Genomic DNA, 287902 nt, shown 5'->3' with positions numbered 1-287902 from the left:
TGTCACCCATTGTCCCTTATTTGGGAGTAAGAAAGTTGGCAACCCTACTAATACGGGACAAGGGCGGTCCAGTACGGGACAAACTAATTTAGACCAAAATATGGGATGTCTCGGCTAATACGGGACAGTTGGCAACCCTATGAGTAAGTGACGTTTCGCGTCGGGACCCTTCTTCAGGCCTGACCCAAATCGTCACTTATCTGCAGAGACCCGCTGAGTTACTCCAGTACTTTCTGTCCAATTTTTGTAAACCAGCATCTGCAGTTCCTTGTTTCAACTTTGGAAGAGAGTTGTGCCGGTAGATGCAAGAAAGATGCATTCAATCCTTTAAATGTTTAGTCTGAGCCTTTAGTTATTTTAGAAACGAGTCCCTTCATTGTGATTCAGAACAATGTGGCTGAAAATTGCAACTAAAATAAATTTTCTGGATAGGAATTGTAAATTGTGCCTACTGTGTAGGATAGTGCTTGTGTACGGGGTGATCGCTGGTCGGTGCAGTCAGTGGGCCGAAGGGCCTGTTTCCATGCGGTATCTCTAAAGTCTAAATAGAGTGGTCCAGCATAGCCCTTTGGCCCACAAAGCCTGTGCCAAACATGATGCCAAGATAAACTAATCTCATCTCCTTGTATGTTATCCATATCCCTCTATTCCCTACATATCCATATTGAAAGTAAATTTGTATTTGAAAGAAATAAGGTAGCAATAAGGTAAGCAATAAGAAATAAGGTAGATATAAGGCGGCACGGTGGCGCAGCGGTAGAGTTGCTGCCTTACAGCGAATGCAGCGCCAGAGATCAGGGTTCGATCCCGACTATGGGTGCTGTCTGTACGGAGTTTGTACGCTCTCCCCGTGACCTGCATGGGTTTTCTCCGAGATCTTCGGTTTCCTCCCGCAGACGTACAGGTTTGTAGGTTAATTGGTTTGGTAAATGTTTAAAAAATGTCCCTATTGTGTGTAGGATAGTGTTAATGTGCGGGGATCGCTGGTCGGCGCGGACCCGGTGGGCCGAAAGGCCTGTTTCCACGCTGTATCTCTGAACCAAATCTGAACCAATGAAACGTTAATGGCTTCTTATTAAATGTAGCTAAATAAAATGTATATTGTAAAACGAGTGAAAGGAAGGACAAGAATTAAACTTTAGGCACTAGGAACTGCTGGAATCTTCAGTAGAACACAAAGCGCCGGAGGAACTCAGTGGGTCGGGCAGCATCTGTGAAGGGAATGCACAGGTGACTTTTCGGGTTGGGACCCATCTTCAGATTCATGTCCTGACCCGAAACGTTGTCTTTCCAATCCGCTCCACAGATGTTGTGAGAATTAAGTTTGTTTACCCACAGCCACATGTCATTTTATTCTATGAGCTTTATTTTCAAGCCCTATTTATGAAGACATCTCTTTCTCCAGGTTAATTTGCCTCTTTAACAAAAGCACCAGTGACATGGTGGAGTGTTGCTAGCAGCTTGTTTATCGTTGTAGCTGCTTGAATTGTATCACTAGAGAGTCATCTGAAAAATGTGCTTTGGCATCAAACAATAGCCTCGTTAATATTTTCACCACCGTAATACATTTAACACCAGAGTGGAAGCTGAACCAGTGCAATGTGGGAAAATAGGCAGTGAAGTGCAGCAGGTGATAACAGACCATTAGGTCAAAATAAACGCTTGCTCATGAAATGTTAGATCAGGCTGCAATAATTAAGTAAATGAGTTATATCAGATGTTGGTGAGGCCGCATTGAGAGTATTGTGTTCAGTTCTGGGCACCATGATGTAGGAAAGATGTCAAGTCAAGAGTGTTTTATTGTCAAATAGAACAAGGAGATTCTTACTTGCAGCAACACAACAGAATATAATAATAATAATAATAATAAACATTTATTTTTTATAGCGCTTTTCCAAATGCTCAAAGACGCTTTACAAAACAGTCAAGACATAAAAACAAACAAACGAACTGTCCTGACGGAGAAGCGGCGAACAAATAGCGCCAGCGTCCTCTCACGTCAGGGTCCGGCAGTAGACAATAAAGAACACAAGACACACAATTACAATTTTAACACAAACAGCCATCACAGTGATTGCTCCAGGCACACCCTCACTGTGATGGAAGGCAAAGAAAAGTCTTATCTCCTCCTCATTCTTCTCCCGTGGTGCCACGAGGCGATCGAGGCTCCCGACTTTTGAAGCCCCCACCGAGCGATGGAAAGTCCCAGGGCCGAGCCGAGCAGGCCGATGAAGGTCCTGAGCCCCCACCGGGCGATGGAAAGTGCCGCGGCCAGGCCACGCAGGGCGATGAGGGGCCTGCGAGCGGGTCGATCAAACCTCGCGCTTCGGGGCGGTCGAAGCTGCTACGGCAATGAATATGTAAACATATTCATGTTGTCGAGATGGAAAGGGTACAGAAAAGATTTTCGTTGCCAGGATTCGAGGGTCTGAGCTACAGGGAGAGGTTGAGCAGGCTGGGACTCTATTCCTTGGAGCGCAGGAGGATGAGGGGTGATCTTATAGAGGTGTACCAAAATCATGAGAGGAATAGATTGGGTAGACGCACAGTCTCTTGCCCAGAGTGGAGGAATCGAGAACTTGAGGACATAGTCAAGAGTGTTTTATTGTCATATGTCCCAGATAGAACAATGAAGTTCTTATATTGCTGCAGCACAACAGAAAATGTGTAAAGATAGGTTTAAGGTGAAGGAGAAAAGATTTAATAGGAATCTGAGTGGTAACGTTTTCACACAAAGGATGGTGGGCGTATAGAACGTCAGCTGAATAACAGCCTGACCTGTGTGTTTTATTGTCCCTCCAGTGCAGAGTGGAGTGGGTTGAAGGACTTGTTCCCACGCTGTACTGGACTATATTCAAACAGGACGAGATGTAATGTTTAGAGAGATTATTGCTTGCATTGAATGATGTGGAGCCTGCAATGAGGATAAAACAAATGAACAAGTGATCCAAGACATGATACTGAGGTGGAAAGTAAATCATTACCAGTTTAAGCAGGAAGTGGTTCCCAAGAGTTCATTGTTCATGAGAGCATAGATTTAAACCTTTGAACAATAACAGGTTGGGTGATAAAAAAAAAATTCCAACAGAGAAGTAATTCTAGACTGAAACTTGCTGCCTGGAGGGCAGGGTATGTGAAACCATTGGGACTGACAAAACGGACTTGGATAAAGGTCATAAATTCTAGGAGCAGAATTAGGCCATTTGGCCCATCAAATCTACTCCGCCATTCAATCATGGCTGATCTATCTTTCCTTCTCAACCCCATTCTCCTGCCTGAAAAAGTCTGGTCTACTCCAACAGCTGCTGACGACCTTCTACCGCTGCACCATAGAGAGCATCCTAACACATGGCATCCCTGTGTGGTACCTCAGCTGCACGGAGGCAGAGAGGAGAGCTCTTCAGCGGGTAGTCCCTAGAGCTCAGAAGACCATCGGAACACAGCTACCAGCCTTGGAGGGCATCTACAACACACGATGCCTCAGAAAAGCCACCAGCATCCACAAAGTCTCTTCACACCCCTGCAACAGTCTGTTCGAACTTCTACCATCGGGCAGACGATACAAGGCCTTCTACGCCCGCACCTCCAGACTCAGGAACAGCTTCATCCCCAGGGCCATAGCTGCTATGAACCGGTCCTGCTGAGCCGGGCCGTCACATCGCACAGTGAACCGGCACAGACCTACTTGGACTTTATACTGTTTTAAAACTGTTCTAATTTGTTTCATTGGGTTGTTTAAATTAATACTGATTAGCTAATTGATTTATTGCATCGTATGGGAGGCGCATTCCCAATCTCGTTGTACTCCTGTACAATGACAATAAAGATATATTGTATTGTATTGTATTCTCCTCATAACCCCTGACACCCTCACTAATCAAGAATCTATCAATCTCCACCTTCAAAATATCCATTGACTTGACACTGAGAAAAAGGATGAGTGGTGTTTTGGGTCGGGACCTTTCTTCAGACTGAAAGTTTGGGGTTGGAGGTGAAGAGCTGGAGGATGGACCAGGACCAACCAAGGCCAACCACAAATGACCTCAGGCAGGTAGATCCATTGTAGGCCAGAGAAGGTGTGATCTCACGAGAAACAACGTGGAGAACTGTGGAAATGATAAAACGACTAGGGTGGAGGAAGGGTGCAAGGAGGGAGGGGAGAGGGAAGGAGGGTGTAAGATGAACTTGCATAACACTAGCGAATCCATTGTTCATGCCGCTGGGTTTGTAGGCTGCCCAAGCGAAATATGAGGTGTGGTTCCTCCAATTTGCGTGTGACCTCACTCTGGGAATGGAGAAGGCCCAGGACAGAAAGGCCAGAATGGGAATGGGAATGGGATTAGAAATGGTTGGCAACCGGGAGATCCCAGAGGCCTTAGCGTACACGTTAAGTGAAATAGTCATCGAGTCTACATTTGGTCTCGCCGATGCATATGCAATGATAGGAGTGTTGGCATTATTAATTAACTCTGGACATGAGTCAACATAGCGGTGATTTTAAAAGCCTTGGCCAGAACTAAATGCCATCAAATTATTCTCATAGCCAATATCACTCTGTTAGTTAGGAAATACAAGACCAAGTGGACCCATTGGGCCCAAACCTCTCCCTCATTGGTGCAACACCCTCTCCTCCCCCCCCTCCCTCTCTCCCCCATCCCCTCTACCCCCTCCCCCTCTCCTCTACCCCCTCCCATTCTCCCCCCCTTCCCCCCTCCATCCCCCCTCAACCCCCTTTATCTTCCCTCCTCCCCCCTCCCTGCCTCCCCTCCCTCCACCCCTCTCCCTCCCTCCCTAGGAGATAGATTTAAACTTTAAAATGTGAATAACTTAAAAAATATAACACCGATTTCAATGAAACTTCTTCCATTAGCACCAAAGGGACGACGGTGAGTAAGGTGGGCCTAAAATTGTTGCGCTATCGTGTACCGTTCTGGCTGTAGTTCAGGAACAAACAAACAAACAAACGAGAGTTTTAGTATACAGATAGATAGTTTGTATTTTAAGTCAATGCTGACTGCCGCCTGACAATTCACTTTTGTGAATTCTGGGAGGTTGTCAGCTATGTCAACTCGAGTCAGTTTACAACTTTAGTTTTTCATATCAGAACGAGTAATTTCTTCAACTGAAACATACCAGAAATAACATTGCAAGCCTGGATTTCAACGTGAATCAAGACCACCATTCATTATTAAAATAACTCATGAAAGTACAGAGCAGCATTACTTTTTATGACAAAATTCTAAAGTCGAGGCAGAGAGGCAGTAATATAAAAAGGCTCTGTCAGGAAAAAAGGGCTGTGGGGAGCAAGAATGTTTGAGAAAAGGTGACTCTTTGGCTAGAACTGCAATATAGTCTCTGAACATCACTCGGTTTCCTGCAATTTTCACTAATTTGGACCATTTTTTATGGGCCTCTTCTTTGCACAAAGCTATCAGTTTCTCAGAGGTTATTGCACAATTTCAAATTTAAAACAATTTTCTTGTCTGAACCATATAAACAGCATAAAGGTGGGCCTAAGGAGTTGAGTATAGGAGCAAAGAGGTCCTTCTGCAGTTGTACAGGGCCCTAGTGAGACCGCACCTGGGTACTGTGTGCAGTTTTGGTCTCCAAATTTGAGGAAGGATATTCATGCTATTGAGGGCGTGCAGCGTAGGTTTACTAGGTTAATTCCCGGAATGGCGGGACTGTCATATGTTGAAAGACTGGAGCGACTAGGCTTGTATACACTGGAATTTAGAAGGATGAGAGGGGATCTTATCGAAGCGTATAAGATTATTAAGGGGTTGGACACGTTAGAGGCAGGAAGCATGTTCCCAATGTTGGGGGAGTCCAGAACCAAGGGCCACAGTTTAAGAATAAGGGGTAGGCCATTTAGAACAGCGATGAGGAAAAACATTTTTAGTCAGAGAGTTGTGAATCTGTGGAATTCTCTGCCTCAGAAGGCAGTGGAGGCCAATTCTCTGAATACATTCAAGAGAGAGATAGATAGAGCTCCTAAGGATAGCGGAGTCAGGGGGTATGGGGAGAAAGCAGGAACGGGGTACTGATTGAGAATGATCAGCCATGATCACATTGAATGGCGGTGCTGGCTCGAAGGGCCGAATGGCCTACTCCTGCACCTATTGTCTATTGACCAGCGATCAAAGTACATTAGTTTAATTCAGTTTAGTTTAATCATACAGCATATAAACAGGCCTTTCGGCCCAACGAATCTACAACGATTACCAGTACACTAGTTCTACCTTAGGGACCATTTGCAGAAGCCAATTAACCCACAAAGCTGCAAGTCTTTGCAATGTGGGAGCACACAGCCCACACGGTCCCGGGGAGAACGTACAAACTCCGTACAGACAGCGCCCGCAGGCAGGATCGAACCCGTAAGGCAGCAACTCTACCGCCGCGCAACCGTGCCGCCCAGTTATTCGTCTTCCAAAAAAACATTTTTTATAAAATGTTTTATTACTCTGCTGAATAAATTAAAGCACCCAGCAGTAAATAGGTCTAATGTTATGGTTGTTACTTGAGATTAAGCTGACTTTACTGATTTTTAGCAGCGCATGAAGATCTCAATGTCAACACTAAGGACAATTGGAGCATTGATGAATAGAAAATCCACTTAATGTAGACCAACAGTTTTATGGGGAGAATGAAGTGAGTGTTTTTCATTTAATTTCACCGTGATTTATCTGATGTGACATTCTTTAGCATAAAAACTTGGAGGGAGAACAGAACCCATCTCACACCTTCTTGCACTGCCTGCACAGAGTCACATCTTCATCAGACCTCATAAATCATGCTGTTCAAAACAAGTTTAATCAAAATAGGTGTAAAATTGAGCTGCAAATTTGTTCGCTGCTCTCAGAGGGTGGTGAGGTGGTTGGGGTTGGGGGGGGGTGGGGGGGGGGGGGAAGTGAGGTGGTGTGGCAGATGCTGTTGAGCTTTTGCAGGCAAACGGTGATAGAAAGAAGCACAGAGGAGTCCAGAGAGTGTTTAACATAGAAACATAGAAACATAGGTGCAGGAGGAGGCCATTTGGCCCTTCGAGCCAGCACCGCCATTCATTGTGATCATGGCGGATCATCCACAATCAGTAACCTGTGCCTGCCTTCTCCCCATATCCCTTGATTCCGCTAGCCCCTAGAGCTCCATCTAACTCTCTTTTAAATTCATCCAGTGAATTGGCCTCCACTGCCTTCTGTGGCAGAGAATTCCACAAAATCACAACTCTCTGGGTGAAAAGGTTTTTTTCTCTTCATTGTCATATGTACTGACAATAGACAATAGACAATAGACAATAGGTGCAGGAGTAGGCCATTCGGCCCTTCGAGCCAGCACCGCCATTCAATGTGGTCATGGCTGATCATTCTCAATCAGTACCCCTGACAATGTAACAATGAATCTCTCACTTGCTTTGCGGACCCTTTTAGTGTACTTTATTCTTGTCACGTGCAGCGAGGTACGGTGAATGAATGAAAGGTGTGGAAAAAGGAGTGAGATGGACCATGGCGGGCTCCAGCTTTCCTTGATCGTCGTCACTTTTTGCATATCTTTCATTCGTTCGTTCTTTATCCCTCCTTATCACCGTCTGTATATTTCCTCGTTACCCTCTCCCCCGGCTCTCTGTCTGAAGAAGGGTCTCGACCTGAAATGTCACCCCATTCCTGTTCTCCAGAGATGTTGCCTGACCCGCTGAGTTACTCCAACATTCTGTGTCTAAACATTCCTTTATTGAATCAATAAGTAATAATAATAATAATAATAATGCATTACATTTATATAGCGCTTTTCTAAACACTCAAAGACGCTTTACAGGGTTTACTAAAACATAGAGAAGAAAATAAATAGATAAATAAGTAAACAAACAGAAAAGGAGACAGAAGGTGAGGTGACGGTCAGTGGTTGAAGGCAGTGCTGAACAGGTGAGACTTCAGTGATGTTTTGAATGTGGTGAGTGAGGAGGAGTCTCTGACGGTTTGGGGTAGTGAGTTCCAGAGGGTGGGAGCAGCGATGGAGAAAGCCCTGTCCCCCCAGGATCTGAGTTTGGTCCGGATGGGGGGGGACAGGAGGTTGGCAGCAGCAGAGCGGAGGGTGCAGGTGGGAGTGTGCCTGTGGAGGAGGTCAGTCAGGTAGGATGGGGCCAGGTTATGGAGGGCTTTGTAGGTCATGAGGAGGATTTTGTACTGGATTCTCTGGGGGATGGGGAACCAGTGGAGCTTGTAAAGGACGGGGGTGATATGGTCACGGATCGGGGAGTGGGTGAGTAGACGGGCAGCGGAGTTTTGGATGTGTTGGAGTTTATTGATGATTTTTGAGGGTGAACCATAGGCTGTTGCAGTAGTCCAGACGGGAGGTGATGAAGGCGTGGATGAGGGTTTCAGCAGCTGTGGAGGAGAGGGATGGACGGAGACGGGCGATGTTTTTGAGGTGGAAGAAGGCTGTCTTGGTGATGTGTTTGATGTGTTTGTCGAAGGAGGTGTTATACATTCTGCTTATTGAAGGATGAATGGTAACGCCTAACACCTGTAACACCTAACCCAATCTGAGATACAAAAAGACAAAGAACTGAACGAATTGTCCTTTGCCCAGTTATAATCTCTGTAACTGCATTGAACACTAGGGTGGAACAGCGGCGCAGCGGTAGAGTTGCTGCCTTACAGCGCCAGAGATCTGGGTTCGATCCTGATATGCGTTCTGTCTGTATGGAGTTTGTACGTTCTCCCCATTACCACGTGGGTTTTCCTCTGGGTGCCCCGGTATCCTCCCACACTCCAAAGACGTACAGGTTTGTAGGATAATTGGCTTAGTATAATTATAAATTGTCCCTAGTGGGTGTAGGATAGTGTTAGGGTGTGGGGATCGCTGGTCGGCGTGGACTCGGTGGGCCGAAGGGCCTGTTTCCACGCTGTATCTCTAAACTAAACTAAACAAATATACAGTAAATCATTCCTAGATTAGGTTCATTAATTTAAATTTCAATACATTCGTCAGGAAAAGGAGAAACCGGGTCCATTTTGGAAGTCGCTTGACTTGATGAATGTGTTTCTTTTTGTTTTATATCCGACTAAAATCAAAGACCTGTTTCCAGTTTTCCATTAAAATCTGGATCTGGCTCAAAGCCTCAACGTGGAGATTGTATGTTCATTGGAAAATGTGAGTGAAAGGTCGACGCGGATACAAAATAGGAATTCAGTTTTGTTTCGCATTTCCCACAAAAATCCCAAATGTCACGAGGCTGTGTGGCTGAATCATGTGGATCAACATGTGGCCGTTACAAATCATGATTGGAAACGTTAGACAGCCCTTGCTGGAAGTCTGGGATGTTTTTAGACCACAACGCACGGCGATTTTTAAGAAAGCAATTCTAAAATCAAAATGTAATCTGCATCGGGAGGAGGGTACCGTGGCCTGAAAACCGTGACCATCAGGTTGCAAGAACAGCCTCTTTCATCAGCCGCTTGAACACTGCACAACACTAACCACTACCTCAGCAACTATGATCATCGGCAGGCACGGTGGCGCAGAGGGAGAGTTGCTGCCTTACAGCGCCAGAGATCCCAACTACGGGCACTGTCTGTACGGAGTTTGCATGTTCTCCCCGTGACCTGCGAGGGTTTTTTCCGGGAAGCTCAGGTTTCCTCTCACACTCCAAAGGCGTGCAGGTTGTAGGTTAATTGGTCTGGTATAAATGTAAATTGTCCCTGGTGTGTGTAGGATAGTGCGGGGATCACTGGTCGGCATGGACTCAGTGGGCCGAAGGGGCACTGTATCGCTAAACTAAACTAAACTAAATCTGCTAACTGTGCCATTGGTTGTAGTATGGACCACGGTTTTGCGTTTTCATGGTTACCTCATGTAACTTTTATTACTTTACTATGTGTTGGAATCTGTCCATCTGCTAGAGATGAAGTGTCTCGTGCGGCTTTGACGTTGTCCTGCTTGGAGAGGAGAAGGTTTCATCTCCGCTCCGTCTGTCTTAACCTATTTGACGCTGTTCCAGGTGTCAACCTATCTACATCAGCGAGACCAAGCGCAGGCTCGGCGATCGTTTCGCTGAACATCTCCGCTCAGTCCGACTCAACCAACCTGATCTCCCGGTGGCTCAGCACTTCAACCCCCCCCTCCCATTCCCAATCTGACCTTTCTGTCCTGAGCCTCCTCCATTGTCAGAGTGAGGCCCAGCGCAAATTGGAGGAACAGCACCTCATATTTCGCTTGGGTAGTTTACACCCCAGCGGTATGAACATTGACTTCTCTAACTTCAGTTATTCCCTGCTTTCCCTCTCTTGGTTCTCGGTTCTTGGTTCTCCAGAATATTCCAAATGGAATTTAAACTCTATCCCCTCCCCCTTCCCAGTTCTCCCACTAGTTTTCCTGTCTCCGACTACATTCTATCTTTGTCCCACCCCCTCCCCTGACATCAGTCTGAAGAAGGGACACGACCCGAAACGTCACCCATTCCTTCTCTCCAGATGCTGCCTGACCCGCTGAGTTACTCCAGCATTTTGTGTCTACCTTAGATGAAACCAGCATCTGCAGGTTTTTGTTCCTATAGGTTTCATCTGTGGTTGCATCTCCTGCTGTGGTTAACTAGGACCCTCCTCGACAGGCAGACCCTCCCACAGGCGAAGCTGTCTCTGGCCGTTGGGTTGAAGAGAGTGTCGCTGTTAGCGTTGACCATTTTGTGGGCTTGTTAAGCTAAAGTTTAGTTTAGAGACACAGCGCAGAAAAACAGATCCTTCGGCCCACCAAGTCCATGCCGACCAGCGATCCCCCGCACACTCACACGACTCTACTCACACTATGGACAATTTTACATTTATACCAAGCCGATTAGCCCACAAACCTGTACGTCTTTGGAGTGTGGGGAGAAATTGGAGCACCTGGAGAAAATCCATCCATGCAGGTCACGGGGAGAACGTACAAACTCCGTACTATGGAGCACCCATAGTCAGGATCGAACACGGGCCTCTGGTGCTGTAAGTCAAGTCAAGTCAAGTCAAGTCAATTTTATTTGTATAGCACATTTAAAAACAACCCACGTTGACCAAAGTGCTGTACATCTGATTAGGTACTAAGGAAAAAATGAAACATACAGTAGCACGCAAACATAACAGCACATACAAAACAGTTCACAGCGCCTCCTCAATGAGCCTCAAATGCTAGGAGTAGAAATAGGTTTTGAGCCTGGACTTAAAGGAGTCGATGGAGGGGGCAGTCTTGATGGGGAGAGGGATGCTGTTCCACAGTCTAGGAGCTGCAACCGCAAAAGCTCGGTCACCCCTGAGCTTAAGCCTAGATCGTGGGATAGTGAGTAGCCCCAAGTCGGCCCCGACCTGAGGGACCTGGAGTTAGAGAGGTGGGTTAGAAGATTTTTGATGTAGGGGGGGAATGTCCATTTAGGGCTTTATATGTGAGGCAGCAACTCTACCGTTACGCCACCGTGCTGCCTTAAGGCAAGCAAGAATTTCATTGTTCTACCTCCTGTACACAGGATAACTAACCACTCTTGACGTGATATATTTGGGATATATTTTTACCAGGGTGGCAATCTATGTTTAATTAAATTTAATGTCTCAGCAGGTTGGAATCCGTTTTTATTTACCTGGGTTGCTTGATGGTTACGCTGTTTTGATAATAGCTGTTTATCACCTCGAACATGGCTGCGGCTTAAAAATTCCTTAAACGTTCCTCCTTTATCAAGGCTTCTTTATGTGAAAGGTTCTAAGAGCTTTTCAGAAAAGGAATCTATCAGTCCAACATTCCCAAAGGACAAGGAAGTAGCCAACTCGCCCATAAATCCCAGCTCGGTAAATAAATAAAAGGTGGTGGCACTTTATATGAAGTAGATGCATCTGGAAGCCTAAAGTACTCGTACTGGAGCTACTAAAAGAAAGTGCAGTGGTTTGCCAAAATCTTAAATAAAAATGAAAAATGTTGGAAATTTTCATCAGGCCAGGGAGCATCTGAAGAGACTGAGAGATAAGCAGAGACGGCGTTTCATACTAACCACCGCAGACCAGCATATCAACAGAGAGCATGCCGGTTTTAAGGAGGCACAAGAAAATGCTGGAGGAACTCTGTGGAATTTTCTGCCTCAGAAGGCAGTGGAGGCCAAGCAAAAGCACGTTGGATGGGTGAGGCCACGTGGGGCGCGGGGCGGTGACGTCACCCTTTGTCCCTTCTTTGGGAGTGAGGAAGTTGGCAACCCTACACTTATACGGGACAAGGGTGGTCCCGTACGGGACAAACCAATTTAGCCCAAAATACGGGAATGGTCAGCCATGATCACATTGAATGGCGGTGCTGGCTCGAAGGGCTGAATGGCCTCCTCCTGCACCTATTGTCTATTGTCTATTGTCCCGGCTAATACGGGACAGTTGGCAACCCTGGTTCTGACTGTCCAAGAAAGATTCTGACTGTGGAAAGATAGATCACGGTTGCAAGCTTTTACTTTTAACACTGAAATGAAACTACCCACAAAAGGGTGAGTGAGAATTAATGTCCACTTTATGTCATTCCTCTTTTGACGCGACATTTTAAATTTGAAAAGAATGAATATGGAAAAGTATGTAGCTAAGAAATGCAGAGCTAAACGACTTAGCGATGTTCAGTGGTATGTTGAGCAAAGGTTCCTTGTGTGACGTGACCAAATGTGACAGCAGAACAGACTTGAAGATAATTGGCTGGGGGGCACTTCCTTCTGTGGTAAATAAGAAAGATCATGTGGTTCTACTGCAAGCTCTTAAAGAGATACAAGTACAGGCCATAGAGTCATAGAGCGATACAGTGTGGAAACAGGCCCTTCGGCCCAACTTGCCCACACTGGCCAACATGTCCCAGCTACACTAGCCCCACCTACCTGCGCTTGGTCCATAACGCTCCAAACTTGTCTTATCCATGTAAACATCTTGCTTAATACCCGATAGTATGAACACTGAATTCTCCAATTACAAGTGACTACCTCTCTCTAACCCCCTCCTTCCTGTTCCACCCCCTTACCTCCAAGTACAAGTGCGCACCCATTTCTCCCACTATCCCTCCCCTTTTTCCCACTCCTCCCAATCTCATTCCACCCATATCCTATTCTCTGGCTTCACATTTCACTCTTCTTCTCTCCTCGTCTCGAGAAGCCTTTTGCCTCCTTTTCATTTCTGATAACCTTTGAAACCCAACTTATCAAGTTTTGCCCAAGATTCCAGCAAACGATATTCCTTGGTGGTGCATCGGCAGAGTTGCTGCCTTGCAGCGCCAGAGACCCGGGTACCCATCCTGACTACGGGTGCTGCCCGTACGGAGCTTGTACGTTCTCACTGTGACCTTGTGGGCTTTCTCCAGGTGCTCCGGTTTCCTCCCACGTTCCAAAGGCGTACAGGTTTGTAGGGCAATTTACCTTCTGTAAACTGTCCCCTCGTGTGTAGAACTAGTGCATGGGTGATCGCTGGTTGACGCAGACTTTGTGGGCGAAGGGCCTGTTTCCGCCTGTAAATGTAAACTAAACTAAAGTCTAAACGAAATCCACAGTTCCTCGTGTCACTGTTTTGTGAACAGTCATGAGTTGCTTCTAATCTTGGGTAAATCCTATAATATGAAGAGTTCTCATTTGGTTAAGTTTCTCCTCATGATAGGGTCATAGCTTTTTTTTCTCTCTCTCATCTCTCTCTCTCTCTCTCTCTCTCTCTCTCTCTCTCTCTCTCTTCCTCTCTCTCTCTCTTCTTCTCCTCATCTCTCTCCTCTCTCTCTCTCTCTCTCTCTCTCTCTCTCCTTCTCTCTCTCTCCCTCTCTCTCTCCTCTCTCTCTCTCTCTCATCTCTCTCTCGTCTCTCTCTCTCTCTCTCTCTCTCTCTCTCTCTCTCTCCTCTTCTCGCTCTCTCTCTCTCTCTCTCTCTCTCTCTCTCTCTCTCTCTCTCTCTCTCTCTCTCTCTCTCCTTCTCTCTCTCTCTCTCTCTCGATTCCTGAGCAACTTTCCCCTCCTGAACACTAGACCACTTCATTCAAACGCAGCAATGTTGCTCTTCCACCCAGCCCAACATCAGCCTGCACCAGCACACAGGCGGGAGATTGAGGTGACTGGGGGACCTGTGGGTTCGAAGCCTTCTGTTGCTTCTTTCTTTGCCAGCTCTGCTCACGGCCCAATGGCCCAGCAGAATGCGTCTCCCTGTGATGGGCATTGCAAATAAATGACTCAACTTTCTTCTGGGCAAGAAAGAGGCAGTTTTACTTAAACCCAAAATAACAATTTGGGTTACGAGGGAGCGATGTGGATAATGTTTAATGAGGGAAAAAAAAATCCTTGTTTGTTATCATTCAGGTATTACATAATCAGGAGTTAGACTTTAAACAGCACAGCGACAGGGATTGGAGGCAGTTTGTGGTGAGGAAGCAATGTTTAATTAGGTGATTACTGCTTCATTTATTTTTATTTAGATTTGGTTTAGGTTTATTATTGTCACGTGTACCGACGTACAGAGAAAGGTTTTTTTGTTTTGTTGCATGGCATCCAATCAAGTCAGATAATACAAGGAAATAACTGCAGATGCTGGTACAAATGGAAGGTGTTTATTCACAAAATGCTGGAGTAACTCAGCAGGTCAGACAGCATCTCAGGAGAGAAGGAATGGGCGACGTTTCGGGTCGAAACCCTTCTTCAGACTGATGTCAGGGGGGCGGGACAAAGGAAGGATATAGGTGGAGACAGGAAGATAGAGGGAGACCTTTCTGTCATGGGCCTCCTCGAATGCCATAGTGAGGCCCACCGGAAATTGGAGGAACAGCACCTCATATTTCGCCTGGACAGCTTGCAGCCCAGTGGTAAGAACATCGACTTCTCCAACTTTAGATAGTTCCTCTGTCCCTCTCTTCGCCTACCCCTTCCCAGATCTCCCTCTATCTTCCTGTCTCCACCTATATCCTTCCTTTGTCCCGCCCCCCCTGACATCAGTCTGAAGAAGGGTCTCGACCCGAAACGTCACCCATTCCTTCTCTCCTGAGATGCTGCCTGACCCGCTGAGTAACTCCAGCATTTTGTGAATAAGTCAGATAATACAGTACATAAATACAATCAAGCCAATCTCAAGTACAATAGATAGAGTGAAGGGGAAGATACAGAGTGCAGAATATCGTTCTCAGCATTGTGGTGAACCAGTTCCAGAGACAAAGTCCAATGTCCACAATGGACCTAGCTTATGGAAGGACCGTTCAGAAGCCTGATAACAGAGGAGAAGAAGCTGGTTTTTATCTTTACTATACTGCACTTTATTAAACATTGCATTAAACATTATTCCCTTTCCTGTATCTGTACACTGTGGACGGCTTGATTGTAATCATGTATATGGTCTTTCCGTTGAAGATCGTCACAAAATGCTGGAGTAACTCAGCGGGACAGGCAGCATCTCTGCATAGAAGTATGGGGTGACGTTTCAGAATGACCCGAAACGTCACCCATTCCATCTCTCCAGAGATGCTGCCCGTCCCACTGAGTTACTCCAGCATTTTGTGACGATCTTCAGTGTAAACCAGCACATCGGCAGTTCCTTCCTACGCACATAGTCTTTCCGTTGACTGGATAGCACGCGACAAAAAAGGTTTTCACTGCACTTCGGTACACGTGACAACAAACTAAACTAAAAAGAATGTTCCAGAGCCTGGTTTGTCGAAGATGTGGAAAATATTAATCTCCTTTCACTGGGAATTTTTGTGAAAGAGGGCAAACTGATTATTGGGCAAATAAGTCATTTAATATAGTGGGGATGATGTTATTCCATTGATTGGCATCCTCAGTTTATATGGGGAGACATCCGAGGTGAACTGAACACAGCATTTTGATAATGAACAAAAGCCTTTCCTCTAAACACATGTAGATATTGATTTTTGCTAATGTGGTTAATGGTGATTTAGTGTTAGTTGAGTTGATGGTTCTTGGACACACAATATTCATGGACACTGTTGCAAAGGAGAAATAAATATTTATTTCGGTCCTTCTCGCGGCACGGTGGCGCAGCGGTAGAGTTGCTGCTTTACAGCGAATGCAGCGCCGGAGACTCAGGTTCGATCCTGACTACGGGTGCTGCACTGTAAGGAGTTTGTACGTTCTCCCCGTGACCTGCGTGGGTTTTCTCCGAGATCTTCGGTTTCCTCCCACACTCCAAAGACGTACAGGTTTGTAGGTTAATTGACTGGGTAAATGTAAAAATTGTCCCTAGTGGGTGTAGGATAGTGTTAATGTGTGGGGATCGTTGGGCGGCACGGACTTGGAGGGCCGAAAAGGCCTGTTTCCGGCTGTATATCATCATATCATATCATATATATACAGCCGGAAACAGGCCTTTTCGGCCCTCCAAGTCCGTGCCGCCCAGCGATCCCCGTACATTAACACTATCCTACACCCACTAGGGACAATTTTTACATTTACCCAGCCAATTAACCTACATACCTGTACGTCTTTGGAGTGTGGGAGGAAACCGAAGATCTCGGAGAAACACATATATGATATGATATGATAATAATCACAGGACCTGCTCACAGACTGTTTGAGGAAGGGTCTCGACCCGAAACGTCACCCATTCCTCCTCCACCAGAGATGCTGCCTGACCCACTGAGTTAATCCAGCTTTTTGCGCCTATCCTCGTGGGGTTTTGAATGTTGTTTTGTGATCATAGACCCTGGTGCAAACACAGAACTGGAATTTTAGAAATGAAACCGGAAGTTAGAAAATTGTTGGAAAATATAATTAAGGTAACAAACAGTCTGATTACTCCAGTCAGAGTTTTCTAGCCAAATGCATTGCGCACCAGAGAACTTACGTAATTGGCTATTGAAATCAGTCAAATTCCAATGGGTATATTTTCTTCGATGTGTTTCAAGATAAAAGAGAATGATTAGTCGAATGCCAAAGTGGTGGTTCGGGGAATGATGCCAAGATCATTACTGACTCCATTTTACAACATTTGGAAACAGGGACTTTTTTTTTTAGATATTTTTTTAGAGATACAGCGCGGAAACAGGCCCTTCGGCCCACCGGGTCCGCGCCACCCAGCGATCCCCGCACATTAACACTATCCTACACACCCTAGGGACAATTTTTACATTTGCCCAGCCAATCAACCTACATACCTGTACGTCTTTGGAGTGTGGGAGGAAACCGAAGATCTTGGAGAAAACCCACGCAGGTCACGGGGAGAACGTTCAAACTCCGTACAGACGGCGCCCGTAGTCAGGATCGAACCTGAGTCTCCGGCGCTGCATTCGCTGTAAGGCAGCAACTCTACCGCTACGCCACCGTGCCGCTCGGGACAAGGCATGCTCTAAATTTGCCGATGTTAACTTTAAACGGCTCAGTACAGGAGCCGGCCCTTCGGCCCACTGCGTCCGTGCTGAACATGATGCCAATTAAAACTAATCTCCTCTGCCTGCGCCTGTTCCATATCCCTCCATTCCCTGCACATTCACGTGCATACCTAAAACCCTCTTAAACACCACTATCTTATCTGCCTCCGCCAACACTCCTGGCAGCGCGTTCCAGGCACCCACCATTCTCAACTTGCCCTGGATATTTCCTTTCAACTTCCCCTTCAGACCTTAAAGTTATGCCCTCGAGTCTTCGGCATTTTCACCCTCAGGAAATAGGCTCTGAATGTGTACCCTAACTGTGACCCTCATAGTTTTTATAAACTTCTCTCAGGTCTCCCCTCAGCCTCCGAAGATCCAGAGACCAAAATCTTTCTTAACTATAATACCCTCTAATCCAGACAGCATTCAAGTAAACCTCTTCTGCCCTCTTTCCAAAGGGCGGCACGGTGGCGCAGCGGTAGAGTTGCTGCCTTGCAGCGAACGCAGCGCCGGAGACCCGGGTTCGATCCCGACTACGGGTGCTGCCTGTTCTCCCTGTGACCGGCGTGGGTTTTCTCAGGGATCTTCGGTTTCCTCCAACATTCCAAAGACGTACAGGTTTGTAGGTTAATTGGCTTGGCAAATGTAAAAATTGTCCCCAGTGGGTATAAGATAGTGTTGATGTGCGGGGATCGCTGGTCGGCATGGACCCGGTGGGCCGAAGGGCCTGTTTCCGCGCTGCATCTCTAAACATCCACATCTTTCCTGTAATGGGTCGGCCAGAACTGCACTCAGTAAAATTGAATGATAACAAATAATGGTGTAGAGGAGGACTGGGTGCAAAGGGGTAGAAATATGTTGGTGATATTACTCTATATGAGCTACAAAGTGATGTGAGGGGAAATGTTACCTAGAGTCATACAGCATGGATCCATGAGAGGCATAGATAAGGTAGACAGTTAGAATCTTTTTCCCAGTCCCCTCACCCAGCCAGCGGCCACGTGCTCCCGCTCCACCAACAGCGACCGCCCGGGCCGGGAGGCGGGTTGCTATGCAACCTCCATTAGGCGGCGCCCGGGCCTCAGGGTCTACACTATCCGGGCCTACCGCGGCCCCCCGGGCCTACAGTGTCCGGGCCTATAGTGTCCAGGCCTACAGCGGCCCCCGGGCCTACAGTGTCCGGGCCTACAGTGTCCGGCCCTATAGTGTCCGGCCCTATAGTGTCCAGGCCTACAGCGTCCCCCAGGCCTAATACGGGACAAGGCCGGTCCCGTTCAGGACAAACCAATTTAGCCCAATGTACAGGATGTCCCGGCTAATACGAGACAGTTGGCAACCCTATGTTTAAGAGGTGTTTAGATAGGCACATGCATATGCAGAAAATGGAGGGATATGGATCATACACAGGTAGAAGTGATTAATTCAAAGGCATTGTGGGCCGAATCCCATCTCTGTGGGCCTGTTCCTGTGCTTTACTGTCCCATGTTCGATGTTCCTTTCTGAGTACTTCTCCTGTAAGCAGTGTTGGATAATTACCAGGAACCTTTGTGGTTTTCCCTTCCTTGCACCCGCACTGAAACTATTTATAGAACACCCACTATCGCCTTGACTGACACCACGTAATGAAGTAATGAAAATTTAATTTTCCAAAGAATAAAGGCCAAGACACACCACCACAATCTCACGTTTATCGGATGATAACTGGACAGGAATATTCCAGACATGATCTCTAAGTACCGTGAATGATTAGTTTAGTTTAGTTTAAAGATACAGCGCGGAAACAGTACCCTTCGGCACACCGTGTCCGCGCCGACCAGCGATCCCCGCACACTAACACTATCCTACACACACGAGGAACAATTTACAGAAGCCAATTAACCCACAAACCTGTACGTCTTTGGAAACCGGAGCACCCATAGAAAACCCACGCAGGTCACGGGGAGAACGTACAAACTCCGTACAGACAACACCCGCATGCAGGATCAAACCCGGGTCTCTGGCGCTGTAAGGCAGCAACTCTACCGCTGCACCACCGTGCTGCCATACTTATCATAAGAAAAATAAACAATTCCTCCTTCCCATTACCATTGTCTAAACTTATCTTCATGGGGAATTGCATCATCGTTTTCTACAGGAAGAGGGGAGGAAGGTTTGCCCGCTCGGGTATTTTAATCTACCCCTGTTCCTGATGTCTTGAAGATGATATCAGTTATAGGAAGAGAATGCAGACACTAATGTTCCTTTTAACAATCGACCAGTGAAACCAAACACTGCATCTGGGTCACAACGCCTGCCATTTTTGAAATATACGTTGCAAGCCTTATTAATTTCACATGGTATCAGTTTTCTAAGCTTCCAGTTCAAACGCCAACTACAGATGATGATCAATAGATTATTTTTAACAGGTTCAAAGGATACACAAGTCCATTAGTGTGCCTTCTGCTAATTTATTCTCATTTTGTGAAAACATATACCAATAGATTAATAAAGTCACTGAAATCTTATTCTGCAGTGTTCGAAACAATTAACTTTGTATTACTATTAATAAATTTAATATTAATAGTTTGTTTCAATATAGACTGATTATTATAAAATTGGACTTCAACCCTTGTGAACTGCTTAATTGCTGGAAGTGATTAAATATTTTTGAGATTATGTTATGCAATGTTTAAAATAATTGCTAATAAGTATGTTTATAGCGTCTGTAGTCTGTGTTTCCTTATTTGAGTGCAGCCTGAATAATTTTCATGAGTTATTGTCTGATGGCTTTTGCTGCAGACTGCCACGTGTCCCGGCCTAACATCTGTTACCTTCATTGATCTTGGCAGCTGTCCTTTGTGTAATCTCATCTCTGATGTATTCCAGTCACAATCCACAGTGGCACTTTTCTCCAAGGGAATTTCCAACTGCTGCGCTGTGATATTCCACTCCATGGTATCCAGCCCAAACAGTGCCCACGGCCACTGTCTTCACTTGTACGTACAAGCTGCACAAATTAGTCTTTCACCATTTTTTTTCCCTTCTGCAATTGCTGTTGCTGTTATTTATTTATTTTTCCCGTCTTTCCCTGAAACAAACCCTTCTTGAAGAGTCGGAGTGTGTACAGTTTAGTTTAATTAGTTTACTTTGGTTTAGAGACACAGCGCGGAAACAGGCCCATCGGCCCTCCGAGTCCGCGCCGACCAACGCACACTAGCTCCATCCTACACACACTAGGGACTATTTACAGGAGCCAATTAACCTACAAACCTGCACCTCTTTGGAATGTGGGAGGAAACCGGAGCCCCCAGAGAAAACCCACGTGCTCACAAAGAGAACGTACAAGTTCCATACAGACAGCACCCATAGTCAGGATCGAACCCTGGTCTCTGGTGCTGTAAGGCAGCAACTCTATCACTGGGCTCTTGTGCCTTCTAAATAAGGAGAATTGCAATATTAGATGACTTATTTGCCTTAAACAGAGGCCACTTTGCTCTGAAGACCCTGCCTGTGTGGCCTGTTGTAGTGTAGAAATAATATTGTTGTTTCCCACAGCCATGGTGTAAGTATTAGCAAGTAGAGGGATGTTTGTTTCTTGATAAAGTATGCTCAGAAATTATACAGCTCGAATAGTATTAATTAAAGGAAGTAATTTGTTTTTGACATATTTACGACCTCAAAATATTCCAGGCCCCGATTTTGCAGTCAATGAAGTGGTCTGGAAGCAGGCTTCATGCAGGAAGCACACCACTCATTAGAACCATTTGGCATAGTATGCTTCCATAAACAGCAGTGGCAATGTGTTAGAGACTTTATGTTCAATGAGAATGCTGATCCAACCTCGTAGAGTCATAGAGTGATACAGTGTGGAAACTGGCCCTTTGGCCTAACTTGCCCACACCGGCCAACTTGTCCCAGCTACACTAGTCCCACCTGCCTGTGCTTGGTCCATATCCCTCCAAACTTGTCCTATCCATATACCTGTCGAACTGTTTCTTAAACGGTGGGATAATCCCAGCCTCAACTACCTCCTCTGGCAGCTTGTTCCATACACCCACCACTCTTTGTGTGAAAAAGTTACCCCTCAGATTCTTGTTAAATCTTTTCCCCTTCACCTTGAACCTTTGTCCTCTGGTCCTCGATTCCGCTACTCTGAGCAAGGGATTCTGTGCATCTACCCGATCTATTCCTCTCACGATTTTCAAAAGCATCAACAAGACTAAATTGGGAGTTAGTGTGTGGTAAAACTCGTAAACACATACAGAAGGTGGGTATTGGAGGTAGCCAAAAAGCTGGAGTAACTCAGCGGGACAGGCAGCATCTCTGGAGAGAAGGAATGGGTGATGTTTCGGGTCGAGACCCTTCTTCAGTATTGGAGGGTAAGCTTAATGTGATTAGAGATTGCCAATGTTTTTCCTTAGTTCTGTGCATAGCTTGATGCATCAATCTTGTTTGGTCTTGTTCATTAAATGTCGTTAAGTTCAAGGACCGTAATGAAAAATGATAGCCCTCAAACTTCATCTATTTAAACATCACAACCACCAACACTCAATATTGGGGGTGGCACAGTGGTAGAGTTGCTGCCTCACAGCGCCAGAGACCCGGGTTCCATCCTGTCTACGGGTGTTGTCTGTGCGGGGTTTGTATGTTCCCCCTGTGACCGTGTGAGTTTTCTCCGGATTCTCCTGTCCCCCCCCTCCCCCCCCCCCTCCCCCTCCCCACATCCCAATGCCTTGCAGGTCAGTAGGTTAATTGTCCTCTGTAAATTGTCCCTGGTGTGATAACATGGAACTAGTGTGCAGGGGCAAATGGGGCCAATGTTAATGGGGCACCTTGGTCGGTATGGACCAGTTGGGCCGAAGGGCCTGTTCCTGCGCTGTACGACTCCATGACTCTTTGACTCTAATGGGTTCCAAGGCGGTCAGCATTCTGGGCACCGATGGAGAAAGGATGAGGGAACCAGCCAGTGAAACTTGTCTGAAATAGATTAGGTTCAGGCATCTGTTTAGGATGCAAAGCTGGAGATATTTAAATTCAAGACAATGTTCTTTATCCAAATGTCCAACCTCACTTCACTTTGAGATGCCTCTGTTCCGACTGTATCTATTCCTTAATTTTGTGCTCATTCATCGTGCCTTTTGGCAACTGAAAATTCTGCACTTATTTAACAGCCTGTGGACTGTTCTGATTGATCTGAATACCTAAGACCAGTCCAGGTCTAACCTTGGCATCAGAGAGAGCTTTAACCGTGATCTACAACAACCACCTATCGTCTAGCCTCTGCCACTCTGTTTCATGTCAAAATACAGAGATCACCATTCTTTATTGGCCAAACTCAGTGTCGCTATCTTAATTCCCAAACTCGCCAAATTGAGAGGCTCATGGACTGAGTTTATAGCAGGCACATGCAAGTCATTTGGGAATTTCTGACAGTGCTCTGAGACCATGATTGATTGGATTAATCTTTCACATAAAGACATGAACTCTATATTTCATGACACATTTTGGATACCATTCAAGAACGGATGGATGAAATATGGTTTTGTGAGGCACTGAATCCTCATTCACCGTTAAATCTTCTAAAAAGAACTGACAATCCTTGAAGGAAAAAAAAAACTGCAGATGCTGGTTTAAATCGAAGGTAGACACAAAATACTGGAGTAACTCAGCGGGTCAGGCAGCATCTCGGGAGAGAAGGAATGGGTGACGTTTCGGGTTGAGACCCTTCTCTACCTGACAATCCTTGAAACTTGCTCTTGTCACATCGATGCAATGTTGATAGGAAGCCTTTGGCGGCACGGTGGCGCAGTGGTTGAGTTGCTCCCTCACAGCGCCAAAGACCCGGGTTTGATCCTGGCTATGCCTGTACGGAGTGCACACGTTCTCCCTGTGACTGCTTGGATTTTCTCCAGGTGCTCCAGTTTCCTCCCACATTCCAAAGACGTGCGGGTTAATTGGCTTTGGTAAAAATTGTAAATGGTCGCAAGTGTGTAGCACAGGGGCCAGAGCAGGGGGATCGCTGGTCGGCACGGACTTGGTGGGCCGAAGGGCCTGTTCCCACTCTATCTCTCAACGAAACTAAACTAAGTATTCTGCAAAGCCCTCCATAACCTGGCCCCATCCTACCTGACTGACCTCCTCCACAGGCACACTCCCACCTGCACCCTCCGCTCTGCTGCTGCCAACCTCCTGTCCCCCCCCATCCGGACCAAACTCGGATCCTGGGGGGACAGGGCTTTCTCCATCGCTGCTCCCACCCTATGGAACTCACTACCCCAAACCGTCAGAGACTCCTCCTCACTCACCACATTCAAAACATCACTGAAGTCTCACCTGTTCAGCACTGCCTTCAACCACTGACCGTCACCTCACCTTCTGTCTCCTTTCTCTGTTCGTTTACTTATTTATCTATTTATTCACTTCTCTATGTTCTAGAAATCCCTGTAAAGCGTCTTTGAGTGTTTGAAAAGCGCTATATAAATGTAATGCATTATTATTATTATTATTATTGCTCCCCAGGGTATTTTTATTTTGCAGTTAGGTTTTTATTTTGTGTTTGTCATTTACAAGTGAGATTCAAACAGATGACAGATAGCTGCTGTATCCCCATACATTCCGGTTGCTCTATGATCAGACAAACTGACTGAATCTCATATTAAAATAAAATGAATGACAACTGATGTGGCAGCATAGAGAAGCCCGTGTGAGAATTCTTCAGAAGCGGAGCCTTCAAGAAGAAAGGGAGTTATTTTGAGGGCGCAAAGTGGCGCAGTGGTAGAGTTGCTGCCTCACAGCGCCAGAGACCCAAGTTCAACCCTGACTACGGGTGCTGTCTATATGGAGTTTGGATGTTCTCCCTGTGACCGTGTGGGTTTTCTCCGGGTGCTCCGGTTTACTCTCACACTCCAACGCCGTACAGGTTTGTCGGTTGATTGGCTTCAGTAAAAATTGTAAGAGAGTGCTAGTGTACGGGATATATATTCACAAAATGCTGGAGTAACTCAGCAGGTCAGGCAGCATCTCAGGAGAGAAGGAATGGGTGACGTTTCAGGTCTGAAGAAGGGTCTCGAACCGAAACGTCACCCATTCCTTCTCTCCAGAGATGCTGCCTGACCCACTGAGTTACTCCAGGATTTTATATCTATCTTAGAGAATGTAATCACCTACCCTTGGCTTTCAATGACTCACTGTTGACCAGAAGGTACTTATTCACAAAATAGGAAGGGTCTCGACCCGAAATGTCACCCATTCCTTCTCTCCTGAGATGCTGCCTGACCTGCTGAGTTACTCCAGCATTTTGTGAATAAATACCTTCGACTTGTACCAGCATCTGCAGTTATTTTCTTACACTGGTGTACGGGATGATCGCTGGTCGGCGCGGAATCGGTGGGCCGAAGGGCCTGTTTCCACGCTGTATCTCTAAAGTCTAAAGTAAAGTCTCTCCCTCCAAGACCATCCACACATCCTAGGACAGCTTCACGCTGCTACAGGGAAGCTCACCGTTTCTAAACACCCCCTGGAAAATGTCAAAGTAACTAGGTTGTGAATTTAATTAAAAATACATTAACCTGCTATTATGGGAGAATATTTGCAAATAAAGGCTTTTAACTTCTTGAAGAATTCTCCGTGTCATCTGCTTCATTTTGAACACCGGTAACCACGACAAAATAAAGTACTATCAAAATATAAAAGGAAAATTATGAAACATAAACAATAAACAAAATTAATAATGACATTTAAAAGGACATTTGGACAGGTGCATGTATATGAAAGGTTTAGAGGGAAAGGGTCAGTTGCAGGCAAATGAGATCAGTTTAGACAGAGGGGTCCATTGATGGAGGAAGGAACTGCAGATCCTGGTTTATACCAAAGACAGACACAAAGTGCTGGAGTAACTCAACGGGTCAGGCAGCATCTCTGGAGAAAAGTTTGAGAATAAGGGGTGGGCCATTTAGAATGGAGATGAGGAAAAACTTTTTCAGTCAGAGAGTTGTGAATCGGTGGAATTCTCTGCCTCAGATGGCAGTGGAGGCCAATTCTCTGAATGCATTCAAGAGAGAGCTAGATAGAGCTCTTAAGGATAGCGGAGTCAGGGGGTATGGGGAGAGGGCAGGAACGGGGTACTGATTGAGAATGATCAGCCATGATCATATTGAATGGCGGTGCTGGCTCGAAGGGCCGAATGGCCTACTCCTGCACCTATTGTCTAAAAGGAATGGGTAGTTGACGTTTCTGGTCGTAACCCTTCTTTAGACTGAAGGGTACGTTGGTGGGCAGGGGCAGGTTGGTCCGAAGGGTCTGTTTCTGTGCTGAATGACTGTATGAGTGTATGACCCATTGACTCAACAGCACTATGACTCTATGACTCACCTTTTTAATAGTTTGGTAACACTGCCTGAATACCAGTGTCACCCATGCCCTGAGATGACCACTGTTCTGAGGAGATCAGTCTTCCGGCTTCTGACATCCAATGCCTTTCCAACCTTCGTCCTGCAGAGCACAGTTGCAGAGGAGAAACATGCCCTTCATCCCACCGAGTCCGCACCAACCAGCGATCCCCGCACATTAACACCATCCTACACACACTTGGGACAATTTTACAATTTTACTGAAGCTAATTAACCTACAGACCAGCACGCCTTTAAAGTGTGGGAAGAAACCGGAACACCTGGAGAAAACCACACGGTCACAGGGAGAACGTGCAAACTCAGCACCCGTAGTCGGGTTCGAACCCAGGTCTCTGGCACTGTTAGGTAGCAACTCTATCGCTGTGCAACCGTGCTACCCTCTGTGTTTCTTGGAGTAGTATGGCCTTGAGTTCTTGAGGAAAGTTGTCTCTGTAAATGGGTGATGTGCTGGCTCTGGAGAGGGTCCAGAGGAGGTTTACAGGAATCATCCCAGAAATGAGAAGGTTAACGTATGATGAGCGTTTAATGACACTGGGCCTCATTAAAAACGTACAGAATAGTAACAGGCTTGGATAGAGTGGATGTGGAGAGGATGTTTTCATTAGTGGGAGAGTCTAGGACTAAAGGTCAAAGCAGAATTAAAGGATTTTCTTTTAGTAAAGGGGATGAGGAGGGATTTCTTTAGTCACGGGGCGGTGAATCTGTGGAATTCATTGCCACAGAAGACTGTGGATGCCAGGTCAGTGGATATTTTTAAGGCAGAGATAGATAGATTCGTGATTAGTACGGGTGTCGGAGGTTATGGGGAGAAGGCGGGAGAATGGGGTTAGGAGGGAGAGATAGATCAGTCATGATTGAATGGCGGAGTGGACTTGATGGGCTGAATGGCCTAATTCTAGTCCTATCACGTATGACCTTATGTGGCAGACGTTGTCCAGAGCCTAAGTTAAGGCATCCCCCAATAATTATTTTGCACATTATTGACCGTGGAGATTTTCTGGGCGGGAATGAAAGTTCACCGTGACATAAAAGACGGGCTAATCAATCCCATTAGTTTCCAAACATGCTGCTGTCTGCACGTGGACCACATACTCCATAAAAGGAGACATCGAAGGCTGTAAAGTCTTGTCATGTGGTCACAATGGGTGAACATCTTTCTTTATCATCGAAAATTGTAGCCTGACATTTCTCCACAAACAAGTTTTATTGCTGATTAAAGAATCATTAAGTGATGTAAATCAAATGCTGAGCGATACATTGGCTTCCTGAATATTAATGTGTTTGCACCACTGGTAGATATCACGTGTGCCAATTTAAATTTAATTAAAAGGGTGCAGTGAGCTAAGACAATTTTTTTATCCATCCATTCACAAAATGCTGGAGTAACTCAGCAGGTCAGGCAGCATCTCGGGAGAGAAGGAATGGGTGACGTTTCGGGTCGAGACCCTTCTTCAGTCACCCATTCCTTCTCTCCAGAGATGCTGCCTGACCTGCTGAGTTACTCCAGCATTTTGTGAATAAATACCTTTGATTTGTACCAGCATCTGCAGTTATCTTCTTATATTTTTTATCCATCCAATCTGTTGATTGAATGATTGATTAATTGATTGGGATCTGAGTGCCAGTAAAGTGGATTGAGTCTGAAAAAGGGTCTTGACCTGAAACGTCACCCATTCCTTCTCTCCAGAGATGCTGCCTGTCCCACTGAGCTACTCCAGTGTTTTGTGTCTATCTTCGGTGTAAACCAGCATCTGCAGTTCCTTCCTACACAAGGGGATTCATTTGCCAGGAGAGTATTGAACACGATGAGCGTTGTTGGAGCCGCACTGACCCATGCGAGCGGAGAAGATCCTATCACATTCCTGACTCGTGCTTTGAAGATGGTGGAAAGGCCCAGGAGGTGAGTCATTTACCACAGGATACCCAACTGTTGCCTGGTCCTATTGACTTTCTGGTCAATAGTGTAAGAAAATAACTGCAGATGCTGATACAAATCGAAGGTATTTATTCACAAAATGCTGGAGTAACTCAGCAGGTCAGGCAGCATCTCAGGAGAGAAGGAATGGGTGACGTTTCGGGTCGAGGCCCTTCCTATTTTGTGAATAAATACCTTCTGGTCAACAGTGAGTCATTGAAAGTCAAGGGTAGGTGATTAAATTCTCTAAGATAGATATAAAATCCTGGAGTAACTCAGTGGGTCAGGCAGCATCTCAAGAGAGAAGGAATGGGTGACGTTTCGGGTCGAGACCCTTCTTCAGACTGATGTCAGGGGAGGGGACGGTCTGAAGAAGCGGTTTCGACCCGAAACGTCACCCATTCCTTCTCTCCCGAGATGCTGCCTGTCCCGCTGAGTTACTCCAGCATTTTGTGTCTACCTTCGATTTTAACCAGCATCGGCAGTGTTTTTCCTACACTATGATTAAATTCTCTCTTGTTGGTTTCTTCCTGGCACAAATGTTATATCCAATTGTCTGCATGTCTACTAATTGTGCAGGTCTTGTTGCAGGCAGCAATGTGGAAAAATAGTTTGCATTTACATCAATACAGAATGCATTCATGAAAACGTAGTGAATATGACTCATACAAGGCACAGCAGCCCAAAACGTAAACTGACAGAGTGCAATGTAAAATGCATTGGACTACTTTAGTGAGAATTACAGGCTAAATGGGACCTAGATACAGTGAAATTCTTGGTTTTGCACACAATTCAGTAAAATAAACACAATCCCAAGTACAAGAATGGCAGCAATTGTGGTGTAAACATAATAGATTTCTTCTGAGGCAGCACGTTTTTGCCACGTTTTTAGTGCCATCTTGGTCACTTCAAGCTTCAAGTTTGCTTCAAGAAAAAAAGACTGTGCAGAAAAAAGAATACAGGACATCAGTGCAAAAACTAAAATCAGACATGAGTACACATAAGGGCCATTGCTTTGCCAATGATCTGGAAGTCAACACTGCCAATAATACGACAATTCCTCAGCGTTGCTCTGAAGTGTTCATTTAGGTAATGGACTTAAATCTCAGTGATGGAGATTAAACCTAGAGCTGACAAATTCACCAAATGCAGCAGGCCAAAGAAATGATGTAGCAATATTAATTTACAAGACGGGTATTCATCTTGTCTCCTTTGTCAATAGTCCTGTTTTTCGTTCTCTCCTTGGAGGCAGGAGAGAGGAGAGAGTTTATGCCGACATTTCAGAACAAATGAGGTAAATGTGAAGCGGCATTCTCTGTGAGTGTTCCTGACAGCAGCACCTCTCCCCAGTCCGCAATCTGTGTTCTCTGAGCTGCAAGCAGTATTCACAAGTTGATGGGCCAGTCGCTAACTGCGTTTGTCAACCCAGGAGCTGAACGTTGGACTCTGCTTCTCGATTTTACCATCTCCGAGCTGAACAATGGAATGCACTGCCCCAAACAGGGGGGAGCAACTCTGCACACAGTGAACTGCGCGCTTGTTTATTCACCAGCATATTAATAATTGAGAACAATTCTGAATCTGGCTCCGACCATCTTCGTCAATGTATCGGGTGAAGAACTTAAATTTAATTCGGTCTCGACCCGACACCTCACCCATTCCTTCTCTCCAGAGATGCTGCCTGTCCCACTGAGTTACTCCAGCATTTTGTGTCCATCTTCGATTTAAACCAGCATCTGCAGTTCTTTCCTACACATTCTTAGTCTTTAGTCATTGTTTGATAAACAAATAAACGTTTTATTTCAATTTTTATTCATTCTTGGGCTTGGAGAAATCACCACAATATTTGTGAAGATTTTCTCCCCTAAATTCGCGTGGGTTTCCTCCGGGTGCTCCGGTTTCCTCTCCCATCCCACAAACACGTATGTTTTTACCAGCGAATTGGCCCATTGCGTAGGGAGTGGATGAGAAAGTGGGATGACATAGAACTTGTGTGATCAATGGATTCTGTGGGCCAACATGGCTTGTTTCCACACTTTCTACCTGAACTAAACTAAACTAAACATCTGTCTGAAGAAGGACCCAAAACGTCGCCTATCCATGTTCTCCTGAGATGCTGCCTGACCCCGCTGAGTTACTCCAGCATTTTGTGTTTTTCCCTTAAACTAAACTAAACCAAGTTTATAAAACTTGTTCGTAAACTTGATTGTCGTGTTCACTAGGATGGTGAAGGTGAATCAGATAGACAGTGATCAATAATGAAGTATATATTTTATGCAAACCAGTTTAAATAGACAATAGACAATAGACAATAGGTGCAGGAGGAGGCCATTCGGCCCTTCGAGCCAGCACCGCCATTCAATGTGATCATGGCTGATCATTCCCAATCAGTACCCCGGCCCTGCCTTCTCCCCATACCCCCTGTCCTTAAGAGCTCTATCCAGCTCTCTCTTGAATGCATTCAGAGAATTGGCCTCCACTGCCTTCTGAGGCAGAGAATTCCACAGATTCACAACTCTCTGACTGAAAAGGTTTTTCCTCATCTCAGTTCTAAATGGCCTACCCCTTATTCTTAAACTGTGGACCCGTGTTCTGGACTCCCCCCAACATTGGGAACATGTTTCCTGCCTCTAACGTGTCCGACCCCTTAATAATCTTATACGTTTCGATAAGATCTCCTCTCATCCTTCTAAATTCCAGTGTATACAAGCCTAGTCACTCCAGTCTTTCAACATATGAAAGTCCCGCCATTCCGGGGATAAATAGGGATGTTTAAATAGGGTTGCTTTCCATCAGCAATTACGCTGTGCGTGAATTATTTTCTTGTCGGGACTGATTTCTAGTTTCAGTATTTGCCTGAGTCGTGGATCCAGCTGTACTTATGAGCCCTAGGGAATACGGCACGAGCACCATGGCAGAATCTTTCCGTGGTCCCTGAGGTACGACCAGGGTATCACTAGGGAGAGACAAACAAGAGGGGATGTTGTGGCAAGGAAGATTACATAAACAATGTTTAATTCTGATTTATCACCCAGATCCCAGCCTTTGTCCTGTCTAGGGTTGCCAACTGTTAGTTTGTCCTGTACCCTTGTCCCATATTAGTAGGGTTGCCAACTTCCTCACTCCCAAATAAGGGACACAGGGTGACGTCACCGCCCCGCGCCCCACGTGACCTCACCCAGCCAGCGGCCACGTGCTCCCGCTCCACCAATGGCGGCCGCCATTGGTGGAGCGGGAGCACGTGGCCGCTGGCTGGGTGAGGTCACGTGGGGCGCGGGGCGGTGACGTCACCTTGTCCCGTATTTGGGAGTGAGGAAGTTGGCAACCCTAGTCCTGTCCTACTATACAAAACTTAATTCCTGTATTACCTTCTAAATAATGTATAGTCTGCTGAAAAGTGTTTAAGATTATATAGCATATGCTAATGACTGCAGAATTTGGTGCAGGAATGGTGATCTGACTTTTAGACGAGGTTACTTAAAATTAGATTGCAAAACATTTGACTATTTTGGAAAAGTCAGACTTCTGGAGGAACTCAGCGGGTCAGGCAGCGGCTGGGGAGGGAAATGGATAGATGGCTATTTTAGTTTAGTTTAGAGATACAGTGTGGAAACAGGCCCTTCGGCCCACCCAGTCCGCACCGACCAGTGATCACTAGATTTACGTGATCTCACCGTAGCATTCCACACACCAGAGACAGTTTACCGAAGCCAATTCACCTACAAACCCGCACGACTTTAGAATGTGGGAGGAAACCGGAGCACCCGGAGAAAACCCACACGGTCACAGGGAGGACGTACAAACTTCACACAAACAGCACCTGTCGTCAGGATCAAACCCGAGTCTCTGGCGCTGTGAGGCAGCAGCTCTACCAGTTGCACCACTGTGCCCAGGGTTGCCAACTTCCTCACTCCCAAATACGGGACAAGGTGACATCACCGCCCGGGCAGCCGCCATTGATGGAGCGGGAGCACGTCGCCGCTGGCTGGGTGAGGTCACGCGGGGCGCGGGGCGGTGACGTCACCTTGTCCCGTATTTGGGAGTGAGGAAGTTGGCAACCCCTACTCACAGCCCAAGAGCAGCGCTGCAAATAATCTTCACTTCCACATCTCCTTTACCTGCTGAAATCCCCAAGTCCCAGTAATTCTGACTGAAAAACGTAAAAAGGCGTGCTCAAATGAAGGCTGACAATCTCCTTGTAGTCCTACAGTGTGGAAACTGGCCCTTCGGCCCAACTTGCCTACATTGATAAACATGTCCCATCTACACTAACTAGCGCCACCTGCCTGCTTTTGGCCCACATGCCTCTAAATCTTTCCTATCCATGTACCTGTCTGATTGTTTCTTAAACGGTGTGACAGTCCCTGCCTGAACTACCTCCTCCAGCATCTTGTTCCATACACCCACCACCCTTTGTCTGAAAAGGTTACCCCTCTGATTCCTATTAAATCTTTTCCCCTTTACCGTAAACCTATGTCCTCGGGTCCTCGATTCCCCTACTCTGGGCATGGGACTCTGTGCGTCTACCCGATCTATTCCTCTCATAATTTTTTTCCACATCTATAAGATCACCCCTCATCCTCTTGCGCTCCAGGGAATCGAGTCCCAGTCTACTCAACCGCTCCATATAGCTCAAGCCCTCAAATCCTGGCAGCATTCCCGTAAATATTCTCTGCACCCTTTCCAACTTGACAACATCTCTCTTATAACACGGTGCCCAGAACTGAACACGATCTTCTCAATGCGGCCTCACCAATGTCTTATACAACTGTTACAAGGCTCCCAACTTCAATACTCAATATTCTGACTTCTACTGAGGGGCCTGTTTCACCAAATTCCATAGGATGTCACACCATCTCCTCTGCTTCTGTTGAAGCCAAAAGTTTTAAAATTTGTAGTTCTGAAATGTAAACTTCTCATTAACCTAAGCTCGCTTAATTCTTGGCGTCAAATTTGCCGGCACTGTCACTTCAAAGAAACTGGACCATGCGGTAAGATAAGCGTTGCTCCCACTGGCTGCTGGATGATCGCTTGTTCTTTGATAACAACCACATGTTTTTGAGGTTTTCACAAGACCTCCTAATCAAGGAGAGCATCTCTGTGTAGGCCTGAATGCAGTGGGACCTGCTCAACATCAGTGTGACGCTACAATCTTCCTCTCTGGCTTTGAGAAACAGCCTCACAGAACATTGAACACCACAGCACGCGGACACGCCCTTTGGCCCACAATCTCCATGCTGAACATCATGTGAATGTAAGCTAGTCTCCTCTGCCTGTATGTGACCCATATCCCTCCATTCCCTGCATATCCTGTATTTCTAAGGGCGGCACGGTGGCGCAGCGGTAGAGTTGCTGCCTCACAGCGCCAGAGACCCGGGATCAATCCTGACTACAGGGGGTGTCTGTATGGAGTTTGTACGTTCCCCCCGTGACTGCGTAGGTTTTCTCTGGGTGCTCTGGTTTCCTCCCACACTCCAAAGACGTACAAGTGCAGGGCGGCACGGTGGCGCAGCGGTAGAGTTGCTGCTTTACAGCGAATGCAGCGCCGGAGACTCAGGTTCGATCCTGACTGCGGGTGCTGCACTGTAAGGAGTTTGTACGTTCTCCCCGTGACCTGCGTGGGTTTTCTCCGAGATCTTCGGTTTCCTCCCACACTCCAAAGACGTACAGGTATGTAGGTTAATTGGCTGGGTAAATGTAAAAATTGTCCCTAGTGGGTGTAGGATAGTGTTAATGTACGGGGATCGCTGGGCGGCACGGACGTGGAGGGCCGAAAAGGCCTGTTTCCGGCTGTATATATATGATGATGATATGAAGTTTGTTGTAGATTGTCCCTCGTGTGTAGGATAGTGCTTGTGTGCGGGGATCGCTGGCCGGCACGGACTCAGTGGGCCGAAGGGCCTGTTTCCGCGTTGTATCCCTAAACTAAACTAGGTAAGGTTGCAATAAAACTTCAATGGCTTCTTAAGTGCAGCTGAATATATTTGTAAAACGGGTGAAAGGTAGAACAAGAATTAAACTTTAGACACTGGGAACTGCTGGAGTCTTCAGCAGAACACAAAGTGCTGGAGGAACTCAGTGGGTCAGGCAATTTCTGTTGAGGGAACGGACAGACAGCGTTTCGGGTTGCCAAGGTAAACTAATTTCCTCTGTCTGCACATGATCCATATCCCACCACTCCTGCCCATCTAAAAGCCTCTGAAAAGCCATGATCGTATCTGCCTCCACCACTACCCCTGGCAGCACCTGTCATTTTCTTCCATAATTCATCACATCAGTTATCAGCATCTCTGGAGGACATGGATAGGGGACGTTCTGGGTCGGGACCTTTCTTCAGACCGATTGTTGGGGGAGAGGGAGACCAAGTTCTCAAAATGAAGAAAAGTAAAACATTCTCCCTCCATTGCCAAAATAGGTTTTAAGGAAATCAAATTATTTGCCATAATGATGAACGTGATGTCCTTTTTGTACAAAGTCTTCCATTTTCCGGGTTTGAGATTCTCCACAATAATACTGCCAAACACGGCAATGGGAGAAATATATCCACATTGGTTATCTGCCAAGCTTGCTTCATAGGGCCACATAGACTGCCAAGGCAGCTTGCAGCCCAACAGCATGAACACTGTGTTCTCCAATTTCACATAAAATCCCCATTACCCTTCTCTCTTCCTTGTGTCTCTTCTCCAGAGACACAAGGAATCTAGAGTTAGATAATGCTCTAGGGGCTAGTGGACTTGAGGGATATGGGGAGAAGGCAGGCACAGGTTTCTGATTGTGGATGATCAGCCATGATCACAATAAATGGTGGTGCTGGCTCGAAGGGCCAAATGGCCTCCTCCTGCGCCTATTTTCAATGTTTCTTTGTTTCCACCCCAGCGCACACACATTTCTCTCACTATCCAGCCCCTCATACCCCCCTCCCTCCACAGCCACCCCTTCCACATGTATCCCTCCCTCTTTTACATTTCACTCCTCTTCTCTCCTAATCGGACACCCTTTTGTCTCCTCATCTCCACCTCTTTGTCAGCCGATCTGCCAATCAAAGCCCCCTTCACCTGAAATCCATCTATCACTTGCTAGGCTTTGTCCTGCCTCCAGCTTTCTCCCCCCCCCCCCCCCCCGACTAAAATCAATTCCGACCCAAAATGTCACCCATCCACGTCCTCCACAGATGCTGCCTGACCCGCTGAGTTACTCCAGCGCTGTGTTCCACAGCATCTTGGTCAGCATGGGCAGGTTGGGCCGAAGGGCCTATTTCCGTGCTGTACGACTGCAGTTCCTTGCATCTTTGCTTTTCATTCAATGTTGTTTTGACCTTCCACCAAAGTTCACAAGTGGAAGAAGAAGTTCACTTGAAAGCCATATCCAATGACTGCATTTAGAGGATTTAACTAAAAAGGTTAACTTGGCAACTCGCCAGCAGAGCAGGCCGAGAACAAGGCAGGTTCTTGGAAGTAGACGGGTTTCATGCTTACTGTTAAAAGGTTAGACAAGGTGCACCATTTACCAACTTCCTTTCTTGGTGGTTTGGCACTGTGGAAAGGGTGTCGATCTTCATCATGGTGGTCAGTGAGAAGATATTTCACTCCCTGCATTTGTATATTTTATTTCCAAAGCACTTGAGGGAATGAGGCAATGGCAATCAGGATCATTAATCAGATTCCAAGAGCTTTATCCACAAGCTTTCTTTTTGTGCGTAACTCGAATCCCAGTATGAACGCGGACTTTATGAAACTCACAGGAGGTGGAGAAAGCTTAGTTTTAATGCTGTGTTTCATTTGTATTCTTTTCATTGGCAAATCTGCAAGCACAAGAGGGACGGACATGAGAGGCTGCAGGAATCTTGAGCAAAAAAAACACCCCAACTTTTTGGAGGAACTCAGCAGACCAGGCAGTATCTGTGGAGGGAAATGGCCAAGACGACATTTTCAACTGTAGATGCAAGAACTCACAGTATGGATTCAGGCCAAATGCAACTTTCCATTGTCACGTATTATCAAACACAATCGTTCATAGACTTTAACCCCAGAATATCCACACGACTGTTAATACATTCACGTGTGCCCCCTGTTGACACCGTTCTAAGTAATAATGAGAGCTGGTGACTATTTTTCTCATCAAGTGAATGTGTGTTTGTTTGTTTGTTTGACCTGGTAAATGGTGAAGTAAAACTTCCTCAACAATTGATATGTCTGAATATGGGCTTTCAATAAAGAATTATTTTAGCAAAACTCAAACTCTTTCTCCAAAGTAAATGAAATAGTCCGCTGGGAGATGTAAAATAATCATCTATATCTTACTCATTTATCCCATTTGTCTAACATTACGTTATATTGTGACTTACTTGCAACTAAGTTAGCAATGCTTCTGCTACTACTTTCCCCTAAGGTTTTAGTTGGAGGCCATTCAGTCCATCGGACTCCATCAGAAGGCATTGGAGTGTGGGAGGAAACCAGAGCACCAGGAGAAAACCTACGCAGTCACAGGAAGAACGTACAAACTCCATACAGCCAGTTCTCAGGATAATCTCCCAAAGCCACATATTTCCATGTGACCTATTCCCTCAAATATGTCCATTCACTATGTTTACATATTCTCTTGTGCTGCTGCAAGTAAGAATTTCATTGTTCTGACTGGGACATCTATATACTAAAACTCTCGTTTGTTTGTTCCTGAACTACAGCCAAAGCGGTACACGATAGCGCGACAATATTAGTCCCACCTTACTCATCGTCGTCCCTTTGGTGCCAATGGAAGAAGGGGTGGAGGGAGGGGGAGGGGAGGGAGGGGGAGGAGGGAGGGAAGGAGAGGGGGGAGGAAGGGAAGGAGAGGGGGGGGGGGGGAGGGAAGGAGGGGGAGGGGGGCAGGGAAGGGGTTGAGGGGGGAAGAGGGGGAGGAGAAGGTACTGCACCAATGCAGGAGAGGTTTGGGCCCAACGGGTCCACTTGGTCTAATGTGACAATAAAACACTCTTATTGGGCAGTCACGGTGGCGCAGCGGTAGAGTTGCTGCCTTACAGCGCTTGCAGCGCCAGAGACCCGGGTTCGATCCAGACTACGGGTGCTGTCTGTACGGAGTTTGCATGTTCTCCCCATCACCGCGTGGGTTTTCTTCGGTTTCCTCCCACACTCCAAAGACGTGCAGGTTTGTAGGTTAATTGGCTTGGTGTACGTGTAAATTGTGCCTAGTGTGTGTAGGATAGTGTTAGTGTGTGTGGATCGCTGGTCAGTGCGGACCCGGTGGGCCGAAGGGCCTTTTTCTGCGCTGCATCTCTAAAGTCTGAAAGATTGATCTTTCAATAACTCTCAGAGTTGTGTATGTCCATTCTTTGGACTTCAGGTGCACCTCTTTCAGGGATATGCGCGCAACCATTTTGGCTGTAGTTGCAACCTAGTATTCTTGGTCAAATGGAGATTAAAAACCTTTAGGCAGTGTTTAAAAAAAACCACATTTTTCCCTCGATGCACATCATCATAAAATCCTTGCATGGTCCAGTCCTTTGGAGAAAATGTAATGACAGGAAGGACTTGTTTATTAACGTATTAACAAAATGGAAACTATCTGCATTTCGAGAGGGACAAAAGGTTAATCATAAACTGCCATGCAGCATATTCAAACGATAACTATTCATTCTGCACAGAAATGTCCAAAGTACCATCACTGAAACCAGAACCGAGTTTTACAAAACAATAATCAAGTGTCAAAACACATTGCTGGTCTTTGTATCAACACCATGAAACTTTTACTGCTAACTCATTTCACTAACCACATCAATAACAAAATGCTGATGAGTCGAATGACACTTCTTAACACTGTCAAAGATTCTGTGAAATGTGTCAGCTTGCAAAAGCCAGAAGGAACTTTCAGGGTTTTTGCTGTTATCTGCTTTAACACAGAAATTTGCAAGTAAAAGGAATCGTCTCAGCAATGCCAGTAAATGGTGCTTTAAAAAAAAGTGGATCATTGATATGCGGTGGGAAATTTGTCATGAGTTATCAGCCGACTTTCAAGGGGAGAACGTGGACATTTCAGCCAGTGGGATTAAAATCAAAAAGAATTGTGAGCCAAAAGTCGCAGAATCCCAGCTCATCGGGAGTAAGTGGAGAAAGAGGAAAAATCACAAAGTGCTAGAGTAACTCGATGCACCAGGCAGCATGGGTAATTAAGAAATAAGAATAAGGGGTCGGCCATTTAGGACTGAGATGAGGAAACACTTTTTCACCCAGAGAGTTGTGAATCTGTGGAATTCTCTGCCACAGAAGGCAGTGGAGGCCAATTCACCGGATGTTTTGAAGAGAGAGATAGATTTAGCTCTTAGGGCTAACGGAATTGAGGGATATGGGAGAAAAGCAGGATGATCAGCCATGATCATATTGAATGGTGGTGCTGGCTTGAAGGGCCGAATGGCCTATTCCTGCACCTATTTTCTATGTTTCGATGTGAGGAGGATATGGATCGGCAATGTTTCGGGTTGGGTCACTTCTGCCAGTTTGAAGAAGGCTCCTGACCCGAAACGTCACTTGTCCATGTTCTCTAGAAAAGTTGCCTGATCTGCTGAGTTACTCCAGCATTTTGTGTATTTGTTTTGTAATAGACAATAGACAATAGACAATAGGTGCAGGAGTAGGCCATTCGGCCCTTCGAGCCAGCACCACCATTCAATGTGATCATGGCTGATCATTCTCAATCAGTACCCCGTTCCTGCCTTCTCCCCATACCCCCTGACTCCGCTATCCTTCAGAGCTCTATCTAGCTCTCTCTTGTCCACCAGCATCTGCAGTTCCTTGTGTCTCCAGGAAATTGAGAAAGATTGCAATGGAGTTTGGATATCAAATGTGCTCCAGAGAAAATCTAAGAATTGTTTGGATTCTTTTGCTTTATTCTTCCCAAAGTCTTGTCTGCAAAATTAATCATTTCCACAATGTGAAAAGTAAATCATGGTAAATCTGATGAATCTAAAAAACTAATGTGACTATCAATTTAGATAACCGAATGTTAAAATGATGCAGTGTTATTATTTTACAAAATTTAATAATTTATGCTATTTATTTTGGTCTATCTACCAAATTATCTTCACGTTTTAATTCCTGTTGTTGAAGGTAAAAGTGGTCTCATGGGTGTCAGGGGTTAAGGGGAGATGGCAGCAGAATGGGGCCAAGAGGGAAAGATAGATCAGCTATGATTGAATGGTGGAGTAGACTTGATGGGCCGAATAGCCTAATTCTGCTCCTGGAACTTATGGTCTCTCTCAGGGCTAGACAGGTATGTAGGTAAATTGGCTGGGTAAATGTAAAAATTGTCCCTAGTGTGTAGGATAGTGTTAATAGTGTTAGTGTGCGGGGATCGCTGGGCGGTGCGGACTTGGTGGGCCGAAAAGGCCTGTTTCTGCGCTGTATATATATGATATGATATGATATGATATAACATTAGAACATCTTCAATCATTGAAATCATTCCAGAGCAGTGGCTCAGATAAAATGGTAAGAGACAATGAATTCCCCCAATGTCTAATAAAGGACATAAAATGATAGAAGAATGTGTGATGTGAAGAATAACCTTCAAGGGTCTGAGCTACAGGGAGATGATGAGCAGGCTAGGAGTTTATTCCATGGAGCGCAGGAGGATGTCAGAGGATCTTATGAAGGTATATAATATCATGAGAGGAAACCATCTGCAAATGGATCAAGGACTTTCTGACCAACCGCCCCCAGACAGTCAAAATAGGCCCTCACCTCTCCTCCACCATTACACTGAGCACCGGCTCACCACAGGGCTGTGTGTTGAGCCCCATCCTTTACTCCCTCTACACTCACGACTGCGCCCCCACCCATCCCACCAACACCATCATCAAGTTCGCGGATGACACGACTGTGGTTGGACTCATCTCAGAAGGAGATGAGACAGCCTATAGGGATGAAATCCAAAGGCTGGCAGCATGGTGTTCAGTGAACAATCTGGTCCTGAACTCCTCCAAAACAAAGGAACTTATAATTGACTTTAGGAAAACCAGTGGAGATTACGACCCACTCTACATCAATGGGGTCTGTGTGGAAAGGGTACCAGCTTTCAGGTTCCTGGGTACGCACGTCGCAGAGGATCTCACCTGGTCTACCAACACCATCACCACAGTAAAGAAGGCACAGCAGAGACTCCACTTCCTGAGGATCCTCAGGAAAACCAACCTGCAGGAGAAGCTCATGTTGTCCTTCTATCGCTGCTCCATCGAGAGTGTGCTGGCATACTGTATAACCACATGGTATGCCAGCTGCTCAGAAAAGGACAGGAAGGCCCTTCAGAGGGTCATCACGACGGCCCAGAAAATCATCGGCTGCTCACTGCCCTCCCTGGAGCACCTGTTCAGCCTACGCTGCCTCAGTAGAGCAGGCAAAATAATAAAAGATCCATCCCACCCCGGCCACCGTCTGTTTGTTCATCTGCCCTCTGGTCGACGTTTCAGGTCGATAAAATCCCGAACAAACAGACTTAAGAACAGTTTTTACCCCAGGGCCATACGAGAACTGAACACTACCTTTGCACTAGGCAACACTAAAAAATCTTTGTACTTAACATAATTGTATTTAATTGTATTTATGTATTTATTTGTTTTTGCATTTATTGCATATATGTTTGTACGCACCGTCAGGATTGGCTATTTTTTAATTTCGTTGTACTCGTTGCAATGACAATAAATGAATATTATTATTATTATTATTATTATTATAGGGTGATGCACATAGTCTATTACCTAGAGTAGGGGAATTAAGAACCAGGTGACATAGGTTTAAGATGAGGGGGGAAAGATTTAATAGGAACCTGAGGGGGCAACCTTTTTACACAAAGGATAGTGAGACGGTTTATGGAACGAGCTACCGGAGGAGGTGGTTGGGGCAGGTATTATCACAACGTTTAAAAAAAACATTTGGACAGGTGCATGGATAGGTCAGATTTCGAGGGATTTGGGCCAAACGCAGGTGGGTGGGCCTAGTGTGGATGGGGTGTGTTGGGCGGCGTGGGCAAGCTGGACTGAAGAGGTTGTCTCCACACTGGATGACTCTATGACTCCAAGTCAGAAGCAATGCAAATTTGCCCCGATACCAACTGAACCTGGCTCTGTGCAATAGGGAGCGTAATATTGTCGACACTTGTCAGTGGCGATGTTTTTTCATGAGTTCCTGCAAATATTTGTGCAAATCTCTCGCTGCCTTCGGATGATGCCAATCAGATCTGTGTGACAGGAAGCTGAAGGCTGTCTTGAGGGGAATGTCAGAACATCATTAAGTCAGGCTGCAGCTGAAAGCCATTAAAACCCGACCGTGTCTCAGTGACAGGTCCTTCTGCCGAAAGTGCTTCCCAAAACTCTGCAAGTTCACGTTACAGGAGTAGAATTAGGCCATTCGGCCCATCAAGTCTACTCCGCCGTTCATTCATGGATGATCTCTGCCTCCTAACCCCATTCTCCTGCTTCCTTCCCATAACCCTTGACACCTATTCTAATCAAGAATTTGTCTATCTCTGCCTTAAAAATATCCACTGACTTGACCTCCACAGCCCTCTGTGGCGATGAGTTCCACAGATTAACTACCTTCTGACTAAAGAGGTTCCTCCTCACCTCCTTTCCGAAAGAGCGCCCTTTAATTCTGAGGCTGTGACCTCTGGTCTTAGACTCTCCCACCAGTGGAAACATCTTGTCCACATCCACTCTATCTGTGCCTTTCATTATTCTGTAAGTTTCAATGAGGTCCCCCCTCGACCTTCTAAACTCCAGTGAGTGCAGGCCCAGTGCTGTCAAATGTTTTGTAATGTGTAAGTATACTTTCACAAATACATTTCAAACTTTGCAAATGTAATCATTCTGTAATAATGTAATTATATACATTACTTATGTAATGAAATTTGAGTGCCCAACAGAAGTAAAATACTTATACAGAAAAAGTTATGCTGTAAGATTATTATTATTTCTTTAGAGATACAGCGCGGAAACAGGCCCTTCGGCCCACCGGGTCCGCGCCGCCCAGCGATCCCCGCACATTAACACTATCCTACACACACTAGGGACAATTTTTTACATTTGCCCAGCCAATTAACCTACAAACCTGTACGTCTTTGGAGTGTGGGAGGAAACCGAAGATCTCGGAGAAAACCCACGCTGGTCACGGGGAGAACGTACAAACTCCATACAGACGGCGCCCATAGTCAGGATCGAACCTGAGTCTCCGGCGCTGCATTCGCTGTAAGGCAGCAACTCTACCGCTGCGCCACCATGCTGCAGTTATGTTGCAAGATTATTATATTAGTTTAGTTTAGTTTGGAGATACAGCGTGGCAATAGGCCCTTTGACCCACCAAGTCCACATCGATCACATGTACATTAGTTCTGTTATCCCATCCTACGCACTGGGGCCAATTTACAGAAGCCAATTCACCTACAAACCTGTACAAACCTACAGACTCTGGGATGTGAGAGGAAACCGGGGCACCCGGAGAAAACCTATGCCGTCACAGGGAGAACAGAAAAACTCCGACCAGACAGCACCCGTAGTCAGGATCGAACCGGGTCTCTGGTGCTGTGAAGCAGCAACTCTACCAGTGGCACACTAATTATAATTATAATTACAAATCTAGAATGCACTTTTGTGGAATATTTAATTTCATTCTATATTAGAGTTTGCGATTTATTCAATCTGGTTTCCTCGACCCTAATTTCTTCAGAGTGAAAAGTTGTATCCACACTGAAAATCAGAATGGATCAGAAACCATTTTCTGGATCTTCGAATCACTGTCAAAGATGATGTTTGTCAGACTTGAGATGGGTGGTTGTGAATCATTGAATCATTGTTGCCTGTGTGGTGAAAATATGTTGGGTAAGGATCTCCCAGGATTGTAATCCAGTTTTGAGGGAAGTTTGACACAGGTTCAACTCAGGAAGTGTAAGTTTGAGAGAGGCATAACGCAAAATGCTGGAGGAACTCAGCAGGTCAGGCAGCATCTGTGGAGGCAATGGACAGATGACATTTCAGGTCAGAACCCTTCTTCAGACTAGAGACGAATCCCGATCCAAAATGTTGCCAGTCCATTGCCTTCACAGGTTCTGCCTGACCTGCTGAGTTCCTCCAGTATTTTGCATTTTGCTCAAGATTCCAGCGTCTACAGTTCCTAGTGTCTCCAACTTACAAAGCAACAGTGTGTACAGCGCTGATTTAGGTAGAAGCTGCAATGTGCTGCCACAATAAATCCACTGCTGTGTTTCCATTTTAGCCAGAGCGTGCTGGTAGTGGGGGGAGGTGGATGTTTGATATTGTTGACGACTGCCAATAAATCATTCCATCTACACTTCACGCTGCTGCCTCGGCAAGGCCAGCTGCATAATCAAGGACGAGTCTCACTCCGGTCACTCCCTCTTCTCCCCTCTCCCATCAGGCAAGACTATGGAAGTGTGAAAACTCACACCTGCAGATTCAGGGACAGTTTCTTCCCAGCAGTTATCAGGCAACTGAACCATCCTATCAACAACTAGAGAGCGGTCCTGAGCTACTATCTACCTCATTGGGGACCCTCAGGCTATCTTTAATCAGACGTTACTGGCCTTTATCTTGCACTAAACGTTATTTCCTTTATCATGTATCTGCACACTAGATGGCTCGATTGAAGTCATGTGTCGTCTTTTTTGCACATTAATTAGCATGCAACAAAAGCTTTTACCGGAACCTTGGTACACGTGCCAACAAACTAAACTAAACTAAAACGAAACCATGTCCCTCACTCTTAATATACAGAGTTAACCTTCCCATTCCCCTATTTCCCTGTGAGCCCAAAACCTTGCACATTCAAATATCCTTCCATTAAATTGCCGAGATCAAATTCAGCTGCGTAAATTTCAAATTTGGCTGAAGATGGTTTTAAGAGTGTATCGGAGGTACTGACAATGAACAATTAAATTCTACCTTGCTGCAGCTTAACAGCGCTGTTAACACAATAGTTTAGCTTAGTTTATTATTGCCACCTGTACTGAGGTACAGTGAAAAGCATTTTAGTTGTGGCACGGTGGTGCAGCGGTAGAGTTGCCACCGTACAGCCAGAGACCCGGGTTCCATCCTGACTACGGGTGCTGTCTGTACAGAGTTTGTACGTTCTCCCTGTGACCACGTGGGTTTCTCTGGGTACTCCGGTTTCCTCCCACACTCCAAGGACGCACAGGTTTGTAGTCGAATTGGCTTCGGTAAAATTGTAAATTGTAAATTGTCTCCAGTATAATGGAGGAGGGGAAGCCCCGTTTTCTGAAAAACGAGGACATCTCGGAAGCCCTAATTTCAGACTAGGGCTTCCGAGATGTCCTCGTTTTTCAGAAAACGGGGCTTCCCCTCCTCCATTATAGATGAGGCTCTCACTAGGGTCTCTTCTACATCCCGCAGCTCCGCTCTTGCTCCCCATCCCCCCACTCGCAACAAGGACAGGATCCCCCTCGTTCTCACCTTCCACCCCACCAGCCAGCGGATCCAACATATCATCCACCAACATTTCCGTCACCTACAACAGGACCCCACCACTGGCCATATCTTCCCATCCCCTCCCCTCTCTGCGTTCCGCAGAGACCGTTCCCTCCGCAACTCCCTGGTCCACTTGTCCCTTCCTACCCAAACCACCCTAACCCCGGGCACTTTCCCTTGCAACCGCACGAGATGCAACACCTGTCCCTTTACCTCCCCCCTCAACTCCATCAAAGGACCCAAACAGTCTTTCCAGGTGAGACAGAGGTTCACCTGCACCTCCTCCAACCTCATCTATTGCATCCGCTGCTCTAGATGTCAACTCATCTATATCGGCGAAACCAAGCGCAGGCTCGGCGATCGCTTCGTTGAACACCTGCGCTCGGTCCGCATTAACGCAACTGATCTCCCGGTGGCCCAGCACTTTAACTCCCCCTCCCATTCCCAGTCTGACCTCTCTGTCATGGGCCTCCTCCAGTGCCATAGTGAGGCCCGCCGGAAATTGGAGGAGCAGCACCTCATATTTCGCCTGGGCAGTTTGCGGCCCGGTGGTATGAACGTCGACTTCTCCAACTTCAGATAGCTCCTCTGTCCCTCCCTTCCCCTCCTCCTTCCTAGATCTCCCTCTATCTTCCTGTCTCCACCTATATCCTTCCTTTGTCCCACCCCCGACATCAGTCTGAAGAAGGGTCTCGACCCGAAACGTCACCCATTCCTTCTCTCCCGAGATGCTGCCTGACCTGCTGAGTTACTCCAGCATTTTGTGAATAAATCGATTTGTACCAGCATCTGCAGTTATTTTCTTAAACTATTCAGTCAGCTGATAAAGACTATGCATAGTTACAATTAAGAATTCAGAAGCAAAATATCTCTCCCACAAAATTTAGTTTCCTACTGGGTATAAATCAAATGAAAAACTCAAAGACACTTGGAGAATAGTGTCTTGGAATGAAAATAATTTTTTTAACAAGATTTGTGGAGTTACAAGAAACATGACCATTGTATTGAATAGTAACTCAACGTATTGAAGGCATTACATTTAAAGAAAGCAATAATATTTTAATTATGAGTCTTACATTGACTGAGGCAGTACATCAATGTTGTTTTAACTTTCCTTTTTGTTCTCAAAAGTGAGTGGGGAGAACAATCATTTTCCATGCAGATTGTGAAATCCAAACGTTCTCATCCTTGAACGTATTTTCCTTATCAAATTATTTCCACGGTGTTCCACTTCCTTGTTTTGTTCAGCCACCTAAATATAGCACCACGAATGATGTCATTCACATCCCTCCCCTGTGCCTTAAATAATCCACTGTCCTTAAATAATTAGATGTCAGAGCTTTTTGGTTTCATTGCACGTTCCAATACTTTTAACCCGCGTTGCCATTTAAGTCAAAAATACTTTCTGGTAAACAAATAGCATCAGCCATCACTGTCTAACGATTCGAGGTACAAACTCTCGTTCTGTGTAATTAGCGGAGATTTGACATAATTGTATCTTTGCAGTGAAGAGGATAAAGATGGTGATTCTGGTACAATGTTGTGGAGTCACAACTTGTAGCAGCATTGCACAAGGGGGAATGAGGGGGGACCTCGTTGGAACGTGCAGAATAGTGAAAGGCACAGATAGAGTGGATGTGGAAAGGATGTTTCCACTGGTGGGAGAGTCTAGGTCACAGCCTCAGAATTAAAGGGCGCTCTTTTAGAAAGGAGGTGAGGAACATTTTTAGTCAGACAGTAGTTCATCTGTGGAACTCATTGCCACAGAGGCCAAGTCAGTGGATTTTTATAAGGCAGAGATAGACAAATTCTTGATTAGAACGGGTGTCAAGGGTTATGGGGGGAAAAGGCAGGAAAATGGGATTAGGAGGCGGAGATCAGCCATGATTGAATGGCAGTGTATCCTCGATCCATCCACTCTATCTATGCCTTTCATTATTCTGAAAGTTTCAATGAGGTCCCCCCCCTCAACCCTCTAAACTCCAGTGAGTTGAGGCCTAGTGCTGTCAAGCCTTCATCGTATGTTAGCTTTGAGGGTCGTTTTTCGCCCACGAGCGGCAGGAGCCTGGGGTTTCGGCGTGATGGGCGAGGCAAGGACACTAGAAAGCCCCATGTTGCCACTGCTCCCTTAGAAGGAGATACGTTCGGCTGCCCTGTGGGGGACAGACACCCGCGTGATAGATTGGTCCTCAGCGTGATGTGGGACGCATGACAGATGTCAGCAGCTGCTGCCTGGACAGATACCATGGGATGAAACTCAACACCATTGTGACCTCTGCATCCATCACGGGCAGGGAATGGTCTTGCTGTGTGGCTGCAGCTGTGCCCATGGCATTTGGCAGATTTCTCTGACGACCCACTTGGTGAAACATGACCTCCCTAACGACTGCCTCACAATTAGACAGACAGATTAGATTTCCTCTGTACAGGCGTCTTCTCTCCCCCCCTCCCCTAGTTTAGAGATACTGCGTGGAAACATGCCCTTCGGCCCACTGAGTCCGCGCCGACCAGCGATCCCTACACATTAACACTACCCCACACACACACTAGGGACAATTTACATTTATACCAAGCCAATTAACCTACATACCTGCACGTCTTTGGGATTGTGGGCGGAAACTGAAGATTTCGTAGAAAACCCACGCAGGTCACGGGGAGAACGTACAAACCCCGCACAGACAGCGCCCGTAGTCGGGATCGAACCCGGGTCTCCGGTGCTGCAAGCGCTGTAAGGCAGCAACTCTACCGTTGCGCCACCATGACCGCCCTAGCACAAGGCATTCTCACTCAGCATGCTGAACTAAACGTGGGTACCATTCCACATCAACCTGACACATAGAACATGGACATGTTCATCAGTTCTAGCAGTAGAATAAGGCCATTCAGCCCATCGAGTCTACTCCGCCCTTCAATCGTGGCTGATCTCCCTCTCCCTCTCAACCCCATTCTCCTGCCTTCTTCCCATAACCCCTGACACCCAGACATGGAACAGTGCAGCGTAGGAACAGGCCCTTTGACCCACAATGTTTGTGCCAGACACAATGTCAAGATGATTGAGAATGATCAGCCATGATCACATTGAATGGCGGTGCTGGCTCGAAGGGCCGGATGGCCTTCTCCTGCACCTATTTTCTATTGTCTATAAACTAATCTGCAGAGGCCAGATATTTCTGTGTATGTTTTCCATGGACCTGCAAATGGCGCACAGAAGCAGAGATTGATTATGAGTAGTCTGCCATGTGAGTATGTGCAATACTAGCCATAGTTGTGTGTAACGTAGTGCTTCCATCCTCAAACTGCAGTGGGAAGGGTCATAAGTGATAGGATCAGAATTAGGCCATTCGGCCCATTGTCTACTCTGCCATTCAATCTTGGCTGATCTATCTCTCCTTCCTAACCCCATTCTCCTGCCTTCTCCCCATAACCCCTGACACTCGTACTAATCGAGAATCTATCTATCTCTGCCTTTAAAAATATCCATTGACTTGGCCTCCACGGCCTTCTGTGGCAAAGAATTCCACAGATTCACCACCCTCTGACTAAAGAAATTCCTCCTCATCTCCTCCCCAAACGAACGTCCTTTAATTCTGAGGCTGTGACCTCTAGTCCTAGACCCTCCCACTAGTGGAAACATCCTCTCCACATCCACATGATCCAAGCCTTTCACTATTCTACAGGGACCTTCAGAGTCGACGACTGCTTGAACAACAGGATATTCTATTCTTTGGGATTTGCTGTGGCTAAACTACATTTGTGAAATGGACGCGTAGTTCTCAAAGGGTTAATTGCAAACACCCCTTCTGCCTCACTGAACCAAGAATCAGCTGGTTTTTGTTTGTCACTTCATATTCCGGAGATTTCAGGAGAATTCCCCATTGCATTTCTCCTGTGAGAACTTCTACTTGTGGGAGCACAGTAAATAGAGATCTCGAACCAAGTGATGCAGTTATATATTGTTGGCTGAACTCCAGACAGATCTCAGTGGAATTCTGTGACCAGTGGAGTGTGTCGTTTTATCAAATGTACAGCTATGTAGGTGTTTACAGAAATTCTACTAAGTGATTTGCTTAAATCTCTGGCAGGGCAGAATAATGTTCAGTAGCAGAATCGGACAGATTATGTTTATCAGATATGTTTACGTTTTGAGGTCAATTAAGATCAAATACATTTTCAGATGGCTAATAAAATATCCGCTGCGTTTATTTTTCGGATCCCATGTTTTAAAAGGAAAATGGGTGATAGTGAGGACTGGCGGTGGAGGCAGGTACGATAGTGGCATTTAAGATATTTTTGGATAAACTCGTGGATATGTACAGATTGGAGGGTTACTGTTCCTGTGCTGTACTGTGTAGGAGGGAGATGCTTGTTTACACTGAAGATAGACACAAACAGCTGGAGTAACTCAGCGGGACAGGCAGCATCTCTGGAGAAAAGGAATAGATGACGTTTTGGGTCAAGACCCTTCTTCAGACTGCGAGTCAGGGGAGAGGGAAAGGAAAGATATGGAAGGTTACACGGAACAAATGAACGACAGATATGCAAAAGGACAAATCAAAGCCAGCGAGGATGATCAAGGAAAGATGGAGCCCACAATCCAGAGACGTAAATGAGTTTGCGGAAGCGGTTACGGACTTCATTGCCACAATAGCCGATACCATCATCCCCACGGTAAGGGTCAGTATCTTCCCTAACCAAAAACCCTGGGAGGACAGGTCTATTCGCGTGGCCTTGAATGCTCGCACCGCTGCTTACAACTCCGGCCTGGCATCCGGCAACATGGTCGACTACAAGGGAGAGTCCTACCGACTGCGAAGGGCAGTGAAGGATGCAAAAAGGAGGTACCGGGACAAGATGGAGTCACAGATGGAGCAGCAGGACACCAGGCGTCTTTGGCAGGGGCTACGGACTATAACTAGCTACAGGTCCAGCACCCCCTCAACCGGAAGTGCCGGTTCCTCCTTAGCTGATGACCTGAACTCTTTTTATGCACGGTTTGAGACGGGTAACACCACCAGCTCGCCGTCTAAAAACAGCACCGAAGGGGCGCTGGCTAGCGAGGCTGGAGGGGGATCCACCGCCGGGGATGTGCACACATTCTCGGTGTCCGAGCATGAGGTGAGGTGGGCTCTGACGCGTGTGAACACAAGGAAAGCTGGAGGCCCAGATGGTATATCTGGGCGAGTACTAAAGTCTTGTGCTACTCAGCTTGCTCCAGTGCTCACCACAATATTCAACCACTCCTTGGCAAAGTCCGTGGTCCCTGCATGCTTCAAAAGATCCATCATTGTACCGGTGCCAAAGAATGCCTCTCCAGCGTGTTTAAATGACTACCGACCGGTGGCCCTCACCTCGGTTGTCATGAAATGCTTTGAGAGGCTAGTCAAGAAGCACATCTGCGCCCTCCTTCCTCGCAACATGGACCCACTACAGTTCGCATACCGTCCGAACAGGTCCACGGATGATGCGGTCTCCCAGGTTCTACACACCGCTCTCTCTCATCTGGACAGCCAGGGGGGCTATGTGAGGATGCTGTTCATTGACTTTAGTTCAGCATTCAACACAATAGTCCCCAGCAGACTGGTTGAGAAGCTGCTGGAACTGGGGCTTAGCACCCCTCTGTGTGCCTGGGTCCTGGACTTTCTCACCGCCAGGCCTCAAGTGGTCAGGATGGGGGAACACACATCTAGCTCCCTCACCCTGAACATAGGATCCCCCCAGGGCTGCGTCCTTAGCCCCCTACTGTACTCCCTGTACACATATAACAAACATATAACAACTACAGCATGGAAACAGGCCTGTCCGGCCCTACCAGTCCACGCCGACCATTCTCCCTGACCTAGTCTCATCTGCCTGCACTCAGACCATAACCCTCCAATCCCCTCCTATCCATATACCTGTCCAATTTACTCTTAAATAATAAAATCGAGCCAGCCTCCACCACTTCCACCGGAAGCCCATTCCATACAGCCACAACCCTCTGAGTAAAGAAGTTCCCCCTCATGTTACCTCTAAACCTTTGTCCCTCAATTCTGAAGCTATGTCCCCTTGTTGGAATCTTCCCCACTCTCAAAGGGAAAAGCCTACCCACGTCAACTCTGTCCGTCCCTCTCAAAATTTTAAAAACCTCTATCAAGTCCCCCCTCAACCTTCTACGCTCCAAAGAATAAAGACCCAACCTGTTCAACCTCTCTCTGTAGCCTAAGTGCTGAAACCCAGGCAACATGCTAGTAAATCTCCTCTGTACCCTCACATGACTGTGGGGCCAGGTTCAGCTCAAACTCCATCATCAAGTTTGCTGATGACACTGTGGTGGTGGGCCGGATCTCCAACAACGATGAGAAGGCCTACCGGGAGGAGGTGGCTGATCTGACACTCTGGTGTCAGGACAATAGCCTCCTCTTGAATGTCACTAAAACAAAGGAGCTGATTGTGGACTTCAGAAGGGCTAAACATCCAAGGACGTACACGCCACTGGAGATAAATGGGTCGATTGTGGATAGGGTGAGCAGTTTTAAATACTTGGGAGTCCACATCGCAGAGGATCTGACGTGGGCAACGCACATTGCCGCACTGGTGGGTAAGGCTAAGCAGCGCCTTTACCACCTTAGACAACTGAGGAAATTCAGAGTGTCTCTGAAGATCCTTCATTGCTTCTACTCTGGGGCTGTAAAGAGCATCCTGTCCGGCAACATTACAGTCTGGTTTGGGAACAGCTCTGCCCAGGACAGGATGGCCCTGCAGAGAGTAGTGCGTTCGGCAGAACGCACCATGGGAACTACACTCATCCCCCTGCAGGACCTATACATCAGGAGGTGCAGATCCAGAGCAAGTAAGATCATGAGGGACCCCTGCCACCCCAGTAACGGACTGTTCCAGATGCTACGATCAGGCAAACGCCTCCGCTGTCACGCTGCAAAAACGGAAATGATGAGACGGAGTTTCTTCCCACAGGCCATCAGGACTGTCAACTTTTATAACCCCAGAGACTAAATTTTTGTCGACACTAATAGTAACTTATTAACTTTATTTATATGCTGTAACTGTAATTCTTTTTGTGCACAACCCGCAGGCATTGCCACTTTCATTTCACTGCACATCGTGTATGTGTATCTGACAAATAAAATTGACTTGACTTGATTGTGGGGAAGGTGGTAGCTGGTGATACAAACAGTGAAACTCAACAGAATGACAGTGAAACTAGTCAGATGACGAGGGTGGGGGTGGGACGGAGAGAGAGGGGATGCAAAGGTTACTTGAAGTTAGAGAAATCAATATTCATACCGATGGGTTGTAAGCTGCCCAAGTGAAATAGACAATAGGTGCAGGAGTAGGCTATTCGAGGCAGCACCGCCATTCACTGTGATCATGAAATAAGAGGTTGTATGTTGTATATTCTGTGATAGACATTTACCCATATATTCATGTTCCAGATCATTGCAACTTCATGCTCTGAAGTTTCTTTCCCAACCAACATCCCATCTCCTCAACCTTGCACAGCTTAGTAAGTTTCTGGTCTTTCTCAACTTCAATAACTTTTTTTCTATGTAATTGAAAGATAGTGCTTATTCCTAGCCGCTGATTAGATTAATAGAATTATGCAACAGGATAACAGGCCCGATACCATATCTATGGTATTGTGTGCATTTGGGCCATGAGGCCATAAGTGATAGGAGCAAGAATAGGCCATTCGGCCCACCTTATGCTCCGCCATTCAATCATGGCTGATCTATCTCTCTCCCTTCCAAACCCTATTCTCTTGCATTCTCCCCATAACCCCCGACACCCGCACTAATCAATGAGTTCTGATTGCCCCATTACAGGAAGGATGTGGAAACTTTGAAGAGGGCACAGAGTAGGTTGACCAGAATGCTGCCTGGATTAGGGGGTTTGAACCCATGAGAGTGGTTGGACAAGAGGTTAGGGGGAGACCGGATAGAAGTAGATAAAATTATGAAAGGCATAGATCGGGTAAACAGTCAGATCCCTTTTCCGCAGTGTGGAAATGTCAACTATTAGGGAGCATAGTTTATAAGCTGAGCGGAGGAAAGTTTAAAGGAAATGTGTGGGGCAGGTTTTTTACCTAAGGAGTGATACGTATCTGAGTTGGTGGTGAAGGCCGATATGATAGAGGCATTGGATACGGAGGGAAATGGATCATGTACAGGCTGAGGAGATGAGTTTAATTTGGCATCATGCTTGGCCCTGACATTGTAGGCCGAAGAGCCTGTTCCTGCGCTGTGCTGTTCTCTATGGGACAGGCAGCATCCCTGGATAGAAGGAGTGGGTGACGTTTTGGGTCGAGACCCTTCGACACGAAATGTCACCCATTCCTTCTCTCCAGAGATGCTGCCTGTCCCGCTGAATTACTCCAGCTTTCTGTGTCCAACCCCACAATGGTGCCTGCCTTGAATATTGTTATCCAAGAAGATTTTCCCGTCCTCTGCACCTATATTCAGTTTTTTCCTTTCTTTATATTTTTGTGCTGAAGACGATGAATGATGATTGCGAATTGCTTTTACACGAGATCAGATGTGTCGATGTAGCATTGACAACATGGGAGAAGTCTGCTCCGAAGTAGTCTGACTGTGCACCCTGCTTCAGAAGATCTTCATACCCCCTTCTGCCATTTCCTATTTCCAGCGACAATTATATTTTAGTTTAGTTTAGAGATACAGCGCGGAAACAGGCCCTTTCGGCCCACTGGGTCCGCGTCGACCAGCGATCCCCGCACATTAACATTATCCTACACCCACTGGGGCCAATTTTTACATTTACCAAGCCAATCCAGAACAAGGGGCCACAGTTTACGAATAAGGGGTAGGCCATTTAGAACTGAGATGAGAAAAAACTTTTTCAGTTAGAGAGTTTTGAATCTGTGGAATTCTCTGCCTCAGAAGGCAGTGGAGGCCAATTCTCTGAATGCATTCAAGAGAGAGCTAGATAGAGCTCTTAAGGATAGCGGAGTCAGGGGGTATGGGGAGAAGGCAGGAACGGGGTACTGATTGAGAATGATCAGCCATGATCACATTGAATGGCGGTGCTGGTTCGAAGGGCAGAATGGCCTCCTCCTGCACCTGTCTATTGTCTAATTAACCTACAAACCTGCATGCCTTTGGAGTGTGGGAGGAAACCGAAGATCTCGGAGAAAACCCGCGCAGGTCACGGGGAGAACGTACAAACTCCGTACAGACAGCACCCGTCGTCGGGATCGAACCTGGGTCCCCGGCGCTGCATTCGCTGTAAGGCAGCAGCTCGACCGCTACGCCACCATGACCGCCCATATTCTTAGCACTCTTTATGTGACATGGAAACGACCACACTTTGGGGACATTAGACTTTGTTCACCATGCACTGAACTGCAAATATTCATTTCTCCAAAGTCCCTGACAGCCAGCACATGGATGACTTTCATCTGGTCAGAAGTTAATCCCAGGTCCCTGAAGCAAAATACCAGCATCCGTCTCACTGTACGGTTTCATTCGCCCTGCACTTAGACAACCATTGTTTACGAAGAGATTAAATTATCCAGTTGTGGTGACTTTGCTTTGAGTTGAATAGCATCGAGACACTGCATTTATAAATAGCAACGTAACTGTCCAAAAGCATGCAGCAAATACAAAACATTTCAAAGCCTTTAATGTGGAAAATCCAACAACATCGACAATGTCTGGGACAACATGCAGCTTTTTTATCACTAAAAATAAATTTAATTTGTAATTAAAAATATATATCAAACGCAAAACTCTTAATACATTCTAGAAATGTCTGTACATTCAATATTTGTTTTCGCATGTCTGTACATTCAATAATGTCCATACATTTCATATTGCTTCTCCTCACGGCAGTTTTTAAGTTTTAGAGATACAGTGGGGAAACAGGCCCTTCGGCCCATCGGGCCTACGCCAACCATTGATCACCCCATACACTAGTTCTATCGTACACTTTAGAGACACTAGTTCTATCGTACAATTTACAGAAGCCAATGAACCAACAAACCCGCAGGTCTTTGGAATGTGGGATAAAACCCTCGCAGGTCACAGGGAAAATGTACAAACTCCGTACAGACAACACCCGTAGTCAGGATCGAACCCGGGTCTCTGGCGTTGCAGGGCAGCAACTCTACCGCTGCGCCACCGTGCCACCCTGAAGAAGTGAGAAATTTCATTCTTGCACGTTGTCGTAAGTTGGAATTCCCAAGCCCAGGAATTCGAGTTTCAAAATTACTGAAGAATTTTGCTTTGTCATTTGAAAGTAAAATTTGAGAGGTAAAGCAAAGGCTTGTGTTCAACCTCCTTTATAGTTAGTTAAAAATGGCCGCCACACTGCAAATACTGGCAAATCTGAAATTAAGATTAATGCGAGAAATATCAGCGACTGAGGATTGATTTGACTGATTTGGCTGTAAATGGTTGCCATCTCCTGCCCAGGGTGAGACAGATATGGATGATGTGGACTAAATCATCTCAGCTTTATTATTTGACTACAGGTGGCTCCTGTATGATTTCAGTGGTCAGCTCCAGTATCCGGCTATATTCCTGAATGTTTCTATCAAAGGCAGACTCAGTAGAGAAGGAATAGGTGACCTTTCGTGGTCGAGACCCTTCTTCAGACTGAAAGTCAGGGGAAAGGGAAACAAGACATATAGAAGGTTAATGGAACAAATGAATGAAACATATGCAAATAGCAACGATGATTGGTTCTTGGTTCTTGGTCCTTCAAAATATTCCGAATGGAATTTAAACTGGAGGATCAATGAAAGGAGGAGGCCACAATGGTCCATTGTTGGCTGTGGGGTAGGTGATAACGAGTTAATACAAACAGTGAAACTAGTACGACATCTAGAGTGGGGGAGGGATGGAAAATGCTTCTATCAATGTGGAACTGCAGGTAACCAGGGCAACCGATTTTTTAGGCCTGTCCTTACGTGTGAAGCCTAGGTGTTGATTCCATGCAGAGTCTGGGGTTGGGCTCCATCGGGTTAGATGAGCATGGTTAACTGGCTGCATTATCAGCCTACATCACTCCAGATTCCTTCCAGAGAATTTCTTCTGATCGTCAGCATGGCCACAATACTGTAAAACACCAAAAAAATCAAATCCAATTTCTGTCTGACAGTTTTAAGTTCTAAGCAGTTGTGAATGGAATTAAACATTGCACCATCATCAGCAAACTGACTCACACTTCGAACCTCATGGCGAGAGGAAGGTCAGACAAACACTTTACTGGGAAGTGGCAGTGTAAAATACTTCTCATTCCTTTGAAACAAGAAGAAAACAAAGACACAAAGTGCTGGAGTAACTCAGCAAACCAGGCAGCATCTCTGGAGAATGTGGATGGGTGACATTTTGTTTCAGGTTCCACAGATGCTGCCTGAGTTACTCCAGCACTTTGTATCTTTTTTGGTAAACCAGCATTAACCAAAAAAAGAGTGTAGGAAAAGAACTGCAGATGCTGGTTTAAATCGAAGGCTGACACAAAATGCTGGAGTAACTCAGCGGGTCAGGCAGCATCTCTGGAGAGAAGAAATGGGTGACGTCTCGACCCGAAACGTCACCCATCCCTTCTCTCCAGAGATGCTGCCTGACCCGCTGAGTTACTCCAGCATTTTGTGTCTACCTTAACCAAAAAAGAAGCAATTTCTTGTTTCAACATAAAACAAACAAAATACGCATTATTGTTGATTTAATCAGGCCATCCGTCACCCACAAGATAACAAAGTGCCTGGCATGCTCAGCCACTATCTATCATGCAAAGGAAACCATCAAGTGGCTAAGGCAATTGAACAACAAGGCTGTAAACAACTAATGAGAATGAAGCATGCACACCTCCTCAAGATTCAAGATACATCAGCTTCCAAATGCAAGGGACTGAAATCTGACTGAACTGGGGCAGATTAACAATCTTACTCTCAATTCAGCAAGAACAAGGGGCTGGCTGTGTAGGGAAGGAACTGCAGATGCTGGTTTAAACCAAAGATGGACACAAAAAAGTTGGAGTAACTCAGCGGGTCTGGCAGCATCTCTGGGGAAAAGGAATCGGTGAAGCCTCGGATCGAGACCCAACTTCCGACGGAGCTGATTATCGGCTTTATCAGGGGAAGACTGAGGATCCACAAATATGTCTTCATCGACGAGTTGGTGGCGGAAAAAGTGAACAACTTCAATCCTGGGCGTGCATATTTCTGAAGGTCTGCTCTGGGCCCAGCACATTGATGCAATCATAAAGATTCTTAGAAGATTTAGTAGATTCGGTAGATAGACACAAAAGCCGGAGTAACATCAGCAGGACATGCAGCATCGCTGGAGAGAAGGAATGGGTGACGTTTCGGGTCGAGACCCTTCTTCAGACTTCAGTGCATTCAGTATGTTGACGATGGGGTTGCCAACTTCCTCACTCCCAAATAAGGGACAAGGTGACGTCACCGCCCCACGTGACCTCACCCAGCCAACGGCCACGTGCTCCCGCTCCACCAATGGCGGCCGCCCGGGCCGGGAGGCGGGGTGCTACGCAACCTCCGTTAGGCAGCACCCGGGCCTACACTGTCCGGACCTACGCTGTCCAGGCCTACACTGTCCGTGCCTACGGTGTCCGGGCCTAAAGTGTCCGGGCCTACAGTGTCCGGGCCTACAGCGCCCACCGGGCCTAATACGGAACAAGGGCGGTCCCGTACAGGACAAACAAATTTAGCTCAATATATGGGATGTCCCGGCTAATATGGGACAATTGGCAACCCTAGTTGACGAACACTCTCTTAAACCTCCACTGGTGTACAATAGAGAGCATATTGTCTGGTTGCATCACGGTCTGCCCTGGCAACTTGAACGCTCAGGAATGAAGGTAGATGGGGATTACAGAGAGTGGTAGACATTGCCTGGTCCACCACAGGTATTGACCACAAAGGGATCCATAGGAGATGCTGCCTCCAAAAACCAATAGCCAGCATCATCAAAGATCCATATCACATTCTCCTGTCACTCCTACCTCAGGGAAAAAGGTACAGGATTTAGAAAACCATGACCACCACGTTCAAGAACATCTTCTTCCCGATAACCATCAGGTTCTTGAACACTGATCAACACTAACCTCAACTATCTTTGGTTAAACTAAGGACTTCACAATTTTGTTTTGAATTGGTATTGTGGTCATTAATTTATTGAATTATTGTTAATTATATATAATACAATAATATGAACACAGATGCTTCTGTGAGTAAGATGAGTAATTTCTTCCCTTCAAGGGATGTAGACCATTGGATTTCTCCTCACTGGAGGATTGGTTTTTCAGTCATCAAGTTTATGCAAAGTTCTAGATTCTTGGACAGTAACAGAATCAGAGGTTATGAAGATTGGGGAGAAAGTGCAATGCAGATTGAGCTATAATCTTATTGACTGGGGCATTTTGGGGCCCGTTCTTGCTGCTATTTTAGTTTAGTTTTAGAGATATAGCGCGGAAACAGGCCTTTCGGCCAACTGAGTCCATGCTGAGAAGCGATCCCCGCACGCTTACACTATCCTACACACACTACGCACATTAGAGACAACTTACAACAAAACCAAGCCAATTAACTTACAAACCTGTACGTCTTTGGAGTGTGGGATGAAACCGGCGATTCCGAAGAAAACCCACGCAGGTCACGGGGAGAACGTGCAAACTCCGTACAGACAAGCGCCCATGGCCAGGATCAAATTCGGGTGACTGGCGCTGTAAGGCAGTGACTCTACCGCTACGCCATCGTGCCACCCCAATTTCCCATGTTCTTAATTAAAATTGTCTCTCTGATCACAGCCTCCCTGATGATATTTTTCCGAGCAAGATCATCACACTCCCTAAAACAAATTTGCTGCCATTTCTAAGTTTGCTGCATCAGGGCAGATTATCTGCAAGAATGCACCTGGGTGCATCTGTCAATTCAATGCTGAGCATCATTTTCATGAGCGAAAACATTGTATGAGCTTGTTTTTCCAAATGCTTTGAAAGCAGCCTATCAGATACATTCTACTGCCTTTGTCTTAGGTAAAGTTTCTCAGAGTAAGAGTGTCGCTGATCTCTACTGTGGTACGGTGGCGCAGCGGTAGAGTTGCTGCCTTAAAGCACTTGCAGTGCCGGAGACCCGGGTTCGATCCCGACTACGGGTGCTGTCTGTACGGAGTTTGTACGTTCTCCCTGTGACCACGTGGGTTTTCTCCGAGATCTTCGGTTTCCTCCCACACTCCAAAGACGTACAGGTTTGTAGGTTAATTGGCTAGGTAAATGTAAAAATTGTCCCTAGTGTGTGTAGGATAGTGTTAATATGCGGGGATTGCTGGTCGGCGAGGACCCGATGGGACGAAGGGCCTGTTTCCGCGCTGTATCTCTAAACTAAACTAAACTACTGAGATTCTGTGGTGCAAATGACCTTCCTAATGACACACTGCTCAACTCAACCCAACTCAACTCTTCCGATCAAAGGTTCTCCCAAAAGGTTTTTAGTGAAGAATTGGCCTTTGGGTGCACTCTGAAACTGGTCAAAACTAAACTGAGCACTTGTGAGTGTGTTTGGGAGGCATCTTAATTGTGGTACACTTTCAAAATAAATTAATTTTAGTCCTGGGTTGGAGAAAGGATAGAAACTGCCAGGTCGGAGTTTTTGATTTAATTCCAGCTCATGGGGATTCCTACGAGATTTAGTTTAGTTTAGTTTAGGGATAAAGTGTGGAAACTAGGTCCTTCAACCTGCAAGCCTTTGGAAGGTGAGAGGAAACTGGAGCACCCATAGAAAACCCACGTGGTCATAGGAAGAAAGTACAAACTCCGTATAGACAATGCCCGTAGTCAGGGTCGAACCCGGTTCTCTAGCGCTGTAAGGCAGAAACTCTACTGCTGTGCCACAGTGCTACCCAGGCCGATTTTGTTGAACTTTGCCAGGTGAATCGGGTAAACGGGACAGATGTGGCTTACCTTAAAATATCAACCGCGTTTAAATACGTCTGGAACAAAGCCCAAAGTGTAGGAAGGAACTGCAGGTGCTGATTGAACCTGAAGATAGAAACAAAAAACTGGAGTAACTCCTACACAGTGTTGGAGGAGCTCAACGGGGTCAGGCATCATCTGTGGAGAGAATGGGCAGGCGACATTTTGTGTCAGGATCCTTCTTCATCTGCAAATATTATATTGATTCTCGCCCTCTGACAACAATGATCCATTACTCTGCCAGTAATCATCCTTAAGAGCTGCAGGTTTATGGGCTCACAACTCTTGTGGACCATTAGAGTCAGTCAGATATTCATATTGGCTATCTGCTTGTCGGCAGGGCAGTAGTCTTGTCTCTGACCAAAGGCTGTGTGTACACTGGTATAATAGGTGCTGTTGGTTCAGTGTAGTAACAAAGATCATAAGATCATAAGCGATAGGAGTAGAATTAAACCATTCGGCCCATCAAGTCTACTCCGCCATTCACAGGCTGATCTGTCTCTCCCTCCTAACCCCATTCTCCTGCCTTCTCCCCATAACCTCTGACAACCGTACTAATCAAGAATCTATCCATCTCTGCCTTAAAAATATTGACGGCCTCCACAGCCTTCTGTGGCAAAGAATTCCACCCTCTGACTAAAGAAATTCCTCCTCATCTCCCTCTTAAAATAACGTCCTTTAATTCCGAGGCTGTGATCTCTAGTCCTAGACTCTCCCACTTGTGGAAACATCCTCTCCACGTCCACTCTATCCAAGTCTTTCACTGTTCTGTATGTTTCAATGAGGTCCCCCGGCTCTGAAGAAGGGTCCTGACCCAAACCATGACCTCCAGTGATGCTGCCTGACCTGCTGAGTTACTCCAGCTCTTGCAGTGTCCTTTTTTGTATTAACCGGCATCTGCAGTTCTTTGTTTCGACATGTTGATTGCTGTTGTATTATCTGGTGTTGAGAGGGGTTTTATTTATTTATTCCCCAGGTTTCAATTTGTCTCTCAATCGTCAGATCAACAAACTATGCATCTGAATTTCTTGAATATATGGGTAAACATTTCCAAAGAAGGTAAGATTAAGAGAGGGGTAGACAACGCAGGAAATAGGCTGGCCTGGTGAATGACGGAGTTTGGGTTTTTCAAGTTCATTTTCTGGGTGAAACAATGCTTCACGGTTTCGACATGGTCTTGATCGCCCAGAGTGATTCGTGAGAAAGTAGGCAGAATTGGCAATGCTGAAGTAGACTTCAGGGCAGGGAAGGGAACTGTTCATGTGGAAGGAAGCTTTTAACTGCGTCAGCTATCATGGGGCCAGGAAATGAAGTCAAATAGTCAAGGGGTGAGTGGGTCAAAGGAGCAGGAAGTGAATCTTAGAGATGAACAGGACAACAACAGTGTTGTGGAGAGGTGTGTGGGGGGGGGGGGGGGGGGCTGCAAGGAAAGGGAAATAATGTAAAGGAGACCATTGTTAGATTAGGGCCAGAGGAAAGAGGAGATGGCGATAAAGGCAACAGCATTTTTAGAAAACATGTGAGCTCTTTACAGTCTTGGAGGCTAGGAAGTGAAGGCAAGAGAAAATTACTTAGGCATCTCTGTTCATACTAAAATCTGGCATGGTCACTGATGAATGGTCTGTTGTAGTAATCAGTACAACAGCAGTAAATTGCTGACCTAGGTTAGTTTAGTTTAGTTTAGTTTAGAGATACAGTGCGGAAACAAGCCCTTTGGCCCACCAAGCCCACTCTGACCAGCGATCCCTGCACACTAACACTATCCTACACACATTAGGGACAAGTTAGATAGAGCTCTTAAGGATAGTGGAGTCAGGGGGTATGGGGAGAAGGCAGGAACGGGGTACTGATTGAGAATGATCAGCCATGATCACACTGAATGGCGGTGCTGGCTCGAAGGCCCGAATGGCCTCCTCCTGCACCTATTGTCTAAGTTACAATTTTCCCAAGCCAATTAGCCTACAAACCTGTACGTCTTTGGAGTGTGGGAGGAAACCGGAGCACCCGGAGAAAACCCACGCAGGTCACAGAGAGAATGTACAAACTCCATTCAGACAGCCCCCGTGGTCAGGATCGAACCCGGGTTTCTGGCGCTGTAAGGCAGCAACTCTACCGCTGCACCACCGTGCCACTTCTTTAGCTATATTACAAATAAATAAAAAGGGATGCCAAATTGAACAAAGCAGGAACATCCAAGTAAGAGTTACGCAAGTTGCGTGGAAAAATGCATGTAAATGTTGACATTGTCTCATCTAAGAGACAAATATAGTCCTATTCAAGCTTGGATCTTTTGTAAAACAAGTAAATAATGAAAGACTGCAAAGTCGTTGAACTTGTACTTCAAAGGTCAAACATAAAACCAGAATGTAAATTCGTTATTCATAGGGAAAATGAAATCAGTTCCTGGACTGAATCATCTCACAGACAGACACACATACATGCACACGCATGCACACGCATACACACACGTCACAGCGGCACATAGATATGAACAAACTCAGTGCATGTGCACACCAGAGCCTTTCTTAGAAGTCTGAGGAAATTTGATATGTCTCCAACAACCCTCACCAACTTCCATAGCATCTTATCGGGATGCAACACAGCTTGGTTTGGGAACAGCTCCATCCAAGTCTGCAAGAAATTGCAGAGAGTTGCGGATGTAGCCCAAACCATCACATAAACTAGCCTCCCATTGACTCCATCTACACCTCACGTTACCTCGACAAGGTCCCCAGCATAATTAAGGACCAATCTCACCCCGGTCACTCCCTCTTCTTTCCCTCTCCCATCAGGCAGGAGATACAGAAGTTCGAAAGCGCATATCTCCATATTCAGCAGCAGTTCCTTCCCAGCTGTTATCAGGCAACTGAACGGTCCTCTCGTCAGCTAGAGTGCAGTTCATAATTTTGAGTATTATGAAAATAAAGTTCTAGAAATGTAATAAATCTTGTATTCTAACATGGAAGAATAAAGGACGTACCTTTAGAAAGGAGATGTGGAGGAATTCCTTTAGTCAGAGGGTGGTAAAGGTGTGGAATTCATTGCCACAGATGCTGTGGAGGCGAAGTCATTGGGTATTTTTAAGGCGTATTTTAAGGGTAATTTAAAAACACTTGAACTTCATGCCCTGTCGCAAAATTGGAAAATTATGTTTCTCAAATGAGAAGATCATTGTAGTTAAAAGTAAATAACACTATCAAAAATTGAGAGAATGTAGAGCAGTGATAGTGGTGGAGACACCCTTCAAAATGAGGGAAGGGATTCCACACCAGGGGGCCACATGAGTGGCAAGGGTGGGGGGTAACTTTATGTAATTGGTGTATTGAATGTGTGTATTGAATGTATGTATAGCCTCCGAGAATGTCGGATGGAGTTTTGGAAGGAACATGTTTTGTATATATTTATTTCTTGATTAAAAAATAGACTTGCTGCCTTATAGTGTTGGAGACACAGGTTCGATCCTGACTATGGGTGCTGTCTGTACGGAGTTTGCACATTCACCCCGTGATGGTGTGGGGTTTCTATGGGTTCTCTGGTTCATTCCCACACTCCAAAGACGTGCAGGTTTGTAGGTTAATTGGCTTTGGTAAAATTGTAGTGTGTTAGATAGTGCCAATGTACGGGGTGATCGCTGGACAGCTTGAACTCGGTGGGCCGATGGGCCTGTTCCTGTGCTGTGTCTCAGCAGCGTAGGTTCATTAGGTTAATTCCCGGAATGGCGGGACTGTCATATGTTGAATGACTGGAGCGACTAGGCTTGTATACACTGGAATTTAGAAGGATGAGAGGGGATCTTATCGAAACGTATAAGATTATTAAGGGGTTGGACACGTTAGAGGCAGGAAACATGTTCCCAATGTTGGGAGAGTCCAGAACCAGGGGCCACAGTTTAAGAATAAGGGGTAGGCCATTTAGAACTGAGATGGGGGAAAAAAAATTCAGCCAGAGAGTTGTGAATCTGTGGAATTCTCTGCCTCAGAAGGCAGTGGAGGCCAATTCTCCGAATGCATTCAAGAGAGAGCTAGATAGAGCTCTTAAGGATAGCGGAGTCAGGGGGTATGGGGAGAAGGCAGGAACGGGGTACTAATTGAGAATGATCAGCCCTGATCACATTGAATGGCGGTGCTGGCTCGAAGGGCCGAAGGGCCTCCTCCTGCACCTATTGTCTATTGTCTCTAAAATCTAAAACGGTGCTGAAGTGGCAGGGCAGTTATTAGTTAAACTTAACTCAACTCAGCCTCTGATTTGGAAGCTTTGCGAATGTGGAAACTAATCTTGGCATATGTTCACCACTGAAACGCTTTGTGGCTTGGCTTTCACTAACCAATATTAAACAGTCATCTTTATTTTTGGTAATGCTTATTACAAGTTACTTGGTTGTATGTGAACCAAACACAAAGTGCTGGAGGAACTCAGCAGCTCAGGCAGCATCTGTGGAAGGAACGGATGGGCAAATTTAGAGTCTTCTTCAGACTGATTGTAATAAGAGGAGAGAAAACTGAAAGGAGTGATAAGGTGGGCACCGGTGAGGGAGGGTAGAAGGGGGTGGGGGACAGTGAAGAGGAGGATAGAGGGGTAGGAATTTTGGAGAAGTTTGATGGCACTGGGCCTGTATTCGCTGGAGTTTAGAAGAATGAGGGGGGACCTCATTGAAACGTACAGAATAGCGAAAGGCTTGGATAGAGTGGATGTGGAGAGGATGTTTCCACTAGTGGGAGAGCCTTAGAATTATAGGACGTTCTTTTAGGAAGGAGATGAGGAGGAATTTCTTTAGTCAGAGTGTGGTGAATCTGTGGAATTCTTTGCCACAGAAGGCTGTGGAGGCAAAGTCAGTGGATATATTTAAGGCAGAGATAGATAGATTCTTGATCTATCTTGGTGGGCCGATGGGATTGTTTCCGCGGTGTATCTCTAAAGTCTAAAGGCTCCGTCTTAACGCAAGTTATTTTATTTTAGCAGAAGCAGCACATAATATAATGGAAGTGAGAAATGAATAGGGAAGTTATTGGTGAAAGAACAACTCTTCCTGTGATCTTCCCTCTTTGAAACTGCTGTAGGCTTCTAGGAACATGTAGGATGTTAAACGTGTAACATGTTTAGAGAATTGAGCCAGTAGGTCGTGCTGCTTTGTGGTCCTGGCTAGGGTGTCAGAGGTAATGGGAGAAGGCAGGAGAATGGGTTTGGGATAGAGAGATAGATTAACCATGATTGACTGGGGAAAAAGACTTGATGGGCCGAATGGCCTATTTCTACTCCTATCACTTATGAACTGATGAACTAAGCGTGGAGGGGAACACAGAAAAGTTAAAGTGGGAAGAGAGGTATTACTTAATAAATTGCTTACAATTATCTGTCATAATGATCACCAGAATGTTTCAAATGCATTGATCTTGCAAAGGCAGTGATATGCCAGCAAAAACGACTAAATTGACACTAAAGATGCATTGAGCCAGGCATCTCTGAGTTCAGCTGTCCATACCTCAAGCTGGTACTCTAACACTTAAAGACCCTCTCTTTTAATTCACTCCTTAACTCTTTGACTAAGCTTTCGATCATCTTGACTCAAAATCTACGTGGATTTATAACAATTTTTGTTTGTTAAAATTCTTAAAGCACTTGGAAACATTTAACTTAACATTAAAAGGTGGCACAGTGGTGCAGAGGTAGACTTGTTGCCTTGCAGTGCCAGAGACCCAGGTTCGATCCAGACCACGGGTGCTGCCTGTACGGAGTTTGCACGTTCTCCCTGTGAACAGGTCGGGTTTCTCCAGGAGCTCCGGTTTCCTCCCACACTCCAACGACGTGCAGGTTTGTCGATTAATTGGCTTCGGTAAAATTGTAAATTGTGTGTAGGGTAGTGCTAGTGTATGGGGTGATCGCTGGTGGGTGTGGGCTTGGTGGGCCGATGGGATTGTTTCCGCGCTGTTTCTAAAGACTCCATCTAACCCCAAGTTATTTAATTTTAGCAGAAGCAGCACAAAATATAATGGAAGTGAGAAATGAACAGGGAAGTTACTGGTGAAAGAACAACTCTTTCTGTGATCTTCCCTCTTTGAAACTGCTGTAGGCTTCGAGGAACTTGTAAGATGCTTAAAGAATTGAGCCAGTAGGTCTTGCTGCTTTGTAATCCTGGCTAAGGCGGCAGATGCTTGACTTGTTCCAGCCTTAGCAAAAACATTCGGAACGCATTGCAATAAAAATGCACATGTCATCCATCAGGTTGCAGCTGCTAATTTTAAGTACTTGGCTCCAATGTTCCTGTTGCACAGACGATGGAGATGCAGAGTTGCTCTAACCCCTGGGGGTTCATGACTTTCAAGATGTTCCTTTCTCCCACCATTCTAGCGTCCTTTTGCACCCGGAATGGCGGGACTGTCATATGTTGAAAGACCAGAGCGACTAGGCTTGTATACACTGGGGTTTAGAAAGATGAGAGGGGATCTTATCGAAACATATAAGATTATTAAGGGGTTGGACATGTTTAAGGGGTTAAACACTATTAAGGACATTATTAAGGGGTTGGCAGGAAACTTGTTCCCATTGTTGGTGGAGTCCAGAACCAGTGGCCACAGTATAAGAATAAGGGGTAGGCCATTTAAAACGGAGACGAGGAAAAACTTTTACAGTCAGGGAGTTGTAAATCTGTGGAATTCACTGCCTCAAAAGGCAGTGGAGGCCAATTCTCTGAATGCATTCAAGAGAGAGCTAGATAGAGCTCTTAAGGATAGCGGAGTCAGGGGGTATGAGGAGAAGGCAGGAATGGGGTACTGATTGAGAATGATCAACCATGATCACATTGAATGGTGGTGCTGGCTCGAAGGGCCGAATGGCCTCCTCCTGCACCTATTGTCTATTGTCTATTGTTTTATATAATAATAATAATAATAATACATTTTATTTATATAGCGCTTTTCATATACTCAAAGACGCTTTACAGAGATTTTGAGAACATAGGGAAATTAATAAATAGATAAATAAGTAAATAAATAAATGAACAGAGAAAGGAGACAGAAGGTGAGGTGACCTTCAGTGGTTGAAGGCAGTACTGAACAGGTATACAGTACTGAACAGGTATATGAGAAAACACCACATTTAGAGAGGCATATGGATGTGCAGGCAATGGAGGGATATGGATCACTTGCATGCAGCGGAGATGGTTTCAGCCTGGCATCATGTTCAGGATGGACATTGTGGGCCAAAGTATCTGGTCCTGTGCTGTACTGTTCTCTGTGTATTACACAGATTATACCGGCTAGGCATAGTTAGTTTAGTTTATTGTCACATGTGCTGAGGTCCAGTGAAAAGCTATTATGCCGCGTGCTTTCCAGTCAGTGGAAAGACTATACATGATTGCAATCAAGCTGTCCACAGTCTGCAGATACAGGATAAAGAGAATAATGTTTAGTGCAAGGTAAAGTCTGATTAACCATAGTCCGACTGTCTCAATGAAGGTAGATAGTAGTTCAGGACTGCTCTCCAGTTGGTGATATTATGGTTCAGTTGCCTGATAAGAGCAGGGAAGAAACAGTCCCTGAATCTGGAGGTGTGTGTTTTTACACTTCTGTACCTCTTGCCCGATGGGAGAGGGGTAGAGAGAGAGTGTCCGGGGTGATGTTGTAGTTGGTAGATTATCTCATGGCATTTGCTGGCAAGGACAAGTCACACCCTGGCCACTCCCTCTTCTCTCCTCGCCGATCAGGCAAAAGGTATAGAAGTGTGAAAACGCACACCTCCAGATTCAGGGACAGTGTCTTCCCAGCTGTTTTTTTTCTCAGGCAACTGAATCATCCTACCACAACAAGAGAGAAGGGTCTCAACCTGAAACATCACCCATTCCTTCTCTCCTGAGATGCTGCCTGACCTGCTGAGTTACTCCGGTATTTTGTGAATAAATACCTTCGATTTGTACCAGCATCTGCAGTTATTTTCTTATACAACAAGAGAGAAGTGCTGGACTACAATCTACCTCTTTGGTGACCCTTGGACTTTCCTTGATCGGACTTTGCTGGCTTTACCTTGCACTAAACGTTATTCCCTTATCATTTACCCTTGTCATTGTCTTTCTGCTGACTGGTTAGCACGCAACCTTTCGAGATGCACATGGATGTTAGATAGACAGATATCTGTTAGATAGAGCTCTCGGGGCTAGTGGAATCAAGGGATATGGGGAGAAGGCAGGCACAGGTTACTGATTGTGGATGATCAGCCATGCTCACAATGAATGCGCGGTGTTGGCTCGAAGGGCCAAATGGCCTCCTCCTGCACCTATTTTTAATGTTTCTATGTTTCTATATAACAGCAACCTCAGTACACGTGACACTAAACTAAACTGAACTAAAAAGTTGTCTCAGACTTCCTTTCACTTCCACCAGCAATGTCACGCTGACTGAGAGCGGTGGATTCTCATAAAAGCCAGTCAGGCATGGAGGTGTTGATGGACTCGACTGGTTAGTATCACTCTCACATGAGTATGAAGATTATGTGCATTTCAGCTTTGCTTTAGATTCCCAAGATTCCCAAGGCTTGTATTTCTTTGCAGTACTGAGAGAGTAAGTGCTCTGTTAGGCTTGGCATAGTCCAAGGAGGGTTTTAAAATTGGGCCCTGGCTACACTCTTATTTAAACATAAGAGATTCCACCAAGAACACTGGAGAAGTCTCCTCTCGTATCCTATGGAAAACTTTCCTCATCCACCAATTAAAGTAGAAATGTGCCTATTTTCTACTTGCTGCTTGGCCACTCTGTTACCTGCAAATTGGCAACTGATGTTCCTATGGCATAAGTGGCTCCACATTCAGAAGTATTTATTTGACTGTGGCTATCTCGAGGTTACGTAAGGTAATGTCTAAGTAGAGGTTATTTATTTCAGTAGAAAGCACGCTGGCACAGCGGTAAAGTTGCAGCCTTGCAGCGCCAGAGACCCGGGCTCCATCCTGAAAGCGGGTGCTGTCTGAACGGAGTTTGTACGTTCCCCCGTGACCGCGCCGATTTTCTCCGGGTGCTCCGGTTTCCTCCCACACTCGAAAGACGTACAGATTTGTAGGTTAATTAGCTTCTGTAAAGATTGCAAATTGTCCCTCGTGTGTAGGATAGTGCTAGTGCGCGGGGATTACTGGTCGACGCGGACTCGGTGGGCCGAAGGGCCTGTTTTCCCACCGAGTCCATGCCGACCATTGATCACCCACTCATACTGGTTCTATGCTATCCCACTTTCTCATGCACTCACTACATATTAGGGACAATTTTCTTTTGTCGCAGAGGCCAATTAAGTTACAAACATGCACGTCTTTGGGATGTGGGAGTGAACTGGAGCACTCAGAAGAAAACCGCGCGGTTGCAGGGAGAACGTGCAAACTCCATATACAGCACCCAAACTCACAATCAAACCCAGGTATCCAGGCTCTACCAGCTGTGCCGTCTTGCACAGTGACTAGGAACATTTCATTTCAACATATGCCGCACATTCATTTTAACTGAAGATCGGTGGTGACCACTGAAAATCACCCAGGTTGAGTTAACAGCTCCTGACAGATGAATCTTTTGTTCCTGGAAACCCCAGGATATTCTGGGAAGTTTGGAAACTCACATTCCCTCATGATAGTGTTGATCTTTCACGCTCTCTGAGGTGGCCGGTCAGACCAGACAGCTGGTAAAACGAACGACAACCGGAGGTTCATCTTCGCCTTCTGGAAAACAACAAATGGACAACGTTGCTATCGTATTTGCATTGCCCCTATCCAGTTAAACAAAAAAGGGAATGAGCAAATTCCAGTTGGTTAAATATATTTTACTTATGGACTGTATTTTATGAAGGAAATGGTAAGGGGAAATTAGCGAGAGATAAGCTAGAGAGTCATAGAGTCATACAGCATGGAAACAGGCCCTTCGGCCGAACTTACCCATGCTGTCCAAGATTCTCCATCTACACTGGTCTCACCTACCTGCATTTGCCCCATATCCTTCTAAATCTTTTCTATCCTTGTACCTGTGTAGGAAGGAACTGCAGATGCTGGTTCACACTAGGTTTTGAGTGGAAAAGGTTGCTCCTCAGATTCCTATCAAATCTTTCCCATCTCACTTGAAACCAATGTTCTCTGCTTCTCAATTTCCCTATTCTGGGTAAGTGCGTTCACCCTATCTATTCCCCTCATGATCCTATACACTTCTACAAGATCACCCCTCATCCTCCTGCGCGCCAAGGAATAAAGTCCTAGCCTGCTCAACCTCTCCATACAGCTCAGGCATCTCGAGTCCTGGGAACATTCTCGTCACATCCACTGACATTTAATAAAGGCAGAGGCGTAAGAGACTGCAGATGCTGGAATCTGGAACAAGAAAAGGAGAGTTGCTGGTGGAACTCAAAGGGTCAGATAGCATTTGTAGAGGGAAATGGACACTTCATCTGGATTGAGATGGTAGAGGCACAGCCAGTAAAAAGAAAGGGGCAAGAGAAATGAGCCAAGAGTTGGCATTGTTAGTTGTCTCTTATGTTTTTTTAATACAGTCGGGATTGCAATATTGTGGTTCTGGTGTGCTGGGAAGGATCCGGATGGACTGAAGGAACAGGTATTTTGAACTCTTGAAAATACTGGGGCAGGTAGTTTCAGCAAATCTGTGAGATAGAAAGATGGAATGTGGAGGGAGGTGAGGATGAAGTGTGAGTGGCTGGGGTATTGCTGAATCTGTAATTGTGGAGAAGGGTGCCTTTGAGATACTAGTTCTGACTGTGGAGTGAAATTTAGCAATCCGGTGAAAACTCCATCTGCCAGAAAGTGGTTCCCTGTGGAACAAGGAGTTACTGATGGACACAGATGCATAGAACGAAGTTGGGAAGAAAGTTGAAAGTGATGTGAGTGGGAGGGGAGTAACTATAAGTACTGACCTATTTAGATGAATGGCCTGCTTCTGTGCTGTAAAACACTACTTAATATCATCTTAACTCTTAATTAATCATTTTGATTTCGAAACCAAATTACCACACAAAATTAATCATTATATTTCCGCTAATGCATTTAGCAACCTTTGCTTTTATTGTATCTTTGCTAAATGTCTCAATTACATGTGATTGTGAATTCCACATCCTAACTGCTTCTTGGGTGAAGGAGTTTATTCTGTATTTGGTGACAACCCAATATTTATGACCTCTAGTTCTCTACTCCGAGTGCAAATATTTTCACCAAATCTTCCCTATGAAAGGTATTTCATAATTCTCCCAGTGGGATTATAATTTAAGAGTTTTGTAAGTAATTCCAATTCATAAACTGGCCTGTCAGCTCATTTCTATGTGAAGCCTTGTCCTGCAAAACCTATTGCTTTCTTTGCCTAAACAGTCATTGCACTGAGTATGAATAATCAAATGAAGCACAATTTTGTTAGTTTAGTTTAGAGATACAGTGTGGAAACAGGCCCTTTGTCCCACCGAGTCTGCACTGACCATCAATCCCCCCGTACACTAGATCTATGTTATCCCACTTTCACATCCTACACACTGGAAAGCAATTTTACACAGACCAATTAACCTGCAAACCTGCACGTCTTTAGAATGTGGGAGGAAACCGGAGCACCCGGAGAAAACCTGTGTGGTCACAGGGAGAACGTACAAACTCCGCACAGACAGTGCCCACTGTCAGGATCAAACCCAAGCCTCTGGCGCTGTGAGGAAGCAGCTAAACTGCTGTGTCACTGTGCCGCCCCAATTACATTGAATGATTTCTCAGAGATCCATTAAGATAATAAAATTCAAACCTTTGCTTCTATCATAATTTTGGAATGTGAAATGCGATAACTCAGATTTAAACATTATCTTCCAGTTGCATTGTGCATAAAACAAGCAGAGTATGACTGAGAAATTCCAATGGAGGTAACCCATTAGTCTAAAAATGTACAAAGTATGGTAGGCACAAAATGCTGGAGTAACTCAGCGGGACAGGCAGCATCTCTGGAGAGAAGGAACGGGTGACGTTTCGGGTCGAGACCCTTCTTCAGACTGATATCAGGGGAGTGGGCGGCACAGAGATAGAATGTAGTCGGAGACAGTAAGACTGGTGGGAGAACTGGGAAGGGGAGGGGATGGAGAGAGAGGGAAAGCAAGGGCTATTTGAAGTTAGAGAAGTCAATGTTCATACCGCTGGGGTGTAAACTACCCAAGCGAAATATGAGGTGCTGTTCCTCCAATTTGCGCTGGGCCTCACTCTGACAATGGGGGAGGCCCAGGACAGAAAGGTCAGATTGGGAATGGGAGGGGGAGTTAAAGTGCTGAGCAACCGGGAGATCAGGTAGGTTAAGGCGGACTTAGCGGAGGTGTTCAGCGAAACGATCGCCGAGCCTGCTCTTGGTCTCACCGATGTACAGAAGTTGACACCTGGAACAGCGGATACAGTAGATGAGGTTGGAGGAGGTGCAAGTGAACCTCTGCATCTAAAGTATATTCTCTTCCAAGTAATAATAAAACAAGGCTTTTAAGAAGATAAAGAATAAGAAGGCACCGTGTTTCCCATCGTGCAAACTAGTTTGAGACATATCAAACAAATCTGAGACTTGCAATACACGCTGAAAAAAATTACATTACTGGTACGATTTCATATTACACCCGTCATTAAAAGAGTGTCAGAAGTTGGATGCTGATGAGGTTTTCATTGATAATGTGAAATAATTTAGTGTTTTATCGATAATCCATGCTTCTCATATTTTAAATATTAAATTCTATTACACTTCTCATGCATTTAAAGGAAAAATCATTATTCCCTTTTTCTTTTCACTTTCATTATACAAATTCATATCAGTTTCCGAAAATTTAATTTTATTTTATTTCTGTGACTTGGCCCCACAAAAAACCCTTGAAATTGTTTGTATGTTGCGTTTTATGCTTACAATACCAATAGTAATTTAAAATGAAGACAGAAAATGTTGAAACAGTCAGTAGGTCAGGCAGCATCTGTGGAAAGAGAAACAGATAATCTTTCCGGAGACAAAAGAGACTGCAGATGCTGGAATCTTGAATGGAAAACAAAAGTGTTAGAGGAACTCAGCAGGTCAAGCAGCATCTATGGAGGGAATGGACGGATGACCTCTTGGGTCAGGACCCTTTAAGACTGATTCAGGTCTGGGATCCATCAGCCAAGTATCCCATGCCTTCCCCCTCTCCCTCCAGCTCTCCCCATTCTAGTTCTCCGACTAGTTTCATCTAGTCCTGATAAAATTTTACTTTGTGTACCTCGTTGTCAACTTCCCCTCACTAACAGTGATCTATTCTACATTTCCCTTGAGCATAATCCCCCTTTGACCACTCGTTTTCATACCTTACCCTTCCATGTCTCTTGTCCCCCTGACTCTGAGTCTGAAGAAGGATATCGACCCGAAACGTCACCCATTCCTTCTCTCCAGAGATTCTGCCTGTCCCGCTGAGTTAGAAGGCAAAGAGTGGCGATAAACGGGGGCATTTTCTGGTCGGCTTTCGGTGACCAGCGGAGTTCGGCAGGTGGGCCTGCTACTCTTCACGTTGTATATTAATGATATGGACGAGGGGATTGAAGGCTTTGTGGCCAAGTTTGCAGATGATACGAAAATAGGTGAAAGGGCAGGTAGTGTAGAGAAAGCAGGGACTCTGCAGAAGGACGTGGACAGATTGGGAGAGTGCGCAGAGAAGTGGCAGATGGAATATCGTGCAGCAAAGCGTGGACTCATGCATTTTGGTAGTAGGAATAAAGGCAGAGACTATTTACTAAATCGGGAGAGAATCCAGAAATCAGACGTGCAAAGGGAATCGGGAATGCTGGTGCAGGAGTCCCAAAAAGTGAATCTGCAAGTCAAATCGGTATTAAAGAAAGCAAACTCAATGTTATCATTTATTTCAAGGGGGCTTGTATACAAAAACGGGGATGTAATGCTGAGGCTCCATAAGGCCACATTTGGAATATTATGAACAATTTTGGGCACCGTATCTGAGGAAGGATGTGCTGGCTCTGGAGAGGGTCCAGAGGAGGTTTACAAGAATAATAGACCCGAAATGCTGGAGTAACTCAGCGGGATGGGCAGCATCTCTGGAGAGAAGGAATGGGTGACGTTTCGGGTCGAGACCCTTCTTCAGACTGATTCCTTCCTTTACAAGAATGATCCCAGGAATGAGTAGGTTAACCTATGATGAACGTTTGTCGGTACTTAGCCTGTACTCGCTGGAGTTTAGAAGGTGGACCTCATTGAAACATTCAGAATAGTGAAAGGCTTGGATAGAGTGGATGTGGAGAGGATGTTTCCACTAATGGGAGAGTCTAGGACTAGAGGTTATAGCCTCAGAATTAAAGGACGTTCTTTTAGGAAGGAGATGAGGAGAAATTTCTTTAGTCCGAGGGTGGTGAATCTGTGGAATCCTTTGCCACAGAAGGCTGTTGGGGCCAAGTCAGTGGATTTTTGTAAGGCAGAGGTAGATAGATTTTTGATTAGGACAGGTTATGGGAAGAAGGCAGAAGAATGGGGTTAGGAGGGAGAGATAGATCAGCCATGATTGAATGGTGGTGTAGACTTGATGGGCCAAATGGCCTAATTCTACCTTATGAATTACTCCAGCATTTTGTGTCTATCAAGCATTTCTAGCATTTTGTGTTTTCTTCCACTAAATGTAATTTTTATCCTTGTCCAGTGAGTACAAAGTCTCAACCTTATGTACACTTACTGATAATGATTCAAATAGCAGACTCATTATTATATATTAAAACCTTCTGCAGTTCAGATTTCACAGTCTGGGCCGTGTTTTGAGTGGTGAAAGGGTTAACACCGCAGCCTCTGGTATGCCACAATTAAACAGAACCATTTTGTCCCCTTCCAAGGATGTTTACAAACTGAGAGCTTGTAATGAATTCCTGCTTTCACTCAGGAATGAATCTGAATTAAACGTGGATGCAAGTCAAAATAAGATTCAGAAAGTGTTTATTTTATCCAGTGTATAAATACAGTACCTGTAATTAGAACTATATTTACATTAGTGCAGTGCAGGAAAGCACATTGGTCTGGCATCTATTTCAGAGATTTTAGGTCAGTGGAAAGTACGAAGTTCAATCCATACCAGAAGGTAACGTAGTCTTGCTTTGCTATTAGTTCATTTAAAACCCATTTCCCCCTCTTCTCCTTTAAATTATTTCTGCAGCACTGAACAGTTCACTGTTTGTGACAAGGTGCAAAGACTTGTAAAGAAAAGCAACTGAATGCAACAGAAGCTGTCAATGTTCCAATGGCTTACTGCTGGAACTCAGTAAGTCTTCATGACATTTTTGTTAAATTCCAATAAGTATGTCTCTTTGTAAAGAACTGATCATTCCAGGTTGAATTTGATAAATTGCCCATATATAATGTTCCACTTAGCTATTTATAAATATTTAGTTTTTAGGGCTCTAATATGAATTTAAAATTAGTTAGCAAGTACTTTCTAGTTCCAGCAGCCAGCGTGTGAATTCAAGGATCCCAAAACACTAAATCAGAGTTGCTACCGAGCAACTGAAGTCAAGCCAAAGGACAAATTTAAAAATGAGAAATTGAAAACACATATTGAGAAGGGCTTCTTCACACAAAGGGTGATGTGTTTGGAATAATCTGGGGGGGGCAGTGTAATGGAAAAAAAAACACTGATGGCATGAAACTTCAGCTGGATCCTCTAATGATTGAGTTGAGTTTCAATGGACCAAAAGAGTTTTACTCACCCTGACTTCTGAATCATAGAGAAGATTGTGTGAACTTTTAATTTCCTGTGATCCCATGTAGTTTAGTTTGGTTTATTGTCACGTGTACCGAGGTACAGTGAAAAGCTTTTTTGTTGCGTGCTATCCAGTCAGCGGAAGGACTATACATGGTTACAATCAAGCTGTCCACAGTGTACAGATACAGGGCCAGAAGTAAGGGTCTCGACCCAAAAAGTCACCCATTCCTTCTCTCCAGAGATGCTGCCTGCCCCGCTGAGTTACTCCAGCATTTTGTGGCTATCTTCGGTTTAAACCAGCTTCTGCAGTTCCTTCCTACACAGATACAGGATAACAGCAATAGGGTTCAGTGCAAGATAACGTCCAGAAAAGTCTGTGTAAAGTTAGTCCAAGGGTCTCCAATGAGGTAACTGGGAGGTCAGGACTGCTCTCGAGTTGGTGATATAAGAAAATCTGCACCTCCTCCAACCTCATCTATTGCATTCGCTGCTCCAGATGTCAACTTATTTACATCGGCGAAACCAAACGCAGGCTCGGCGATCGCTTCGCTCAACACCTGCGTTCGGTCCACGTTGGCCAAGCTGATCTCCCGGTGGCCGAGCACTGCAACTCCCCCTCCCATTCCCAGTCTGACCTTTCTGTCACGGGCCTCCTCCAGTGCCATAGTGAGGCCCACTGGAAATTGGAGGAACAGAAACTCATATTTTGCCTGGGCAGCTTGCAGCCCAGTGGTATGAACATCGACTTCTCCAACTTTAGATAGTTCCTCTGTCCCTCTCTTCCCCTCCCCCTTCCCAGATCTCCCTCTATCTTCCTGTCTCCACCTATATCCTTCCTTTGTCCCGCCCCCCTGACATCAGTCTGAAGAAGGGTCTCGACCCGAAACGTCACCCATTCCTTCTCTCCTGAGATGCTGCCTGACCTGCTGAGTTACTCCAACATTTTGTGAATAAATACCTTCGAGTTGGTGATAGGATGGTTCAGTTGCCTGATAACAGATGGGAAGACACTGTCCCTGAAACTGGAGGTGTGCGTTTTCACACTTCTGTACATCTTGCCTGATGGAAGAGGGGAGAAGAGGGAGTGACCGGGGTGAGGCTCGTCCTTGGTTATGCTGGTGGTCTTGCTGAGGCAGCGTGAAGTGTATTGAGATTCATGCAATGTAACTGTACAGTTGGTGTGTGCTCCTTGTTATGATGTTGACCACCCCATGTGACTACAGTCAGCTGAAAGGATGAACGATAGTTACTTTTGCATGTTGTTTATCGTGTAATAACTAACCATTATTTCCAGCAAAAACTATCCAGTCATGTTGATAAGGTCGGCTGCTCTGGGATATTGGTTTGCATGGGACCCAGGAAGAGCTAACTAACCGGATGCAGATTACCTGCCAGACTTAGGCCTGTCTCTCCTCTTTTCTAGCTTTTTTCCTCCGCCCCCTCCCCCCACCCCTTACAAACAATCTAAAGAGGCGTCCAGACCCAAAACGTCACCTATCCGTTATTTACATTGATGCTGCCTGACCCACTGAATTACTCCAACACTTGTGTCTTTATTTTACGCTGAATATAAAATTGTCTTCAATAGTCAATAGTCAATATTCAATTTTACTTGTCACATACACATAAATTTGCAGTGAAATGAAAGATTACCCACAGTCCAACAATAAGAGCAATAGAAATAAGCAATAACACACACAATCACAAACCAACACCAAACAAAAAGAAACATCCATCACAGTGAGTCTCCTCCAGTCACCTCCTCACTGGAATTGAAGGCCAGATGTCTTTTCTCTTCCCTGCCGTCTTCTCCCGCGGTCAGGCTGTTGAAGTTGCCACTTTCCAGGCCGCGCCGGACGGTGAAAGGTCCGCAGCAGGCCAACCCAAGCCCCGCGATTCGCGGGCGGGCGAAGACGCTGCCGCTGCACGTCGGGGCGGTCGGGGCACCCGACATTGAAGCCCCCGCCGGGCAGAGATGGAAGGATGCAGAGGGTGGTGGTGGTGGATGGGTGCTTATCGGTCTGGAGGCCTGTGACGGGTGGTGTGATTCAGGGATCGATGTTGGGCCCATTGCCCATATCCCCCTTTCCCCTGCACTTCCATGTGCTTGTCTAAAAGCCTCTTAAGTTTCGTATCTGCCTCCACCATCACACCTGGCAATGTGTTCCAGGCCCCCACCACTGTTAAAAAACTTGCCCGGCACATCTCATTAAACTTTCCCCCTCTCACCTTATACCTATGCCCTCTAGTGTTGGACATTTCCACCCTGGAATAAGGGTTCTGACTGTCTACCCTATCTATGCCTCTCATAATTTTATATACATCTTATATACTTCTATCACGTTTCCCCTCAACTTCCTCAAAACATACATTCTAATCAATTCATTCTGTGCACAAGATAAGAAAAGATGAAGACAAGAGTGTTTTAATTGTCATTTCCGATATGATAGTGGCATTTAAGAGGCTTTTAGATAGGCACATAGATATGCTGGGAATGGAGGGATCTGGATCATGAGATTGGTTTAACCTGGCATCATGTTCAGCATGTTCACCTTGTGGGCCGAAGGGCCAGTTCCTGTGCTGTGCTGTTCGATGCTCTATATATACCGACAGTGGAACAATGAAATTCTTAATAGAATGAACAAGTTCATTATTCATAAGATCGTAACATCTGTGTGAATCTTGCTGGCTAGTGCCTGGTGCTTCTCAAGGGATGTCTGGCCTTCAGTAAGTAAGCTGCACAGTGTTCTCAGGCTGCTGCTAGGACACCTTCAACATGTGAAACCCAAAGTGTTGGAGTAACTCAGCGGGTCGGGCAGCATCTCTGGAGGAAAAAGATGTGTGACGTTTCGGGTTGAGACCCTTCCTCAGAGTCGTTCATCCTTTTTCTCCAGAGATGCGGCCTGACCCGCTGAGACACTCCAGCACTTTGTGTCTATCTTTGACACAAACCAGCAGTTCTTTGTGTCTACAGCTTCAACAAGTGTCATACTCCATTGACAGACACTAACAGAGCCCAATCTTTCTCAGATTCCCCAGCCAAGTTGGACAAGGATCAGTGACCCTCTTTATTGGTGATAAAATAGGGAAGGCAAATTTATCTGTCATTATTTTACTTATGTGTCATTTTTAAAAATGCACTCTAATTTGCTTTTAATTAAAATTTTCAATAATTTAAAAATTGTAGACATCTCCATCAATTTTAATAGTTTTACTTGTCCCTAAATTTCAGACTCACAGAAACTGTAAAAAAAAACCCTAACAGTGTTGTCAGGAGCCAGTGCTTTAGCTTCTGTAGATATTTGTATGTCAGTCCGGGATGGATCCTCGAGGTCTGATTGCTGAGTTGAAGGTTCAGAGTGAAGACAAATTTGCCTTGAGAAAGCCACCAGCATAGTCAAGGGCCATTTTCACTTCAGTCATACTCTCTTCTCCCCTCTCGTTAGACAAGACATGCAAAAGACTGAAAGCACATACCACCAGATTCAGGAATAACTTCTTCCCCACCCAAATCAGACTGAATGGTCTTGTCTTCTGATAAGGTTGGGTGTAGACTTGATCTTCCAACCTGCAGCATTGTGGACGTTGGACTTTTACTTTGTAATCGAATTGTTGCAACGCTATATTCTGCCACTCTGGTATTTTTCTCTTTGCCACACACAAGTACCTGCTGTACTTGCGTATGGCTTAAGTGTACACATGTACAGTATCATTTGACTGGATAGTATGCAAACAAAGTTATTCACTTTATCTCAGTATGCGTGACAATAATAAGCCAATATCATTACCACATGCAGACCAACTAAATTTGGATGGACGGGTACATTACCTGAGTCAAGGAAAATCCAGCATACGTTTGTTTTGCTCACTCACTTCCAAATATTAAATTCCTAATTATCTAAATTAATTGGACAATCATAACTTGGCTCAAGGCTGATGTCATTTTGGCCTGACTGAAACCTCAATTTTCTTCCCACTCCCTGCATGACACGAGCATTTATTGTGGCTCCATGACCAAATAACACTTTTCTCCCACCTCCTCCTCTTACATCTTCCCTTCATCCTAAGGTCATAAGCAATAGGAGTAGAATTAGGCCATTCGGCCCCTCATGTCCACACCTCCATTCAATCACGGCCGATCTATCTCTCCCTCCTAATCACATTCTTCTGCCTTCTCCCCATAACCCCTGACACTTGTACATCCTGAACCCTAACCCTGGCTCTCTTGCTTGTTGATCCTATAATCCTCTCTTTCTCTGGCACTACTCTCCACTCCCATCTTATCTTCCACCAAGTTCAAGAACAGCTTCTTCCTAACAATCATTACGGTCTTGAACACTGCACAACACTATGCACTACCTTCTAGGGCGGCACGGCGGCGCAGCGGTAGAGTTGCTGCCTTACAGCGCATGCAGTGCTGGAGACCTGGGTTCGATCCCGACTACGGGTGCTGTCAGTATGGAGTTTGTACGTTCTCCCCGTGACCGCGTGGGTTTTCTCCGAGATCTTCGGTTTCCTCCCACACTCCAAAACGTACATGTGTGAAGGTTAATTGGCTTGTATGTGTAAATTGTCCCTCATGTGCGTAGGGTAGTGTTAATGTGCGGGGATCGCTGGTTGGCGTGGACTCGGTGGGCCAAAGGGCCTGTTTCCGCGCTGTATCTCTAAACTAAATAAACGAAACTCTGCAATTACTTCTACTGACTGTGTTTTTGGTTGCACTACTGTCCTTGGTTTTCCATTATTATGGTTCACTAGTATCACTGTTATTAATTTATTTTTTATTGAATGTTGTATCTATCTATCTATCTATATACTATTAAAACTCAGATCTTGTATCTATATATATATATCCCACTGATGTCGGCTGAAGACGGCAATTCCGGCAAAACGGTGAACCGTAGCGCCACGATTTTTGTACCACCTTAATCAGCATGCGGTTCGCTGCTGGAAAATTATATTTTTATTTAATTCGGACGCATATTTTTTAAGTTACAGAGGTTTAAAAGTGCTGCCCCCCCTGATTTATCGAAGTTTTGACAGAAGGGGGGCGCTGCGGTGCGGATTGTGATGTCACAATGCCCCTGTGAGATGGACTCGAGCTGACCCCCCTTCCCCCCCCCAGCGGTATTCAGCGTGTGACGTCACAATGCCCCTGTGCTACATTGTTGCGAAGAGCTGTCAAGTCAAGTCCATTTTATTTGTACAGCACATTTAAAAACAACCCACGTTGACCAAAGTGCTGTACATCTGATTAGCGCCTCCTCAATGAGCCTCAAACGCTAGGGAGTAGAAATAGGTTTTGAGCATGGACTTAAAGGAGTCGATGGAGGGGGCAGTTCTGATGGGGAGAGGGATGCTCTTTCCACCCTCCCCCTCTCTCCCTCCCCCCTCCCCCCTCCCCCCTTTCCCCCCTCCCCCCCTTTCCGCCCTCCCCTTCCACCCTCCCCTCCCCTCCCCCTTCCCTCCCCCCACTCCCCTTCCCCCTTCCCCCTCCCCTCCTCCCTCCACACCTCCCTCCTCCCCCCCTCCCCCTTCCCTCCCTCCCCTTCTCCCGGTTACAATGTAAACCCTACGAGGACGGGCACAATGGGGAAAGAGGGGTACTGGGAAAAGGGGAGGTCCCCCTCCCTCCGCCCTTCCCCTCCCCCTCCCTCCCCCTCCCCCTCTCTCCCTCCCCCTCCCCCTCTCTCCCTCCCCCCTTCCCCCCCTCCCCTTCCCCCCCTCCCCTCCCCTACCCCCTCCCTCCCCCTCCCCTCCTCCCTCCACACCTCTCTCCCTCCCCCTTCCCTCCCTCCCCTCCTCCCGGTTACAATGGAAACCCTACGAGGACGGGCCCAACGGGCACACTTGAGATGGGTGCTACAGTGAGAAGCACTATGTGACCGCGAATGTTTCAAAACAAGCACTTAAAAAGCACTTATCTCTTTTTAAAGTATATTTTTTTATTGCAAGTCACTTAACATACACAGATCAGCATTGGGCCCATATGCTCGTGGGCCACCGGGGCAAGTGTTTCGAAAAAAGCACTGAGAGTGTGTATGGGGAGAGAGAGAATGGGGGGGGGGTCTGTGAATGGGGACTGGGGACAACAGGGGTCGTTGCGGAGGGGGCTTGGTGGTGGGGGAAAGAGGGGTACTGGGAAAAGGGGAGGTCCCACTTCCCCCATCAACCCCTTCCTCCCCCCTCCTTCCCACCTCCATCCCCACTCCCTCCCCCCCTCCCTCCCCCCTCAATCCCAACCTCCATCACCACTCAGCCCCTAACTCCCCCCCTCCCTCCTTCCCTCCATCCCACCCTCCCCCACTCCCTCCCCCCTCCCTCCACCATTCCATCCCTCTCCCCCTCCCCCCTCCTTCCACCATCCCTCCACCCCTCCCGGTTACAATGGAAACCCTACAGGGACGGGCCCAACGGGGAAAGAGGGGTACTGGGAAAAGGGGAGATCCCCCTCCCTCCCTCCCCCCTCACTCCCCCTTACCTCCCCCCTACCCCCCTCCCTCCCCTCTCCCTCCCTCCTCCCCCTTCCCCCCTCCCCCCCTCCCCTCCCCCTCCCCTCCCCTCCTCCCTCCACACCTCCCTCCTCCCTCCCTCCCCCTCCCCTCCCTCCCCTCCTCCCGGTTACAATGGAAACCCTACGAGCACGGGCCCAATGGGGAAAGAGGGGTACTGGGAAAAGGGGAGGTCCCCCTCCCTCCCCCCTCACTCCCTTCTCCCTCCCCCCCTCCCTCCCCCTCCCCTTCCCCCCTCCCTCCCCTTCCCCCCTCCCCCTCCCCCCTACCCCCTTCCCTCACCTCTCCCTCCCTCCCTTCCTCCCTCCCCTCCCCCCCTCCCTCCCCCTCCCCTCCCCCCTCCACACCTCCCTACTCCCTCCCTCCCCCTTCCCTACCCCCACTCCCCTCCCGGTTACAATGGAAACCCTACGAGGACGGGCCCAACGGGCACACTTCTTCTAGTATACTATTAAAACTCAGATCTTGTATCTATATATATATATCCCACTGATGTCGGCTGAAGACGGCAATTCCGGCAAAACGGTGAACCGTAGCGCCACGATTTTTGTACCGCCTTAATCAGCATGCGGTTCGCTGCTGGAAAATTATATTTTTATTTAATTCGGAAGCATATTTTTTAAGTTACAGAGGTTTAAAAGTGCTGCCCCCCCTGATTTATCGAAGTTTTGACAGAAGGGGGGCGCTGCGGTGCGGATTGTGATGTCACAATGCCCCTGTGAGATGGACTCGAGCTGACCCCCCTTCCCCCCCCCCAGCGGTATTCAGCGTGTGACGTCACAATGCCCCTGTGCTACATTGTTGCGAAGAGCTGTCAAGTCAAGTCCATTTTATTTGTATAGCACATTTAAAAACAACCCACGTTGACCAAAGTGCTGTACATCTGATTAGGTACTAAGGAAAAAAATGAAATATACAGTGGCACGCAAACAGTTCACAGCGCCTCCTCAATGAGCCTCAAACGCTAGGGAGTAGAAATAGGTTTTGAGCCTGGACTTAAAGGAGTCGATGGAGGGGGCAGTTCTGATGGGGAGAGGGATGCTCTTTCCACCCTCCCCCTCTCTCCCTCCCCCCTCCCCCCTTTCCCCCCTCCCCCCCTTTCCGCCCTCCCCTTCCCCTCCTCCCTCCTCCCTCCCTCCCCCTTCCCTCCCTCCCCTCCTCCCGGTTACAATGGAATCCCTACGAGGACGGGCCCAACGGGGAAAGTGGGGTACTGGGAAAAGGGGAGAGCCCCCTCCCTCCCCCCTCCCTCCCCCCTACCCCCCCTCCCCTCTCCCCCACCCTCCCCACCCCCTCCCCCTACCCCCTCACTCCCCCCTTCCCCCCTCCCCTCCCCCCCTCCCTCCCCCTCCCCACCTCCCTCCTCCCTCCCTCCCCTTCCCTCCCTCCCCTCCTCCCGGTTACAATGGAAACCCTACGAGGACGGGCCCAATGGGGAAAGAGGGGTACTGGGTAAAGGGGAGGTCCCCCTCCTCCCCCCTCCCCTCCCCCTCCCTCCCCCTACCCCCCTCCCTCCCTCCCCTCTCCCTCCCCCTACCCCATCCCCTCCCCCCTCCTTCCCCATCTCCCTCCACACCTCCCTCCTCCCTCCACACCTCCCTCCCCCTTCCCTCCCTCCCCCTTCCCTCCCTCCCGTCCTCCCGGTTACAATGGAAACCCTACGAGGACAGGCCCAACGGGGAAAGAGGGGAACTGGGAAAAGGGGAGGTCCCCCTCCTTCCCCCCTTCCCCCCTCCCCTCCCCTCCCAAACAGTTCACAGTACCTCCTCAATTAGCCTCAAAAGATAGGGAGTAGAAATAGGTTTTGAGCCTGGACTTAAAGGAGTCGATGGAGGAGGCAGTTCTGATGGGGAGAGGGATGCTCTTTCAAACCTTCCCCTCTCTCCCTCCCCCCTCCCCCCCTCCCTCCTTTCCGCCCTCCCCTTCCCCCCCTCCCTCCCCTCCTCCCTCCTCCCTCCCTCCCTCCCTCCCCTCCTCCCGGTTACAATGGAAACCCTACAAGGACGGGCACAACGGGGAAAGAGGGGTACTGGGAAAAGGGGAGGTCCTCCTCCCTCCCCCCCTTCCCTCTCCCCTTCCCCCCTCCCCCTTCCCCTCCCTCCCTCCCCCCTCCCTCCCCCCTACCCCCTCCCTCCCCTCTCCCTCCCCCCTCCCCTCCCCCCTCCCATCCCACAACGGGTAAAGAGGGGTACTGGGAAAACAGGTGGTCCCCCTCCCCCCTCCCTCCCCGCCTCCCGGTTACAATGGAAACCCTACGAGGACGGGCCCAACGGGCCCACTTGGTCTAGTATACTATTAAAACTCAGATCTTGTATCTATATATATATATCCCACTGATGTCGGCTGAAGACGGCAATTCCGGCAAAACGGTGAACCGTAGCGCCACGATTTTTGTACCGCCTTAATCAGCATGCGGTTCGCTGCTGGAAAATTATATTTTTATTTAATTCGGACGCATATTTTTTAAGTTACAGAGGTTTAAAAGTGCTGCCCCCCCCTGATTTATCGAAGTTTTGACAGAAGGGGGGCGCTGCGGTGCGGATTGTGATGTCACAATGCCCCTGTGAGATGGACTCGAGCTGACCCCCCTTCCCCCCCCCCAGCGGTATTCAGCGTGTGACGTCACAATGCCCCTGTGCTACATTGTTGCGAAGAGCTGTCAAGTCAAGTCCATTTTATTTGTATAGCACATTTAAAAACAACCCACGTTGACCAAAGTGCTGTACATCTGATTAGCGCCTCCTCAATGAGCCTCAAACGCTAGGGAGTAGAAATAGGTTTTGAGCATGGACTTAAAGGAGTCGATGGAGGGGGCAGTTCTGATGGGGAGAGGGATGCTCTTTCCACCCTCCCCCTCTCTCCCTCCCCCCTCCCCCCTTTCCCCCCTCCCCCCCTTTCCGCCCTCCCCTTCCACCCTCCCCTCCCCTCCCCCTTCCCTCCCCCCACTCCCCTTCCCCCTTCCCCCTCCCCTCCTCCCTCCACACCTCCCTCCTCCCCCCCTCCCCTTCCCTCCCTCCCCTTCTCCCGGTTACAATGTAAACCCTACGAGGACGGGCACAATGGGGAAAGAGGGGTACTGGGAAAAGGGGAGGTCCCCCTCCCTCCGCCCTTCCCCTCCCCCTCCCTCCCCCTCCCCCTCTCTCCCTCCCCCTCCCCCTCTCTCCCTCCCCCCTTCCCCCCCTCCCCTTCCCCCCCTCCCCTCCCCTACCCCCTCCCTCCCCCTCCCCTCCTCCCTCCACACCTCTCTCCCTCCCCCTTCCCTCCCTCCCCTCCTCCCGGTTACAATGGAAACCCTACGAGGACGGGCCCAACGGGCACACTTGAGATGGGTGCTACAGTGAGAAGCACTATGTGACCGCGAATGTTTCAAAACAAGCACTTAAAAAGCACTTATCTCTTTTTAAAGTATATTTTTTTATTGCAAGTCACTTAACATACACAGATCAGCATTGGGCCCATATGCTCGTGGGCCACCGGGGCAAGTGTTTCGAAAAAAGCACTGAGAGTGTGTATGGGGAGAGAGAGAATGGGGGGGGGGTCTGTGAATGGGGACTGGGGACAACAGGGGTCGTTGCGGAGGGGGCTTGGTGGTGGGGGAAAGAGGGGTACTGGGAAAAGGGGAGGTCCCACTTCCCCCATCAACCCCTTCCTCCCCCCTCCTTCCCACCTCCATCCCCACTCCCTCCCCCCCTCCCTCCCCCCTCAATCCCAACCTCCATCACCACTCAGCCCCTAACTCCCCCCCTCCCTCCTTCCCTCCATCCCACCCTCCCCCACTCCCTCCCCCCTCCCTCCACCATTCCATCCCTCTCCCCCTCCCCCCTCCTTCCACCATCCCTCCACCCCTCCCGGTTACAATGGAAACCCTACAGGGACGGGCCCAACGGGGAAAGAGGGGTACTGGGAAAAGGGGAGATCCCCCTCCCTCCCTCCCCCCTCAGTCCCCCTTACCTCCCCCCTACCCCCCTCCCTCCCCTCTCCCTCCCTCCTCCCCCTTCCCCCCTCCCCCCCTCCCCTCCCCCTCCCCCTCCCCTCCTCCCTCCACACCTCCCTCCTCCCTCCCTCCCCCTCCCCTCCCTCCCCTCCTCCCGGTTACAATGGAAACCCTACGAGCACGGGCCCAATGGGGAAAGAGGGGTACTGGGAAAAGGGGAGGTCCCCCTCCCTCCCCCCTCACTCCCTTCTCCCTCCCCCCCTCCCTCCCCCTCCCCTTCCCCCCTCCCTCCCCTTCCCCCCTCCCCCTCCCCCCTACCCCCTTCCCTCACCTCTCCCTCCCTCCCTTCCTCCCTCCCCTCCCCCCCTCCCTCCCCCTCCCCTCCCCCCTCCACACCTCCCTACTCCCTCCCTCCCCCTTCCCTACCCCCACTCCCCTCCCGGTTACAATGGAAACCCTACGAGGACGGGCCCAACGGGCACACTTCTTCTAGTATATATATATATATATATATATATTTGTATGTTAATAAAAGACAGAGTGCTGGAGCAACTCAGTGGGTCAGGCAGTATCTCCTGGTGCTTAGAGTCAGAACCCAGCATTAATGAGGCTGTGAAGCTGCAACAAGAAAGGATTTCATTGTTTTATTGCCAATACAAATGACAATTAAACACACTTCAATTAGATAGTCTGGACTCAAGTTCTTCACCAAGCCAATCTACCTTCCTCTCTCAACAATCTCTGTACATTAATCCTTAGTGATTTATTCTGGTTCAAGACACCATTTTCTTTCCCCTTTAATTCTGCCCCTTTCCTAACATTTTCTCCCACCTAAAATCTCTTATCTACAATACCTACAAGTCTGAAGCAGGGCCTCAACCTGAAACCACACCTATTCCTCTTCTCCAGAGCTGCTGCCTCACCCGCTGAGTTACTGCAGCTTTGCGTGCGTATCTTCAGTGTAAACCAACATCTGCAGATCCTTTGTACACATCTCTTACGTGCATTCACGTCAAGTCCCCTTGCCTTACAATCTCACTTCACCACCCCGCTCACGGAACTGATCACGTACATTAAAAAAATTCCTTCTATTCCCATCCACCAACCCTTCCAATCTGTTCCTGGAATGAATAACCCAACCACACAATTTCACGTTCAAATTTTTGTTTCTCATTTGGCTCTCTCATCAATCTGAACAATCGTTATTTTTCTGCTAGTGAGACGTCTATTGTCTTCCATTTGATTTTTTTTTCTAACTAGCTGGCCACAGCAAGTCGTGCAGGGCTTTCCAGTTCACTGCCAATGCTGAACATCCACACACTATTCTGGAGAACAAAGATAAACCACTATCCCTCTCCACTACTAAATATATTCTTAAACCAGTCCCTTTGAAGGTAATAAGGTCATAAGTGATAGGAGCAGAATTAGGCCATTCGGCCCATCAAGTCTACTCCGCCATTCATTTAATCACGGCTGATCTATCTCTCCCTTCCAATCCCTTTCTCCTGCCTTCTCCCCATAACCCCTGACCCCCATACTAATCAAGAATATATCTATCTTTGCTTTAATAATATCCATTAATGGCCTCCATAGCCTTAATGGCAAGGAATTCCAGAGATTTACCACCCTCTGACTAAAGAAATTCCTTCAATTCCTTTCTGAAGGAACTTCCTTTAATTCTAAGGCTGTGACTTCTAGTCCTCGACTCTCCCACAAGTGGAAGCATCCTCTCCACATCCACTCTATCCAAGCCTTTTACTATTCGATACGTTTGAATGAGATCCCCTCATTCATCTAAACTCCAGTGGGTACAGGCCCAGTACTGTCAAACGCTCACCATATGTTAACCCACTCATTCCTGGGATCATTCTTGCAAACCTTCTCTGGACCTTCCCCTGGGCCAGCACATCCTTCCTCAGATACAGTGCCCAAAATTGCTCACAATACTCCAAACGCGGCCTGACCAGCACCTTGGCGCCTTTTGCACCTTTGATTGTGAAATCCAACAACATAACAGGAGCACATGTGGTTTAGCTACCTCTGTTTTTCCTTAACCACCCAGTGAAACGTTAATCTAAGGTTAAGTCAAGTTTCTGGTCATATGTCAGCCGCTACCATTTTTACATACTGTTCTAATTTCTCATGTCTCCACTAATTTTTACTCAGGATTCAACTTGTACATGACTGAACTCCTGCTTCTTTGATTCTCAAGATCACACGACATCTTCTTGGCACATATCCCAGCCGGCTTTGTAATGGCTCCTGTTTTCATTTCTTCGCTCCTTCCTTTTAGAACAGACATTAAAAGCCTTCATCTCAACCTCCACATGGCATACCTGCCGTTGTAAACACACATGCCTTCATAAACCTGTTTCCTTTTCAAAATCCTTGAACATTTAATACATTTTAAATCTTTGCCCTTCTACCTCACCAATGAATTTTGCAAATCCCCAGTTAGGCTTCCAAACCTGTCACGATAAGAAAATGTCACAATCAAAGTTACATGTGTTGTTACAGAGGTTGCATTTTCTTTATTCACAGTTTGACATTTTTTTTATCCCACCACATCCATTCAATATTGTTCCTCTGTCTGTCTCAGTGAGAGTGCCTTTCATAGCATTCAGATTTGTAGCTTCATCTCCAGCAGTGACTCTCTTTATAGTCCAAACACTGTCATCTCCAAAGTCCCAACAAACCATCTCTGCCCTTGCTTATTCTTATCGTACAAACCTTCACAATGGCACCTGAGGATATGGAATTGTCACCTACAGATAATGCTGAAACTCCTGTCCTCCCACCACCACTCCCATCCTTCTACCTGTTCAGATGAAGGGTCCCAGTCACGGGGCGGCACGGTGGCGCAGCGGTAGAGTTGCTGCGTTGCAGCGCCAGAGACCCAGGTTCGATCCTGACTACGGCTGCTTGTCTTATTGAAACATATAAGATAATTAGGGGATTGGACACATTAGAGGCAGATAACATGTTCCCAATGTTGGGGGAGTCCAGAACAAGGGGCCACAGTTTGAGAATAAGGGGTAGGCCATTTAGAACGGAGATGAGGAAGAACTTTTTCAGTCAGAGGGTGGTGAAGGTGTGGAATTCTCTGCCTCAGAAGGCAGTGGAGGCCAGTTCGTTGGATGCTTTCAGGAGAGAGCTGGATAGAGCTCTTAAGGATAGCGGAGTGAGGGGGTATGGGGAGAAGGCAGGAACGGGGTACTGATTGAGAGTGATCAGCCATGATCGCATTGAATGGCGGTGCTGGCTCGAAGGGCTGAATGGCCTACTCCTGCACCTATTGTCTATTGTCTATTGTCTATTGTCTATTGTACGGAGTTTGTACGTTCTCCCCGTGACCTGCGTGGGTTTTCTCTGGGATCTCTGGTTTCCTTCGACACTCCGAAGACGTACAGGTTTGTCGGCTTGGTATAATTGTAAAATGTCCCTAATTTGTGTAGGATAGTGTTAGTGTGTGTAGATCGCCGGTCGGTGCGTACACGGTGGTTTGAAGTGCCTGTTTCCGCGCTGTATCTCTGAACTAAACCTAAAGCATTAACCTTTTCTCTTTGCAGACATACTGCCTGCTCAATATTTCTAAATTGCCGCGGAGTTAATGAGTGCATGTTGATGAGTGCAACAATATGCTGTCTATCCATACGTTCCTAAGTTCTGGAAGCAGTATAAGGCCATTCGGCCCATCAAATATACTCTGCCATTCAATCGTGGCTGATCTATTTTTCCCTCTCAACCCCATTCTCCTGCCTTCTCCCCATAACCCCTGACACCCTTATTAATCATACGTTCATAAGTTACAGGAGCAGAATTAGGCCATTCGGCCCATCAAGTCTACTCCGCCAGTCAATCAAGGCTGATCTATCTCCCCTGCCTAACCACTTTCTCCTGCCTTCCATAACTTCCCATACTAATCAAGAATCTACCTATCTCTGCCTTAAAAATATCCATTGACTTGGTCTCCACAGCCTTCTGCAGCAATGAATTCCACAGATTCACCACCCACTGATCTCCTTTCTAATCTCCTTTCTAAAGGAACACCCTTTAATTCTGATGCTATGACCTCTGGTCCTAGACTCTTCCACTAGTGGAAACATCCTGTCCAAATCCACTCTATCCAAGCCTTTCACGATTCGAATTATTATGAATCAAACTATCATGAACACATACACAACCCGGTGACAGGTTATCGTGCGGTGCTGACTCGAAGGGCCAAATGGCCTCCTCCTGCACCTACTTTCTATGTTTCTATGTAACCCTCAGAGATGCTGCCTGTCCTGCTGCGTTACCCCCAGCTTTTGGTGTCCATTTTTTCGGTTTAAACCAGCATCTGCAGTTCCTTCGTACACACACAAGCCTGGATGAGAAGAGGCATTAAACCTAGCGTCGAGGAACAGCCTGAGAAGATCTAATGTGAATATATAGGAAGACTAAATGTCAGTCACAAAATGCTGGAGTAACTCAGCAGGTCAGGCAGCATCTCAGGAGAAAAGGAATGGGCGACGTTTCGGGACCCATTCCTTCTCTCCTGAGATGCTGCCTGACCTGCTGAGTTACTCCAGCATTTTGTGAATAAACACCCTTCGATTTGTACCAGCATCTGCAGTTATTTTCTTACACTAAATGTCAGTCACCCTCACCCACCCCCCCCCCCCCCCCCACCGCAATGCAAGGCGGGATCTGTCCACCAGCCCATGCAAGCCCTTCACGCATTGGTTCTCCCAATGCGTCCCGCCCCCCTATTTCAAGCCCAGTGACAGGTAGCTCCCAGCGGCTCATGGGCTAACGAAACCGTCACTCAATCAGCTCGTCGGCCAGCCATCAAATGGGGGCTCCTCGTCTCATCGTGTGGGCGGGGAGGAGTCAGTTGTGATCCGGAAATGTTATTGTGTTTTTTTGGGGGGTGTAAAGTGGACACAAAAGTGTAAGAATATATATGTGTGTGTGGTTGCTCGGACTCACGGCGACGACAACAATAATTGTGGGGCAGCTGTGAGAGCGAAATGTTATTTTGTTTTTTTCTGTGGGGTTGGTTGAAAGTGGACACACACACACACACACACAGTGTGAGCAAAGGGGGGGGGGGGCGACGTGGGAATAGAGGAGAGGAGGGGAGGGGGTAATTGTCGCCTCTTCTGTGTGTGTGTGTGTGTGTGTGGGGGGAGGGTGGGGAGAGGGCAGTGGAGAGGGCAGTGGGGAGGGTGGGGAGAGGGCAGTGGGGAGGGTGGGGAGAGGGCAGTGGGGAGGGTGGGGAGAGGGCAGTGGGGAGGGTGGGGAGAGGGCAGTGGGGAGGGTGGGGAGAGGGCAGTGGGCAGCCGCTCTCCGGCCAAACCCCGAGCTCCAAACCTTCCCCCGCCTCTTCGACGTCCAAAATGCCAAGGGTGTCGTGTGCCACTGCGCGGCCGCTTCGCCTCTTTCCCCCACCCACCACACACAAACACACAGAGCGAAAATAGATCCCCCCTGCTCTCAAAAAACCCCCACCCCAGCAAAAGTGTCTCCAAGAAGCCGGTGCCAAGTGTCATATGTGGATGTGCGGGGCATTAAGACCCAGGTGGAAGCACACACAAGCACAAGTAGCCCGTGTGTATGTGGGAGGACACCCAGCCTTGCCTTGGCGGCGGAGGGAGATACAATGTTGCCGCTGTAAGCGAGCGGAGGGGGCAGAGCCAGCTGAGGGGAGACTAAAAATAGCAACATTGTATCTTTTTGATACAATTATTCATTCCGCGGCTGATACTGTATCCACTGACTGGTGAGTAAAAATAGCAACAATTCTGCTCTCTCTCTCCCCCCCGCCCCAGCCACACGAATGTATCTGCTTGGCAGCGAAATGGGGAACGTGTTTGGACTCGATATTTCTTTTTGCCTTTCCTGCCTCACAGTCATTACAGGCACGACAGCAGCAGCCAGAGAGAGAGAGAGGAGCCTCTGGGTCCCGACTCTCCCATACAACAGCGGCAAATAATCCCTCACTCTGCTTTTGTATATAGAAATATATATATATATAATATATATATATAATTTTTTTAAAAGAAGGAAATATATATATATTTATATATATATATATATACACACACACACACACACACAGATTTTAAATATATATATTTACTGAAGGAATAACGTCTCGGGTCCCCGCCCCTCTCTCTCTCTCTCTCTCTCTCTCTCTCCTCGGGCTCATTCCTGAGGTGATGTTACAGTGGGAATGAAGTCTGTTGTGTGTTAACCCGGAAATATTCTGGCATGTTTGTCTAATTTACACCCCCCTCCCATCCTCCTCCTCCCCCCCCAAACTCTTGAAGGATTTTTTTCTCGCCTGATAGTTGAGGAGAAAGTGAATGGTTGTTTGGTTGGTGCTGTGCTGCGAACACTCAAAAGGTCTAAAAGTTTGCAACAGAATTGTCAGGGCCGCCGTCAAAGAGACAGGAATCAGTAAGTCCAGCTCAGCTACTTTTTTATTTACTGTGTTTTAAAACATTTTTTGGGGGGGTGGTGGAAGGGAGGGGTGGGGAACAGAACCTTTACTCTGTGTCTTTTTGTTTTAAGATGGGCATTTGATTTTTTTTTGGGGGGGGGGGTGGTTGGTTGGAGATTATGTGAATTTGTTTGCTCACATCCACTATCTGCGTGATCAGTTTATGGGCAGAATCGCGCTGTTGGCTGTCACTTATTCTTCAGGGAGACGCGAAAATTGCCCTGTTATGAAGTAATCCGTGCACTTTCCAAAACATTCAGTTACGCGTGCGAGTCGGGCGCTCTCATTCAAGGCATTAATTCAGTTAGTGTTCCAAAACGCAGCTTCCTAAAATCTCCGCATCGCATTAGTGTAATTGGGCAGCGAGGTAGATCAACGTCCTGTGCAACTTAATAGCTTGACAGCCCAGCTCGGATCGTCACCGAGGATTTAATTTTACCAAGAAGCTCTCGTAATCAGATCAATGCCCGGATTCTGCAAACACAAGGGGTCTGATCAATGTTACTTGCTACAACTAATATGCACATGCACCCTGGCATGTAGCAAGTAATTGGAAAGTAATTGGCTTCGATTTTTTTTAAGGAAAAATAACAACAGAGAACCAGAGAGTACATTTTTGTGAAATTGGTGCTAATAGTTGATTTCACCAATTATATCTATATTTTTGTGTATAGATCTACCTCGATAGTGTAGTCGGTTTTGCTTAATTCCATAAAGACCCTATTATATTTGGACCCACATAATATGTCAAAAAATCCATAAAAAGGTTTAATTTTGCGTGCATTCGCTGTTAGCGTCTGCGAATGCTTCTCCGATTCCCCCTCCTTGGTGAAAATAAGTTCCTTTTCATTTCGCTATAGCTTTAAATAAAACAGTAATTGAGCACTTATTAAAAAAATATGGGTTGACTAAAAATTGTTTTTGATTCTTGATAGATGATCTTGTGGTCACACTTGTTAAAGGTCATGTTTGTTACATGATGTATCGCAGATTTGTTTTGTCATTTGTAATATAATCCAATATTGTGAATTGTGATCAAAGTTAGTAAGACAGCTCCTTGGCAGGTAATAATCTTAAAGCTTTATTTTAAAAGGGTTATTCAGTAAGATGGGACAAATTACATTAAAATACAGTGGAAATATCTGCTGCTCAAATAATATTTTAATATGTGTGTGTGAATCCGAGATTATGGTTTTATGTATTCTACCTGTGAAATTCTATCATTTTCTAACCTGTTGTAAAATGCATTGTATTAATTTTATCTATTGTATTGCATTAGCCATTTAAACATACATATTGGAAAAAAAATCATGTTTTAAATGCACTTGTGTTTCAATACTATGGTGCCAGTCTAGAATTTTTTGAATTAAATGCTCCTGAAAACATTAAGAATGCAGTTTATTTATTATCCTTAAGAGTAATTCTTGCACTCATTTAAAATAAACCCAGAATAATGTTTCTCATAAAGAGAAGTAACTGATGAATTCCAGTCATGTGGAAGGAATCTGTAAATATAAGGAAAGACACAAAATGCTGGAGTAACTCAGTGGGACAGGCAGCATCTCTGGACAGCAGGAATGGGTGACGGTTCGGGTCTGAAGAAGGGTCTTGACAAAAAAGTCACCTATTCCTTTTCTCCAGAGATGGTGCCTGTCCCTCTGAGTTACTCCAGCATTTTGCGTCTATCTTTGGCATAAACCAACAGCTGCAGTTCCTTCCTGCACATGTTGTAAACATAAGGGTTTGTTCAATGTTAGTTGGTGCCACAATATGCACATGCATCCTGTATTCTCACAAGAAATTGGGAAGTAATTGACTTTGATTTTTGAAGGGAAAATAATGATTTGAAACGTGAAACACCAGAGGGTAATATTTTTCTTGGGATTTATTTTTTCAAGGAAAGTTACAATATGCAAAAAGAAGTTAGTGAATTATCAAAATAGCACATTATGCCTGTGGCCCATGTTTTACATGGAATCTATCTATGGAGAAAAAAATATTAAAGGTGGGACCAACTGTAACAATGTAAACAATTTTAATTGTAGTCTTAAAGGTACTTATAATCCTTTATTCCAAAGTCAAATTTCTTTTGAGTGATTTAAAAAAAATTGTTGATTGGATTTAAATTGCTATGCAATAGAGTGACATTCTTGAGATAATTTTGAATTTCAACAGTGTAGTAATCCTAGATTATGATCCTGCTGCATGTAGGTAACATACGACTGATTATCTTCCAATTTGATTGTTGTATATGCTAGCTTCAGTTGCGAAACCTTTAAGAAGACCTGACATGTGACGGGTGCTATATAAATGTAAATCTTTACTTCAATTTGTTGTTGAATGTCCAAACTTAGAAGTGCGTTCGAAAAATAACTTTTTATTCGAAATGGAAGTGTTCAGGAGATTTGAGTTGTGTTTATAAATGTATAATTTTAGGAGATGGTGTAATTTTGCTGAATTGATGTTTACATCATCTGGAAAAGCCAATTATTTTAAGTACAGTGGCATTCTGGCAAGTCTAAAATCAATATCAAGACAGCTCAGCATTGTGTAAATCAGCATTTATTACACTTTTCAAACCAGTTCAAAATGAGGCTTCTATATCAAGTAGACACAAAATGCTGGAGTAATTCAGCGGGTCGGGCAGCATCTCTGGAGAAAAGGAATAGGTGATGTTTCGGGTCGAGACCCTTATCATATCATATCATATCATATGTATACAGCCGGAAACAGGCCTTTTCGGCCCTCCAAGTCCGTGCCGCCCAGTGATCCCCGCACATTAACACTATCCTACACCCACTAGGGACAATTTTTACATTTACCCAGCCAATTAACCTACATACCTGTACGTCTTTGGAGTGTGGGAGGAAACCGAAGATCTCGGAGAAAACCCACGCAGGTCACGGGGAGAATGTACAAACTCCTTACAGTGCAGCACCCGTAGTCAGGATCGAACCTGAGTCTCCGGCGCTGCATTCGCTGTAAAGCAACAACTCTACCGCTGCGCTACCGTGCACCCTTCTTCAGATTGAGAGTCAGAGGAAGGGTATCGACCCAAAACATCACCTTTCGTCCAGAGATGCTGCCTGTCCTGCTGAGTTGCTCAGCATTTTGTGTTTATCTTTGTTGTAAACCAGCATCTGAAGTTCCTTCCTACACATTCTATATTAAGTGTAAGGTTGTAATGCAGAATGGAACCACCATTAACATGGGGAAGTTCATATACTTGTAGTACAGCACGTGTCTTTTATTGAACGTCCTGGCAGGAGGTTTAACTTTCTGCACCTGCATCTGGGGTTTCCGAATTGTACATTGTGGTGAGATTTGTAGCTGCCAATTCCTGTCAGAATTCAGGCTGTTATCTAAAATGATTCTGACTGAAAACTGAGCTTTATATTATTCCCTCTTCGTTTCTACACTAAGCTTTGCTGCGAAATAAAAGGGCTGAAAAGCCTCATTAAATTACTTCCAAGCCCACATTTGCTTTTCTTGTTCATGGCACCTTGTTCAAATGGATTCAGCCTGAATACAGAGGTTTTGCAGTACCTTTCTTGAGAGGCAATCAATTGTGTTTGTTTTGAAGGGTGTAAAGATGTTTAGCAGTCATAGCTCCTTTCATATCTTCAGTAATACGGCAAAGTGCAGGTTTGAACCAGCTTCTTAATTGGTTTTGTTAAGCTGCAAGGTTGATAGGTTAAATCTTTTGAGATTTCTGTGAAATGTGATCAGGGACTAAAAAATAATATTGTGAGGTAGCCTTTATTACCAAATAACAGATCGTCTTCTGGTAAAGTCCACCTCAAGCCTTTGATCCCACCCACCCTGATATCTTTGAGACAGGTGGAAAGGGAAACCAGGGATTAAGAGTTTAATTCAAATGAGATGCAAAGAATACTTTCTAAATAGGATAAACAAGCTTGTCCTACAACTGCAATGAAGTGTTGGGAGGAAACAGGAAAGGGAAGGACTAATTAAGGAACAGCTAACAAAAATCAGCTCCAGGACAAAGAAAGGTTGCGGCAAACAATGAAAGGCTGGCTTTTGTTTGTTTTACTTGCATGTATGTAGATTGTATGAAGGAGTTTTGTCCATTAATGGCATTGGGGAGAGTTTGGGATAATGAGGTAATGATGTCCCACCCCGACTGGAAGGACAGACATTTGTGATTATTTTTAGACATGTTTTCGTTGCTCAAGTGGACAAGTCCGGAAACAGGGCAAATCCACCTTCACGTTCTACTGAAAACCTAGTGACCAGCCATTTAGTTTTTTAGTTTAGTTTAGATATACAGCGCAGAAACTGGCCCTTCAGCCCACCGAGTCCGCACCGACCAGCGATCCCCGCACATGAACACATTTGGGGCAATTTACACTTATAACAAGTATATAACCCAAGCCAATTAATCTACAAACCTGTGCGGCTTTGGAGTTTAGTTTAGTTTAGAGCTACAGTATGGAAACAGGCCCTTCAGCCAACTGAGTCAGCGCCGACCAGCGATCCCTGCACATTAACATTATCCTACACACACACACGAGGGACAATTTTTTACATTAGCCAAGTCAATTTACCTACGTACATGTACGTCTTTGGAATGTGGGAGGAAACTGAAGATCTCGGAGAAAACCCACGCATTCACGGGGAGAACGTACAAACTCCACACAGACAGCACCCATAGTCGGGATCGAACCCAGGTCTCTGGCGCTGCAAGCGCCGTAAGGCCACTATGCCGCTCTAACTCTACCGAGCAACTCTACCGCTGCACCACTGTACCGCCCTATGTTGACCTAGTATATTTGCCTAATTTTGGTTTTTCGATATAACTAGATTCCCATTGTCTGCCCAACGTAATCAGTGCAGAATTTAAAATGAAGATTTGTCAATTATTATGGGGTTCTCACCTGGACCATTTTACTATATCTTACCAAAATTGCTTGAATCCGGAAAGATTTTAATTGGAGCACCTTTAGGAGTATGTTGTACACAATGTGCTTTATTTGTGATGGTTTTAAGTTCATCGTCCCACGGTGTCGCGCCACTACCAGTGTCACACTGCAAGGGAGTAGGGTGAAGGTATGTATGCCAACCTCTGCAGACCAAGACTGGAAGTACAGCATTTGTGATTGCTATTTGCTAGACATGTTTTCATCTCTGAAGTGGACAAGTTCAAGAAATTTGACAAATCTACCTCCATGCTGTGCTGACAACCAACCCAGTGACAGACAACGTTGTGCCTTTGTACTGAACAACCAGATCTGCTGGTTGAGGTTTTGTGTTCTTGAGTGTTTGATTTTTATTTACTCTCTCTGTCCCGTTAAACTAAATAAATTACTAATCTGTGATTGGAAATTTAGGGTCTAAATTCTGGAATTTTATGTTGTATCATAACTAATATGTAATAGTGCATTTATCAGAAGACCATAAAGAGATCTGACTTAGAGATTTTAAATACGAGGCACATTTAGTGGAATCTGGTGGATAAATTGAAAGTCTTAAACACATCACACTACCCACAACAATTTATTTCCTGTCCATTAGTAGATAAACACTCTACAACAATGCAACTTTTCTCTCATATGTTACCCACTATGGATATTTGGTGTCTTGGCCTAAATTGTTTCCTAGTCACCACCAACGTTTAAGAAGAACTCTATTTTCTGCTTACGGGAAATTGTTTTGAGGAATCCACTGCTCTTTTTTGCCTCAGTAACTAAGGTTAGTCGTTGACAGTGAAACACACAGCGATCTACTGACAAAGTGAACGTTAACTTCTTTCTTTTCGCTCTTACTCATCCCTCCTCTGAGAATGACTCCCCCTCTGCCAATAGCCTACTTCAAATGTGGGAGCACCGATGCAAAGATTTTATCTTAAGCTGGCAGTCAGTTCAGTACAATCCAGGGGTTGGTTCGGAAGTTCTCTGGGTGAATGGAAGCTGGAGTAAGTTTCCATCGAGGGGCTCATTGCAGGTGCTGGTGGGTAGTTGGGGGCGGGATACAGGTTGAGGTTGAAAGGGGAGGGTCAACATGGTCAGTGGGATGGGATCTGCAGTTGAGGTGGCAAAAATACCTAGTCAGTATTGTGGAGGAAGTCTGTGTATCAGATGGCAAGGAGCGGATTTTATTAAGAAGAAAAAACATGTTATGTTGCGCAGGTGCTTTTGTTAGTACTTGTGTTGCTTAGATTAGAGATACAGCGCGGAAACAGGCCCTGCTGTGCACCGACCAGCGTTCCTCGCACACCAACACTTTCCTACACACACTCTGGACAAATTACAATTTTTACCAAGCCAATTAGCCTAAAAACCTGTACGTCTTTGGAGTGTGGGAGCAGAACTAGAGATCCCGGTGAAAACAAACATGGTCACAGAGAGAATGTACAGACTCCGTACAGACAGCACCCGTAGTCAGGATGGAACCCGGGTCTCTGGAGCTAGAAGGCAGCAACTCAACCGCTGCGCCACCGTGCCGCCCTTTCTGTTTTATGTCGAAATCTGATTGAATAATGTTGACCTGAAGGTGCAGGAAAATTCAGGAGATCTGAATACCACATTATTGCTTTGTTCAGTTGGATGGTGGCAACCCTTGTTGCCTAACTCAATAAGTAGTAAATATCTACTTTTCCTTTACAAAGATGTTATTCTATCATTTTAATAAATACTTTCAACAGGTAGGGTCACTGTAAATCATGGTATGTTTCCACATATTCCCTGTTAATTCTTTTTAAAAATTACATATTTCTGGAAAGCAACAACTGCAGAAAGTATTATATTGTAAATTAGGTTGCCAATGCTTTCTGATCCAGTATTATCAAGAGAAAAGCTTAATGATTGCTTTAAGCGCGGTGACAATAATGAAATGAAATCACAATGGAACTCTTTTCAAAAGGAGTGAGTGTGTGATCAGTGAATGTAATGACAGTTATTACACAGGGTTAGAGGACAGTTGCTGTTAATCATTGCAGTCCACAGATTTTACTTTTATTTAGATATATTTAATTGAAAACTTGTGAATTTTGAATTGAAGAATGCAGTCCCAAAGTTAATGAAGCACAGCGAGGCAGCTGGTAAAGCCTGATCTATGGTGCTGACGGTGTGGAGTTTGCAAGTTCGGTCTGTGACCACGTGGGAGTTTTTCCATCCGGTTTCCTCCTGTATTCCGAAAGGTAGCAGGTTAATAGACAATAGGTGCAGGAGGAGGCCATTCGGCCCTTCGAGCCAGCACCGCCATTCAATGTGATCATGGCTGATCATTCTCAATCAGTACCCCGTTCCTGCCTTCTCCCCATACCCCCTGACTCTGCTATCCTTAAGAGCTCTATCTAGCTCTCTCTTGAATACATTCAGAGAATTGGCCTCCACTGCCTTCTGAGGCTGAGAATTCCACAGATTCACAACTCTCTGACTGAAAACGTTTTTCCTCATCTCAGTTCTAAATGGCCTACCCCTTATTCTTAAACTGTGGCCCCTTGTTCTGGACTCCCCCAACATTGGGAACATGTTTCCTGCCTCTAACGTGTCCAACCCCTTAATAATCTTATATGTTTCGATATGGTTACTGTAAACATTTTTTCAGTGTGTGTATCTGAGTGGTGGAATCGGGGAGATGTTGGAGAGAATGGGTTCCAGGAGAAATCGGGGGTGGAGTAGGATTGTTCCGTGAGTTGACGTAGACTCTATGGACTGGCCTGCCTTCTTCGACGTAATTTGGGAACTAATGTGGATTATGTTTGGTGCAGGTCGGATTGTGCCCAGGTTTCTGGTTTACAGCCTCTCTTCCCCTCTCAACTACTGGGCTGTTCCCACACCTGCGATCCCCGCAGATCAACACTATCCTACACACACGAGAGACAATTTACACTTATACCAAGCCAATTAACCGACATACCTGTATGTCTTTGGAGTGAGGGAGGAAGCCGAAGATCTCGGAGAAAAGTCACAGGAAAAAAACATACAAACTCCATTTAGACAGCACCCGTAGTCGGGATCGAACCTGGGTCTCTGGCCCTGCAAGAGCCCTGTAAGGCAATAACTCTACTGCTGTGCTGTCCTGATATAGATAGGAAAGGTTGAGGGGACACTGGGCTCAATGGATGTGGATGAGCATGGATGGCTATTTGTCTGAAGGGCCAGTTTCTGTATGAACTGATGATTCTATGATGTGTAAGAAAATAACTGCAGATGCTGGTACAAATCAAAGGTATTTATTTCACAAAATGCTGGAGTAACTCAGCAGGTCAGGCAGCATCTCAGGACTTCAGTCTGAAGAAGGGTCTCGACCCGAAACGTCACCCATTCCTTCTCTCCTGAGATGCTGCCTGACCTGCTGAGTTACTCCGGCATTTTGTGAAATAAATACATTCGATGATTCTATGATGAATGGTTTCAGGACTGCAATGGGATAGGGCAGTAGACTTTGAAATTTCACAAGATTGTGGGTATGAGAAGAGTTGAAGAGGGTGGTTATTTTGCTGTAAGTGATTCAGCACTTTCCTCTGCAGAACCAATGAACGGTTCTCCAGAACAAGTCAGGGTGATGAAATACTCTTCACTTGCCCACATGACAACAACTCCAAATATGCTTGAGTTTATCCAGGAAGAAAACTTGACTTCCATCAAATACACTCTTCTAAATATTTCGCTGTCTCCGCTGTGATATGAGCAGTCACTGCCTGCACCGTGTGAAAGATGAACTCCAGCAATTTTCCAGGGTTTTTTCAGCGAAGTTTAGAGGGATGTGAGTGAAACGCAGGCAAATGGGACTAGCTTGGATGGAGTATCTCAATTAGCATAGATGCCCAGGGCTGAAGGTCTCATTCCGTGCTGTACTTTATGGCTACTAGCACATCCCTAAACCGTGACCTCTACAAAATGTGGATCCTCTGAGAGCTGCAGGATTCCTGCCAACACGCACACTATCCTGACCTGAACATTTCTTTTGCTTATTTCATTGGGTCAGAGTAAAGGCATCTCCTGTGTTGCACTGGGGAAGCACTTCATCGCAAGGGATTCTAACCATTTAAATAAAAGTAGTTTATTGCAACATTGCCAATGACAATTAGGGATGGTCACTAAATCCTTTCTTTGCCAGCAACTCTTCCTGCTCAATAGTGGAAGTAGGCATTAGGTGTCTCATGGATTTCACAAGGAGTAAAACCTAAAATTATTATAGTAAATCATGAGAGGAAGAGATTGGGTAAACGCACAGAGTCATTTGGCCAGTGTAGGGGAATTGCGAACCAGAGGACATAAGTTTAAGGTGAGGGGAGGGGGGGATATTTAATAGGAACCTGAGGGATAACCTTTTCACACAAAGGGTGGTGGGTGTATGGCACGAGTTGCCAAGGGAGGTAGATGAGGCAGGTACTATCGAGGTGTTTAAGAAACATATTTAGACAGAAAGGTGGATAGGATAGATTTGGCGGGGTAAGGGCCAAACATGGGCAGGTGGGACTATTGTAGATGCGACATGTTGGCCGGCGTGGGAAAGCTGGGCCAAAGGGCCTGTTTATATTCAGCATCTAAGAAGAAGGGCCCTGACAAGAAACATCACCCACCCCTTTGTGGAGGCCAATTCACTGGATGTTTTCAAGAGAGAGTTAGATTTAGCTCTTGAGGCTAAAGGAATCAAGGGATATGGGGGAAATTGCGGATATTTTGGATGATCAGCCATGATCATGTTGAATGGCTCGAAGGGCCGAATGGCCTATTCCTGCACCTATTTACTATGTCTCTATGACTCTGTTCTGTGGTTACCAGATAAATACGTAATCCCTCGGGTGCAGTTACTCATTCTTATTCACTCTTAACAAAACTATCTCTTGTACTCTGACCTCATCCGCTTGAGACAGATTGAGTGAGATTGTATGTTTCTTTATTTCATTCCAGCAGTAACGCAGATGACAGCCCTGCTTTGGAATAAAAGCTGCAGATGCTGGAAACCGGAAACAAAAATACAAAATGCCACAATGGCGTGGCTGGTCGGAGAGTAAAACAGTTGTCAGAATGAAGGCTGGCTGTCTGATTCTGGGGAGTTTTTTTCCTTCCCCAGACGCTGACTAACCTGCTGAGTATTTTCTGTTTCTATTTCCAACCTCTTTTTTAAAATTTGCTTTTGTTGAACCATGTACAAATAGCTCTATTTCCCATTTACCTCTAGTGGCTGCAATCCCTATTCGATAATCTTGTAATTTATTGTGTTTACAGGGGCTATTTGAAATTGCAATTAGTACTAATGTCTGGTCTGTGATTGTCAGCATAAGAAAGTGTGAAAAAGCACTCTCCCAGATTCAGGGACAGTTTCTTCCCAGCTGTTATCAGGCAACTGAACCATCCTACCAACAACTAGAGAGCAGCCCTGAGCTACACTCTACCTGATTGGAGACCCTCGGACTATCTATAATCGGACTTTACTGGACTTTATCTTGCTCTAAACATTATTCCCTTTATCCTATGCTTGTACACTGTGGACGACTTGATTGTAATCATATGTAGTCTTTCCGCTGACTGGCTAGCATGCAACAGAAGCTTTACACTGTACCTCGGTTTTCATGACAATAAGCTAAACTAAATTGAGAGGAGGCCATTTTGTCCTTTGTCCTCTTATATTCCATAAAACCATCAGTAATCTTATCTCAGCTTCTCTTTCCTGCACTAATCCCAAATCTCTTGACTCCTTTAATATCTAAAAACCTTTTTTGCCGCAGACGTGCATGTAGTCACCTTGTCCAGAGTCATAGTGTTTATTGTCACATGTACTGGCAACAGAACAATGAAATTCTTACGCACTGCAGCTTTACAGTCCCATTATTGCAATAATGCATACATGATTACATTCTAAGACATTATTGTATTATGTGTTGCATTTACAGACGATTGAGTTGCTGCCGGTAAGAATCTAATTGTTTTATTTTGGTGCATATGACAAGTAAACACTCTTGAAGAATATACAATAATCAATCATACAATCAATGAATAATCAGTAATACTCAGTAATTAGACCATAATAGTGCATAATGGAGCACCTGCATCCGCTTGGGTAGGGAATCTCCAGGTTTGCTATATTCTGGAAGAAGAATTTTACTCTTTGTGGACAGAATGGGCAAAAAGGTTGGCATGAATGTGGTGGGCTGAAGGGCCTATTTCCATGATGTTTGACTCTCTGAATGCCCACCTGGTTCCTTTGTTTCTGTTATCCTGGTTCTCGATACCTTGGCTAGAGTAAACAGCTTCTGGGAATTGAGTAGATAGTAGGAAGAATATGCAACCATGATCTCCACTATGTAGTTCAAACAACATGGCGTTGCTATTGACTACGCCTTTAAAGGAGATGTTGGGGGAGTCCCGAACCAGGGGCCACAGTTTAAGAATAAGGGGTAGGCCATTTAGAACGGAGATGAGGGAAAAACTTTTTCGCTCAGAGTTGTGAAGCTGTGTAATTCTCTGAATGCATTCAAGAGAGAGCTAGATAGAGCTCTTGCAGATAGCGGAGTCAGGGGGTATGGGGAGAAGGCAGGAACGGGGTGCTGATTGAGAACGAACAGCCATGACCACATTGAATGGTGGTGCTGGCTCGAAGGGCCGAATGGCCTACTCCTGCACCTATTGTCTATTGTAACTCTCTGCCTCAGAAGGCAGTGGAGGCCAATTCCCTGGATGCTTTCAAGAGAGAGTTAGATAGAGCTCTTAATGATAGCGGTGCCAAGGGATATAGGGAGAAGGCAGGAACAGGGTACTGATTGTAGATGATCAGCCATGATCACGGTGAATGGCAGTGCTGGCTCGAAGGGTAGAATGGCCTACTCCTGCACCTATTGTCTATTGCCTATTGAGATGGGTTGACCTGGGGATTGCTGTTGAACCTGAACATTTATTGTGAAACAACATTGTTAAATGTTTGACATTTTTGTCGTAAGACCCTGGGACAGGTGTCCTCAGAACCAATGTGCAGGAAAGAATTGCAGATGCTGGTTTAAATCGAAGATAGACACAAAATGCTGGAGGAACTCAGCGGGCAAGGCAGCATCTCTGGAGAGAAGGAATGGGTGACGTTTCGGATCTGAAACAGACTGAACAGTCTGATGAAGGGCGTCGACCTGAAACATCACCCATTCCTTCTCTCCAGGAGATGCTGCCTGTCCCGCTGAGTTACTCCAGCATTTTGTGTCTATCTGTCCTTAGAACCAACTCCTCTATGCCCATGCACTAAGCTCTTCAGGATGAGCTTCAGAAGCTGAAAATCCATTATGTAATTTCCCCAAATCATTGTAAAATGTTCTATTTACAAAATATAAGAGCCGTTATCTTTAAAGATATGGTAGGAATTTCTGGCCTAGAATATGTTTTGTTATTTGTGAATATATCTATTGTTAATACTCTGTGTTGAATTTGGTTGTGGCATAGAGCAGATAAGCCTCAATTGACAGTCTAATGTTTTCAGTAGAATATTACGTTAATGATCCGAATGCTTCGGTACATTTTATTTGGATTTGAAAATTAACAATTAATCGGCACCTGTACTTGGCCTTTAGCTTCTTAACTGATAAGAAGAAACTCCTACAACCTTTAATTCCAAATTGAAATTATCAATGGTACAGTTTTGTAAGATGCTGTTAATGTCTGGTGGATAATGCATTCGTAAAGTCATGTTTTAGCTCTTCCGCCATGTTCTGAGAGCATCAGAACTCTGTATTGAACTTGTGGACAAAGACCTGGTTAAGGTCTCTTTGGAGTTTCATTTCCATGCCACCACACCTTTCCCAGCACCAGCCTTACTCTTTTCTTCCAATGCTCCTCAGCCCTACACTCTCAACACAAAATCAAGTTACCATTCCTGGTCTGAGTAACGATTTCCTCCTTACCATATTTGTATTCAGATAAATTTGAAGGCATCTTGGTCGGTATGGACAGGTTGGGCCAAAGGGCCAACATTATCTCCATACTGTATATGACTCTAAAATCATCTACACCGTTTAAATAGATCAAATGTCTTCATAATTAATAGTATAGGAGAAATCTCCACATGAAGAATGCATATTGATGTGTATCTTTGTTACATTTGCACATGCGATCAAGTCAACCACAGTAAATGTTTTATTTAATAATTACCTCAGTGTTTAGATTTTAAATTCTCTTGGATTATTTTTCTTGCTGTGTGCTACTGTGAAATAATATTCTACTATCCCAGTTTTTAAAAAAATCCAGATTTTATGGATTTTAACTTTGAATGTTAAATTATTGCTCATTAAATTTAGAGATTGTTCATTGGAAGAATGTCCAAGTACAATCATCATCTTCGTTCTCATGGATGGTAATGACCTACCTGTCAAGGAGAGCAATCTAATACAAGCTTCTGTTCGAGCTTGCTGATGAGGCTTACTGATGCTATTGATTAGCTCCCTGCTCAATATCCCCCAGTGATGTCACACATACTCCCTTTGTACCAAAAGCTTTATCAATCTATCTCAGTTTAGTTTATTGTCACGTGTACTGAGGAACAGTGAAAAGTTTTTGTTGCGTGCTGTCCAGTCAGTGGAAAGACAATACATGATTACAATCGAACCATCCACAGTGAACAGATACACGATGAGGGAATAACGTTTAGTGCAAGGTAAAGCCAGCAAAGTCCTGACTTTTACGGTTAAAAGACGTGACAGCATTATTGCAAACAGTAATCTTGTAAATCTCACATAAGCCATAGTTATTAATTAAATTGTTCTGCCCCCCCCCCCCCCCCCCAAAAAAAAATCATTTACTTAGCATGCTGATTAAGATAACATAATTTAATTTTGATATATTTGACTGCGGGATTCAGCTGTTTTGTTCTGGGGCCTTTGGAAAAAAATATTACCATTTGGGAGAATAATTTTTATTATGCACTAAATCATAAGTTCACGCAAATATATTATGTAATGAATATGCTGCCCTCTTTTGCCTGATTTTCATCAAACCCGACTTAAGATTTTATGTTGACAATTGGTTCTTGGCTCAATGCCTTAGAACCCATTGAAACATAAATCCTAGTATTAAAATAATTCTGCTGTTGGAAAAGCTGGTTTGGCGTGTCATTCATCGAGTAGCGCAGTCTTATTTCTATGGAGTGGGAGTACGCTGGCTTCGAAATCTGGTTTTCTTTCGTGGGGTTGACATTTTTTGACCACCCGACGGGTTGTAACTAACATTTCTAAAGTGTGATCCAAGGGAAGCCTTAAAATCGGCGGAGAAAAATGTCGCCGTGAGAGTGAAGGGCTTGCCTGAAAGGCCCCACTGTGTGGACTTTGACAAGCTGTGACTTTGCTGATGCAGGTGAAATAGAAGAGCAGGGCAATGGTTTCTCAGCTGTTCGACCACTAGTAAGCCATCAATAGCGCTCCTTGCAGCTGTTGCCATTTTTCAAATGGGGGTGAGGTGTCTGAAGGCCAGAGGCATTTGGTGCTTCACTCAGCCTCGTGATAGACTGCAAACAGTTGGTTTGAGTGAGTCCATCACACGACAGTTGTTTTCCAACCCCTTGTGACTGGGAGTGTCGACGGATTCAAAGTGTTTCGGATTTACTTCTGATTAGGTTCATTTAGGTAAAAATCGTGTTTCAAGGCTGTGTATGTTGACTGAAATTCTTTTTAAATAGGGAAAAGAATCTGGTGAGTGGCTCGTGTTGTGGTGACTTTTAAAAAAATAAATAATACTAATGTAGGAAAACACACCACTGTGTAGAATTCAATCTCAAACTGCTAGTTTGTTGAGTCATAGAAATGTGTTTTTCTTTGGGGTTTTATAACTGCTTATATTTCCACATTTTCCTTTGCTGTACATGACTTTGTTCCAGTGGGAAGAGTGAAGTTTTGAACCCAAGGCTCTGGGTCTGTTGTTCGGTCTCTTAATTGGAGTAAGATTGCAAGGAATTTTTTTTGTTTTTGTGAATGACAATATCTTGAGAAGAGAAGTATAACTAATGCATAATCTGACTTTCTCCTTTTATTTTTTTTATACCACAAAGTTTTTTTATTGTAAGTTATCAATGGTATCACAATTTACAAAACAAAAATGATGTGAATATAAATGTGACGGCATACGAAACAGAGTAAAAATGATTTATTCTTGGTGTGTTTTGACATCAAGAAGAAATAATGGCATTATCTCTCTGGCAGTATATTCCTGGTGACATTAAACCTTTATTTACTTGTACATTGCTTGTGAGGCAGTTAGCAGAAATTGGTGGAAACGATGCTTATTGAACTTGCAAAATATATCTCAACTGCACAAATAAAGTAAAGCGAATGATGTGGGAAAACAAAATTTTAACAAAATTGATCATTGATTCCAATTTGGGTTTCCTAAAGTATTAATCTCATTTTATCGTTGGAGTTAGATTATTAATTAGAGAAGGACTTCTCAGTTTTGACTTATTATTTTCACTCCTTTCTCCTTTCTTGCATTTCTTAGATTATTGTAACTTTAACAAAGGTTTCCTGTTGCTACAAACAAATCTGCCATTGACAGATTATACATTGCTTTAAATTTTTTTTTAAAGAATATAAATATTTAAAGCACTAATTTTTACTGATTTTATTTTTGCAGTTCCTTTTAAAAATGCCTTTAGCCTTTTTTTTGGTTGCATTGTTTTGTTACATTGTTGTTGTCCGTGACTCAGGTTACAATAAGAATTTGTAACTGTATCGCATCTCGTAACATGGTAGATCGTCACAAAAGTGTGACCAAATAAGACCTGACACTGGGTCACAAAGACGTTTGAACAGATTACCAAGATCTTGGTTATTGCTCAAATTTCAGTCTATTTTGATAAAAATGTTCCAACTTGAATCTTTTGAAAAGAAATCTGAATTTAAATAATAATGCATTCTGACAATTAGAAGGGGAACCTGGAGAGATTGTACTCTGCTGACATTTAAAATCTAATGTAATTACTCTTATGAATGTTATAATAATAATGTTCTGATTGACTTTATCCCTTCATAAAGTGTATTAAGTAGAGACTTTGTTTTTTTGCTATATAAGTATTAACTTTTTTCAGAAAGCTGTGTTTAATTAGAGAACATATCATTGTAGATTGTAGTTTTAATTGTAGATTCATTTGTGGCATAGAAATATACATTTGCATAGAAATATTATCCATTTCGTGGATGTTTAGACTACTAGCTCGTTACATGTTTCTTTTAAAATGTGAATTAAAGCTATTTTATGTGCATGGAAGATTGTATTGGAGTGAATTCTGAGCTATCAGAAAAGCTTCATGTCCAAATGTTTCAATTGAAATGTATGCATGGCTAAGCACAATCCAGATAAAACCAGGGCTCGCTGGTAGAGTCGCTACCTTACAGCGCCAGAGGTCTGGGTTCTACCCTGACTGCGGGTGCTGTCTGTACGGAGTTTGTACGTTCTTCCTGTGACCGTGTGGGTTTTCTCCGGGTGCTCCGGTGTCCTCCCACTCTCCAAAGACGGGCATGTCTGCAGGTTAATTTGGTTCTGTAAATTTCACAGTCACTATTACTATTGATTTCTTTCAAAAAAAAATAAAAATCCAGACATATTTAAGTAAATAAACCTTCCCCATCTGCCAGCTTCGCATCGGACCAATGATCTCAAATTCTGGATGCTGGTTAATAGCAATAACTGAAGCTCCTGTACCTTTCTCAGTGGTGCAGCGGTAGAACTGCTGCCTCACAGCGCCAGGGACTCTGGTTCTATCCTGACCTCTGGTACTGTCTGTATGGAGTTTGTACATTCACCCTGTGACCACGTGGGTTTTCTCCGGGTGCTCTGGTTTCCTCCCAGATGCCAAAAACGTGCAGGTTAATTGGCCTCTGTAAAACTGCACCTAATGTGTAGAGAGTGAATGAGAAAGTGAGATAACATAGAACCAATGTGAATGGGTAGTCGATGGTCTGCGTGAACTAGGTGGGCCGAAGGGCCTGGAACGTCCGATGAGCGAAACCTGTGATCCCAAAATTGTGCAACTGAAGTTGGCAAAGTGGAGGGGTGGGGGGTAAGAGGGGCGCTGGGAGAAGAGGAATTAAAAGGGGGTCTCAATTTGAGACCCGAAACGTCACCTATTCCTTTTCTCCAGAGATGCTGAGTTACTCCAGCTTTTTGTGTCTCTCTTTGGTTTAAACCAGCATCTGCAGTTCCTTCTGACACATAAATAATTAAGGATCATCCTTGTGAGGGCCAAGCTGAGTCACAGATCTTCTGTGATAGTCTACTGAGAGACTTTCCCTCTGAAAGACTAATCTTGTGATCATGGAATGTGTGGGACAATGCTTTTAATCTCTCTCTATCTCATTCCAAATATATTTAATCTAATTGTCAGGCTGTTTCAATGCATCTGAACTGAAGAAGGAACAGGTTTTTCTGTACGGTTAGAAGTGACGTGTGAACATGAGGTATATTGTACCTGATCTAGGAATCCAGCATCGATACTACGAATCCTGCCTTGAAAAGTATTTTAATTAGATCGGTTGGGTGGGGATGACAGCTTCAAGGCAATTTTCTTTTGTTATCTTAGCACCAGCACCGCCAGCATTTGGTTAACAAAGTGGGCCAGGTGCACCCCTTTCCCCCCACCCCTCCAGCAAACTTTGGTTGCACAATGTTGGGATCACGGGTCCTGCTCACTCCTTGGGAAGCAGGCCAGCTTTTGCTCGACCTTGTTGGGGCCTGTTCTATTCTCGCGGGTGGGATATGGTGAGCGGAAGGCATCAGAGCCCTATGATCAGGGCCGTCTTAACGCATGGGCCTGATGGGCACTTGCCCGGGGCCCCACGAGCATAGGGGCCCCATGCTGATCTGTGTATGTTAAGTGACTTGCAATAAATAAATACTACTTTAAAAATGTAGGTTCAATAAGTGCTTTTTTCCGCAACATTTTCGGTCCCTAAGTGCTTCTCACAGCGATCTGTAAGTGCTTTTCGCAACAATGTAGCACCCTAAGTCCATCGCTAAGTGCTTTTCAGTAAGTGCTTTTCGCCGGCACGACAGGGGGGGGGGGGGGCTGGTAGGGAAAGGGTGGTGGGGGAGAGTAACGGTAGGGGCCCCAGTACACGGCTTTGCCCGGGGGCCCATAATGCTGTAAAAACGGCCCTGCCTATGATGCCCCAGAGTGGGGCAGGAGGGACAACGGAGGGGGATGGGGGTGAGCGGGGGAAGGTGGAGGAAAGAATCAAAACCTGGTTCCACGGTGGGGTGGGGTGGGGACTAGTCAACGTTCAGAGACTGGCGCTCGGTGGAGTTTGGGGGTGGGAGGGGATAGCAGGGGAAGTTGGAGGAAGCAATCAAAACCTGGTGCTGTGGTCTGTTGGAGAAGGATGAGAACTCATCAACTTTGAGATTTATGCTGGGTGGAATTTGGGGGTGGGGGAAGAGGCCTTGAGTGACTGTCTTGAGTTGGGTGAAGATTTACCAAAACTGAAAGCTAATAAAACTAAGGGCATTGGGTAGAAAGAAGGATGAAGGATTTGTATTTGAGGAGTAGGGAACAGAGACGGCTGGAATTGGCTGAGCATTGGGCCCAGGGTTCTGGACTGGGAGGATGTAGGTGGCAAAGGGACAATTTTTGGGGGGGTTTTTGTTTGGAGAATTGATGCTGGCTTTTGTTTGGTTGAGACCCTGACTTCAGAATGGGGAAGTAGTATCGGGAGAGTATTATAAATGAAGTAAGGGACTTCATCCGTCAGTAATGGGAGGATCTCGTACAGTTTAGTTTGGGATTAGTTTAGTTTATTGTCACGTGTACTGAGGTACAGTGAAATGCTTTTGCTGCATGCTAGTCAAGAGTGTTCTATTGTCTCGTGTCCCAGATAGATCAATGAAATTCTTTTTTGCAGCAGCACAACCCAATATGATAACTCTGTAAACAATATAATAAACGAGAAAGAAAAGAAGAAAAAAAAATGATTGTGTGTGCGTGCATATGTACACAAACTCACAAATGCACACACACATATATATATATATATATATATATATATAGATAGATTAAATATGTGTGTGTGTGTATATATATATATATATATATATATATACACACACAAATAAACAAACACAAACTCACAAATGCGCACATATATATATAGATAGATATATATATATAGATAGATTAAATATGTGTGTGTGTGTATATATATACACGCAAATAAACAAACAATAATAGTCTATATTATAGTCTATAGTTCAGAGCTTATTTGAGGTTGTAATGTTTAATAGCCTGATGGCTATGGGGAAGAAGTTGGTCCTGAAAATGAACGTTACAGTTTTCAGCCCCCTGTATCATCTTCTCGATGGCAGTGGTGAAATGAGTGTGTGGCCAGGGTGGTGTGGGTCTCTGATGATGCTGGCTGCCTTTTTGAGGCAGCGACTCCTGTTGGGGAGGTCAGAGCCGGTGATGGACTGCGCAGTGTTCATAACCTAGTCAAGTTGCCAAACCAGGCCGTGATGTTGTCTATTGCACACCTGTAGAAATCATGCTGGCCAGTCGTGCAGTGGTACCAACTGATGCAGTGCTCCTTCTGCCAATGCCCCTCGAGTATTACTGCACAGAAAATGACTCAATCTGTTAGGTTTCTGAGTCTGGGCTGCTGTTGTGACTCTGGCCTGGATGCCTGCTTGCCTTTCTAGCAATGCACAAGGAATCGGCCGCAATTGCATTTCATTTAGGTGGAGAGGTGGTGGGGGAAATTGATTTAATTTGCACGACACTGAATGAAATTTGCTGTGCAATTTAATTTCTAGGCACTGGTGCTTTGGAGAAGTTCATTAATGACTTCTAGTCAGTAGCCAGTGCATACTATTTTTAAACATAAGAATGCAATTGGAATTAATACTCTCTGGATTTCTTGCTAAACTGATGAATAAATTTTACCCTGCTTGTTCTTGGTGTTCTTTCAGAAGACTAACCCTGTAAAGGGCAGTCTTCTGTTAGATTTTGTCCCTTGATAGTTGGCTTGTTTTTATAACTCTATGGTGATGAACCGGACCATGCCAAAGTTTAGTTTTAGTTTTCGAGACACAGTGCAGATACAGGCCCTTCGGCCCACCGAGCCTGCGTCGACCAGCAATCCCCGCACACTAACTCTATCCTACACACACTAGGGATAATTGACAATTTTACCGAAGCCGATTAACCTACAAACCTGTACGTCTTTGGAGTGTGGGAGAAAACTGGAGGTCCCGGAGAAAACCCACACAGGTCAAGGGGAGAATGTACAAACTCCGTACAGATAAGCACCCATGGTCGGGATCAAATCAGGATCTCTGGCGCTGTGAGGCAGCAGCTCTACTACTGCGCCACCGTGCCACCCTTTCATATAAAAATATGGACTGACACAGGAACATGATCCTCACAGAGGTGAAAGTAGACTGCTACAGGGTACTGGCCAAAGCAACGCTTAAGGTAAAGCCATGAAGATTTTACATGACTGTCCTGATATTTAAACATTATTATGCTGGCTTCACTCCAGCTCCACAGGCTGATCCCAGGGATGCACACTGAGACAGATGTCAGCTGCTGTTGGAAGGTTATCAGCCTATTGAGAGATGACCTCTGACTCGGGGCCCAAACCATGCTGGTCTTCCACAGGTCTGTCCAGGGCTGGATGTTGCAGACTGGCACATTCCAAGCCTTGGGTGTAAGTGCTGAGGCTTGCACGGAGGTCGGGTGGAACCAACGAACGGGCGTATGAAAGAAGTCCGCACTTAAGATCCCCCTGCCATTGTGCTCTGGGAACTGGAACCCGTGTAAAAAAATTCCTTGAGTATTAGGTCATGGAAATTACGTGAAAGGAAAATTTGATGACCCGTCATGTCAATTTGAGTCCGTGTGTCAGTGGACAGCTCTGTCTTGTCACATTCAATTGTGACATTTCAATACACAGCTAAAAAATTAGCACCTTTAATGAATAACACGAGTCAGGGCCTCATCTATGATGGGAGAGGGGAAGAATGAGGACATCTCAGATGATCTAGTATGGAACACCTCATCTTGGGCGCAGATGCGGCGTAGATGGAGGAATTGGGAGGAGGGGATAGAGTTTTTGCAGGAAGCAGAGTGGGAAGAAGTGTAATCGAGATAGTTGTGGGAGTCGGTCGGTTTGTCATTGACGTCAGTCACTAGTCTATTTCTTGTAATGGAGACTGTGAGATCCAGAAAGGGGAGGAAGGTGTCAGAGATGGTCCAAGAAAATTTGAGTGCGGGATGAAAATTGGTGGTGAGGTTGATGAAGTCAATGAGTTCTGCATGGGTGAACCATGTCTGATGACGAGTCCTGACCCGAAACTGCCGGACCCGCTGAGTTACTCCAGCACTTTGTGCCCCAAACTCAAGTAGCTCTAGGTTGTGAATGAATGGGGAGGAGGAGAGCTGTTGATCAAGAATCAGCTTCTGCGACAGGAAAGAGATTTGGGGATTTAGTTTAATTTAATCAGGGGTGGCACGGTGGCGCAATGGTAGAGCTGTTGCCTTACAGCACCAGAGATCCGGGTTAGTACAGGGTGCTGCCTGTACGGAGTTTGTACGTTCTCCCTGTGACCTTGTGGGTTTTCTCCGGGTGCTCCGGTTTCCTCCCACACTCCAATAGTTAAAGCTTAGTTGACTCTCCATTGGGTACACGTGAAGTCGTGATTGATTGGTGTTTTGCTGAGCTTTTGGAAGAGTGGACCACATTGGGTTTTCCTACACCGGAAAGAATGCAGCATATCACCACCACCACCACCAACAGCAACTAGGAATTAGCAATAAAAGCTGGCCTTGCCATAGGAGCTGAGTGATTGGGAGGTGGAATATTTTCCAATGCCTGAGAGTTTATTATTAAGGAGTCTGTTGAGTGAGTTTGTGCTGGAATTTGTGCGGTAGAGCTAAAAAGGAACAATGTTACGGGGATAGACACAAAAAAACTGGAGTAACTCAGCGGGCAGGCAGCATCTCTGGAGAGAAGGAATGGGTGACATTTTTGGACATGTTACAGTGAATCAAGAGAGTACAATGTAAATATATTGTAGCATGCAGTAGCAGTTTATTAGGTAGTTTATCTTGCACTGTATTCTGCAACTGAATAATGCGATACAGGGTTAATGGATGTTAATTTTCTGGCTGCGTAAGTTAAGTGAACCCATTTTAAACAGCATAGAACAAAATCTTAACATTTGTGGTACTTTTTTTTAAAAAAAGTCCAATTATTGCATTCTGATACATACTACCTTATTTAAAGTCAACACTGATTTAAGGTGGGACTAGTGTAGCTGGAACATGTTGGCCGGTGTGAGCCGAAGGGCCTGTTTCCACCCTGTATGACCATCAATGATTAGACAAATCTTTCGTAGTTGTAAGAATGAATGCTACACAAATTTGAATAGTTGTAATTGTCTTCAGTGCTTTTCTTTGATCTCAGTTCTTGACCTTTTTGCGTGCTTTTTAAATATTCTTTGCGACCTTCTGCCTTCGTTTGCTCTTCAGCAATATATTTGAATATAAATATTATCAATCTAATAGTATTAATTCTTCCCCCCCCCCCACCCCTGTTTATTAAACTTGTTCTCTCAATACAAATGATTTCCCTGGTTCTTGGGGCGTGGGGGTGAAAGACTGGGCGTGGTAACCCACAGTATTTGTTGTTGGCATTGTCTTGCCACTCCTGGCAACATTCTAGGTCCTGCATCATCACCTCTCTGACTGTTTTCCTTATCTTTTGATTTAAAGCTCCCCACTGGTTGCAGCTTGCATTCTTTGATTTGTCTGAATCCTGATTTACAGCTTGCCTCTCTCTCTCTCTCTCTCTCTCTCTCTCTCTCTCTGTTCAGAATTCTGGCATGGAATCGTACTCTTACCTTACAGAACTGTGATTCAAAACCACTGTGATACTTTCCTCCCTGCCTTCAGATCTGTTCCATGACCACAATTTTGTTCTTACCTCCTTAAGAACGTTGGAGTCACCAGGAACTGCAGATGCTGGTTTGCAAACAATGACACTGAAGTGCTGAAGTAACTCAGCAGATCAGGCACCATCATTATATAATATAAGAAAATAACTGCAGATGCTGGTACAAATCGAACACATCAGATGCCTGAAGGACCTTATCCAAAATGTCACCTATCTGTGTCTTCCAGAGATGCTGAATGAACCGCTGAGTTACTCCAGCACTTCATATTTTATTTCTTCTGAAAATCGTTATCTGTTAAACGTCATTAGAAGCATTTTGGAGGGAGGTAGCGGTTAGTTCTGCTTTAATATGTGTTTTTGATAATCCAAATTGGTTATAACATGATCGATGATCTGGGGAATAGTATTTGTATTATGCAGTGGAATTGGTGAGAAATGAGATTTCAATTGGGTTCTACCCTCGAAGTAATCAGACACCATTGTTTTTTAAGAGCACTGAGAGACCATTGATGTGAGTTCTTAGAAAATTGACAAGATCGCTTGTTATTGGCACTTGTGCAACTGTATCCTATGAAAGATTATCTGTTACGTTGGTTAATATTTTTAACTTATGACTATTAGAAACACTGTTATTTGTGAAAATCCACCAGGGAGGTATAACATTGTCATTGTGTGTCAGAAACACTTAAGCCGCAAACTCCCTTTTTTCCGTTGGCACAATTGCTTTTGATAATAAGATTTACTATAACACGATGTGTCGGAAGGAGCTGCAGATGCTGGTATAAATCGAAGATAGACACAAAATGCTGGAGTAACTTGGGCAGCATCTCTGGAGAGAAGGAATGGGTGACGTTTCGGGTCAAGACCCTTTTTCAGACTAATTTCGCATCGGAGCAGACAAAATGTGTAGGAAGGCACTGCAGATGCTGGTTTAAATTGAAGATCTCAGTCTGAAGAAGGGTCTTGACCCGAAACATCACCCATCCATCTCTCCAGAGATGCTACCTGTCCCGCTGAGTTACTCCAGCATTTTGTGTCTATCTTCGATTTACTATATCACGAACTTTCTTAGGAAGTTGTAGCAGAACTATCTGATGGTTGCAAGGCAGAAACTGTTTTGAACCTGGAGTTCATGGTTTTCAGACTTCTTTATCACCTTCCAGATGGAAGTGGCGAAATGAGACTGTGCCCATTGCAGTGTGGGTCTTTAATATTGGCTGCCTTTATGTTCTCTCAAATGTTTTGCCTTGCCTTGTGGATACTTTACCATCCATTTTGAGAATGGCTTTGACAAACTTGGATTGTGACTGATACTTTAGTCTGGATGGGACGACTTTGTGGAGTGCCATAAGTGGAATTATTTATTTGAAAAGTATACAAGATTTACCTGTGATTCCTTGCATGAAACATTTCTGATTATGCATTTGGCACAGATGTACGTTTTGTGGTCGTGTGTGTATGTATGTGTGTGTGGGTGGGGGGGAAATGTTTGTGCATTCTCTGTTACTTCGATTGGAATTTTGTAAGTATAAGTAGACCAGGGTCATGGGGTCATGGCCTCCAAACCAATGGATGAGGCCCAAACTTGTCAGATTTTTATTTTGACTGTTCAAAAATTTTAAAGTTGAATAGCAATGTTGAAGTTGAATATTTTTTTGCTTCATTGAAGAAAAGGGGAAGGAAAGTACATTTGCTAGAATATTGTTATATTCTTAGAAAATATAGTTTTTTAATCACTTCTAACTTTACAACAAAATAGACATTATTCATGGATTGATGTTTTTGAGGTGAATTATACCATTTTGATATTGGGTCGTTTGCCACCATTTTCATTTGCCTCTTGTTTTTCACTGAGTTTTATCTGTCAATCTGTAAGAATTCTGGTGCGTGCCATTCTACCATATATATATATATATATATATACAGCGCGGAAACAGGCCTTTTCGGCCCACCAAGTCCGCGCCGTCCAGCGATCCCCGCACACTAACACTATTAACACAATCCTACACACACTAGGGACAATTTTTACATTTACCCAGCCAATTAACCTACATACCTGTACGTCTTTGGAGTGTGGGAGGAAACCGAAGATCTCGGAGAAAACCCACGCAGGTCACGGGGAGAACGTACAAACTCCTTACAGTACAGCACCCGTAGTCAGGATCGAACCTGAGTCTCCGGCGCTGCATTTGCTGTAAAACAGCAACTCTACCGCTGCGCTACCGTGCCGCCCATGGTTATGGTTATCGCTATGGTTATCAAAAAATGTACCGTATAACTAGGGTTGCCAACTGTCCCGTATTAGCCGGGACATCCTGTATTTTGGGTTAAATTGGTTTTCCCGTACGGGACCGGCATTGTCCCGTATTAGGCCCGGACGGCGCTGTAGGCCCGGACAGTGTAGGCCCGGAGGCCCGGGCGCTGCCTAACGGAGGTTGCATAGCAACCCGTCTCCCAGCCCGCCTGGGCGGCCGCCATTGCTGGAGCAGGAGCAGGTGGCCGCTGGATGGGTGAGGTCACTTGGGGCACGTCCTTGACGCCATCTTGTCCCTTATTTGGGAGTGAGATAGTTGGCACCCCTAGTGCTGGGGAAGGTTAGAAAATGAATAAGTTGTTGAAGAAACTGTCGCTGAGTACAGACTTGAATTAACCAAAGGCACACATGGTGTCTCTTAACACTTGTTTACGCTACTCTCTCTGATATGAAGTGAATGGCAAATGTTCAGTATGATGAATAAAATATTGGGATCATTATATAATTTACTAGTCAAATGATGAATGCAGTAATGGGAAGATGTGGGAGTGGAGTAAGAGGACCTAAAAGGATTGGTTTTCTCATCAAAGCACTGATTGAATATGTACACTTTATCAGTTCTCATAATGCACATTCACACTTTAGGGTCAGCCTGTCATAGCAAGCCATTTGTTTAATGAAAGACACAAAAAGTTGAATAACTCAGCGGGTCAGGCAGCATCCCTGGAGAAAAAGAATAGGTGATGATTCGGTTTGGGACCCTTCAGGTCTGCATAGATGCTGTCTGACCCACTGTGTTACTCCAGCTTTTTGTGTCTATCTTACAATACAGCAGGATTAAACCAGCATCTGCAGTTCCTTCCTACACTATTTGCTTGAAGCACCAGTAAATCTTTGTGATAGAGTTGATTGGCTTTCTGTATCGTCAAATGGATGTTGATGTGGTCTGGCATTAACTTCTCGGGTTTGGTTGGGTCAAATCTGGTGACGGGGGAAATAAAGAACAGAGCGACACATTTTATCTTTCTTAGTATTACAAGTACAAAGTGAAGGTGGATCTAACTTCCTTACTATTGGGTTACAAAATCTGAGTTGTATCTCTAGGTAACCAGATTTGCACTAAAGAAAAATGAATATTGTGGAATATGACAAATTAATTTTTACATTGATAGAAACCAATGAAATTTTGCCCAGAATCTTGTGTTATCGTATTTTCTTTGCGCTTTTCCTTTTCCTTCCAAATAAAATCGGTGTTGAAAATTGCCAATTAATTCCTCCATAGGAACGATCAATCAATGCTGATGATCAATAATATTCTCAATGGGATGTTGGGCGGTATTTAGCCATGTGGTTTGCTAAGTATCAAGGAATTGAATGTAGGTTGTCCTTGACATTTTTTCTCTGTTAAAGGATGGAAAATCCTAGGCAATGCACCTGTGATTTTGTGATTATTTACGGTTGGCAGATGCGGCTCCCTATTGTGAGTGAGTTTGAAAAATTGCCTCCAGTTCTCTGTGCACCTAATGCATGAAACTGCCGCAGGTCGAAGATTGTAAGGTTAATGAATATTTTCCGCCACAACAAAATTGATCTTGCGGTGGTGAGCTTACTTTTGTACATTGTCTTGCGAAAGAGGTGGTGTTCCACTAGGTAATCCATTGCAGCATTGAGACCTTCCTGCAGTGTCAGAGGTGCTGTGAAAGCATTAAATCAAACACAGGAAAGACACCCTCTCAGACAGACGTACAAGATCCTCTGCGTAGGAAAGAACTGCAGATACTGGTTTAAATCGAAGATAGACCCTAAATGCTGGAGTAACTCAGCGGGACAGGCAGCATCTCTGGGGAGAAGGAATGGTTGATGTTTTGGGTCGAGACCCTTCTTCAGACAAGATCCTTTGCCAGGTTCCATATGAATTTTGCAACAAGAAATGTATTTGTGAAAACTTCCTAACTATTCAATTTAAATGTGAAAGCTAATGATTTCATCAGTTGTTTTTTTGTATGTTTGAACTGGATACTGTTCTGGCAGTGAGTATAATTTAAAGCGTTGGCTATTTTATAATTAGTCTTGTTGTTGAATCTCAATGTTCGTTAATTCTCATTAGTATTTAGGAAACTGCATTAAAAAAAATTGTACAGTTGTCTTGTAACTGGTAATTTAGATTTTAGAGGAAACAGCACATAAACAGACATTGGTGGAGCGGGAGCACGTGGCCGCTGGCTGGCTGAGGTCACGTGGGGCGCGGGGAGGTGACGTCACCTTTTCCCGTATTTGGGAGTGAGGAAGTTGGCAACCCTATTTGCAGAGGCCAATTAACCTACAAACCCGCACGGCATTGGGATGTGGAAGGGAACCAGAGCACCTGGTGGAAACCCATGTGGTTGTAGGGAGAATGTGGAAAACTCCACACAGCAAGCACCCGGGGTCAGGATTGAACCCGGGTCTCTGGCGCTGAGAGGCAGCAGGTCTGTATTGTCATTTCCTGCCCACTCTGCATTCCCAATGATCACTGCTTTACTTGCCATCAAGTTTCCTTCTGTACAAGCTCTGAAATATCTATGCAAAGCCCCCTCATAGAAACATAGAAAATAGGTGCAGGAGTAGGCTATTCGGCCTTCGAGCCAGCACTGCCATTCAATATGATCCTGGCTGACCACCCAAAATCAGTACCCCGTTCCTGCTTTTTCCCCATATCCCTTGATTCCGTTAGCCCTAAGAGCTATAACTAACTCTCTCTTGGAACCATCCAGTGAATTGGCCTCCACTGCCTTCTGTGGCAGAGAATTCCACAGATTCACAACCCTCTGGGTGAAAAAGTTTTTCCTCATCTCAGTCCTAAATGGCCTTATTCTTAAACTGTGACCCCTGGTTCTGGACTTCCCAAACATTGGGACTATTTTTCCTGCATCTACCCTGTCTAATCCTCTAAGAATTTTATTTGTTTCTGTAAGATCCCCTCTCATCCTTCTAAATTCCAGCTGATACAAGCCCAGTCCTCGTCTAAGTCATTTTGAAACTTATCATTCTGATCTTTGTTAGCTTAAATATCGATTTAAGCAGCTCAAGGTTGTGTAATGTTCCTGTGAAGCACTATGGGGCTGCTTTCTATCATTTAATGGTGCCGTAAAGATATGAGGTGTTGCAAGTATGAATGACTGTGGCTACGTATGATAAATGTTAATGATGGAGCAGGAAGCAATAAACAGCTAAATGAGTTTGCAGCCACAATATTACACAGAATGGTACAAAAAAATTGTTGTTCTTGAAACTGAACCAGTGATATACGATCAGGTCAGTGATAACACTACTCACTGCAGATTCACATGCGCGGTATCTCGGGATTAATCTCCCCATACTGAGGATGGGATTTTACATCCACTTGATTTGAAAGGCTGCAAGTTCAAGCTCAGTTTACTATGGCACAGAACACCCAAGGTCAACTGTTTGCTCCCTTGTCAAGGGATCGCTTGTGTTGATGGAATGAGGGAACCTCACAGTCTTGCCATCCGCGTCCTGAAGGTCTGCTGCGGGCGGCACCCCTCCCTTTCTCACCCCCCTGCCCCCCTTCCCCTCCCCCCAGGGGGAACGAGGGCTGAAGAGGGCCAGGCGAGGAGAGGGAGAGGGACGACGGTTCGTGGGACGATCGGAATGGAGGAGGCAACGACAGCAACGGGCCTTTGTGGCCAGCTGCAGATGGGACTGTAAAATGGCACCAAGATGGTGCCTCTTGCATAGAGACTCGATGGGCAGTTCTGTATTGACTGGGGGATTACGCTAATGCACAGGGGAAGCCTTGCTGATCTGTACACAAAATATGTGTTTCACTGTACCTGGTATAAATGACAATAAAGCAACCATTGAACCAACCTCAAGAAGGGGCAGGCCAGTTTATATTTGTGAGATCCTGCTGTTTTTAAGTAGCCACTTGAATTTGACTAGATCATCTTTCTTTTTTGTCGAATCTAGTGCTTTGATAATGACCCAAGTGCAGGGTGGGATACATAAATGCAGGCTAAGTTCTACTTTTTACTCTTCCTAAATGTTTAAAAATACAAACCTAGAAACTTGCAATGTACCTGATCATGGAGTCAAGCTCAATCTTATCGAAACGTATAAGATTATTAAGGGGTTGGACACGTTAGAGGCAGTAAACATGTTCCCAATGTTGGGGGAGTCCAGAACAAGGGGCCACAGTTTAAGAATAAGGGGTAGGTCATTTAGAACTGAGATGAAGAAAAACTTTTTCAGTCAGAGAGTTGTGAATCTGTGGAATTCTCTGCCTCAGAAGGCAGTGGAGGCCAATTCTCTGAATGCATGCAAGAGAGAGCTAGATAGAGCTCTTAAGGATAGCGGAGTCAGGGGGTATGGGGAGAAGGCAGGAATGGGGTACTGTTTGAGAATGATCAGCCATGATCACATTGAATGGCGGTGCTGGCTCGACAGGCCGAATGACCTACTCCTGCACCTATTGTCTATTGTCCATTTTGTGTCAGGCCAGAAATTCATAAGATCATGTGATAGGAATAGAATTAGGCCATTCGGCCCATCAAGTCTACTCTGCCATTCAATCATGGCTGATCTATCTCTCCCTCCTAACCCCATTCTCCTGCCTTCTCCCCATAACTCTGACACCAGTACTAATCAAGAAATTTGACCACACATCCCAACATCTACCTTGCCAACCCCCCTTAGGATCTTATATATTTGAATAAGGTCGACTCTCATTTTTCTAAACTCCAATGAACACAGGCTGGAGCTGTTTGGTCGCACTTGGGATGGCTAATTGGCATGAGAACTTTAGTTTCCTTTTATTGCACTGTTTGCGATTTATAGTCATCTTTTTAAAAATACAAGGGAAGTCAATGATTATGGAAGCCTTTTTTAAAGATGGAAATAACATTTTAATCTTAGTTCTTCCTTAATTTTTTTGTATAATATTTGATAACTTCCTCACATGGATAAATCCTAAAATGACACTGAGGCATTCGGTATTTTGAGGCTTTTATTTAAATCGGGAAAGAATCTGAATGGATTCTCCTTGAAAATTGGAGATGCAGTATAATTTATTAAGGATATGTGTTCGGCGATCTACAGTTTGTCATTACTTAATTCAGCAATGCTTATTTTTAACTTTTGGCAAGCTCAAGCACTTTGTTAATTGTTTATGTTATGTCATGTTGAAATATTGTTCCTATTTTGGGATCTGGGCAGTGGTAAGGAAGCATTTTTTTTTGCCACGACCCAATTGCCTTTAGAGTCATAGAGTGATACAATGTGGAAACAGGTCCAACTTGCCCACACCGGCCAACAATGTCCCACCTAGTCTGAAGAAGGGTCTCGACCTGAAACGTCACACATGTTCCACCTACACTGGTCTCGCCTGTCCATATTTGGGCCATGTCCCTCTACACCTATCCTATCCATGTACCTGTCTAAATGTTTCTTAAACGTTGCGATAGTCCCTGCCTCAACTACCTCCTCCGGCAGCTCGTTCCATACACCCACCACCCTTTGTGTGAAAAAGTTACCCATCAGGTTTCTATTAAACCTTTCCCCCTTCACCTTCAACCTGTCCTTTGGTCCCGATTCCACGTGTCTGGGCAAGAGACTCTGTGCCAGATGACTTGAAGGGACATTTCAAGGTCGATCATATTGATGGGCCAGGAGTTCCATGGGCCAGACCTCATCACCTGAGGGGCCACGAGATGTTTTTTTTATGACCGTCTGTGTCATTTTGATTCATCATCGCCACTGAGTAGATTACTTTAAATACACCCACCTTCCATGGTGAGATTTGAACTCTTGGTCTCTAGAATGTTAGTCCAGGCTTCTGCATTGCCAGTCTGTAAGTTTAACCGTTGAGCTGCCATCGTGTTCTAGTGTTGATTTTACCCGATTTAAGAGCAACAGCAAAGCACGCTGCATGTAACTTATTATTAACTTGTGATCGTGAGTGTTAGACTCTTTATTTGCCTTTAACTGGTAGTTCACAGGGAAATGGCGGCTTATTCTTTGTCATTTAAACCATGACTACTTCATCTGCACAATTAAACACAAGCCAGGGGCAAGCTCGAAGACAGATCCTGCTGAGTCATTCTTCTGAGCTGATATACTTTTCTACCTGGCCTGTCAGCTTTCGTGGAACTTAGGTTAGATTATATATTAGTCTGAAGAAGGGTCTCGACCCGAAACGTCACCCATTCCTTCTCTCCCGAGATGCTGCCTGACCTGCTGAGTTACTCCAGCATTTTGTGAATAAATCAATTTGTACCAGCATCTGCAGTTATTTTCTTATATATTAGTTAGTTCATTTAGGTTATTGTCACATGTATCGAGCTGCAGTAGAAAGCTTTTTTGCTGCATGCTATCCAGTCAACAGAAAGCCTATACACGATTACAATTGAGCCATAAAGGGAATAATGTTTAGTGCAAGTTAAAGTTCGAGTAAAGACTGATTAAAGATAGTCCGAGGAGGATTTTCAATGAGGTAGATGGTAACTCAGGACCCTTCTCTAGTTGATGATAGGATGGTTCAGTTGCCTGATACAGGTGGGAAGAAAAAGTCTCTGAATCTGGAGGTGTGCGTTTTCACACTTCTGTACCTCTTGAAGGGAGAGGAGAGAAGAGGGAGTGACTGGGGTGAGACTCATCATAGAACCTTTTAACACAGGAACAGGCCCTTCAGCCTAAAATATCCATGCCGAACATAATACCAGGATAAACTAATCTCATCTGCCTACACCTGATCCACATGCCTCCATTGCGCTTGCGGGCTTTGCCTATTAAACGGGTGTCCACCAGGGGACTTTGTGCACAATGCAAAATAAGTCCCCATGACAACAATAGGCAGCAGAAACTAAAATTGACATGGGGCGTGGCTGACTCGCAAAAATCTTATACTACATCAACAATTAGTAGTCATATAACAATAACTATAGCAACAATAGCAACAATAATACTTCTCTATATAACAATCCAAATAATATTACAGAATTACACACAAATTGCTCGAGTAACTCAGCGGGTCAGGCAGCACCTCTAGAGAAAAATAAGTGACATTTCATGTTGGAACCCTTCCTCCAAGGAATATGCGTAACAAAACGTCTCCTATTCTTCTTCCATGCCTGACCTGCTGAGTTTCTCCAGCATTTTGTGTCTTCAGAAGGCAGTGGAGGCCAATTCCCTGAAAGCATTTAAGAGAGAGCTAGATAGAGCTCTTAAGGATAGCGGAGTCAGGGGGTATGGGGGGAAGGCAGGAACAGGGTACTGATTGAGAATGATCAGCCATGATCACATTGAATGGTGGTGCTGGCTCGAAGGGCCGAATGGCCTCCTCCTGCACCTATTGTCTATTGTCTATCTTCGGTATAAACCAGTGTCTGCAGTTCCTTCCTATATAATAATACAGAATTATCCATGTTAGTCATGTTGAAAGCTTTACATAGTATTATCATATATATATATATATATATATATATGTGTCTACCTTTATTATAATGCATTTATTTCTGTAAGGTTTACAATTATAGTATGATATATATATATATATTATATATTATATATATATATATATATCATAGTATTATTGTAAACCTTAGAAATAAATGCAATATAATAAAGGTAGACACCAAGTGCTGGAGTAACTCAGCAGCACAGGCAGTATCTCTGGAGACAAGGAATGGGTGACGTTTCAAGTCTCGATTTAAACCAGCATCTGCAGTTCTTATGCAATATAATAAACTTGGATTACACATGTATCACTGAGTAGAATTCAGCTGAGAGCAAGGCCCATTCATTTAAATAAACTTGAAGCACAAAGTGCTGGAGGAACTCAGCAGGTCAGGCAGCATCTGTGGAGGGAATGGATGGACAACGTTTCGGGTCAGGACACTTCTTTAGCATTTTTGTTTTTTGATTAAGGTTGTAGCATCTTCAGTTTTGTGTAGAGTCTGAAGAAAGGTCCCAATACAATGTCTGTCCATTCCATCCACAGATTCTGCCTGACCTGCTGAGTTACTCCAGCACCTTGCATTTTGCTCAAAATTCCATTTTCTGCAGTTACATGTGTATCCAGTTAAATAAGCTTACTGGCTGTGAGTAAAGTGCAGATGTATGATTAACTTTTTATGTACATGGTTTTCAATTAATTTCTAAGACTTAAAATTAACTGAAAATTTGAGCACATTTATATTTTTTAATTTTTCAACATTGCTAATTATTTTTCTGTTTGCACTAAACAATAATATTTTAGAAGGAATGAGATATGTCGAAATAAACTTAAGAAACAATTGAGAAAATACTTGTGGTTTCTTTTTATTTCTGCCCAAATAATGTCTGCCCAAAGAAAGGGCAGACATTTGCAGAGGGCTCAACTCTCTCCAAGATCCAAGTGCTGGTGATCTTAACGTCATAAGTGATAGGAGCAGAATTAGGCCATCTGGCCTATCAAGTTTGCTCTGCCAGTCAATCATGGCTGATCTATCTCTCCCTCCTAACCCCATTCTCCTGCCTTCTCCGCACATGCCCTGGCACCCGTACTAATCAAGAATCTATCTATCTCTGGCTTAAAAATGTCCATTGACTTGGCCTCCACAGCCTTCTGTGGCAAATAATTCCACAGATTCACCGCCCTCTTACTAAAGAAATCCCTCCTCATCTTCCTAAAGGAACGTCCTTTAATTCTGAAGCTATGACCTCTAGCCATTGACCTGGAGGTCAATTCTCTGGATGCTTTCAAGAGAGAGTTAGATAGAGCTCTTAATGATAGCGGAGTCGGGGGGTATGGGAAGAGGGCAGGAACGGGGTACTGATTGTGGATGATCACATTGAATGGCGGTGCTGGCTCTAATGGCCAAATGGCCTACTCCTGCACCTATTGTCTATTGTCAATAATCATAGACTCTCCCACCAGTGGAATAATCCTCTCCACATCCACTCTATCCAAGCCTTTCACTGATCTGCAAATTGATAATGGGTGCAAGGCAATGCATTCCCTTCCTCTCACCACTGGCCCCCTGTATAACCATGGGGGAACTTGCAAGAGAATATATTTGTGGGCAAGTTCTCTTTGTTGAAATTTATAATGTCACTCCAGTGTTTTCTCGAGCAGATGTTTCTGTGTCAAATTAAAATGCTAACTAGTGATGGAGAATCTTCTGAGGATATCGAGCTTCCATGACATGTGCTACATTGGTGGACTAGTTGCTATTTTTGGATTTTAACCTCTAACAATGCATTTTGCTGCAGATGATTAACTTTACAGAAAATGTGACTTGTAAAAGGCTTATGTTGTGGTTATTTGGACTTGGTTTATCAGTAGCAGATAAGTGGGTTATTAACGAATGGAGACAAAGCCAAGTGAAATGAAATACAATGAGGGATGCTCCGATGAGGATATATGACAAGGAACAAAGGGCAAATCGTGTGCTCTTTCACAACGATGGAAAAATAACAGCAGCACTCCGTCCATTGAATCCAAATCCAGCCTTGCTAAAGAGGGATCTGCCTCCACTCTATGCGTGACACTAAATTGGGTTTAAGCTCAGCACTGTCCTAAAGTGAACGCGAAATGCTGGAGTAACCCAGTGGGTCGGGCAGCATCTCTGGAGAAAAGGAATCCAACTCTGAAGAAGGGTTCCAATCCAAAACGTCGCCAATTCTTTATCTCCAGAGATGTGCCTGATCCGCTGAGTTGCTCCAGCAATTTGTGTCTATCTTTGAAAGCATCCACAGTTCTTTCCTACACACTGCACTACAGTATATCGGGAAGGGAGGAACTGGAGATGGTGATTTATACCAAAGACAGACACAAAATGGATAGGACAGGTTTGGAGGGATATGGACCAAGCGCAGGCAGGTGGGACAAGTGTAGCTGGGACATTGTTGGCCGTTATGGGCAAGTTGGGTCGAAGGGCCTGTTTCCACAATGTATCACTCTATGACTCTATGACAGAATGCTGGAGTAACTCAATGGGGACAGGCAGCATCTCTGGAGATCTCTTCACACTGAAGAAGAGTCTCGACCCAAAACGTCACCTATTCCTTTTCTTCAGAGATGCTGCCTGGCCCGCTGTAGTACAGTATATTGTCCCTTTTCTAAAACCTTGTTTTTATTTCCCTTGGAGCCGAGGAGAAATGCACGTCACCTTTTCCTGTCAGTGTGCCGAACAGCCGGAAGGATTTGATGTTGCCAGCAATGAATCTAGCTGTGATTCTCTCGTGTGTCGGCTGTGTTAGTGGATCAGCAATGCAGGCTGTGAGAGCAGAAATCCCACCATGTTAAAATGGGGAATCTGACTTTAATTAATCTGGTAAATTGTAGACTTGTCTTACATCAAAATAATGTTCTCCAAGGAGGGACCTGTTGGCCTCTCTGCTCTGGTCCACATGTGACTCAGATGTTGCAACATGACTCATGGGAAATAAAAAATCTCTTGACAAATGAATAAATAAGCACTTTATGTATGATATTTTTAATATTAGTGTTTGATTGAGGAAAGCATTTCAGCAATGAACCTTTTTTATGGCAAGTTGGAAGTCACCCTAAGTCATTCTACGACTAATGGAAGTCGTAACGGTGCTTTTATACAAGACTGTTAGTTTGTCATTTACTTTTTTAATTGAACAAAAGTCAAAAATAATTTTAAGCACAAAATGGTGGAGTAACTCAATGGGTCAGGCAGCATCTCTGGAGAGCAGGAATAAGTGACGTTTCGGGTCGAGTCTCATCTTCAGACTGAGAGTCAGGGAGTCAGCAAAAGGGTCTTGATCCGAAACATCACTGATTCCTTTTCACCAGAGATGCTGCCTGACTCGCTGAGTTACTCCAGCACTTTGTGTCTATCTTTGATTTAAACCCGTATCTGCAGTTCTTTCCTACACCAGCCAGGCTTTGTACTGTCACTCCTCTCTTTCAGTTCTCCTCACCCCCCCCCCCCCCCTTACAAATCAGTCTGAAGAAGGGTCCCGACCTATCCATTGTCTCTGGGTATGCTCTTGCAATGTTATCTGCCAAGCTTGTCTTTTTTTGTAAAGTGTTTTTTATTAGTTTCCTTTTTAATCTTGGAGAAAAAAAACCTGAATCGAAACTGTGAGATTTGATTAGGTAGCATGCCAGGAAAACCGAGTGCCCAATGGGCGGAATTACTTTTTCATGTGTTAGAACCTAATGGAGGATAAACCTTTGTTACTTTTCCAATGCTCAAGGCCCAAGCTTCTGAAGGAAACCCTGTAAAATGATTCTGACTGATATTCATGAATTGCATTATTCTGCACAAGTTTCCAAGACCATTCTTATCCTCCCTCAGTAATCTTTGCATTCACAACCTTGCTGTCATTAGGAATTAAAAGAAAGAATTGGGCTATGTTATGTAATCCTGTTACAATCAGTGCAGATAACCATCAAAGCACCCTGTAAAATGGAATTTTATTTTTCTTGTACAGAAAGGTCAGTTTATTAAAGCCTTGCAGGAGATTAATCAATTTCTCTTTCTGCAGTGAGTTATTGGCAAGTCTGTCAGACTACCTGTGAATGAAGATCCTTGTCTTTTGAGTTATTGCAATTGGGGAAAATTCTCTCTTGGAGTATAATTGCTGTTCACACGACCCATGTTACCAACTGCAGATACAATTTTTAACTCTGCCACTAGGGTTGCCAACTGTCCCATATTAGCCGGGACATCCCGTATTTTGGGCTAAAATGGTTTGTCCCGTACGGGACCGCCCTTGTTCCGTATTAGGCCTGGACGGCGCTGTAGGCCCGGACACTCTAGCCCGGGGGCCGCTGCAATCCAGGACAGTGTAGGCCCGGGTGCCGCTTAACAGAGTTACATAGCAACCCGCCTCGTGGCCCGGGTGACCACCATTGGTGGAGCGGGAGCACATGGCCGCTGGCTGGGTGAGGTCACGTGGGGCGTGGAGCGGTGATGTCATCTTGTCCCTTATTTAGGAGTGAGGAAGTTGGCAACCCCTATCTGCCACCCATATATAAAACTGGCTGCAGGTTTCTTTTGAAGAAATACCAAAACAAAGAGTAATTAAAGGCTGCTTCTTGGAAAATGGTGTTTGTTCACAAAAAAGACAAACTTCAAAAACATTTATATATCGGTTAAAAGTATTTGTGAGAGAGTATTGGTTTCTAAACTTACACCAGAAGATACAAAGCAGACAGAGAGAGTGCATTGCAGGTGGACATGTTGCATTAACACAGTCCTGGCAAAGTTTTGTGCCTTAAATAGTGTTTTAAAAAAAATGCTATCTAGTGTAATCTAACAGAGTAATATTTCCACATTTGTGAGAACCACTTCCACATGAGAATTTGATGATTAAGTAAAAAAGTTTGTCAAAAGTGAACTGTTCTTAAATGGCTATGATTTTCAAAAATCAGGAAGTAGTGCAATTGTAGTCAGTGATTCTCATGATAGAACAGTGAAAAATACAGCTCAAGAACAAGGAGCTGCAGATGCTGATTTACACAAAAGTACAGATTGTTGAAGTAACTCAATGGGACGGGCAGTATCTCTGGAGTACATGGATAGGTGATGATGTTTTGGATCAGGACCCTTCAGACTGATGATAAGGGGAGGGGGGAGGGAAGAAAGCTTGAAGAGGGAACAATATATGTGGTGAACCGAATGCCAAGATAAACTAATCTCATCTGCCTGCACATGATCCACATCTCTCCATTCCCTGCATATCCACAATGATGTAAATGATGGTAAATCTATATTGATTTTCAAACTAGCTGAATGCAATAACTTTGAAATGTTGATCTGACATCTTGAATCACTGGTTCTTCGAGTGTAGGTACATCCACCGGTGGATAGGGAACTCCAGGATTTGGAGCCAGTGATAACGAAGGAACAGCGATTCATTGACAAATTTAGCAAGTGTGAATGTGGATGAAGACGTACTGGTGGTGGTGTTGCCATGTGCGACTAAGATCTCCTATCTGGAAACCATATTGGCACCTTCATACACAGACAGTTGGTGGCCCCCCTACTTGACTTACCTGACTTGCACCCCTCATGTTGTTGTTTCCTGTGAGTTTGATCCACGTGACTAGACTATAGTTGACTGTTCAGTAGAAGTGGTGTCCCTGTGAGTTGGTTGCTGTGAAAAAAAAACTTAACCTTAAGGCAGTGAATCCACTGAAAGGAGGCATTGAACATGGAACTTACTTGCAAAAAATATTGAAAGAATAGGTGGCGTTACAATTATTGGTATAATTATTAAATTGTCCCAAGTGTGTATAGGATAGTGTAAGTGTGCAGGGATCGCTGGTCAGCACGGACTTGGTGGGCCAAAGGGTATGTTTCCACGCTGTATCTTTAAACTAAACTAAACAGATGTATAAAGTTTAGGTTTCTGCAATGAATTGCAACTAACTTGGGAATGGAGTGCTGGAGGGAACTCAGCAGGTCAGGCAGCATCTGTGGATGGGATAGACAGACATCATTTTGGGTCGAGACCCTTTCTTCAGACTGATTGTAGTCAGTGGGGTAAAGCTGGGAAAGGGGAGTGGGGCAGTGACAAAGCCTGGCAAGTGATAGGTGGATAGTGGTGAAGGGGGATTGCTTGGCAGACGGGAGGAGTTGTAGGTGCCAAAGGCCAAGGTGATAAGGAGATAAAATGATGTCATATAATCTCTGCGTTTAAATTCTTCATTACCACCCATTTTGTTTTACTCTTTTGAATTTTGTTATTTGCCCCTGAGTTACCACAGAGGTCAAACGTTTACCATATACCATTATGCATTAGTCTGAATTGCAGCAGTTGTTTACATGGTATGACATTGTGTTGACTTTTAAATAATTTTTATTTCTTTATTTTGTATTTGAAATATACTTTATGTAATGAAAATATTGTTTAAAAAAACCCCACATTAGTTCACAAGTTAGGCTGGTAAAGATCCCAACCCATAATACCACATCTCCATTCCCTTCACAGATGCTGCCTAACCCACTGAGTTCTTCCAGAACCTTTTTTGTTTTTAGCTCAAGACTCCAGCAGCTGCCGTTTTTGTGCCTGCCTTAAATCAAATGTACATTTATATAGAAACTGTCACATCCTGGTAGTCTAAATATTTGTCAAATCGTTGCTTTGATGGAATACCATTGTATTGGATGGTTTGCACTTCAAACTCTGTTTATTTCTGAATAAATTTATTCCTCATTGGGGGGAATCGTGTTTGATACAAATGAACAATTCAATTGATGTTAATGTGAAGAACAAAGCAAAAGCAGGTAAGTGTTGTGCTGTGGCATCAAACCTGTAGAATAGATATACGATCTGCTCACATTTGTGCCATGGAAAATTACTGATCTATCCGGCAGTAATACCCTTGGCACTGTGAGTGTTATTGGGTGTTGTAATTATTCTTGACATTTAGTTGATCTTGCTGGAAAGACTGCCCTGTCTTCTTTTGACTAATGTCTCCGTGGTTACCAACACATGGCAATCAGCGTGATCATTGGGCAGGAGCAAAGGTTAGTCATGCAAGTTTATGAAACTGTGACAATAGCAATGGGATTTACAAGTTTAACTTTTGTTTCCTTAGCACAACTTTTTCTTTGTGTTTACTGGTAAAACAATTGTCTTGCTTTAGAGTGTAAAATGGAAATGCCAATGGGTTCAAATTGTGCTTGTTATATGGACAATCAAAAATATTACAATTGAACTGAAATATTAGCTGATTATATTGAGATTTTTTAACCACAATACTCCCCTGAACACTTTGTCAAAATCAATGCTGCGTGCCAAAAAAAACAATCGACCACAGAGCTAATGGTGGAAGTTGGTCTTGGTAAAAATGTAGTGACGTCATGAATCTTGGCACTCATTATTGTTTGAATGACACCATGAAAAATGACATCAAGGCAGTCTTTCCTGCTTCTCTGTTTTGGCGATTTGTTTGTGCCAATTATCTCACCAATATTTGCAGGTGGATATCAAGTGTGTTCTTTGGGTTTTTTTGTAATGAGCAAGATGTTTGCATGTCTCCACCAGTAGTGATACAGATGGGAAGAGCAACTGTGGTTTTTCTGTTTACATCAGTTGACAAATACCATTGGGACTGTGTGAGTACGCGCAGGGATAGAGTTTCCACTTTGGCCCTATTCAGCAATACCGCTCTCCCCATTGCACATTGATGAGGGTGAAGTCTGCCTTTTATTTTCCAAATTAAGAGGATCCTTAATAGATTGGAGAGAAACCACAGAATGCTGGTGGTATTTATTCACAAAATGCTGGAGTAACTCAGCGGTTCAGGCAGCATCTCAGGAGAGAAGGAATGGGTGACGTTTCGTGTCGAGACACAAAATGCTGGAGTAACTCAGCGGGTCAGGCAGCATCTCGGGAGAGCAGGAATGGGTGACGTTTCGGGTCGAGCACAAAATGCTGGAGTAACTCAGCGGGTCAGGCAGCATCTCAGGAGAGAAGGAATGGGTGATGTTTCGGGTGGAGACACAAAATGCTGGAGTAACTCAGCGGGTCGACCTGAAACGTCACCCATTCCTACACTACACCTCCTGCCTTCTCCCCATAGCCTCTGACACCTGTATTAATCAATAATATGCCAATATCTGCCTTATAATCTACAGATTCACCACCCTCTGATTAATGAAATTCCTCTCGTCTTCAGGTATCATTTTCAGGCATGCATACATATCAATCAAAATCAAATTATACACTTGTAGAAAAACATAGTAAAGTGTTCAGTAAGACCGGCATTTGTAGATGCTAATTAAGTATCCAAGGATTCTGATTCAGATTTAATTTGTGGTTGAAAATAATCCTACTACTTAGTTTCTTGAAGATATGCTGTTTTGGAATGTGGTTTCATCCACATCGCACCTGCGATCTACTTGCAAGTCAACCTTGAAGCTAGAAAGATGCATCTTTGTGGGCTTAAGTAAATTTCTTGCAAAATGACGTGCCCAATTCTCTACCTTTGAAGAAGGGTCCCGTCCCAAAACGCCACCTATTCATGTTTAGTTTAGTTTAGAGATGCAGTGTGGATACAGGCCGTTCGGCCCACTGGGTGCGTGCGGCCCACTGGGTCCGTGCCGACCAGCGATCCCCACACATTAACACTATCCTATATCCACTAGGGCCAATTTTTACATTTATTAAGCCAATTTATCTACATACCTGTATGTCTTTGGAGTGTGGGAGGAAACCGAAGATCTCGGAGAAAACTCATACAGGTCACGGGGAGAACGTACAAACTCCGTACAGACAGCACCCATAGTCAGGATCAAACCCGGGTCTCCGGCGCTGCATTCGCTGTAAGGCAGAAACTACCGCTGTGCCTCCATGCCTCTGTTTTTCAGAGAAGCTGAGTTACTCCAGCACTTTGTCTTTTTTTTGTAATCGAGCATGTGCAGTTCCTTGTTTCTCCATCTCTTGTGTCCGTTTGTAAAATTCCTCGTTGGAATGAGACTCCTGCATGAGACTCTCAAGTGAATTGCAAGATTCTTTACTGCATAAATGGATATTCAGGTGCAAGTTAAAACACTTTCTACTTATTGCAATCTTTTGAATGTGCTCGCAAAAAGATCGTGAATGGTGCGACCCAAAATGTTTGTCTGTTCATTTCCACCACGGATGCTGCCTGAAACACCAAATTCCTCCAGCACTTTGCACTTTGCTCAAGATTCCAGCATCTGCAGTTCATTGTGCAAAAAAAGAAAATAATCCTTATGCCCGATCTCTACGTCAGCATGCCTATACTCTTCAGTTTAACTGTTGTAGTGATGGTGCATTCCAAGTTCTTTCTACTTTAGAGACACAGCGTGGAAACAGGTCCTCCGGCCCATCGAGTCCATGCCAGCAAGTGATCGCCCCATACACTAGCACTATCCTACATACTACGGATAATTTAACAACTTGCTGAAGCCAATTAACCTACAAACCTGTACGCCTTTGGCATGTGGGATAAAATGAGAGCACCTGGAAAAACCCCAGGGTCACAGGGAGAAATACAAATTCCAAAGTAACTCAGTGCAGAAAGCACTGATGGTCAGGTTCAAATGTTGGAAGGTTAGGGTAGTGTTGGTATGAAAATGGATTCTTAGCACCGTGAGACTAAGGGCCTGATTCTGTGCGACTTTACAACACTAGACTGCCAGCATTCAGTTATGACCCTATTTTAAACTTTTTTTGCAGTGCAAAATTCTGCTTAATAGGCCCGTGCCTTTGGTCACAACGCCTTGTAGTTTGAGACTGGAATAACATTGTACTGTCTGCGTTGCTTGCGTTGTACTGTCCTAGGAATGATCGTGGCAAGTCTTCCTTGGGGAGTCAGATATAGAGGCATGACTGTCCAATTCCAGTTAGCTCCTGTTAAGCACGAGTGCATTGGCACTTGCACACGGAACGCTGGCTGGAAGTATGCGGATTAAGTAGATCATGGCATCATTCAGCACACAACACTGATATGACACAGCTGCCATTTAGGAGCTCATTTTTCCAAATGAAACCTCGTCTTACGCATGCACAGATGAACACATGTCCAGCAGCAGGAGAGAACTAGCACCGGAACTTTGTAAAGGAATCCTCCATTTAAAAGGTTCTTTCAAATGCCAATTGGAATATTTATATTTCATGGTTGTTTCAAGTTGCAAAATTGTACTGGGAGCCATGTGACTGGTGCTATTTTCTAGGTGTTTTCGGCAAGCACTTTTTAATCTTAGCAAGGAAGAATGTGAGGTGCGAGTGATTCTGTTGGAGAAAACTATACTAAACTCGAAGGTAGACACAAAAAGCTGGAGTAACTCAGCAGGACAGGCAGCATCTGCAGAGAGATGGAATGGGTGACGTTTCGGGTCGAGGCCATTCTTCAGACTAGTTAGGAAAAAGGGAAATGAGAGATATCGATGATGATGTAGAGAGATAAAGACCAATGAATGAAAGATATGCAAAAAAGTAACGATGATAAAGGAAACAGGCCATTGTTAGCTGTTTAAGAAAATAACTGCAGATGCTGGTGCAAATTGAAGGTATTTATTCACAAAATGCTGGAGTAACTCAGCGGGTCAGGCAGCATCTCGGGAGAGAAGGAATGGCCGCGTTTCGGGTCGAGACCCTTCTTCAGACCCTTCTTCTTGCTTAGCTGTTGGGTGGAAATGAGAAGCTGGTGCGACTTGGGTGGGGGAGGGCTAGAGAGAGAGGGAATGCCAGGGTTACTTGAAGTTAGAGGAATCAATATTCATACCACCGGGTTGTTACTAAAATCGGTCCCCTCCTGCAGCCCCAGAGCAGGGGAAAGCCACGGCAGCAGTCTGAGCCTCAACGTCTAACAAGGAACTAACCGTGGACTTCAGAAAGAGGAGTCTAGTTTAGTTTTGGTTTAGAGATACAGCGTGGAAACAGGCCCACTGAGTCCACACTGACCTCGCACATTAACAAACACTTGGGACATTGCACACTTACACCAAGACATTTAACCTAGAAACCTGTACGTCTTTGAAATTGGAGTTGAGAGACCATGTGCCAGCTTTCGTTGGTGGGTCCATGGTGGGCAGAGTTAATGTCTTCCAATTCCTGCGTGTGAACATCTCGGATGACCTGTCCCGGACCCAGTGCATAGATGCAATCGTGAAGAGGTCCCACCAGTGCCTTCACTTAGAAGTTTAATGATGTTTGTCGTATCGCTGAATACTAAAAACAAACTCTGGAACTCTCCAGAGCTATAGAGCCATACAGCACAAAAACACAACTTGTCCATGCTGCCCAAGATGCCACATTTAAGCTAGTCCCATTTGCCTGCGTTTGGCCCATATCCCTCCAAACCGTTCCTGTCCATGTATCGCCCAAGGCTCTATTAGTACCAGCTTCAACTATCAATTTCTAGAGTTGCGCTACTGCTGTGCCTCCGTGCTGCCCAAAGATGGTAGTATCTATCATCAAGGATCACCATCAAACTAGGTTATGCCCTCTTCTCATGGCAAGAGGTACAGAATCTGATGTGCCACTCCACCAGGTTCAGGAACAGCTACTTTCCTGTAACCACCAGGTTTTGAACTGACCTGCACAACCCGAATCCTACCTCAGTAATGGAACATTACAGTCCACTTCTTGCCCAACTAGGAACTTGTTTTCCCATTGTCACACAGCATGGAAACAGGCCAGTCAGCCCAATTTGCCCATGCCAACCAAGATGCCCCATCTACTCTCATCCTACCTGCCTATGTTTGGCCCATATTCCTCTAAACCTTTCCTACTTCTCCAATTGTGTTTCCACTATGTCTTATATTTGCATGTTTAGTTTAGAGATACAGCGCGGAAACAGGCCCTTCGGCCCACTGGGTCTGTGCCAACCAGCGATCCCCACACATTAACACTATCCTACACCCACTAGGGACAACTTTTACATTTACCAAGTCTATTAACCTACAAACCTGTACGTCTTTGGAGTGTGGGAGGAAACCGAAGATCTCGGAGAAAACCCACGCAGGTCACGAGGAGAACGTACGGACTCCGTATAGACGGCACTCGTCGTTGGGATGGAACCCGGGTCTCCGGCGCTGCATTCGCTGTAAGGCAGTAACTCTACCGCTGCGCCACCGTGACCACCCTACTATCTTTTACACAATCTTGTATAATTTATGCATAATCCATGTTTTGTGTGCTGTCTGAGACGCTGCTGCAAGCAAGATTTTAATTTCACCTGTACCTCACCAAACGTGTGTAGATGACACCAAACTTAACTTGCCTTGACTGATTGCAGCCATGCTGTGTGGCCCTGGTGATACTCTGACATTTGGTGGCTGTTGAAGAGCTATGTTCATGCCGGAGACGTCAGCCATCAATCATTGCATTGTGGCAATGTTTGTAAGTATCAAGTTGAGTTGGCCACACTTTGCTTGCTGGAAGGATTGGGCTCCGAGCTCTTCACAAAGCCCTGTTCCCAATTGATCCACAACCCCTCTGTTCTGTTTGGCACAGATCACAGACTTGCTGGCAGCATTCCCATTGCATCAAGCCTTTAATTGTCCTTGGCCTTTTACTGGAGCCTGCTCCACCAAGGTCCTCCAGTGAGATGCCGTATGAACCAGCCCTGGCCACTGCTCTGGCTGTGGGCCACGTGTGCCCAGCGTTTCATAGCTGACAGATTCTACTACTTCTGCGGTCCTGTGAATTGATTGGAAAAATACGTCATGGAAACAGGCCATTCAGCCCGCCGAGTCCACGCTGACAATCGATCATCCATTAATCATTCAATGAGTTTTATGCCATCCCAGTTTCAGTGCTCTCAACACACTGAGCACCAATCCCCGGTTAGTACAAAGTGTGTAGAAGTGGTCCATTGAGACCACACGCAAGAGTTGCCAGGTTTCGGCGCTATATTCAACGTCTAGTTCCGCTTGCGGGATCAGTCTTCTGGAGCGCCGCCTGATCCAAGCGAGCCCCAGGCTGCCTCAGGGCCTCCAGCCATCACCACCATCTGGATCGACCGGCAAACCGTCGTCCCTCTCCTTGTCCGACCATGATGGCCTTTGTGCCCCAGGAGCACCTCCTTCAGCTGAAGTTGGTCTGACTACAGGTGCACCTTCTGCAGCATGCCCTCCGGCCTTCTCTTGTACCGCCACCACAAAGTCTGATAGTGTGGCATCTTGACACTTGGATGTTGTTCCCTTCTGCGCTACACTTGTTTTGTGGTCAGCCTCCCTCACTGGATGTTTGCCAGTCCTTGAAGCAACAGTGATACACTTTCCTGTTATTGACAGGTGCCACGGTGACCTTTGTCATGCCAATATATCCGGACAATCCTAAATTAGCACCGGATGCAACAATCATAATCTTTATAATCTGCATGGATACTTCATACATGACTCCGACATGGAAGGCGATGTCACTGAGTCCATGCCAGCTTGCAGAACCATCCTATTCCTCGACTGATGTCCTTTTCCCACCGAAACCTATTCTCCGCGCATTCCCATCAACTCCCTCTTAAAATCCTACCACTCATCTAAACACAAGGCTCCATTTACAGTGACCAATTGACCGAGCAGAGAAGATGCTGGAGTAACTAAGCAGGTCCAGCAGTATCTCTGGAGAAAAAGAATAGGTGGCGTTACAATTATTGGTTTAATTGTAAATTGTCCCACGTGTGTACAGGATAGTGTACGTGTGCAGGGATCGCTGGTCAGCGCGGACTTGGTGGGCCGAACGGTATGTTTCCATGCTGTATCTTTAAACTAAACTAAACAAATGTATAAAGTTTAGGTTTCTGCAATGAATTGCAACTAAATTGGGAATGGAGTGCTGGAGGGAACTCAGCAGGTCAGGCAGCATCTGTGGATGGGATAGACAGACGTCATTTTGGGTCGAGACCCTTTCTTCAGACTGATTGTAGTCAGTGGGGTAAAGCTGGGAAAGGGGAGTGGGGCAGTGACAAACCCTGGCAAGTGATAGGTGGATAGTGGTGAAGGGGGATTGCTTGGCAGACGGGTGGAGCTGTAGGTGCCAAAGGCCAAGGTGAAAAGGAGATAAAATGATGTCATATAATCTCTGCGTTTAAATTCTTCATTACCACCCATTTTGTTTTACTCTTTTGAATTTTGTTATTTGCCCCCGAGTTACCACAGGGGTCAAACGTTTGTACATTCAGTTGTGTGGCCATAAATGGGGTCAGTCAGGACTCTGTGCGAAGTCCACATTGTAAAAACTGCGGTCTATAGTCAATGGGGAATAAGAACAGCAATACACATTTTCATCAATTATGTTTAAACCATTCCTCATAAAGTTTGAGTTGAATGAATGAATAAGTTTATTCTCCAAGTATGTGCATTTACAAGGAATGTGCCTTGGTGTTCCGCTCACAAATGACAACACAAACATACAGCTGACAATACATACAGTTACAGTTATAGCAATTCTTGCATTTACACATTTTAAGAAGAACCTAATCTTTAACAGGATTTCTTTCACTTAGAATTTGTTTTTGAGAAAGTTTGGCTTCGCAAATTAAATAAAAATATTTGCTGAAGTGCGTGCAGGAATTTGAATACAGATGTGTGTGTGTGTGCTTGATAAATTGTTCTGTTTGTTGAATTACAAAACCGTGGAATATAATAACTACTGTCAACATAGTAATACTGCAGGGAAACAGGACTTTTGGCCCAACTCGCCCATGCTGATCAAGATGTCCCATCTAAGCTAGTTCTATTTACCTGCATTTGGTTCATATCTTTCTATACGTTTCCTATGCATGCACCTGCCCAAATGTCTTTTAGATGTGATTGTTGTACCTGCCTCAACTACCTCCTTTGGCAACTAGTTCCATATATCCACCGCCCTGAGTGTGAAAATGTTGCCCTTTAGTTTCCTGTTAAATCTTTTCCCTCTCACCTTAAACTTGTAGCCTTTTGTTCTTGGCTCCACTATCGTGGGAAATAGATAGCATTCACCCTATCAATTCCCCTTATAATTTTATACAACTCCATAAGATTATCCCTCAGGGTTGCCAAATGTCCCATATTAGCCGGGACATCCCGTATTTTGGGCTAAATTAGTTTGCCCCCGTACGGACTGCCCTTGTCCCGTATTAGTAGGGTTGCCAACTTCCTCACTCCCAAATACAGGACAAGGCGATGTTACCGCCCCGCGCCCCGCGCCCCACGTGACCTCACCCAGCCAGTGGCCACGTGCTCCCGCTCCACCAATGGCGGCTTCCCAGCCCGGGCGGTCACCATTGGTGGAGCGGGATCATGTGGCCGCTGGCTGGGCGAGGTCACGTGGGGCGCGGGGCGGTGATGTCACCCTTTGTCTCTTATTTTGTACAGCACTTTGGTCAACGTGAGTTGTTTTTAAATGTGCTATACAAATAAAATTGACTTGACTTATTTGGGAGTGAGGAAGTTGGCATCCCTAGCCGCGCCCTCTAAGGATTAAAGTTCCAGCCTGTCCAACCCCTCCCAGTGGCTCGGGCTTTGGAGTCCTGGCAACATCGTTGTAAACCTTCTTTGCACTCTTTCCAGCTTAAGAATAGTTAGAAGCTTTCCCCTCCATTTTTAATGCAGTCTAAAGGATCACTAATTCTAATGTTAACATTTAGTCTCAATGTCTGCATGATTGTATTGTACAAGAATTAGTATTCTTAAACTTCGCGATTTAGGCATCGTTGGACAATATCTTCCATCTAATATATTTCACAACAAATATAATTGCATTTTGAGTAGTAATTCTCAGAAGTGAAACTACTCCTTCTCCTTGCCCTTTGCCTTTCAACTGCTGCTTTGAACTGTTCATTGGGTTCTTGCATAACTGTAGGAATCCCATTGTTAAATCATTAAGTTTCAGTTTACATACTTTGTCCGAGAGATACCAAAATATCTTGGCACGGTTTTCTTTTTGAAAAAAACTTGGGTGTGCAGATAACAGTTCCACAATTCTTGTGGGCCAGGATATGAAGTGTTAAGATTGAAGGGAAGTAGTGTGATATGGGTCTTGTCTTATGGTGGGGAAAAGTACAGCCCACTTTTGTGACACCCTGCACATTTTGGAAGAAATAATTGATTCTTTCGGAAAGCAATAATGTATTTGCATCGGAGAAGGTAGTCCTGAGTCTATGATCATGAAAGTCCTGATTTACCAAACTATTTGAGCAAGGATTTGAAACTGCATATCAGTTCAGTTTAGTTTCAGTTTTGTTTATTGTCACGAAGAATGAGGGGGGACCTCATTGAAACATACTGAATAGTGAAGGGCTTGTATAGCGTGGATGTGGAGAGGATGTTTCCACTAGTGGGAGAGTCTAGGACCAGAGGACATAGCCTTAGAATTAAAGGACATTCCTTTAGGAAGGAGATGAGGAGGATTTTTTTTTTAGTCGGAAGGTGGTGAATAGAGTCATAGAGTGACACAGTGTGGAAACAGGCCTTTCGGCTCAACTTGCCCACACTGGCCAACAATGTCCCAGCTACACTAGTCCCACTTCCCTGCACTTTGTCCATATCTGTCCTATCCATGTACCTGTCTAACTGTTTCTTAAACGATGGGATAATCTGTGAATCTGTGGAATTCTTTGCCACAGAAGGCTGCAGAGGCTGTCAATGGATATTTTTAAGGCAGAGATAGATAGATTCTGGATTAGTATGGGTGTCAGGGGTTATGGGGAGAAGGCAGGAGAATGGAGGGAGAGATAGATCAGACATGATTGAATGGCAGAGTAGACTTGATGGGTTGAATGGTCTAATTCTGCTCCTATTACTTAGGACCTTATGACATGTACCAAAGTACAGTGAAAAGCTATTTGGTGCTAATCAGTCAGCGGAAAGATGATAAATAATACAGAGTGTGCATATTTTATATTCTTTTCCCCCGCCCATCTAGGACACTGTTGGACATTTGAAATAAGTAAATAAACATCAAAATAGGAACCTATATGAACACAAGCAACTCAGACTCATCAGCTGTACATTAGTGGCTCGGGTGATGAAAACTTTTAGTGGTCTAGGATACTCCAGATGCTGGAATCTGGAGCAAAATACAAGCTGCTGGAGGAATTCAGTGGGGCTGTGTAGGGAAAGGAGGGGCAACGTTTCGGGTCGGGACCCTTCTTAACACTGAAGAAGTGGCCCCAACCTGTAACATTGTCTGCCCATTCCATTTTTCAATATTTACTTAAGTTGCATAATTTAACACTTGAAGCTGCAGATAAATCGGGCAGCACAGTGGCACAGCGGTAGAGCTGCTGCCGTACAGCGCCAGAGACCCAGGTTCAGTCCGGACTATGGCTGCTGTCCGTACAGAGTTTGTACGTTCTCCCTGTGACCATGTGGTGTCTGAGTGCTCCGGTTTTCTCCCACACTCCAAAGACGTACAGGTTTGTAGGTTAATTGGCTTCGGTAAATTGTCCCTTGTGTGTAGGTTAGAACTAACAGGTTAGGGCCTGTTTCCGTGACATTATCACTGAGCCAAACAAGGGGAAAGATCTTAACTAGGGTTTTTGATAAGCTTCCACAAATGAGGGAAGGGTGGATGTCCGTGTTCTTGCTGAGGCAAGTGCAAAACATTGGACAGAGTAAACATAGTAAAAGCAGAAGTGATGATGGGTTTGTTATCTTTGGAAACGGACTTGGGTGAAATATATCCACGGTTTTAAAATAGTAAGGGTGGAAATTGTGATGGCACTGGTGACAATTTTTCCAATTCTGTGTGGCTAACCTTGTACTGGGGTTACACCCAGAATTTATAATTTACTTCTGTGGTGGATGTTTTCTGGATATTTTCATTGGATGTTTTCAAGGGGGTGTTAGATATAGCTCTTGGGGCTAATGGAATCATGGGATATGGGGAGAAAGCGGGAACTGGGTACTGATTTTGGATGATCATATTGAATGGCGGTGCTGGCTTGAAGGGCCGAATGGCCTACACCTGCATTTATTTCCTATGTTTCTATGGATAGATCGGTGGAATTCATTCTTGGGTATTGCATACATTTTCATTTATAAAGATACTGATATATTTATAAAGATAATCAAGACCAGCAAAGCTGGCGAGCTCCCTTTTCCGCCATCGCCACGGACTGAACGACCTTCCATTTCGATAATTGGAACTTGTGGATATTGATGTGTTGGCAGGGGAGCAATGTAGATTGTTTTGGAATACAGTGAAGCGCAGAGATGAACAGAGCTATCCTTCACCCACTGATGAAGTGATTGAGAAAAGCATGAAAGACAGAGAAGAGGGAGCAGCAGTAAGCTGCCGATGAGATTTCACCAAGGACAGATTTAAAACAAAAAATAAAGATTGCGAGTTAAATATCTCCATGTGGAAACAAGGAGATGCCGATGCTGGTTTACAAAACCAAGACGCAGAGATCTGAAGTAACTCACTGGGTCAGGCAGCATCCCTGGAGAATGTGGATAGGTAAAGTGTAGAAAGGCACTGCAGATGCTAGTTTATACCAAAGATGGAAACAAAACGCTGGAGTAACTCAGTGGGTCAATCAGCATCTCTGGAGAAAAGGAACGGGTGACGTTTTGGGTCGGAACACTTCTTCAGACTACGTCTGCAGTCTTCAGTCTGAAGAAGGATTCTGTCCTGAAACGTCACCTATTCCTGTTCTCCAGAGATGCTGCCTGACTCCAGCATTTTGAGTCGATCTTTATGGATCGGCCATGGTTTTTTTTGACAGGCAGATGGTTAGACACAAGCCAGAGATGGAAAAACAAGATACAAGACATAAGTTCGACATCTCCATTCTGTGCAGATACATGGATTGGAAGGGTTTAGAGGACAAAATGCAGGCAAATGGGACTAGCCCAGTATGTCAACTTGGTCGGCCTGGACTAGGTGGACTGAAGGTCCTGTTTACAAGTTCTAGCAGCAGAATTAGGCAAGTCGGCACATCAAGTCTACTCTGCCATTTAATTGTGGTTGATCTATCTTTCCTTCTCAACCCCCTTTTCCTGGCTTCTCCTCTTAACCCCTGACACCCATGCTAATCAAGAATCTGCCAACCTCTGCCCTAAAAACATCCACTGACTTGGCCTCCAGAGCTGTCTGTGGCAACGAATGCCACAGATTCGCCGCCCTCTGACGAAAGAAATTCCCTCTCATCTCCTTTCTAAAAGTACGTCCTTTTATTCTGAGGCTGTGGCCTCTGGTCCTAGACTCTCCCACTACTGGAAACATCCTCCCCACAATCACTCTGTCCAGGCCTTTCATTATTCGGTAATTTTCAATGAGGTCCTTCCTCGTCGTTCTAAACTCCAGTGAGTACAGGCAGAGTACAGGAGTTTACGGACTCTTGGCTTGATATTTAAAGAACTTAAAAGCAGTGTGCACTGCATCAGCAAACAGTAGGGTGTGAGTGTGCGGAAGGGTGGAGTAGTTGGTGAGAAAGAACTCAGCGTATGTTTAGTTCAGAACATGATCAAAGGCTTTGTCACTGGATGCAGCAGTACAAATACTGTTCATGGAATGAATGCTCTGGAGCTCCGTGCATTGGCCAAGTGGTTGAGTTTGAATGATGGAAATGGGTTGGTGGTGGTGGAAAAGTCAAGAATATTAAAGGTTGCCCCATTGCTTTTCGGAGCGAGCGTACTCAATAAGTTGTTCCATTGGGTGATTTTAAAATAGGTGTGAAAGGCTCCGTGATGTTACGTCAGTGTGAAGCACTTTGACTATGCATCAGAGTGAAAGTTGTAATCTAACTCGGGTCGGGTTACGGTCTGACTGTGGACGTGGTAATGTTGAGAAGCATGCCTTGGCTCCAGAAGATGGCAAGTCATTCCAACATGCTTGGGTCATTGAAATGATCTCCCCCTCCAACTTATGAGCTTAGTACTGTGCTTTCTGAGCGAAGATGTTGAAACCCATCTGCCTATCCAACAAACCTCCCTCGTCTGTACCCACCTATCACTCGCCAGGCTTTGTCCTGCCGCTTCCCTCTTCCAGCTTTCTCTCCCCCTCCACCCCCCCACCACAGTCGGTCTGAAGAAAGGTCCCGACCTAAACGTCACCTATCAATGTTCTGCAGAGATGCTGCCTGACGTGCTGTGTTACTCCAGCACATGGTGTCTTTTTTTTACAGTTTCTGTTTTCTCCCTTGCCAGCATTGTTGTTTTGTGTTAAGGGGAGAATTTTAGTAGCAGTGGCCCCTTCTTATAATTGAGTCTCGCTGGTCACACTTCTTCAGACTGCCATTCATGCTCTTAGACTTCCAACATCACACAACTGGCATGACCACGCATTGTTACAGGAAACATATCAAAAGTTGAAGCAAGGTATTTGTTTGCTCGAGCCAACATTGCATTTCAAAAGATTTGGCAATGGTCTTGAAAATACCGTAAATGGTTTTTAAGTATAAGTTCACAGTAATGTCTTGTGCTAAATTATGAATTTATTGAGAACCAACTTGGATTGAGTTATAGGTATCAGTGCAAATGAAATATAATTTGCATTTGCTTTTACTGGCAACACCCAATAAACACAGTTGCTTGGGCAGCTTATAACCCAGCGATATGAATGTTGATTTCTCTAATTTCAAGTAACCCCTCTCTTCCACCTCTCCACCCACCCTCATCATTGTACTAGTCCCACCGTTCGCATCCCTGTATTCCTTTAGTTATCACCTCTTCCCCAGCCAACAAGGGGCCATTATGGGCTCCATCCTTCCTTAGACGTTTGTGGCCGGTCCTGATTTGTTCTGGCCCGTTTCCTACCTCTAGTTTCCCCCCCCCTCCCCCTCCCCCCCCTCCCCCTCCCCCTCCCCCCCCTCCCCTCCCCCCCTCCCCCCCCCCCACTTTCAGTCTGAAGAAGGGTTCCGAGCCGAAATGTCACCCATCCTTTTTCTCCAGAGATGCTGCCTGACTTGTTGAGTTACTCCAGCACTTTGTGTCTATCTTTGGCATAAACCGGCATCTGTAGTTCCTTCCTACACAACATAGTTGCTGTTATGCATCCAAATGAAGAACTGTTATTTTACAAAGAATCTAGAATTTAGCTTGAAGTCGTGGAACTTGCCAAAGATCATCGCCCATTTTGTCTAACTGAAACCAGATCTTACTCAGTTCTTGGAAATCCACTGAAGGTAACTAAGATGTGAAAGGAGATTTTATTTTTTGTATGAACACTTTGGCAGGGTCACTTGATTATAATACCTTTGGACTTTATAAAACCAGATGGCGTGTTAGTCCTGAATTTCAGATAGGAACATTTCTGCTCTACTGAGACGGAGGTGGAGAAAGGAGGTGGTGTGCATAGTTTATCACCAAGATCAGTGTAATTGTTAGCTGCCAAATATTCCATCTCCTTAAATAGCAATATTTATTTGTACGTTGTGCTAACAGAAACAACTAATCAATTAGTACATTGATTTTGCAATATGGTTGAATTTTTTTAGCAAGTTATTTTTTTTGTGTTGGAATAGGATATTTAAATATAAATTTGCCTATGAATATATCATCATATTAAAGGATGGAATGATATGATGACTTATGTATCGTCGTCAGAGTCCAGCTGGAATCCAGGGTTTTTCATAATCGGAACTCAAATTCTCATGAGGTAAAATGATGAATGTAATGGGGTTATCAGAGAGTGGCTTTACCGAGAGTGGAACACTGGAACTGGAAGAGTTTAGAAAGATGAGGAGGGACATCGTTGAAACTTACCGAATAGTGAAAGGCCTGGGTAGAGTGTATGTGGAGAGGATGTTTCCACTAGTGGGAGAGTCGAGGATCAGAGGCCATAGCATCAAAATAAAAGGACTTGCCTGTAGGAAAGAGATGAGGAGGAATTTCTAGGGTTGCCAACTGTCCCGTATTGGCCGGGACATCCCGTATTTTGGGGTAAATTGGTTTGTCCCGTACTGACTGCCCTTGTCCCGTATTAGCAGGGTTGCCAACTTCCTCAGTCCCAAAGAAGGGACAAAGGGCGACGTCACCGCCCCGGGCCGGCCGGCCGCCATTGGTGGAGCGGGAGCACATGGCCGCTGGTTGGGTGAGGTCACATGGGGCGCGGGGCGGTGACGTCACCCTTTGTCTCTTCTTTGGGAGTGAGGAAGTTGGCAACCCTAACGGCAGGTCAGGGACCATCTGGGGAGGGTATAGACACAACGTTTCTGGATGGGACCCTTGGCTCCTGATCCGAAATGTCACCTGTCCATTCCCATCACAGAAGCTGCCTGACCTGCTGAGTTCCTTCAGCAGTTTGTCTTTTACACGTTACCGGAGGTTTGGCAGACATGAATCACTGGAAGAGATGAAACAGAAAGGTTGACACCCTTTTGAAATATAACTTGCAAACTCCATAAAAGAAGTTTGGCTCATGCATTGTGCAATATAGATTGGACTATTTTCATCGGAGGTCCTTTTGCCAATTAAGCATTTTTTTTAAATGAGTTAACTATTGGTTTAATGTCTATCCCTGAATATTCTGATATCTAACTCCACAAGCACATAGTAACAACAATGTCATGATTTCTTGTTAACTGGCAGTGTTTGAATGAGCATGGAATTGCTCTACTTCCTGATAGAGATATCAGAACATCTTTCAAAATTATTCTAAAGTTATGGTAAAGGCCTGTTTTAATCCTGTTGATTATGGATTGTATGGGTTCTGTTATCAGAGCAAAAGCAGATTTTATGTTCAAAACCATTAATCTCACATGGAATGATCATTGATGCGTTGTATGGTCATGTTAACGGTGTTCAATCCTTTATTGAAACATATAAGATTATTAGGGGATTGGACATGTTAGAGGCAGGAAACATGTTCCCAATGTTGGGGGAGTCCAGAACCAGGGGCCACAGTTTAAGAAAAAGGGGTAGGCCATTTAGAACAGAGATGAGGAAAAACTTTTTCAGTCAGAGAGTTGTGAATCTGTGGAATTCTCTGCCTCAGAAGGCAGTGGGGGCCAATTCTCTGAATACATTCAAGAGAGAGCAAGATAGAGCTCTTAAAGATAGCGGAGTCAGGGGGTATGGGGAGAAGGCAGGAACGGGGTACTGATTGAGAATGATCAGCCACGATCACATTGAATGGCGGTGCTGGCTCGAAGGGCCGAATGGCCTCCTCCTGCACCTATTGTCTTTTGTTAAGTTGAGAGTTACTGACTTAATTAAAGGATTCTCCGGGTTTATAGTTCTACTTCTGTTTATTTGCTTACACAAGCAGCAACATGATATGTAGATGATCGAATGCACTGCAGTCTTATAGTGAGCAGAGTTGGGGTTTATTTCCTCATTGTCCTCCAAATTAAACAGGGATGTTGTTTTGCTTCTGCTGTGATGCTTATAATTAATTGAAGGTAGCTGCTGGCCTAATTAACAGAATCATTGAGAAGGTCACGAGTGCATTTGTGCCGATGCTGAGCCTTTCAGCAGAGAGTAATCTTCCTACTGAATGTCAAAAATAAAATCTCTTTTATGTGAATTACTTCTATCCATGTACAGAACAAAATGGAAAAAATACTCTCCATACAACAAGGTAATATCCCAGTGCTTACTTTTAAAACTTCACTCTTTCGCATCAGTGCCAATTGTAATTTAGATGCAATTGTAGTGGTAGCTTATATTGTAAGTAGACAAAATGATCTGTGTAATCCCAATGATCCATTGGTAATTTTATTGCATCATCCCTTTTACTTGTTCTCTCCCTTGAATACGTTGTTCCACAGTTGCTGAATTAACACCAGTGGAGCTTCACCAAATAAAGAGAATGCCTGAAAGAAATAAAAAATCATTGGCTTTTTTTCCCCCCCTTACAATATTCTGCTGTTTATAAGTTGCAGGAGCAGAATTAGGCCATTCGGCCCATCAAGTCTGCTCCGTCATTTAATCGTGGCTGATCTATCTTTCCCCCTCAACCCCATTCTCATGTCTTCTCCCCATAATCCCTGACAATCATACTAATCACAAATCTATCAATCTCCCCCTAAAAATATCCATTGACTTGGCCTCCACAGCCTTCTGTGGCAATGAATTCCACAGATTCACCACCCTCTGACTAAAGGTACTGCACCTTTTGATGCCAGGTCTATTGATGCCAGGTAAAATTAATTTCTGACTGCACATGAATGCTATTGAATTAAATAACATTTTTAATCTTGCAATGGCTGTGACACCCTGATGAGATTTTGAAAAAAGTGGTTATTGGAAGATTTGGATCATTTAAACACCTAATGACTCTTGGAGTCTAATAGCATTTATGCCGTTCCGATCAGTTGTCGTTTAGCAATAATTGACCTAAAGGTTACAGGGAGAAGACAGGTGAATGGCGTTGACAGGGAAAAATAGATTGGCCATGATCGAATGGCGGAGCAGACTCGATGGGCCGAATGGCCTAATTCTGCTCCTATGTCTCATGTTCTAAAGAAGGATAGTTAAAGACAGAAGCCGGTAATGTTTGTTCACATACTTGGTATGTGGGCTTGTGTATGATGGCACTTTATCCAGCAGGATTGTGAAGTGTTCACTGATTAATCAGCTTATTGTCATGGCAGATTAAAGGAGAATAGGATGAAGAAAGATGCCCTTGTTTCTGGAGGTGGTTGAAGGTCAGTTTATTACCCAGGGACAGGCAGAGGGTCAGCTTTAAGGCGTTGTAGACTGGAAGAGATGGATAAAAAAAACCTGAATTCAATAATTTAGAGTTGATGTTTGTGAACAAGACAATGGTAACATCATAAAATTGTATTAAAGTCGCACTCTTGAGGAGCCGGGGAACTGAGGTGTCAATGTGCAACTCGCATGTTGCACTCTTCAGAGTTTCAAACAAAGTAGAGTTTGCATTTAGAAATTTTATATTGTCTGCAGTTGTGTGTACTTCAGAATCTATCCGTGTTTTTGTTCCAACTTGGTTCTCGAGACTTATTCTATTATGGATAGATCAGTGGCACCCATAGTTCGGGCTTTTGCTGCAAAGTTTTATTGAACTTGGTTTGATCCCGAACTCGGGTGCAGTCTGTGCGGAGTTTGCATGCTCTCTCCACGCACGCATAGATTTTCCCCAGATGCTCACGTTCCATCTCTCATCCCAAAGATGTCCTGGTGGGTCATGGCAAATTGCCCAGTGTGCAGGTGGGGGCAGGAGAACATGGGAGTTTGTCGATGTGACAGAGAATAGGTTAGTTGTAGAGTCATAGAGTGATACAGTGTGGAAAAAGGCCCTTCGGCCCAACTTGCCCACACCAGCCAACATCGTAATCGTAATTTTATTAGCCAAGTATGTTTTGCAACATACAAAGAATTTGATTTGCCATACAGTCATACCAAAAATAGCAACACGACACACAACTACATAAAATTTAACATAAACAGTGGCTCCACCACATTCCCCACTGTGATGGAAGGCAATAAAGTCTTATCTTCTTTCCTCCTTTTCTCTCGCGGTCGGGGGAGTCGAACCATCCGCAGTCGGGGAGATCGGTGCTCCCACGATCGGGGCGGTCGAAGCTCCTGTGGCTTGGAGCTCCCAAAGTCGGTCCCTAACCAAGGGACTGCCAGCTCCACGATGTTCAGTCCGCAGGCTCCCGTGGTTGGAGCTCCCGAGGTCGATCCCCAGCAAGAGGCCGCCAGCTCCACGATGTTAGGCCGCAGCAGGGACGGAGATGCGATACGGAAAAAGTCGCATCTCAATCGGGGAAAGAGATTTAAAAACGTTTCCCCCACCCTCTCACATATAACAAAACTAAAGACACCATAAAACATACATTTAACAACAGACTAAAAACCTATCTGCTTTGCCCCACCTGCCTGCATTTGGTCCTTATCCCTCCAAACCTGTCCCATCCATGTATCTTTCTAACTATTTCTTAAACGTTGAGGTAGTCCCTGCCTCAACTACTTCCTCTGGCAGCTTTTTCCTAACACCCATCACCCTTTGTAAAGTTACCCCTTAGATTTCTATTAATCTTTTCCAAATTCACCTTAAACCTTTGCCCTCTGGTCCTCGGTTCACCTACTCTGGGCAAGAGACTCTGTACATCTATCCATCTCATGATTTTATACTCCTCTATAAGATCACCCCTCGTCCTTCTGCACTCCAAGGAATAGAGTCCCAGCCTACTCAACTTCTCCCCATAGCTCAGCCCTGGCAACATCCTTGTAGATCTTCTCTGTACCCTTTCCAACTTGACAACATCTTTCCTATAACATAATGCCCAGAACTGAACACAATAATCTAAGGTTACAGGGCAATAAGTGGAAGAATGGGATTGATGAGAAGAACCAGGTTTTTAAGTACCTGAAGAGGTGATGTGTAAATGTACAATTAATGCATTGCATCGTTCTAATAAAGTGTCCAGAATTAGTCCCTTTTCTCACTATATATACTAATTAAATTATATATACTGATGCTCTATTCTGTCACCATGGACATCATTATTAGTGTAGATGATCCCTTGAGTTTTCTGAATTTTTTGAGGAGCTGTTAACTCCAGAGATTGCACTGATTTTGCATAAACGTTGAACAAGATGTTTTCACAAGAAACACTTGAGAACATTGTGGCACGGAGGGCTCTTAAATTCAAATACTTAAATGCTATAATTACTCGAGTGATGTGCCTGCTATGATCATTTTAGAGATGGTCCGTCGTTTGTCAAAACTTCAGAATGCCTTCAGTTTTTCAGTCAGAGACTTCAGAATGCCTGACTTTTTCAGTCAGAGTTGTGAATCTGTGGAATTCTCTGCCTCGGAAGGCAGTGGAGGCCAATTCTCTGAATGCATTCAAGAGAGAGCTGGATAGAGCTCTTAAGGATAGCGGGGTATGGGGAGAAGGCAGGAACGGGGTACTGATTGAGAATGATCAGCCATGATCACATTGAATGGCTGTGCTGGCTCGAAGGGCCGAATGGCCTCCTCCTGCACCTATTGTCTATTGTCTATTGTCTATAGTTTCTGTTCAAAATGTCATCTCTTCAGAAGATAAGAAAATTGAGTTTTTTTTGTGCTAGGAAGAGTTGTGATCTTATGTGCATGTCAGAAAGAACTAACGTGGCCTTGAATTTCCTTTGGCACTACCAACGAGAAGTTTGTCTTCACACCCATTCTGCCAGTTTTCTTTGGATTCTGATTAGAATATACTCAAATAGGTGGAAGTAATTGAAGTTAAGGAGAAATTGAGTTTGCTCCATATATTTTTTTCAGGGTCTAAATTGGGGAGAGATTTTGAATTTTAAGGTCCTGATGATGCCAATGACATGAAGAAGCAGGACAGATATCGGGAAGGAGAAAAGCAAAACAAAAAATCACAAAGAACAAAGACCAGGAAAATGTTTTTTAAATTTCTGCTGCTTCTGGTGGTCATATGAACAGGGCCTCTGAGGAACCATGGCAACAGGAAATAAGAAAAAAGGTTCCGCACCTTTGGAGCAGGACTATTTCTGCAACTATTTTTTTTGTAGTTTAATTTAGAGATACAACGTGGAAAAAGACCCTCCGTGTCCGCGCCAACCAGCGATCCCCCCGCACACTAGTACTATCCTACACATTAGGGACAATTTACAATCTTTATCAAAGCCAAATAACCTTCAAGCCTGAATGTTTTTTCAGTGTGGGGTGAAACCCGAGAAAACCCAAGCGATCATGGGGAGAACGTTCAAACTCTGTACAGACTGCACCCATAATTAGGATCGAACCCGTGTCTCTGGCAGCAATGGTTCCGCCCGCAATTATGGGCTGAGATGCATTTTGGTGAAAGGATTTGTAGGTTACTCTGAAAGATATATAACAATCAGGACTGTTTCGACTGTATATTTGTTTTGTTTGCGCATTTAGCAAAATCGCAAAATCGTTTGTTTTTGCGTAAATACTTAAATTCCAGGTCCCTGTAAGTGTTAGTGATTGGATTCACTGAAAAAAATAAGCTGTTATCACAAAGTGTTCCAATAAATTGCATTTCCAAAGAGATGTTCAGTTAAGAGAAATAAGAGACCATGAAATAATGTCATAAAGTCCTATTTGTTCATATCAGTCAAAACATAATTGCTTAAATTGGCTATATCATTCATATGTGGCTCTGAACTTTGCATCCATGAAATTATCAAACAAATTGCCGCCCCCAATTCCTTTGCACAAAGTTTTTCTCTTTCTACATTTTAGACTAAGCGCTCAACTTGCCTTGGAGACAAGGAACTGCATATGTGGGAATCTTGAGTAAAACATAGTGCTGGAGTAACTCAGCGGGTCAGACATCTCTGGAGGACATGGATAGATGATGCTTCGGGTTGGGACCCTTCTTCAGAATGATTGTATTAGGTCAGAAAGCTGGTTAAAAAGATGGGTGCAGGACCAAACCTGGTAAATGATACGTGTATTAGTACAGGTGAGAGGGGTTATGGTGAGAAGGCAGGAGAATGGGGTTGAGAGGGAAAGATAGATCAGCCATGATTGAATGGTGGAGTAGACTTGATGAGCCGAATGGCCTAATTCTGCTCCAATAACATGAATTTATGATGCAGGTGAGGGCGAGTTTTGAATGGTAAATGGTTGGACAGCAGTTAGTGGTGAAAAGGAGACAAAAGACTCCAACTTTAACCTGTTTTGCTGAATTTCACCCAAGAGGAGCATCTCTCCCCAATGCTCTTTCCACCATTTAGACTGAAGGACAAGAAATTGACTTTCAACATGAGTTTACTGTCTCTCAAAATGTAGGCTGGGAGATCAGCTCAGAAATAGGAATGGACAAACTCTGTAGTCGATATCAAACCCAGGTCTCTGGCGCTGCGAGGCAACAACTCTACCGCTGTGCCGGGGTGCCGTCCATGTTAGTCTTGAAGTACCAGCGGATTCATTTGAAGAGGTGTGCTCCTCTTGGGAGGATTCTGCCTGTGGTACACAGGTGTTGGTATTGCTTTCATTAGCAGCTGGGGAGCATGCGGGTGGCGTGGAGGGAAGGCCCCGAGCCTCCCTACATCAGTCAGCAAATGCAGTCACGCGGCCTGGCTCTCAAATGCTCAACGTTAAAGTGCTGACACTCAAGAAAAAAATATTTGTGTTGGCGAAAGGAAAGAGTACAAAAACAATTTTTTAGAAAGCCAGTCAAAGAAATACAAAAAAAAAGTTGTAGGTTAACTGACCCCTGTAATTCTTTTTTTTTAACGTCATTTCCAAAGTCCAGTCAGGTCCGCGCGCTCAGTCTCCTGATGCGTTTCTTCCCCGCTGTTATCAGGCAACTGAATCATCCTACCACAACCAGAGAGCAGTCCTGAACTACTATCTTACCTCATTGGTGACCCTCAGTCTATCTTTGCTCGGACTTTGCTAGCTTTACCTTGCACTAAACGTTATTCCCTTATCATGTATATACTATAAATGGCTCGTTTGTAATCATGTATTGTCTTTCCGCTGACTGGACAGCGCGCAGCACAAGGTTTTCACTGTACCTCGGCCCACGTGACAATAAACTAAACTGTAATTGTAATGAAGATTAACTGGAAATGAAAACAAATAAATGTTATGCCAGGTTGCATTTGTCTGTATCTCGTGTGATATATTTGACCAACAACTCTGACATATTATCGGGTTTATCTCAATGTAACTTAATTTCAATTGATTAAAGCAGCTGAACCCGACCTACTCTTGTATCTGTGCGTACGTATGATCAGGGCTTGGTTGCTTTTGTAAAGAATTTGCATTGTAATTGAGGGCAATAGTAGAACAATATAAAATTGTTCATCAATTATTTACTTAAGTTGGGAAAAATGCCCAGATCAATTAAATAATCTGTTTCTGGCTCTGTGTTTACATTGTTGTTTGTGCCAAAATCAATTTCCAGTTTAGAAAAATGCCTTTCCTTGTATATTAAGTTTCTGTTCCCCTTCCAGCTATTCTGTTGCTTTTATTTTGACCCTGCCCATATTCTCTGACGTACATTTTCTTTTCTCACAATAAGCGAGTGTTCGGATTGAACAAAATGTGCCCTAGTTTTATTCCAAAACCTCTCTCATTAAAATAAATTTAATTTGAACTGAAATTCAACAAAATCACCAAAGGGAGACTAAAGTAGAGTTACTTACAAAGCCTTGAAGTCTTTTGGAAACATCAGGTACAGCAGATGCTGAAGTTCTGAGCAAAACGCAATGTGCTGGAGAAACTCAGCGACCCTCCACCAGTACTTTGTGTTTTGCTGTAAATCCTTTGGGCTGTTCTTCAAGTGTTCACACGTTATAGGAGTAGAATTAGGCCATTCAGCCCATCTAGTTTACTCTGCCATTTAATTATAGCTGATCTCTGCCTCCTAATCCCATTTTCCTGCCTTCTCCCCATAACCCTTGACATCCATTCTAATCAAGAATTTGTCTATGCCTTAAAAATATCCACTGACTTGGCCTCCACAGCCCTCTGTGGCAATGAGTTCCACAGATTAACTACCTTCTGACTAAAGAAGTTCCTTCTTTCTAGAAAAGCGCCCTTTAATTCTGAGCTTATGACCTCTGGTCCTAGACTCTCCCACCAGTTTCTGAACAAGGCTGTGGAGCAGTATTCAGTTCCGTTGACCAAATAAAAACTTGGCATTTTTATTTTGTCCTTTCAAGCAGTTTAGACTCGTGACCATATTTCTTCTTCGTCTCATCTAATTTTTGCATTGTGATCAAGTAACTGCCCAAGACTGCCATCCTTCTGAATTAGGTTCTGGGTCACTTTGCAACCTTGCAGAGAGTCTAGAATAAGTGAACGCTTGGTATTTTACCCAGGGTGGAGGATTCGAAAACTAGAGGGCATCGACTTCAGGTGAGAAGGGAGAGATTTACGAGGAACCTTTTCACTCTGAGGGTCGGCTGTATCTGGAATGAGCTGGCAGAGGAAGCAATGTAATTACCATTTCTGAAAGACATTTGAACAGGTCCATGAATAGGAAGGGTTTACAGGGCTATGGGCCAAATGCAGGCAAATGGCATTAGCCCAGTAGGCCAACTTGGTCAGCATGGACAAGGAGGCCCTGTTTCTGCATTCTCTGGCAAAAGGGAAGTCGGTTCAAAGGTTTGCTTTGCATCTTGATCTGGACTGGTACATAAAATGTATCTTGTCTTCTAAAATGCCTGTTGGTCACAATCCCATTATGCTATTGTGTATTAACATCACAGAAACGTGGTGTTGCAAGTGTGCCATTGAGATCGACAGCAGCGAAGAAGACCCTGTGAAATGTAGTCATTTTTTTGTTGCCGGTTATTAATGAATGTCAGTTGAACTTGCTCTGGCTGAAGAAGCTGATGAACAGTGAACAATAAAAATGCCCATTGGGTTTCTTGTCAGTGCTGTAGAAACAAGGAACTGCAGATGCTGGTTTGCAAAGGAAAGGTACAAATGGCTGGAGTAACTCAGCAGGTCAGCCAACATCCCTGGAGAACCTGGGTAGGTGACATTTAAGGTTGGGACCCGAAACGACTTGTTTGGCAGGGCCCTGACCTGAATCATCACCTGTCCATTGAGAGACACAAAAAGCTGGAGTAACTTAGTGGGTCAAGCAGCACCTCTGGAGAAAAGGAATGGGTGACGTTTTGGGACGAGACCCTTCTTCACACTGAGGTTCAGGGGAGAGGGAAGCTTGAGGTATGAAAAGATGCAAAGAACAAATCAAAGCCATCACTGATGGTCTTTGTTCTTTGATATGTTCTTTTCATGTCTTTTATTCATTTGTTCGCCAGTCTTTTTTGTCTTCAGTGTTGCTTCTTAATTAGAAGTCCAACTAGTTATCCTGTTGTAAGAGTAGTTTAAAAAAACCCATATATGTAGTGCATATTGAGAATGTCCAAACATCAGGGGGAGGTTTCAGCTGTGGTAGAGTTGCTCCAAATGCTCAGGAACAGAGAGGAAAATTGGGTAAGTTTACAAGGATTGGCCGTCCCAGTACTGCTCTAGGTTGTACAGTGTGTTAGTACTCAATTACAGTGTATATACGTGTAGGAAGGAACTGCAGATGCTGGTTTAAACCAAAGATAGGCACAAAATGCTGGAGTAACTCAGCGGGACAGGCGACATCTCTGGAGAGAAGGAATAGGTGATGTTTTGGGTTGAGACCCTTCTTGACCCGAAACAATACCCATTCCTTCTCTCCAGAGATGCTGCCTGTCCCGCTGAGTTACTCCCGCGTTTTGTGTCTACAGTGTATAAATAATCAACTCCACAAATGTCATTCAGAAACCCACTGATTTTTTAAAAACATGAACTTCTTTTTGGAAGCTAGGTAATCTGGATCAGTTTATTGAAGCGAAGTCTACACTAAATTCTGAATGGAATCAGCGGGGGTGTGAGAGTGGAACACTTTCTGCTGTGTCAAAAGTTCAGGGCTTTTCCTCGCATTTTAAAGATTAGAGCTAAATCCCAAGTTGCTGGGGTTTTTTTTTCCAAAGAAGCTTTAAGTTTATGCTCTTTTGTTCTGCAGGCAGATGTAACAGATTCTGTGGGACTGTTTCGAGGGGAAATCTGACGGAAGTATATAAAACTATGAGAGGCACAGATAGGGTGGACAGTCAGCACTTTTTTCCCAGGATGGAATTATCAAATACGACAGAGCATAGATTTAAGATGGGAGGGGAACAGTTTAAAGGACTTGTGCAGGTAGGGTTGCCAACTGTCTCGTATTAGCCAGGACATCCCGTATATTGGGCTAAATTGGTTTGTCCCGTACGGGACCGCCCTTGTCCCGTATTAGGCCCGGACGCTGCTGTAGGCTCGGGGGCCACTGTAGGCCCGGAGGCCCAGGCGCAGCCTAACGAAGGTTGCATAGCAACCCGCCTCCCGGCCTGGGCGGCCGCCATTGGTGAAGTGGAAGCATGTGGCTGCTGGCTGGGTGAGGTCACATGGTGTGTGGAGCGGTGACATAATTTTGTCCCTTATTTGGGAGTGAGAAAGTTGGCAACCCTATGTGCAGGGTAAACAGAGGGTAATGGGTGCCTGGAGTGTACTGTGGCAGGGTGGTGGTAGAGGCACTTAATAAGGTGGCATTTATGAGACTTTTAGATAGGCATATGAATATGGAGGGATATGGGCTATGTACAGGCAAATAAAGAGTTGATCTTGGCATCATGTTCGGAACAGACATTGTGGGCCGAATGGCCTGTTCCTGTGCTCTATGTTCTAAGTCCAGCAGAGTAGCCAAAGTCTCCTGACCAATCTAATAACAAGGAACTGTAGATAGACACAAAATACTGGAGTAACAGTGGGACAGGCAGCATCTCTGGGGAGAAGGAATGGGTGACGTTTTGGGTCGAGACCCTTCTTCAGACTGCTCAAGGAACTGCAGATACTGGTTTATACCAAAGATAGACACCAAATGCAGGAGTAACTCAGCAGGTCAGGCAACATCTCTTATGCTGAAAGTGTATAGGTAAAGTTTAGATCAGTCTTAAGAAAGGTCCCAATCTGAAACGTCATCTATCCATGTTCTCAAAGGATGCTGCCTGACCCGCTGATATACTCCAGCGTTTTGTGTCTATCGTTGGTGTCCTGCCCAATATTTATTATATCATCAACATCTAGTTCTTTTTGACATCTGCAGCTTTTTGTTTTTGCTTTTCACTTTCTGTCTTGGACTTCTCCTTTTGCATTGCTGTTTGCTGACAGAAGTTGGTTCTTAGAAAAGCCCTGATGCTCAGCAGCTTTGGTGTCACAAATCATGCTGAGCAGGTATATTAAATAACCCTCATACACCATGCCTGGAAGGCAGGGCACAGATCTAGATTAATGCTCCCAACATTTTACAGGGTGCAAAGAAGCGACTGAAATGGCCACACATGAAAAAAGCTGAAATATCAGAAAACTGCAGTGTAGTTTAGAGATACAGTGAGGAAGCGGGCCCTTCGGCCAACCGAGTTGCCACCGACCAGCGATCCCTGCACACTCACACGATCCTACACACACTAGGGACAATTTTTACAATTTTATTAAAGCCGATTAACCTGTACGTCTTTGGAGTGTGGGAGGAAACAGGAGCTCCCGGAGAAAACCCACGCAGGTCACAGGGAAGACGTACAAACTCCGTACAGGCAGCACCCGTAGTCAGGATCGAACCCAGGTCTCTGGCGCTGTAAGGCAGTGACTCTACCACTGCACTTCCGTTACTTCTGTTCCCATCTTCATTCAGTTGTTTGCCTTAAAATCACATAAAATATGCTTATGTAACTAATGTTTGGTATAAAGATATACTAACTGAGACAATAGACGATTGTATTCCTTCACAACAACGATGACGTCAATATCCCACAGTCTTTATCTCCTTACTGATGAAATGTTGTCAAGGTTCACGGAAAAGGATCATGGAAAAAGAACCCTTGATAAAATGCACTTTTGGAAAAAGGCTGCAATATTTTGTTCCAATATATTTTCAATCAACTTTCAAACATTAACATTTCTTAAATGTTGATACTCTTTTTGCTTTAGTTACTTCCTCTGTTTGGAGAAAGGAGACGAGGGAGAATGTCTTTAGTCCGAAGGGGGGTGAATCTGTACAATTTATTGCCACAGAAGGCTGTGGAGGCCAAGTCAGTGGATATTGTTACAATGGAGATAGATTCTTGATTAATAAGGGTGTTAGGGGTTATGGGGAGAAGGCAGTCGGAGAATGGGGTTGAGAGGGAAAGATAGATCAGCCATGATTGAATGCCGGAGTAGACTTGATGGTCTAATTGTGCTCCTATAACTTATGAACTTGTGAATTTCATACCTTTTGTTTAAAAAAAAAGTAAACTTCTTAAGCTTTATATCCTAAATCTTCCAAGGCATCAATCCCCTCATTTGGCACTTCCCAACATCCAAACAGAGTTGTTTCCAAATACTTTGTAACAATGTTTTTATAATGTAAATTATCTTTAAATCTCTGTGGCAATCTAACACCTTCAGTTAATTTATTGATTGTATTCCATCAAATCAATCCTCCCGCATCTGTGTTACCTAAATACCAGCACATCAAAGCAACCATAAAGCAAACTTGCCAATACTGCTTCTTCCTTCTTGAGGAGATCTGGTATGTTGCCAAACACGCTGTTGAACTTGTACTGGTGCCTGGTTGGAAGCATACTGACTGGTTGCATCTTGGCCTAGTTCGGCTACTCGAAAGCCCGGAACATAGAAGGCTGCAGAACTTGGTCAACATTGCCCGGTCCATCACACGTACTGACCTCCTTGCTATCCAAGGGGACCACAGGAAGGCAGCTTATATCATCAAAGACCCACATCACACAGGCCATGCTCTCATCTTGCTGCCACCATCGGGAAGAAGGTACTGGAGCCAGAGAACTAGGGTTGCCAACCTTCTCACTCCCAAATAAGGGACGTCACCGCCTCATGCCCCATGTGACCTCACCCAGTCTGCGGCCACGTGCTCCCGCTCCTCCATTGGCGGCCGCCTAGGCCGGGAGGCGGGTTGCTACGCAACCTCTGTTAGGTGGCCTCTGGGCCTACACTGTCCAGGCCTACAGCGGCCCCTGTGCCTACAATGCCCCCCAGGCCTAATATGGGATAAGGGCGGTTCTGTCCAGGACAAACCAATTTAGCCCAATATACGGGATGTCCCGGCTCATACAGGACAGTTGGCAGCCCTACTGAGAACCGTTCCCTCCAGCTTCAAGAACAGCTTTCCAGCAACCATCAGGCTCTTGAACATAGCACAACACTAACCGTAACCCCATCTCAGCATCTAGCATCTACTGTGGACTTTGTTTTTGGTTGCACTGGGGGACTTAGTTTTTTACTTTGCGCTATTATTGTCTGGTTATCTTGTATTACTGATTATTAATTTATTACATTATTGATTATTGTATCTTTAATGTGTGTTAATGTCCCTGTAAAGCTGCAGCAAGTAAGAATTTAATTGTTGCATTACTGGTGCAGATGACAATTAAACACTCTTGAATCTCTTAAGTTGTGTTTATAGCTGGTTTATTTTCTATGCCACTGAGTATTCATTGTTCTAAGTATAATTTGTTCTGTTGTCCATAAGATTAATAGAAAGGGCTGTGGATTTTCTTGAAATAAGTTGGCACAGTAAATATTTATTAGTAAGTCAGCATTGTAAATATCTTTTCAGCTGAATGCATCATCATTGTTACTTTTGTTATTTACGCTAGGCTTTAAAAGGGGAAAGAAGCTGAGCAAGTCCGAAGGAAGATAGTTGAGGAGAGAAGTTTCTATCATGCACTAGAACATTAAATACTGACTAAGCTACAATTCCACGCTGATATATTGGAAAAGGAACATTGAAGATGGGGCGGAAAAAGATTCAGATTACAAGGATCATGGATGAACGTAACAGACAGGTAAGAAAATGGGTTGCGGACCTGTGTGGGATGGGTTTCCGTATCCTTCAGACCTCATCCTCCAAGTCACCCAACATCCTAACTTGAACACACATTGTTGTCACTTCATTCACACAAAATACAAAGTGCTGGAGGAACTCAGTGGGCCAGGCAGCATCTGTGGAGGGAATGGACAGATGATGTTTTGGGTCGGGATCCTTCTGCAGTCCGAAGAAGGGTCTCAACCCGAAATGTCATCTGCCCGTTCCCTCCACAGATGCTGCCCGACCTACTGGAGTTCCCCCAACACTATTTGTTTTGCTCAAGATTCCAGCAATATGCAGTTCCTTGTGCCTCTGTTGTCACTTCATTGTCGGTTCAACCTCCTGGAACACTAAAATTAATTGCAAAACTCATGGAGAGTTGCAGGGGGCTCACCAACACATCCCCAGAGCATTTAGGGATGAACAATAAATGCTAGCCTTGTCGACGTGGATCCCATGCCATGAATGAACTTTAAAAAATGAAAATGTGATACTGGGCTGGTAAATGTGGCTCTTATATCATCAGTGGGTTCATATTCATGTTTACCATGCCACCACACCTAGCAACCAGAGGAAATATTTCCACTGATCTTTTAATAGCTGAAATTGAATATGGTGTGCGTCGCCAATGATAACTAATTGATATTGCGTTATGCCTTGTTTCTATCGATACCTGGGTTTAGAGTCAGACTCATTGCATCTTGCTCCCATGTACACAATCTTAAATAGACACAAAATGCTGGAGTAACTCAGCAGGGCGGGCAGCATCTCTGGAGAGAAGGAATGGGTGACGTTTCGAGTCTCGACCCGAAACGTCACCCATTCCTGCTCTCCAGAGATGCTGACTGTCCCGCAGTTACTCCAGCATTTTTTGTGTCTACCTTTGGTATAAACCAGCATCTGCAGTTCCTTCCTATACACAATCTTAATTATGGTTTCTGTATTGGTCCCAATTTCAAATTCATAGATCAAATGTCCCTCTGATTTGTGACTGCATTGTGTGTACTACTCCATAAGTAAATTTTATTTATTTTAATTTTTTTGCCATCAGATTTATTAAGTGTATTTATGTTTTGTAATAGAAAGCTGCCCAGGGGAGTTGTGCACCAATAATTTGCAGAATTAACTCTGTAAATCCTCTCATTGTGCCAGTGCAATTTAATATAAAAGCACAGAACAAATTCTTAAATATGGGCCGCAAAATACATCATTACTTTTATTCCTCTACTGGCATAGGTGTACACAGAATTTGTATATCTTTCCTTCACCAGCTTTGTATTGTGAACTGTTATGAGTTGCACCGTTTAAAATTCAGAACTGAACATTTAATACAATTTAAAATAATTATCTGTTTTGAAAGTAAAGGGCTCCAAATGTTTCAAATTGTATGAAGCGTTAACCTTCCCTGATAGATTGGCACTTTTTTGACACACTGCTCCAAAGTCACACTCCTTTGAAATCTGTATTGGATTGATTGTTTTTTGTTACATGCACCAAGGTACTGTTTCTCCAGAAATGCTGCCTGACCCACTGAGTTACAACTGCACTTTGTGTCTGTCTTTGATATAAACCAACCTCGGCAGTTCTTTGTTTTGAAAGTTAAATCTTTTGTTTGCGTGCTATCCAATTAAATCAGATCGTACTGCATATGAGTACAATCAAATCGTACACAGGTAAAACACATTGTCGAGAGTCATACAGCATGGAAACAGGCCCTTCGGCCCAACTTGCCCTCGTCAGCCAACATGCCCCATCTACACTAGGGTCCCACCTTCCTACGTTTGGCCCATTTCCCTTTATCTGTCCATATATTTTTTAAACGTGGTGATACTACCTGCTTCAACTACCTCATCCTGCAGCTCGTTCCATACGCCTACCACTATTTGTATTTTAAATAAAAGTTTCTCCTCGGGTTGCTATTAAATCCTTCCTCCCCCCCCCCTCAACTTAAACCCATGTCCAACTACAATTCAAGAACCATACTCGAGTAGTAGTGCTCAAGTGAAAAATAGCAGAGTATAGAGATTATGGAATGGAGATTTGGAAGAGTAGAGTGGTTGTATTAAAGGATAGCGGATCCTAATGTGGGATCAGCACAGGGAGTTGCCACACTCAGACAGGCAGCAAGTCCTCTATTGGGATTTGTGTAGGAAAGAACTGCAAATGCTGGTTTAAATCAAAGGTAGACACACAAAATGCTGGAGTAACTCAGCGGGACAGTGAGCATCTCCAAAGAGAAGGAGTGGGTGACGTTTCGGGCCGAGACCCTTCTTCAGACTGAATTGGGATTTGTCCTATTCTCTGACATGTTGTTTGAACCTGCATCCTACACTTCTCCCTCAGTACGCCTCAGCAGCTATGTAGGCAATTCTGCCGCTTCAGCTGGGAGATCGTTCTTATCCTGTCCATTTTCTGCTGTCTCCTCTGCTGGAGTTCATGGGGTGAAATTTTGTTGGTCCACAGTTCGGGTTGCCAACTGTCCCGTATTAGCCGGGACATCCCGTATTTTGGACTAAATTAGTTTGTCCCCTACGGGATCGTATTAGTAGGGTTGCCAACTTCCTCACTCCCAAATAAGGGACATAGGGTGACGTCACCGCCCCCCATGTGACCTCACCCAGCCAGCGGCCACGTGCTCCCGCTCCACCAATGGCGGCCGCCATTGGTGGAGCGGGAGCATGTGGCCGCTGGCTGGGTGAGGTCACGTGGGGCGCGGGGTGGTGACGTCACCTTGTCCCTTATTTGGGAGTGAGGAAGTTGGCAACCCTATCCACAGTTTGACAATTTAGGATTTTCTCCATATGGTACCAAACCCTAATGGCATCTGTTTCAGAAGGATGCTAAATCACAACGTAGGGAAATTGTTCTGTAGGTGAAATTAAATCTGAGTTAAGTCTGAAGTAGAGTTCTGACCCGAAACGTCAACCATCCTTTTTCTCCAGAGATGCTGCCTGACCCGCTGAGCTACAACAGTACTTTGTGTCTATCTTTAGTATAAACCAACATCTGCAGTTACTTTTTTCTAAATTAAATTTGATTCCTGACAGTGGAAGTCTGTTTAGAAGCTCAGGATTCTGAAGCTAGAGTCAGAGGTGTCCTTTAACATCATTGATAAAAGTTACATTGAAATGCAGATGTATCTGTTTAGAGTTGATTGAACCGGTTGCAAAATCAATGGTGTTCAAAGGAATCTTGTGTTCTTGTGATGATCAGAAAATGACTTTCTACTGCTGACTATTTAGTTGTAATATGGCCAGCTTTAAATAACTGTCACAATGAAGCAACTAGAAACGACTGAATATGTTTTGTACTTCGAGCAAGCAGTATTAGGGAGGCGCAAGAAACTGCAGATTGAGTAGAAAACAAAAGGCTGGAGGTAGACACAATGGTGGAGTAACTCAGCGGGACAGGCAGCATCTCTGGGTAGAAGGAACGGGCATTGTTTCTGGTCAAGACCCTTCTTCAGACTGAAACAGGGTCTTGACCTGAAACATCACCCATTCCTTCTCTCCAGAGATGCTGCCTGTCCTGCTGAGTTACTCCAGCATTTTGTGTATCTTCCGTGTAAACCAGCATCTGCAGTTCCTTCCTACACAAAAGTCTGGAGCTATTCAGCAGGTCAGGCAGCATCAGTGGAGGGATTGGACGGACAATGATTTGGGTCAAGTTCCTGATGGTGTAGGGGGGAGAAAGCCACAGTAGTAAGGCTCTTTGGTGTGTTACACTGGCTTAGTTACTACTAACTAAACTGAATGTTTTTAATACATAGTTTCTTCAAAGACTATTTCAGCAAAGATTAATGCCTGTCTGAGTATAATAGCTAGTTTGATGAACGTGGAGTCTGAAGAAGGGTCCCGACCTAAAACGTCACCTATCCACTTTCTCCGGAGATGCCGCCTGACCCGCTGAGTTACTCCAGCACTTTGTGTCTATCTGTGGAGACTGGAAACTTGAGCTTGCATGTGGATGATGCAGAGGGATGACGTTAAAGGGGGTTGTGGCACAGAATGAGATTGGGAGGGTGGCCTTGGTTTTATTTTTACCACAGAGCTTGATATCGACGGGGCAGCATTACAGAATGCCTGGCACTAGAGAGTGAAAGGAGGCTTGTGGAGAGCAGCGGGCCCCAGTGTTCCCAGGCAGTGCCATTTTTAAATGGAGCAGGGAGCAAGGAGCAGATGATACAACTCTGTACTTGGTATTTGTTGACCTAAAGGAAACGTCAGCAGCTCTGCAGATTGACTGCTGGCCAAGTCTAGCTCGAATCACTAACGTGGGTGTGTAGGGACTGACAGTGTGTCTGGCTGGCCTCCATTAATTTTCCTCTTTCTTAAAATAAGCAAAGGCGGGGGAAATTCCCATTGGGGAATCCACTGATCTAATAATATGCACATTCCTATGGCAAATCAATAACCATATGCCAGAAATAACAAAGAAAAGGAAAATAGTTAGGAACAAATTTGGAAATGTGTGGGATGCTGAACGGGCAGAAACCTGACCAATTCATAAAATGGACAACACAAGACAATAAATTATGTGTAAGAAGGAACTGCAGATGTTAGTCTATGCCGAAGATAGACACCAAATGCTGGAGTGACTCAGCATGTCAGGAGCTCAGTCTGATGAAGGGCCTTGACTTGAAACGTCACCTATTCTTTTTCTCCAGAGATGCTGCATGACCCACTGAATCACTCCTGCATTTTGTGTCTATTGACAATAAATTATTACTACCTTATCCTATTGAGAGAGAAAAATTGGTTTCCAGAATAATATGATTAATCAACCTGTTTTGGGGAAAAATAGATTAAATGATAGTTGAACTGAGGGAAAGGGAGCCTTTAGTTATGACTGAGACTCAACGAAACTGCAGATGCTGGAATCTTGAGCAAAACACAACAGGCCAGGCAGCATAGACACAGAAAGCTGGAGTAACTCAGCGGGACAGGCAGTATCTCTGGAGTGAAGGAATGGGTGACCCATCGGGTCAAGACCCTTCTTCATTCAGGCAGCATATCTGGAGATATTTTGGGTTGGGACCCTTTTTGTGACCTTGGTCCCAACCTGAAACATCGCCTAGCCATGTCCCCCTGAGACCTGAAACGTTGCCTATCCATGTCCTCTTGAGATGCTGCCTGACCTGCTGACTTACTCCAACACTTTGTTTTTGTTTTTTCTTTACTCATAGCTTTTCTGTTTTGTGACTTTTATTTTAAGAAGAGATTTAAAAAAAAAATTAAACACAAATAAAAAATTTAAAACATCCGCTGGAAAGGGTTAACTAAATGCCAGTGAGTTTCCAGATGACAATGCTATCTATGATGGTGTCAAAACCATGTCGTGACTAGAACAGGATAACTCGGCTTAGGTTGGATCTGAAATTCAAATTCAAAGATTAGTATTATCGGACTTGCACTAGTTTCCTGTTCGGCCCACAGAAGGACACTTGAAACTCTTCATGCACACTCGCTGGCTTGTGGGCTGATTTGCCCACCAGTCTGGGTAAACCATGTGATGTCTGTACAAATATAATTGCATCCATTACATTTTGTTATTCTTAGCATATTTTGAAGTTTTATTTATTGACTGGATTAATTGGTTTAATTCATAAGGGATGCAGTTGTGTAAATTTCCTGCAGATGATTTCTGACCATCTGGCCAATCCGACACGACGGAGTGAGATTTGTGCTGATCTGCCAAATTTTATTAAAAATATCTATGCGCTTGCAGTTTGCTCAGTTTTATGCCTGTTTTACTCTGCTTATTGCAATTTGTTGGTCTACAAGAGTTCCAAAATGAGCGTAACACTAGGAGTTAGGTGAATTGTGGAATGTGTTAATTTGTGTGTGTCTGAGTGTGTGTGTGTGTGTGTGTGTCTGAGTGTGTGTGTGTGTGTCGGAGTGTGTGTGTCTGAGTGTGTGTGTGTCGGAGTGTGTTTGTGTCAGAGTGTGTTTGTGTCGGAGTGTGTGTGTGTCTGAGTGTGTGTGTATGTGTGTGTCTGAGTGTGTGTGTGTCGGAGTGTGTTTGTGTCGGTGTGTTTGTGTCGGAGTGTGTTTGTGTCGGTGTGTTTGTGTCGGAGTATGTGTGTGTCTGAGTGTGTGTGTCCGAGTGAGTGTGCGTGTGAGTGTGCGTCTGATTCCGTAGACTGAGTGCACGTGTGTGCGTGCCTGAGTGTGTCAGTGTTTCTGGGGTGCAGAGTACCAGGTTGAATTTCCTGAGTGTTTGTGATCAGACACAGAAACAGCCATAACTGTGTTTGCTCTGGAAACAAGGGCTTTGCGCATTTCTTGGCTAACTTGCCCCTTCTCTTCGAAGCACTTGTTGCTGTTTAAGTAAATGAGCCATGTTCTTATTTTTTTAATCCACGTGACCTAATGGAACACTTCAAAATTTTGATGTGATCTAGAAAAAAGCTCTCAAAAGCTCAAAGCTTAGCTTGGGTATTAGGAATGAAGCGACTGATTAGATTAAGACAGATGGACCATTTCATACAACATTTAATGGACACATTAAACACTATTGATAAGGCTGATCAATCTAAAAATGTTGTCTAGTTCAGTTTATATATTTCTGCAGGAAGTGGTGACTACAGATATGTTCAGGAAGAAATTGAAACCCTTAATTATCAGCATGATAGTTGGGAATAATGCCAATTACTGCAGCATTTATTTTGCTTTTTAGATTTGTTTGTAGATCATTTATGTACTTATAGCTAATGTATTTTTATAATGATGTTATCCAAAATCAAATGCGGATTGAATTTTAAAACGATTACTTTCGTCTATAGCAACATTTATTCCTCTCGATGGCAAGGGATAGGAATTTTCCTGCAGGAAACTACATTGTTTTTGTAAGGCAGTACTTAAATTCTTACAATTTAAAAATCAAACATAATTGTATTTTCTATTTGTTTTCTCCTAATGCAGGTCACATTCACAAAGAGAAAATTTGGATTAATGAAGAAAGCCTATGAACTGAGTGTATTGTGTGACTGTGAGATAGCTTTGATAATATTCAACAGTTCAAACAAATTGTTTCAGTATGCGAGCACTGATATGGACAAGGTTCTCCTGAAGTACACAGAGTACAATGAACCGCATGAAAGCAGAACCAATTCGGATATTGTTGAGGTAAGTAGCTTTTAGCTATAATTTAATTTGAGTTTTGTGCAAGGCATTGATCATTTGTTTGCAACAGGTGTACATATATTTGGTGGTAAAAGTAATTTTACCGGATATAGATCTTAACAAAATATTCAGCAATTGCAAATATTACAGAAATTAAAATTCAGATACTTATTGAGATGTTGCTACAGCTGGCTCCTTCGCTCAGTCCGCCCAAACCAACTTGATCTCCCGGTGGCTGAGCACTTCAACTCCCCCTCCCACTCCCAGTCTGACCTTTCTGTCATGGGCCTCCTCCATCGTCATAGTGAGGCCCACCGCAAATTGGAGGAACAGCACCTCATATTTCGCTTGGGCAGCTTCCCCCCTAGTGGTATGAACACTGACTTCCCTAACTTTAGATAGCTCCTCTATCCCTCTCTTTCCCTCCTCCTTCCTAGTTCTCCCATTGTCTTCCTGTCTCCAACTACATCCTTTCTTTGTCCCGCCCCCTCCCCTGACATCAGTCTGAAGAAGGGTCTCGACCCGAAACGTCACCCATTCCTTCTCTCCTGAGATGCTGCCTGACCCGCTGAGTTACTCCAGCCTTTTGTGATACCTTCGATTTGTGCCAGCACTATACTACAGCTGGCTGCAGCTCTAACTTCAGGTTTCTAAAGAAAACATTCAGGTGTAGTTAACCCTGGGACTGATGTGGGTGTTGTTCTTGAAAGTTGAGGCTGCTTTGAGTTCTACGTGTAGCAAGTGGGGAGGTTCAATCTGTTAATCTAGGTCACTGATGGTGTTGTTCTCTCTCTGGCCCTGATGTACTTTCCCTAAACACTGGGGACGTTATGGAAACCAATAAACAGAGGTATACACCATGACTTTGAAATAACACAAGTGCTGTAATATTGGAATTACCGAGAACTGAGACCCTCGAGCAATGTTACAGAAGTTCTTCTTGACTGAATAGGAACGGAGTCTATGATGAGGAAATACCTCTATGAAATGTGAAAGATTGACAAGCTAGTTAAGCCCACCAAATCTATTATGTTACACAGAAGATTGCTGCTGGTCTCTGGTATGAGTCCACATATCCGCTTTCAAACGTATTTGGAAATGTATATCTTTGGGGAATAATACCATTCTCGGATTCCAAATGAACAATGGGGTTGGTATTAGTTGTTATTTATAAAAGAGAATTCCGCGAAGGTGGGAGAGGATATTTAAACTCATTGAAATCGATAGAAATGTGAATCATCTCCCCTTACCATCTTGGAGACCTCAATAAGACCACCTCTTCTTTTCCCCCACAAATTCTGCATTCTTGCTTTGTGTAATTTCTCCCTGGAGTCCAGGAGTCAATCTGATAATTCTGTTCTATACTCCATTTATTGCCAATAAACCACCAAGGCTCTGGCGCCTAGAATATTTGTGGTACTCTTGTTGTGCTCACATCAGGACTCTATTAACATAACACCGCAAGACATAGGAGCAGAATCAGGCCATTCAGCCCATCGGGTCTACTCTGCCAATTCGATCAAGGCTGATCTATGTTTCCCTCTCAATCCTATATTCTGCCGCCTTCTCCCCATAATCTTGGATACCCTTCCTAATCAAGCACCTATCGATCTAAGCCTTAAAAATAGTAATAGTAATAGTTAAAGAAAATAACTGCAGATGCTGGTACAAATCGATTTATTCACAAAATGCTGGAGTAACTCAGCAGGTCAGGCAGACCTGCCTGACCTGCTGAGTTACTCCAGCATTTTGTGAATAAATTGAATAGTAATAGTTAGTTTATTTGCCATTCCACTCCTTACAGATCGTGCAACGACTGGGACGAAACAGAGTGCCTCCGCCATAGTGCAATACAAATGCAAAACATATAGACAGGGGATGACAGTGCAGTACAATACCATACAGTACAATACAACTAGACAGTGCAATACAATACATAGAGACAGGGGATTAAAGCATGTAAACGGTAAGAGGTAAAGCATTTAACCTAGAGTTTAAAGCATGTAAACGATGAATTAAAAACCATCGATGAGAGGAGATAAATTATTGATTGCACATTAAATGAGATTATGAAGTGCAGAGTGCTAGGTGAGGTGGTAACCCCACCTCCCCGAGTCAGGTGGGGCAGTTGAGTAGACGAACCGCCTGAGGGAAAAAGTTGTTCCTGAACCTGGTGGTTCTGCAGCTAATGGTCCTCAATGTCTTGGCCTCTGCAGGCGTCTGTGGGAATGAATTCCGCAGATTCACCACCCCCTGGCTATAGAAAATCCTCATCTCCATTTTGAAGGTACGTCCTTCTATTCTGAGGCTGTGCCCTCGGGTTCTAGACTCTCCCATTACTGGAAACCTCTTTTCAACGTCCACCTAGCTTTCATGAATCAGGCCCTCACTGGCCTGTTGAAAACATTCAACAGTGTTCGATTGCTCAGTTCTAATTAATAAGCACACCAATTCCTGACCACAGAAGCAATGTGTCTAAACTTTCCTAGTTTCCGTACCCTAAATGTTGGAGACGATTGTGCAAATTTCCCACCTGCAGACATGGATTTGGGGAACGGTAGATATCGGGTATAAAATCTTTCTATCAGCGAATAGACAACAGAAAGGAAAGACTTTGGATGACCTGTGCATACTTGAAATGGAAACTTGGCTGTGAAACTGGATGAGCTTGTGTGGGAATCGGGGGCATGGTAGTCATGCAGCTGCGTGATATTTTACTGGCGTGTGTGTGCGTGTAAACAGAAATAAAATTGTGTACAGAGGCTTTGGTGTAGCACAGTGCTGCAGTTGGTAGAGCTGCTTGCCTCTCAGCACCAGAGACCAGGGCTTTCATCCTGACTTTGCAGAGATTGCACCTACTCCTAGTGACTGTCTTGGCCTCCTCCGGGTGCACCGATTTCCTCCGTCATCTCAAAAGCTTGTGGGTTGTTGGGTTAATTGGCAACTTGGGTAAATTGTCTCTAGTTTGTAAGTGAGTGGTAGAATCTAGAATCTTAGTGGGGCGGGGGTTAGTTGCTAAGGGTTGTGAAGATAGTGTGCAGAGAATAAATGAGACACGGTTCACGCGGGATTAATGTGAAATTGGTCATTGATGGTCAGTCTGGAGCCGATGTTTCCACACAATGTCTCTCGGAGTCTGTGACATAAAAATAGAAAAGAATTGATCTCACTTGAGAAATTCACTTGACCCAAGGAAAAAGAACTGACAACCATCTAGAATGCATTGAAAACAGATTTTTATTCTTGTAATGTTGTTGACAATCCAGGTTTTGGATCATATCAATCTACACCTCCACAAGAAATCGTCAGCACTAGATAATGTCTTTTGCGTCAGAAACGAATGTTATGATTCCGATTCCAGATTCCGATCTGCAAGGAGGAGAATGTGCGACATTATCTCGTAAAGGACAATTTGGTGCTTTCACAAAGCAAAATATGTGATCGGGTTATCTGTTTATAGAAACAGAACTTCAGAACTGCAAAACAACTGTTCAGTGGAGTAGCTATTGTACTAAAATTCAGGCCGCCGAGTCTGGTTTGCTTGCGTCAGTGTTATCTGCTGCCACCAGTTTCTAAAAATACATGGAAACCAAACAAACTGCGGACTCCAGCCAGTAGTAATCATCCACCAAAATTATTTAAAATGATGCACTGAAGGTTTATTCCTCAGTAGTCATTACCTTCAACTCCCTAGTTATTTTGTTGAATCTAAATAAATGTTTGGTGTAGAACATTGCAATTAACAGAACCTTGTGCCTTATTTTTCAATGATCTGGACTGTACTTCTACTGCATCCTCTTCCATCCTGAAGATATTGTTTTTATTTTGTTTCAAATGGCTGTGTCTTTCTCCATTTGAAGTGGGGTTTTTTCTGCAACTTTATCACTGGACCTTGCTGTAGTGAGATAGAAACCATTTTGCCCAGTTCCAGGGTCTTCCTACATTTGATCAACTAGAGAGTGGTCCTGAGCTACCATCTATGAGCTACCATCTATGTATGAGCTTCAATACATTCAAAGCTCCGCTGCCCGTCTACTCACCCACACCCCGATCTGTGACCATATCACCCCCGTCCTTTACAAACTCCACTGGCTCCCCATCCCCCAGAGAATCCAGTACAAAATCCTCCTCATGACCTACAAAGCCCTCCATAACCTGGCCCCATCCTACCTGACCGACCTCCTCCACAGGCACACTCCCACCTGCACCCTCCGCTCTGCTGCTGCCAATCTCCTATCCCCCCCCATCCGGACCAAACTCAGATCCTGGGGGGACAGGGCTTTCTCCATCGCTGCTCCCACCCTATGGAACTCACTACCCCAAACCGTCAGAGTCTCCTCCACACTCACCACATTCAAAACATCACTGAAGTCTCACCTGTTCAGTACTGCCTTCAACCACTGAAGGTCACCTCACCTTCTGTCTCCTTTCTCTGTTCGTTTACTTATTTATCTATTTATTCACTTCCCTATGTTCTCTAATTCCCTGTAAAGCGTCTTTGAGTATATGAAAAGCGCAATATAAATGTAATGCATTATTATTATTATTATTATCTACCTCATTGGAGACCCTCGGACTATCTTTATCGTGCACTAAACGTTATTCCCTTTATCCTGTATCTGCTTACTGTGGACGGCTCGATTGTAATCGTGTACAGCCTTTTGGCCGACTTGATAGCACGCAACAAAAAGCTTTTCACTGTACCTCGGTACACGTGACCGTAAATTAAACTCAACTCGTTCAGAGACCAAGGAGGTGGAAACGAGTAAGTTGTAGCAAATGCCTTGTTTATTTGTCAATCCCTTTTTTTGTGTTTTATCCATCTCTCTGGTACTGGCTCTTAAGGGTCATGAGACGTTTTTTTGTGCAATTCCTTTCCTATGAGATGCATGGATCGGAAGTTTTACCCCATCATAGAAATGTCAAAAACTGGAGGGAATAGTTCAAGTTGAGAGGGGTAAGGTTTAAAGGAGATGTACGAGACAAGTGGGGATCTTATTAAACAGGGGTGGCTGCCTGATATGGGTTGTAAGGGGTGGTGGATCAGATAAGCATGTAACAGGCTTCAGATAGGCATATGTAAGGAATATGTGAATATGGGTCACATGTAGGCAGAGGAGATTAGTTTAATTTGGCATCATTGTTTGGCATGGACATTGTGGGACAAAGATTCTGTTCTGTTCCTGAGCATTATTTTTCTATGTTCTATCCGATCATAAATTGCATAACATATCTAGCCCAACATGAAAAAAAAAAGATTTCCAAGTGAATTTGTATGGTAAGCTTGAGTTTAAAACACGCTTGCAGAAATTGAGGCAAAAATATTGACCATTGATTTTTTTTTAATTCAATTTTTTAAAAACTCATGCTCTTCATTAGTTTGAATTATTTGAACAAACTTTCAAGATTCCCACGGAGAAGTTGTTTTTTTGGGATCCTATGTTAAAGAAAGACAACGCCAGACCTGACGATATTTCAGGAAACCAGCCCCTGGACTTTGTCTTCAAAGATGCATCTCTTGTGAAGAAAAGAAATGTTTTTTAAAAAAACCCACCCACATGTGTTGAAAACGTAAAATGGAAACAGAAAATGCTGTAAACTCTTGAGCAGATTGGGCAACATCCATGGATGTAGGGATACCGAGCCAATATTTCAGGTTGAAGATCCTTCATGAGAAATGGAAAGAAAGCAAACATGTTAGTTTTAATTTGTAGAGAGGGTGGGAAACAGATGGACAGGTCAAAGGGAATATTTCTGAAACGGTGAAGGCGGGATTGCTGTAGAGTTGGACTTTTGAATTTGATGGATTGATAAGGGTAGTTGGAGAGAGAAAACACAGATATCTTTGCTTCCTGAACATTTCCTTAGATTCTAGCCTTAGAGGGAGTACAGAGAAGGTTCACCAGATTGATCCCTGGGATGGCAGGACTTTCATATGAAGAAAGACTGGATAGACTAGGCTTATACTCGCTGGAATTTAGAAGACTGAGGGGGGATCTTATTGAAACATATAAAATTCTTAAGGGGTTGGAGAGGCTAGATGCGGGAAGATTGTTCCCGATGTTGGGGAAGTCCAGAACCAGGGGTCACAGCTTAAGGATAAGGGGGGAAGTCTTTTAGGACCGAGATGAGAAAACATTTCTTCACGCAGAGAGTGGTGAGTCTGTGGAATTCTCTGCCACAGAAGGTAGTTGAGGCCAGTTCATTGGCTATATTTAAGAGGGAGTTAGATGTGGCCCTTGTGGCTAAAGGGATCAGGGGGTATGGAGAGAAGGCAGGTAAAGGTTACTGAGCTGGATGATCAGCCATGATCATATTGAATGGCGGTGCAGGCTTGAAGGGCCGAATGGCCTACTCCTGCATCTATTTTCTATGTTTCTATGTTTCCTTTGGGACTTTCCAATCTCTGCTTTCTGCATTTTCCTTATTCCTCAGAATTGTTCAACCACATTTATCTGTTTCTGACCTTAACCTCATTGGAGGTTTCCCACCATAACCTCATTGGAGAACGAGGAGTCATGAGGATCAATATTTAGTATAGTTTAGAGATAATATAGATAGATGGCACGGTGGCGCAGCGGTAGAGTTCCTGCCTCACAGCGCCAGAGACCTGGGTTTGATCCTGACTATGGGTGCTGTTTGTGTGGAGTTTGTACGTTCTCCCTGTGACTTTTGTCTGGGTGCAGGGCCTGTTTCCACACTGTATCTCTAAACTAAACTAAGATGTAGCATGGAAACAGGGTATTCGGCCGACTGAATCCATGCCCACCATGGATTCTCACTAGTTCTATGTGATTCCATTTTCGCATCCACTCCCTACACACTAGGATCAATTTACAGAGGCCAATTAACCGCACGTCTTTGGGATGTGGGAAGAAACCGGAGGAAACCCACGCAGCCAGAAGGAGAATGTCCAAACTCTGCACAGACAGCACCCGAGGTCAGGATCGAACTAGGGTCTCCGGCGCTGAGGCTGCGGCTCTACCAGCTGCGCTAACGTGTCGCTGATGTATTGGTTGAATTATGTTCTTTGCAGATCCTTCCATTGACTTGCCTGCTTTGCAAACAGCTCCAGGGTAATACCTCTCCCATTCCTTCCTACGATGAAACTTAATGGTATTGTCATCCCCACTAATTTCCTCATGTTCTGGGCCTACCATGTGAAGCCTTTAAAAGCTTTATTATACCATGTTCCTTTAATCAAATCGTTTGTTCCATTTTCAACCCGCCCACGTTAGTTCAGTGCCTGTTCTTTGCTCTCTCTGTCAATTAGCAGCTGCACTATAAATACAATTTGATACCTCCGTATTGCCAAAGAAATTTGCACAGACTCCGTGCTTGGGTAGCATCCAAAATCTAAGTGTGGCAAGATCAATAGCTCCACTGGTCCATGACATAGGTTTCAGGTGAGAGGGAGGAGGTTGGAGGGGATGGGAGGGGTGGGGATGGGAAGGGGGGGGATGGGGAGGGGGGGGAATGGGTGGGGGATGTGGGTGGGGGGGGGGCAGAAGATTTAATAGGAACCTGAGGGACAACTTTTTTTACACAAAGGGTGGTGAGAGTATGGAACGAGCTGCCAGAGGAGGTGGTTGAGGCAGGTACTATCACAATGTTTAAAAGGAATAAGCGGGTTAGTATATGATGACAATAGGTGCAGGAGGAGGCCATTCAGCCCTTCGAGCCAGCACCACCATTCAATGTGATCATGGTTGATCATTCTCAATCAGTACCCCGTTCCTGCCTTCTCCCCATATCCCCTGACTCCGCTATCCTTAAGAGCTCTATCTAGCTCTCTCTTGAATGCATTCAGAGAATTGGCTTCCACTGTCTTCGCAAGATTCATAACTCTCTGACTGAAAAAGTTTTTCCTCATCTCAGTTCTAAATGGCCTACCCCTTATTCTTAAACTGTGGCCCCTTGTTCTGGACTCCCCCAACATTGGGAACATGTTTCCTGCTTCTAACGTGTCCAACCCCTTAATAATCTTATACGTTTCGATAAGATCTCCTCTCATCCTTCTAAATTCCAGTGTGTTTGATAGCACGGGGCCTCTACTCGCTGGAGTGCCTCATTGAAATGATTGGAACGTGTGTCAAGGGTTATGGGGAGTAGGCAGGAAAATGGGATTAGGAGGCAGAGATCAGCCATGATTGAATGGTGGCGTAAACCTGATGGGCCGAATGGCCCAATTCTACTATATCTTGTGAAAAGACATTTGGACATGGATAGGATAGGTTGAGAAGGATGGGTCAAATACAGGGTAGATGGGGCATGTTGGTTAGCATGGGCGAGTTGGACCAAAAGGCCAGTTTCTATGACTGCCCCTCTTCCCCTCTTCCCCTCTGCCTCCATATAGTGATTGTTGCTTCTCTGCTCATTTTGCTGATTTTTGTACCACCTGTTATTGAGTGGCCGAGTCAAATGGCGTACTTCCGAGTTCTTACGCTGAATAGCAAACAATCGTTTTGAGAATTAATTAAATTCCATGGATCTCAAGAGGCAGGTTTTCTTATCAAGGTGTGCCTGTTGAACCTCCCCATCGCCTGTTGTGAAAGACAGGACTCAAACAATATTGCATTTCGTTAATAAAAACAACAAAAATATGTTGGGAACATTGTACAGAGTAGGCAGCTTCTGTGGGAAGAAGAGCAGAGTTAATATTTCCAGTCAAAAAAACCTCCAGCATTTCGAGTTGCAGTAGTTGCAGTTTAAAAAAAATTTAATCATGGTCTTTTGAAGAAAAGTGTCCTGGTTGGAATGAGCTTTCATCATGTCCTTTCAAGTTCATTCAAAGGTTTCAGGCTGTTGTGACTCACTGCATACCAGTCTAGATCTGCTCTAATCAAATCCTTATTGATATTATTGTTCGGTATCCTTGCTGAGTTGCAGAATAAAACTGGGTATCATCAGCTTTCCAGACCAAGGCTTTGGTTCAGATCTTCCATTTGAAAGCTTGGAGATCCACCGATTCTCATTGAGCTTAACCCTCTTAATTGGCATCAAACTCTGGAATCCTATGGACCGACTGAAGTACTACCCTCCACTCCACATAAGTGTTGGCTTCTTGAATGCTTTCTCCAAAGAGTTCTTTGTGCAGTTGAAAGGAGAGACTGGGCTTGTATTCACTGGAATTTAGAAGGATGAGAGGAGATCTTATAGAAACATATGAATGAATGCATGAATTAATGAATAAGTTTATTGGCCAAGTATGTGCATATATAAGGAATGTGCCTTGGTGCTCCGCTCACAAATGACAACACAAGTATAAAATTATAAAAGGACAAGTTAGATGCAGGAAAAATATTCCCAATGTTGGGGGAGTTCAGAACCAGCGGCCACAGTCTAAGAATAAAGGGAAGGCCATTTAAAACTGAGATGAGAAAAAAACGTTTTCACCCAGAGAGTTGTGAATTTGTGGAATTCTCTGCCACAGAAGGCAGTGGAGGCCAATTCACTGGATGAATTTAAAATAGTTAGATAGAGCTCTAGGGGCTAGTGGAATCAAGGGATATGATGGGGGGGGGGGGGGGGAAGGCAGGCATGGTTTACTGATTGTGGATGATCACAATGAACGGCTAATACGGGACAATTGGTAAGCCTAGCAGATACAACAGTGGTGTTTAAGAGGCCCTTAGCCAGTCACATGGGTTTGCAGGGTATGAGGAATATGGATCACGTGCAGGCAAAGGAGCATAGTTGATAGTAGTATCCTGCCATTATGTTTGGCAATGGCATTGTGGGCTGAAGGGCCTGTTCCAGTGCTGCTGTAATACTGAATTTCAAGGAGTGGTGGCATTGTGGAAGCAGGTGCAGAACACAAAATGCCGGAGTAACTCAGCGGCTCAGGCAGCATCTCCAGAGGACATTGATATGGGACGTTTTGGGACAGGACCCTGAGAGATGTATGTTTTAGTTAGAATACGATGGAAATGGCAATTAGCAATCCAAAAATCGCTCTAGGTACATTATCATGACTGACAGTATCAGACCAAACATCACTTGATGGGGTTCATCATCGCATTCCATTACCTTATTTTTCTGGAATCTCTCATCTGTGCATTTGGACAGCTGACAAGGCGAATTTACATGGATTTGTGAAGAGCAATCATTTGTGACTCATCCAATCGAGAAAGACAAATTGAATACATTTGCAATTTTAGTGATTAGGAACAAGAGGAATTCATGTACCTACATGACTAAAAGCTTGTGACACCCCCACAAGGAGGAATAGAAAACCTAATTAATGTTGCTCTTTATCTTGAAACGATTGGAATTCAGATCCTTTGGTAATGCAAACACCTCATCAAAGTCTGGGGTACTTTAGTTTAACTTAGAGATACAGCGTGGAAACAGGCCCTATAAAGCCCACCGGGTCCGCACCGACCAGCGATCCCCACACATTAACATACACGCACTAGGGACAATTTACATTTATACCAAGTCAATTATCCTACAAAACTATCGTCATCGTCGTGGCTACCCCTCGAGATCGAGGATGGTGGTCTACGTTCCGATGTCAGAACGAAGACGCCTGTGCGTGCGAGTGTTTGTTTACTGTGTGCTTGATGTTGCACACGGTCCAAGAAGCACACTGTCCTTCACAAATCAATCAACTAATTCCAATGGCAAGGGAACCAAGACGGTTGGAGCTGATAGATCTGTTGCAGCCTTCATCCCCCTTCACAGCCATTGGGTTCAAGATAACTTTGTCCGCCTGGTCCGCCGTTGAGGTCTTGTACGTTGGATCATTCTCAGTCCAGACCCTCATCCTCGACCTTACCTCCATGGGTGGCCCTACCAGAAGCCAGTGCTTCCCACGGCATCGCTCTCGGGATCATGGGGGAACGCAAGCCCCTTCACCACAACAAGGTGAACTATCCGAAGAGGTACAAGCCTGTATGTCTTTGAAGAGTGCGAGGAAACCAGAGATCCCGGAAAAAACCCACGCAGGTCACTGGGAGAATGTGCAAACTCCGTACAGACAGCACCCGTACTCAGGATCGAACCCGGGTCTCTGGTGCCGTGGGGCAGCAACTCCACCACTGCACCACCGTGCCACCTCTCTTCGTTACAGGAATGAATTAACAACAGAGAAATAATGGCCTTGGGGATGGGGGGGGGGGGGGGGGGGTGGATATAGTTCAGATTTAACAGAGTGGAGCTGGATTTGAAGAAGATGAGATTCACAAATCCATTAGTTTAAAAGTCCGAGGGGAAGGTTGTTGAAAGTTACAAGGAGATTTGACAGAACATTTATAGGGACAATTTGTCCTCTCGAAGGAATTCGGAACAAAGTGGCGCAATCCTAAAGTTCCTTTGACAGCAAAGTTTGCTGACACTTTCATTACACAACTGTAGTGGTAATCTGAAATACGGTTCTCCTAAAGTCATGGATTTTGGGTTAAATGATTTGGAATTTCAGAATTTGGATTTGACGGATGTTTAGATAAGTTTATTGTCACATCTACTGAGGTGCAGTGGAAAGGTCGGTGCGTGCTAACCAGTCAGTGGCAAGACAATACATGATTACAATCGAGTCATCCACAGCGTGCAGGTACATGATAAAGGGAATAACGTTAAGTGGAAAATAAAGCCTGTAAAGTCCTATCAGGCCTTTAATGAGGTTGATGGTAGCCCAGGGCTGCTCTTTAGTTGCTGGTAGAATGGTTCAGTTGCCTGATAAGAGTTGGGAAGAAACTGTCCCTGAATCTGGAGGTGTTAAAGATGAATGCAAGAACTGGGAGCAGGACTAGGACATTTAGCTCTGTCATTCAATATCACATTGTACAAAGATCACTGCATGATGAATACTGCATGATCAATTACCATCATTTGGTAGGATTGACATCAATGCATCGTATTGCGGCACAGAGGAACCGTGATATCAATGCATAGTCTATTCAAGTTTAAAAGGCTCCAGCCCTTCTCTTGCACGTAACTACACATTTTGTTAGAAGGCAGAAAAAATATTTGAGATGATGTGCTAGATATTTCTGTGTAGGATGGAACTGCAGATGCTGTTTAATACCGAAGATAAAGACAAACTGCTGGAGTAACTCAGCGGGTCAGGCAGTATCTCTGGAGAAAAGGAATAGGTGACGTTTTGGGTCGGAACCCTTCTTCAGACTTAGTCTGAGTCTGAAGAAGGGTTCTGACCCAAAACGTCACCTATTCCTTTTCTCCAGAGATGCTGCCTGACCCGCTGAGTTACTCCAGCATCTGTGTCCAGCTGGACATTCCTTTTTGATTGATATCAGAGCAGGTAAATCTAGAGGGGGGAAACTGCTCTGCCAGAATTTTTGTTTTTTATTCACAAAAACAATGCAATAATTTTGTACTGATTTAATTGATTTCATATTTAGTCGTCTGCAACCATGTAAATCATCTAACTCGGCAAAAGCAACTTGAAGAACAACGAGGTGATTATCTAGAGGTTGGAGAAAGAAGAGAGAGGGAGCATGTTAAGCGGAGGCTAAGAGAAGCCTGTTTATATTGTTAATTCAGTTAAAAATCAGAGTCTGAGTGAGGAAGGGTCCTCACCTGAAATGTTGCCTGTCCCTTCACTCCCCAGAAGCTGCCTGACCCAGCACTTTGTGTTTTGCTCAAGCCCTTGGCCTCTGAGCAGGTGCGAATATTATTATTTTTTTCGAAGGGGTGCAAAAACAATATATTCCCAGGCATCAGTCTTGCAGCCAGAATCCACATTGTTTGGTTAATTGTTCTCTTGTTGATCTCCATCCCCGTTGAGGAAGCACCTGACCTCTCTCTGTTCTGGGTTTTCCATTGAGCACAGTGAGAAGTCAGAAAGTCACCCAGACCGGGGATCTCCAATGTCAAAGCCACATCCTGCCATTCTGCGGTGTTACAAGAAGGTGTTTCACAGTGCTGCATCATCTGCTTCTCCAGACATGCATTTTAAATTACATTTAAGGTGTGTATATATAATATCATTTATGCCTCCAAGGAGCAGTATACATTTTGTTTGAGAAGTCGTCCCACCTGCTCTAACCCAGCTGTTTGCAGCTGTCTCCACATCTGCTGGAGATGCGATAATGAGACTAGTGGCATCTGTCCCAGTGGCAAATGGAGATGCGAGACATGTTCTGAATGGGTGATATTGTGAATCTGCACAAACGCGATCTGTTCGTCTTTAAAATGGCAGCTCAGACCTTGGAGTTTATTTTCAAAGATGAGCAAAACACAAAGTGCTGGAAGAACCCAGCAGGTCAGGCAGCATCTGTGGAAGGAATGGACAGATGTTGTTTTGAGTTGGGGCCATTATAGAGTCATACAGTGCAGAAACGGGCCCAATTTGCCCGCGCCGACCAACATGCCCCATCTATACTAGTCCCACCTGTCTGCATTTGGTCCATATCCCTCCAAACCCATCCTATCCATGTACCTATTTAAATGCTTCTTAAACGTGGCGATAGTACCTGCCTTAATTACCTCCTCTGGCAGCTTGTTCCCTATACCCATCACATGTTTTTAAAAAAAAGTAACCCCTCAGGTTCCTATTAAATCTTTCCAAACCCATGTCCTCTGCTTCTCGATTCCCCTACTCTGGACAAAGACTTCTTCAGACTGCTCCTCCAGCACTTCATGTTTTGCTCGTGATTCCATGGTTTATGTCTCTGGACTTATAAAGTTTAATTCTTCACCAGCTAGTTGATAATTTAAGGTTCTCTTCTACCACGGCAAGCGAAGGATTGTGTGTTTCCGCACATGGCCGCCCACGTTGCAAGGTTGTGCTGCCACAAGGAGCGACACGACAAAGACCAGATACTTCCTTGCAGATGGGGAAAGCAAAACACAGGATTCCTCTCAGCCTCTCATGTGGATAGGGTCGCCAACTGTCCCGTATTAGCCGGGACATCCCGTATTTTGGGTTAAATTGGTTTGTCCCGTACGGGACCGCCCTTGTCCCGTATTAGTAGGGTTGCCAACTTCCTCACTCCCATATAAGGGACAAAGGGTGACGTCACCGCCCCGCGTCTCACCCAGCCAGCGGCCACGTGCGCCCGCTCCACAAATGGTGGCCTCCCGGCCCGGGCGGCTACCATTGGTGTAGCGGGAGCACGTGGCCGCTGGCTGGGTGAGGTCACGTGGGGCGGTGACGTCACCTTGTCCCGCATTTGGGAGTGAGGAAGTTGGCAACCCTAAATGTGGGCCTCCTTGTAGATGACTTGCCCGCTAATCCAGGCTGTTGTAGGTGGCACTTAAGAACCTAGAACACAGTTCTTGCAAAAGACAAAATCTTTCAAGAATATCTTTCTTGGGTATTGGAGAAAACAATTTAGTTAAAAGTATGTCAGATGGAACTGCAGATGCTGGTTTACACTGTAGACACAAAATGTTGGTGTGACTCAGCGGGACAGGCAACATCTCCGGAGAGAATGGAATGGGTGGCGTTTCGGGTCGAGACCGCACTTGCGACTGAGAGTCAGGAGAGAGGGAGACAGATATGGAAGGGTAAGGTGTGAAAATGACAGATCAAAGACGATGCTCAAGGAAATGGTATTTATTCACAAAATGCTGGAGTAACTCAGCAGGTCAGGCAGCATCTCTGGAGAGAAGGAATGGGTGACGTTTTGGGTCGAGACCCTTCTTCAGACTGATGTCGGGGGGCGGGACAAAGGAAGGATATAGGTGGAGACAGGAAGATAGAGGGAGAACTGGGAAGGGGGAGGGGAAGAGAGGGACAGAGGAACTATCTAAAGTTGGAGAAGTCAATGTTCATACCGCTGGGCTGCAAGCTGCCCAAGCGAAATATGAGATGCTGTTCCTCCAATTTCCGGTGGGCCTCACTATGGCACTGGAGGAGGCCCATGACAGAAAGGTCAGATTGGGAGTGGGAGTTGAAGTGCTCAGCCACCGGGAGATCAGGTTGGTTAAGGTGGCAGAGGGGAAGGTGACAACAAGGCACGCAATCAGTCAAGATTTAAATTTAAAGTTAAAAGTATGGTACACATGCTGACTGGACACATTTGGCAGAATAAGTAATTCCTTGTAGTGCAGCTCTGTTGCTTTAAGTTGTTATTTTGAAAGCAGTCTTTGCTTGAAGACTGCACAAAAACTGCTTTGACAAACAGTGTTTTCCGTGACGGTTGAGAACTGATGAGATATTACTCTGGGATTTATCTCCATTGCTCTCCTGCTTCCAAAAATAGCAAGTGACAATAACACGACACCCACATTTCTTCAGCATTTGAGTTGGAACATATTGTATATTGTGGGATGTCACTTACAATAGTTGTCAAAAGCTCGTCTTTGATAAAAGCTGCTTAGTTTTAATTCATGTGGAACTTTCACAAGGCTTCAATGGATGTTAGGTGAACAAAATAAGATTTTGGTTTGGGGAAAAAAGTGGAGAAAAATTATTGTTCAACTTTAAATAAAAGAGAGAGAGAAGTATTGTCCCGGTGTGAGATGCCACGGGAGTTCACTGTGACTGTGTGATGGTTTAAGATGGAGAAAAGCATATCAGCACATAATCCTCCAACATTTTCGCCACCTCCATCGAGATCCCACTACTGGCCGTATCTTCCCATCTCCACCCCTTTCTGCTTTCCGTGGAGACTGTTCCCTCCGCAACTCCCTGGTCCACTCGTCCCTTCCCACCCAAACCACCCCCTCCCCAGGTACTTTCCCCTGCAACCGCAGGAGATGCAACACCTGTCCCTTTACCTCCCCCCTCGACTCCATCCAAGGACCCCCGACAGTCTTTTCAGAGGCAGAGGTTCACCTGCACCTCCTCCAACCTCATCTACTGTATCCGCTGCTCCTATACATCGGCGAGACCAAGCGCAGGCTCAGCGATCGTTTCGCTGAAAACCTCTGCTAAGACCGCCTTAACCAACCTGATCTCCCTGTTGCTCAGCATTTTAACTCCCTCTCCCATTCCCAATCTGACCGTCCTGTCCTGGGCCTCCTCCATTGTCAGAGTAAGGCTCAGCTACACATTGGAGGAAAAGCATCTCATATTTTGCCTGGGTAGCTTACACCCCAGTGGTATGAACATTGACTTTTCTAACTTCAAATAGCCCTTGCTTTCCCTCTCTCTCCACCCCCACTCTCTCCATCCCCTCCCCCTCCCCCTTCCCAGTTCTCCTACCAATCTTGCTGTCTCCGACTACATTCTATCACTGTCCCACCCACTCCCCTGACATCAGTCTGAAGAAGAGTCTCGACCTGAAACGTCACCCATTCCTTCTCTCCAGAGATGCTGCCTGTCCCGCTGAGTTACTCCAGCATTTTGTGTCTACCTCCGATTGAAAGCAGCATCTGCAGTTCTTTCCTGCACAAAGCATATTGCGAGCCTGTTATACAACTCTTCTGATTCTATTATATTCTATCACTGATAATCAGCATGATGTCATCCAAGTATATTTGAGGCAATGTTGGTTTAGTGGTTCTTTTGGTTTGTCAGCAATAACCTCTTTCACAAAGACTTGATAAATATTTCTCTTTGAGTTATTTTTATATGTTTTTAAACGCGAAGGACGTGGTTTGCAAAGGTAATCTTTTCATATGTTTATTTAATTTTATAAAAATTTCCCCTTAATAGTGAAACTGGTCAGTTTTTCAATACATTATTTCGTTTTTTTTAAAAAAAGTTGAGTTTTACTGGAATTAAATTGCTGATAAGCCTAAATAAATATGAGTGGTCACTTAAAATGTAGTATACACACATCTGTGGTGCCATTCCTGAGAACTGTTCATCAGTGTGGAATGAGCAACGATTCAGTGACCGCGTGGGGTTTTTCCGGGTGAACGGGAGAGGATCTCATGGAGACATAGTCTTAACGTGTGGGAACAGGCCCTTTGGCCCAACTTGCCCACACCGGCCAACATCTCCCATCTATACCAGTCCCACCTGCCTGCATTTGGCCCGTATCCCTCTAAACCTGTCCTATCCATGTACCTGTATCACAAAATGCTGGAGTAACTCAGCGGGACAGGCAGCATCTCAGGAGAGAAGGAATGGGTGACGTTTTGGGTCGAGACCCTTCTTCAGATGACCCGAAACGTCACCTATTCCTTCTCCCCTGAGATGCTGCCTGACCCGCTGAGTTACTCCAGCATTTTGCGATACCTTCGATTTGTACCAGCATCTGCAGTTATTTCCTTACACATGTACCTGTATAATATTTCTTTCAACGTTGTGATGGTCCCTGCCTCTGCTACCTCCTCTGGCAGTTCTTTCCATACATCCACCACCCTTTGCATGAAAAAGTTACCCCTCAGGTTCCTATTAAATTGTCATCCAGGGCTTTCTCCATCGCTGCTCCCACCCTATGGAACTCACTACCCCAAACCGTCAGAGACTCCTCCTCACTCACCACATTCAAAACATCACTGAAGTCTCACCTCTTCAGCACTGCCTTCAACCACTGAAGGTCACCTCATCTTCTGTCTCCTTTCTCTGTTCGTTTACTTATTTATCTATTTATTCACTTCTCTATGTTCTAGAAATCCCTGTAAAGTGTCTTTGAGTGTTTGAAAAGCGCTATATAAATGTAATGCATTATTATTATTATTATTATCCCCTCACCTTAAACCTATGTCTTCTGGTTCTCGATTTCCCCTACACTGGGCGAGAGACTGTGTGTGCCTACCCGATCTATTCCTCTCAGTACTAGCTGTGATGGGAGAGGGAGCAGAGGTGGGAAGAGGAAGTGTCACTGACTCAACGAGTGAGTCTGCTCAGCGCTGCCACCTCCGCTGAGCTCCACCCGTCCCTGATCGTTGCAGCTCGGGGTGGGGAACTGCAGGGACAGAAAGCATGAGGAAATGCCCTGTTCAAACCAAGCAGAAGTGCCCACAGCAGCCAGCAAATCCACCTGCTGCTCTCCCAAATGCTTGTTCATGTGTAGGGGGACATCCTTAAGTTTAGTGTAGTTTAGAGATACAGTGTGGAAACAGGCCCTTCGTGCCAACTTGCCCTCACAAGTACGTTAGTTCAATCCTACACACTAGGGAAAATGTTATAGAAGCCAATTAACCTACAAACATGCACGTCCTTGGAGGAAACCTGAGCATCCGGAGAAAGAACGCGGTCACAAGGAGAAGGTACAAACTCTGTACCGTCAACACCCGTCGTCAGGCTTAGATCCAGGGTCGCTGTAAGGCAGCAACTCTACGGCTGCACCATTGTGCTGCCCTTGTTGCGGAACGTAAATTCTGAATAGTAACCTGGGGAGGGTGGTTCACTGGATATTCCTAACAAACTTCTGTTGAGAAGATGACTGTAAGATCGGCTAATAACCGGCAGTGGAGATTATGCCGAGCCACTTTCTGCTCTGTGTATCACAAGAACTTGATCCCCCAACCATCGACTCCTGAAGAAGGGTCCCAACTCAAAAGGTCACATCTCCATCCTCCACAGATGCTGCCTGACACACTGAGTCCCCCTGGCATTTTGTCCTTTTCTCAAGATTCCAGCATGCGCAGTTCCTTCTTTATCCACCCTTTTCCCCCCTGCTTTTTTAAATCTCTTGACCGGCAGAGTTAACTCTGGTTACCAATCTCCGCAGTTGTTGCCTGAACTCCTGGGCGTTTCCAGTACTTGTTCTTACGTATGGGGGGAGGAGCACTCTGCGGAAGTGAATGGGATGTCTATGTTCATTATTTGCAGGCCTCAGCAAATGGAAAGTTTATTCAAAGAGTAGGCAGAAGGAGCTGTCACTTGCTTGTACGTCAAATATAGCTTCAAACTGCTGGAGTAACTCAGCGGGAAAGACAGCATCTCTGGGGAGAAGGAATGGGTGACGTTTCGGGTCAAAACCTTTCTTCTTCTGAAGACGATTCAGAATACTTCTCTCTAGAGATGCTGCCTGTCCAGAATTTTGTGTCTAACTTCGGTTTAAGCCAGCATCTGCACTTCCTTGTGTAGGAAAACAAAAACTGCAGATGCTGGTAAAATCGAAGGTAGACACAAAATGCTGGAGTAACTCAGCGGGTCAGGCAGCATCTCGGGAGAGAAGGAATGGGTGACGTTTCGGGTCAAGACCCTTCTTCAGACTGAGTTCCTCTGCAGTTCCTTCCTACACATCAAGTATAGCTTCATGCTGCAAGCTTTTTAAATGGACTTTTATGGTAAATCTATTATCACCAGGCTAACTGCTGAAGTAAGTGCCAGCAGGATTTTTGAGAGTTTGGGTAATGCTTTCCAAAGTCCAAATTCTCACGTTTGTTCAAATTATAGATAAAGTTGCTGAAATTTCAAATCTCTGGCGCTGTGGCACATGGAGCGTGTACAGACTTCTGTGGTCTCTTGTACGAATGCACACGATTGTGGCTCGTCCAAGTCTCTGAACTTTAATTGACCATTTATTTCCTGTGTATAGATTTAAAAAATAATGTTTGCACATCTCTTTAAAATGTAATTTTATTTTTGGTATTAGTTTTAACTTTCCAACACCAAAATTACTTTATTGCAGAGTCTGTGTAACTAATGGCTGATTGAACTTGCAGTTTCAGTATCTGTAAATCCTCTGAGTAATCTGGGGATTCTTTTGCTCATCTGTATTACTTTGCTGCATGAACAGTTCCTAATGGCTCAATCAGTAAACCTGCAACTGCTGAAAGTTTCCTTCAGTAACCCTGTAATTGTTATGCCCGATATTTTTATGCGCCCTGTGAGCTCGTCTCTGGAGCCTCCCCTATAACTATTGCATGTGGGGAGCAATCTATAGTTTAGTTTTAGGTTAGTTTAGAGATGCAGCGTGGAAATAAACTATTCGGCCTAACCGAGTCTGCACCGATCAGCGATCCCCGCACACTGACACCATCCTACACACCAGGGACAGTTTTACATTAATACCAAGCCAATTCGATTTTTTTAGATTTAGAGATACAGCGCGGAAACAGGCCCTTCGGCCCACCGAGTCCGCGCTGCCCAGCGATCCCCGCACATTAACACTATCCTACACACACTAGGGACAATTTTTACATTTTACCCAGTCAATTAACCTACAAACCTGTACGTCTTTGGAGTGTGAGAGGAAATTTGTCATGATCATGGAGAAAACCCACGCAGGTCACGGGGAGAACGTACAAACTTCGTACAGACGGCGCCCGTAGTCGGGATCGAACCCGGGTCCCTGGCGTTGCAAGGCAGCAACTCTACCGCTGCGCCACCGTAGCGCCCGTTGTTATGCTGCTTGCTCACAAAGCTCTTGAAGTGAATGGACTCCACGCACTTTTTTAGTTTTCGTTTTAGGGGATACAGCGTGGAAACAGACCCTTCAGGCCACTGATCCAACGCTGACCAATCCACGCACGAGTTCTATCCTATACACCGGGGGAAATTTACAGAAGCCAATTAACCTCCAAAGCCGCTCGTCTTTGGAATGTGGGTGGAAGGCACGCGGTCACGGTGAGAACGTACAAACTCCGTACAGACAGCACCTATTGTCAGGATCGACCCCGGGTCTCTGGCGCTGTGAGGCAGCAACTCTACCACTGCCGTGCCACCATTGGCACCGATGTTTTCCCCCGATAGATCTTCACAATTACCAAGATACAGAAATGTCAGCCTTTCATGTACTCAGTGGGATGCTGTGCGCCAATAACAATCTGAAGTGTAAATGGAGAATTAGAATCATGTTTATATTTTTGATTATATCATATCATATATCATATCATATATATACAGCCGGAAACAGGCCTTTTCGGCCCTCCAAGTCCGTGCCGCCCAGTGATCCCCGTACATTAACACTATCCTACACCCACTAGGGACAATTTTTACATTTACCCAGCCAATTAACCTACATACCTGTACGTCTTTGGAGGTCGTACGACATCCTCTCCCACAATGGAGGCATTGTGTCCAGTATGTGGGCATGCAAATTTGTCATGTCCAAACGTACAGTATATACTGTATGCAATTTTCATGTTTCAAGGTAGCAGAATATTTTGTATGCTTGGTCTCCAGACTACAGTGGGGCCAGCATTGGGTTAGTCAGGACTGTTTAATGGTCATTTCATCAATTTATCAGCCATAGGAGCAGAATTTGGCCATTCTGCCCATCAAGTCTACTCCGCCATTCAATCATGGCTGATCTATCTTTCCCTCTCAACCCCATTCTCCTGCCTTCTCCCCATAACCCCTGACACCCGCACTAATCATTTTGTACCAACAATGGAACATTAAAAGCAATTTAACATGCCCTTAAACACAATACAAACATACAAATAAAATGATGGGAAAAAAAGTAAATTAATTAATAATCGTAATACTCGTGCAAAAACCCCCCAAGGTCTGTAATCCAAGTCAGATGAAATGAAACTGAAACAATTCTGTTGTCGGAGTTTCTGTCAGTATTCTGTGTTTTTTTTCCAAGTGCTGTGTTGTGTAGTTGTACTACACAGAAACAGATGGATATTTCATTCTGGGAATACAGAATAGATCACAAGGCAAATATCAACCTACCATTAATTATTCTCGGCTGTCTTTTCATAGAAATTTACAAGTACTGTGTCTATATTCACAAAGTAGTCCAACCCCAGGAGCTGATGATCCTGGCTTGAGTCCAAAGTACTTGGAGCTTTCTAATATTAACCATCATTAAATCTCAAAGTGCTATACTACATCAAGAAAAATCAACATATTACACATTTGTGTGAGAGGTCGAGTGACTAAAATGGTGTGCAGTGTTTTTTGTAACTGGTACATCGGAAATTGAAGTGATCTGCGTCGTCAAATTTCTGTGTGGTCACATTGTTAAGCCTAATTGACCCGATAAGTATTAATATAATTAATATTAACCTTGACCTTCTAAACAATAAGGCGGAAAAAGTCTATGAGTGGGCCACTCCTATTTTAGGATGAAGAGATTCCATTTAATCATTTTGAACATGTCACTTGGAAAGCTACTAAACGTGTTTAAGGAATTATGTACGAATGATGGGGAAAAGTACTGAAGGCATGGCTTGAGTTCCGGTGTGAGCAGCTTTATCCTTTAGTACAGGATATGGAGTTTAGCTTGTTGGTATCATCTGCACACCAACGCTGACACAGCAGCAGGAAGTAGCAGATGGGTTAACATATGATGAGCGTTTGAAGGCACTGGGCCTGTACTCGCTGGAGTTTAAATGAACGAGGGGGGTGTGGAGGGGGTGGGGGGGACCTCATTGAAACTTACTGAATAGTGAAAGGCCTGGGCAGAGTGGATGAGGAGAGGATGTTTCCACTAGTGAGAGAGTCCAGGACCAGAGGCCATAGCCCCAGAATAAAAGTACGTACCTTTAGAAAGTGGATGAGAAGGAATGTCTTTAGTCAGAGGGTAGTGAATTTGTGGAATTCATTGGCACAGATGGCTGTGGAGGCTACGTCAATGGACATGTTTAGGGAGGAGATTGACACATTCTTGATTGTTAAGGGTGTCTGGGGTTATGGGGAGAAGGCAGGAGAATGGGGTTGAGGGGGAAAGATAGATCAGCTATGATTGAACGATGGAGTAGACTTGATGGGCAGAAGATCCCAATTGTGCTCCTAGAACATATGAAGCTACGAACAATGCAAACTTTAAATGCAGATGGATTCTGCCTGCCATGGGAGGTTTGTTTATTCTATCATTGCAGGTTAAACTGGTTTTGGAACATCTTTGACATTCTTTCCACGCATGCCTCAGCAGAGAGAAGGTAATCTTCATCCAGGGGCCTCCTTGCATTGTTGAGCATTGTTTAGCGTGGATTCTGCGATGGGCATGTTGTGGGCATTGGCAATGGTGATGTTTGTCGTCATTGCACGCACCACTTTCAGATGGCGTTGGATGATGCAGAACCATCTGTTAGTTTTATTCCCATGCCTTGCAAAAGGCCCTAGGCACATACCAAAGCATACGTCTGCTTGCCTGTAGCCTTGGTGTGGTCTGTTGGCAGCACAGCACATTTGAAGAAAATGGAATTGTCATAAATCAATCAGACAAGGACTGATAAAATGCTGATGCCATAATGTAGCTGAGTTCTGCCCACTTTATCACAATGTTGACGCGAGGAATTACCAATTTAAAAAAAAGATACAAAATGCTAACTCAGCAGGTCAGGCAGCATCTCTGGAGGATATGGATAGGCACATTTCAGGTTGGGATCCTTCTTCAGTCTGATGAAAGGTCCCGATCTGAAACATCATCTTCCCATGTCCTCCAAAGATGCTGCCTGACCTGCTGACTTACTCCAGCACTTTGTGTCTTTTGTTGGCGCTGTGATGCTTGGGACCTGCTATTTAGTTCAGCCTATGAAGCTTGGGAACCCAATGCCAACGAAAATCAATTGATGCAGATTCTGGATGCCAAGTATCACTGCGTTGACTGGAAATTATTTTGTGCAGTTGCTGAATACCTTCTGCCAACTAATGGATCGTTGGCTGCCAGTCGTGGTTTAAACCTACAGTGCTTTTCCGTGTGTTCCCTCTCCATCATCTTACAAGCTGTCAGAACCAATTGAATTGATTGCTTGAGCAAAACACAACATGTTGGGGTAATTCAGCAGGTCCGGTGGTATCTGTAGATGCTGGGCTGTACACAACAAATGCCTTTTTACTGGACTTTGTTCACGTGACAATAAACTAAACTGAAACAGAAGCATTTCAATTCTGGACTATTCCCTTAATCAAATAGTCCTGACCCGAAACTTCATCTGAACATTCCCTCCACAGATGCTGCCCGACCTGCGATTTCTTCCAACATTTTGCTCAAGATTCCAGTGTCAGCAGTTCCTTGCGTCTCCATGGTTTGATTGTTTGCTGGTTTGAGAAGCAGATTTTGTAGCTCTGCCACGATTCCTACAAGCCTCTGCTGATGGAATTATTCATGTTAGTTGGAAGAAATCAGCACAGTTGGTTTGATGGCCTGTTCAGTAATGTGGTGTAATTAATTTCCATGAGTAAACCAATATCTGTTCTCGTGGAATGTTTAATTTAGTACCATTTATGTGCATCAATTGTATTTCATGGCATGCTGTGTTTGGTAGAATACCACTCCATGCTGTTCATAGTTTAGAGATACAGCGCGGAAACAGGCCCTTCAGCCCACCAGGTCCGCACCGACCAGCAATTCCCGCACATTAACACTATCCTACACCCACTAGGGGCAATTTAAAAAAAACATTTACCAAGCCAATTAACCAAAAAACCCGTACGTCTTTGGAGTGTGGGAAGAAACCGAAGATCTCGGTGAAAACCCATGCAGGTCACGGGGAGAACGTACAAACTCCGTACAGACAGCGGCCGTAGTCAGGATTGAACCCGGGTCTCCGGCGCTGCATTCACTGTAAGGCAGCAACTCTACCGCTGCGCCACCGTGCCGCCCTAAGTCAAGAGTGTTTAATTATCCAATGTTCTGGCAACAGAACAGTGAAACTCTTACTTGCCTGTTAATGCAATAACACAAAATATATGATAATCAATTATACTGGGCAAGCAGACCACAATCATGCAAGACCAGCACCGTGTTGTTCAACCAAAACATTGTCCATTGTAGATCATAGTTGCTGAGGTGGGGTTGTGGTTAGTCTTGTGCATTCCATGCGTTCTGAAAACTAAATTACACCGGACCAGATATAAATCCCTGGACAGTGATGTCAACCATGCTATTTATTAGTGGCAATGTATTATATTTTGTCTCTGAAATTCCATTCCCCTGACTCCAATGTTGAGCTACTTCTAAGAAGCGTGTTCAGAACCACTGATGAATTTTGGGCAAACATGGTGCTGTATATTGAAGATCTCATTTTGATCCAATGCAAAAATAGCAACATGCATCCCAGAGAACTAATATCTTTGAGAGTATAAGAAAATAACTGCAGATGCTGGTACAAATCGAAGGTATTTATTCACAAAATGCTGGAGTAACTCAGCAGGTCAGGCAGCATCCCAGGAGAGAAGGAATGGGTGACGTTTCGGGTCGAGACCCTTCTTCAGACTGATTTTTGAGAGAGTGATTAATTTTCCACCGATAGTGTAATCGCTCAGCACAATAATCAATTAGCACCCACTTATTGTGTGTCAACAGTCAATGGTCAATTTTATTTGTCACATACACTTAAATGTGCAGTGAAATGAAAGATTACCCACAGTCCAACAATAAGAGCAATAAAAATAAGCAATAACACACACAATCATAAACCAATACCAAACAAAAAGAAACATCCATCACAGTGAGTCTCCTCCAGTCACCTCCTCACTGTGATGGAAGGCCAGGGGAAGGAATTGATTTTAACTCCAGGTAAACATTTCTTAGTGAAATTGCATCTTCACTAAGCCGCAGGCCCTGCTCCAGTTTGTGCTTTGTTCAAGTTAGTGAAGCTGATGTTTACCTGGTGTCAGATGTCAGCTACCTATTGAGAACAGTAGTTTTAGTTCTACAGATGCAGCACAGAAACAGACCCATAGCCCACCGAGCCCTTGCTAACCGTCGATCACTCATTCATACTAGTTGTATGTTATCCCATTTTCCATGATCCCATTATCCACTCCCTACGCACTAGGGGGCAATTTCCAGAGGCCAATTAACCGACAAATCTATACGCCGTTGGGATGTGGGAGGAAACCAGAGCACCCGGAGGAAACCCACGCAGTCACAGGGAGAACGTACAAACTCCACACAGATAGTACCCGAGGTCAGGATCGAACCAGGTTCACTGGCACTACGGGGGCACTCGAAATGGGGAAAATAGTTGTAATACTTGTGCAACACCCACTTCCTCCCTTGCATAAATTGGAGCTCTAAGTGCAAACCTACAGTCTGACTACGAGAACGCTTTGCTCTATCAACAGACAATAGACAATAGGTGCAGGAGTAGGCCATTCGGCCCTTCGAGCCAGCACCGCCATTCAATGTGATCATGGCTGATCATTCACAATCAGTACCCCGTTCCTGCCTTCTCCCCATACCCCCTGACTCCACTATCCTTAAGAGCTCTATCCAGCTCTCTCTTGAATGCATTCCGAGAATTGGCCTCCACTGCCTTCTGAGGCAGAGAATTCCACAGATTCATAACTCTCTGACTGAAAAAGTTTTTCCTCATCTCAGTTCTAAATGGCCTACCCCTTATTCTTAAACTGTGGCCCCTTGTTCTGGACTCCCCCACCATTGGGAACATGTTTCCTGCCTCTAGTGTGTCCAATCCCTTAATAATCTTATATGTTTCGATAAGATCCCCTCTCATCCTTCTAACTTCCAGCCTATACAAGCCTAGTCGCTCCAGTCTTTCAACATACGACAGTCCCGCCAATCCGGGAATTAGCCTAGTGACCCTCAATAGCAAGAATGTCGCTGCACACCCTCAATAGCAAGAATGTCCTTCCTCAAATTTGGAGACCAAAACTGCACACAGTACTCCAGTATCACTGGCTCTACAACGTATAACTCCTGTGACAGTGTCAGTCCAACCATGAACACAATTCACCTCTTCTGCAATTATCATTACTTAAGGAGACATCATGCTGACATTGAGAGAACTGACAGGGTAGTTTTAGAATGCATTACAAGTCGTTCAAATACAAAAAATCTCAGTATGTCAAAATTAATAGCATTTGTTCTCTCCAGCTTTTAGCTGCTGACACACCACTCACTCTATGGAAGATAGACACAAAATGCTGGAGTACTCAGCGGGTCTTGAAGAAGGGTCTTGCCATGAAACATCACCCATTCCTTCTGTCCAGAGATGCTGCCTGACCCGCTGAGTTACTCCAGCATTTTGTGTCTATCCTTGGTGTAAACCAGCCTCTGCAGTTCCTTCCTACACTTAGTCATTCCATGGTTGTCCCAGTGTTGACACCTCATTAGCAGTTTCTCTAAGTGTCAGTTTTGTGTTCAGTTTTGGTCACCATGCTTTTGGAAAGATGTTGTGAATCTGCAAAGGGTGCAGAGAAGATTCACCAGGATGTTGCCAGGACTCGAGGTGCCTTAGCTCCAGGGAGAGGTTGAGCAGGCTAGGACTTTATTCCTTGGAGCGCAGGAGGGTGAGGGATGATTTTATATGGTAGAAGTGTACAAAATCATGAGACGAACTGATCAGGCAAACGCACTGTCTTTTTGTCCAGATTAGGTGATTCGAGAAGCGGAGGACATAGATTTAAGGTGAGGTGTGGAAAGATTTAATAGGGACCCGAGGGGTAACATTTTTACACAAAGGGTTGTGGGTGTATGGAACGAGCTGCTGGAGAAGGTGGTTGAGGCACTTACAATCGCAATGTCTATCAAGCCTTTAGACAGATACAGGGACAGGATAGTTTTAGAGGGATGTGGGCCAAATGCAGGCAGGTGGGAGTAGTGTAGATGGGGCATGTTGGTCGGCATGGGCAAGTTGGGCTGATAGGCTTGTTTCCACGCTGTATGGCTTTAAGTGAGATATGTTCAGGTCTGCAGTGATGCTGGTCGTTGCCAAACCAGCGTTGTTTACCTCTGAGCATCAAAAGTGCGAATTGTCCCAAATAATGATGCATATGAAGTGCAATCAAAAACATTTGCAAAAACAAAGAAATCAACTAAAATGCAAAAATAATCATATTTAGGTCCTTGCAGTTCCTTGTTACTTCAATATTTAGGTGTAATCATTAACACTTTAGTGACTTAAGTAAAACACAGAGTGCGGCAGTAATTCTGTGGGTCAGGCAACCACTCTGGAGGGCATGGACAGGCGAGGTGTTGGGTCGGGACCTTCTTCAGAAGTGCCTTTCACGTTTCGCGGTCTTGTATGTGTATACTTGTATGTGTATATTTGTACGTGTATACGTGTATGTGTATATGGTGGCACAGTGGCGCAGCAGTAAAGTTGCTGCCTTACAGCAAATGCAGCACCGGAGACTCGGGTTCGGTCCTGACTGCGGGTGCTGTCTGTACATTCTCCCCGTGACCTGCGTGGGTTTCCTCCGAGATCTTCGGTTTCCTCCCACACTCCAAAGACGTACAGTTATGTCGGTTAATTGGCTTGGTAAATGTAAAAATTGTCCCTAGTGGGTATGGGACAGTGTTAATGTGCGGGGATCGCTGGTCGGTACGGACCCGGTGGGCCGAAAGGGCCTGTTTCCGCGCTGCATCTCTAAGCTATTTTGATGTTTGTGGCGACAATCTGACCACTCGAAAGATTTTTCCCTATCTCTATCCGTACAAATATCTTCAGTGACCACAAGGTATTGGTGATGATGCCAGGGTAACTCAGTGGGTCAGGCAGCATCTCTGGAGAGAAGGAATGGGTGACGTTTCAGGTCCGGTTTGAAGAAGGGTCTCGACCCGAAAATTCACCTGTTCCTTTTCTCCAGAGAGGCTGCTTCACCCACTGTTACTCTAGCTTTTTGTGTCTACTTTTGATATTTGCTGTGTCTTTGGACACGGCAAAGACGTTTGCTGATGATGTGGGAAATAGCTATGTGGTTGACATTGCGGATGAAAGCTTTAAACTGCAACGATTAGTGGTCTAGTCATTTGGGCAGTAAAATGACAAATATAATTTATTCCATCGTACTAAGTAGTGCATTGGTAGGTGTGCAGCAAAGTAAAGAAGTTGGGGAGATCAGAGAGGATCTTGGATGGCCTGGAGGACTGAAGGAACCTTGCTTGGAGTGAATGTTCCCAGACCATTAATGGTCGCAGGGCAGGTCAAAAAGGGTGGCTGTAAAAACATGCAGGCTACCTTTCTTACCAGCTGAGCTATAAAAGGCACGACAGTCTGCAGAGTCTGAAGAAGGGTCTCGACCCAAAACATCACCCATTCCTTCTCTCCTGAAATGCTGCCTGACCCGCTGAGTTACTCCAGCATTTTGTGACACCTTCGATTTGTACCAGCATCTGCAGTTATTTTCCTATAAAAGGCACGAGGTGGGAGTTTATGCTAGAACTATACGCAAAACTACTTTGGCATCAGGGTGAATATTTTGTACAGCTCTGTTCATGCATTGCAAGAAAGATGTGACTTCACTAAAAAGGGTGCTGATGAGATTGCAGAAGATAGACCCATCAGTATACTCCCCTTCTACTTCGATTTTGTAAGCAATCAACCTCTAACTTAATAAACTAGTCACTGAAAAGTATCAATTCTAAAAATGTGAAAATCTAGTTTTTAACGTTTCAGAGGAGCCAGTACATTGCAGATTGTCACAATAAACACTATTCAGCTGTGATGAGCTGAGTAGCCTTGTCTGTCATAGGTTTTCTTTGATTCTCTGAAGCTTTAATTTCCTCTATTGTGGTCAGGATGTTCCAGTTCATTCATTCTATCCATGTTCTTAATGTGGTTTTAATTGGAGTTGATTGAGTGCCTTTCCTTGTATGAATGCTACTCGTGTTCACCAGTAATATGGATTTTTTACAAATCCCATTACCTCTCCACCATTTATCACACAGTGGACTAGTGCTAATTAAATTAGTTTGATCAAGTCAAAAACTAGAGGGATAGACACAAAATGCCAGGGTAGCTCAGCGGGTCAGGCAGCATCTCTGGAGAGAAGGAATGGGTGACGTATCAGGTCGGGTCTGAAGAAAGGTCTCGACCCGAAAGTTCACCTATTCCTTTTCTCCAGAGAGGCTGCTTGACCCACTGTTACTCCAGCATTTTGTGTCTACTCTTGGTATCTGCAGTTTCTTCTTACACAAAAACAAAGGGGAGTTGCCTGATACTTGCACTTCCATCTGTAGACTTTTTTTGCCTGCTAACATTTCTTGCTGCGAAAACCTTCCCTACAATGGCCCATGTTCAGCAAATGGACATCTCAACCTGAATTTTTTTGTTCACTCACGACTACGTTTATAAGCATGTCGTTGACCAGTAATGGTGCAGAAAAAGCTGACACAGCAATAACAAAGTTACTTTATTGTCAGCTGGATAATGCCACCATGCATTAGTTCACAGCAGATAAATGCTTGGTGCAATTGAACATGAACCCGAGTCTGTAGTGTTTATGAATGTCATTAACACAGCCGCTTCATATTTTGGTAATGAATGCAAATGGGACGCAGCTGCAATTACAATCCGGCTACACAAAACTTCTTATTACTTTGATTGATGAAATAAGGCCCTGGACTTGATATGAATAAGAATTAGATTAGGGCACCTGACAAGTTGCTGAGCTCAGCAAAGGAATTTTAACTGACTATCTGCTTCCCAAGAAGTGCCCAATGAAAATTGGTAAAACTGCACCTTGTGAAAGGATTGCGTGGACAGTTGAAATGGTGCAATGTGTTAGAATTGGCACGCCCCATGCCACATGTACTTCTGGACTTGTGCTGACGGCCGGCCAGGGGGACGAGCGGCTAGGGAGAGGTTGAATGATTGATGCCTCTCGATATTTGGGAAAAGCCTGGCAAGGAGAGAGAGAGAGAGAGAGAGAGTAGACGGAGTAGACGCTAGAGAGACACAAAAACTCAGAGTAACTCAGCGGGACTGGCAGCATCTCTGGAGAAAAGGAATGGATGACGTTTCGGGTCGAGGCGTCGCTAGTTAACATTAGCCACTTGTCATGTAACTAGCCTTCCCTTTGGTAGCATTTTATAGTACAGGCACTCCCCGACTTGCGTAATAGGCGACATATGTACACCAGCACTTGCGTAAGCAATTCTTTACGGCCACAGCTTTATTTCTGAGTTGCACGTTTCGGTCGCAGTACGCCACTACTACTGCGTGCGACTGTTTCCGCAAGCCAGCCAGCTGTTCTCGTGGATGCTGCCACCTGATCTCCACGCTGGAGCTCCCCCCGTGGTCTCCACCTCGGAGCTTCCCCCCCTGGTCTCCACCTCGGAGCTCCCCCTGTGGTCTCCACCTCGGAGCTTCCCCCATGGTCTCCACCTCGGAGCTCCCCCTGTGGTCTCCACCTCGGAGCTCCCCCGTAGTCTCCACCTCGGAGCTTCCCCCCCCTGGTCTCCACCTTGGAGCTTCCCCTCCCATGGTTTCCACCTCGGAGCTTCCCCTCCCAGTCTCCACCTCGGAGCTCCCCCCCGGTCTCCACCTCGGAGCTCACCTGTGGTCTCCACCTCGGAGCTCCCCCCTTGGTCTCCACCTCGGAGCTCCCGACTTGGTCTCCACGTCAGAGCTCCCCCACTTGGTCTCCACCTCGGAGCTCCCCCACTTGGTCTCCACCTCGGAGCTCCCTCCTGGTCTCCACCTCGGAGCTCCCCTCTTGGTCTCCACCTCGGAGCTCCCCCGTGGTCTCCGCGTCGAATAGTAAAGTTACATGTGCGCAGTAGCACTTCAGTTTCCTTTCCTATGGGTTGTGTCCCATAGAACCTTGCGTAACATCTGACTTGCGCAAGGCTCTATGGGACACAACCCTTACATAAGTCAGGGAACATCTATATTAAATTTTCTCTTTCTCTCTCTTGATAACAATAACCTCCAATGGTTGCATCAGTCTTGGCCATTGTTAAAATGTCAATAGTCATTTTCTTTGCCTTTCCCTCTGAACAGGAATTGGAATCCAAAATTCATTCATGTTATAAATTTGCCCCCTTTGAATGCATTTAATGTATTTAACGTCTGCTCTGTCAGGGATGGTCTAGACTAGAATAGTCGAACTCTTTGATCTGAACAGGCTCAACCAATGGTTGTGTCTAAATCAAGGTCAGGAGACGGGAACAAGTCGAGTCGAGTTTCTTGTCATGTGCACAAGTGTGGTGATGTAGACCGACAATGACAATCTTGCTTGCAGCAGCAACATCACAGTCACTTAGATTCAGACAAACACACAAAAGCATAAATTATACCTAATTCTGCAAGGCGAACAACAAAGATCGTGCAAAAAAATACAAGACATTCGTGCAATACACAACTCTGAAAAGATAGAAGCTGTGGTCTGTGGTATTCCATTATTAAGGTAAAATTAGGATTGTGCAGGTTGTTTCAAGAACCTGATAATTGTAGGAAAGCGATTGTTCCTGAATCTGCTGGTAAGTGTCTTCATTCCACCCATCTGCCATTTCTTGTCCTCCTGCGTGCTGGAATTGCCGTACCAAGCCACAACGCACCCAATCAGGATGCTGTTTCTAACACACAACTTCGTTTCATCTCTAGATTTGCAGTTCCATAAATCGATTTTATTGCAAAATTCTTGTCATTCACCTGTTCGGTCCTGGTCGACGCCCCTCAAACCTCTTCACCTTGTTCCAAAGTTTTACTCTGCAACCACAAAGTGAACGGAGCGATTGTAAATCACGTGTCGTGTACCTCGGTGCACATGACAATGAACTAAGCTAACTAACTCTCTTCGTTATGATCTTCTCACTCTGCTGATGTTCACACTCCTCGCTTTGTTCTCACTCTCACCCGCTCTTTCTGGTGGCAGTGGGATCTGTTCAACTCTTTTCCTCATTACGATAGCATTCCTCTTCAAGTCTTGCTTTCAAAGCCAAAGCGTGGCATCGCTCCCTAGCTCAGCGCCTTTGTTCTTTTTCTCGAGTGGCGCCGGAGATGACTGGAACGGAGCGGAGATGGAAATGTGGGAACAGAATCTCCGTAAGAGAACTAAGAAGGCATTGTTATTGAGGCAGTGCAGCGTAGGTTCACGAGGTTAATCCCCAGGATGGCCAGACTGTCATTTGAGGAAAGAATGGAAAGACTGGGGCTTGTATTCACTGGAATTTAGAAAGATGAGACGAGATCTTATAGAAACATATAAAATTATAAAAGGTAAACACAAAGTGCTGGAGTAACTCAGCGGGTCAGGCAGCATCTCGGGAGACAAGGAATGGGTGACGTTTCGGGTCGAGACCCTTCTTCAGTCTGAAGAAGGGTCTCAACCCGAAATGTCACCCATTCCTTCTGATCTTTTCCCAGGCTAGCGAGATGCCGTTTCGACTTACGGTATTTACGATAGGTTTATCAGAACGTAACCCCATCGTAAGTCGAGGAACACCTGTACTTGTCTAGTTGTTCCTTAAACATTGCCTCGACTACCTCCTCTGGCTGCTCGTTCTATCCATCACCCACCCGCCCGCCACCTCTTGGAGCCTACACCATTGCATCTAGCGACATCTATCACTGCTTTCCAGGTCAGAGTCATATATAGAGTGACTCCCAGCTTCTGCTCTCGGATCATTTGGGATGCGCGTGAGATTTAAACGAAGGTGGTTATTAACGCTGTTAGGTCCTGCTTTGATATGGAACCGATCAACACAACATTTAGCAGCTGGATATTGAATTTATTGCAATAAGTAGTTAGCATTAAACAAGAGTGACACAAAGTGCTGGAGTAAGTCAGCGGGCCTGGCAGCATCTCTGGAGAACATGGATAGGTGACGTTTCTGGTGGGGCACTTCTTTAGACCAACTGTGGGGGGTGGGGGAGGGGGGGTGGTGGGAGAAAACTGGGAGAGGCAGGACAAAGTGTGATAGGTAGACACCGACGAGGGGTGGGGGGGGCTTTTGATAGGCAGCTGGTTGGAATAAAGGCCAGACATTAAAGTAGAAGGTGTGAAATGGAAGGATTGAAAGCCGCACGTTGTGAAGCCAGGGGGGGGAGGGAGGGGAGGGCGGGGAGAAAGTGGTGCGAGTCCTGGTGGGGGACAGGGGAGGGGGGAAGAAAGGGGAGGGAGTGTGGTGGAGAAAATTGAGGGCAGGGTTCGGAGGAGGTTACCTAAAATTGGAGCATTAACTCTGAGTGCCACTGCAATCCACTCAGGAGGCATGGGTCGTTATTCTCACATTGTTTTCATGGCCGACTAGTCTTGATTAGAAACGTAGAAACATAGAAAATAGGTGCAGGAGGAGGCCATTCGGCCCTTCGAGCCAGCACCGCCATTCATTGTGATCGTGGCTGATCGTCCACAATCAATAACCCGTGCCTGCCTTCTCCCCACATCCCGTGATTCCACTAGCCCCTAGAGCTCTATCTAACTCTCTCTTAAATCCATCCAGTGATTTGGCCTCCACTGCCCTCTGTGGCAGAGAATCCCACAAATTCACAACTCTCTGGGTGAAAAAGTTCCTTCTCACCTCAGTTTTAAATGGCCTCCCCTTTATTCTAAGACTGTGGCCCTTGGTCCTGGGTCCTGATTACACAAAGTAAACATCTTTGTTGGTATAATTAGTGTTATTATACTTTGTAATACATACCTTGATAAGAAAATGTTGTGTTTTTCTCGGTGTGTTGACGTGATATTAAAATGTCATTGTGGGTAAAGTGGTGGTGAAGGGTTTTACTCAAACTTGTGTTTCTGTCGCATGGACCGCTGGTCGGTTTAAAACAAATCCATCAGGTGTCAAGTGTTGGAGTTCTAACCCTGTCCTGCTCGTGCTGAAACCATTTTCTATCACCTGTGGACTCTGCCATTCCAGTGTCATCCTGACCAGCCTACCATCCTATTAAAAATACTGAGCTCAAAGTTCTATCTCCAGTGTTGCAATGCTAACCATCCATGCTCATTCATCGTACACGTGCCTATTGATCTGTGTTACATTTGAATGTAGGCACAAAATGCTGGAGTAACTCAGCGGGTCAGGCAGCATCTCTGCAGAGAAGGAACGGGTGACGTTTCGGGTCGAGACCCTTCTTCAGACTCAGACCTTCGATTTAAAACCAGCACCTGTAGTTCTTACCCTTACATTTGAGTGTACCAGAACCTTGATTAAAGTCCATGACCACATGGACAAATGCTTCCATGGCCACTGCCTTCTCTTGCTCTGCAACTTTTTTCTGTCCTTACAGTCACCAGGATGACGGCACATTTGAGAAAATTATTCTCGTATATTATCAGCTCTGCATTTTCTTCTCATTGGCATTGTGCAGTTGTATTTTAATGCTTTGCATTAGTCAAGTCAAGTCAAGTCAATTTTATTTGTATAGCACATTTAAAAACAACCCACGTTGACCAAAGTGCTGTACATTTGATTAGGTTCCAATAGAAAAAAAAATGAAAACATACAGTAGCACGCAAACAGTTCACAGCGCCTCCTCAATGAGCCTCAAACGCTAGGGAGTAGAAATATGTTTTGAGCCTGGACTTAAAGGAGTCGATGGAGGGGGCAGTTCTGATCGGGAGAGGGATGCTGTTCCACAGTCTAGGAGCTGCAACCGCAAAAGCGCGGTCACCCCTGAGTTTAAGCCTAGACCGTGGGATAGTGGCACAGTGGTACAGCTGGTAGAGTGGGTGGGTTTTCTCCAGATGCTCTGGTTTCCTCCCACATCCCAAAGATGTGCAGGTTTGTAGGTTAATTGTCTTCTTTAAATTGCCCCACGTTTGTAGGGAGTGGGTACGAAAACATGATATCAGGCCTTGCTGGCTTTACCTTGCACTAAACATTATTCCCTTATTGTGTATTTATACACTGCAAATGGCTCGATTGTAATCATGTATTGTCTTTCCGCTGACTGGATAGCACGCAACAAAAGCTTTTCACTGTGCCTCGGAACGCATGACGATAAGCCAAACTAAGGACTAAAGACGAACCCAAGCACAGGGATTGATGGTCGGCACGAACTCAGTGGGCCGAAGGGCTTGCTTTCATGCTGCGTTTCTAAAACAAACTAAATTGCTGCCTACAACAACACCTTCCGTGGTGGGATTTTTAAAAATAGTTCTGATATACCACACTGAAGTGTAATATCCCCTGGAACATTCAGTTCATAAGCAGATTCGTGCCAAGGCACACACTTCAGTAAAATGTGTAATTTAGCCAACTTAAAAATAGATGATTAAAATCAGTGTGCATTGCAGTTGGTAAAGCTGAAACAGAGAACATTTTTTCCAGTTGTACTGTAAAGTTAACCATTCTTCACTGAACTTAAATTGATTTTATACATGGTCTTCCCCCTCTCTCTCTCTCTCCATCCCTACCCCATCCTGGTTCCCTGACTAGTTTGACTGTCCTCCTGATTAAATTTTACTTTATGCGCCTCGTCGTCAACTTCCCCAAGCTAACAATGATCCATTCTACGTTTTCCTTGAACTTTGTCACCTTTGATCTCTCGTTTTCGCACCTTACCCTTCCATTTCTCTTGTTTCCCTCTCCCCTGAGTCATAATCTGAAGAAGGGTCTCGACCCGAAAAGTCACCCATGCCATCTATCCAGAGTTGCTGCCTGTTACTCCAGCATTTTGTGTCTATCTTTGTGTAAACCAGCATCTACAGTTCCTTCCTACACAATTAAGATCCATTAGTTCTGTGATGTTTCCTCTTTGCTGTTAAATCACAATCAGTGATTTATTAAGTGCAGCAGCTGCCGAAGGTTCTATAATAATTGAATGATGTGGCCTGCTGTTATTATTTCTGATTCATTTATGTATCCGTCTGATGTAGATGGTGCCTTAAGACTGAATTGTTCTGCATTTGATCATCGTTTCAATATCAAAAATGGTGCAAATTGATCTGAGCATGCAAGGAATAAATTGGTTGTTAAGCACAATTTAAACTCCCTTCCCCACCTTTGTTTGATTGAATCTTCCATTGATTTAATAAACGAGGAATTTTGAATTGTAGAATTAAATATAGGATTGGTTTCCTTTCCCGACGAAGCCAAACAGTCACCGATAGTTGTTGATAACAAGCTTGATGTCCTCTCAACTTCTATTATTCATTGTATTTTTCATTTATTTTGTGGGAAAGCAAATGTGATTCACTCAACCAATTAGTCAAAGTCACGGAGAACCAATTAAGAAATAATAAGGATGGTTAATTCAATTGAAGAGTCGAAATTGCATCATAATTGAGATAATTTTGAGTTAATTTATTTTCCCTTCAGTTTTGTATCACTGTATTTCGAAGTGGATTAACTCCTTCCACGTGAATGGTGGAATGACCGGGATTCATTGCCGGGAGTCTTGGCAGCATGACCATGGATCACGAGAACTGAGTCTGGGATCTTTCTTATTTGTGTGGATCAGCTGCTAAAGTGTTCACAAAGCTAAATGGTGTGTAGTTTAAGCACATGACGTAGAAAGTAAGTGATTTACAAACATCAATCGCCATATGTACCAAAAAGGAATAATGAAATTTTTAGGATAGACACAAAGTGTTGGAGTAACTCAGCGGGACAGGCAGAATCTCTGGAGAGAAGGAATGGGTGAGGTTTCAGGTCAAGACCTTTCTTCAGACTGAGCGTCAGGGGAGAAGGAGTTACAAACATGAAGTGCATGAGATCAAAAGAGATGAAGGTCAAGAAAAATGTAGAATTTGTCAGAGGTTATGGGGAGAAGGCAGGAGAATGGGGGTAGGAGGGAGAGTTCGATCAGCCATGATTGAATGGCGGAGTAGACTTGATGGGCCAAATGGTCTAATTCTGCTCTTATTCCTTATGACCTTATGAGACCATTGTTAGCTAGGAGAAGGTGATAACAAAGCAAACAGAGATACAATGCAACCAGGGGGACATTCAGACTGGTCGGAGAACTGGGAAGGGGGAGGGATGGAGAGAGAGGGAAAGCAAGGGTTACTTGACGTTAAAGAAGTCGATATTCAAACCACTTGGGTGCCACTTGTGGCATCATATGAGGCCAGTAGACATAGCCATAAACAATGCCATGTTTGGTATTTGGCATTGTAAGCCAAGTATTAGTGGGAGATCTCCATTTCATTTGAGGTAGTCGCAGGACCGACTACATGCTATGAACATGATTCTTGACACTTTTAGCATTGTGAATGACTATAATGTAGATTCCTCTCTTTTATACCCCTCCCTGGTCATTTTGGGCACACAATGTGGCATTCCTTTGGTGAAAGTGGAGTAAAGTGGCAACCAAATAGTACAGTTATATCCCTTACACTGAACCCTCTTCAAAGGCCGGCATGTCTGGTATGCTTTGTTGCCTTTTGTACTTGAAGTGTGATTGTCTCATCATTTTCCTGAGCCAAGATTTTCCAGATACCATTTCTGGAAATTTACCTTAAAAATCCGTGGGATGTGATAAAGATCTAATTACCTCGAGCTGGTCTGAAATGAGTTTTGTAAGATGGACACAAAATGCTGGAGTAACTCAGCGGGTCAGGCAGCGTCTCTAGGGAAAAGAAATCGGTGACATTTTGGGTCGAGACCCTTCTTCAGTCTGAAGAAGGGTCTCGACCCGAAACATTACTTACTCATTGTCTCCGGAGATGCTGCCTCAGCCGCTGAGTTACTCCAGCATTTTGTGTCTATCTTCGGTGTAAAACAGCATCTGCAGTTCCTTAGATAGATACAAAGAGCTGGAGTAACTCAGCGGGTCAGGCAGCATCTCTGGAGAGAAGGAATGGGTGACGTTTCAGGTCAAGACCCTTCTTCTGAAGTTACTCCAGCATTTTGCGTCTATCTTCGGTTTAAACCAGCATCTGTAGTTCCTTCCTACACATGAGTTCTGTAAGGACCTTAGAATGTACCTGGTGTACCACATCACATATTTTTGAAGGATAATTCTTTTTTTTTAATTTTTAATTTTCTAGGCTTTAAAATTCATTCTATTTATATGTGTCTGTATGACTTACCATGAGACCCATTACTCTGGCATATTTTGTGACATAAAGATAAAAACTAATAAGTATAAATTAGGAAATTATTAACTTGGGGAGAAGTAAAAATGAAAATGATTTTGTTTTTAAAAAGCTAGCAAGTGTCAATAATGATAATGAAAATAATCCAATTTATCTTGACGTTAGAAATTGGGTCAGAACGTACCACATTTAAAACTTGACGCTTTTCCAAAATCTATTGTAAGTGGAAAGCAGGCAAAATTAAAATTGGAAACGCAGTGCCAGCAGAACTTATAATGACTCCGTGGATGCTGTAAGTTAGTTTCTAAGATTAAAAATATGAAAGAAATAATTCTGTTTTATTCCTCACAGGGGAATAACAAGTGGCACTTGTGTTTCTCCTGTAAATTCTTTTCTCTCTGTACTCTGTGACACTTGAACAAATATTACAGATTCCTTGCAAAAGCTTGGGATGGGCATTTTAATGAGCAGTCGGCGAGAATGAAAAATAACTATTGGCTCTTTTAAAATGTTAGTGCTGATTTACACCGCAGCAGGTAAGGACCCATCAGTGACTTCTCTTCCCCATGCATATTCTGTGAGGAATTATTTATTGGGAGAAAGAATAACTGGGTTTGCCTCAAAATAGGAATTTGCAGGGCTCTTGAGAAAGAGCACTAGAATTGAACCAAACAACTAGTGGCACGCTGGCGCAGCGGGTAGAGTTGCTGTCTTACAGCGCTTGCAGCGCCAGAGACCCGTGTTTGATCCGGACTACAGGTGCTGCATGTACAGAGTTTGTACGTTCTCCCCGTGACACGCGTGGGTTTTCTCAGAGATCTTCGTTCCACATTCCAAAGACGTAAAGGTTTGTAGGTTAACTGGCTTGGTATAAATGTCAAATTGTCCCCAGTATGTGTAGGTAAGATAGTGTTAATGTGCAGGGTCGCTGTTGGTTCAGACTCAGTGGGCCGAAGGGCCTGTTTCCGCACCATATGTCTCAAAACTCTAAACTATAAACTCTAAACCAGCACGGGCATGGAAGGTTGAATGGTTTCTTCTCTGTTCCAACCTGTGTTGAATCTATGATTTAGAATTTCATAAAAGGTTCCAAGATTAATTATGTCTTAAAATGTTCTCATCATAATATTGTAAATTTGGAACATTAGTTTTCTCCAGGTTCCATAAGCATTTGCGTTTTGGCAGAAAAAAAGATGTTAAGTGCCACATACCCAGTGGATGGTTGCAGGACTTGTTCCGCTATGTCCTCTAACTCTTTCAGTAAATGTTTATCAAAGGAAAATAGCTTAGGAACATTTGGTGTCTTACCGTGGAAACAGGCCCAACTTGCCCACACCGGCCAAAATGTCCCATCTACACTAGTCCCACCTGCCTGCATTTGGCCCACATCCCTCTAAATCTGTCCTATCCAAGTACCTATGTAAATATTTCTTAAAACGTTGTGACAGTACCTGCCTCAACTACCTCCTCTGGCAGGTCGTTTCATACACCTGCTACCCTTTTCATGAAAAAGTTACTCATCAGGTTCCTATTAAATCTTTCCCTCCTCATCCTAAACCTATGTCCGCTGGTTCTCGATTCTCCGACTGAGAAAGAGACTCCGTGTGTCTACCCGATCTATTCCTCTCATGATTTCGTACACTTCTACAAGATCACCCCTCATCCTCCTGCGCTCCAGGGAGTTCTCCCAATAGCTTTGGAAAAAGAAATAAATTGATATATATGCATGCCTATTGCATGTTGGGGGAGTCCAGAGCAAGCGGTCACAGTTTAGGAATACAGGGTAGGCCATTTAGAACTGAGATGAGGAAAAGGCCATTTAGAACTGAGATGAGGAAAAACTTTTTCAGTCAGAGAGTTGTGAATCTGTGGAATTCTCTGCCTCAGAAGGCAGTGGAGGCCAATTCTCTGAATGCATTCAAAAGAGAGCTAGTTAGAGCTCTTAAGGATAGCGGAGTCAGGGGGTATGGGGAGAAGGCAGGAACGGGGTACTGATTGAGAATGATCAGCGATGATCACATTGAATGGCGGTGCTGGCTCGAAGGGCCGAATGGCCTCCTCCTGCACCTATTGTCTATTGTCTGTTGTCTATTATCTCTCACACAATACCCCTCAAATTTCTGTCTCCACTTTTGAGTAGCCAAGGGGAAAGAAAGACTTAGAGCTTCTAACGAACAAGGAAAAGGGATGTATAAATGTTTCTCCGATCTGCAAATCAGCATTTAAATGAGCTCCCAGGCTGTAACATCATCTACAACAATCTCCGTCTCTGTAGTGTTAACATGGCACATTCCGAGTTTTATTGCTTCACTGGAGCATTATCCAGCAAATAAACATGATGCTGATCCATGTTCGGAGATGGCTGAGTGGATAATCAACAGCTAGGTTGAAGCTGCCTGTTTAATGATAAGAGATTTGGAACGATTTCAGGCTAGCTTTGGAATAGCATGGGTATCTCAGCTGCTGAAAGTATCGGAGGGGACTACAAAGATGGGGAAGGACAAACCCGTGGAGCAATTGATAAGAAGTGAAAACGGAACACGCTGTGAAAACGGAGAGGATGAGACGGAGCTTCTTCCCACAGGCCATCAGGACTGTCAACTTTTATAACCCCAGAGACTAAATTTTTGTCGACACTAATAGTAACTTATTAACTTTATTTATATGCTGTAACTGTAATTCTTTTTTGTGCACAACCCGCAGGCATTGCCACTTTCATTTCACTGCACATCGTGTATGTGTATGTGACAAATAAATTTGACTTGAAGTCTAAACACAAAGCCAGTTTCGGTCAACGAGCAGAAGGGCGATGAAGGGATGGAACTTGGCGTAGGGCAGGATTAAAAGTAGCGGAGTTTTGGATAAGCTCGCGTACCAAGATTAGGACGAGGGAGTTGGATCAGGGGTTTGTGGGGAATATCAAGACCTGAGTCATGGAGCATGGAAAGGGGCCCTTTGGCAACCACCATTTCCTTGCCAGCCAACATTTCCTATCTAAGCTCGTCCCGTTTGCCTGCGTTTGGCCCATATCCCTCAAAGCTTTTCCTATCCACCTCCCTGTAATGGAACTAAGAGGGTGGATGAAGGTTTCAACAGCAGACGGACTGAGGCAGGGGTGGAGTCGGGTGGTGTTATGCGTGGAAATAGACAGTCGTGGTCCTTGGCACGGATACAAAATCCCAGAATTCACTCTGGGTCGGATGTGACACCAAGGTTGTAACGAACCTCGTTCAGCTTTTGATGGTTGTCAGAGAGATGGATGGAGTTGGTGGCTCATGACGTGGGTTAAAGATGGTTTCTTCTGTAAGCAATATCTAATATTTAGCTGGTGATAAATTTATATTTAACCAGTTCACTGGCAATCCTGGCCTTACAAACCCGAGTACAAAATCCCTTTACTGATCTGACAGAATATATTTTCAGAGGCCCCACGTGACCTCACCCATTCTGGAAATCCCTTTGGGAAGGCAAATGGCAGATAAGAACATGCTTTTGTTTCTTAGCAAAAAAACAAACTGTTGGAGGGATTCTGAGAAGAAGATCTGAAGAAGGGTCCCTACCTGAAACATCACCTATCCATGTTCTCCAGAGATGCTGCCTGATCCGCTGAGTTACTGCAGCATTTTGTGTCTATCTTTGGTACAAACCAGCGCAAACAGGACACCAGAGGAAGAAGATTAGACTTTATTGCCTTCCATCACAGTGAGGAATGTTGGGAATCCGCTGTGGTGGATGTTTCGGTTAACTTTTATGTAGCTGTGTGTCTTGTTGCTTTTTTTTAGTATGGCTGTATGGTAATTCGCATATCACTGAACCTTAATTGGTACACGTGACTTTAGATTTTAGATTTAGATTTAGAGATACAGCGCGGAAACAGGCCCTTCGGCCCATCGAGTCCGCGCCGCCCAGCGATCCCCGCACACTATGTAGGTCCATGTTTATAGAAGGAACTCAAAACGTGGTCCAAATCCCTCCATGGATGCTGCCTGACCTGCTGAGTTTCTCCAGAGCAATGTTTTTTGTTTTGCTCAAGATTCCAGCAACTGCAATCTATTGTGTCTCCCGGTATAACTCACTGCTTATCAACAACTGGAGATACTGTTTCAAATTGTTGTTACTGTCCCCTGTTGGATCTGTTATAACTGCCTTATAAGTGGCATCGGTTGAAAACTTTGCCCATGTTAGATCTTTGCCCTGGCTGAATCTTTCAGCGCTTTCACTGCACAAACTAGTGTTATAACACTACGGGTTTCCGGGGTGATGGGGGAGAAGGCAGGCGAATGGGGTTATGAGGGAGAGATAGATCAGCCATGATTTAATGGCGCAGTGGACATGATGGGCCGAATAGCCTCATTCTGCTCCTAGAACCTGTGCACAGGTCTCACGGTGACCAAATTATTTGTATGAAATTCTTACAATTTTTACTCTAAGTCACCCGTTGTGGTTAATCTCCTCACAGTGTTGACAGCATATCATTTTTTTCCTAGATTATTTTCTTTTTGATATGCAGTGACCCTGATGAATTTTGACTACTCGCTTATAACATTTCAATCTATTTCAATTAACCGAATTTAAATTTAGCAGCTGCTGTGGAAGGATTTCACTTCTGTTTCCAGCTCGCTGGTTTCATACTCTGAACTACCAGTGCAGAAACATAATCATTATTCTCCGCATCAGGTATCCAGAGAAAATAGTGAGCGCTCTTTTGTAACGGGTATTGTTATGATCTCTTGATTAAGTCTCTTCTTAATGTCCTCTTTTATTGTGCTGTTGATCAAAATTGTTTGTGACCAAATGTTCAAATCAGTGATTCATTGCTGAAAGTTTGTGCATGAACAGAGTAAGCCTGTGGAATCTAGTTGAGAAAATATAGAAATAAATAGGTACGATTGCAGATGAGGAAGTAGCAAGTTTGCAGACAGTACAGCATGTGTAGGAAGGAACTGCAGATGCTGGTTTAAACTGAAGTTAGACACAAAATGCTGGAATTTCTCGAGGGTCTCGACCCAAAACGTCACCCATTCCTTCTCTCCAGAGATGCTGCCTTTCCCGTTGAGTTACTCCAGCATTTTGTGTCCATCTTGCAGAAACTACAGCTAAGTTCACATCAGAGATCCCTATTTAAACAGGAGGCATATAAAGGGAATGTACTTAGGGAAAGTAGATAAAGATATAGCTTGTAAAAACACTACTATGAGTCTTGGAGCAAGGAGGACCTACTGCAGTTGTACAGGGCCCTGGTGAGACCGCACCTGGAGTATTGCGTGCAATTTTGGATGCCTAATTTGAGGAAGGACATTATTGCTATTGAGGGAGTGCAGCGTTGGTTCATCAGGTTATTTCCCAGGATGGCGGGACTGACTTATGATGAAAGAATGGGTCGACTGGGCTTGTGGCAAAATGAGATCCAGACAAACCACGAAATAAATCTGAAGAAGGGTTCCGACCTGAAACCAATTCCTTTTCTCCAGAGATGCTGGCTGACTCACTGATTTACTCCAGATTTTGTGTCTATCCTCTATATAAACCAGCCACCTGCAGCCCCTTCCTATACACTCAACACATTTGCTTGTCTGATAAAGGCTCCCGACTCAAAATGTCAACTATCCATGTTCTCCAAAGACGCTGCCTGACCCACTGGAATTCCTCCAGCACTTTGTGTCTTTTTTGTTGTATAATCCAGCATCTGCAGTTCCTTGTTTCTTCAAACTGATTTGTTTGTTAGCAAAAGCATTTTTTTCCCCCTTGAAATCTCAGAGTAAATAGTGCTCAGAGTTTCCATTTATTATGTGGAGAATTGGAAAAGCTTCACCTGAAGAAAAATGTACTCTGAATACTTGCTTAAGCTTGCAGGAAAGTGATAAAGGATTTTATTAAAGTTACACCAGCTCATAAAGATCTGGAAGCGAGTCGTGAATCAGGCAATTGTAAATCATTCCAAACATCACCATCTGATGAGCTAAAAAATGCCATAATGTTATAATCTGGCTCCTCACTGCTAAATTTAGAAAATGAATAATGATTACTGGCTACAAATTGTGCTCAGAAACAAATCTGTACATCTCAATTGAGGCAGCTTCTCTTGACCACAGAAGAAATTGATGATGCAGTTCTATCCCAATGAAAACATGAAAACAATTCCATTTAGATCTACAAGGTGAAAGTAAATTGGAACAATATCTGAGAGCTCTGTGCTGGAGCTGAATTGTGCGGAGAGTGAATACACATTTATCTGATCACCACTTGATTTATTTACTGAGCTGCTACTAGTCAAATCAAACGATATATTTAAAAAACGCATATATTTTGGGAATTACACAATTTCTCTAATGTAAGTGGTTAAAATTATGAAATATCGCTATTGCCAAGGGAAGCCAAGATCTTTTTGAATTTCAATAGTCAATTTATTTGTCACATACACATAAATGCGCAGTGAAATGAAAAATTACCCACAGTCCAACAATAAGACCAATAAAAATAAGCAATAAAAATAAGCAATAACACACTCAATCATAAACCAACACCAAACAAAAAGAAACATCCATCACAGTGAGTCTCCTCCAGTCACCTCCTCACTGTGATGGGCCAGAATGTCTTTTCTCTTCCCCTGCCGTCTTCTCCCGTGTTGAAGTTGCCACGTCGGGGCGGTCGTGGCTCCTGACATTGAAGCCCCCGCCGGGCAGAGAAAATCCCGCGGCCTATTCCAGGCCGCGCCGGATGGTGAAAGGTCCACGGCGGGCCGACCCAAGCATCGTTAAAATGTCATCATGGCTGGTTGATCAAAATTGACACCAATTAAGAGGTAAAACAAAGCCGTGGATGTTATTTAAATCTGATGTTGAGATAACAATCGTCTGAAGAAAGGTCTCGTCCCGAAACGTCACCCAGAGATGCTGCCTGTCCCGCTGAGTTACTCCAGTTTTATGTGTCTATCTTCAATCAATCCTTGATTGATGGAAGATTTCTGAATCAAAGATGGGTTCAAAATAAGCGGGATAAATGTCAATATAAGGGAAATATCAAAACTGGCAGTGATTCACGAACAGGTGTCATGAACAAAGAAGAATTGTTTAACAAGATAACTTCAAAAACCTCAGGGTGTCTGTCCTTGAGTGCTCTAGCCAGTGAATTTCCAGATTGTAGTAGCTTTGGTGAGATGAATGACTTATTCCTGCCATGCATTCTACCATATTCAAACCACATTCGCTTTAAAAGGAGCAATCTATTGGTTAACTTGATTTGATGAAATGATATCAAAAGCTGTCAGTCTGAAGAAGGGTCTCAACCCGAAACTTCACCCATTCCTTTTCTCCTGAGATGCTGCTTGACCCGCTGAGTTACTCCAGCATTTTGTGATACCTTCAAAAGCTGTTAGGCTCCATTGAAACGACTTCATCATGAACTTGTATTTGATCCAGTATTCAATACACACTGGACAGGTGTCCCAGCTGTGATTCTCCAACTGCAATACTTTGGTTTTATTTATTGTTGTCATGTATACTGAAAGCTTGTTTAGTTTAGTTTAGTGGTACAAGCATGGAAACAGGTCCTTCAACACACTGGGTCCACAACGACCAGCACATTACCACCATCCTACATACATCCTAAGGACAATTTACATTATACCAAGCCAATTAACCTACAAACCTGTATGTCTTCGGAGTGTGGGATGAAACCGGAGCTCCTGGTGAAAACCCATGCAGTCACTAGGAGAATGTACAAACTCCGTACAGACAGCACCCTTAGTTAGGATGGAACCCAAGTTCTTTGGCGTGGCAAGGCAGCAACTCTACTGCTGCACCACCGTGCTGGCCTTGCTCCATTGTTCTGTATGCGATCCAGTCCAGGGCGGCACGGTAGCGCAGCGGCAGAGTTGCTGCTTTACAGCGAATACAGCGCCGGAGACTCAGGTTCGATCCTGACTACGGGTGCTGCACTGTAAGGAGTTTGTACGTTCTCCCCGTGACCTGCGTGGGTTTTCTCCGAGATCTTCGGTTTCCTCCCACACTCCAAAGACGTACAGGTATGTAGGTTAATTGGCTGGGTAAATGTAAAAATTGTCCCTAGTGGGTGTAGGATAGTGTTAATGTACGGGGATCGTTGGGCGGCATGGACTTGGTGGGCCGAAAAGGCCTGTTTCCGGCTGTATATATATGATATGATGATATGAAATCACTACACTTGTGTACAATAGATCAGTTTATGGAGCAGCTCTCAGAACCGCCATTTTCTGGCACCCCCCAGCAACATACAAATCTCTTCAAAGTCCGATCTAGGCAGATGCTGGAGGCATCGGAGATATGGAATGAGATATGTAATTGATTATTTTCTCACTGTAAGACTGGGTGTCGTGGTGCCACTGGACGGGTGAAGTAGGGGTGGACCTGACCCAGCGTGATGGCGTTGGCTCCTTCTGTGCAGCTACCGCACACTGCGCTCGATCCGCTCGCCCGCCCGGGCCTCCCGCCTTCACCAACACTAGGGGTGCCAACTATCTCACTCCCAAATAAGGGACAAAGGGTGACGTCACCCAGCCAGAGGCCACGTTCTCCCGCTCCACCAATGGCGGCCCCCTGGGCTGGGAGGCGGGTTGCTACGCAACCACAGTTAGGCAGCCTCCGGGCCTACACTGTCCTGACCTACAACGTTCTGCCTACTGCTTCTGGGTCTACAGCGCCTCCCGGGCCTAATACGGAGGAAGGGCGGTCCTGTACAGGACAAACCAATTTAGCCCAAAATACGGGATGTCCCAGCTAATACGGGACAGTTGGCAACCCTAACCAACACCACTGCCCGCAACCACCGCAGCCAAGGGCCTGTCACTTCCAGCAGCCACCTCTCTGCTTCCTTGCACCGAGGTTGCTGTGTCCTGCTTCTTAAACTGGCTGTGAAACTTTAGTCTGAGGAAGTGTCACCTATTCCTTTTTTGTCCCCCAGAGATGCTGCCTGACCCGCTGAGTTACTCCAGCGCTATGTGTCTGGCTTCTATTGAACTGCAGAGCTGGACTAGCAAGGAGTAACTAATGGCATCTTGATTTTCCATGTAGGGGTGGCTTCCCTTTCCCATCGCAGTCAGGCATTTACATTGCACTCGTTTCAGGGTGTAGTTTTCCGAGCTGATATACTGCAGGTCGTGGTGGCCCACAGTTTCCTCTCTCTCAGATGTTCCAATGCTGCCTTAATCTCAGCGGGCAGTGAGAATGTGCTGCCTTGTGCAATCTCTGGTGTCGTGCCTTGTGGTTTTATCTTTGACAGCGGTGGAGGGTGGGTGATACTAAGCAGTGCTTTTTATTATAGACAAAAAGGTGCCGGTACGTATATTGTTCCTTACTTTTGTTGGTGTCTACAGAGGATCATTGTCCTCCTATAAGCTGCTTAAACTGATCGAAGGCCTGACCACTTAATTTAATTAATACATTTTACTTCTTTAAACTTTAGTAATCTATTTTGTAATATTCAACATTCTAAAATCTAGGTGTGAACATTTTGGAGTTGCCTGGTTGGCCAAAATGTGCGTTGGTACTAGGGAGAAACATTTTTGTTTGTAAATTTGAGGGCCTCTCCACTTAATTTAATTAATGCTTTTTACTTTTTTAACTTCGGTAATTTTTTTTTGTGATATTGAAAATTCTAAAATCTAATTTAAAACTTTTTACAGGTGACGTTTAGTCAAAAAACGTGTTGTTGCGAGAGAGGAAAAAAAAAATTCCTGTAATTTTGGCCTCTTCAATTATTAAAAATAAAATCCAATTAGATATTGCCTTCTTAAATCTCATTAGCTGCAAAGCCAAGATTTATAACCCAGTATGTCTTACACAAGTCAATTTAGATCAATTTTAGTTTAGTTTAGAGATACAGCGATGAAATAGGTCCTTCCACCCACTGAGCCGGCACCGACCAGTGATGCCCACACACTATCCTACACATATTAGGGACAATTTACATTTATACCAAGCCAATTAGCCTACAAACTTGTACGTCTTTAGAGTGTGGGAGGAAATGTGGAGAAAGGTGGTGGATGTTCATGTTAAAATGTATTTTGTGTGTTCTGTTGCTTTTTATTGGTTTGACTGTACGGCAAATGAAATTCCTCGTATATTGCAAAACATAGACAATAGACAACAGGTGCAGGAGGAGGCCATTCGGCCCTTCGAGCCAGCACCGCCATTCAATGTGATCATGGCTGATCATTCTCAATCAGTACCCCGTTCCTGCCTTCTCCCCATACCCCCTGACTCCGCTATCCTTAAGAGCTCTATCTAGCTCTCTCTTGAATGCATTCAGAGAATTGGCCTCCACTGCCTTCTGAGACAGAGAATTCCACAGATTCACAACTCTCTGACTGAAAAAGTTTTTCCTCATCTCAGTTCTAAATGGCCTACCCCCTTATTCTTAAACTGTGGCCCCTTGTTCTGGACTCCCCCAACATTGGGAACGTGTTTCCTGCCTCTAACGTGTAATATTGGCCTCTAACATACTTGGCCAAAACATACTTGGCTAATAAAGTATGATTATGGTAAAACCGAAGATCTCGGATAAAATCCACGCAAGTTACGGGGAGAATCATCATCATACCATCATATATATACAGCCGGAAACAGGCCTTTTCGGCCCTCCAAGTCCGCGCCGCCCAGCGATCCCCGTACATTAACACTATCCTACACCCACTAGGGACAATTTTTTTTAACATTTTACATTTACCCAGCCAATTAACCTACATACCTGTACGTCTTTGGAGTGTGGGAGGAAACCGAAGATCTCGGAGAAAACCCACGCAGGTCACGGGGAGAACGTACAAACTCCTTACAGTGCAGCACCCGTAGTCAGGATCGAACCTGAGTCTCCGGCGCTGCATTCGCTGTAAAGCAGCAACTCTACCGCTGCGCCTATGTACAGACAGCACCTGTAGTCAGGATGGAACCCGGGTCTCTGGCGCTGTAAGGCAGCAACTCTACCGCTGCGCCACCGTGCCGCCCAAATTTTTGTTTTCAGCATGTACAATTCCAAATTTTCCCTGCTTTTTCTCATCCTTTGAGAATAAATAGTAAAGGAGGAAAAACTCTCCTCTTCATCTCTTGTGCATTCAATTAAACCACTGAGCCTAAGTGGGAGTCGTTAAGATTTCTTCTCGTGTTTTCTCAGCTATCTGGGTATTTCACGGTTTGGGCTGATTGTTTTTAAACAACTGTTCCATATGTATAGGATTTCCCATCGTTTACAGGATTTCTGATTCAAAGGTAAGGATAAGGACTTCCTGAAATTGTCTGGCCTGCAGGATTTCCTGTGAAAAATAAAAGCTATGACACTTCCATGGCCACTGAGGATTGAAATTCACTCTCTTCATATCACAATGGGGCTTCATTAGTGTTGAGCTTCTTGCCAGATGCCGATGTAGATATTATTTTCTTTCAGGCTAGGCTAGTACTTTGTGTTAAATGAACTGTAGGAGATGGGCAGCTTTCAACCACAGCGGTATGAATATTGATTTCTCTAACGTTAAGTAACTCTTGCTTTCCCTTTATCTCTGTCCCCCCCCCCCACCCCACCCCCACCCCCCCCCCCCACCCCCCCCCCCCCACCCCAGTTCTCTGACTAGCTTCACGGTCCCCCTGATTAATTTTATTGATTGTGTGCCTCGTTGTCACCTCCCCCTCAGCTAACAATGAACCATTCTACATTTCCTTGGGCATCGTCTGCTGTGATCTGTTGTTTTCACACCTTACCCTTCCATATCTCTGGTCTCCCCTCTCCCCCGACTCTCAGTCTGAAGAAGGGTCTCGACCCGGAACGTCACCCATTCCTTCTCCCCAGAGATGCTGCCTGAGTTACTCCAGCATTTTGTGTCTATCTTCTTGTTGGAGATGGGAGTTCAGTTGACACCAGAAGAAAGGCTGTTCAGAGTACAAAGTAGCAATGGAGCAATGAAGTTGAGTTTATCGTCCTATGCACAAGTCAAGTGAGGTACAGGTACAATGAAAATCTTGCTTGCATCATTTCAGGCACATCGACACCACAAATTGCAAGGACTATCACAACGTTTAAGACACATTTAGATGTATCCCTGAATAGGGTAGATTTAGAGGGATATGGGCAAAAAGCATGTAGATTGGACTAGTGTAGATGGCGCAATCCTGGTCTGCATGGGCAAGTCGTGGACTCGCCTTCTTGAAGGATGCTCTGACATTGGCCTCTAAGACTGATCTCAGGGTCTGTAAGGGCTTATGTACTTCCATCTGTCGGTCGCCTAGGCAGAAGTCGAACTATCTGTCCGTTGGAGAAGCATGGGGGGAAGAGAGAAGAAATTTTCTTGCCTTCCATCACAGTGAGGGGGTGTCTAGAGGAGTCACTGTGATGGATGTTTGTGTTATAATTGTGTGTCTTGTGTCTTTTTCTCTGTACTGTTGTGGCTGTGTAGCAAATGATTTTCGTTCAATTCATTTTGAATAACAATAAAGGTAATTCAGATTCAGATTCAGATCTGGACTTTAGGGGAAAGTGTAAAATGAACAATATCAGTTCCACGGCCAATTACATCTGATTTTAATTTCCAGTTTTTAAAAAAAAAGCCAAAATTCAATATATTTATCGACTGGACTTAGTCATAACATTCAGATCACAGAACAGTAGGGTCAGAAGAGCATGGTAGTTTAAATTATTGGACCTTATCCAATGGGTTGGATTATTGATGTGGACGTCTGTGTACAGTTCCACTGTGGCAAGTGAGGAATTTAATTTACTTAAGCAAATTGGGAATCAAAAATGGGATCGCTAACTGTGCCTTTGAGTCTGTTTGTATCAATACTGTACCGTCTGACTTTGCTATGGGTTTAGGGCTGCAATTTTGTTGGTTCTTAATTATCTTACAAAATAGTCCAGCAGGCGACTCAGTTAGTGAAGGGAATAAATGCTGAGCTTCTCAGCGACAACTAGATCTAATGAATGGATAAATAAAAGACCTGAATCCATGGCACTTTTTGAATAAAAGAATAAAAGCTTGTTTTCCAAATTTAATAGACAGTAAAGTATATTCCACTTGTTAGACCACTCACTAATTCACATGTGATTAGCTTTTTTACTAATATCACATCCCTAGTTGTTAAAAATAAAATATTATCAATAGACAATAGGTACAGGAGTAGGCCATTCGGCCCTTCGAGCCAGCACCACCATTCAATGTGATCATGGCTGATCATTCTCAATCAGTACCCCGTTCCTGCCTTCTCCCCATAACCCCTGACTCCTCTATCCTTAAGAGCTCTATCGAGCTCTCTCTTGAATGCATTCAGAGAATTGACCTCCACTGCCTTCTGAGGTCGAGAATTCCACAGATTTACAACTCTCTGACTGAAAAACTTTTTCCACATCTCCGTTCTAAATGGCCTACCCCTTATTCTTAAACTGTGGCCCCTGGTTCTGGACTCCCCCAACATTGGGAACATGTTTCCTGCCTCTAACGTGTCCAACCCCTTAATAATCTTATATGTTTCGATAAGATCCCCTCTCATCCTTTTAAATTCCAGTGTATACAATGATCATCGAATCATTGTATACACTGTATCATTGTATCGAATCATTGTATCGAATCAGAGTGGCACGGTGGCGCAGCGGTATAGTTGCTGCCTTACAGCGAATGCAGCGCCGGAGACTCAGGTTCGATCCTGACTATGGGTGCCGTTTGTACGGAGTTTGTACGTTCTCCCTGTGACCTGCGTGGGTTTTCTCCGAGATCTTCGGTTTCCTCCCACGCTCCAAAGACGTACAAGTAATGTAGGTTAATTGGCTGGGCAAATGTAAAAATTGTCCCTAGTGGGTGTATGATAGTGTTAGTGTGCGGGGATCGCTGGGCGGCGTGGACCCGGTGGGCCGAAGGGCCTGTTTCTGTGCTGTATCTCTAAATAAAATAAATAATAATTATGTAATATTAAAGTTAAATGATTAAGTAATAGGCGCATGAATATGCAGGGGACAGAGGATTAGTTGAACTCTGCATCATGTTCAGCATGGACATTGTGGGCCGAAGGGCCTGTTCCAGTGCTGTACTGTTCATTAATCTATAATTAATAACATTGCACTAATATAAAACTAGGAACCTCTGGAGCTGGATGACTAGAGTATTATGATGTATTTCAGTGGGTTCCAAATTATTATTTAAATTATTATTATTACATTCAAAACATGTATTGATGTTTATGAAAGTGCTCGCCCAAATTTTTTTGTCTTTCTATTCCTGTTCCAGTTTTATTATTTATGTGTCTTAGAACACATGACCTATAAGAGATGCATGCACCATCAATTATCGCTCATTGCAAAAGTTGAAGGCACCCACATTTGAAAAACAAAACCTGTTGCAAGTAACACTATCGTGGTGAAACACAAAATGCTGGAGTAACTCAGCGGGACAGGCAGATGCAGCCTAGCCTACTGAGTTACTCCAACATTTTGTGTCTATCTTCGGTGTAAACCAGTATCTGCAGTTCCTTCATACACACACTCCATTGTGCTAAGCTCGTTCGATATTTTTTGCAAAGTAGCATTCTTTTGATATATCTAAACAGTAGACGATAGAATTGGGTGTCTTTAACTTTATTATCAGTACAAGAAAACATTGCTTAATGGAGGCATTTTCTGTGCTCAGAAAACCTATAACATCTTGTAATATGAATAATCCTAAAAAATCAATAAGTAAGTGCATTTGTGGCACCACATTTATAACAAGATGTTGATATCCACTTTGCTTCACATTAAGTAGTCGTAATTAAAATTTAATATTGTATGTACGATGCAGTAATCAGAAGAGATGTTTCATCTGTTACTACTGATCCAGTAGGAAAGTATTTACAGATGCAATGTTTCCTGTTAGAGGACAAACTCCTTTGTCTCTTCCTCCATTGTTCTCATTGGGATAACTCGTTCTTAACACTGCTTGGACACATCTGGCAACACTTATTTGATCGGTTTTACAGTTGTCCTCTCATGCTCTTCTTGATTTGAGATTCTTCTCGGCCAGAAATGCCCCAGAGTTTTTTTCTGGGGAATTAGTTTTGTGAGGACCGTGGTGTGTGAGTTACTCTTTATAACCTTCCAGCACCTTGGGACACACAAAGACATACTGATAGTACAAGGGGATATCTCAGCCCAAGCTGAACACAGGAAACACATTACAAAACAGCCAAACACTGTCACCGAATGTGGAGGATGTCCAGGGAATATGCAAAAGAACAACAAGGAAGTGATAACAGGACGTGGAACGATGAGCGACAGTTTGTCAAAGGGTTTGTACCTGAGGTCCAGGAAGTGGAGAGTAAACAGTACGTGTTGCCCTGTTTGAATAAAAGACACAAATCCATGGAGTAACTCAGCGGGTCAGGCAGCATCTCTGGAGAACATGGATAGGTGATGTTTCGGGTCGGGACTCTTCTTCAGACTCCGAAATGTCACCTACCCATGTTCTCCAGGGATTTCGATTTTTTTTTTAGATTTAGAGATACAGCGCAGAAACAGGCCCTTCGACCCAGCGATCCCCGCACATTAACACTATCCTACACCCACGAGGGACAATTTTTACATTTGCCCAGCCAATTAACCTACATGCCTGTACGTCTTTGGAGTGTGGGAGGAAACCGAAGATCTCGGAGAAAACCCACGCAGGTCACGGGGAGAACGTACAAACTCCGTACAGACGGCGCCCGTAGTCGGGATCGAACCTGAGTCTCCGGCGCTGCATTCGCTGTAAGGCAGCAACTCTACCGCCCTGATCTACTGAGTTACTCCAACACTTTTTTTTTTCCGTAAACCCGCATCTGCAATTCCTTGTTTCTACACGAAGATCCCGTATATAATCAGCAAACACTTAAACAAAGCTGGAAGTAAACCAGGATTGGCCTCTGATGCACTAGATACACAATTCCTTGAGAATTGTGCCACAGGTAGACAAGGTGAAGGCATGCTTGACCACATCGGTCAGGGCATTGAGTACAAGCAATGGGATGTCATGTTGCAACTGTATAAGACGTTGGTGAGACCACACTTAGAGTATTGTGTGTCGTTGTGGTTGCCCAGCCTGTGGGAAGGATGTCATTAAGCTGAAAGGCATGCAGGAAAGTTTCACAAGGATGTTATCACGACTGTATAGGTTAAGGCATTTCACCGTGGATTGCAGGAGGCTGAGGGGTAAGAAAAAGAATAGATGATGTTTCGGGTCAAATCCCAGTTTTGATGGGAGGTACCCTGCCCAAGACAAGCGCAAATTCATCAAGAACTGGGCACCAGCACTTCAAAATAAGTGCAAGATGATTTTTAGGTGTGACTTACACATAGCAGCAGACTCAGGTGTTTTTAGTTATCGGGCATAAGTTCCGTTTCAGACCCTGGAAACTAATGGAGTTGTGCCACAAAAGCCATTGTCTAATGGAGAAGAAAATACTGTGTTTCTTCTTCTTTCGTTTGTCAACTACAACAATCAAAAGTGGCAATTGGTGCTTCAGAGTACCGGAGTTGACACTCTGCTGCAGATTTTGTCAGATCCCGAGAACTACCCAGGGTGGATGTAAAGCAGGTCCCACCCCAACACTGTGCTATGTGGAAGCAAACATGTTGAGAATTTGTTTGGATTGTTATTATGCATTTGGAAAGTTAAATAATTTAATTCTTGAACCGCGGCATCTGATGAGGAGGAGAGAACTGGTTACTACAATTTGGACCGGGCCATTATGTGCTTGGCTCTGCCCCAAATGCCCTGACTGCCACTGATAGCTCAAGAGAGTTGAAAGTGTTTACTTGTCATGTAAACTGTGGATGGGAACAATGAAATTCTTACTTGCTGCAGCTTTACAGGCACGTTTAAACACAACACGACACGACAATAATTTGTCAATTATTCTAGCTGAGGTAGGGTTATGCTTAGGGTTGTGCAGGTTGACTCAAGAACTTGATAGTTGATGGGAAGAAGCATCTGTGGAGGGAATTTACAGACGGCCCTTCTTCAGACCGAGTGGAATAGGGGGAGAAAGTTGGAAAGAGTGGTGGGGGCAGGACAAAGCCTGGCAAGTGATAGGTGGATACAGGTGAGGGGTGGGGGTTTATTTACAGCTTATTGTTTGAATGAGTCCCATTGTTGAAACTCATAGGTGAAAAGAGAAATAAATATTTCTATCTGCGGAAAGTGAAGACAAAATGTGGCTTTATATATACTGTAGGCCTGCCATCACCTGTAAAGGTGGGTTTCTGTTTTAGATGATGTTTCAGTTTAACTGCTGGCCTCTTTATTTGTATGATCAACATGTGTAGTGATTGTTTTCTGGTCTGTTATGTCTTGGCAAAGATGTGACACAAATTCACCGGTAATGGCGATACATCCAGCTCAGAAAAAAACCTTGTGTAACCCTGAACATTCCTTCCAAACATCGTGGTTCCTTTGTGTAATACCAGATTTTCATCATGGATTTAAAAACCGGATTTTCAAACTGGATTTAAAAAACCTTAAGTCCAGTTGAGAGGAAAATTTGATCTGTGCCGCACTTTAGTTGAATGGAATATTCACAAGAGCATAATCAGGTGACGTCGGGTCAGATGTTTGTTATTTCTTGGCATGACGTGTACGCTGGAATTGTGTTCACCATCAATTACAACATCTTTTGAAGCAGTTTATTGTTTGGACAGGAACTGCACAGATACATTCTGATTAAACCGAAGATCGACACAAAAAGCTGGAGTAACTCAGCGGGACAAACCGCATCTCTGGAGAGAAGGAATGGGTGACGTTTTGGGTCGAGTCTCCAGAGATGGTGCCTGTCCCGCTGAGTTACTCCAGCTTTTTGTGCTTATCTTCAGTTTAAACCAGCATCTGCAATTCCTTTCTACACAGCTCGACGTGCTGAAGTGTTGATCTTGGCTCGGTTCTCCCATACATGGCTGTAACCCACTTTCATCCACGCTGCTGTGTCCACCATTTCCTATTAACCTATTTCTCTCAACATGAATGCCCGTAATCTCTCAATCCTATCCTCACAACAGATGTATGGAATTCATACATCTGGCACTCTAGTGCAGGCCAGATCTCGGTATACTGGGCATTGGAGCAATTATATTGCATTGCTCTGCAATATAGCAGGGAATTATGGTTGGGGATTAAAAAAAATCATAACACAGTTTCTGATTCACGACGTTGCCATGGCAACATGTCACGAAGCCATCGACAGTTTGAGCTTCATTTTATAATTTGACGCTGTTATATTTATTATATTTCTATCAGTTATATTTATTCACCGTTTGTTACTTGTGATTTTTTCCCATTTAACTTGTTATTTCTGGTCTTGAGCATCTTAGCCTTGACAAGGGGTGCCAGGAATGTGCGTTAAGTGAGAGGCTGGAAGATGAGTGATACAGAATGTGAAAGATTTTTATTTTATTTTATTATTTTTATATTATGAAAGATTTTCACTTTCCCATTGCATGTGTCATTATCACACAGTGTCCCACATTAATGCCAACCGGGACACATGATATTAATTTATTCACTGTTCCAAATTACTGCAAAACATTCTTCTACATCAGAAGCTACACAGCAAAAAGAAAAAAGCGACTTCTTGGTAAAACATATGAAATAGCATCCGAACTCTGAATCATTCTGACTGTTGTGCGTCTTATTTGACATTTTTTTCACGGTGAAATTTATATTGGAGTGCAATAACCCACAGGGAACATAATTGACGTTTTTTCATAAACAGGCTGCTTTCCACGTTCGGCTCAGAGGTTGTGGTTTTTGCAAGACCGCATATGTCTGAAAACACCAGGATAATCTTGGAAGTTATAGATCATATTAAAGTCTGAAAGAGATTGGAATCTGCGTTCAGCAGGAATATTGTACAACACAGAATTAGTGATCGTTGTGGGTGTCCTGAAAGATTTCATTTCTTTGTCTTGAATTGTGTGTTTTAATGTCCTCGTACAATTGGTTTTTCAAGAAGGGTGTAGTCAAGAAAGCTGGGAATGTGGTGTTAAATTTCAGTCAAACATCATCCCAAATATTATCAGCTGGGTAGATAGACGCACAGTGCTGGAGTAACTCAGCGGGTCAGGCGGCATTTCTGGAGAAAATGGATGGGTGACGTTTTTGGACGAAGAAGGGTCCCGACTCTAAAGACCTGAGTTTGAAGAAGTGGATCCGACCCGAAACATCAGCTATTCCTTCTCTCCAGAGATGCTGCCTGAACGGCTGAGTTACTCCAGCACTTTGTGTCTATCTTCAGTGTACATCAGCATCTGCAGTTCCTTTCCATGCATCAGCTGTGTAGCACGCTTTAATACTGTTGGGATTATCATGTACTTCGGTTTATGCAGAATCACTGATTGAGTTTGTGACATTATGCGAGGTAGGACACACTTGATGGAAACGTACAAGCCAGCTTTTCAGAGCATTGTGCCCATACAGTTTCTTTGAGAGCATTATTAAATTAGTCTCACTACCTTATGTTTTCCCTACGGTCCTGCAACTATTACCTTTTAAAATATTTATTCAATTTATTTTTATGAAGGTTGTTACTGCTTCCAATTCCACCATTTTTAGAAGGGGCATTCAAGTTCGGAATAGCGTGCTGTATAGAAAAAAATATTTTACCTGATTCATTTGTTAATTGCCTAAAATCTACCCCCCTGACTGCCTGTGGAAACCGATTCCCGTACTTTTTGTTCTCTCGAACACTTTAGCAAATCCCTTATTAACATTATCTGCTGTATCGTGAACAAATGATTCAGACTTACCCTTTCTCATTAGTCTCCTGCTTGGTATCATTCTATTCTATTGCCTGCACACCCTCTCCAGAGCCTGTGTAATGCTAGAAATTGGACAGAATGTTGTCATGATTAAGCCAGACCTTGCACCTACCTGTATATTCCAGACTTCCTACAATTGCAAGGGAATTGCAAAGTGCAGATTTTGAGTATAGACTCCAAAATGCTTATTCTGTATTGTGTGTTAAAGTTATCAAATTCGTAAATGATGTTATTCCCGCCCGGTCAGCCGCCATTGGTGTAGCGGGAGCACGTGGCCGCTGGCTGGGTGAGGTCACGCGGGGCGCGGGGCGGTGACGTCACGCTTTGTCCCTTATTTGGGAGTGAGGAAGTTGGCAACCCTACTAATACGGGACAAGGGCGGTCCCGTACGGGCCAAACTAAATTAGCCCAAAATACGGGATGTCCCGGCTAATACGAGACAGTTGGCGACCCTAATGGTCGGTGTGGAGTCAGTGGGTCGAAGGCTTTGTTTCCATGCTGTGTCTTTCAACGTTGCAGGATTTGTCTGTGGAAATAAATGTTATATTAGTTTTGTCAAGGTAAAAAAAGATTGATCATTGGAAAACATTACTAGACTATTTTCTGTTTCTTGGGCATCAATCTATTACATATTTTTTGCCGAAAAGGTTTGTGATTTAAAACTTCAACTTCAAGCGCTAGAATACAAAGAAAATACTAACTAGATCCTTGCATTTGCCACAGCAATTTGACTGTGACGGGGTATGAAGAGTGACTATTTCAAGATAAAACATAAAATCTAGCACAAAGTTCAATTCCATACATTTCAAATCATAGTCATTCAGTGTGAAAATAGGCCCTTCGGCCCAACTTGCCCATGCTGACTAACATGTCCCATCTGCACTAGTCCCACCTGCCTGTGTTTGGCCCTTATGCCTCAAACCCTGTCCTATCCATGTACAAATTCAGCAAGAGGAATAGGTTGAGTTTGATGGAGCGTTGGAGATGGTGCACTTAAGTGTTCGTTCGGAGCTCTCCCTGACTTAAATGTTCAAAGCCTGACTGGTTGGACTTCTGATGGTAATGATGACTTCTGTATTTTCATAGAGTGGTGTGTTGTCTGGAGTGTCCTTCACTGTACAGAGTGAGGAGGGTTCAGGTTCATTCTAGCCTCAAGACCAGCTACTTGATCTGGGCCTGAATAGATGAAGCGCAATAGATGAATAGATGCAGAGAGACACAAAATGCTGGTGTAACTCAGCGTGACAGGCAGCATCTCTGGAGAGAAGGAATGGATGAGGTTTCGGGTCCAGACCCTTCAGTTCCCCGCCTCGGCCAGCAGGAGGCAAACAGGCAGTATTTCCATTTCTGCATTTCAGTCTGAAGAAGGGTCTCGACCCGAAACGTCACCCATTCCTTCTCTCCAAAGATGCTGCCTGACCCGCTGAGTTACTCCAGCATTTAGTGTGTACCTTCCATTTCTGATTTACTTTTATTGCTAATTTATGTATTTGTGGGTGTCTTTGTTAAAGCCACAATCTATTGCATATTGTTTGCTGTAAAGAGTGTGGTGGTGAGCAAATTATTTCCCAGCACAGTGGCTTACTAGACTGTTCTCAGGAGCAGTTAAATGTCACCCACTCTTACTAGAGTTTTGGGGCCACATAAAGATATATATATATCATTACTTGATCAGATAAAATGGTAATTTCCTTGCCAGAAGCAAAGCAGTGAGCCAGATTTTATTTCAAATGACGCTGTTTTGTGCTCACCATTACTAATGCTATTGTTTTCCCCCCAGAATTAATTCATTCATTGGATTTTAATTCTCTAGTGCAGTTCTAGTAATGGGACCTAATATCATTTTTACAGATCATACCATCAGTAGTTACCATTATGATTCGGGAGTCCACCCTTGTATTCCTTCTGGGCGGAGGAGTTTTGTTGAAGCACGCGTGTTCACGTGTAAGTAGGTCTCTATGGGTGGAAGGAGGATGCCACATATGGTTTACATGGTAAAGCTAATGATGGAGACGCAAAGAACCGCAGATGCTGGAATCTTGAGCTGAACACAAAGTGCTGGAGGAACTCAGTAGATCAGGCAGCATCTGTGGAGGAATGGACAGATGGTGTTTCGAGTTGGGATCCTACTACAGTCATCACTAAGGCTCATCCTAACCAAAGATACTAGAGGAACAAGATAGACCACTCGACCCTAAAAACCGTAGTATGTCATGACGCCATTTTAGTAGACAGAATCTTGCAGAAACATTAAAAAAGAAAAATAATAAAAATCTGTGAATTGATAGATGAGATGTATTCTGCATTTTAATGGTATCATCACACATACTGTTCCCCCAAAACACTGATTACACTGCGAGAGGCATAATGGACGTCGGGTTTTGCCTACTAAAATGGCTCCTTTGCGTACCACACTTCAGTATAGGCGATTTCAACGGAGTGGTCCATCTTGTTCCTCTAGTATCCTTGATTCTAACCTTGTCAACAACCAGGCTCTTGAACATTACACCAACCTCCACTAAGAAATTTTATGGCGTGTCTTTGATTGCACTCAGGACTTGTTTTTTTTTTGGCACTAGTGTTGTGGTTATTGAAGAATTGATTTTTTTGTTAATTATATTTTATTCATGTGTATTATGCTGCTGCAAGTAAGAACATAGGATGTAAGAATTTAATTGTTCCTTTGTTGGTATATATTAAACACTGTCGACACCCCCTGCCTCGTGACTTTTCTGCTTGCACCTCTGTGAAGTGGCCTGGGATTTAGAAAGGTGCGGCGTAGATGTTTGTTGTCATTGCTAATCCTGAAGAAATAGCAGTGTGAAGGAGATCCCTGAGCACTGAAGATGTACGGCATTGGATTCCGTGTAAATTAGTGACTTCAGAAGAATGGAGGAATAAGATAAAATAAATGAAATAACAAGCAAGGTACCGGCCCACAATATTCTGGGCGAGTAATAAGACATGAATGATCGAAGGTATTTATTTCACAAAATGCTGGAGTAACTCAGCAGGTCAGGCAGCATCTCAGGTCGAGACCCGAAACGTCACCCATTCCTTCTCTCCTGAGATGCTGCCTGACCTGCTGAGTTCCTCCAGCATTTTGTGAATTAAATACTTTCAAATTGTACCAGCATCTGCAGTTATTTTCTTACAGACATGAATGATCAGTCATTGATATTAACGTTTACTCCAATTAGTTTATATACCCATAATCTTGACTAATAGTCCTGATTCTCAAACCTTTCCCACTTAAGCTTGGAGTGCAACAAATTCTGCAAATTATTGAAGCAGCCCTTTGTATTTGTGATGGCTTACAAAAGACTTAAAAAATATATCTGATTTTCACAACAATTAGAATTATCATTATTTCATAACAAATTCAGCTTAACGGCAATGAGAAAGAATCTGCAAACGATTTATTTTTTTGTTTAATCAAACGCATCTTGTGGAATTTTTGAACCACTCCATAAGTGAGCTGCAGATTCGACGAGCACCAGCCTCTGTAGTTGTTGCTGAGAGCACTGCACTTATCAAAGTGAAAAAACCCAGCCTCTGAGCAAATGGAGGTTGGTATCTCTTGCGAATGCTCGCTGGGCCTTGTTAGCAGATTATAGCATTCCAGATGTGCTCTTGTGCACGGAACAAGGCTCGCGCTATTGTGAGACCGACTAATGATAAAAAAGAACAGAATAATTTCATGGCTTTGGGGCTGAAAGCTGAAGCTGAAATGAAGTGATAAGGTGACAGGACTTGGATATCGGAAAAGCGGCATGGCCTGTTATCTTTTAATGGAGTGCTGTTGCTTCAAGGGACCTTGTGTTGACAACAGCCCCCCCCGAGTCCAATCGAGCGGCAGCGAGCAGAAGTGGTAGCAGAAGTCTGCGTGCTGAGCTTTTTTTCCCAGTGGAGGGTGAATATTTGCTTTGCTCGTATCAATGCTGGGAACTGTCTGAGTTGGCAGCAGGAAGACGCCGTGGCTCGCACTGTATGACCTTCATGGTACCAAATAACACAACCATGTAAGGCTATGGTGCGCAGACAATCCTGCCCATTGGCTGCGTAGGGAAGATCAAGGCCTTGAACTTCTGACAGGTGTTAAGGATGACAGCACCTGTTTACCATGTGCTGATTTAGTGACTGTCCACAGGAGAGTGCATGTTCAGGCAGAGTTAGCACATAAAAGGTACGACCTCTGCCAAGTTCTTCCCCAAAACTGCAAACTTTCTGCTTCAGATTTTTAAAAAAAATTCAAATCTCTGTGAAACTGTGTTTCTTTCTGGTGAAACAGCAGTTTAGTTTAGTTTAGTTTAGAGATAGAGCGTGGAAACAGGCCCTTCGTCCCGCTGAGTCCATACCAACCATCGGTCACCCCGTACACAAGTTCTAGGCTATCCTACCTCTGCATCCTACACACTGGGGGGGGAATTTACAGAAGCCAATCAGCCTACAAACCTGCACGTCTTTGGGATGTGGGTGAAGGACACGGAGGAAATCCCTGCGGTCACAAGGAGAGCGTACAAACTCTGCACGGACACCACCCATAGTCGTGATTGAACCTGGGTCTCTGGCACGAATAGCTTGCAGCTCTACTGCTGCGCCACTGTGCCGTGCCTGACGATGACCATAATTGAATGAGCAGGTAGCAAGGTACATTCCAAACTTGAATGTTGCGCAACTCAGAAGGGTCCCTTAAAGTGGTGGAATTCACACGTTCTTGCTTTGCTTGTCTTTTTTCTTGGTGGGGTTCCAATCTTTGGGAAGTGCTGTGGAAGAAGCCTGATTGCATCTTGTAATTGTACACCTAGATGCCCTGGTGGAGGAGAGAGTGGATGTTTAAGGTGCATATGGACTTATTTGACCTGGGTGGTGTTGAGTTCCTTGGATATAGTAGAGTCATAGTCACATAACATGGAAATGGGTCCTTCAGCCCAAATCCTCCATACCGACCAAAATGCACCATCTAAGTTGGTCCCATTTGCTCACGTTTTGCCCATATACTTCTAAACCTTTCCTATCCATGTACCTGTCATTTCATTGCTAAACATTGACCACTTTGACTGATTTATATAATGAATGAATGAATGTATGAATACGTTTATTGGCTAGGTATGTACACATACAAGGAATGTGCTTTGGTGCTCCGCTCGCAAGTAACAACACAAACATACAGTAAACAATTAAGAATGAAGCACATAACATTGAAACATTAAGAACACAACATTACAGTTTAAATATGTGAGTGAAGTAAACCAGAGCAAAAAGAGACTACAGACTTTTGGTTGTTGAGTAGAGCTACTACTCGAGGAAAAAAGTTGTTTTTATGTCTGGCTGTGGCTGCTTTGAGTCCGGAGTTGCCTTCCAGAGGGAAGTGCTTCAAAGAGTTTGTGGCCAGGGTGAGAGGGGTCAGAGATGATCTTGCCCGCTCGCTTCCTGGCCCTTGCAGCGTACAGTTCGTCAATGGGGGGGAAGGTTGCAGCCAACAACCTTCTCAGCTGTGCGAAGGATGCATTGCAGCCTCCGGATGTCGTGCTTGGTGGCTGTGCCAAACCAGACCATAATGGAGCAGGTGAGGACAGACTCTTCGATGGCAGCATAGAATTGGACCAAGATTGCCTGTGGAGATGAGATTTATCTCTCTTGTAATGGGTGTCAATGATCAAAGAACCCAGCAATACTTTCTCTGCACACTCATAGGTGTGAAATGACTGCTTCAAAGTGATATTTGTTCCCCTGTGAGGAATCGCACATTAGTATGAATCACCTTCTGTGGAGGAGTGAAAAATGACCAGGAGAGGAATAGAAAACTGAAATAAAAGTAAACAGATTAAACCAATATGGGGTGATGAAAATCTGGGAATGGATGGTGAATTAAGCTGGCGGTTGCAATTATCCAGAGGCTGTTTGGCAGATGCACAGTTTCGTGGCAGATTTATAAGACTGGTGGGATGACAAGTTGCCTTGGTTGTTGCCCCAACAATTTGGCTCTGATCAGGAGGGTAACAGGAACGATGGGGAAGAACAGAAATTGGTCCCCAATCTTGTTCCCATCCTCTGCTCTTCTCTTTGTTCTTTGACGCGAGGACAATGGGGAGGCAAGATCTGACAACCCACCATCTTCCCGTCCCCACCAATACCATGGTGGGCCCAAGGCAATGACAACCATGCTACCGAGCATCATGTAGAGATGGAGGGTGGAGTGAACGTAGGGGTGATACGTCCCCATTATATCGCGACTGTACTCTTGGAATAAACTCCGTAAATTGCAAATTGCGCCGATTGTGATTTTTTTTTAGATTTAGATTTTTTTAGATTTAGAGATACAGCGCGGAAACAGGCCCTTCGGCCCACCGGGTCCGCGCCGCCCAGTGATCCCCGCACATTAACACTATCCTACACACACTAGGGACAATTTTTTAAAATACATTTGCCCAGCCAATTAACCTACATACCTGTAGGTCTTTGGAGTGTGGGAGGAAACCGAAGATCTCGGAGAAAACCCACGCAGGTCACGGGGAGAACGTACAAACTCCGTACAGACGGCGCCCGTAGTCAGGATCGAACCTGAGTCTCCGGCGCTGCATTCGCTGTAAAGCAGCAACTCTGCCGCTGCGCCACCGTGGTCGGGAGTAGTTGAGAATGTGGGCTAACATAGGACTATTGTCAATGGGTGATGGATGGTCAGTGTTGAGTGGCCTCTGGTGTGGTCGGGAGTGGTTGAGAATGTGGGCTAACATTGGACCACAGGTGCTCCTCAGCTTAAGATGGGGTTCCGTTCCGAGAAACCTATCGCAAACCAAAACTATCTTAAGTCGAATTGCATTTAATGCATCTGATCACGTGGCCGGAAGCGAGCTGTGGCTCGCCACGGGTCGCTGGCGTTTGCACCATCGTAAAGTTGAAATATCGCAAGTCGAAGCATCGTAAGTCGGGGAACATCTGTACTGTTAACGGGTGATGGGTGGTTGGCGTGGACTTGGTTGGACGAAGGGCCAGTTTCCATGCCGTGTCTTTCAATCAATTCAATCAATGAACCTCCCCGGTAGCCTGGACCAAGCTTCACACCAGTGCTAATCTTCGAGTGTAAATTGGGTGCAGTGGTCCAAAATGGTTCTGAAAGAATACCAGACGTAATGGTTTTGAAACCTCCAGTCACATACAGCAAATGCATGAAAGGCAATTACAGTCCAATGCCAATACAGTTCCGTTGTGTCAAACCTTTAAAGAAAAGGTTCATGATAAACTGAGTCCAAAACAGTTTTGCAAAGAATCTGTAAACAGGAAATTAGTTGGAAGAGAGGCCAAATAGATTCAAAACCACAAATAAAACTGCACCTTGTGTACTGATATAAATAACAGTAATGTGTACTGCACCTGGAAAAATAAAAATGAAGTATATTGTGATAATATCTCTTTTAAATTATACTTCAGCAATAGTTGTGAGAAATAAACATGTCAAGCTGAGCAATTGGCCATTCAGGTCATTGATTGCTCTAACTGGTATTGGAATTCTCACTTGGAACAATGAGTTAGATATTTTTCAGCACATTATGCACTTTAGAAGATCACTACAAAATGAGTCAAGAAAACGCTCTCTGTTTTAGTGTTAATTATACTTCCTCCAAGGGTGAGTTCACACTCCGCAATTTTTTTCTTTTGTCTGCACAAAGCTTCACGCCAGTGCTAATCTTGGAGTGTAAATTGGGTCCTGTGGTCCAAGTTGGTTCTTAAGCAAAGCAGATGAGCTACCTCCTCAGGGAAGACTCACCGAGTTTCCTTCTCGTGTCAAATCAGCTCTTGATGCAAGAATGCAGAACATTTGCAATCTCACTGCACCATTGGTATAAAGTCAAAGCTCTTTGCACCAATGATACATTTTGATTGTGACTGTACCTTCTCATTGTATAATTATTTACATAAAGTAATAATTATTTATATAAAATAATTGTTTACATAAAGTAAGACTTTTTTCAAAAATTGCAATTAAGCCAAAATCATTACAAAATCATGAGAGGAATAGATTGGGTAGATGCACAGTCTTTTGCACAGAGTAGGGGAATCGAGGACCAGAGGACATATGTTCAAGATGAAGGGGAACAGATTTAATAGGAATCCGAGGAGTAACTTTGGGTGTGGGTGTATGGAACAAGCTGCCAGAGGAGGTAGTTGAGGCTGGGACTATCCCATCATTTAAGAAACAGTTGGACAGATACATGGATAGGACAGGTTTGGAGTGTTATGGACCAAAGCTGGGACATTGTTGGGCGGTGTGGGCGAGTTGGGCCGAAGGGCCTGTTTCCACACTGTATCACTCCATGGCTCTAAGCCACATTGTTGCCGATCAAAATGTGCTTTATATTATCATCAGATCATAAGACATAAGATCGGAATTAGGCTAATCGACCCATCGAGTGTGCTTCACCATTCGATCATGGACGGTTCGATTGTAATCATGTATTGTCTTTCCACTGACTGGAAAAGCACGTAACGAGAAGCTTTTTTTGCTGTACCTCGGGTACATATGACAATAAGCTAAACTAACCAACAGTATTCAAGACTAGGATTGTTATTGTTTTAAGAAATAATTAATTTATGGACATTTTAATGGTGTTACATAGGAAGGCTCCTTCTCTTTATTTGCGGGAGTGAGACTCTGAAAATGAAGTCTTTGATTCCACAATACTGTGTTACTGCTCGAATGTGAAAACAGCCAACCTTTTAAATGCCTTCCAGACAGGGCCGTTTTTACAGCATTATGGGCCCCCGGGGAAAGCAGTGTACTGGGGCCCCTACCGTTACTCTCCCCCACCCCCCTTTCCCTACCAGCCCCCCCCTGTCGTGCCAGCGAAAAGCACTTACCGAAAAGCACTTAGCGATGGACTTAGGGTGCTACATTGTTGCGAAAAGCACTAAACAGATCGCTGTGAGAAGCACTTAGGGACCGAAAATGTTGCGAAAAAAGCACTTATTGAACCTACATTTTTAAAGTAGTATTTATTTATTGCAAGTCACTTAACATACACAGATCAGCATGGGGCCCCTATGCTCGTGGGGCCCCGGGCAAGTGCTCATCAGGCCCATGCGTTAAGACGGCCCTGCTTCCAGACAGTAACTAAGCGGAAGCATAGGAAGCATGTCTTGTGATCCTTTCTGGCAATACAATAGTGATAATTTTAGTTTAGTTTAGTTTACTGTCATGTGTGCGGAGATACAGTGAAAAGCTTTTGATGAGTGCTAAGCAGTTAGCGGAAAGACAATACATGATTGCAATCGAGTGCACAGATACATGATAAAGGGAATAACGTGAATAACATTTGGTCAAAGACAAAGTCTAGTAAAGTCCGACCAAAGATTGTCTGAGGGTCTCTATGAGTCCGAGGTTGTCCAATTATGTGGTATTAGATAAAATTAGAGAACTATGGATGTACATTTTAGTTTTATCAGTACTAGAGGAACAAAAATAAAAATGAGAGTATTTGTTATTTTATGCCGTTACTTTTCCAGCGTACTTCAAATAATTATACAAGCAAAGTAAATATTGAATCCTTTGAATAATCCCAAAGTTTGCCTGTTGTACTCCAAAGCTTGCTACTGAAGGGAATGTAAACTAGCCTGGTGGTGATCCTTGCTCTGACCTATTCCACAAGGGCACGAATAGTCACGTGGAATGTACCCGAACGCTTGGGTCCAGCTTCTAAGGTTTACCCAAGGAGGCCAATGTGGCAGCTCATCAAGACTTGGCTAATAGTGTGTTTCCAGCCAAGTTACTGCTTGCATACTAGTGGAATGATAAATAGTATTCAAGGCATGTCATTGGAAGCTTTATAGTCACCAAACACTAACAAACTCCTGCAGATGCACTGTAGAAAGTATCCTGACTGATTGCATCATGGCGGCACAGTGGCGCAGTGGTAGAGTTGCTGCCTTACAGCGAATGCAGCGCCGGAGACTCAGGTTCGATCCTGACTACGGGCGCCGTCTGTACGGAGTTTGTACGTTCTCCCCGTGACCTGCGTGGGTTTTCTCCGAGATCTTCGGTTTCCTCCCACACTCCAAAGACGTACAGGTATGTAGGTTAATTGACTGGGTAAATGTAAAAAAAAATTGTCCCTAGTGTGTGTAGGATAGTGTTAATGTGCGGGGATCGCTGGGCGGCGCGGACTCGGTGGGCTGAAGGGCCTGTTTCCGCGCTGTATCTCTAAATCTAAAATCTAAATCTAAATTTAAAAAAAAAAATCTAATGCATAGGAACACTAAAAAGTTGTGGACCAAGACTGGGCCATCATGGGCACTGCCCTCCCCACCATCGAAAGCATCTACATTAGGTGCAGTCTCAAGAAGGTAGGATCTATCATCAAGGGTCCTCAAAATTACAACTAACAACTGTGAGAGTATAAGAGTCAGGAAGACATGTTGCAATGTTATAGCTCTTTGGTTAGGACACATCTGGTTGCCCTGTTACAGGAAAGACGTGGAGGCTTTGTAAAGGATACAGAAGAGGTCTACCAGAATGCTGCCTGGATTAGAGGCTCTAATTAGAGGCTGGCAAGCTTGGTTTGTTTTCTCTGGAGCTTTGGAGGCTGAGGGGAAACCTGATAGAAGTATGTAAAATAATGAGAGATACAGATAGGGGAGACAGTCAGAACCTTACCCCCAGAATGGACATGATCAAAGTCTAGAGGGCATAGCATTAACGTCTGAGGGGCAAAGTTTTGAAGAGATGAGTGGGGCAAGTTTTTTTTTAAACAGAGGGTGGTAGGTGCCAGGATTTTTTTATAGATTTAGAGATACAGCGCAGAAACATGCCCTTCGGCCCACCGGGTCCGTGCTGCCCAGCGATCCCCGCACACTAACACTATCCTACACCCGACAGGGACAATTTTTACATTTGCCCAGCCAATTAATCTACATACCTGTACGTCTTTGGAGTGTGGGAGGAAACCGAAGATCTCGGAGAAAACCCACGCAGGTCACGGGGAGAACGTACAAACTCCGTACAGACGGCGCCCGTAGTCAGGATCAAACCTGAGTCTCCGGCGCTGCATTCGCTGTGAGGCAGCAACTCTACCGTTGCCGCCCACATGCGCGCTGTCAGGGGAGGTGGTAGAGTCAGATACGATCGTGGCGAGAGGCTTTTCGATAGGTGCATAGACATGCAGAGAATGGTGGAATATGGATCAAGTGCAGGCAAATGAGGTTAGTTTATCTTGGCATCATGGCAGGCAGAATATTGTGTCCGAGGGGCCTGTTCCTGTACTGTTCTATGTAAGTGTACGAAGGAACTGCAGATGCTGGTTTAAACCGAAGATAGACACAAAATGCTGGAGTAACTCAGCAGGACAGGCAGCTTCGCTGGAGAGAAGGAATGGGTGAAGTTTCGGGTCGAGACCCTTCTTCAGACTTCAGAGAGTAGTCTGACGAAGGGTCTTGACCCGAAACGTCACCCATTCCTTCTCTCCACAGATGCTGCCTGTCCCGCTGAGTTAGCCCAGCGTTTTGTGTCTGTTCTATGTAGGGTTTCCAACTGCCTCACTCTCAAATACGGGACAAGGTGACGTCACCGCCCCGCGCCCCACGTGACCTCACCCAGCCAGCGGCCACGTGCTCCCTCTCCACCAAGGGTGGCCGCCATTGGTGGAGCGGGAGCACGTGGCCGCTGGCTGGGTGAGGTCACGTGGGGCACGGGGCGGTGACGTCACCCTTTGTCCCTTATTTGGGAGAGAGGAAGTTGGCAACCCTGTACTAATATGGGACAAGGGCAGTCCCGTACGGGACAAACCAATTTAGCCCAAAATACGGGATGTCCCGTCTCATACGGGACAGTTGGCAGCCCTAGTTCTATGTTATAGTTGCTTGGCCAGAGCTCCAAAAAGGGCAGTGTTGGTATCACATCAGTCTTGAGTGGTGAATGATGTCATGATGTAGCTGCCCCAGCCTGATACTGATGGATGATAACTGTGCACGTACAGTCACATGGAGTTGTGGGTGTGAGTGGGTAGCAATGTGTGTGTGTCCACAGCATGTGCTAACAGAGCCCTGCTGACTCCAGTTACTCATGGAAGCTATCAAGCATAATTTAACACCCCGCTAAGTTTTGTGGTCGGTGTGGGTGTCATTACTTAATTATCTATCAGTAAACAGTTATTGCCTCAGCAGGTTTGCAATTTTATGTGCATTTTCCAATTGCATTCCTTTACACAGCTAGTGGTTCTATGTTTAGGTTTATTATTGTCATGTGCACCAAGGTACAGTGAAAGGCATTGTTTTGCATGCTATCCAAACAGAACAGATGTATTACACATAAATACAATAAAGTCTAACTTAAGTACAATAGGCAGAGCAAGGGGGAAGGTACAAAGTGCAAAGGTACATTGTAATGCATCAGTTCCAGAGACAAAGTCCTATGTCCACAACAGGTCGGGTTGCCAAATAAGGGACAAGGTGACGTCACCGCCCCGCGCCCCACGTGACCTCACCCAGCCAGCGGCCACGTGCTCCCACTCCAACAATGGTGGCCGCCCGGGCCGGAAGGTAGTTTGCTACGCAACCTCCGTTAGGCAGCGCCCAGGCTTCTGGACCTACATTGTCTGGACCTACACTGTCCGGGCCTACACTGTCCGGGCCTACACTTTCCGGGCCTGCAGTGTCCGGACCTACACTTTCCGGGCCTGCAGTGTCCGGACCTACACTGTCCGGACCTACACTGTCTGGACCTACACTGTCTGGACCTACACTGTCCGGATACACTGTCCGGACCTACACTGTCCGGACCTACACTGTCCGGACCTACACTGTCCGGACCTGCACTGTCCGAGCCTACACTGTCCGGGCCTACACTGTCCGGGCCTACACTGTCTGGGCCTACACTGTCCGGACCTACACTGTCCGGGCCTACACTGTCCGGGCCTACACTGTCCGGGCCTACACTGTCCGGGCCTACACTATCCGGGCCTACACTGTCCGGGCCTACACTGTCTGGACCTACACTGTCCGGATACACTGTCCGGACCTACACTGTCCGGACCTGCACTGTCCGGACCTGCAGTGTATGAGCCTGCAGTGTCCGGGCCTAAAGCGCCCCCCCTGGGCCTAATACGGGACAAGGGCGGTTCCGTACGGGGCAAACCAATTTAGCCCAATATACGGCTAATACGGGACAGTTGGCAACCCTAACAACAGGGGTGAATTGGACAGTACCCTAGCTTATGGAAAGTACAGTTCAGAAACCTGATAACTGAGGGGAAAAAGCTGTTCCTGGGTCTGGTGATGAGTTCCTTCAAACTTTGGCCCATCAGAAGCAAGGAGAAAAGCATCTTATTAGCACTGTCTGAAACTCGGTTGTCTTAAATGAGTTTACAAAAACAAGTTGATAGATTGATTTTAGCGAAGACGCTTTCACTGAAGGGTGGACGTTGAAGGGTGGAGAGGCATAATTTTGTACCCCAGTATATTTGGTGGTGATGGTGGGTGAGGGTGTCATGACTTGATTATCTGTCAGTGAACAGTTATTAACACAGCAGGTTTGTAGTTTTGTGTGAATTTTCCAATTGTATTTCAGACCTTAAGAAAGAAAGGACATCATGACTGTAATAGTCCTGACCCAGATGATTCTTTTGAGCACAGTCCGCTCATGGAGGACAAATACAGAAAGATTAATGAAGATAATGATGTAATGTTCAAGCGATATGGTGTAAGTACCTTCATCTGGTATTCTTTGTGTTGATTCTTTAAATCTGCTAGGCACTTAACAAGAAAGAACACAGAGGCTGCGACAGTCCTGAACCTGACTCCTCATACGTGCTCACCCCCCACACAGAGGAGAAATATAAAAAAATAAATGAAGAGTTTGATAACATGATGAGGAATCATAAACTCGCAGTAAGTAGATATCGGCACGTGGTGCTCTTGCTTGAAAGGACTTTGATTTCCTTGCTCCGTGACTGCCTGCTCGCTGCTGAAGAAGCCTGCATGAGGGCTACTGAGCGTAGTGAAGGCACACCGAGAATGAACACCTTGTGCAGCAAACGTGTACCTAACCTCGTGGGCTGATAGAGCACTAACTTGGTTATGCCATCCCGAATCACCTTTTCCATAGTCATTGCACACCTGTTGACTCTCCATCTCATTACCACCTTGATAACTGTGTGTTGATCGTGTGTGTACGTGTGTGGATTAATGAACAAAATAACTTGCTTTAACATTTGGCCTTTGGACATTTTGTGTGCACTAAGCTGTTCCAAAGTTTTCTGAAGGTGCGAATGTTGTATTTGAGTGTGTGTGTGTGTGCGCGTGTGTGTGTGTGTGTGTGTTGTGTGTTGTATGTGTGTGTTGTGTGTGTCGTTTTCACATTGGAACTGAACATTTACAACGTTCCAATGTATTAGAATTAGGAATAGAACAGCACAGGAACAAGCCCTACAACACGCAATATCTTTGCTGAAAATTATGCCAAGTTTAACTAACCACCTCAAGTGAACGATGTTCCTCCATCCTCTGCATATCTATGTGCCTATCCTAAAGCCTCTACAAGCCATTCTCGTATCTGCCTTCAACACCACGTGGAGCAGTGCGTTTCAGGCACCCGCCACCCATTGTGTGTGTAAAACTAAAAGCATCTCGCTCTGTACATCCCCTTTACGTTGTGTTGGTTTTGAAAAAGTTAAATTCCTACTGCCCATCGATTATTTGGCCAATAAATGACAATTGTTTTTATGCAATCATGAACACAATTTGGCTTATTCAGCTGATGATCTGCTCAAATCACATTACTTGGTTTGAGCGAAACTATTTACTTAGAGGGAAATGCGTCAAATTTAATCTGAAGAAGGGTCTCGACCCGAAACGTCACCCATTCCTTCTCTCCAGAGATGCTGCCTGTCCCGCTGAGTTACTCCAGTTTCTTGTGTCTATCTTTGGTTTAAACCAGCATCTGCAGCTCCTTCCTACAAATTTAATATTTGTTTACTTTTAGTTCAGAATTGAGGGTTTGTCCTCTGTGTTTCGTATATAAATACGATGTTTGAATATGAAAGTTTGCTGGTAATAAAATTATATATTTTGGAACCATTGTATGTCACTGTTGTAAAAGAGGTTAGGTTACGTTATAAGGAATTATTGTATGGGAATAAAAAAATATAATGACACAGTAGCAAAATTGGTCTTTTGACAGCCTTAACTACATGTGTTGAGTGTAGTTTTATACATTATCATTACTTTTTTTTCAAGTTGATTCTGTTTTGCATTTCTCAGTCAAATTTAAGTTATACCCCTAGTTTTGTAGAATCATTGAAGCATTACAACATGAGGAGGCCATTTGGCCCATCGTGATTGGGGGCAAAAAAGAATTGCCATTTCTAGCACCACCTTCCTATACTAATAATCAGCTTTCAGGCCACATAAACGTAGAAGATAGAACAGTACAGCACAGGAACAGGCCCTTCGGCCCACAATATCTGTACCGTACATGATGGGAACACCAACTCTTTATCTGCCTGCACATAATCTATATCCGTCTATTCCGTACATATGCATGTGCCTATCCGAAAGTCTCTTAAACTCCACTATCGTATGGGCCTCAACCACCATCCTTTCCAGGCACCCACCACCCTGTGTGTAAAGAAAAAAACTTGCCCTGCTCATCTCTTTTAAACTTTGCCCTTCTCTTCTAAAAACTGTGCTCTTTAATATTTTATATTTCCATCTTGGGTAAAACAAAGGTTCTGACTGTGTGCTGTGTAAATGTGTTCTGTCTCCAACCAACTCTTCCCCCCCCCACTATTCAGGCACTGCGTATCAAACCTTAGCCCCTGGCGGAAAAATAATCCTCATCTCTTGTCCAATCTTACTACCGATTCTTCTGTTTTTGTGCTGCAGGTTTTTGGGCCCCTCTGCAATTGGAAATGTGTAGTTCCTATTTTTCTAGGTTCTTTGTTATTTTATACACTTCAATTAAGTTTCTCTTGCACAACTCTATTCCAAAGAAAATAATGGAAGCTTATCCAATTTTTTCTGGCAACATCCTTCCAAGTCGCACATGCGCATGTGTACACACACGCACACACGCACGCACACACGCACACACATACCCCACACACACACCCCACATGCACACACACCCCCCACAAACACCCACACACACACACACACACACACACACACACACACACACACACACACACACACACACACACACACACACACACACACACACACACACACCCCACATGCACACACACCCCCACAAACACCCCCCCACACAAACACACACACACACACCCCACATGCCCACACTCCCCCACAAACACCCCCCCACACACACACACACACACACACACACACCCCAAACACCCCACCCTATCCTGTGGTGACCAAATTTCTCAAACACTCAAGTGGTGATCTAACCAATGTAGTATGCAGTTTTAAAAATCACCATCTCTTTTCAGGAGGTTTCATTCAGTTCAGAAATACAGCGTGGAAACAGGCCCTTTGGCCCACCAAGCCTGTGCCGACCAACAATCAGCTGTACACTAGTTATATGTCATCCCAGTTTTACATCCTACACTCTAGGGACAATATTTTTAACTGACAAACCTGCATGAATTTGGAATGTGGGAGGAAACCGGAGCACCCGGAGAAAACCCACACAGTCACAGGGAGAACTGTCTGTTTCACAACACCCATAGTCAGGGTAGAATTTGGGCCTCTCGCACTGTAAGGCAGCAGCTGTACCACTGTACCACCCTACCGCCTGCTACATTCTGCTCTAGCGGGGATTCCATAGCGTGAATTAAATATAACACGATTGATGAAGGAGAGAACACTATTTGTCTTATGCGAGCCAAATTTGCTATTATAAAGCAATCTTGATTGGGAACTAGAAAAAACACTTAAAAGTTACTTTCGAAATAGAGAAACAAAAAAAAAACTGTCTTGGAATAAAAAACCCCATCTATGGTAAAAAACTGTTTCCATGTCAACAGTCAAACACCATTGCCTCTTAAGGACAAAGTTGCTCGTTTCACCACCGGTGGTCATTGAAAATGGCAAGCAATGGCTTCTATTGGCACTTGTGCAATGATACTCAATCAAATAATGTAACATACAGCCTTTAGTATATTTAGCAAACAGTAACAAAAATAAAGTTATAGCTATTTAAAATACCTTTATTTAAAAAAATAAGCCTGCAGGAGTAAAGGCATTGCTATTGCGAGTCTAAACTCTCCCGCCCTCAATCCCCTTTTTTCCCCAATGATACAATCGTGTTCTAACGCGATTTGCAATGTTTATGAGGAACAGAACTTTTGTTTTTGCATCAACAAATAAAGGAAAATATCCTTTATAGCTTTTGAACTACTTTATTGCTCTGTCCTACTGCTGTTAAGGTTCTGTGGATGTGAACTCCAAGGTCCCTATTGTTCTTCCACACCAAATAGACAATAGGTGCAGTAGGCCATTCGGCCCTTCTAGCCAGCACCACCATTCAATGTGATCATGGCTGATCATTCACAATCAGTACCCCGTTCCTGCCCTCTCCCCATACCCCCTGACTCCGCTATCATTAAGAGCTCTATCTAACTATCTCTTGAAAGCATCTAGTGAATTGGCCTCCACTGCCTTCTGAGGCAGAGAATTCCACAGATTTACAACTCTGAGTGAAAAAGTTTTTCCTCATCTCTGTTCTAAATGGCCTACCCCTTATTCTTAAACTGTGGCCCCTGGTTCTGGACTCCCCCAACATTGGGAACATGACTCCCCCGTGATTGGGAACATGGGTGTTTCCCATGTTTTTACTCACTCCCTTGCCTTGCCACACCTCCCCAAATGCATTACATCCCGATTGCCGGGATGAATTTCTGCCCGATTAATCAGACCGTCCACACATTCATGTGGTCTGATTGCTCCTTTCCACTGTCGGTGTCACAACCATTGTATGCACCAACCATTCATTTTGATGCAGTGAACAGCAATTACGGTTTACTAGATCTGTGAGGATAAATTGGATCTAAATCGGACTTGACATTCATAGGTTGTAGGAGCATAATTCGGCCCTCCTACACTGCAAAGAATAAAGTCCTAACTTGCCCAACCTCACCTAATAGTTCAGGCCCTCAAGTCCTGGAAACAGCCTTGTAAACCGTCTCTGCACTCATTCCAGCTTAAGGACATCTTTGGAGAAAGTAATGTAAACTGTGGCACAGAGGCACTCAAACCTGGGAAGTTCATGGCTTGACGTACGGAATGTAAAGGTCTAATGGAGTGGAAACGGGGTGTTCATAAGTTAAAAATTTATAGGAGCCGAATTAAGCCATTTGGCCCATCAAGTCTACTCCGCCATTCAAATCATGACTGATCTATCTTTCCCTCTCAACACCATTCTCCTGCTCTTCCCCATAACCCCGGACACCTGTACTAACAAATTTTATTTGTTATTATAAATTTGGATTACAAAAGTACTAACATGGTCTCAGTTTGTTTTATATTTCCTTATTTCCTTTTGACCTAGAAGAGGCCATTCAGCCCATTGAGTTAACCTTTTCTCCTGTAATTTTTCCGTGAACATATCCACAGTGGATCAGAGGGAAGATCCACCAATTTGGCAGCTCTGGAAAGGAAATTAGGATTTAGGCCCCAAACCTACTCCTCAGCCTTTCTTTGGTTAATAAATCCATGGACACAAGTTATGAATTTAACATCATCCTTAGCATGCGTGGGAAAAATTGACCTTAAGTCCACCAATGATTCTTGGTAGGCAGGCAGTGTGAGTGAGGATGTGTGTGGGTGGAGCTGTAAGAGCTGTTCACACACACTGCCTGACTTGCATGTGAAGGAGTGAACAATTACTCCCAGGTGGACACAAAATGCTGGAGTAACTCAGTGGGACAGGCAGCATCTGAAGAAGGGTCTCGACCCGAAACATCACCCATCTTGGTTCTTGTTTCTTGGTCCTCCAAAATATTCCAAATAGAATTTAAACTGGAGCTGGTGGAGTATGGACTTAAACAAGAAGGGCTTCTTGATGAAAAAGAACTACCTTCTTGCGTAAGTCCATACTCCACCACCTCCAGTTTAAATTCTATTTGGAATATTTTGGAGGACCAAGAAACAAGAACCAAGATGGGTGACGTTTCAGGTCGAGACCCTTCTTCAGATGGTGCCTGTCCCGCTGAGTTACTTCAGCATTTTGCGTCCATCTGGGTCTTATTGTTCACTCCTTCACATTGCAAGTCAGGCCGTGTGTGTTAATCCCTTCTCTCCGGAGATGCTGCCTGTCCCGCTGAGTTACTCCAGCAGTTTGTGCCTGCCTTCGATTTAAACCAGCATCTGCACAACACATTAGACCCGGGTGGTTGCTTGTAAACACGCAACCCCAGCATGACTCACTTTCTCGGGTGAGGGAATTTGTCAATGGTCACTACATTAAACACACGTGGGAGTATCGCCTGCTGTGCTCTCCTCCACGTATTTGAGTTTGTTTGACAAACCTCCGGGCGGATAAGTGTAGAAGTGTAGAAGGAGCAGCTGATGATCTCAATTGTATCCCTAAAGACTCTTGTCCCTAAGTATCTGAGCTCTGCGAGTGGAAATTGCACCAGAGCCGGAGATGCCGATCCACAATGAATTATAATATCAAATCTCCGGATACATTTGGGTGGGTGTTTTCCGACGGGCTTGTCTGTAAAGAAGAAAAATTGTATCATTCAACATGAAAGACTGTGTAATAAAAATGTCACCACAAAACACAATTTATAGCTGTAATTACATGAAGTTTAAATGTGTTTTCTGGGACATTTGTCACTTTTTGGATGTTAGATTCATGTTTCTGCTCAGTTAAACGACCTGCAAACTGATTGCGAAATTAAAACTCAAAATGTCACAAGTAAGTAAGCAAAGTAAAGTTAGTTCGAGTTGAACAGTTTGGAATTTTTCACTTTTGATAATGCATTTCTGAGCCCTTTGAATCTGTATTTCTCTACATTTCCCAAAACTTACCAAATAGAAGAATGGTCCCACGTAAGAATTTTAAAATTGGACATCTGGATCCAGAATTATAACTCTATTTGCAGCTTATTTTTAAGATTCTAACGATATCCAATCCATTTTTTTAATGCCAAATTTTGTTAAGATCAAAGAAACTTGCAGTTATTTAGAAACATAGGTGCAGGAGTAGGCCATTCGGCCCTTTGAGCCAGCATCGTCATTCAATATGATCATGGCGATCATCCACAATCAGTACCCCATTCCTGCTTTCTCCCATATCCCTTGATTCTGTTAGCCCGAAGAGCTATATCTAACTATCTCTTGAAAACATCCAGTGAATTAGCCTCCACTGCATTCTGTGGCAGAGAATTCCACAGATTCACAACTCTCCGGGTGAAAAAGTTTTTCCTCATCTCAGTCCTAAATGGCCTACCCCTTATTCTTAAACTGTGACCCCTAATTCTGGACTCCCCCAACATCGGGAACATTTTTTCCTGCTACCTTTCTACCTGGTTAAATGAAATTATACGTCCAATGGATTTTGGTGCTTTTCCGTTATAATGTCCATTAGTTTGCTGCTGTTGATGATTTCAATATTTAATTTCTCCACGAATTCCTGCAAATTCTGCAATTTAGATTTTTTTTTTTGCATGTGTGCAATATCATTTATTAATAATATTCTTTCATTTTGCATATGTGCAATATTACATTAATAATAACCTTGCCTTTTGCATATGTGCAAATGTGCAATATCACTTATTAATATTCTTGCCTCGATACACTGGATCTGTTTCTATATAAGAATTTGTATTTTATTAGCTGACTTAAAATTTTAATACAATGTACACTATTTTAGTCTTTCATCGTGTTGCTTAAGAAATATGCTTAGCTGTGGTGTCATGTTGCAATAATGTACTAACATAAATGCAAACTATTTTTTAATAAGTTCTATTCATTTTTTGGCTGATGCACACTTTCATAATTCCGCTGGCTCTCAAGTTTAATTTTACATGCAAATATAACCTTTTTTGTTTGCACTGAACAGTGTTTCTATATCCAGTTGTCTTTGCACTGTTTGGACTTCAAACACTGGGGGGAAATTCTCCCCAACTCCCATAACTCCCATAAAGGAAACTGTAAGGAAAATCTTAAAGTGCATCTAAAGGAAAATAATAATTAAATATTTTAAAAACGTTGTCATTTTATCCAAGATATTTTGGGGGAATTAGTCTAAATAGTCCTTGGTAAATAGATGGTACAGTAAATAAGTGATCTTTAATTTCTCCAGTCTAAATCGGCATTCTTGTCCACTGCTTGCTTGCATTTGATTTCTTTAAATTGGACAATTACTTGAATTTTTATGTTTTACCACCTTGGGGTCACCATTAAAGAGTTATCATTCAGCTTACTGATATGGCAAAATGCAAAAGAAGGGTTTAAAAGGAGGAAACAGCAGCAATTATAGTGCTTTGTTCCATGCAGAAAATTACTGGGTAGATTGCCAGCATTTTCATTGATAATCCATCAGCTCATTAACCGGGGAAAATTACAATCCCCAGCGTTTGTTTCCACCATTGTTGCTCTTTCACTGAAGAGCACATGAAACTGCCCCCTCCCTGCGTGTTTGGATAGTCAATGTTAGTACCAGAATGAAGACCTTCGTAACACCATGTTAGAGTAGTATCGAACAGCAACAACATACATTTATCAACCTATTTAATTTTTCCCATGAAAACATAATTTACAGAGATTGAACAAAACAAAACTGAAACTAAACTTCTAGTGTCAGAATTATTTTGAGGCACGAGAAGAATAATAGTCTATAAAAGACGAAACTACTGAATATATTGACTTGATTTTAGAGTCATACGGCACAGAAACAGACCCTTCGGCCCAACCCGTCCATGCCAACCAAGATGCCCCATCTAAGCTAGTCCCACTCCCCTGTCTTTGGCCCATGTCCCTCTAAACCTATCCATGTCCCATATACTTGTGCCACGACTGTGCACCAGTGCTTGGCAAATGTATATCAGTATTGACTGTACCGTTTTGGGCAATGCAGGTATACGGTTCTAAGAATCCAACACCTATTATGTCGAAGATAGACACAAAAAGCTGGAGTAACTCAGCAGATCAGACAGCATCTCTGGAGAAAAGGAATAGGTGACATTTCGGGTCGAGGCCCTTCTTCAGACAAAGGGTCGCGACCCAAAATGTCACCTATTCCTTTTCTCCAGAGATGCTGTCTGATCCGCTGAGTTACTCCAGCTCTTTGTGCCTGTCTTCGGCTTAAACCAGCATCTGCGATTCCTTCCTTCCTATGATGTTGATTTCTTCTGATCGAGAAATTATTTCTGCAGATTGCAAAAGTCAATTATTTGCAGCACATTCGATGCATTGAAAAACTGTTGACTGTGATTTTCTTCCTTTATTTTAGCCTGGTTTGCAAACTCAAAACTTTGCAATGCCTGTTGCAGTACCTGTGAGCAACCAGAACACGCTAACCTACAGTCACCCAGGAAGCTCTCTTGTCACCCATTCATTGGTAACGACATCGATAACGGACACCAACATGCTCTCTCCACCCCAGGCTACGCTGCCCAGAAACGTTCTGTCGCCGGTCACCCAACAGAGACCTCCGAGCACTGGTAATGGGGCTACTTGTGTTTCCATTGTTTAGTTTAGAGATACAGCGTGGAAACAGGCCCTTCGGCCCACGAGTCCGCACCGACCAGCGATCCACGCACACTAACGCTATCCTACGCACACTAGGGACAATTTTTACCTTTACCAAGCCAATTAATCTACAAACCTGTACGTCTTTGGAGTGTGGGAGGAAACTGAAGATCTCAGAGAAAACCCACGCAGGTCACGGGGAGAACGTACAAATTCCGTGCAGACAGCGCCCGTAGTCGGGATCGAACCCAGGTCTCTGGTGCTGTAGGGCAGCAACTCTGCTGCTGTGTCCCCCATTTCATTGTACATTGGTGACTCTCTGTTAACGAGGTACTGTACATTGACATAGATAGATGGACACAAAAAGCTGGAGTAACTCAGCGCGACAGGCAGCATCTCTGGAGAGAAGGAGTGGGTGATGTTTCGGGTCGAGACCCTTCTTCAGACGTTGACATAGCCGTATTGTTGTGGGAGCTTGTAATTATACCAATGAGAATATCTTTTCACTGAACCTCGGCAGACGTGACAATAATAAACTGAACTAAATGAGACAAATCAGAGATTCAGGGTGTATGAACCAAAGGATTTCACATATGCATGTGGTATATGCATATAGAATTATCTGATTATATTAACGAGAATGCCACCACAAAGCGGATCAACTTAATTGCTTCTGAATAGTCCTTCCTTAAGCTAGGTTGCTGACCTGATTTTCCAACTTAGTTCCTGTCGGAGAAATCGGACTTCACTGGACTTTATCTAGCACTAAACGTTATTCCCTTTATTCTGTATCTGTACACAGTGGATGGCTTGATCGTAATCACGTATAGTCTTTACACTGACTGGACAGCACGCAACACGTGTGGACAGAGTGGATGTGGAGCTGATGTTCCCACTAGTGGGAGAGTCCAGGACTAGAGGTCATAGACTCAGAATTAAAGGACGTTTCTTTAGGAAGGAGATGAGGAGGAATTTCTTTAGTCAGAGGGTGGTGAATCTGTGGAATTCTTTGCCACAGACGACTGTGGAGGCCAAGTCAATGGATATTTTAAGGCAGAGATAGATAGATTCTTGATTGGTGCAGGTGTCAGGGTTTATGGGGTGAAGGGAGGAGAATGGGGTTAGGAGGAAGAGATAGATCAGCCATGATTAAATGGCGGCGTAGACTTGATGGGCTGAATGGCCTCATTCTACTTATGAATAATAAAGCTTATGAACAAAAACGCTTTATTCTGTATCGCGGTACACGTGACAATGAACGAGACTAAAAATTGAACTTTTTTCTAAACTGTTGAGCAACAATGCTGATAAACTATATTCTGCAATCATCATCATCATCATCATCATATATATACAGCCGGAAACAGGCCTTTTCGGCCCTCTAAGTCCGTGCCGCCCAGCGATCCCCGCACATTAACACTATCCTACACCCACTAGGGACAATTTTTACATTTACCCAGCCAATTAACCTACATACCTGTACGTCTTTGGAGTGTGGGAGGAAACCGAAGATCTCGGAGAAAACCCACGCAGGTCACGGGGAGAACGTACAAACTCCTTACAGTGCAGCACCCATAGTCAGGATCGAACCTGAGTCTCCGGCGCTGCATTCGCTGTAAAGCAGCAACTCTACCGCTGCTCTACCGTGCCGCCCAATCTTTGCTGTTCCTGTGTAGTTGTGTTTGGTTTGATGGTATTCATGTATGGTATTATCTGATTTGATTAGCATGGAAGCAAAAAGCGTTTCACTGTACCTCTGTATACGTAACAATAATAAACTTAGGCCTAGATATCAAAATGCATTTTAAATAGTCTATTTGTCCCAGAGTAGTTTACGTTTTTCCAAATAAAGCTATTTGGGAAGGTGCTTTCAGTTCGGGCAACTTTAACATTGGCATTGCTTAGTAGAAAACTGGTGAGAGAAGGAATGGGTGATGTTTCGGGTCGAGACCCTTCTTCAGACTGATGTCAAGGGGGCGGGACAAAGGACAAAGGGGAATAAATACCTTCGATTTGTACCAGCATCTGCAGTTATTTTCTTATACTAGTAGAAAACTGGTGACAAACCACAGACAAATGCCAATCCATCAGTTCACACAAGGTAGACACAAAATGCTGGAGTAACTCAGTGGGACAGGCAGCATCTCTGGAGAGAAGGAATGGGTGACGTTTTGGGTCGAAAGTCTGAAGAAGGGTCTTGACCCGGAACGTCACCCATTCTTTCTCTCCAGAGATGCTGCCAGGCCCGCTGAGTTACTCCAGCATTTTGTGTCGATCTTCGGTGTAAACCAACATCTGCAGTTCCTTCATACACATTGATTCATACACCTTGCATCTCTGATTTGTTTTATGTAGTTTATTATTGTCACGTGTACTGAGGTACCATGAAAAGCTGTGTGCCCGAAACATCACCTATTCCTTCTCTCCAGAGATGATGCCTATCCTGCTGAGTTACTCCAGCTTTTTGTGTCTACAATGAAAAGCTTTCTTGTTTCCATGCTACTCAGTCAAAGGAAATACTATACACGATTGCAATGAAGCCGTCCACCATGTACAGTTAGAGGATATAAAGGCTACAAAGTTTAGTGCAAGAAAAAGTCTGATTAAAGATCGTTCAAAGGTCTCGAATGAGGTAGATGGGAGTTCAGGACTACACTCTAGCCGATGAGCGGATGGTTCAGTTGCCTGATAACACCTAGGAAGTAACTGTCCCTGAATCTGGAGATGTGCGATGTGCGACTTCTGTACCTCTTGCCTGACAGGAGAAGGGAGAAGTGATCTCTGAATCGGCATGATCACGGAAAGGAAATGAACCTATAACGTGACAATAACATTCAAATAAAAATGTAATTGTTTTTCAAAGTACATGCCGTGAGTCAAATATCTTAATATTGATTTGACAAAATGAAAAGCATAATATTAATTACCTTTTAATCTTCTATCTTTTGATGCTTAAGTTGCAGTTTTCAATTAATATGTATAAAGGCTCAAAAGCTGTAGTGTACAAAAAAAATCAGCAAGCACTATAGGAATCTGAGGAGCTAATTCCTCAGTTCTTCAAGTGAAATATTTAAATTGAGGTAGTATTTGGAGCTGAAAAGATGAGACAAATGTATCAAAATAATCTGTTTGCAACAGCAATATTGATTTGCTCTGTGTTAACGGAACATGCACAATTTTTATCAAATTACTTGACCTTGAATTTTAACTTTTAAAAAAATTGGTTACTGCCCACGTTAATAATTTGTGCAAGGTAGTCAGGTAGGTTGTTCCTATTTGCATTTTGTACAATGGTCAAGAGTGTTTTATTGTCATATGTCCCAGAGAGAACAATTAAATTCTTACTTGTGTAACATGTGTAAACATAGTACACTGTAAATAATATAAGAAACGAGAAAAAAAAGTTCAGTGTGCGTATGCGCGCACACAAATGCACACACACACACACACACACACAGACATAGATGCGCGTGCACACACACACAGACATAGATGCATGCACACACACATACATATAAAAATATACACACACACACACATAGATGCACACACACACACAGACATAGATGCGTGCACACACACACACATATAGACAATAGGTGCAGGCGGAGGCCATTCGGCCCTTCGAGCCAGCACCGCCATTCAATGTGATCATGGCTGATCATTCTCAATCAGTACCCTGTTCCTGCCTTCTCCCCATACCCCCTGACTCCGCTATCCTTAAGAGCTCTATCTAGCTCTCTCTTGAATGCATTCAGAGAATTGGCCTCCACTGCCTTCTGAGGCAGAGAATTCCACAGATTCACAACTCTCTGACTGAAAAAGTTTTTCCTCATCTCCGTTCTAAATGGCTTACCCCTTATTCTTAAACTGTGGCCCCTTGTTCTGGACTCCCCCAACATATACATATATAAACATACACACACACACGCACACGCACACGCACACACATACACACACACACACACACTCATATATACATATATATGTATATATATATATACCTGTATATATATACACTCACAATCACACTTCTCTGCTCTCAGGATCAGAAGACCATATGACAAAAAATATCTCTTGACTCTTGATTCCTGACTATTTGCCATACACATCCAATAAATAATTATAGCGATATTTTGTGGTATAAATAAATTTCCTTTGCCATGTGGTGTAATTGAGTTAATTGGTCGTAGTTTCATTAAAAAATATGTGAACCAGGTGTCAGAGTACGTTGCAGTAACTAATCCTGACATAGTTCTAGTTTTCAAATGAATAATCTGTGATTTTATTGTAAATATTTCTATGATCACTATCTTTATTCTATTTTTTAATATTGGCCCATTGAAATGATGGCTTTTTAATAGGCAATGTATAAAAAGCATCTGATTTTCAGAATTGATTTTTGATGAAAAAGCCATGCTTCTTGGGTGTAAAGAAGTGTAAATTATCGTAAATGTTAATTATTGTGATGCTCCAACCTACCCTTGCGATTCCGATCCATTTTATTGTTGCTAACTGCAGCCTTTGTTTTAAGATTGGACTTCTCTGTGTTTTATTTCAGGTGGAATGATGGCAGACCTCACGATGTCAAATGGTGCAGGCACCAGCCCTGTGGGTAAGCCAAATATCTGATCTTAATTCAATACTCTTGGCTTTGTTAACCCTCCATTCACTGGAATCTGAATATTATTTAGTTTAGAGACACAGCATGGAAACAGGCCCTTCAGCCCACCAGGCCCATGCCAACCATCGATCACCCATTCAGACTAATTCTATATTATCTCACTTTTTCCATTCACTCCCTACTTAGTGTTAGGGGCAATTTACCTACGAATCCGCAAGTCTTTGGGATGTGGAGAAAACCGGAGCACCCGGATGAAACCCACACGGTAACAGGGAGAACATGCAAACTCCACACAGGCAGCACCCAAGGTCAGGATTGACTCTTTGTCTCTGGCGATGTGAGGCAGCAGCTCTACCAGCTGCGCCACTGTGCTGCCCCTGGAGTGATTTTAACTACTCAACGGTATAAAGCAGATGAGAGCATGAAATGTGAAACTAGCTGCTAACTCGTTCTCATCTGCCTGCATAATGTTAATAGAAAATAGCCCTCAATTCTTTTAAATCTACCTATAAATAAGTGACTATAGTGTATTAGCCACTGATAATTTTTGCTTTTAATACCTTTTTTATGCCATTTTTGTCAGATGTATTTCAGCCTATTTTTATGTTATGGGGTTAGGTATTGGGTGAAATTGGGATAACTTAGAATTAGTGTGAACAAGTGGTCGGCATGGACTCGGTGGGCCAAAGGGCCTGTTTCCACGGAGTTTGTACGTTCTCCGCGTGACCTGCGTGGATTTTCTCTGAGATCTTCGGTTTCCTCCCACACTCCAAAGACATACAGGTTTGTAGGTTAATTGGCTTGGTATAAATGTAAAATTGTCCCTAGTGCGTGCAGGATAGTGTTAGTATGCGGGGATCGCTGGTCGGTGCAGACTCGGTGGGCCGAAGGGCCTGTTTCTGCGCTGTATCTCGAAACTAAACTAAACTAAAACTAAAAACTGAAACTGAAAGGCCACCACTATTTATGCCTTTATGCCCCGGAGGGTGGATATCCATCAAGAGAATTGGATTTGATTCATTGCATTTGGCATTGTGTGATCATTAAAGAAATAACAACCGTATTGTAAGGAACTAATCATGAAGTTGGCACTTTTAGAGATGTACGACAGATGGTGCAAGTTCCAAAATTATCCCATCTACAAAGCCACATTTAGTAGATCAGCAATGTTTAAAGATTGGCACTTGGAACCCAATATGTATGTTTTGATTGTTTCATGATTATTCAGTAAATCTTTTGTGGTCCTGTTTTTAAATACTAGTTGGACTTTGTGAAATGTAAATTAACCACTATATATTTGAAATGTGAGCTGAACTGGGAAGTAATGGAGATGAAGTCTGAGCCAAGGGCAAATGTATTGAACAAATGTATGGCAAGATGGTCTTATGTCTGAACCCAACAACCAAACAGGGCATAGTTTGAGTCTGAAGAGGTGGTCTTGACTCGAAACGTCACCCATCTTTCTTCTCCAGAGATGCTGTCTGACCCGCTGAGATACACCAGCACTTTGTGTCTATCTCTGATATAAACCAGCATCTGCAATTCATTGTTTCCTCATTTGTCACTTTGCTTGTTTGTGGAATCTTGCTGTGTGTAATTTGGCTTTCCTGCAACAGTGTCTGCAGTTCAGAATTTCTTTATCGACTCTATATTTTTCTGGTGATGAGAGTTACTCAAGAAATCTTTATCTATTCTTTAAGCAAAAAAATGATTCCAATTTCACTTCAGAGCATTATTTACCCTTACTCTGAAGATCAAGATTACACATCATTGTAGATCAACCTTGCTAGCAAGCTTTATGCCCCATAACACTAAAATTAAATTTATAATGTAAAGAGGATGCAAGTCATTTTTGATTGGGTTTACTGTTTCAAATCATTCTCTATTACATTTTTTTATTGCAAGGAACTCTTAGCGACTGAATAAACACATCACAGTCAATAATATGAAGTCTTTTCCTCAAGCTCTCAGCAACATTTGCTTTACTCAAATGACAGTTTCAAATTCCAGTTGGGGAAGGTGAAACCTTGTGTTAACGGCAGAACCAGTAACCTATGTGCTGACGATAGCCCAAAAATGCTGGAGTAACTCAGCATCTCTGGAGAGAGGGAACGGGTGACGTTTCGGGTCGAGCCCCTTCTTCAGACTTCTTCTTCTTGCGCTTGAGGCAGCAGAAGTTGTGTAACACCCTCCAGGCGCTGTAGCCAGTGCAATGTGCTGTTGTCGAGGGCCGTGAGATCTACCCCTCCACCAGGGGGACGGAGGACAGCGCAGTCGAAAATGACGTGCCGCGCTGTTTGCTGGTCTGCTCCACGCACGCAGGCTGCTGATGGACGCAACCCCCAACGATGCACGTTGGCGTTGACCCGGCCGACCCCATGGCGGGGCATGTCCGAGCCAGGTGGGGCTGCGGTGTTCGGTGCGACTGTGAATTGACTGATGGTCAGGGGAGAGGGAAACGAGATATGGAAGGGTACAAAGAACCGTGTAAGGGGTGAAAAGAACAGATCAAAGCAGACGACGATCAAGGAAATATACAATGGTTCATTGTTGGATGGGAAGATGGTAATACATATACAATAGACAATAGGTGCAGGAGTAGGCCATTCGGCCCTTCGAGCCAGCACCGCCATTCAATGTGATCATGGCTGATCATTCTCAATCAGTACCCCGTTCTTGCCTTCTCCCCATACCCCCTGACTCCGCTATCCTTAAGAGATCTATCTAGCTTCTTCGTGCGTTTGAGGCAGCAGAAATTACTGAGCAGAACGTCTAAACATCTAACAGGCATTTGGGACGATGTCATCATAGCATTCGTCTCCTGGTGCACAATAACCTGCCAGCTAACTGTGCCTGTTGTATGCTGTGTGAAGTAGAACAGCAGGTGCACATTAAGGATGAGCCCTGACACTGGGAGCCCAGTGAGGCCCTGATGGATCATCAGCTGTTGTTTTTACCTTCATGGTGAATGGGGGAAGCAGGATTTGAAAAGGCTCAGTGTGCCAGCAGGGAGTTGCGTTTCACATTTCTGACAGGCTTCTGCTTGCTGCCAGTGCTGTTGGGAAATAGAACGTAGGTCAAATGCCCATAGCTTAAAGGGGAAGAATGCTGAGCCATTGAACACAGAGCAGAACAGCACAGGAACAGGCCCTTCGGCCCTCAATGCCTAGGGCAGCACGGTGGCGCAGCGGTAGAGTTGCTGCCTTACAGCGAATGCAGCGCCGGAGACTCAGGTTCGATCCTGACTACGGTAGTTTGTACGTTCTCCCCGTGACCCGCGTGGGTTTTCTCCGAGATCTTCGGTTTCCTCCCACACTCCAAAGACGTACAGGTATGTAGGTTAATTGGCTGGGCAAATGTAAAAATTGTCCCTAGTGGGTGTAGGATAGTGTTAGTGTGCGGGGATCGCTGGGCGGCGCGGACCCGGTGGGCCGAAGGGCCTGTTTCCGCGCTGTATCTATAAATCTAAAATTAAAAAATCTAAATCAATGCCAAGTTAAACTAGTGCCTAACAAGATGCCAAGTTAAATTAATCTCCGAAGATAGACACAAAAAGCTGAAGTAACTCAGCGGGGCAGGCAGCATCTCTGGAGAGAAGGAATGGGTGTGGTGTTTCGGGTCGAGACCCTTCTTCAGACTTAGTGTCTATCTTCGGTTTAAACCAGCATCTATCTGCAGCTTCTTCCTACACATTAAACTAATCCCCTCTGCCTGCACATGATCCATATCCCCCCATTCCCTGCACAGCCGTGTACCTATCTATTAGCCCCTTAAATGCCACTATCATATCTGCCTCCACCACTACCCTGGCAGTGCATACGTTCATAAGTGATAGGAACAGAATTAGGCCATTCGGCCCATCAAGTCTACTCTGCCATTCAATCGGGGCTGATCTATCTTTCCCTCTCAACACCATTCTCCTGCCTTCTTCCCATAACCCCTGACACCCGTACTAATCAAGAATCAATCTATTTCTGCCTTAAAAATATCCATTAACTTGGCCTCCTTCTGTGGCAATGAATTCCTCAGATTCACCACCCTCTGACTAAAGAAATTCCTCCTCATCTCCTTTCCAAAGGAACATCCTTTACTTCTGAGGCTGTGGCCTAGACTCTCCCACTGGTGGAAACATCCTCTCCACATCCACTCCATCCAAGCCTTTCACTATTCGAGGCACCTCCCTGTGTGTGTGTGTAAAATGAATACCCTGTGCTTCTCCCTTAAACTCTGCCCCACCTCCACCTTAAAGCTATGCCCTCTAATCTTTGACCTTTTTTGGGGGGGGGAGGGGGGTAGTAATCCAATGGATTCACTGGTTCTTTAAGAAAGCACAACACAGTTCAATTCTTTTGAACAGCCGACAAATGTACAGTCGCCATATTTTTAAATATTTAGATATCTTCGTACACTGAAGAACGTACAATTCCTATAAAGTCCATGCTCGTGCTCAGAGTCGATTTATGAGGATGTTGCCAGGACTCGAGGGCCTGAGCTACAGAGAGAGGTTGAGCAGGCTATGAGACTCTTCTTTGGAGTGCAGGTGGAGGAAAGGTGATCTCATAGAGGTGTACAAAACCATGAGAGGAATAGACCGGGTAGACGCGCAGAGTCTTGCCCAGAGTAGATTTTAGATTTTTTTTTAGATTTAGAGATACAGCACAGAAACAGGCCCTTCGGCCCACCGGGTCCGCGCCACCCAGCGACCCCCGCACATTAACACTATCCTACACCCACTAGGGACAATTTTTACATTTGCCCAGCCAATTAACCTACAAACCTGTACGTCTTTGGAGTGTGGGAGGAAACGGAAGATCTCGGAGAAAACCCACGCAGGTCATGGGGAGAACGTACAAACTCCGTACAGACAGCACCCGTAGTTGCCCAGAGTAGGGGAATTGAGAAGTAGAGGACATAGGTTTATGGTGAGGGAGGAAAGAATTAACAGGAACTTGAGGGGGTAACTTTTTCACGCAGAGGGTGGTGGGTGTATGGAACGAGCTACTGGAGGAAGTAGTTGAGGCAGGTACCATTGCAACATTTAAGAAACAGAGTAGACAGGTACATGGATAGGACAGGTTTGGAGGGATATATGGGCCATTTGCAGGCAGGTGGGACATGTTGGCCGGTGTGGGCAAGTTAGGCCGAAGGGCCTGTTTCCACACTGTAAGACTCTATGACTCTTAAGTTACCATTTATCTTGGTGTTTTCACGAGAGAGGGATGCTACTGCCTCATAGCCCGACTTCCAATTACAGCCGGATCTTGCGCCTGGTTTCAAAGCGTGCTGATAGAAGAAATGTCTGCAGTGAGATCGACAACAGAAACCCGAGAAGTGAACTATTGACATTGTTTGAACAGGGCGTGTCACTTGATCAACTTATCCAGTTGCTTACTTGGAGAATAGTATATTTTTAGTAACCTCCGTGATGAAAACATCAATCATTTCCCCTCTGTTACCACAGTTCCTCCATCACATTCTACCCAAGGGCACCTGTAGTTAGGGTTGCCAACTTCCTCACTCCCAAATACGGGACAAGGTGACGTCACCGCCCCGCGCCCCACGTGATCTCACCCAGCCAGCGGCCACGTGCTCCCGCTCCACCAACGGCGGCCGCCCTGTCTGAAGAAGGATCTCGACCCGAAACGTCACCCATCCCTTCTCTCCCGAGATGCTGCCTGACCCGCTGAGCTACTCCACCATTTTGTGCCTACCTTCGATTTAAACCAGCATCTGCAGTTGTTCTAATACGATGATGTTCCACTGTGCTCTCTGACGGAAACAAGTGGCATTTCAGTAGGAAGGCCGCACAAGATATTGCTGAGGTGTCTGGATATAAACCTTTAATTTCCACGATCCATTAACAGAGGTAAATGCTCTGCTGGCAAAGTAGAAGAATTATGGGGCGAACAGTGAATAATAAAACTAACCAGCCAGAGAAAATACACTCCCATCCCTCAGATCACCAGCTACAAAAAGATCAATAAGTGTTCTACTAATTGGTTTGATGTTCCTGATTGCTGTTTTATTCATGATGTATTGAAAATTGTTTGACTGGCCAACAACCTAATTAATGAATCTTGAAAGGGCTAAATCTTTTTCCTGTATCTCCGTTGACTTCTGTGCCATGTGTCATGTGAAGACCATTGGCCACAGAATGCCATCTGCCATTCACTAAAGCAGCCAGCTGCCTGTTTGCTGAGGTTCACGTGATTCTCAGGTACCTGTTACTGCCCTCTTGCTCCAAACCCTTCCTGATATTGTAATGGTACCACCTGCACTATCTGGTGGTCAACTCTTGAAACAGGCCTGACCCATTTCCTAATTCCTTGTGGAGACACAAGGAACTGCAGATGCTGGACTCAAGAGCAAAACACAAAGGTGCTGGAGGAACCCAGCGGGTCAGGCAGCATCTGTGGTGGGAATGAACAGGTAATGTTTCAGGTGGGGTATCTTCTTTGGATGCTTCTGAAGGAGGGTCCTGACCTGAAATAGTGCCCATCCATTCCTTCCACAGATGCTGCCTGACTTGCTGTGTTGGTCTTGCATTTTATGTTTTGATCCTAACTCCCAATGATCGCCAGTTCACTCCTCTACCTCCAGCACCATCGTGGTGCCAACTTTCTGGTCATGCCACCCTCTGGCCCGTCCTAGCAGATGGCGTTAGACTCTAATGAGTGCTGTCACGACTCTAATCTGTACTTTTGTAACTTTGTCGGCACCAGAAACGTGACAACTCATTGTGTACTTTGTGCATTGTATGCAAAAGCAAAGTATTTCACTGTACCTCGAGACATGTGGCAGTAAAGTATCTTTGAATAGTTCCCAAATCTGCTGGCCATGAAACCTATTCACTGCTATTTTTTACCTGGATTTTATTCCAGCTCTCGTTTAAAATTAAATCCGGATGAAACATAAGTATTGGTAATGGTGTAATGCCTGCCCAAGAATTTCCACTGCAGTCTCAGAATCATGGCACGGAAACAGGCCCTTCAGCCCACCTTGTCCATACTAGACTAGTCCTATTTGGTCCAGAGCCTGCTAAATCCTTCCTTTCCATTTCCACTGGTCCAAACGTTTCTTCTGAGAGTCATCAAGGACTCTGAGGACAAGCTCGTTTAAAAACATGCTTGCTGTAAAAATCATTGATGATTCATAGTGGTACATCTGTGTTTATTTTTTTATCATGTTCAATGAATAATTCACGAGATAATTATCTCTGCTCGAGTTGCAGCTCATTCTCAGTTATAATCTGTATAAGAAAATAACTGCAGATGCTGGTACAAATCGAAGGTATTTATTCACAAAATGCTGGAGTAACTCAGCAGGTCAGGCAGCATCTCGGGAGAGAAGGAATGGGTGACGTTTCGGGTCGAGACCCTTCTTCAGAAACGTCACCCATTCCTTCTCTCCCGAGATGCTGCCTGACCTGCAGAGTTACTCCAGCAATTTGTGAATAAATACCTCAGTTATAATCTCATCATAATTAAAACTTTAGTTTCCTTCTTTACTAGCTGACTTTAGTTTTTTTGCACAGGAAGGTTATTACATGAAGCTGGAACATGGAGCAGTACAGCACATGTCCAGGCCCTTTGGCCCACACCGTCCGTGCCCAACACGATGCGGCAAGGTGGTGCAGCGGTAGAGTTGCTGCCTCACAGCGCCAGAGACCCGGGTTCGATCCCGACCACAGGTGCTGTTTGTACAGAGTTTGTAAGTTTTCCCCCCTGACCGCGTGAGTTTTCTCCGCGATCTTCAGTTGACGCCCACACTCCAAAAAAGACGTACAGGTTTGTAGGTTAATTGGCTTGGTAAAAATGTAAATTGTCCCCAGTGTGTGCAGGATAGTGTTAATGTGCGGGAATTGCTGGTCGGGGCGGACTCGATGGGCCGAAGGGCCTGTTTCCGCACAGTATCTCTAAACATAAACATAAACAAGATAAATTACTCTCCTCTGCTTGCAGGTGATCCATGCCCTTCCATCCCCAGCATTTCTATGCGTCTATTCAAAAGTCTCTGAAGTGCCATCATTGTATCTATCTCCACCATCACCCCAGGCAGCGTGTTCCACTACTCTCTATGTGAAAATAACATGGCCCGCACATCTCCTTTAGATTTTGCCCCTCTCATCTGCTTCCAAAACTAACAAAGTTAAACCGCGGCACCTTAAATTTACTTTATTATTTGTTTCTTAATCAATCGATAAGAAACAATTATTGCTTTTTTTTTTTTAAGTCCTGGCAAGTGCAGATTAATATCAACAGTGGCACTTAACGTAAATTAAAAAATCAGTGCAACAGAGGTCTCATAGAATCTTGAACACATTTCTATTTATGTTTGGCAATCTGTTCCATCACAATTAATCCATTTGTTTTATTTAGTTCATTAGCTTAACTTTAGAAATAATCTATTTGAAGGCATCGCATTCACTGGAACTCATGCAATGTAAAATTACTTACAAGGACCTTGTATCAGTTTATGCTGCATTGTTGATGTGAAATGCAATGCTCCAATCGACTTGGAACTTGTTTTATCTCAATTGTGGCGTTGAATAGTGTGTGCGATAGTTAATGGCGGCACAGTGGCACAGCTGGTACCTCACAGCGCCAGAGATCCATGTTTCATCCTGACCTCTGGTGCTGTCTGTTTGGAATTTGCACATTCTCCCTGGGTTTCCTCCGGGTGTTCCGGTTTCTGCCCACATCCCAAAGGTGTGTGGGTTTGTAGATTAATTGGCCTCTCTGTAAATTGCCCCTGGTGTGCAGGGAGTGATGGAAAAGTGGGGTGACGTGGAACTCGTGTGGAAGGGTGATCATTGTTCGGCGTGAACTCAGTGGCCCCCAAGGACCCATTTCTATGCTTTACCTCAAAATTAAAACAATGGGATAAATGGTTCAATGGTACTTTATTGTCACATGTTCCTAGGGACAGTGAAATTCCTTGTGTGGAAATACAGTTCTGTAAAAATCTTAATATACATAGGCATGATCGTACTTAAGTACCAGAGTGTAACGATAGCAGGTTACACTGAGGCAGTACACAACAGTCGTGGTGTTTCCAGCACCAACTTGTATCCTTCAAGTTCAAAGTCATTAAAAATGTAGAGTCTTAACTTGGCCCACTGTCTGTAACAAGGAGACCCTTGTTGTAGCGTGAAGAGATAGACAGATTATTGTTTAGAACGGGTGTCAAGGGTTATGGGGAGAAGGCAGGAAAATGGGATCAGGAGGCAGAGATCAGCCATGATTGAATGGCAGAGTAGACTCGATGGGCCGAATGGCCTAATTCTACTCCTATAACATGTGAACGTGACGGATGCAACGAATTAGGCAGTGAAGAAAGCCAATGGAATGTTGGCCTTCATAACAAGGGGAGTTGAGTTTAGGAGCAAAGAGGTCCTTCTGCAGTTGTACAGGGCCCTAGTGACACCGCACCTGGAGTACTGTGTGCAGTTTTGGTCTCCAAATTTGAGGAAGGATATTCTTGCTATTGAGGGCGTGCAGCGTAGGTTTACTAGGTTAATTCCCGGAATGGCGGGACTATCATATGTTGAAAGACTGGAGCGACTAGGCTTGTATACACTGGAATTTAGAAGGATGAGAGGAGATCTTATCGAAACGTATAAGATTATTGAAGGGGTTGAACAAGTTAGAGGCAGGAAACATGTTCCCAATGTTGGGGGAATCCAGAACAAGGGGCCACAGTTTAAGAATAAGGGGTAGGCCATTTAGAACTGAGATGAGTAAAAAAAAATTCAGTCAGAGAGTTGTGAATCTGTGGAATTCTCTGCCTCAGAAGGCAGTGGAGGCCAATTCTCTGAATGCATTCAAGAGAGAGCTAGATAGAGCTCTTAAGGATAGCGGAGTCAGGGGGCATGGGGAGAAGGCAGGAACGGGGTACTGATTGAGAATGATCAGCCATGATCACATTGAATGGCGGTGCTGACTCGAAGGGCCGAATGGCCTCCTGCTGCACCTATTGTCTATTGTCTATTGATTGAATGGCAGAGTAGACTCGATGGGTCGAATGGCCTAATTCTAGTCCTATGACATGTGAACTTGTGACGGATGCAATGAATTAGACCAATTGACAAACTGGGTTGCAAATGTCATTAGAAACAAATTTGCCAATGCATTTTTTAACAATTCTTCCGATTTGATTTCAGGAAATGGTTTTGTTAACTCCCGGGCCTCTCCTGGGCTGCTGTGTTCCACCGGAAAAGTCATGCCCACAAAGTCTCCACCCCCTCCTGGTGGCAACATCGGGATGAACAATCGCAAGCCTGACCTTCGAGTGGTGATCCCACCGTCCAGCAAGGGCATGATGCCACCTCTGGTGAGTCCTTTATGTAACAATGCAGCCTGGACTAGATCAATGGGGGCTTGACTGTGTGTACTTAACTCTGTTTTGGTCAACAATGATAGACACTGTTAGCAGGGACTCTACAGAAAGTAGCACTGGATAGAGTGGATGTGGAGAGTCTAGGGCCAGAGGTCATAGCCTCAGAATTAAAGGACGCTCCTTTAGGAAGGAGATGAGGAGGAACCTCTTTAGTCAGAGGGTGGTGAATCTGTGGAATTCATTGCCACAGAAGGCTGTGGAGGCCAAATTAATGGATATTTTTAAGGCAGAGATAGATAGATTCTTGATTAGTATGGGTGCCAGGGGTTATGGGGAGACGGCAGAAGAATGGGGTTGAGAGTGAAAGACAGATCAGCCATGATTGAATGTCGGAGTTGAGTTGATGGGCCGAATGGCCTAATTCCGCTCCTATCACTTCTGAACATGAACAATGTGTTGTCCTGGTGTGTTCAGAACAGCTCAGCACAGGAACATGCATATCGTCCACTAGCAGGAATGATTATGGGAAGATAAAAGTATCCTGTTTAAAAATTACTCAAAATATGAACAAAATCAATGTTACATGGATTGATATAGTAAAAAGTCCGCTCTTATATATACAGATCCACCTCCGAGTTTTCCGGCAGCTAGTTGTCTGGCACCTCCTTTAATCCGGACAAAATTACGAGAGGGCACTTGAGACCCCCCTCAGTAGTTCCCCCGAAAATGTGGCCCCGAGGCCAGATCTCGACCTCATCAGGACTTCCGCGGCCGATCAGCGGGTCAAATTTGCCGCCTGCAAACTCGTGTGAGAATGTCACTACGAGTGTATTGGACAGAAGTGACCCAGGGCGGCACGGTGGCGCAGCGCTAGAGTTGCTGCCTTACAACGCCAGAGACCCGGGTTCGATCCTGACCACAGTTGCTGTCTGTACGGAGATTGTACGTTCTCCCTGTGATCATGTGGGCTTTCTCCGGGTGCTCCGGTTTCCTCCCACACCCCAAACACATGCAGGTTTGCAGGTTAATTGTCTTTGGTAAAATTGTAAATTGTCCCCAGCGCTAGTGTACGGAGTGATCGCCGGTTGGCTTGGACTTGGTGGGCCAAGGGCCTGTTTCAGCACTGTATCTCTAAGGTCTAAAGTCTGACAGACGAAGAAGCTGTTGGAGGAAACTAATGAAATAGAAAAAGAAAAAAAATGGGGATTTGACAATCGTGTTTGTACAATGAGAACCTGAAGGATTTACCCTGCCTCAATGCCATTGTTTACTTTCAATATAACCATTATTCAGTTCAGAATGGAAGCATAGAGTTAAGGAGACATTTAACGTGTGTATTTATGTCTAGCAGTTCTGAGTAGTTTCAGGATCGTTTCCACCTAGTAACAGAGTGTGTTTATTTTGTGTCTGCTTTCTGCAGTCAGAGGAGGATGAGTTGGATATGGTAAGTCTGAACCTAGCTTGGAATACTGTGTGTGCTTCTAAAAGGTGTGAAAAGAAGCTTGAACTAATCCTTACTTTCAGAAGATAACCGAGATTTACCTATAGTAGCATTGCATGCCTTGTGTTTGGACGGACCAGTACTTTCCTTTTGAGGGAGTGCGACCAAGCTTGTATTTTAGTTGTTTAAAAAAAATTCCACGCAATGTTAGGAAGTTGCTGCTCATTTAGAAAAGCATGAAATCTTCAAATCAGATTGTCCTGCCCTCTTCCAGACTCTCAAACACTGGAGAACCCCTGCAATAATAATCAGCTCCCATCACACCCCACACCCCCACTCAACTCCCAATGTATAAATGACTTTCACTAACCTGACGGAGCGACAGAAAGATTTGATTACTTTCCAGATGTGATGTAACCTGCTTTGACATAATGCTGGAAAGTTCACCTCCTATCCAGTAGTAATGTCATACCAGATTACAGCTATCCAGAGTCCCAACAGTTTGGTTAGAATCAGCAATTTAATTAATTGGGTGGTGCATCAATAGAGCTACTGCCTCACAGCTCCAGAGACCCGGGTTCAATCCTGACCACGGGTGCCTGTCTGTACGGAGTTTGTAAAATCTCCCCATGACCTGCGTAGGTTTTCTCTGAGGTCTTCGAGACCATTTAGCCCCATTCCAGTGCTTTGTTAAAATGGGTATCATAACTCCACACTGTATATTGTGACTTTTCTGCATGCTTTTGCGATGTTGGTGGTTTTTAAAAAATCTAAAGATATTTTGTCTAGAATTAATAAGCTAATGCATGTTGTAGAGAAGTATGTGCTTAATAACCAACAACTTTGACATATTTGTTGGTATTTTACTTAAATGTTTATTTTTGAATGTGCATTTCTTTCACCAGTACTTACAAGAGGTATTTTCTATCACTGTTGTTTCAAAACCTATGTATTATCATCTGAATAGACTATCTTCCTTCCTCTACCCTCCACTCCCCAGTTCACCCCTCATTCCCCTCTGTTGGGTACTTGACCTGTTCACACCAATCATTTAGACAATAGACAATAAGTGCAGGAGTAGGCCATTCGGCCCTTCGAGCCAGCGCCACCATTCAATGTGATCATGGCTGATCATTCTCAATCAATACCCCGTTCCTGCCTTCTCCCCATACCCCCTGACTCCGCTATCCTTAAGAGCTCTATCTAGCTCTCCCTTGAAAGCATTCAGAGAAGGCCTCTACTGCCTTCCACAGAGAATTCCACAGATTTACAACTCTCTGACTGAAAACGTTTTTCCTCATCTCTGTTCTAAATGGCCTACCCCTTATTCTTAAACTGTGGCCCCTGGTTCTGGACTCCCCCAACATTGGGAACATGTTTCCTGCCTCGAACGTGTCCAACCCCTTAATAATCTTATATGTTTCAATAAGATCCCCTCTCCTCCTTCTAAATTCCAGTGTATATAGGCCTAGTCGCTCCAGTCTTTCAACATACGACAGTCCCGCCATTCCGGGAATTAACCTAGTAAACCTACGCTGCACGCCCTCAATAGCAAGAATATCCTTTCTCAAATTTGGAGATCAAAACTGCACACAGTACTCCAGGTGCGGTCTCACTAGGGCCCTGTACAACTGTAGAAGGACCTCTTTGCTCCTATACTCAACTCCTCTTGTTATGAAGCAACAGAAAGATTTGATTACTTTCCAGATGTGATGTAACCTGCTTTGACATAATGCATGAAAGTTCACCTCCTATCCAGACGTAATGTCATACCAGATTATAGCTATCCAGAGTCCCAACAGGGGAAAAGTTCACTCCTTTTCCTAACTTGACACCATTCAGATAATAATCTGCCTTCCTATTCTTACCACCAAAGTTGATAACCTCACACTTATCCACATTAAACTGCATCTGCCATGCATCCGCCCACTCACACAACCTGTCCAAGTCAGCCTGCAACCTCATGGCATCTTCCACACAGTTCACACTGCCCCCCAGCTTTGTGTCATCTGCAAATTTGGTAGAGAAAACTAAAGTTAGAAAAATGTTCACGCAATCCACTGAAATGTAGTCCTGTTGAAAATCTATTTAATCCAGAATAGAGGAATATTGTGCACAACTCTGATTTGGTATCTTGACACAAAATGTTGACAATCCCTCCCCGCCCCAAACCCCCTCCCCACAGATGCTGTTCACTACGTTCAGTTCTTCGAGAGATCCCCCTTCTTTCCCCTCCCACCTGTCCCCTTCCAACTATACCCTTCCCCTCCTGTTTTGCCTTTCACTCCTCTTCTTATCTGATACCCTTTAGTCTGTCACTTGATCTTAGGGGTGCCAACTATCTCACTCCCAAATAAAGGACAAGGTGACGCCACCGCCCCGCGTGACCTCACCCAGCCAGTATCCACGTGTAATGGCGGCCACCCGGGCCGATAGGCGGCGCTCGGGCCCCCGGACTTACATTGTCCGGACCTACAGCGTCCGCAGGCCAACAGCGCCCCCTGGGCCTAATACGGGACAAGGGCGGTTCCGTACGGGACAAACCAATTTAGCCCAAAATACGGGATGTCCCGGCTAATACGGGACAGTTGGCAACCCTACTTGATCTATCTAACTACCCCCCTCACCTGCATCCACCTATCACTTGCTAGGCTTTGTCCCGCCCACATTTTTCTTTCCCACCTTTCACCCCTCCCCCCCCTTCTGTAAAAAGTCTAAAGAAGGGTCCCGACCCGAAACGCGGTTTGCTTGTCCTTCCCCTCCCCAGATGATGCCTGACCTGTTGAGTTTCTCCAGCACTGCGTTTTGCTGGTGTTCCTCCAGCAGTTTGCCCTTTGCTCCAAGATCTCTTCTCCCTGCTCTGCTACTGTACATCCTGATGATCCTGTATCGTCCAGCTTTAGATATGTATCCACCATTAGGGTCGCTGTGTGAAAGTGAATGTAGCGCTGGACAACGCAGGTGATGCCATCAAAGATGTCTGACTGTAGACACAAAATGCTGGAGCAACTCAGCGGGACAGGCAGCATTTCTGGAGAGAAGGAATGGGTGACGTTTCGGGTCGAGAAACTTCTTCTGACCTTTCCCTGTACTTTCCATTTCCAAATCACTCCATCTGGTGGTCTGTTCGGAGAACTAGCAGACATCAATGAGCTGAATTATCAGGCAAATGTTGGCAATGTTCCTTTCAAGCTCCTAAGTGCTCTGCCTGTTTTAGTACCTGTTAAATCGCATTGTATACCTAAGCAGAACTGAAGGACTTCTCATTGAATTCCTTCACCAAGTGGATGAAACAAAACATTAGAACACTAAAGCCACAGTTTTTCCTCCAATGCATTTTTCAACTCGACAGCAGATGGCTCTAGCACACATCATTTTACATAATGAATAAATCTCAGTCTTGTATGTTAATTACTGTAATTCTGGCCTGCTTTTAGCGATATAAGAAAAACAGCTGCATTGTGCAAAATATTAAAGATGGATTCAACAATGGCTGAATGGGAGATACCAGAGGGTAATGGTTGACAATTGTATGTCAGGTTGGAGGCCAGTGTCTAGTGGAGTACCCCAAGGATCTGTGTTGGGTCCACTGTTGTTTGTCATTTACATTAATGATCTGGATGATGGTGTGGCAAATTGGATTAGTAAATATGCAGATGATACTAAGATAGGTGGTGTAGTTAATAATGAAGTAGAGTTTCAAAGTCTACAGAGAGACTTGGGCCTTTTGGAAGGGTGGGCTGAAAGATGGCAGATGGAGTTTAATGCTGATAAGTGTGAGGTGCTGCATTTTGGTAGGACAAATCAAAATAGGACGTTCAGGGTAAATGGTAGGGAATTGAGGAATGCAGTGGAACAGAAGGATCTGGGAATAACTGCATTGTTCCCTGAAGGTGGAATCTCATGTGGATAGGGTGGTGAAGAAGGCGTTTGGTATGCTTGCCTTTATAAATCAGAGCATCGAATATAGAAGTTGGGATGTAATGTTAAAATTGTACAGGGCATTGGTGAGGCCGAATCTGGAGTATGGTGTGCAGTTCTGGTCGCCAAATTATAGAAAGGATGTCGACAAAATGGAGAGGGTACAGAGGAGATTTACTAGAATGTTGCCTGGGTTTCAGCACTTAAGCTACAGAGAGAGGTTGAACAGGTTGGGTCTTTATTCTTTGGAGCGTAGAAGGTTGAGGGGGGACTTGATAGAGGTTTTTAAAATTTTAAGAGGGACGGACAGAGTTGACGTGGGTAGGCTTTTCCCTTTGAGAGTGGGGAAGATTCCAACAAGGGGACATAACTTCAGAATTGAGGGACAAAAGTTTAGGGGTAACATGAGGGGTAACTTCTTTACTCAGAGGGTAGTGGCTGTATGGAATGGGCTTCCGGTGGAAGTGGTGGAGGCAGGCTCGATTTTATTATTTAAGAGTAAATTGGATAGGTATATGGATAAGAAGGGATTAGAGGGTTATGGTCTGAGAGCAGGTAGATTAGACTAGGTCAGAGAGAGTGGTCGGCATGGACTGGTAGGGCCGAACGGGCCTGTTTCCGTGCTGTAGTTGTTATATGGTTATATGGTTATAAATTGGGCTCTCACGTTCGAAGTAAAATCAACCATCCCTGTGAATTAAACATATCAATGAAGTTTATATTTCACATTTTAAAACTGTACAGAATGGAAATAAATTATTTTTCAACAGTCCATGTGCTGTGCCACACATTCAGAAACTCTAGTCTTTGATTTATTATTTCCGTGACCTATTTAGTTTAGAGATGCAGCACAGAAACATGAGCCCAATGAGTCCGCACTAACCAGTGTTCCCTGTAGACTCACACTATCCTACACACACTTGGGCCAATTTACAATCTTTACTGAAGCCAATTAACCTACACACCGGCACGTCGTTGGAGTGTGGGAGGAAACTAGAGATCCCGGAGAAAACCCATGCTGGTCACGGGGAGAACGTACAAATTCCGTATACACAGCACCTGTAGTCAGCATCGAACCCAGGTCTCTGGCGCTGTAAGGCAGCAACTCTACCGCTGTGCCACCAAGCCGCTCCATCGTTAACCACAAGCAGTATCTTTCTCCTTGAATTGTCTAGGTAGGGCGGCACGGTGGCGAAGCTTGTCTGTACGTTCTCCCCATGACCTGTGTGGGTTTCATCCGGTTTTCTCCCACACTCCACAGACGTACAGGTTTGTAGGCTAATCAGCTTGGTGTAACTGAAATCGTCCCCAGTGTGTGTAGGATAGTGTTAGAGTGCAGGAATCGCAGGTTGGCGCGGACTCGGTGGGCCGAAGGGCCTGTTTACGCGCTGTATCACCAAACTAAACTAAACCGAGATTTTGTATAAATGCTTATGCTAATTATCTTCATCTTTTATTTGTGAACTGTACAGAGGATAAGCAATGCACAATCAACACAGGCCCTGGCAACTCCTATTGTGTCTGTTACCACTCCGAGTCTACCATCACATGGGCTGTTGTACTCCACATACAACAATGGTAATCAATTGCATTCGCCCTTATTGTTATCTGTGCGGAAAACACGGTTCATTGGAAAATTGGTCTTTTACTTACCCAACCTGTGAGAACTAACATTAAACTTAAATTCTGAATATATAATCTAGCTGTGGGAATAGATTTTTGGTTATATTGCCTATTGCCCTCCTCACAGGTACTATGTATGTGGTACTGAGTCATGATACTAATGAAGGTATGATTTGATTTGGGATTTTCGCTGACTTAGTGCAACATGAGTCAGATTACCAAAATCAATTTCACATCATTATCGCAATGTTTAGACAGGTACATGGTTTGGACAGGTTTAGAGGGATATGGGCCAAACGCAGGCAGGTGGGACTAGTATAAATGGGACATGTTGGCCAGCGTGGGCAAGTCGGGCCGAAGGGACTATTTGCAGGCTGTAAGTCTATGACTCTAACACAGTTAATAAACGTTAGAGTAGCTTGCAAAATAAATGGGAGGAGAAAAACTGCAGATGATGAATATCTGAACCATGTAAATCTAAATGGAAATGTTTCTTCTTTCCCTCCCCCTCCCTCATTTGACCTTCCAGATTATTCACTGACCAGCGCTGATTTATCAGCACTACCAGGATTCAACTCACCAGGGACGCTGTCATTAGGGCCCATGTCGGCCTGGCAGCAGCATCAGCTTGGACAAGCAGCACTCAGCTCCCTCATGTAAGTCATTACCTCACCCAGGGAAAGGGAAAGTTCATGAACAAGACTCCTGTGGGAAGCAGCCGACATCCGCCTGCATCTTTCATCTCCAGAGAGGCAAAACTATTCTGACCACCAAGTCTGATGTTGCTGTAAATGCATGTAAACACTTTCTCCACAGATTCATAAATACATCTGACTGAACACAGGGGCCCCAGCCAAGAAATAACAAGTGTAGGAAGAAAATGCAGACGCCCATTTAAACCGAAGATAGATAGATAGACACAAAAAGCTGGAGTAACTCAACAGGACAGGCAGCAGCTCTGGAGAGAAGGAATGGGTGACGTTTCTTCGGACTGAGTTTTTATTGACTTATTTTCTCCAGAGATGCTGCCTAACCCACTGAGTTATGCCAGCATTTTGTTTGTGTGGGAGGTGGGGGAGAGGGGGCGTGGGAGTTTCAGACACAAAACGCTGGAGTAACTCAGCAGGTCCAACAGCATTTCTGGAGAAGAGGGAATAATTGACGTTTCGGGTCGAGACCCTTCATCGAACGAATAAGTTATCTGCCCTAAATGGCATGAAAAATCACTCTCACTCTCACAAATACTCATTGAGCGACCGAAAAGGTTAGCCATGAGTAACGTAAATCTAAACTGTGAAGGCACCAGCAAATGTCCTTTTAATGACTTACGATCTTTGAAGACGTTGTGTGGCACTGATCCAGACAGTGCCAGGTTGGTTCCTGGTTTGCGATATGTTAGCTAACCTTCACCAATCCAAAGGTGGAAGGATTCTATACATTTGGCCAACAGATGTAGGGGGAAAAATGGCTGGTTTCCTTCCTGCTTCATCGAGGTAGTTTTGGCTTAAAATAGAAAGAGTGGACAATGGAGGGTGCAGGGGGGAACCCAGTCCTGATGCTGAAGGTAGACACAAAATGCTGGAGTAACTTAGCGGGCCAGGCAGCATCTCGGGAGAGAAGGAATGGGTGCTACTTTGGGTCTCGACCCAAAACGTCACCCATTTCTTCTCTCCAGAGATGCTGCCTGACCCACTGAGTTACTCCAGCATTTTGTGTCTACCTTCGATTTAAACGAAAAACTGCAGTTTTTTTTCCTAAACATTTTGCCGCTCCACTGCGAAAGGAAGAAGGGTCTCGACCCGAAACGTCACCCGTTCCGTCTCTCCCGAGATGCTGCCTGACCCGCTGAGATACTCCAGCATTTTCTGTCTACCTTCAATATTTTTCCCTACACACCAGCCCTGATTTCTGTGGAAATACAATGTAGGGAGGAACTGCAGTTGCTGATTTACACCGAATACAGACACAAAATGCTGGAGTAACTCAGCAGGACATGCAGAATCTGTGGAGTGAAGGAATGGCTGACTTTTTGGGTTGAGACCCTTTTCCGGACAGAGTCAGGGGAGAGGGAACCTCAGGATATGGAAGGATAAGGTTTGAGAATACTGTTGGCTTCAGGCAATGTCCTCAACTTAAATACGGGGAGTTGCAAAGGTGTGAATGTAGAGCTACTCCAGCAATTCAGGGTGACACGGTGGCGCAGCGGTAGAGTTGCTGCCTTACAGCGCTTGCAGCACCGGAGACCCGGGTTCGATCCCGACCATCTGTACGGAGTTTGTACGTTCTCCCCGTGACCTGCGTGGGTTTTCTCTGAGATCTTCAGTTTCCTCCTACACTCCATAAACGTACAGGTTTGTAGGTTAATTGGCTCGGTAAATGTAAAAGTTGTCCCTAGTGTGTGGAGGATAGTGTTAGTGTGTGGGGAACGCTGGTCGGTGTGGACTCGGTGGGCCGAAGAGCCTGTTTCCGAACGGTATCTCTAAATTAAACTAAACTAAATTTCGTGCCTATTTTTGTGGTGAAAGTGGAGTTGTCTGGACTGGCCTGGGGAATAAGGCTTAAGGATAGATCAATGGCAGGTATTTAAATAACTAGTTCATATCACACAGCAGAAATTAATCCCAATTAGGCAGAGAGATCAAGGGATAAAAGACAACAGCCTGATGTGAACAAAGAAGGTCGAAGAAATATCAAATCAAAGACTAGAGTATCGAAAGTATCAAGCACAGGGAATATTGCAAGAAGCATGAATGATGGACTAAAATAAATGATCAAAATGAATGCTTTGAAACTTAGCAATGTTCGCATTGGACATTTAGTGAAGAGATTCTCTAGCCATTGAAGTCACAGTGACAGATTTTTTTAAACAGTTTTCACGTGAGCCTTTTTGCAGGAGCAACTTTAAGTTATTTTCTGACTGAATACTTGAAAGTTTTGGCATCGCACAATAAATGTAATGACTATTTGCATTTACTTACGCAGAATAAAAGGTGTGCTTCTGAAAGTGCCCATTGAGAGGTCAGAGGGCTGATTGATTTGCATCGCAGCCTCGTTTAGACTAATTTGGTTCTTGGCATTTGTGGGAGTCTGAGTGATTTTTCATTCCGTGTTTCATGCAGAGAGGTTTGCTGAGGCACTGTGTTCAGTCAGACGTATTTACGAGTCTGTGGAGAATACCCTTAGATGCATTAAATTGGGCGGCACGGTGGCACAGCGGTAGAGTGGTTGCCTTACGGCGCTTGCAGCGCCGGAGACCCGGGTTCGATCCCGACTACGGGTGCCGTCTGTACGGAGTTTGTACGTTCTCCCCGTGACCTGTGTGGATTTTCTCCGAGAACTTCAGTTTCCTCCCACACTCCAAAGATGTACAGGTTTGTAGGTTAATTGGCTGGGTATAAATGTAAATTGTCCCTGGTGTGCGTAGGATAGTGTTGATGTGCGGGGATCATTGGAGGGCAGAGGGCTCTATATCTCTAAACTAAACTAAATTTACAGCAACATCAGACTCGGTGGCCAGAGTCATTTCACTACTCTGGGGATGAAAGTTGCAGGTGAATGTCGGTCATAAGTCTTCTTCATGTCCTTTACCTTTCTCAGAGAAACATTGCTGAAATCCAATCCCTTGCATTGAATTCCAGGCTAAAGGTTTAGTAAGAGCATAACGATACCCACACACACTGCGGCACGGTGGCGTAGCTGGTAAAGCCGCAGCCCCTGACAGTGCAGGGACCCGGGTTCAATCCTGACCTCGGGTGCTGTCTACATGGAGTTTGCAGGTTCCTCCGGCTGTACACATTTTCCTCCCACATCCCGCAGGTTAATGGACTTCCATAAATTGTCCCTAGTGTGTAACTGGATGAGAACGGAGGTTGTAAAGTTGCTACCTCACAGCATCAGAGACCCGGGTTCAATCCTGACTACCGGTGCTGTCTGTATGGAGTTTGTATGTTCTCCCCGTGACCACGAGAGTTTTCTCCTCCTGCTCTCCAAAGACGTGCAGGCTTGTAGGCTAATTGGTTTTCGGTAATTTATAAGTTGTCCCTAGTGCGTTGGATAACGCTTGTGTACGGAGTGATCGCTGGTCAGCACGGACTTGGCGAGCCGAAAGACCTCTTTCCACGCTTTAACTTTAAGTGTAAGGAAACTGGAGGAAAGCCACGCAGTCACAGGCAGAGCGTGCAAAATCCACTCAAACGGTACCCAAGGACTGGACTAGGGTTGCCAACTGTCCCGTATTAGCTGGGACATCCCGTATTTTGGGCTAAATCGGTTTGTCCCGTAAGGGACCGCCCTTGTCCCGTATTAGGCCCGCGGGCCGCTGTCGGCCGGGACAGTGTAGGCTAACGGAGTGTGTTCGCCTTACGGAGGTTGTGTAGCAACCCGCCTCCCGGCCCGGGCGGCCGCCATTAGTGGAGCGGGAGCACATGGACGCTGGCTGGGTGAGGTCACGTGGGGTGTGGGGCGGTGACGTCACCTTGTCCCGTATTTGGGAGTGAGATAGTTGGCACCCCTAGACTGGAGTGAATTCTCCGCTGTGAGACAACAGCTTTATCAGCTAATGCCATTGGGTCACCCTGTAATAAGTGCAGCATTCCTGAGGTTGAATAGCAAGCATGATTCTGATCCCAGTCTAGAGAAGCTACACTGACCACTAAATGTGAACTATGCTCATAGGACCTTCCTTTAGGAAGGAGATAAGGAGGAATTTCTGTAGTCAGAGGGTGGTGAATCTGTGGAATTCATTGCTGCAGAAGGTGGTGGAGGCCAAGTCAATGGATATTTTTAAGGCAGAGATGGATAGATTCTTGATTAGTACGGGTGTCAGGGGTTACGGGGAGAAGGCAGGTTGAAAGGGAAAGATAGATCAGCCATGATTGAATGGCAGAGTAGACTTGATGGGCCGATTGGCCTAAATCTGCTCCGATCACTTATGAACTTACTTGACTATTGCATTATCACTAATCGTTTTTATCTGAACGTACTGATTATTTATGATTTGCCTTTTGCCGCTCTCTGCAGAGTTAACAGCCAATCGCTTCAGGGTTCCAACCTATCGGTCAACACCAGCCAGAACATCAACATCAAGTCGGAGCCCATCTCCCCGCCCCGCGACAGGATGACCCCGTCGGGCTTCGTGCAGCACACGCGGCACGACACGGGCCGCTCGCCCGTAGACAGCCTGAGCAGCTCCAGCAGCAGCTACGACGGCAGCGACCGGGACGAGCTGCGGGGAGACTTCCACTCGCCCCTCGGGCTCCCGCGGCCGACGGCAGACGACCGGGAAAGCCCGTCTGTCAAGCGCATGCGGATGGACACCTGGGTGACATAGAGCCAGCCCCCCTTTTACGCTGCGGCCCCTCTTTTTGTTTTTTGTAGTAATCTCTTTTGTTACAAGAGAACTGTCCTTACATATCTAAGACAAGGACGTGGAAAATGTATAAGTTAATCAGGTACTCTACAGTGCAAATTAATTGTCTATTTGCAGGTGTTCCACATTTAAATTGTAGTCACTGTCCCAGTCAGGCACTTATTTGTATTAGCTGTTATCTTATACTGGTTTGCAAAAAATAATAATTATATTCAACCCTATCAAGCTTGCAGAAACAAGGAGGTTGGTTGTCGATTCAGACAGTGTCCTGTATGTGTGTATAAAAATGGTGTGGCTAGTTCAATTTTCTGCTTAGTATCAATGAAGCTGTAGAAAGAGACAAAAAAAGAGAGCAATATTGTACATAAAATAAATCTATGATATTGAAGCTGGCATGGATCTCCGCCTCGTGAAGGAGTGTGTTAAACTTGCACCGACCGTGTCTAGGACTGAGGTGAGCAGTTCTTTCTGCATGTGCAAAAACGGGTTGTAGAAGTGGCAAAGCAATTTAGTAAGTACATTGGAGACATGCATTAAAAGTACCCGCATGAGAAATGACGAGACTGTAAGTGAAAAAATATAGCATTAAGAGAAACTTAATATATTAAGTTAAAATTGGAATTTGGTTAAAGTTCTTTTATGTTGTTTTCTGAAATCCAAATTAGATTCCAGATCACTTAGATATATTTTTATTAAAAGAAAGCATAATACCCTGACTTATTATTGATTATATAGAACTGTATAATTTTAAACACATTCAGCTATGAAATTATTTATATATGCCAAAGTTGCATGATGACACTCTCTAGATATGGTTTATCTTGTTACCTTGGCTTGGATTTGCTTTTTTAAAATGCAGGCTAAACCTTAAAAGCCGTGAACACTTGCTAACCTTATATGTAAAGAGAATTTGAGCCAAATGTTTGTGTAAATAGCATCCTAAATATATCACCTTTGGTGTACAATGTATTGTACGTTCACCAGATCAAAGTATATTTTTGTGGATTATCTCCAGTTTGACAAGGCAAGATCCTTATGTGTAGATCATCCACTGGCATTTACTATTTTGTTTAATATGCTGTACTTCCTTGGGTTTTAATTATATATGACATTTGCAGAAAGTAGTAAGAGTTTTATTTTCCTCTATAGCAGTGAATGTGTACAATAATTGTGGGTTGTGCTGTATGGTAATGCTTTACTATACGTACACGGAGCAGATCCTCAATCCTGATGTTATATTTGTCATGCACAAACTTGAATACAAGTTCCTTATATTGTAGACTGTTGTGGATGGAAGATCGCTGCTTTGTTCAATTATACTTTTTCTGATATAAGCTGCCTTTTGTGATAATTCACTCACAGATGTGGTTCATTAAAAAGTTTTTTAAAAGACCTGCAGGAGAGTAGTGCGGGTGAGTACCTTTTGAGAGTAATAAGTGCAAAAGGTCTTTTATATATTTAAAATAAAGGATTGTTTAGTGACGCGTGCAATAGGAGATTTGACAATCAAAGGGGGGAAAGGCCGTGCACACATGTAGAAATAGAATAAGGTTCGAACCCTCCCTGGAACACGGCTGACTCCCACCAGAGTCACCGTTGATTGCACCAAAGGGAACCAATTCCGTTCATGTACTTTGTCCAGTACACACATGAAGTAACTCGGTGATTGTGATAATGTAAAACAAAAATTAAAACAAAAACTCCATTGGCACACATCTGCTTTGTCAATGGGTTCCATCAACCATCTGCTTTCCACCCATCAAAGTCAAGAGGCGTTCTGCTTAGGAGTAATAATCACCCCTTTCAATGTAATAAGCAGTTTGACTTTGACAACCTTGTGTAGCTCAACATCCACGCAACCAGAAAATAATGGCAGAATGTCTGCAATTGGATGCGCCCCTCAGTTCACGGTGGGGCCAATTTAGGGTCGCCGACCGTCCCGCAATAGCCGGGACGTCCCGTATTTTGGGCTGAATTTGTTTGTCCCGTACGGGAACCCCCCCTTGTCCCGTATTAGTAGGGTTGCCAACTTCCTTCCTCCCAAATACGGGACAAAGGGTGACGTCACCGCCCCGCGTGACCTCACCCAGCCAGCGGCCACCTGCTCCTGCTCCACCAATGGCGGCCGCCATTGGTGGAGCGGGAGCAGATGGCCGTTGGCCGGGTGAGGTCACGCGGGGCGCGGGGCGGTGACGTCACCCTTTGTCCCTTATTTTGGGAGGGAGGAAGTTGGCAACCCTGGTCCCATTCCTTGCTGAGAGGGAAACACGATGTGTGTAACCTCAGATAGACACAAAGTGCTGGAGTAACCCAACCTAACTGGCTCGGGAGGTTTAAGCCATTGTTATCCATTCTGCTTAAGCTGGAGTTACAAGCGTTGTTTTGTATGACTTGTGTTCTTCCAAAATGTACTCATGATATGATCATTACTGCTGTTTGGTTCTATTAACAATAAATATGGGCAGAATATACCTCCTTTGATTTTTTTTTTAGGAGTGTAGGAGTCTGACCTTTCTACGTTTAGATAATGATAGAATATAAAATCTTTGGATGTATTCAAAATATTGTTTCATTGCTTTGTCTAATGTATATATTCGACTGATTTTAACAAGTGTCTGTACATTGCATGCACCGCCTATAGAATTAACATTTAACACACTCAAATCAGTATGGGGGTTTTTTTTTCTTCACATTCATGTGTTCCCTTTGTTTCCACATATTTAATTTGTTGAAAATTGTGTTCAGATTGACAAAATAAGGCTAATGCTACAGAAATGATGGGAAGTTTATGATTTGCTTGTTCACTGCTGAACAGACCACTTTTATGTGGCAGAGTAGCAGCTGAGTTGCGTACTCTGCAGAACGGGGGGAAATGATATTGCTCTCTTGAATTATGCATGTAAATGAAACTTTTTTCTGTACATTTGGTAAGAAGTTTGTTTCATATTTACTGTGTCAACCTTGTGTGCAAAATGCCTTAAGTGGTGGATTCATTTTTACCTTTTTATTCTCCAGTAAATGTCCAACTTTGTGGACATCAACTGTAGTCAGAGGCAAACACTTTTTTAACGAAGGAACTGTTTTGCTGATTGTTGGTGATTTTTATGTCGGCGATAAGCAATCCTCACGAGTTCAGGTTGACTATAATTTAAGACAGAAATAGTTTTACAGATGCATCTTTTTCCTTCACAGTACCCAGGCAATGACATTTTGCAGCCTCCATAGCAATCTGAAGAGTTTGGAATAAGACCTCCTTTGTAATGTAACGGTTAATGGACTGCCTAATGGTAAGGGCTCACCTGAATGACAGAAAATCCTGTACTTAAATACTTATACTAGCAGATAATCTTTGCCAAAGCACTCTGCTACACCCACAACGCCGATGGACAATATATTTGATGGAAAGTGTGCAGAATTGTAATGTGCTCGGCACTGCCATCACTCCACACACCACCACAGAATACTTCAAGCTATTATCATATTATCATAGCACGTTGCAGCTTTCTGTTGCACTGTAACTAAGTGTCAGCTTGTGAAATAATTTACCAATAAATTATCGAGAGAACATAAAATAATGACATTTGCGATCTAACAGAACCAATTTTGCATGAAAATTAGGGTGTGCATAACTGGCTACCCTCTCCGTTATTCCTAATCCTTGAGATTCCTAGATTCACCTTTTATTTTGTCCAAATGCTGAATAGTTTACGTTTGGAGCAAAGTCTTCAACTCCCTTATCGAAACACATAGATTAGAGCTGGTAGATGCAATAGACATTTGGCAATACCTCTTGCCTTTGGACCTTGTAGACTTTCTAGTTAAAGGTAAAGAATAAATTCCAAAGTCCCAAATCTCCAAAGACGTACAGGTTTGTAGGTTAATTGGCTTGGTATAATTGTAAAATTGTCCCCAGTGTGTGTAGGTTAGTGTTAATGCGCAGGGATCGCTAGTCGGCGTGGACTGGGTGGGCTGAAGGACCTGTTTCCTTGCTGTATCTCGAAACCAAACTAGAGTAGACAGATTTCCAGATGGAAAAGGGCAACCTTGTACTTCTGAGGTGGATTCTACTTGAGGTGCAGGAGAAGGTAAAAACATGTTGGCATTTAGCATTGGAAGCAATTTGTTGTCAATTCCTAAACCAGGAACGATGTACAACTGCAAATAATTCCCTACCATCAATACGAATAAGGAGTGCAAATATCCACTGACTCGTAAATGTAGTCTGTGAAATGGAGGGAGGGAACACGTTAAGTTCACAAGGCAGCTGCTTTAAATGTTTGCTGAATACACAACTCCTGACAGGAAGAGAAAATTCAATAACGCCAGGAGTTGTCATCCATGACATTTTAATTTGGATGTCACATTTATGTCATGTTTCCCAATACTGTGGCAGTAACTCTCAGGGTTAATTCTAAATAACGTTTATCTACCTTCTCAAATATGTCACTGGTATCATGATCCCATGGGCTTAAATTCACAAGAATTTTTTTAAAGGCTACGTTAAAATCAGCTGCCTAATATGAGGTATTGGTAAAAGGAGCACTTTTTCATTAGTCACAAATTAATTGATCTTTAACATCCAGATCCTGTTTCCCCTCAAAAAGTTTTTTTTTAAACAAATCTCAATTGCAAAGATGGTAAGATGCCTTGCATGGTATCGTGCAGGGTGAGGCGGTCCCAATGCAATCACGTTATGTATGAGGGTGATGTCCATGTGCACACAAGAGACAGTAAACTCAAACTCAAACTTCTCCGTCTCTGGACACCGTTTATGAAAAACTAAACAAAGTATGCAAAGAGAAAGGGAATAAAAATGTTTTTTTTTTCTTCTTTTGCACAGTCTTTCTACCCTGTGCCCTGTGTGCAAGACACTGCTTTGCGAAAAATATTTAAAATGGCTTTTTTAAGAAAACTGATGTATTTGGTAATTGTTTGTTACTTGTAGAAATCACAGAAGCTGTTCACGGTTTAAATTTTAAGCCTGTTGGCAGCACAAGCTGGACTTTGTTGCCATCGTTGAAACAAATGTTGATGAGACTTTAAGTTAACCTGCAATTTCCCTGAATGTGTTGTTTTACTTCAATATACAAAGATAAGTGAACTTTTTATCAGATGATTACGATTATGCTAGAGATTGTTGTAAAAATTTGTACCCTGCACTCACTTAAGTAAAGATATTGGCTTTTACTGTGCAACGGGGGTCTATGTGAATTATTCAGTGTAAAGTTAATAACAACAGAATTGGTAATGAACCGAAGTTTACATTCAGCACACAGATACCCGCTGGATCACACATTCAGTTGCACTATTTCATGTAAGTGCGTTCATTTCAGGCACAGAATTACAAAGTGGATATGTCTGAGATGCAACTCTCAATTGTCCTAGAATGAATTGTTTTGAGTCTGAGTTTAGTTTATTGTCCCGTATACCGAGGTACAATGTAAAGCTTTTGTTGCGTGCTGACCAGTCAGCAGAAAGACAACACATGATTACAATCGTGCCATCCAGTGTACAGATACATGATAAAGGGGGGTAACGTGAATAACGTTTAGTGCAAGGGTAAAGTCTGATCAAAGATAGTCCGAGGGTCTCCAATGAGGTAGATAGTAGCTCAGCTTTGCAGTAATGTTACCTGGATACACTGGACTGGTTTTACCCCACACGTTGTCACAGTCTTGTATTTACTTTGATTGCTTCAGTGTTGCCCTATGAAGGCTGGCATAACCTCTAACATTTGAACCATTTTACAGAGGCAAGAACATAATAAATAACGACATAAATGGCTAATATCCACAGCAATGAAACTTTACATCAAAGCCATGAGAAATACAAACACAGAGTCACACCGCACAGAAACAGGCCTTTCGGCCTCCTCATCCATGCTAACCAAATTGCCCCATTTCAGATTGGCCCACATTGCTCTAAACCTTTTCTATCCATGGACCATGGCATCTGTCGCAACTATCTCCTCTGTCAGCTCATTCCATACACCCACCACCCTCTATATGGAAAAAGTTGCCCCTCAGGTTCCTATTAAATCTTTCCCCTCGTATCTTAACCCTATGTCCTATTTTTTGATTGTCTCATCCTGGGTGAAAGTCACACTCCTTGCATTCACCCCATCGATTCCTGCGACTTCTTTAAAACAGTTGTAGTATGATGTCAAAAGAGCTTCATTGTTAATGATGGAGGGAGGGTGCGTATCACAGTGTGCCATCAATCCCTTGAGTTATTCACGTTAGCCAGCTTCTCAGTGTAGTAAACACAGCCAAGAAATGTGATGGTCTTACACCTGTTTAGGAAGTTAAAAATAGACATCTGGACATCCAATCCAATAATTCGGTTAGTTTATTGTTGTCATTTGTACCGAGGTACAGTGAAAAGCTGCTCTGTTGGCTGCTATCCCGTCGGCGAAAAGACTAGGGCGGTCACGGTGGCGCAGCGGTAGAGCAGCCGCCTTCCAGCGAATGCAGCGCCGGAGACCCGGGTTCGATCCTGACCACGGGTGCTGTCTGTACAGAGTTTGTACGTTCTCCCCGTGATCTGTGTGGGTATTCTCCAAGATCTTCGGTTTCCTCCCACACTCCAAAGACGTACAGGTTTGTAGGTTAATTGGCTTGGTAAATGTAAAAATTGTCCATAGTGGGTGTAGGATGGTGTTAATGTGCGGGGATCGCTGGTCGGCGCGGACCCAGTGGGCCGAAGGGCCTGTTTCCGCGCTGTATCTCTAAACTAAACTAAAAACGAAACTATACATGATTACCATCAAGCATTTCATAGTGTACAGATACAGGGTAAAGGGAATAACATTTAGTGCAAGGTAAAGTCTGTTTATTGACAACAGTATGTTCATGTCAAGCAATGCTGTTATTTGTATAACATTCACTTAATTTCATTTACACCAGCCTAAACTGGAGCCGTAGCCCCAGACTGAGACTGTCGTGGGTCAGTCTTAGTGTTTCTATCACACCAGCTTGATGCTTTACTCACTGTAGAAAGAAGGACCCTTTAACCAGTCACCTGTTATATTACCACTGCTGAAAGAAACGTGCCCTAGGTTCACTTCATAAGCAAATATTGGGCTCTTTATATAATCATACTGAGCTTAAAGTCCAGTTATGTCCGATTTTGCCCATTAATGAAACAATTAGATGCTTCAACCAGAAAACTAATTAAGAACGTAAAGCACGGTGGCGCAGCGGTAGAGTTGCTGCCTTACAGCGAATGCAGCGCCGGAGACTCAGGTTTGATCCTGACTACGGGCGCCGTCTGTACGGAGTTTGTACGTTCTCCCCGTGACCTGCGTGGGTTTTCTCCGAGATCTTCGGTTTCCTCCCACACTCCAAAGACGTACAGGTTTGTAGGTTAATTGACTGGGTAAATGTAAAAAAAAATTGTCCCTAGTGGGTGTAGGATAGTGTTAATGTGCGGGGATCGCTGGGCGGCGCAGGCTCGGTGGGCCGAAGGGCCTGTTTCCGCGCTGTATCTCTAAATCTAAAAAATCTACTTCATCCTTAATTATTCTTGTCAAAGAAATAACAAACTGTACTGGTACATTTATTTTGATATTAAATTATTGGAAACAATGCTCGTTCATCAATGGAATTGATGAAGCAGAGGTTATTAGGTCCTTTTCATCAATTCCATCTGTCAAATGAGCCAGGCCAAACACACCAAATGATTTTGTCCACTGAAGACCAAACATTGTTCCATGCCTGAGTATTGACATGGGTATTTTGGCCATTGTTTTGATGTCTACTGAGAATGATCAGCCATGATCACATTGAATGGTGGTGCTGGCTCGAAGGGCCGAATAGCCTACTCCTGCACCTATTGTCTACTGTCCACTTTACACACCAGTGTCTAATGCTATGTACCAGGGAGGAGGAGTCTATCTCATAACATAAACACTTTTAGACTTTAGAGATACAGCGCGGAAATATGCCCTTCGGCCCATCGAGTCCGTGCCTTCCAGCGATCCCCGTACACTAGCCCTATCCTACACACTAGGGATAATTTACAATTTATTATACCAAAGCCAAATAACCTACGAACCTGCACGACTCTGGAATGTGGGAGGAAACCGGCGCACCAGGAGAAAACCCACGCAGGTCACGGGGAGAACGTACCAACTGCTGTCCAGACAGCACCCCTAGTCAGGATCGAACCCCGTCTCTGGTGCTGTAAAGCAGCAACTCTACCGCTGAGCCATTGTGCCACCCCACAGCCTTTAGTGCATTTTCGTCCAGCTCTTTTTCCCAGATGGCAGCAATATGTTGGGAAGGAGTTCAACGCAAGAACATTTGCAATTTTCTCCCTGGAAGTGCAAACCACGGCAGCCAGCAGTTCGAGGCAAGATTGATTCTTCAGCCATCGATGGAACAGATTATTGATTACGTTGCTGAAATATAAAAGGAAATGCAGCACAGATGGGGCAGCGGCAGAGTTGCTGCCTCACGGCGCCAGAGACCCGGGTTCGATCCTGACTACAGGTGCTGTTTGTATGGAGTTTGTACCTTCTCCCCGTGACCTGCGTGGGTTTTCTCCAGGAGCTCTGGCTTCCACACTCCAACGACGTACAGGTTTGTCGGTTAATCGGATTGGTGTAATTGTAAATTGTCCCTAGTGTGTGTAGGATAGTGTAAGTGTGTGGGGTGATTGCTGGTCGACGTGGATTCGATGGGCCAAAGGGCCTGTTTCCATGCTGTATCTCTAAACAAACAGATAAAAACACGAAGGACTGGACAGTATTTGACATTATTTCTGCAGCCGTGTCTCGTCATTCACTGTTAAAGCTGCAACTCATTCTGCCTTCTCATTTCCTGCCTGTCACAAGACATTTTATTATCCTATTAATTTAATGCACAAAACCATCCAATTGCCAGGATATGAATTACTATTGCAAACTGGATTTTTCAATTCTCTTTGGGTCTTCTGCAAATCTCTATATCTCCACAGGACTTTCTTAGTAATGAGTATATTTTAAGGTCATTGTCGGTTTAAATGAATGTATATAAATTGAAATGATTTAAACCTATCGGAAACAATTTTATTGTCATAGATCTTTGAGCTATATCCCATACAAAACAGTAAAGCAGCCAACATGTTTTTATAAATCTCTATTAACACAGTGCAATGAATTATATACTGTATGTTCGGCTCTTCTATAAGTACAGGCAGGGTGGCCAGGTGGCACAGCGGTAGAGTTGCTGCCTTACAGCGCCAGACACCCGGGTTCAATCCTGACCATGGCTGTACTGAGTTGGTACGTTCTCCCTGTGACCGCACGATGTTTTCTCCGGGTGCTCCGGTTTCCTCCCACATCCCAAAGACGAGCTGGTTTGTAGGTGAATTAGCTTCTGTAAATTGTCCTTGGTGTGTAGGTTAGTGCCTGAGTACGGGGTGATTACTGGTCGGCACGGACTCAGTGGGCCGAAGGGCCTGTTTCAACGCTGTATCTCTGAAGTTTAAAGTTAGAGTTTAGTTTAGTATAGAATAAACAATAGACAATAGGTGCAGGAGGCCATTCAATGTGATCATGGCTGATCATTCTCAATCAGTGCCCCGTTCCTGCCTTCTCCCCATACCCCCTGACTCCGCTATCCTTAAGAGCTCTATCTAGCTCTCTCTTGAATGCATTCAGAGAATTGGCCTCCACTGCCTTCTGAGGCAGAGAATTCAACAGATTCACAACTCTCCGACTGGAAAAGTTTTTCCTCATCTCAGTTCTAAGTTTAGTTTATAGATACACCATAAAACAGGACCTTCCCATCGAATCTGCGCCGACCAGCGATCCTCACACACCAGCCCCATCCTACATCCACTAGGACAATTTCCAATTCTACCTCCATCCATGAAACCATCAACCAGCCTTCTAGAGATGCAAGACAGCTTCAAACTGTAAGAATAAAAACAGTCAAACTGTATTGGGCATGTGTTGTCTTTGAGTAATGAACTAGAACAGATTAGACGAGTAAATACATGAACTAATTACACAATCAGGATGTTGACATAAAACTATGAGGTAAGTCATAGCAAATATAGAATTAAACATTCAGCCATGTCGCACCTACTCAGCACATAAAACACGCTCAAATGTACCATTGCTTTACTGAGTCCAAGTTAAACAATAGCCTATAAAACGGCAAAAGCTATCCAGCAGTAAGATTTTTACCTCATTATTAAGTGATAAATGGAACCCATTGCTTTCTAGGTTTTTGGCTATGGAATGGAATTATTTTAAATGGTTATTAGGGCCGAGAAAGCGAGGATTGCTGGTATTTATTGTCCATTGCTTGATGTCAGCCTGTGAGTTCCTTGTCCATAGATTTGAGCACATTAAACACTGAAGAGAATTAAAAACTGAGCTTAAAGTCAGCTCATCCGTGGCCTATTCCAGGACAGTAATTGAAAATAGCGAGGCCCTAAGGTCTGGATTTCTTATGATTAGGAAAACTGGCATGGTGGCTCAGCAGCAGAGTTGCTGCCTTACAGCGCTTATAGCGCCAGAGACCCGGGTTCGATCCCAACTATGGGTGCCGTCTGTACGGAGTTTGTACGTTCTTCCCCTGACCTGTGGGATTTCTCTGAGGTTTTCAGTTTCCTCCCACACCCCAAAGACCTACAGGTTTGTAGGTTCATTGGCTTGGTATGATTGTAAAAATTGTCCCTAGTGTAGGATGGTGTTAATGTGCGGGGCACCATGGCCAATGAGGACTGGGTGGGCCAAAGGCCTATTTCCGCGCTGTATCTCTAAACTAAACGAAGCAGTGAACTGGCCCTCCTGTTTTTTGACTTCTGCAACATCACTTGCAACAGTCCCAATGTGTTCTCCATCATTGCACTGTTGATATCACATTCATTTTAACAGCATTGGAAGATTTGTGTAAACTTAATGCAAAGGAAAGCACAGCAAGTTTCAGCTTCTTGTGGACGTCGTTCTTCTACATCCTTTTATTGCTTTTGAATTATCCAGTTCCCCTCATAAAAGTGACTAAGAAATATTCAAATGAAATGGGGAAAGGAAATACCTCAAAGATAGACACAAAAATCTGGAGTAACTCAGTGGGACAGGCAGCATCTCTGGGGAAAAAGAGTGGGTGATGTTTCGGGTCGAGACCCTTCTTTAGAAGATAGCCTTTTCTTTTATCGCCTGGGAGATATATAGCATGGTCCAGGAGGTTAAATTTTAATTTCCAGTGGCATTGAAATAATCCCAGGAACTTTGTACATATAAGGTGATTATTATGATAGCATTTTCATTTAAAGTTGCTGCCACATACCTCTGTAATTTCAGTACTGGCCACTAGGTTGCTCTGTGGAGCAAGTTTCTGAAACCTGCCTTGGAAGGAACTGCAGATGCTGGTTGAAACTAAAGATAAGACACAAACAGCCGGAGTAACTCAGCGGGACAGGCAGCATCTCTGGAGAAAAGTGAAGTTTCGGATTGAGACCCTTCTTCGGACTGAGAGTCAAGGGAAAGGGAAAACGAGAGATATAGACGGTGATATAGAGAGATACAATACAATATATCTTTATTGTCATTGTACAGGGGTACAACGAGATTGGGAATGTGCCTCCAATACGATGCAATAAATTAATTAGCTAGTCAGTATTAATTTAAACAACCCAACGAAACAAATTGTAACAGTTTTATGGGGAGAAGGCAGGAGAATGGGGTTAGGAGGGAGAGATAGATCAGCCATGATTGAATGGCAGAGTAGACTTTATATAAATTATAAACGGTCTCTAGTGAATAGGATAGTGCTAGTGTACGGGGATCACTGGTCGGCATAGACTCAGTGAGCTGAAGGGCCTATTTCCACGCTGTATCTCTGAACTAAACTAAACTAATTCCAGTGTAAGCAGCAGGGGGAGCTAGAAGCCAACCATTACAAACCCTGGGTAGACGTTTGTCAGAAAACTTTGGCTTTGACCCATTGAACCTACAACATTCTGGGGCCATTTTCAAAAGTCAAAACCATTCATGTTTTATCGTAGGAATTTCTTATTTAAAACAAGCCAACTAATAGGGAGTTAAGTACCGAGTGCACTGAAAAATTCATGTAAAATGAATATGCTACTTTGTAAAAATATGGACAGTAAGAT

General features: G+C 44.5%; 1 protein-coding gene across 10 annotated transcripts; it reads left to right on the top strand.

Moving 5' to 3' along the window:
• The first annotated feature begins 90084 nt into the window (after nt 1–90084).
• On the top strand, nt 90085–277831 carry mef2aa (myocyte enhancer factor 2aa). Of its 10 annotated transcripts, none has more exons than XM_078427541.1 (13): nt 90085–90121; nt 91503–91632; nt 160329–160517; nt 167464–167667; nt 239567–239704; nt 248241–248451; nt 253041–253094; nt 260638–260793; nt 263266–263435; nt 264862–264885; nt 270276–270381; nt 270956–271082; nt 275446–277831. In XM_078427541.1, exons 3-13 carry the CDS (start codon nt 160464–160466, stop codon nt 275753–275755), a joined length of 1554 nt encoding a protein of 517 aa, XP_078283667.1. In that variant the 5' UTR covers nt 90085–90121; nt 91503–91632; nt 160329–160463; the 3' UTR covers nt 275756–277831. The 10 variants fall into 10 exon arrangements, with proteins under 10 accessions (XP_078283667.1, XP_078283668.1, XP_078283669.1 ...); XM_078427542.1 differs by lacking the exon at nt 90085–90121 and adding an exon at nt 90147–90189; XM_078427543.1 differs by lacking the exon at nt 90085–90121 and adding an exon at nt 90732–90952 and having other exon boundaries at nt 91524–91632.
• Nucleotides 277832–287902: the final 10071 nt, after the last annotated feature.

This window comes from Rhinoraja longicauda, chromosome 33 (assembly GCF_053455715.1).
Source record: "Rhinoraja longicauda isolate Sanriku21f chromosome 33, sRhiLon1.1, whole genome shotgun sequence".
NCBI lineage: Eukaryota > Metazoa > Chordata > Chondrichthyes > Rajiformes > Arhynchobatidae > Rhinoraja > Rhinoraja longicauda.
Note: the sequence above shows the minus strand (reverse complement) of the source record. Positions and strands in the feature narration are given on the sequence as shown.

Bases quoted from the DNA above. Each gene is read 5' to 3' on its own strand.
- mef2aa (XM_078427541.1), top strand. From the start codon at position 160,464: ATGGGGCGGAAAAAGATTCAGATTACAAGGATCATGGATGAACGTAAC. The intron at 263,436-264,861 runs GTGAGTCCTTTA...TGCTTTCTGCAG, and splicing joins AGGGCATGATGCCACCTCTG to TCAGAGGAGGATGAGTTGGA. The intron at 270,382-270,955 runs GTAATCAATTGC...TTGACCTTCCAG, and splicing joins GTACTCCACATACAACAATG to ATTATTCACTGACCAGCGCT.